At 45.4% G+C, this 243793-nt stretch overlaps 75 protein-coding genes across 76 annotated transcripts; 44 read left to right on the top strand and 31 right to left on the bottom strand.

Moving 5' to 3' along the window:
- Positions 1 to 383: 383 nt before the first annotated feature.
- LDX57_006639 (uncharacterized protein) lies at positions 384 to 1928 on the top strand (the record flags this gene model as incomplete). Its single annotated transcript, XM_046088354.1, has 1 exon — positions 384 to 1928. One exon carries the CDS (start codon positions 384 to 386, stop codon positions 1926 to 1928), a length of 1545 nt encoding a protein of 514 aa, XP_045944324.1.
- A 1024-nt stretch (positions 1929 to 2952) lies between these two features.
- On the top strand, positions 2953 to 3917 carry LDX57_006638 (uncharacterized protein; the record flags this gene model as incomplete). The annotated part of the gene is made up of 2 exons (XM_046088353.1): positions 2953 to 3023; positions 3122 to 3917. The coding sequence occupies 2 exons, from the start codon at positions 2953 to 2955 to the stop codon at positions 3915 to 3917; spliced, it is 867 nt and encodes a 288-aa protein (XP_045944323.1).
- Positions 3918 to 8374: 4457 nt separating this feature from the next.
- Positions 8375 to 10767, top strand: LDX57_006637 (translation initiation factor 2A; the record flags this gene model as incomplete). The annotated part of the gene is made up of 6 exons (XM_046088352.1): positions 8375 to 8399; positions 8534 to 8603; positions 8680 to 8751; positions 8810 to 9233; positions 9302 to 9530; positions 9587 to 10767. The coding sequence occupies 6 exons, from the start codon at positions 8375 to 8377 to the stop codon at positions 10765 to 10767; spliced, it is 2001 nt and encodes a 666-aa protein (XP_045944322.1).
- A 323-nt stretch (positions 10768 to 11090) lies between these two features.
- On the bottom strand, positions 11091 to 12305 carry LDX57_006636 (glycosyltransferase family 8 protein; the record flags this gene model as incomplete). Its single annotated transcript, XM_046088351.1, has 3 exons — positions 11091 to 11550; positions 11713 to 12148; positions 12278 to 12305. The coding sequence occupies 3 exons, from the start codon at positions 12303 to 12305 to the stop codon at positions 11091 to 11093; spliced, it is 924 nt and encodes a 307-aa protein (XP_045944321.1).
- Positions 12306 to 13312: 1007 nt separating this feature from the next.
- On the bottom strand, positions 13313 to 15338 carry LDX57_006635 (uncharacterized protein; the record flags this gene model as incomplete). Its single annotated transcript, XM_046088350.1, has 2 exons — positions 13313 to 15215; positions 15280 to 15338. 2 exons carry the CDS (start codon positions 15336 to 15338, stop codon positions 13313 to 13315), a joined length of 1962 nt encoding a protein of 653 aa, XP_045944320.1.
- A 465-nt stretch (positions 15339 to 15803) lies between these two features.
- APC1 (anaphase promoting complex subunit 1) lies at positions 15804 to 22094 on the top strand (the record flags this gene model as incomplete). The annotated part of the gene is made up of 1 exon (XM_046088349.1): positions 15804 to 22094. One exon carries the CDS (start codon positions 15804 to 15806, stop codon positions 22092 to 22094), a length of 6291 nt encoding a protein of 2096 aa, XP_045944319.1.
- A 359-nt stretch (positions 22095 to 22453) lies between these two features.
- LDX57_006633 (uncharacterized protein) lies at positions 22454 to 23836 on the bottom strand (the record flags this gene model as incomplete). Its single annotated transcript, XM_046088348.1, has 1 exon — positions 22454 to 23836. The coding sequence occupies one exon, from the start codon at positions 23834 to 23836 to the stop codon at positions 22454 to 22456; it is 1383 nt and encodes a 460-aa protein (XP_045944318.1).
- A 1035-nt stretch (positions 23837 to 24871) lies between these two features.
- Positions 24872 to 27293, top strand: HPC2 (uncharacterized protein; the record flags this gene model as incomplete). Its single annotated transcript, XM_046088347.1, has 2 exons — positions 24872 to 26847; positions 26918 to 27293. The coding sequence occupies 2 exons, from the start codon at positions 24872 to 24874 to the stop codon at positions 27291 to 27293; spliced, it is 2352 nt and encodes a 783-aa protein (XP_045944317.1).
- Positions 27294 to 28463: 1170 nt separating this feature from the next.
- On the bottom strand, positions 28464 to 30268 carry ste7 (MAP kinase kinase Ste7; the record flags this gene model as incomplete). Its single annotated transcript, XM_046088346.1, has 4 exons — positions 28464 to 29090; positions 29156 to 29693; positions 29760 to 29917; positions 29984 to 30268. The coding sequence occupies 4 exons, from the start codon at positions 30266 to 30268 to the stop codon at positions 28464 to 28466; spliced, it is 1608 nt and encodes a 535-aa protein (XP_045944316.1).
- A 1034-nt stretch (positions 30269 to 31302) lies between these two features.
- On the top strand, positions 31303 to 35780 carry spt6 (chromatin-remodeling histone chaperone SPT6; the record flags this gene model as incomplete). The annotated part of the gene is made up of 4 exons (XM_046088345.1): positions 31303 to 31482; positions 31544 to 31723; positions 31808 to 35462; positions 35530 to 35780. The coding sequence occupies 4 exons, from the start codon at positions 31303 to 31305 to the stop codon at positions 35778 to 35780; spliced, it is 4266 nt and encodes a 1421-aa protein (XP_045944315.1).
- An 853-nt stretch (positions 35781 to 36633) lies between these two features.
- On the bottom strand, positions 36634 to 37221 carry LDX57_006629 (uncharacterized protein; the record flags this gene model as incomplete). The annotated part of the gene is made up of 1 exon (XM_046088344.1): positions 36634 to 37221. One exon carries the CDS (start codon positions 37219 to 37221, stop codon positions 36634 to 36636), a length of 588 nt encoding a protein of 195 aa, XP_045944314.1.
- A 297-nt stretch (positions 37222 to 37518) lies between these two features.
- Positions 37519 to 39537, top strand: OSH3 (oxysterol-binding protein related protein OSH3; the record flags this gene model as incomplete). Its single annotated transcript, XM_046088343.1, has 1 exon — positions 37519 to 39537. One exon carries the CDS (start codon positions 37519 to 37521, stop codon positions 39535 to 39537), a length of 2019 nt encoding a protein of 672 aa, XP_045944313.1.
- A 1644-nt stretch (positions 39538 to 41181) lies between these two features.
- On the bottom strand, positions 41182 to 42043 carry LDX57_006627 (uncharacterized protein; the record flags this gene model as incomplete). Its single annotated transcript, XM_046088342.1, has 4 exons — positions 41182 to 41358; positions 41415 to 41494; positions 41559 to 41649; positions 41717 to 42043. 4 exons carry the CDS (start codon positions 42041 to 42043, stop codon positions 41182 to 41184), a joined length of 675 nt encoding a protein of 224 aa, XP_045944312.1.
- Positions 42044 to 48414: 6371 nt separating this feature from the next.
- Positions 48415 to 49997, bottom strand: LDX57_006626 (IFRD domain-containing protein; the record flags this gene model as incomplete). Its single annotated transcript, XM_046088341.1, has 2 exons — positions 48415 to 49669; positions 49807 to 49997. 2 exons carry the CDS (start codon positions 49995 to 49997, stop codon positions 48415 to 48417), a joined length of 1446 nt encoding a protein of 481 aa, XP_045944311.1.
- A 795-nt stretch (positions 49998 to 50792) lies between these two features.
- Positions 50793 to 52029, bottom strand: rrp4 (exosome non-catalytic core subunit RRP4; the record flags this gene model as incomplete). Its single annotated transcript, XM_046088340.1, has 2 exons — positions 50793 to 51729; positions 51812 to 52029. 2 exons carry the CDS (start codon positions 52027 to 52029, stop codon positions 50793 to 50795), a joined length of 1155 nt encoding a protein of 384 aa, XP_045944310.1.
- Positions 52030 to 52353: 324 nt separating this feature from the next.
- On the bottom strand, positions 52354 to 53873 carry LDX57_006624 (uncharacterized protein). The gene is made up of 3 exons (XM_046088339.1): positions 53608 to 53873; positions 53438 to 53554; positions 52354 to 53369 (listed from the first exon to the last, which is right to left on the bottom strand). Exons 1-3 carry the CDS (start codon positions 53688 to 53690, stop codon positions 52535 to 52537), a joined length of 1035 nt encoding a protein of 344 aa, XP_045944309.1. The 5' UTR covers positions 53691 to 53873; the 3' UTR covers positions 52354 to 52534.
- A 204-nt stretch (positions 53874 to 54077) lies between these two features.
- Positions 54078 to 55172, top strand: NOP13 (putative RNA binding protein Rnp24; the record flags this gene model as incomplete). The annotated part of the gene is made up of 1 exon (XM_046088338.1): positions 54078 to 55172. The coding sequence occupies one exon, from the start codon at positions 54078 to 54080 to the stop codon at positions 55170 to 55172; it is 1095 nt and encodes a 364-aa protein (XP_045944308.1).
- A 1165-nt stretch (positions 55173 to 56337) lies between these two features.
- LDX57_006622 (uncharacterized protein) lies at positions 56338 to 56985 on the top strand (the record flags this gene model as incomplete). Its single annotated transcript, XM_046088337.1, has 1 exon — positions 56338 to 56985. The coding sequence occupies one exon, from the start codon at positions 56338 to 56340 to the stop codon at positions 56983 to 56985; it is 648 nt and encodes a 215-aa protein (XP_045944307.1).
- A 524-nt stretch (positions 56986 to 57509) lies between these two features.
- On the top strand, positions 57510 to 58406 carry LDX57_006621 (uncharacterized protein; the record flags this gene model as incomplete). Its single annotated transcript, XM_046088336.1, has 2 exons — positions 57510 to 57513; positions 57541 to 58406. The coding sequence occupies 2 exons, from the start codon at positions 57510 to 57512 to the stop codon at positions 58404 to 58406; spliced, it is 870 nt and encodes a 289-aa protein (XP_045944306.1).
- Positions 58407 to 59735: 1329 nt separating this feature from the next.
- LDX57_006620 (ZZ type zinc finger domain protein) lies at positions 59736 to 63150 on the top strand. The gene is made up of 4 exons (XM_046088335.1): positions 59736 to 60127; positions 60400 to 61210; positions 61286 to 61497; positions 61563 to 63150. Exons 1-4 carry the CDS (start codon positions 59996 to 59998, stop codon positions 62859 to 62861), a joined length of 2454 nt encoding a protein of 817 aa, XP_045944305.1. The 5' UTR covers positions 59736 to 59995; the 3' UTR covers positions 62862 to 63150.
- Positions 63151 to 63925: 775 nt separating this feature from the next.
- On the top strand, positions 63926 to 64258 carry LDX57_006619 (uncharacterized protein; the record flags this gene model as incomplete). Its single annotated transcript, XM_046088334.1, has 1 exon — positions 63926 to 64258. One exon carries the CDS (start codon positions 63926 to 63928, stop codon positions 64256 to 64258), a length of 333 nt encoding a protein of 110 aa, XP_045944304.1.
- Positions 64259 to 64753: 495 nt separating this feature from the next.
- Positions 64754 to 65242, top strand: LDX57_006618 (serum paraoxonase/arylesterase family protein; the record flags this gene model as incomplete). Its single annotated transcript, XM_046088333.1, has 1 exon — positions 64754 to 65242. The coding sequence occupies one exon, from the start codon at positions 64754 to 64756 to the stop codon at positions 65240 to 65242; it is 489 nt and encodes a 162-aa protein (XP_045944303.1).
- A 218-nt stretch (positions 65243 to 65460) lies between these two features.
- Positions 65461 to 66144, bottom strand: LDX57_006617 (putative isochorismatase family hydrolase; the record flags this gene model as incomplete). Its single annotated transcript, XM_046088332.1, has 1 exon — positions 65461 to 66144. One exon carries the CDS (start codon positions 66142 to 66144, stop codon positions 65461 to 65463), a length of 684 nt encoding a protein of 227 aa, XP_045944302.1.
- Positions 66145 to 66743: 599 nt separating this feature from the next.
- LDX57_006616 (uncharacterized protein) lies at positions 66744 to 67874 on the top strand (the record flags this gene model as incomplete). Its single annotated transcript, XM_046088331.1, has 1 exon — positions 66744 to 67874. One exon carries the CDS (start codon positions 66744 to 66746, stop codon positions 67872 to 67874), a length of 1131 nt encoding a protein of 376 aa, XP_045944301.1.
- A 292-nt stretch (positions 67875 to 68166) lies between these two features.
- On the bottom strand, positions 68167 to 71144 carry lreA (GATA transcription factor LreA; the record flags this gene model as incomplete). Its single annotated transcript, XM_046088330.1, has 4 exons — positions 68167 to 69464; positions 69529 to 69967; positions 70112 to 70212; positions 70277 to 71144. The coding sequence occupies 4 exons, from the start codon at positions 71142 to 71144 to the stop codon at positions 68167 to 68169; spliced, it is 2706 nt and encodes a 901-aa protein (XP_045944300.1).
- A 1918-nt stretch (positions 71145 to 73062) lies between these two features.
- Positions 73063 to 74350, top strand: LDX57_006614 (putative RAS small monomeric GTPase; the record flags this gene model as incomplete). The annotated part of the gene is made up of 5 exons (XM_046088329.1): positions 73063 to 73117; positions 73270 to 73318; positions 73440 to 73456; positions 73530 to 73964; positions 74052 to 74350. 5 exons carry the CDS (start codon positions 73063 to 73065, stop codon positions 74348 to 74350), a joined length of 855 nt encoding a protein of 284 aa, XP_045944299.1.
- A 3450-nt stretch (positions 74351 to 77800) lies between these two features.
- FCR1 (Fluconazole resistance protein 1) lies at positions 77801 to 78493 on the top strand (the record flags this gene model as incomplete). Its single annotated transcript, XM_046088328.1, has 1 exon — positions 77801 to 78493. The coding sequence occupies one exon, from the start codon at positions 77801 to 77803 to the stop codon at positions 78491 to 78493; it is 693 nt and encodes a 230-aa protein (XP_045944298.1).
- Positions 78494 to 80836: 2343 nt separating this feature from the next.
- On the top strand, positions 80837 to 81013 carry LDX57_006612 (uncharacterized protein; the record flags this gene model as incomplete). The annotated part of the gene is made up of 1 exon (XM_046088327.1): positions 80837 to 81013. One exon carries the CDS (start codon positions 80837 to 80839, stop codon positions 81011 to 81013), a length of 177 nt encoding a protein of 58 aa, XP_045944297.1.
- A 794-nt stretch (positions 81014 to 81807) lies between these two features.
- LDX57_006611 (uncharacterized protein) lies at positions 81808 to 82308 on the top strand (the record flags this gene model as incomplete). The annotated part of the gene is made up of 1 exon (XM_046088326.1): positions 81808 to 82308. The coding sequence occupies one exon, from the start codon at positions 81808 to 81810 to the stop codon at positions 82306 to 82308; it is 501 nt and encodes a 166-aa protein (XP_045944296.1).
- Positions 82309 to 82552: 244 nt separating this feature from the next.
- LDX57_006610 (uncharacterized protein) lies at positions 82553 to 82876 on the top strand (the record flags this gene model as incomplete). Its single annotated transcript, XM_046088325.1, has 1 exon — positions 82553 to 82876. One exon carries the CDS (start codon positions 82553 to 82555, stop codon positions 82874 to 82876), a length of 324 nt encoding a protein of 107 aa, XP_045944295.1.
- Positions 82877 to 84391: 1515 nt separating this feature from the next.
- BNA6_2 (nicotinate-nucleotide diphosphorylase (carboxylating)) lies at positions 84392 to 84704 on the top strand (the record flags this gene model as incomplete). The annotated part of the gene is made up of 2 exons (XM_046088324.1): positions 84392 to 84547; positions 84645 to 84704. 2 exons carry the CDS (start codon positions 84392 to 84394, stop codon positions 84702 to 84704), a joined length of 216 nt encoding a protein of 71 aa, XP_045944294.1.
- A 92-nt stretch (positions 84705 to 84796) lies between these two features.
- Positions 84797 to 85096, bottom strand: LDX57_006608 (uncharacterized protein; the record flags this gene model as incomplete). The annotated part of the gene is made up of 1 exon (XM_046088323.1): positions 84797 to 85096. The coding sequence occupies one exon, from the start codon at positions 85094 to 85096 to the stop codon at positions 84797 to 84799; it is 300 nt and encodes a 99-aa protein (XP_045944293.1).
- An 18-nt stretch (positions 85097 to 85114) lies between these two features.
- On the top strand, positions 85115 to 85555 carry BNA6_1 (nicotinate-nucleotide diphosphorylase (carboxylating); the record flags this gene model as incomplete). The annotated part of the gene is made up of 1 exon (XM_046088322.1): positions 85115 to 85555. One exon carries the CDS (start codon positions 85115 to 85117, stop codon positions 85553 to 85555), a length of 441 nt encoding a protein of 146 aa, XP_045944292.1.
- Positions 85556 to 86029: 474 nt separating this feature from the next.
- LDX57_006606 (putative anucleate primary sterigmata (ApsB)) lies at positions 86030 to 91074 on the bottom strand (the record flags this gene model as incomplete). The annotated part of the gene is made up of 2 exons (XM_046088321.1): positions 86030 to 88870; positions 88933 to 91074. 2 exons carry the CDS (start codon positions 91072 to 91074, stop codon positions 86030 to 86032), a joined length of 4983 nt encoding a protein of 1660 aa, XP_045944291.1.
- An 828-nt stretch (positions 91075 to 91902) lies between these two features.
- Positions 91903 to 96319, bottom strand: LDX57_006605 (Sec7 domain protein; the record flags this gene model as incomplete). The annotated part of the gene is made up of 2 exons (XM_046088320.1): positions 91903 to 93767; positions 93835 to 96319. 2 exons carry the CDS (start codon positions 96317 to 96319, stop codon positions 91903 to 91905), a joined length of 4350 nt encoding a protein of 1449 aa, XP_045944290.1.
- Positions 96320 to 98109: 1790 nt separating this feature from the next.
- Positions 98110 to 98418, top strand: LDX57_006604 (uncharacterized protein; the record flags this gene model as incomplete). Its single annotated transcript, XM_046088319.1, has 1 exon — positions 98110 to 98418. One exon carries the CDS (start codon positions 98110 to 98112, stop codon positions 98416 to 98418), a length of 309 nt encoding a protein of 102 aa, XP_045944289.1.
- Positions 98419 to 98603: 185 nt separating this feature from the next.
- Positions 98604 to 99206, top strand: LDX57_006603 (ankyrin repeat domain-containing protein; the record flags this gene model as incomplete). The annotated part of the gene is made up of 1 exon (XM_046088318.1): positions 98604 to 99206. The coding sequence occupies one exon, from the start codon at positions 98604 to 98606 to the stop codon at positions 99204 to 99206; it is 603 nt and encodes a 200-aa protein (XP_045944288.1).
- Positions 99207 to 100201: 995 nt separating this feature from the next.
- LDX57_006602 (unc-50 family protein) lies at positions 100202 to 101183 on the top strand (the record flags this gene model as incomplete). The annotated part of the gene is made up of 3 exons (XM_046088317.1): positions 100202 to 100300; positions 100454 to 100783; positions 100872 to 101183. The coding sequence occupies 3 exons, from the start codon at positions 100202 to 100204 to the stop codon at positions 101181 to 101183; spliced, it is 741 nt and encodes a 246-aa protein (XP_045944287.1).
- A 610-nt stretch (positions 101184 to 101793) lies between these two features.
- On the bottom strand, positions 101794 to 102770 carry LDX57_006601 (PDGFA associated 1 family protein; the record flags this gene model as incomplete). Its single annotated transcript, XM_046088316.1, has 3 exons — positions 101794 to 102402; positions 102506 to 102573; positions 102722 to 102770. The coding sequence occupies 3 exons, from the start codon at positions 102768 to 102770 to the stop codon at positions 101794 to 101796; spliced, it is 726 nt and encodes a 241-aa protein (XP_045944286.1).
- An 8488-nt stretch (positions 102771 to 111258) lies between these two features.
- LDX57_006600 (putative MFS monocarboxylate transporter) lies at positions 111259 to 112713 on the bottom strand (the record flags this gene model as incomplete). The annotated part of the gene is made up of 1 exon (XM_046088315.1): positions 111259 to 112713. One exon carries the CDS (start codon positions 112711 to 112713, stop codon positions 111259 to 111261), a length of 1455 nt encoding a protein of 484 aa, XP_045944285.1.
- A 1026-nt stretch (positions 112714 to 113739) lies between these two features.
- Positions 113740 to 116481, bottom strand: orlA (putative alpha,alpha-trehalose-phosphate synthase subunit Tps2; the record flags this gene model as incomplete). Its single annotated transcript, XM_046088314.1, has 2 exons — positions 113740 to 116016; positions 116086 to 116481. The coding sequence occupies 2 exons, from the start codon at positions 116479 to 116481 to the stop codon at positions 113740 to 113742; spliced, it is 2673 nt and encodes an 890-aa protein (XP_045944284.1).
- Positions 116482 to 118056: 1575 nt separating this feature from the next.
- Positions 118057 to 119676, top strand: LDX57_006598 (uncharacterized protein; the record flags this gene model as incomplete). Its single annotated transcript, XM_046088313.1, has 1 exon — positions 118057 to 119676. The coding sequence occupies one exon, from the start codon at positions 118057 to 118059 to the stop codon at positions 119674 to 119676; it is 1620 nt and encodes a 539-aa protein (XP_045944283.1).
- A 373-nt stretch (positions 119677 to 120049) lies between these two features.
- On the bottom strand, positions 120050 to 125438 carry pld3 (phospholipase D; the record flags this gene model as incomplete). Its single annotated transcript, XM_046088312.1, has 3 exons — positions 120050 to 120056; positions 120114 to 120182; positions 120244 to 125438. 3 exons carry the CDS (start codon positions 125436 to 125438, stop codon positions 120050 to 120052), a joined length of 5271 nt encoding a protein of 1756 aa, XP_045944282.1.
- A 626-nt stretch (positions 125439 to 126064) lies between these two features.
- On the top strand, positions 126065 to 127458 carry LDX57_006596 (uncharacterized protein). The gene is made up of 2 exons (XM_046088311.1): positions 126065 to 126497; positions 126561 to 127458. Exons 1-2 carry the CDS (start codon positions 126116 to 126118, stop codon positions 127253 to 127255), a joined length of 1077 nt encoding a protein of 358 aa, XP_045944281.1. The 5' UTR covers positions 126065 to 126115; the 3' UTR covers positions 127256 to 127458.
- Positions 127459 to 127820: 362 nt separating this feature from the next.
- RPL28 (60S ribosomal protein uL15) lies at positions 127821 to 129037 on the bottom strand. The gene is made up of 3 exons (XM_046088310.1): positions 128897 to 129037; positions 128535 to 128733; positions 127821 to 128348 (listed from the first exon to the last, which is right to left on the bottom strand). Exons 1-3 carry the CDS (start codon positions 128926 to 128928, stop codon positions 128130 to 128132), a joined length of 450 nt encoding a protein of 149 aa, XP_045944280.1. The 5' UTR covers positions 128929 to 129037; the 3' UTR covers positions 127821 to 128129.
- A 172-nt stretch (positions 129038 to 129209) lies between these two features.
- chl1 (DNA helicase) lies at positions 129210 to 132263 on the bottom strand (the record flags this gene model as incomplete). The annotated part of the gene is made up of 8 exons (XM_046088309.1): positions 129210 to 129935; positions 129992 to 130162; positions 130216 to 130878; positions 130928 to 131566; positions 131625 to 131791; positions 131849 to 131939; positions 132078 to 132082; positions 132134 to 132263. 8 exons carry the CDS (start codon positions 132261 to 132263, stop codon positions 129210 to 129212), a joined length of 2592 nt encoding a protein of 863 aa, XP_045944279.1.
- A 2833-nt stretch (positions 132264 to 135096) lies between these two features.
- On the top strand, positions 135097 to 137383 carry LDX57_006593 (putative chitin synthase activator (Chs3); the record flags this gene model as incomplete). The annotated part of the gene is made up of 4 exons (XM_046088308.1): positions 135097 to 135831; positions 135889 to 136008; positions 136065 to 137318; positions 137372 to 137383. 4 exons carry the CDS (start codon positions 135097 to 135099, stop codon positions 137381 to 137383), a joined length of 2121 nt encoding a protein of 706 aa, XP_045944278.1.
- Positions 137384 to 138459: 1076 nt separating this feature from the next.
- Positions 138460 to 138997, top strand: LDX57_006592 (putative TBP interacting domain protein; the record flags this gene model as incomplete). The annotated part of the gene is made up of 2 exons (XM_046088307.1): positions 138460 to 138900; positions 138962 to 138997. 2 exons carry the CDS (start codon positions 138460 to 138462, stop codon positions 138995 to 138997), a joined length of 477 nt encoding a protein of 158 aa, XP_045944277.1.
- Positions 138998 to 139910: 913 nt separating this feature from the next.
- Positions 139911 to 141796, top strand: LDX57_006591 (putative spindle poison sensitivity protein Scp3; the record flags this gene model as incomplete). Its single annotated transcript, XM_046088306.1, has 3 exons — positions 139911 to 140025; positions 140201 to 140322; positions 140402 to 141796. The coding sequence occupies 3 exons, from the start codon at positions 139911 to 139913 to the stop codon at positions 141794 to 141796; spliced, it is 1632 nt and encodes a 543-aa protein (XP_045944276.1).
- An 873-nt stretch (positions 141797 to 142669) lies between these two features.
- Positions 142670 to 145834, bottom strand: LDX57_006590 (putative RSC complex subunit (RSC1); the record flags this gene model as incomplete). Its single annotated transcript, XM_046088305.1, has 5 exons — positions 142670 to 143826; positions 143925 to 145193; positions 145275 to 145343; positions 145427 to 145589; positions 145665 to 145834. The coding sequence occupies 5 exons, from the start codon at positions 145832 to 145834 to the stop codon at positions 142834 to 142836; spliced, it is 2664 nt and encodes an 887-aa protein (XP_045944275.1). The 3' UTR covers positions 142670 to 142833.
- A 684-nt stretch (positions 145835 to 146518) lies between these two features.
- OTU1 (ubiquitin-specific protease OTU1) lies at positions 146519 to 147514 on the top strand (the record flags this gene model as incomplete). The annotated part of the gene is made up of 1 exon (XM_046088304.1): positions 146519 to 147514. One exon carries the CDS (start codon positions 146519 to 146521, stop codon positions 147512 to 147514), a length of 996 nt encoding a protein of 331 aa, XP_045944274.1.
- A 458-nt stretch (positions 147515 to 147972) lies between these two features.
- Positions 147973 to 149679, bottom strand: CDC7 (serine/threonine protein kinase CDC7; the record flags this gene model as incomplete). The annotated part of the gene is made up of 4 exons (XM_046088303.1): positions 147973 to 148656; positions 148718 to 148778; positions 148876 to 149335; positions 149400 to 149679. The coding sequence occupies 4 exons, from the start codon at positions 149677 to 149679 to the stop codon at positions 147973 to 147975; spliced, it is 1485 nt and encodes a 494-aa protein (XP_045944273.1).
- A 693-nt stretch (positions 149680 to 150372) lies between these two features.
- On the top strand, positions 150373 to 154275 carry cnd1 (condensin subunit YCS4; the record flags this gene model as incomplete). Its single annotated transcript, XM_046088302.1, has 6 exons — positions 150373 to 150608; positions 150686 to 151197; positions 151252 to 151375; positions 151426 to 151567; positions 151630 to 154008; positions 154102 to 154275. The coding sequence occupies 6 exons, from the start codon at positions 150373 to 150375 to the stop codon at positions 154273 to 154275; spliced, it is 3567 nt and encodes a 1188-aa protein (XP_045944272.1).
- A 591-nt stretch (positions 154276 to 154866) lies between these two features.
- LDX57_006586 (putative oxysterol binding protein (Orp8)) lies at positions 154867 to 156525 on the bottom strand (the record flags this gene model as incomplete). Its single annotated transcript, XM_046088301.1, has 6 exons — positions 154867 to 155817; positions 155889 to 155948; positions 156008 to 156077; positions 156137 to 156176; positions 156273 to 156349; positions 156440 to 156525. The coding sequence occupies 6 exons, from the start codon at positions 156523 to 156525 to the stop codon at positions 154867 to 154869; spliced, it is 1284 nt and encodes a 427-aa protein (XP_045944271.1).
- A 742-nt stretch (positions 156526 to 157267) lies between these two features.
- Positions 157268 to 158190, bottom strand: LDX57_006585 (ubiquitin C-terminal hydrolase 37; the record flags this gene model as incomplete). Its single annotated transcript, XM_046088300.1, has 3 exons — positions 157268 to 157806; positions 157858 to 158042; positions 158111 to 158190. The coding sequence occupies 3 exons, from the start codon at positions 158188 to 158190 to the stop codon at positions 157268 to 157270; spliced, it is 804 nt and encodes a 267-aa protein (XP_045944270.1).
- Positions 158191 to 159230: 1040 nt separating this feature from the next.
- Positions 159231 to 167187, top strand: LDX57_006584. Of its 2 annotated transcripts, XM_046088299.1 has the most exons (6): positions 159231 to 159318; positions 159458 to 159946; positions 160008 to 160156; positions 160224 to 163193; positions 163255 to 164575; positions 164639 to 167187. In XM_046088299.1, the coding sequence occupies exons 2-5, from the start codon at positions 159509 to 159511 to the stop codon at positions 163436 to 163438; spliced, it is 3741 nt and encodes a 1246-aa protein (XP_045944268.1). In that variant the 5' UTR covers positions 159231 to 159318; positions 159458 to 159508; the 3' UTR covers positions 163439 to 164575; positions 164639 to 167187. The 2 variants fall into 2 exon arrangements, with proteins under 2 accessions (XP_045944268.1, XP_045944269.1); XM_046088298.1 differs by having other exon boundaries at positions 159458 to 160156; positions 163255 to 167187.
- On the bottom strand, positions 163613 to 166801 carry UTP22 (rRNA-processing protein UTP22; the record flags this gene model as incomplete). The annotated part of the gene is made up of 1 exon (XM_046088297.1): positions 163613 to 166801. The coding sequence occupies one exon, from the start codon at positions 166799 to 166801 to the stop codon at positions 163613 to 163615; it is 3189 nt and encodes a 1062-aa protein (XP_045944267.1).
- Positions 167188 to 167497: 310 nt separating the features above from the next.
- On the top strand, positions 167498 to 169701 carry STR2 (cystathionine gamma-synthase; the record flags this gene model as incomplete). Its single annotated transcript, XM_046088296.1, has 5 exons — positions 167498 to 167542; positions 167739 to 169155; positions 169210 to 169393; positions 169456 to 169498; positions 169582 to 169701. The coding sequence occupies 5 exons, from the start codon at positions 167498 to 167500 to the stop codon at positions 169699 to 169701; spliced, it is 1809 nt and encodes a 602-aa protein (XP_045944266.1).
- A 976-nt stretch (positions 169702 to 170677) lies between these two features.
- On the top strand, positions 170678 to 171280 carry LDX57_006581 (mitochondrial 54S ribosomal protein mL58; the record flags this gene model as incomplete). The annotated part of the gene is made up of 1 exon (XM_046088295.1): positions 170678 to 171280. One exon carries the CDS (start codon positions 170678 to 170680, stop codon positions 171278 to 171280), a length of 603 nt encoding a protein of 200 aa, XP_045944265.1.
- Positions 171281 to 171945: 665 nt separating this feature from the next.
- Positions 171946 to 173749, top strand: LDX57_006580 (M20 family dipeptidase; the record flags this gene model as incomplete). The annotated part of the gene is made up of 5 exons (XM_046088294.1): positions 171946 to 171977; positions 172134 to 172165; positions 172232 to 172299; positions 172371 to 173488; positions 173566 to 173749. 5 exons carry the CDS (start codon positions 171946 to 171948, stop codon positions 173747 to 173749), a joined length of 1434 nt encoding a protein of 477 aa, XP_045944264.1.
- Positions 173750 to 174341: 592 nt separating this feature from the next.
- smc6 (DNA repair protein SMC6) lies at positions 174342 to 178795 on the top strand (the record flags this gene model as incomplete). The annotated part of the gene is made up of 8 exons (XM_046088293.1): positions 174342 to 174434; positions 174497 to 174903; positions 174957 to 175476; positions 175527 to 175754; positions 175806 to 177382; positions 177433 to 177535; positions 177658 to 178276; positions 178330 to 178795. The coding sequence occupies 7 exons, from the start codon at positions 174342 to 174344 to the stop codon at positions 177865 to 177867; spliced, it is 3138 nt and encodes a 1045-aa protein (XP_045944263.1). The 3' UTR covers positions 177868 to 178276; positions 178330 to 178795.
- A 539-nt stretch (positions 178796 to 179334) lies between these two features.
- On the top strand, positions 179335 to 181041 carry dhh1 (DExD/H-box ATP-dependent RNA helicase DHH1; the record flags this gene model as incomplete). Its single annotated transcript, XM_046088292.1, has 4 exons — positions 179335 to 179378; positions 179444 to 179516; positions 179573 to 180169; positions 180226 to 181041. 4 exons carry the CDS (start codon positions 179335 to 179337, stop codon positions 181039 to 181041), a joined length of 1530 nt encoding a protein of 509 aa, XP_045944262.1.
- Positions 181042 to 182421: 1380 nt separating this feature from the next.
- Positions 182422 to 183119, top strand: LDX57_006577 (uncharacterized protein; the record flags this gene model as incomplete). The annotated part of the gene is made up of 5 exons (XM_046088291.1): positions 182422 to 182454; positions 182533 to 182587; positions 182646 to 182688; positions 182755 to 182855; positions 182914 to 183119. 5 exons carry the CDS (start codon positions 182422 to 182424, stop codon positions 183117 to 183119), a joined length of 438 nt encoding a protein of 145 aa, XP_045944261.1.
- Positions 183120 to 183193: 74 nt separating this feature from the next.
- LDX57_006576 (putative mitochondrial tricarboxylate transporter (Ctp)) lies at positions 183194 to 183861 on the top strand (the record flags this gene model as incomplete). The annotated part of the gene is made up of 4 exons (XM_046088290.1): positions 183194 to 183420; positions 183500 to 183535; positions 183592 to 183741; positions 183804 to 183861. 4 exons carry the CDS (start codon positions 183194 to 183196, stop codon positions 183859 to 183861), a joined length of 471 nt encoding a protein of 156 aa, XP_045944260.1.
- A 177-nt stretch (positions 183862 to 184038) lies between these two features.
- Positions 184039 to 185453, bottom strand: MRF1 (putative mitochondrial translation release factor (RF-1); the record flags this gene model as incomplete). The annotated part of the gene is made up of 2 exons (XM_046088289.1): positions 184039 to 185046; positions 185127 to 185453. The coding sequence occupies 2 exons, from the start codon at positions 185451 to 185453 to the stop codon at positions 184039 to 184041; spliced, it is 1335 nt and encodes a 444-aa protein (XP_045944259.1).
- Positions 185454 to 185496: 43 nt separating this feature from the next.
- On the top strand, positions 185497 to 187630 carry LDX57_006574 (DnaJ and TPR domain protein). The gene is made up of 2 exons (XM_046088288.1): positions 185497 to 186819; positions 186878 to 187630. The coding sequence occupies exons 1-2, from the start codon at positions 185848 to 185850 to the stop codon at positions 187466 to 187468; spliced, it is 1563 nt and encodes a 520-aa protein (XP_045944258.1). The 5' UTR covers positions 185497 to 185847; the 3' UTR covers positions 187469 to 187630.
- LDX57_006573 (protein-L-isoaspartate O-methyltransferase) lies at positions 187631 to 188799 on the bottom strand. The gene is made up of 2 exons (XM_046088287.1): positions 188444 to 188799; positions 187631 to 188353 (listed from the first exon to the last, which is right to left on the bottom strand). The coding sequence occupies exons 1-2, from the start codon at positions 188600 to 188602 to the stop codon at positions 187727 to 187729; spliced, it is 786 nt and encodes a 261-aa protein (XP_045944257.1). The 5' UTR covers positions 188603 to 188799; the 3' UTR covers positions 187631 to 187726.
- A 772-nt stretch (positions 188800 to 189571) lies between these two features.
- LDX57_006572 (uncharacterized protein) lies at positions 189572 to 190150 on the top strand (the record flags this gene model as incomplete). Its single annotated transcript, XM_046088286.1, has 1 exon — positions 189572 to 190150. One exon carries the CDS (start codon positions 189572 to 189574, stop codon positions 190148 to 190150), a length of 579 nt encoding a protein of 192 aa, XP_045944256.1.
- Positions 190151 to 190380: 230 nt separating this feature from the next.
- On the bottom strand, positions 190381 to 192486 carry KGD2 (putative dihydrolipoamide succinyltransferase; the record flags this gene model as incomplete). Its single annotated transcript, XM_046088285.1, has 11 exons — positions 190381 to 190425; positions 190488 to 190559; positions 190611 to 190678; positions 190751 to 190805; positions 190867 to 190926; positions 190996 to 191388; positions 191458 to 191802; positions 191882 to 191937; positions 192020 to 192091; positions 192145 to 192197; positions 192302 to 192486. 11 exons carry the CDS (start codon positions 192484 to 192486, stop codon positions 190381 to 190383), a joined length of 1404 nt encoding a protein of 467 aa, XP_045944255.1.
- Positions 192487 to 192959: 473 nt separating this feature from the next.
- Positions 192960 to 193515, top strand: LDX57_006570 (NADH dehydrogenase [ubiquinone] 1 beta subcomplex subunit 9; the record flags this gene model as incomplete). The annotated part of the gene is made up of 5 exons (XM_046088284.1): positions 192960 to 192979; positions 193060 to 193192; positions 193264 to 193342; positions 193403 to 193444; positions 193496 to 193515. The coding sequence occupies 5 exons, from the start codon at positions 192960 to 192962 to the stop codon at positions 193513 to 193515; spliced, it is 294 nt and encodes a 97-aa protein (XP_045944254.1).
- Positions 193516 to 193953: 438 nt separating this feature from the next.
- HTA1 (histone H2A) lies at positions 193954 to 194558 on the bottom strand (the record flags this gene model as incomplete). The annotated part of the gene is made up of 4 exons (XM_046088283.1): positions 193954 to 194012; positions 194076 to 194279; positions 194332 to 194420; positions 194506 to 194558. 4 exons carry the CDS (start codon positions 194556 to 194558, stop codon positions 193954 to 193956), a joined length of 405 nt encoding a protein of 134 aa, XP_045944253.1.
- A 657-nt stretch (positions 194559 to 195215) lies between these two features.
- HTB1 (histone H2B family protein) lies at positions 195216 to 195759 on the top strand (the record flags this gene model as incomplete). The annotated part of the gene is made up of 3 exons (XM_046088282.1): positions 195216 to 195390; positions 195450 to 195521; positions 195581 to 195759. The coding sequence occupies 3 exons, from the start codon at positions 195216 to 195218 to the stop codon at positions 195757 to 195759; spliced, it is 426 nt and encodes a 141-aa protein (XP_045944252.1).
- Positions 195760 to 196136: 377 nt separating this feature from the next.
- ATG4 (cysteine protease ATG4) lies at positions 196137 to 197597 on the bottom strand (the record flags this gene model as incomplete). The annotated part of the gene is made up of 4 exons (XM_046088281.1): positions 196137 to 196497; positions 196568 to 197021; positions 197071 to 197364; positions 197441 to 197597. 4 exons carry the CDS (start codon positions 197595 to 197597, stop codon positions 196137 to 196139), a joined length of 1266 nt encoding a protein of 421 aa, XP_045944251.1.
- A 767-nt stretch (positions 197598 to 198364) lies between these two features.
- Positions 198365 to 200241, top strand: SQS1 (putative R3H and G-patch domain protein; the record flags this gene model as incomplete). The annotated part of the gene is made up of 2 exons (XM_046088280.1): positions 198365 to 199734; positions 199794 to 200241. The coding sequence occupies 2 exons, from the start codon at positions 198365 to 198367 to the stop codon at positions 200239 to 200241; spliced, it is 1818 nt and encodes a 605-aa protein (XP_045944250.1).
- A 205-nt stretch (positions 200242 to 200446) lies between these two features.
- LDX57_006565 (putative C2H2 finger domain protein) lies at positions 200447 to 202131 on the bottom strand (the record flags this gene model as incomplete). Its single annotated transcript, XM_046088279.1, has 2 exons — positions 200447 to 201965; positions 202022 to 202131. The coding sequence occupies 2 exons, from the start codon at positions 202129 to 202131 to the stop codon at positions 200447 to 200449; spliced, it is 1629 nt and encodes a 542-aa protein (XP_045944249.1).
- Between the last annotated feature and the right edge of the window lie 41662 nt (positions 202132 to 243793).

Below are 243793 nucleotides of genomic sequence, written 5' to 3'. Positions count from 1 at the left end.
GCCTTCGCTGTATCATATATACCTTTTTCCTACTTCCCCTTTTTTTCCCAACTGTCGTTGCCTAACTAACCATCGACCACTCGCATGCTGTCATTTCCGCGATTGATTGTTTTGTTTACACAAAAAGAATGGAAATACGGGGAGAATGTAAACGAGCATACGGAAATCCCTGAGTTATAACTTATCAGAATTGAAGATGAAATGGTACGAAGTAATATGGTAGAGAAGGACCAAGGCCTGCTTAGTTGCCCGGAAGCCGGATGGTCAGCGGCCGTCAAGCACCCTTTCATCCCGCCGACGTGGGCGACTCTTTTCCCTTTCAACCTCCTCGCCCCCTCAATCGTCCTTTGCTCTTATGGTCAGTGCCCTCCGTCTTCACTGCGATGTCTGGATCAAATCCTTTCCGCCCTAAGAAGTCAGAGGGTGAGTTGGACCTGTCATTGCCGGTTTCCTCGAGTATCGACTCTTTGGCCGTTGCAAGGCTGACCATCGTAGATCCCGCAGGGCACCCTTCATCATCATCTCATTCGACCGCTGGGAGTTCGTACTTTTCCGTACCTCCTGTGTATACTGTCCCCGATCCTTCCTTCAATCCGAACGGCATTCCCGACCTCCCTTCTTCCAACCCCACGCCGAGCCACGACGATTCATTGTCCTCGGACGATCAGTCCCTCTCCGACCCCTTCCAACACTCGGACCTGAGTGACGATGATGGACCACGACGAAGACCAGCGTCGATTCCTACGTCAAACCCTACAAACGTCCCTCGAGAGCCCCTCGACGAAGATTTCCGCCGAGCCCGGCAGCCCGGTCTTCCCTCCACCCCTCCTATTTCCGCAACAGCCTTCGAGTCATCTGCTGGGCCACCGGCGAGGACGCGAACCCACGACCAGTTTCCGGGACAGGAAAACGCGAGACCGCTTGGCGGGAACGCGCCCGTGGCCAGCTCGAATGCATCTATCCGGTCATTGACCCCTCATGGCGGGACCCGTACTACTAACAGTAGCGTCACGGACGTATCCCAAACGCCGGCGCATCCGGGCATTGCAAACCTCCCAGGGGTCGGGCGAGATTCCAAACATCTTGCTAGCCGTCCAAGTAACCGGGACAGGGTCCCTCCGCCTCCACCGAAAAGTCACCATGGGAAATTGATCAGTCCCACCTCTAGCACGGCGTCTTCTCTAGCTCAACCTGCACCGGCCAGGCCGACCAACCGCTATTCCTTCCATGGCTCCCCCTCGGAGGCCTCACTTTCGCCTCGACTCTCTCAATCCCAGGGCGACTATTTTGCTGGCCTGGGAGAGAGGCAAGCATCGGAGAGACCACCAGAAACTTTGCGACGGAGTCAATCCCAACACAAACGACCCCCAACGCCACCGCTCGCGCGGCGACACAGCCAGATGAGGCGATCGAAAACGACGCATTCCAAAGCCAATACGTCCCGGTTATCGATGCCGCCTATCAAAGTGGATGTCACCGCCGAATCACCTCCTCCGAGCCCGGGCTCTTGGTCGTTAAACCCGTCTCGAACTCGGGATGCGCGGGTCGACACCTCGTCCTCTGACGAGAACTCTTCACAGCCCCCTCCTCTTTCCATCCAAACTTCGGTGCCGAAATCGTCGACATCGGTGGTAGACACCTCGGCCTCTACGTCGCCTTCCAACTCTAAGGCGACGGCAAATAAAAGGGCATCGCAACAGAACCCTCTGCCCCCTCCTCCACCTCCGCGACGCACACGGGGATCTAGTAATCACAGCAGCGACGACACTCGTTCTGTAAGTCTTCGCTCGGAGAAGCCGGCGGATGAGAAGCCTGCGTTTACACCGGAGCCGTCTAATGCACGCGACATCCTGGCCGACTTGACCCGCCTGCAGAAAGAGGTGGACGACCTTCGCGGCCACTATGAAAGCCGCAAGGCCAGCCACTAATGGAAGGCTGCATGGGTTGGCTTTTCTGGCGAAGCAAGGGGGAGAGGGAGCTAGCCATATGATAAACGTGAGTGGGGAATAACCACTGTCTGAAAGGGGATGGATTATGTTCTTTTAGCATTGTACGTCATGGACAGGATTATGCACGATTTACGATTACTACGCCCCTGGTATTGGATGGAAATAAAGCCACCGTAGTTTTAGATCCATATACATAGTTAGTATCTATAGCTCTCTATCTCTTCGGAGTCCCTGTTCCTACAGTAGTAGAGTAGAGTATAGGTACCTCTTTATAGTAGACCCAAACGGGTGCTGACCAACGCCTCGGATTGGTCACCTGCCGCCCGTGACCCGTGACGTCAGCCGATCCCGTCGTCCCCAAGAGGCTTTTCCCTTCTTCTTTCTTTCCTTCCTCTCGAAAATCCGTAGATCCTCTTAAAAGAATGTCTCAATCGATCTTTCCCTTAGGATCTCAAAGCCAGGAACCCCCCAGAACTGGAAGACGAGAGCGACCTTCTGGATTTTCTACACAGCGCCTAGATCGTCTCGGGTGACGTCGCTTTGCAGCCTCACTTTGTCTCGTTGGTTTCCAACGACTTTAGTTCCAGGACTCCATTCTCCCCCCTTCGAATCTTATTGAAACCAAACCTTAATCACTGTTGTGGAGAGTCTGTCTCGGAGCTATTTTTTCGCCATCTCGCAGTCGAACTTCCCTTTCTTGATCACCTACTTGCTCAGTCTCCCTAATTCGTATAGAATTGATCTTTGCTCTTTACTCTTGACCTGCAGCTTGACTGACCTTTTATTGCGATTCAACGCGGAGTCTTTCTTTAACTTCCAGCTCTTTCGGGAGATCGCCGTGACTGCTATCTCAGTCAATCCCAGTTCATACGTTCTTATCTTATTACCCTTTGTCCTTACCCCTCCCTATTTACCATCGACCAACATTCTCCTCTTCTCACTCACCTCTCTTTTCATCGTGAAATCGAAACCTTTACATACAATTGAGTAATCGCAATCAATCATGACAACCCCAACTTTGATCAATCTGCCTCCTCCGCCATCTGATCCGGTGACTCCCTCGGACATGGGCCCGTAAGGTTGACCCTTTCTTTCGCGTCTTCTTATCCCTACCGTCTTGAAATGATCCGCTTGTACAAAGCCCACTAACCGTAGTTCTTTCTCCGCCGCAGAGGGACCCCGAATTCCGGAACAACCTCCCTCTCCGCTCTGTCCACCACCGCGATCAAGGATGGTCATCAAGGCCAGCCTCTCCCTCACGGTCGTCATGCGCACCATTCACCTTCCACGTCGATGACTTCCACCACCACTCTGGAAGCAGAGCGCGCCGATCGAATTTCTCGCCTGGCGGGGCTAGAACGGGTGGCCACTGCTCGGGCGGGAGGTGCCGCTGCTACTTCCCAACCGACGACTATGCCGCCAACTTCGCAAGCCCCAGGCTACTTTGATAGCAGTATGGGACTGAAGGAGAGAAGCACAGTGGGTAGCGCTAGCGCCACGGGCAGTGTGGGAGCTCGCACGACCTGGGCCAGTAGCAGCGATGCGCCCGATGTCGATAAGATGAGCGAAGATCCCGACGACGGCACTTCCAGCGTAGGCAATATCAGCGAAGGGGATGCCAGTCTGGTCGGGTTTGGAGAAGGTGCCAGCACCATCAGTGGCCCGATCTCGCATTCGGGACTAAACCGCACTGTCTCTGGAGGCCGACCCAACTCCTTGGGTAGTCCCACGGGTCGATCAAACCCTATTGCGTCGCTCCCTCATCTGTCGAGCGATAGCGCTAGGGTATATTCTGCGATGTCACCTTCGGGATCGATCAACCCCGAGCCGGCACAAGATGCTCGGATGGTTGACGGCATGACCTATGACCCGGACGTGGTCGATACAACGGTGAGAACTCCACGACTGGCGACGCCGTCGGATCCAGATGTGCCTGGCAATTTGATTAGCGAGCAACGTTTGGGTTGATCGACGAGGTGGTTCACGGGGCACCGAATAAAACGACATAACAATGCAGTGAAAGCGACAGAAAGAAAAACAAAACCAAAAACAAAAGAAAGAAGGAGAAGATGAACAAAAGGTGAAATAGGCGTTTACTTGAATGATTTCAGGAAATTGTAATTTTATGGGGACCAATGGTCGGACACAGAGCTTGGGAAGCCCATATTAGGGCAGGTTGATCTCATGAAATTTGTAGGATAGTAGGGTGTATTCTTATTCCTCACGGGATTGTTTATTTGTTAGTATACGCTTGCTTGAATTGAACAGATGCTCCGGAGAGTCTTTATACAATAGCGTAGTGTCCATAGATATGAACAATGGGCAATGAGTGACAATTTGCGCAGAGCAAGAAGATTCATTTGTTCAAAACTAGCAGGTAAACTAAAGACTGCCCGATTAGCGGTAGATCATAAGGACAGGTGTTTCAAGAAGAATGTCCTTGTGACAGTCTCTACTTATCTCGGGGGGAGGAGGGGGTTGTTTTCGAAGCTTCCCTGTTGTTTAAACTCCCCAACAACACCCTCTTCCTCCACCACCATGCTTCTTCTTCTCCTCTTCCTTCTTCTTCACATCCGCAATTATTTCTCTTTTAACCTTCTATTCCTCCTCCATTTACTATCAATGACAGTTCCACAGCGAAAAGAGATGACAGCCCACTGACATCGCATAACTTTCCTATACAAATACCAATCACATCCAAAAAACTTCCCTAAATAACTAGGACCGCACTCATTGGCCGTATTTCCTTAATTCAAACAGGTCGAATCTATCACTTAGCAGAAAAATTGAGATTCTTTCTCTCCCCAACGAATACTAGAGACATCCTATGATCACTGACGTGTCGATCCGGCACGGCCCCGGTCTGCTGGACTGTTTCTAGGGATGTTGGTTCGAATCATTAGGTTGGGTATATCGATGTTTGATTTCGCTTCTAGACTGCTGTTTTTTTCGGAATCTATTTTGTCTAACAATTTTCAGGGTCCTGTGACGGCGGATGCTATAATACAGGAAAGGGTAGCGGACAACTTGACTGAAGAGACCTGATAAAAAGTGGCGGGCGGGGGGGGGAGTCAAGAATTATGGATTATCAATTCATTCGACCATAATCCTGGACTCTGGTCATCTCACCAAGGCCCAAGGCCTAGAGTATGGAGATCTTTCACGATCCATTTGCTGCTGAGCTCGGAAGAAGGTGCTTTATGGATGAGCCGATAGATGATACTGCGCAAATTCGCGACCCTTCCTCACTTTTACTGTTCAGAAGTCCAGTCTGACTGCATTGAGTGGATAGAACAATGCTCGGCGTTGATTCGCTTTAATGCGGGCGATATTCTTTTGGAAGAAACAGTTCAGATATAATCTCTGATTCTGGAGAACCTCCAACATCGGATCTGCAGATGCTTTGGCGAAAACCATGCTCGGATTGAGGAACCCTTGTGAGTTTTAGAGGAACGGAACGGGTTTCGTTCACATAGAATGGCTTGGAGGAGGGGTTCATCGCCAAGAGCAACATTATCCGTGAGAATGATACAGCGTGCTACTTTCAGAATGGATTGTAGAGAGTCGACTTGGGTTTGGATAAAGTCGACTTCATGATGAAATCGCAGTTGTTGGCGGCGCGGTTATCATCAGTTATCATCAGAAAGATGAGCGAGTTGGTAGTGTTGATCGGGCACATGCCATCCACAAACCCATTATTATCCAGCAAAGCCCTCTCATCTACGGCGCTTTTCTCGATGTAATGGTAATAAACCACTAGAGATACCTTTGGCTGGCCTCTAACGATACTTACGAAAATTCCACTTGCCTGTATTGGGAATGAGTTGCGTCCCCCGTTAGAGCCCTTTGCGAGTCACTAACTCCGCATTCTTATGCGAGCAGCACCGCTCGCGGAGGAAGGTGATTGCAAATTGCCTGTGTACCATAAGTTGACTTTTAATAATCCTTGTCATGACGTTCCATGAAACCCAAAAAAGGCAGTCATTGGTCACTTATCCTGAACCGAGAACCTAACCAAGATGGTCCATTTATCACTGGTTCGCAGTCTTTGTGGTCGGTAGCATACCCGCAATCTTCAGTCCTCGACCTCGAATGCTTCCTGAAGTTGCAAATCATATCGTTCCTTGTCTTGAACCTTGGCATGCAAGAAGGGAATCGCTCCTTCCCTCCAATAGTTCATAGTGGTTCGGAAGAAGTCGCCGTCGTCGATATGTCCCTCTGCAAACCTTGTCTGAATCCGGTCGTAGAATAACTGGTGGATGCCTAAAGGGCTCCGCAGGCAGAGGCTGAACCAGAATGTTCTTTTCTTCCACCCCTTTTCCATGACTGATGACAGGGATGTTGCATGACCGGCCTTACCATGGAATAGATTCTCTTGATCTTGAAGGATGTCCATGAATTCTTCACGGACCTTGCTGTATATTTCGAGGTCTATTTTGTCCGCAGACTGATTTGTCAGCCAGGTCGGAGGATGTAGCATTTCAATTGGACGCGAACACGCCCATTCTAGGTCAATCACGCATTGGACATTCCAGTCGTCGTCAACAAAGATATTACTTGGATGGAGGTCAGTCAGATGAAGGATGAAAGGTCCACGACGATGTTCACGTTGGAAGAAATGGGGGAAGATTGTTTTCATCATTGTCAAGGCCGTAATCTGGTAAATACCGTCCTTTAGATCCATGACTGCATTGGGTTGGTGTTGCATGCGGCTGTCGTGGCAGGAAAGAAGATCGACAACGTAAGAGTCAACCGTTGAATACGTGAAGTTTCGAGGCATATCAACTGGGATATGCTCATTTTCAAGTTCATGGATCTCGGAAGACAGAGGCCGATTTGTTAAACTTAGGTAACCGTTTGCATCAATAACAAAAGACCCGATCCTCGGCAGGGGAACTCGATTAAGGGTTAGAAGGATTTTGCTTAGATCTCGAAAGAGATTCTTTCGCAATCTCTCATCGCCATGACGTTCGTTCCACGTGTTTGAAAGCATCTGGGAATTGTCGATGAAGTCTATCAAGAGATAGCCTGTCCCTGGACCACGAGGGATATGGATGGAGTGCGGGACATATCGCGTTGGGATCTGGTACCCAAAGAATGCTAGTAATCGGCAGCGGAGGTAATGAAGACATCGGGTAAAAAAAGGCATGTTCTCAATAGCTGTGAACTGGCCGTAGTTAGTGAATCTGCGATATTTTATTGATCTGTCCTTACTTACACATTGACCTGTTGATAGCCCAAACCCATATAGGCGTGATACAGGAATGGAAGGCGTCCTCTGTTGCAGCCATGCGTATGTCCCAGCCTCGCAGCGAAGCTTCTCATCTGCATTGCCAGGTCGGAAAGCTTCACCAACTCGGTAAGGTAGCGGAAATCTGATCAGTACCTTTTTCTTACTAACTCGTCCAGGTTCGTCTATTTTCACAGGAATACAGAGATTGAAGCTTCCGTGCAGCCATTCTTCAGGCTGGGAAACTTGACAGGTGACCCCTGGACGAAGGTTTAGGTGATGAGATACAATAGTCTTAATCCAGGGACGGTGTTGATGGATATGGTTAAGAAACTCGTTCCTCTGAGGCCTATAGGTCAACTTGTGCAGGATATTACTCTGATCCTCTTTGGCAGCGGAGTATGTGATCTCCTGTTGTAGGAGTTGAAGGGTTTTCGGCATCTCTTGCTTCCTGATTGTGACATTAGGGGTGATATAAGAGTAAGTTAATTAAATAAGTAACTCTTGGCGTAGGATCGACGCGGCCCGCGACGAAAGGCGGAAAGACAAGGCAGAAATAGAGCCAAGAATACCCGAGGGCGGTGAGACCCGTGCAACCAGTCAGCGGGGCAGAAACGAGCTGGACAATAAACCTTTTGACCTTCGATTCTTGCTCTCTCTTTTCTCTTCCAACGCTCTCCTCCACCACCTTTCTGCACCTCCCCCACCCGCAATCCTCCTCCGCCTTCAGTCTTCCTTGTCTCACTTTTTGCTGGCATTGACTTGTCTAGCATCGAGGATTCTCTGGGAGACCCGACTGCTTCTCCAATTTGTCTTCGTTGTCACTCAACTCCGTCGGTTTCTTTGTGTGGGCGCCGGTCTTTGCTGCGTCAGACAAACAACATCTCGCCACGCATCGCCCGCAGTTTCAGAACGCTACCAATTCGGTCGGTTGTTATTCTTCTCTTTCGTCCAGTCTCAACCGTTTGGCACACGTTCGTCCAGACGTCATCTCTACAAGTTACACCTGAGTTTCTCGCGGCATCGCCACCGGTTTTATCATCTACCGCCGGGTTGCATCCCACTCAGTACCTTTCAAGAGACCGGATTCGCTGAAGTCCTGGAACATTGCATCTGCACGCGCACGTCCCACTTCGACCGTGACTTTTTTCGACATCAGAATTTCCACAAAACAGAAGGCTAAATAAGAGTCAATATGGCCGCTCCTACACAGTTTGCTTGTATGTTTCGCCTCTTTTTCGCGCTTCCTCCCTTCCCACTGTTCGAGTAGGGTTCGAGATGAGTTCGAGTCATTCGTGCTCAGGTACCCGATTTGATCGAGGACGAGTCGCTGATCTACCTTGAATTTTCGCAGACCGAAGTGTTAAGGGCATTGGCATCTTTGATGCAGCTCCCGTTTATGCGCCTTTGTCGGGGTTCGAGAAGTATGCACAGCCCCGTATCTGCGTTGGATCTTATCGATCTCCTACATGAACAATGGACTGACCTGATTGTACCCAGACCTGAAGGCAACCTCCGTTGCAGTGCCTACTCGCCATGCGGTCGGTATTTTGCGTGGGCGTCTCAAGACAAGTACGTATACGAGCGGACCTCTTACGCGAAGACCCTGTGACTGACCAGCTCTTAATAGGGTTACCATCGTTGATCCTTCCGTCGGTCATATCATCACGAACATCCCTGCCGACAACGTTTTTGAACTGGGATTCTCGCCGCTCGGAACCTACCTGATTACCTGGCAGCGCCCCACCAAGGATGCCAATGGTGACGCCGTCAAGAACCTGAAGGTTTGGAAGGTGGTGGAGACGCCTGCCGACAGCAATGGAGACGAGCACACGATCGTCGGCAGCTACGTTCAGAAGTCGCAGACAGGCTGGAACCTTCAGTACACGTCTGATGAGCGTTTCTGCGCTCGTGTGGTCACCAACGAGGTCCAATTCTACGAAAGTGACAACCTGTATAAGGTTTGGAACAAGCTGCGCGTGGAGGGAGTGTCCGACTTTGCCCTCTCGCCCGGAAAGAACCAAGCCGTTGCCGTTTTCATCCCCGAACGCAAGGTTAGTGGTGGACCATGTTACGATGGCTCGTACCAACATATGACTGACCTATCTCGTTTTGCTCATAGGGACAACCGGCCGCCGTCAAAGTGTTTATGGTGCCGCAGTTCGGAGCGCCCGTTTCGCAGAAGACCTTCTTCAAGGGCGACAAGGTTCAGCTGAAGTGGAATGCCTCCGGTAACACCTTGATTGTGCTTGCGCAGACCGATGTCGACAAGTCTGGCAAGAGTTACTACGGGGAGACTACGCTTTACCTTCTGGGTGCTAGTGGAGGATTTGATTCTCGCGTGGACTTGGGTATGTAGTCTTCGAACCCTAACGGTATCCCTGCACGAGGTACTAACTTATGATAGACAAGGAGGGTCCCATCCATGACGTGACCTGGAACCCCAACTCGAAGGAATTCGGCGTTGTGTACGGCTACATGCCGGCCAAGACCACCATCTTCAACTTCCGTGGTGTTCCCCAGCACAGCTTCCCTCTGGCCCCTCGAAACACCATTCAGTTCTCCCCCCATGGTCGGTTCGTTCTCGTGGCTGGCTTCGGAAACTTGGCGGGCCAGATGGATCTGTACGACCTCGACAAAAACTACCACAAGATCGCTACCGTGGAAGCATCGAACGCGAGTGTTTGCGAATGGTCCCCTGACGGCCAGTTCATTCTGACTGCCACCACCAGCCCTCGGCTGCGAGTGGACAATGGCATTCGTCTCTGGCATGTCAGCGGGGCTTTGATGTACAACGAGGAAATGAACGAGCTTTACGATGTGTGCTGGAGACCTCAGTCGACCACCCAGCACCCTCTGACCGATCCATTCAACCCTCTCCCTGCCCCCCACCCCTCGGCTGCCGCGTATCTCAGTACCCGGAAGGCACCCGTCAAGCCGGCTGGTGCGTACCGCCCTCCCGGCGCTCGCGGTCAACTGACTCCCTTGGCCTTCAAGCGAGAGGACCAGGGCGGTGCCGCCTATGTTCGGGATGGCGCCAACGGCCTTGCTTCTCTAAACGGATTCGGAAAACCCCGGAGACGCGAAGTGCCGGGTGCCGAGGAGTTCCTTCCTCCGGGAGCCGCTCCTGGTGGAGGCGTTGCTCTCCCCCCTGGTGCCGACCAGCCCGAGAAACTCTCCAAGTCGGCCGCGCGGAACAAGAAGAAGCGTGAGGCGAAGAAGGGCAACCCCAACGGAGAGGACGGAGACGCGGCACCGCCGGCACGCAGCCCGGACCGCCGCGGCGACAAGGGCCACGAGCGCAGCCGCTCCAAGGCCAAGAACGGCAACAACCAAGCCAATGGCGCTGCGCCTCCGGCCAAGGCAAATGCCAATGCCGCTGCTGCCGCCGCCGCCATCGAGGACGCCGCAGGTGCCCCCACCGCGCAGGAAAAGAAGATCCGTGGACTTCTGAAGAAGATCCGGGCGATCGACGAGCTGAAAATGCGCCTTGCAGGCGGGGAGAAACTGGAAGACACGCAGATGAAGAAGATTCAAACCGAAGATTCGGTGCGCAAGGAATTGAATTCCCTCGGATATACTGGATAGAGAATGAGGGAAACGGGTGAAAAGGCCTGTCTGGCTTTTCTAGGATATCTTCCTCAGGCCGGTCTCATGCTGCATTAGAATTTCTTGTCTGGATCTTGTTTGTATGTTCATTTTGTCTGTCATTTCTCTATCTAGGCTGTACATATAGTCTGCCAATTCTGTTGCTATCTTTTTGGTTCTTTGGTCAACTCCTTATCATCTAGAAACAAAACCATCCCCGGCGACAGAGTTGAGGTATATGTGCTGTATATACATTGGATAAACAGAAAAAGACGAATACATATATAAGAATATCAACTAGGGTCATATACCTAACCAAATGATTAAAACCCATCCATAATCCCCCCCTCCCTCTCCCTCTCCTGCCTCTCCAAATTCGCCCTCCACCACCACCGATGCGTCTCATCCATCTCGTCCGCAGGATTCTCATGCCACGGCTTCTTCGCGAAAATGTAATGCACGTTCTTGACGCTCTCATCCCGCCATATCGCATCGTGCACGCCTTCCCACCGCAGCGTCTTCAGCGCGTTATACACGTACGGCAGCGCCACCCATCGGCCACGGAATACGTCCGAGAGGAGCTCCTGGTCTGGGAAGTCGTAGTGGTCGGTCCGCGAGGGCGTGTTCATGGTTTCGGTGATGAGGGAGAATGTGTGTGGCGAGGGGACGGCGACTAGGAGGCCGCTGTTTAGCATTCCGACGCCGGTCGAGGAGGGCGCGCCGTGGGTTTGGGCGTGTGTGGGGTTGGTGTGTTGCGTCGTGAAGGCGCAGTTGGCGGGTATCCTATTTCCCTGTTTGTTAGCATCGAGTATAGTGTGGTATATATCTGGGACAGATCATTAGGCGTTGGGAGAGAAGACTCCGTATAGGATCTCACATCACATCCCAGATGAAAGACCCGCGGCCCAGGAATAACATGAGTGAGAGGGCAGGGAGAATCCATACCAAGACTCTGGATAATGCTCCTTCTTCAACGGATTACACGCGCAAGCATGACTAGCTGCAAAGACCCTCGTCCCTTCACCCTCCCCTGCACCATCCAACTCCAAATCCATCAACTCATCCATATTCCTCCTCACCAACATATCCCCATCGAGCAGAACGACGCGCTCATACTGCGTCAACGAAAACACAACCAGCTTCGTCCACGTCTCCGCGAACCGTGGATCATGCGAATACACCCTGCTACTGTTTCCAGGCTGGAGGTTCGGGACGTGTTGTGTCTCGATGCCGCGCGCGTGCAGGGCCGCTAGGCCTTCGGTGGGGAAGGAGGAGGTGTAGAATGCGACGAATGGGTAGGCGGTATTGCTGGTGCGGAGGGAGTGGGAGAGTGTGAGGAGGCCGGGGAGGTAGTCGAGGTTGGTTATTAGAGAAGCCCAGACTAGATGGGATTCATGATTAGTGTTGCTTCTGGTTATTTCGCTGTTGTTGGGTTGGGTCTAGATTGAGGGGTGGGGGAGAAGCGGGGGGTGTATTGTGCGCTGGATGGGGATAGGATGAATTGACATACTGCGTTTCGGGGGGTTGGATTGAGTCATTCTGAGTACTGGTCAATAAGAGGAAGATCAATTGGAAGTTGCTTGCTTTATCACCGCATCGTCGGCTTCAGGAGGATTAATAAATAACTAAGGCGGGGGACCTCCGATTGCGATTCTTCCGATCTTATCGGGGAGATTATGTAATGAGATCTAATCTCTCCGCATGGAGGATCACGTGGAAGGAAGGCTGCATTTATAGATTCGAAACTAGTCGGGTCTGTTTGTATACCAGTTTATGCAGCATAGATGTCTTTTCGTCTATTAATCTACTCAGGAACTCTACAGTATGTTCCCGTTTACTCCTGTTGTCCATACCCCCTATAACTCCGAGTTGGCTGTTGTCCATCCCCTTTGATACTGCCACTGATGTAGACTTGTCCAGGACAGACCGTGAGCCCCCTGCAGTTGGACAACAGGGGTCATAGAGTCTATCCCGCCGAGGCAGGACTGATCAATGGCACCACAAACGGAAAGTCAGACAGATGATCCAACACGTGTTAAAAGGGTTTGACGGTATAAACCGCCAGGTGGCTCAACAGAGTCCAGCGAACTGGATTTGACGGGAAAGGCTCAGGGCCCATTGATATATCGCATCCGATACAGAGCTTATCCCTTCCGAAGAAAAGGATTTCAAGGCATGGTCCTCGCCTTGCGCTCCACCTTGCAGCGCGAATGTGAAAGCATGAGGAAGAAAGGAAAGGGGATAAAAAGGAGCGGCAGAAGACTTGGAAGATTTTCAAATTTGGGTATCTTTGGATCGGTCACGTTTCCATGTTTCATCTTACATTCACAACCATCTCTAGATGCAATATGTCATAGGCCCTAAGTATCGCCGAGGAAGACCTTTGATCGGCGTTTCTCGGTCAAATTATCACAACGCATATCACGCGCAAACAAAAAGACATACTGTTGTCGAATTCAAAGTAACGACCCTAGCTCATGTAAGCGCCCCGGGAGACGAAATTAGGCTGGCAGATAGTGCTGGCCTTGACTTATCGAACGAAATTCTATGAAAAGACCCGTGGCCGCTTGGTAGGACTTCCTAGGCGCAAAGACCGATTGCCACCTGCCATGCCGCTTAGAAGTCGGTCCATACCTTCCACGTCAAGTTCGCCGCGGCGAAGCATGACCTGGTCGGTTTCGACGGTTGGTGTGCGACTCGTGGACAGCCGAGAAATCGGGGCAGGCTCAGGTTCTTTCAATCTGGGAGCGAGAATCGTGATTCGATGTTCGGCGGTAATGAGTATGTCGAAGCTGTCGCCCTCAGACTCGCGGTTATGGCGGGAGGCAGCGGGAATATGTCCGATTCCCTTCAGGCGTTCACCCATCAAGAAGATATCCTGAATGGCAGAGACTCGGCAGCGGTTGGACGCATCAAAAGTTCCGGTAGCATTCACAGCGTTCCGCCATAGCGACAGGAGACTCGGGATTGCCGCAGCCTGGTTGCCGTGACGCAGCAGAATTGATTCGTCAGGCAGAGAATCCCGATAGGAATTGGTCTGATAAACCGAGATCTCGCCGCATAACGATGGGCTGGTCGAGCCAACTGTGGCGCCCTTCAGTAGCGTATCTTCCCGCACGCGTTTAGTGGACGGTGTCAACGGCGCAAACTTTGGCCTCTGTTCAACAAAAGAACCGTTGGCCTCAGCCCGACTTCCTCCAGATAGCGGACTCAGAATACGTCCGCTGACCGAAAAGGCAGTCAGCGAGCCGCCTGATACACCTTGCACGCTGGACTGACGCTGAAGAGGCCCCTTGGCGGTTCCTGGTCCGGCTCCTTCGATGTCCCACACTCCCCAATCGCCATCAGCCATAAGGACCATCACAGCACGCCCTCCGAGAACCCATTCCGCGTGGATGATTGTTTTGCGCTGCGCGGAGAATTGCTCGAATCCAGGGTACAGAGTGATCAGCCACTTGCCTTGCGTCTCGGACGTTTCAAAGTCGATCTGAGGACCGGACGACCGTCGTGAGGCCTTGGATGGCTTCGTGGAAAAGCAGGAATAGATCTTGACACACCCGGTATGGAACGCGACGAGCAGTGTCGAGTGTCGAGGGGATGGATAGGAGGATGGGTTGAACGAGATGCTCTTAGCCGGGGTTGGGAGGTAGCGACGTCTGGTCTCAATTTCGTCATCACGGAATCGGTAGGCTCCAGATTCTTCCGCGATGTGGATGCGATGTAATATAAGCAGACCAGACGATTCCGCGGAATGGGTCGCTACAAGAAGATCCCATCTGCCCGTCTCCTTGGGTCGAGATGCAGCTCGGCTTCGCGTCCTGGGCTGATCCTCCTTCTGTTCGTTTTCCTGATATGTGAATGTGATGCTCACCCCTCGAGGGATCTCTTGATGTGATACACCTCCACTGATCGAGAGCGTTTGAACCCACGAGGCGACATCGGTTTTAGAGGGGTGGGGTGGCGTCAAAGGCAGAGCGACAATCCGAGTCGAGTAGTCTGCGCAAACAGCCGCGATTACAATCGTATCCTTCAGAACTGGAGGGAAAGGATCAAGTGACGAGCGTGCGGTCTCGGGAACAATGTGAGGCACAGCCAACTCGAGAACTCTGCTTGCAAGGGGAATATCGATTTCACGCAGGAGCCCCTCATACGGGTGGGCAGGGTCAACCTCCGGTTCTTCGTCCTCGAATTCAAAGGTTGGAGCTTCGTTTTTGGAAGGTTCGGCAACATCTTCTTCATCGGAATCAATGATCATGATCGAATCGTCCGCGTTACCGTTAACTTGAGGCTTGTGGTTGTCGGCCGGTTGCTTCAGCGCGCCGAATGCTTTGCCCCCTCTCCAAACAACTTTCAGACCATTCTCGTAGCCGTATACTATGACTGATGACCCATTAGGGGCGAGGACCGGGTAGCCTTTGGCTGCGTAAACACGGTGAGGAAGCTGATAGCTGATAGAGGAAAGAACTCCCTATTAGTGCTGCAAAACTCTATAACTTATGCCGAGATTCATACCTTAGCTGGAGACCAGTGTCCCTGGGACGGACCAAGGGTCTAGATGGAAAGGAAGGCATTTGGAATGGATGATGGCGCTTGGTCGATCTTTGCTGAGCACCGGGGAAAAAGGGAAGGGAAAGGGCGAACCACAGTTCACCCACGGTGTTAAGCCCCAGGAAAAATGGATAATATCAATTAAGTGAGAGACAGTTGCGGATTCGTGCCAGAAGAGATTTTCCGTGGTCCGGTCGATGGAAAACGCCGGTTAACAGTGAGGTGGGAGAAAGTGAGATGTTGTTTTGGGAGGGAAAACCGACTGACTTGCGGAGGAAAGAAAAAGCAGCTGATCCCAAGCTTCCGTCGCCGCGTTTCGCGCGTCCACCCACCACCGAGTATTCCCATTCCACTTCCCCAAAGCTACGCCGCACCGTCACCCCCGACTCGATTTGATTTGGCCGCATGAACTGACAATGGTCATGGGTGCATATCCTGGCTTCCAGTGCCAGAGATTCTACAATTACATCTAAGCGTTCGCGCCGACAATGGCTACAGTTCGTTCCCTTGGCCTCCACGAACCCTCGGCCGTACCGTTCCTCGTCGCGGAAGGGGTCCTCCCTACGGATCCATCGGAGGACCTTTACGAATGGACAACATGTGTTGAAGAGGGCCCGGATGGCCTAGTGGAGGACGAGCTTGCTTGGACAAAGAGCTGCGTGGTCTGGTCTCGTGCGGGGGTGGTAAAGAGGGTCTTTCGGCTGGATCTCGAGAAAGAGGAGATCAGACACGCCCTGTTGACCTATTTTTCGGTTGGGAAGATAAAGAGATCTGACGAAAAAGTTCCACAATATGTGGGAGGAGGAAGAGGAAAACACCGAGCAAACAACGACCCTGGCCACAGTCGCGGTTCGCATAGCCCACTTTCTTCACCCGGCGAGTCGAAGGTTGCAGCCTCGGGGGTGACCTTGAGCGTCCGTGGAAGGGGAACCCAAGATGGCAACTCCGATGAGAAGACCAGCACGCTGTCGCGAGCGTTGGTGGTTGTGCTCAAGTCGCAGGCGCACATATTCTTCCTAGCGGGCAACAGCCATGTTGTTCCTCTACCCTTTGAGGTCGAGTCAGTTTTCGCAACACCCCGAGGTTTGTTGTTCCAAAGAAAAGTGCAGGAAGAGGATAAAAATAGCAAGGAACCCAGTTTCTATCCAATGGCTCCACCCAATTCGTTTATGTCTTCTCAACCTACACTTACGGACTTTCGCACCTCCCAGTCTCTGGAAGTACCTTCGGGTAAAGCCAAACGCCCTTCGTTGACGATATCCCCTATTCAAAACACTGGCTTGAAGCCGCGCTCCCCTAAACATGCGAATCTTCCCAGGGTGTTCTCGCTCATGGACCCCCATTCTGAAATGGGACTCGTGGTAACCAACCAGACGTCGCGCTGGCTCCAGGCCAGTAGCTTGAACAGCAGGTTTTCTGGGTTTGATACCCTGGATCCTGCAGATGAGATAGTATATGTTTCTCCGAAGGATGAGCTTTCTCACTCGAGCCGAAGTCTAGCCACTGGCCCTTTGATTATTGTGATAACTGTCAATGTTAACACAGGGCTATATACCATCTGGACTGCACGATACAGGGAGGATGAAACAGCTCAGCCCTCTCAAAAGAAGAAAAGACGAGAAACAGGTACTCGGTCAAAAAGACGAAGCTCTCACTTTGGGATGACAACCGGAACAACGACCCCCGGAGCTCGCCCATCTGCCACTCGGGAGAGCCTGGGAGCCAGGGGCGATGAGTGGAGCACACCAGGTCTGTCGCAGTCCCAATACTCGGTCGAGGGCAAACCAGACGAAGATGATCTGGCCTCGAAACTGGGACAGGATTTTGGCGATATCGGGGTGCCATTGAAAACTTCGCGAAGAGTGAGCTCTTTGCTTGCCAGAGCCGATCTTGCAGCCGGTCCGGATAGGCTTACGTTTTCCGATCTTGCAACGGGAAGTCAATCGAGCTCTATCCCTCATGGAGGTCTGCGGCAGTCGATCGGTGCTGGTAGAACGCGTGGCAGCTTTGGCTTCAACCCACGAGGTTCTCTGCAGACGGGAAACGGTTCCGTCTATAGCGCCACAAGCAGCTTTGTTGATGCCCCTGTTGATAAACTTCTACAGGAGTTAAACGATGATACCCTGTTTGAAGGTTTCGAGAACATGGATCTGAAAGAATCTGCGTCAGGCCTTCCCGAAGAGGTTTTCCTGTCCAAGGTCGAGAGTTTTTCGTCTCGATTCTCTGGTACCTTTCAGACGAATCAGACCAAGTGGTCCCGACGTCTGAAGATCATTACCCTGTGTCCCTCTGAAACCGGAAATGAGCCCAATGGAAATTCAGCTACTTTGGCCATTTGCGTCGTGGATCAAGAAGCAAAATCCATGTCCACTATTAACTTGAGGGCGGACAAGGTTACGCATCCCAAAAAAGACACCCTCTTTAAGAAGACAAAAAAGAAATCGAGCTCCGAGACACGCTCTCTCGTGGTACAAGCGACTGGTATCCAGCATTTTCCCGGTGTACACGATGCCTGCAAGATTGTTGATGGAGAGGTTTTGCGAATCTTGACCTTGAGCACCGGGGATAAAGGGAAGTCCGAGCTGTGCTTACAGACTCCATGGACAAGCTCTATTCCAATCGAGATTCCTAAGAATCTCATGTTATACGATACTTACGGTATATCCTCTAACGCATTGAGCCGCCCGAGAGAAAGTGGCATGAATCGTATTATGACGGACTCGTCTATCGCAATATCCCGAATTGACCACCCTTCCACCCAAGGGAAGGTCGATCTAATCGACTCCCTGGGAAGAAGACACAAACTTCAGATTATGATGGAGCCTCATAACGAGCTTGTGAAGGCTGTCTTCAAAGTTTTCCGGTTCATCTTGCCCGATTCTGAAAAGGCTGGGGAAGGAATATTGACCGCCTGGTGGGAAACCGTGAAATGGCTTCGCGGAAGGGAGATAAACGAGTCGGATATAGAATGGACTGGCTTGGTCATTGTCTTATTTTCGATGGCAGTGCCGTTCATCGAGAACGATCCCGCACAGATGCCTGCAAAGCCCGTTAGAAGGAAGAAAGGATTGTTGCGCTCAAGTAGCGGAAGCTATGTCGACCTAGAGAGCTGGGAGTCGATGTTGGATCAGGAGTCAGGTTATGCCGGAGTCGTCGCCCCTTGGATGACCAACAGCTCTTGGGGATGGATTGTCGAGCAAGATGCCGAAGAAGATCAGAGTGCGAACTCCGGCAAAATGACCTCGAAATCCGAACAGCAGGGCAAAAGCCGATCCACCTATCGAAAAAACACCTATTTACTTCGCTGTGCAGCCTTGACTCGGCAATTCCTACAGACGCCCGAGGGCGCGGCGATAGTGGGAACCGATGGCCATCTGCCAACAGCACTTTCATATAGCCAAAGCTCACGTCGCGCTGCTCTATGTACGATACTTGTAGGATTGCATCTTCTCCGAGAAGAGCAGAAGCTTTCGATCTGCGAAAGCGAGCTGTCGCACAAATCTCTAGGGCTTCTCGCCCCTGTTTTGGCTCAGATCGGCGGGTGGCTGGGGTGGAAATCATGGACTTGGGCCGAGGACTCCTATTATGGCATGGAGATATCCAGCATCGACCGCTGGGAGTTTGAGAAGACTCAAATCTCCACGCTGGACGTGCCCTCGGAGCCGTTCCAGCCCCCTTCGATCTTCTCTCACGTGGAGAGTGCATGGCGACAACATTCATCACGGTTCCTTACACTTCTCAGCTTGGTGACTGCATCCGAGCGGACGTCTCGAAAGGGACGCCTGTGGCAAGAATGCTTTTCTCTAACCCCAAGGACCCTGGCGTTGGATGGCTTTCTCTCGGAGGTGCAAAACCTGTCGACAGCATTCCAGCGCATAAAGCTTCTCTATCGCTGGGGGTTTACCCGAAGCATCATTGAGACATTACCCGAAGGAGTCAGCACTCCATTGTACGAGATTATCATGAAGTCACAAATGCATGCTTCAACGTCGTGGAGTTCGACGCTATTAGAGCTTATCGATCGAGAAGATCTGAGCATCTCGATGCATACCAACAACCACGGCCCCCCGTCATCGCCATTGCAGCCTGTTCTGACCCACGAGGCCATGCGTGACTTCCATCATATCGGAAGTTCGGCGTTGGATATCGACGCGATCAATTCGTTCGAGGCTTCAGCCGAAGCGGATAGGTTCTCCGTGACGAGGTTGATCTTCCGTGAAGACAAGCGTTTCATCGAGGCTGCTAGGTTGCTAAACCAATCAAAGGCACCCATAGCAGAGTGTGCCCCCGAACCTGAATGGACCGATTCGGACCTTCTTGAAGCACAGAAAGAAGTGGTGCAGCTTGTGACGTTAAGAACCCTGTCAATCCCCACTGGTCGGGCTATGCTCGCTTTCAGCGGACGTCTGCCTCTGTTGACCGAGAAGCTACCGATTCCGTCCTTCTCCCTACAGTGTGTTATGAAGCCATCCAATGTAACTGTCAGTGCCGACCGGGCTGCGTTCAGCGAGGAGAAAGTATGCTGGGCGTTTTTCCATAATGGCGTCTCAACCGGACTTGCCATATCGCGGAACTCCAAGGGAATAGATACATCGTGGATCCTCTTCAACAAGCCCCAGGATCTAACTAACCGGCACGCCGGTTTCTTGCTAGCACTTGGTCTCAATGGACATCTCAAATCATTGGCCAAGTGGGTTGCTTTCAAGTATTTGACACCAAAGCATACGATGACTTCTATTGGGCTGTTGCTTGGACTATCGGCATCCTATCTTGGTACAATGGATACCCTGATCACTCGCCTGCTGTCGGTACATGTTACAAGGATGCTGCCTCTCGGTGCGGCCGAACTCAATCTGTCCCCGCTGACGCAAACTGCGGGAATTATGGGTATTGGGCTGCTCTATTGCAATTCTCAACATCGCCGAATGAGTGAAGTCATGTTGTCGGAGATCGAAAATGTGGAGCAGGAGGACGGGTCTCCATCATCACACGGAGACCTGCGTGACGAAGGGTACCGCTTGGCTGCTGGTTTTGCGCTTGGGTTCATCAACTTGGCCAAGGGCAAAGACCTCAGAGGTATGCGAGACATGCACATCGTGGAGAGGCTACTGGCTGTCGCGGTGGGAACCAAAAATGTCGATCTGGCTCATATACTCGACCGGGCTACTGCGGGCGCGACGATCGCCTTGGCCATCATCTTCATGAAGACCAATGATGAGACTTTGGCACAGAAGATCGATATCCCAGACACAACCATTCGTTTTGACTATGTCCGGCCTGACTTGTTCCTGCTTCGCACCCTTGCCCGGCACGTCATTATGTGGGATAGAATTCAAGCCAGCGATGAATGGTTTATCCAGAGCCTGCCGAAGGTTTACCGTCGGCGTTATCGCCTGACCGGTGTCCGCCGCTTGAAGAGCGACGACATGCCCTTCTTCAACATCATCGCCGGTCTTTGTTTCACCCTTGGTCTCCGCTACGCTGGTTCCGCGCAGACGACAGTGCGAGATCTCCTTTTGTCCTATCTAGATCAGTTCATCCGCATCTGCAGACTCCCCGTTGTAAATTATGATGGCAAGCTCGCGCGGAATTCGGTTCGACACTGTCAGGACGTTGTTGCGCTTTCAGCAGCGGCAGTGATGGCAGGAACTGGAGACTTGGCAATGTTTCGTCGCCTGCGCTCTCTGCATGGTCGTGTAGACACCGAGACGCCTTACGGCAGTCATATGGCATCGCACATGGCCATCGGCTTATTGTTCTTGGGTGGAGGGAGCTACACTCTAGGCACGTCCGATCTGGCGATCGCCTCACTCATCTGCTCCTTGTATCCCATTTTCCCAACCACAGTGCTTGACAATAAATGCCACCTCCAGGCCTTCCGCCACTTGTGGGTACTTGCTGCCGAGCCTCGCTGCCTCGTGCCCCGCGACATTGATTCTCGACGTCCTATTTCCATCCCGATCACAGTGACAGGTTTGGACGGTGACAGTCGCAAATTTGCCGCGCCTTGCCTGTTGCCCGACTTGGCAGGTATTGCTAAAGTGGAGGTCAACAGCGCCGACTTCTGGCCTCTGATGCTTGACTTCACCAGCAATCCCATCCTCCGCGAGAAATTCCGGCTCGGCGACCAGTCTGTCTACCTCCGACGCAAGACCAATTACAACCCCACAGGTTCATCCGTGTTCGTCTCAACCCTCGCCGGACATGGAGAGGCGCAGGACGTGCTTCCGTCCACTACCTCGATATCGAACCAAGGCAAGGGCTTGCCACCGGCAGCGTGGCCGAACCTGAACGCACTACTCGCGTCAGGCGCCGTCAGCCGCACGCCTCCATCACCTGCACAAAGCATGTGGGAATGGGTGTTCAACCTGAAGTCTCTCCAGGGACTAGACGCCCGCGAAAAGGCCCTGGTGCTCCCGGCGTCGTTCCCCGCACGCGCCCAACCCTCGCACCAGAGCACAGTGTCGTATGCGCCCTGGCTGCGCCAATCCGCGGTAGACAGCAGACTCGTGATCGAAAGTACCGCCCAGAATATGATCCAAGCCATGTTAGGCCGCGGCGCGAATCCCGACGAGGTTCGCGATCGCATATGGCAGCTTCGACTCCTGTTCAGCTGGATTGAAACCGAGTCGAACGAGCGGGCTCGTATAACGGACGAGGAGACGGAGGGATCGGGATCGGGGCCGTCGAGACAATCGGATAGCCCGTGGCTCAAACGGGACTTTCTAGAGGAAACACGTTGGAAGATCTGGGGGATTCAGGTCGGGGATCATGCTTAGTCTTTGCTTGTTCTGATCGTTGTGCAAATCTGTACTATGCGTGTCCACTGTGCTTGAGAATTATGATTACGAATAGGGGTTATGGTATGTCTTGTACGGGTAGATTAATTATATTAATGCCTAAATGAACACGTGCATTATGTTAATCGTCCAATGGTTCAATTGAGAAACCGACTTGATTCATACTTATAAGATGGGTCATTTCCATTCATCACGGTAGAACTTGGTACTAAAATAAACAGACCATCCCATGCGCCGTCCGTCGCCAGACCTGCCGAGTAATCCACATTTGATTTTAAAATAGATATTAGAGAAAAGGATATGCCGCAAAGCAAAATAAAGATCCAAGGTGAGAGAAACTACTGCGATCGAAGCTCTCCCTCCTTCAGAATGCCTCGATCTCCACCACCCCCAGACTGCCAGAGCCAGACTCCCTCGACGGCCCAGGCAGTCGCACTTGCATGACGACCGATACCGCTATTAACTCCAGACGGACCCTGGTCTTGCTTTTGCTCCTTGCCTGCACGCTTCGTACCAGCTGATGAAGCGCCGTCTGCCTCGGCCAGCATACCGGGAACGACACGCTCTTTCTCAATGACGGCCCATAGTCCCTCGACCAGCGTGCTGCCGCGTTCTCCGAGCTCGCCTTTTCCGAGACGGAACAGGATCCGGCCGAGCACTTGCCATGCGATGCATCGTTGCGCAGGGAACGAGGAACGGCTGAGGATGGCGAGTTCTGGGATCGTGTACCCGGCTGCGTGGGGGTCGTTGCCGTGGTGGTGGAGGCCCAGGGTAGTGGGCAGAGCGAGCGAGGTGCTAGGGGAAAGAACGGTGCCGCGTAGAGAGAAACGCAGGTTTGCAGGGTGGACGGCTTGGGCGTCGCTGGCGGGGTGGTATGCCGAGTTGGCGTCGGGAGCGTCGGCTTCGGCGGAGGGTGTCTTAAGCCAGGATAGAACGGACGGGTCGTGTGAGATGTTGGGGAAGTAGTGGGTTTGCAGGTCGGAGAGGAAGGAGGGTGATGATGGGTCGAGATTGGGCATGTTGGACGACTGGTTTGGCGGAGTTGGGAAATGGACGGCCCCGTCGGTTGGGAACTCGGATGCTGGGTGCATGTCTTCAGGGATGTGCGTTGGGCCTCGGTCATCTAATGAGGCAGTTGATTTGTTTTGTTGGCCGCGCGAATCTGACTCGGTGTTGGAGGTGGGTTTGGGGGTGGGTTTGGGGCCAGTGTCTTCTCGAGGGGGTGTGGTTTCTTTGGTCGTCTGCGGCGGCGATGCTGCAGCAGGACGGGGCCGAGGAGCAGAAGGTTGTTCTTCCGGGGAGTCAATGCGAGCTCTGCGGAGGAACCTCTCCAGGAGGGAGGTGTCCATCGTTTCCATCAGTTCCTCCCGCTCGGCTTGGATTTGATCCTCCGACATGGCTGCTAGGTGGCGGCTGTTCTCTTGTCCGATTTCCGTCCTCTCATCAACGGGTCCGGACGTCGATGCGGACGGTTGCGGGGCTGTGGAAGCAGCTTCTCGCCGCTGCTTGAAAGCCGACGGTTTGGCGCGACGACGGTGCGCAGGAAATCCGGAGGTGGGAGGCTTTGGAGGCGCGGGGGCAACGGTCGGCGAGCGTTCGCGGATCTCGCCGATCATCCCGGGGATGGAGAAGGAAGAGGGATCCTGAGGATCAATGACGGGGCCGGACTGTTCCTCGTCATCGTCGAGATCCAGCACAAATCGCTCGCCGCGGAACGCCATTTTCAGTCGAAGTAGGGAAGGATGCGACGTTGAAAATGTCCGAAAAGGACCAAGATGAAGCTATCCCGAGGCGGACTAGCGCGGGGTTCGGCATGAGCAGCAAGATGAGTCAGCGTGCGGCTCAAAACCTAAATGGCGACCAACTAGTCTCGATTGGGGGTAGCGCCATCAGGTGATGATTCTGCCGGATTGGGGAAGGCGGGATCATCTGAGTTCCGCCTTTTGATATCAAGACTTTCCAAGTTACACCATCATCTCTTGCAATGCAACAAAAGGACGGCCAGAGGAGGGGAATCCTGTTCAAAAAGAAGTAACACAATCTCTCTGTACCTCTAGGAACAGTTCCCTCTCCAGAGCTCCCTAGAATAGCATCGATACCGACTGTGGACTATCCGTTTCGTGCCCTAATCTTGTAGTTCGTCCTGAGAGTGCTGGGAGGCGTTAAGTTTAGTTGGTTCTCTGATATGATCTGAACAACCGGAAATACCAGAGAAACAGGATATAATTATCTCCTCCTCAGCAGATCGAGCAATTAATCAATTTATTCTTCCATTAATCTATCTATCAATCAATCAGCGTTCTTCCGCTCTCTCCGTCGCCCTCCCTCTGTCTCTCTACTTCCTTTTACTTTCTCTTTCTACCCGGAGCTGCCATCCTTTCCTCCCTTCTCGTCTGAACTCTCTTCCCTCCCTTTCTCCTCCTTTTCCCGTTCGCGTTTTCTTCTCTCTTCCTCCGCGACTTCCATCCTCCATCTTCCATCCAACCCTTTCCCTTCCATCTCGTCCTATGCTCTAATTTCATTTTCTTTCATCTGCGCTCATATTTCTACTTCTTTCTTTCGTTTTTCCTTTCTTTTTTTCTCTTTTCCTTCGGACTATTTCGTGTTGGAGTTCATTCCTCCCCGACAGTTCAACCCTCGCATCGATCCATCAAAAAACCGCGTTCCTGTCGTCCACTCGTCTTCCACCTCGCCGCCTGCCATACCCTCTAGTCTTCTCTATCTCGATGCTCGCACCCTAATCGTCCCTTGTCATCATGTCCCCGGAGCCGTCCGTCTGGCCGGCTCAGGACGATCACCACTCGCGTTCCCTCGCCGCCGCCCAACCTCCTCGTGAAGCTCGCCCTCGACGGTCGCGTCGCAAGAAGGACGACGAAGCAGATCTCGACCGCAAAGACACCAAAGTGACCAAACCCAAGGAGAAAGAAAAAGATAAGGACAAGGACCGAGAGAAGGAAAAGGACAAGGATAAGTCCAGAGAGAAGGACAACAACAAGGAAAACGATAAGGATAAAGACGGGCAGGAGCAGAAGGAGTCGAAACGGGGCAATCGACGCCAACGCGATAAATCCGTGTCTATGTCAAACGCTCATTCCTCGACCAATTCGGCCTCCCATTCTCGCAAGAAACCAAAGCTGGAGGAGACGCCTGCGGAACAGAGGCCTTCCATGCCGGCTTCCACTGCGCCGCCCGCTCCAATTCCAGCTCCCACGGCAGCTCCAGCTCCGCCAGCTCCTACTACTCCCGCGGCCAGTCCTCCAGCTCCTCTGCCGGCCGCCTCTTTGTACCATCATCATCATTATCACCACCACCAACCCCCATCGCACATGCAACAAGGACCTCGCCCTTCGCTGCAATCGTCCGCTTCGCTACCGTCGTCAGCTCACCCCACCCCGGTGCAGTCGGTTTCCTACCATAGTCATACGATGGCTCCGGTAGGGCCGCCCCCGCGCCCTCAATCTCAACCTCCTCCCCCGCCGCCGACCAGGACCAGCGGCCAGAATTTTGACCCCATTCGGTCGGCATTTGACACGGCCACCCCAGCTCCAGCTCCGGTTTCAACCCCAGGGCCTACCTCTACCTTCAGTCCGTCGGCGCGCCCGCCATCACCCCGGCCACAGTTCCGTGCCAGCGCGTCGCCGGCTATCGCCAGCATAATCGATCCCCCTACGAATTCGTCGCCTCCGCTCTATGCTCCCCGGTCCTACGTCTCCCCCGGGCGTGGCAATTCGGCCTACTCTCCCTCGCCGGCTGCCACACCGGCCATCGCGCCCACGCCTCCGCCTCTGTTCCCCCCTCAAGCCCGACCAGTTTCTCCTTACGCTCATCGATCGCCCTACCCGCCTCAGCCGCAACCGCAACCGCAACCGCAACCGCAGCAGCCCTCCCATCAATCTTCGCCCTCCAATTCGTCTCCGCCGGCCCAGCATGCGCCGATGATCCCACCTGCGATGCCCGAGCCTTCGCAACCGGCCTCGTCAAATAATCAGCGGGCGCCGTCGCCCGAGCCAACTCCCATGGACGTCGATGCGGATCGCTCTCCCCCGTCTGCGGTGGCTACAACCCCCAAAAAGGAAAACAAAGCACCTCCCACGGCACCTCCCACGGCACCACCATCGGACCCTACATCGCCGAAGCCTCCCCGCGCGGCAAAGGAAGCTCCCTCGGCGCTACCCCAAGGCTCCGGACTGATCTCCAATGCGCTGTTCGGCATGGGCGACGGCGCATCAACTGACGATCCCTCTTCGCAACGCACGCCCAGTATCATTCTGCATATCCCCCTACAGGGCAATGGCGATCGGATTGTTAATTTCGCCCGTCTAGCGGAGGAGCAGTACGGGTTTGCAGCGCTGCATCCCCGTCTTGCCGCCCACAAGGAGCGACTGGCCCGCGTGGCTGCGGCAGGTGCTGCGTTGGAACGGAACGATAAGATTGGTCGCGGAGTCTCGGCTGGAGAGAGTGCGGACGAGGACCTGAGCCTGGAGATGGATCGGGACAGTGATCTGGAAGGGGAAAGCGCGCTTGGCCCGTCAGCGGCTCGCGCCAACGGGCCCGAGGCTACGGAGGGAAAGAAGAAGCGCCGCAGGAAGAAGATGGAGGAATATGACCGAGACGATCCGTTTGTGGACGATAGCGAGTTAGCCTGGCAGGAACAGGCCGCAGCGAGCAAAGATGGGTTCTTTGTATACAGTGGACCGCTGGTGCCCGAGGGCGAGAAGGTGCAAGTTGAACGGTACGCAATCCCCATCTATGCCACACTTCGTGCTCACATCGAGAGTAATACTAAACGCGTTTGTCTACAGCGCCGACGGCACAATCAAACGTGGTCGCGGCCGTGGACGTGGAGGTCGCGGACGAGGCCCGCCAACCACCCAGCATCAAGTTCCCCTGGCGGCTGCCGTCCCCATATCGCAGGAAACCGGCCTTCCTCTACGCGGTCCCGGATCACGAGGTGGCAATCCGCGCCGTCCGCGGGCCAAAGCGGCTCGTCAACAAACGGAGCAGGACAAATCGAACGGAAATGGGCATACATCGCATGGTCGAGGCGGAGGAGTCGCTGGCCGCGGAGGCTCGATGAGTACACGAGGAGGAAAGACGCCGTCGATGGTCGAATTGGCCCCGCGGCCAAACATAGCGACTCCCCTTTCCGGACCTGAGCACGAACTGGGGACGAAATAATTTCTCTCTCTTCTTTTCTCTGTTTCCGCCCCCTTATTAACACCCTTCTATAACTGTTTCTTTATATCTTGCCCATTTTTTACTATCTTCATTCTGTGTTGACTCTCTCAATCTTCCTGCCGGTGTCGCTGGGATCGAGTGCAGAGAGACAACGCGAAAGGTCTTTCTTGTAGAACGATTGATTGAAACTGCTGTATGGGTGTGACTACAGTTTACGGTGTCTGATTCGATTTTCCCTACTTGGTTCTGTTCTGTGACATGATGTTCTCCTCACGGGTTTCCTACGCTTCTTTGCTTGCTTGCTTGGCTGTTCTCTCTCTCGCCTGGACCGGTGTCGTTTCTGATTTCCTGTGCATGATTCGGTGCGGTGTCAACTTGTATGTTTCTTGCATTGTTTCAGTTTTTTATTGCTCATGTCCTATTTTACTATCTATCTTTCGCGCGGACAAATCTATCCGGGAAATGACTCTACTAGTAGTGTTTGTTCGTGCTGCTGCTGATTTCGACGTCTACATGATATGAAACTCCAGAAATAAAAATTGAACAGAAAAAAATAAGAGAAAAGAAAACGATTCGTAAATTCTGATTCTGTACTTCGTATCGACAGGAGCAAAACCCGTAATCAAACAGACAGATCAAAAAGTGGTGAATTCAGGTCAGATGCAACAAGAGTTTGAGTTCCAGCCTCGCCCGACATCTAACCTCCATTGAGAGAAAAAGACTTACATTGACAAAGCAAAAACAGGGAAGGAAGTATGTTATGAAAAATGGAAACCAACATGATAAACCAGAAAGAGAAAAAAAAAACAAATAAATGAACCAGCGTAGCGTAAAGGTAAAAAGAAGATGGGTCCAAAACTGAACCGAAGAGTCAAGATAAGAGGGAAGAAGACGCCTTTGCCGATGCAGAAATCATCAGGAATGAATAGGTAGATAGATAGGGATGGGTTGGTTAGTTCAGGATCGAGTATTTCGTTAGCTGAACATGGAGAATAAGGCGACGGGGTGGGGGTAAAATGATCACGAAAGCAAAAAAGATCAATCGCTAGTCCTGCAGGGGTGACGGAAATGAGGTATGTTCACTGATAGCCAAAGATAACATTGATATGGCAAATGCTGCATAGATGGAGGCAAGGCAAGGCAAGGCAAGAAAGATCCAAAGCCACTGAATTATACAGCTCCGCGCATCGAACCGGGCTGGCGCTGCCACGATCCTCCGCCCGACGTTGGGACCGGCGGGGGAGGACCGCTGGGAGGTGGTGCTGCGCGAATGGGGTGCGTCGAGGACTGCAGAGGCATGCGCGATTTCGTGTTGTGAGAGCTGGCCGAGCGGGAGCTCATTGAAGGTCGCGAGGAGGAATCGACGGCCGAGATGGGATCGACCAGATGTGCCCGTGACGGACGACGGCCGGAGCGATATTCATCTTCCTTGGTTTCCAGGGACAGGTGCTCCAGCGAGAGAGGCGGCGACCGAGTGGATCGAGAGGGTCGCGGCGACGGGTTCGAAGGATACTGGTAGTGACGGGAATGGGACGAGGATACCTCGGCGGGCATGTTCAATGGGATATCGCCGGACGAGGGGGGATACTGCGGCGTGCGCGAGGAGGATTTGCTGGACACGGGTTTGGTGGCGGCCGGGCTGGGGTTGGGGACGGGCTGCGAGGCCTCCTCCTTGAGCGATTTGGGCGGCGCCGGAGCTAGATAGGATTTGCGGTTGTGTCGCTCCATCATGCTGATAGCCCATTCTTGTAAATCGACGGGCGTGCGCTTCGCCGCCTGCAGGAAGGCATCCTTGTCCTGAATCCGGTCGTTAGCAAAAGGGAATAAACCCACGGTTGTGATCTCTCTCGGGGGCATCATACATATAGTTCTCGAGGCGTCGGTCGCTCCTCGGGCTTCTTCAGTAAGCATTTGGCTGCGAACTCGTGCAGGATGGGAGGGAAGGCGTCGCTCTTGGGCAGCTTGGGGGCCGGCTCATGCACGATTTGCTGCAGAAGATCCAGGATACCCATGGGACCGGCGCTGGCACGGTCTCCGGCCGACGCGTCGGACGCATCGAAGGGGAAGCGACCAACGGCCAACTCCATCACCGTCAATCCCACACTCCAGACGTCCGATCGCACCGTGTATGCACCACCCTGGATACGCTCGGGCGCCATGTAGGTGGAGGTTCCGACGAACGTGTCGGCTATGGAGTTCACGGTCTCGGTAGCCACGCCAAAGTCGCACAACTTGATATTTCCTCGCGAGTTGACGAGGATGTTGGACGGTTTGATATCGCGATGCATGATGCGATGAGCCTCGTACAAATAGACCAGACCCGCCAAAATCGACTCGGTGATCTTGCCCAGCACGTCCACCCGAACTGGACCAAAATCCTTGGATATCCCGTCGAGCGAACTAATCAGATCCCAACAGGTTAGAACCCTTAGTCCTGATATGAGTAGCACCCCGGAGTCCACTTACCCGCAATCCATGTATTCCATACACAGGACGATATCTCGGGCTTCGTTCTGGAAGGCTCCGTAGAAAGTGACGATGTTCGGAGAATTACAGTCATGTCCGACTTGCAGTTCCCGCAATATTTGCTTGCGCACCTTCTCCTTGGCATCGACTCGAATGATCTGCGTTCGTGAGGAGTGAGCAGACTGAAGACAAGACTGGGACGTCGAATCCGACCGCGCGCATACCTTCCTGGCCATCACCACCTTCGTGGACGCATGCATCACCTTGGAGACCGTACCGCCATTTCCTGCGCCCAGTTCCTTCAAGGTCACCAAATCTTCGCTGCGGAGGTCGAGTCGGAACTCCAATCCGATTTCCAGGGTGTCTGTCTGTTTGACCTCGCCGCTTCCGACGGCACCGGAGGCTTGCCCATCACTGTCGGTGCTGGACGAGGGTTTCGGGGCGGCGTTCAGGGCAAGACCCTTGACATTCTTGCGTTTTAACGTACGAGCCTTGAATTGATCGGCCATAGTGATAGGGGGGGAGGGAGGGGAGAAGGAGAGGAAAGGAGAAGAAGGTGAAGAGAGAGAGAGAGAGAAAGCGCGAGCGAGAAGGGGGGACGGGGAGGATGAATGGATGGATTTAAGAGAATAGAAAAAGGCGCCGATAAAAAGGAAAAAGATGCGCCAACGAAACCCCCTGGGCGTGAATTGATGGGACGGAGGTACGGAGAAACTGGGCTGGTGAGACAAACCAGGTGGGTTTATTGGGCGCTGAAAGACGCAGCGGCAACAGGTCGAAGGTGGGGTAGTATTTAGTAGTAGTAGTATTTAGTAGTAGGAGTCCTTCATGAGTAGGTCCGGAGTAGTAGTATTTAGGAGTGGTCCTTCCTGTGAATTCCGTAGGTAGAGGTTCTTCTATCTATTTCCTCTAATAATTATATTTCTACAGTACGGAGTACTCTACTACTAGACACTCTCACAAACAACGTAATCTTAGCGGCATCAATAGTCGGGAAACATGGAACAAAAGACCCCCAAACTATCGATAAACTAGGACTGGGGCGGTGTCAGCATGCAGAACAAACTTTGGTTGAAGTGAACCTTGGAATGACTTATTCACTATTTTATAGTGTGAACGTCGTCTATTGTGTGCTTCAACTCTTAACTCTTTACTATCAAATATTAAAAGATGAACTGGTAGAAGCATACGATCACCTGATCTGTCGCTCACCTGATCTCGCGCCTTCAGCCACACCTCGCCGGGCGGTGAAAATAATTGCGCCACAACTCTTTGGCCCAGCCGCAAGTCTCGCTCGTCTTTCGACGACTCTTGTCGCTTCTTGTTCTTCGTCCCGTCTCCCTTTCTCTCACTCTCTCTTCCTTTCCTATTCCCTCTTTCCTCTCTTGCTCGGGCTGTCCGTGCTGGAAACGTTGTCTGCTGCTCGTCTCGGTGGTGGGTCTCGTCGCGTTCGTCACTTCTCGTTCTTTTTCCTTTGTCCTCGACAACAACCCGTCCTTCTCCCCATAGCTCAATCCTTCCATTCTACCCGAGATCCTCCAAGATGAGCGCCCGCGACTTCGTTGAAGGAGAGGCTATGTTGGATGATGATGATGAAAATGAGGAGGAGCTGGCCGATGACTATGAAGGGAGAGCTCGCGAGGGTGCGCGTGCCTCGAATCACTACAACGACTCGAGTGAAGAAGACGAGGACGAGGATGATGATGAAGAGGCCGCTCGCGCAGTAAGTCATGCGGTGATCCGAACAAATGCCATCCCTGTATTGACACGTCCTCGTGTGCTAGGTCCGCGAGGGTTTCATCGTCGACGAAGATGAAGAGCTCGAAGACCGCGCTGAGCGGCGGCGGGAACGAAAGAAACGTCGCAGGGAAGAACGTGAGCGCGAGGATGAGCATCTGGACGAAGAAGATTTGGAGCTCATCGGGGAGCTAGACCCGGGGCGACCACCCCCGGCCGCTGCCGAGGTAACGATGACCCCCATTCTAACGGTGGTCTCTTCCTTGAGAAGGGTGAAAGCGAGCTAACTCGAATGTTCTCTCTTGATGCAGTCCAAATTCAAGCGGTTAAAGCGTGGCCATAAAGACCGTGATTCTCGACAACCATCTCAAGGTATCAATGACATCTTCAACTCCGATGATGAGGAGGAACCGGCGGGCGACTATGGCAGACCCGGTCATCGGAGGCCCATGCATGATGAAATGGATGACTTCATTGAGGAAGATGTTTTCTCCGACGAGGAAGGCCAGCGGGAGCAGGAAGATTTGGAAATCGCCCGCCCCAAGACCTTCATGTCGAACCTGGGCACCACCGATGCAACGGGCTTGGATGAGAATGCTCTCGAAGATATGCGCGCCGCCTTCGGAGATGGGGATGACTACTACTTTGCCCTGGCCATGGAGGATCAGGAACAGGAGCAGGAGGTGGATGAAGAAAAGCACCTGGATTTGAAGGATGTCTTCGAACCGTCGCAGCTGGCCGAAAAAATGCTGACGGAGGAGGATAACCAAATTCGTCTGCTGGACGAACCAGAGCGACACCAGATTGCCCGTAAGCCGTACCGTGACGTCGCTCTGACGGAGGAGCAATTCCGCGAGGAGGCCGCCTGGATCTCGAACCTCATGCTCTTGAAAAAGCGCATCGAGCCCGAGCTCCGGGAGCCCTTCCAACGCTCCGTCGCCAAGGTCTTGGAGTTTCTGGTGACGGACGACTGGGAGGTTCCCTTCATCTTCCAGCACCGCAAAGACTACATGATTCACGCCGTCAAGGTTCCCGTGGACGGGGCCGGTTACGACGCCGATGCTTCGCAGTACACTACCAAGGCAGAAAAGCTGCTGAACATGACGGACCTTTGGGATATCTTCGACCATGACCTCAAGTTCAAGGCGCTTGTGGACAAGCGCAACACGATCCAGAAGGCCTATGACAATGTGCAGAGCCTGTTCCAAGTCAACGACCCGGTGGTAGAAGAGATGCTTCCGGCCGCCGTGACCATGGAGGAGCTTCAAGATGTGCAGGACTATATCCACTTCCAATACGCCTCTCAGCTACGGGATATGGCTTTGACGAACGGCGAGGCCAACGGCGAAACGCAGCGACGGAAGGCTTCGAGCAAGACCTTCTTCGAGCGTGTCCGGAACGGAAAGGCCTATGGTTTGGTGCGTGCCTTTGGCATTTCTGCAGATGCGTTCGCCCAGAATGCTCTCAAAGAGGGCCGCCGACAATACACCGAAGACCCGACCGAGCGCCCCGACGATATGGCCGACGGACTAGTGGATAACGACTTCTCCAACTCGTCCCACGTTCTGAAAGCCGCCAAGACCATGTTCGCCGAAGAGATCGTGGTGAGCCCCAAGATGCGCAAGGTGATCCGACAGGCCTACTACATGAACGGCGCCGTCGATTGCTTCCGAACCGAGAAGGGTTTGCGGCGCATTGATGAGCAACATCCGTACTACGAGTTCAAGTACCTGCGAAACCAGCAGCTCAGCGATATCGCCCGCCGCCCAGAGCTATACCTCCGCATGCTCAAGGCCGAAGAGGAGGGCCTCGTGGAGGTGAAGGTCCGCTTCGAGAACTTCGATCATTTCCGGCAACGTCTGTACCCCGACATCGAGTCGGATAACTATAGTGAACTCGCGGACGCTTGGAACCGCACTCGTCGCGACGTGCTGGACCTGGCCCTGGGGAAGTTGGAACGACTGATCAACCGCAGCGTGAAAGAGAACATCCGTCAAGAATGCGAAAACCATGTGGCGAAGGAGTGTCGTGAGGCATTCTCCCAACGACTGGATCAAGCCCCTTATAAGCCCAAGGGCATGGTGCTGGGTACCGTTCCTCGGGTGCTGGCTCTCTCTACGGGATCGGGCATCGTCGGACGAGAACCGATCCATTGGGCCTACGTGGAGGAAGACGGTCGCGTGCTAGAAAACGGCAAATTTACGGATCTATCGATTGGCGACCGCGATCGCAACATCCCCGACGGCAAAGATGTCGACGGGTTTGACGAACTCGTGCGTCGACGCCGACCCGACGTCATCGGTGTCTCCGGAAGTTCTCCGGAGACTCGCCGGCTTTACAAACTTCTGACCGACGTTGTCGACAAGAAGGACCTGCGCGGTGCGCCGTACACCGACGACCGAGATGATGAGGTCAGCGATCGGTTGGAGGTTGTCATTGTCAACGACGAGGTGGCGCGACTCTACCAGCACAGCGAGCGTGCCAAGAAGGATCATCCGAGTTTCGCGCCCTTGTCACACTACTGTGTTGCATTGGCTAAGTACCTGCAGAACCCATTGAAAGAGTATGCATCCTTGGGGCGGGATATCGTTTCCATTCAGTTCAAGCCGGGACAGCAACTGGTCAGCCAGGAATTGCTTCTTAAGCAGTTGGAGACGGCGCTGGTCGATATGGTGAACCTGGTGGGCGTGGATATCAACGAAGCTGTCACCGACACGGCGACCGCCAATCTTCTCCCGTACGTTTGTGGTCTGGGCCCGCGAAAGGCGGCCCATCTGCTCAAGATCGTCAACATGAACGGCGGCGTTGTGAACAACCGCGTGGAGCTCCTGGGTGTGAACGCGCAGTATCCGGCCATGGGCGTGAAGGTGTGGAATAACTGTGCCAGTTTCCTGTACATCGACTTTGAAAATGCCGACCCGGATGCCGACCCGCTGGACAACACTCGAGTGCACCCGGAAGACTACGATATTGCGCGAAAGATGGCGGCCGATGCCCTGGAGTTGGATGAGGAGGATATCAAGGCGGAGACGGACGAGAACGGACCGGGCGCCATCGTGCGGAAGTTGTTCCGCGAGGAGGCGCAAGACCGAGTGAACGACCTGATTCTGGAAGAGTACGCCGAGCAGCTGGAGAAGAACCTCAACCAGCGCAAACGAGCCACCCTTGAGACGATCCGTGCCGAGCTGCAGCAACCGTACGAGGAGCTGCGCAAGCAGTATGTCTTCCTCAGCACGGACGATATCTTCACCATGCTCACGGGTGAGACGGCGGACACGTTGGCCGAGGGCATGGTGGTGCCCATCTCCATCAAGCGCGTGTCGGACGACCACATCGACGGTAAGCTGGACTGCGGCATCGACGCCCTCGTGCCCGAGTCGGAGCTCACGGATCGATATGACATCCCGGTGCGGGCCCTGTACGCGCCGCACCAGACGGTGCCGGCCAAGGTGCTGTTCCTGAACCGGAAGAGCTTTACCTGCAACGTCTCGCTGCGCGAGGAGCAGGTCAGCCGACCGGTGAGCAAGGTTCAAGATCGCTTGCAGGGCGAATGGGACGATCGACAGGAACACCAGGATCGCGAGGCAATGCAGGAAAAGACCCAGAGCGGCGGGCGAGCCATGCGTGTGATCAAGCACCCGTTGTTCCGGCCCTTCAACTCCACGCAGGCCGTAGAATTCCTCGGATCGCAGAGCCGCGGTGACGTGGTGATCCGGCCTTCCTCGAAGGGTCCCGACCACCTGGCAGTGACGTGGAAGGTCGCGGACGGCGTGTTCCAGCATATCGACGTGCTGGAGCTGGACAAGGAGAACGAGTTCTCCGTCGGGCGCGTTCTGAAGGTTGGCGGTCGATACACATACAGCGATTTGGACGACCTGATCTTCAACCATGTGAAGGCGATGGCCAAGAAGGTGGACGAGATGGTACTACATGAGAAGTACCAGGAGGGCAGCAAGGATGCCACCTGTAAGTTCCTCCCTCTTTTCTTTGTTTCACTGTTGCTTTGAGTTAAGAGGCTAATATTCGTGCACAGACTCCTGGTTAGAAACCTACACCAAAGCCAACCCCAAGCGGTCGGCCTACTCCTTCTGCATCGACACCAAGCACGCCGGCTATTTCTTCCTCTGCTTCAAGGCCGGAGAAAATTCCCAGCTGCAGAGCTGGCCCGTGAAGGTCATTCCTCAGGGCTACGAACTACAGCGCAATCCCTACCCAGACATGCAGGCTCTCTGCAACGGATTCAAATTGATGTTTACCAATATGCAAGCTGGTAGACGGAGGTAAATCCAGGGTGATGAGAGAAAGGGGTTTTGTTCATGTTCCTACTCCTTTTGTATACTGTAATATTTTTTGATGTCTATGGCTCCGGATGGTGTTGATTCCTCGGTGATTCCTGATTGCTTATTATTTTTGTACTTATTCTCTCATCGTGGCTATTTTAAATTATTCAACCGGTGAAAAGCGGCAGCCAAATTCCAGCAAAGAAGGCAATTGAGCGACAGTCCACACTTCGTACGTAGTCTAGAGACCCTCGGCCCTTTGCGAGGCGCAAAAATGGGAGCGGCTGACCAGCTCCATCCATGTGATTTCCCGCGGAGCCTCCTTCGCCTTCGGCTTCCGCTGTCCTCCGCATTCTCCCTTCTTTCTCCATCTCCTTGTCTGCTCCCATTCTTGCTCTCCCATTCGGCCTCGGTTGCATTCTTTGTTGTCGGCAATCCAGGGGGTGTGTTCTCGTCCCTGCCGCTCGTCGGGGTCTTGGCCAGTGGGTAAATCAAACAATCCTGATCCGATTGTTTCCCCAACCTGACATCAGCCGCGCCTTGCACATCTTCTTGTCCATCCTTTCTGGCCACGCAGCCTCATCGCCCTCCTCGTAGACCGGAATCGCTCTTCTTTCCATCGTCGTCTCATTCTCTCCGTGTATCTGGCTTCAACAATTTCCAATTCTGCCTCGATTCTCTAGTGTGTCGTCTACTTGGTCCCCCGCGCAATCATGGCCTCCATGGAGGAGTTGGAGATCCATAGCAAAGTAAGGGGACAACAATGCATGCAGAGTCCCACTTCCTCCAGAGGAACTGACACCTGCAGACCCTGGCTGGGCTCTTATATCCTAATCCCTCAAAAACAGAACTGTCCGCTAACTACCTATTTTTTGATCTTCACTCGTGTCTAGTCCTACTTTGTTCGTTGGGTGAATGTCAAACCCGGCCACACCATCTCCTGGAGCATTCAGCCGCACAAGAAATCCCTCAATTTCGGAATATTCAAGCACCCCGGCCATTCCGCTGTCTTGGGCTCCAACGGAGGCTCTCACAGCACCGATTCGACCGAAAACCTGCCGTCCACCGCAAGCTCGCGATCGAATGCCTCCGCCTCCATCCTCGACCGACTGGCTGGTTTCGGCCTGAAGCAGATCCGCTGGCTCGGCAAATGCGAGGCTGAAAAGATCGTCAAAGGTACCTACGACGTGCCCGCTAATGAGGGCGGAAACTACGCGCTGGTCTTCGACAACACCTTTTCCAAGCAGATCTCCAAGACCGTGACCCTCGTCCTGCTCACTTACCCCACGGCGCTGCCTCCGCAATCGGTACCAGTCCCTCATGCCGCTAGTCAGCCCTCTCAGACGACGGAAGCCCCCGAGGCCGGTGCGACTTCGCGGCGACGGGGTAACAGTACGGCCAAATCGATCCCGCAGACGATTGACTGCGACTCGGGCTTGATCCATACCGGTATCCTACAGAAGCGACGCAGGAAGCGGCACCAGGGGTGGGCAAGGCGATTCTTCTCGCTGGATTTCAAAACCTCGACTCTGTCCTATTATCACGACCGCAATTCCTCTGCGTTGCGAGGCTCAATTCCGCTATCTCTGGCGGCGGTAGCATGCAGCGAGAACACGCGGGAGATTTCCATCGACTCCGGCACCGAGATTTGGCACTTGCGAGCAAGCAACGATGAAGAGTTTACCTCGTGGAAGCGGGCCCTCGAGAAGGCCTCTTCTTCCAAGACTCCGGCCGAGGAGGTCATGCCGTCATCGCCACTGCTGCGTGTGCCGTCGCAGCGTTTCGGTCCCCCTGTGTCTGACGTGCGCGAGTGGGGACGTATTGAAGGGCTGGTCAGCCAGGTATCGGGGTCGAGAGACCTCATTCGTCGGTTGGCCAGAGATACAGACCCGAAGTACTTGAGCAGCGCTAGTGCACTCGAGCGACCCCGTGGCCGATCTCCAAGCCCACCGCCTCGCGAACTCAACGGCGGTGATTCCGAATCCCGCGAAAAGCGCCCGTTCTGGAAACGAAAGACCAGCTCAGCAGCCCAACAAGGTGGTTACAAACGGCCTCCGACCGCCGTCGCCGCCTCCTCGTCCTCCCAACTGGCGGTGCCGGCCCCCGGAGGCAGCGGAGATGCTGCCTCCCTCTCGGGTGATCGGAAACCGAGCAGTATCTCCAGTCACCCCGATCAGATCGAGGAGATTCACGAACATCTTCTGACCGTTCTCCGGGACTTGGATCATGCCGTGAGCGAGTTCTCAACTCTGATCGCGGAGGGCAAACAGCGGCAACAGCGGCAGCATCAACCCAGTCTGCCCATTCAATCCCGTCGCAGCTTTGAGTCGGACGTGTCGCAGGAATTCTTCGACGCCGACGACGGTGGTGATGCGTCCCCGCTGTTGACTATCCAGGACAGCGACGACGAAGGCGCCGATGGCGCCAAGAACGCCGACGCTGCGACGTCCAAGGCCGAGGAAGATGTAGTGATTGACGATGCACCTTCAGACAGCGAGGATGAAGAGTCCGACGTCCCCGCACCCAATAGCGACCGCTTCTCCTCCTTGTTCCCCGTTCGTCCTAAGTCTCTCACTCCGCTGCCGCTCAGCAAAGTGTCTCGTCGCTCAAACATCCCTGCTCCCACAGTGATGCCCCCTAGTCTGATTGGATTCCTCCGCAAGAATGTTGGAAAGGATCTGTCGCAAATCTCCATGCCGGTGTCTTCCAATGAACCGCTTTCTCTTCTACAAAGAGCGGCCGAGGTAGTGGAGTATTCGGCACTCCTCGACCATGCGGCCAGCGCTTCTGATCCTGTTGAGCGACTGGTCTACGTGACGGCATTCGCCCTTTCGTCGTTGTCCAACGGCCGAGTCCGCGAGCGCGCCATCCGCAAACCCTTCAACCCCATGCTCGGCGAGACGTACGAACTTGTCCGCGAAGACCTGGGATTTCGGTTCATCGCCGAGAAGGTCTCGCACCGGCCTGTGCAGCTCGCGTACCAGGCGGATAGCAAGGACTGGAGTCTTTCCCAATCCCCTATGCCGACTCAGAAGTTCTGGGGCAAGTCGGCCGAAATCATAACGGACGGCAAGATGCGCCTGACCCTGCATACCACCGGCGAGCATTTTAGCTGGTCCTCGGCCACCTGTTTCCTGCGCAACATCATCGCCGGCGAGAAGTATGTCGAGCCGGTCGGTGAGATGTCACTGGCCAACGAAACTAGCGGCCAGAAGACCGTCTCCGTCTTCAAGGCCGGCGGCATGTTCTCCGGTCGTAGCGAGGAGGTCAGCACCAAGGCCGTGGACTCGTCCGGCCGCGAGCTTCCCCTGGGTCTCACCGGCACCTGGACTACCTCACTCCAACTCACCAAGAACGGCTCGTCCACGAGCACCACGGTCTGGAAGGCCGGTCCGCTGGTGTCCAACGCACCCAAGCATTACGGGCTCACCACGTTCGCCTCGGCCCTCAACGAAATCACCCCCATCGAAGCGAACAAGCTCCCGCCGACCGACTCGCGTCTGCGTCCGGATCAACGAGCCCTGGAGGACGGCGACGTGGATCTCGCCGAGGAAGTCAAAGTGAAGCAAGAAGAAGGCCAGCGAGCGCGTCGCCGCGAGATGGAAGCCGCAGGCGAATCGTGGACCCCGCGGTGGTTCACCCGCGCCGATGATGACAACAGCGACGAAGTTGCCTGGCGCTTGAAATCCGGCAAGGACGGATACTGGGAGGAACGGTCTCGAGGGAGCTGGTCCGGTGTTATTCCGGTGTTTGAGCCATAATGAAGCGAAGTAAGCACGGCCAGTCTTTGTATCTATGGATCTGAGAATTGCTGTCTGTTTATCTACTGTTGATTTCGCTGTATATCTCTCTTTCTTGGCGTGATGCATAGAAACCTTTTGTTTTCATCTTGTTTCTTGTTCAATGTTCATGATAGGGTATCTCTTCTCTCCTAGATTTATATAAGGTACATATACAGATATTCATATCTACTCATTCCTTGCAAAACCGTTATACGTCAACAGGACTGCGGGTAACCGTTCTTTCCGCTCCTTGCTGAACGGAGGTTTCTCCGCATTCTACACTATGCAAGGTCCATAGAGTATGTATCTCTTACGGACTACCCCGGACAGTGCTACGAAATGTTCAGGATTTTCGTTTCGCCAGATATTGCTCTACAGTTTGATACCATGGTGGGAAGATACTACTAACTGTCTCGTTTCAGGGTTGGATACATTCAACTTACTTAGTGCATTATCGTTAGCAAGCCCTTCTTGAACAGCTGCTGGTGAGGCAGCCAGTGGTCAGAGAGGTGAAACAGAGATAGACAAGAGCATTCATAGGGACATGCAAGAATTCCAACCTTACCTACGTTTAGGTAAAAGATGATGTACTGTCTGACTCGGTACCTGCCCTCCTTGCAGAATTTATCGCCGATAATAGAGGTCTTCTGCAAGACTGCAACCCTACAAAAACCATGTGAGCAGTATCTCTATAGTTGGGAAGCTCTATAGTCATCGCTAATCAGAGATACTCGGAATATAGAGCATGTCAGTCTATCTCCTGTTAGAATTTCAGGTGTTTGTCTAACTGTCTAATACAGTTGAGCTCTGTATATGTTTACGGTAAAGGTCATTCTAGGTGCCAAAAATACTAATTTGAAACAACTAATAAAGGCCCATGCATTCGCATCAAGGCATAGGGAAACCTAATCCAACAGGGAAAACCCTATCCCAGGCCATAAAACAACACAGTAATACTAGAATAAATTCATTGGCATGTTGGGCCACCACAGCTGTTTGCAGGTATAAAAGTAGTATGCCACTTTACTAGACCTGAGCTATTATGCTGGTGGATGTTAGAGTGTATGTGGTGCCTATGTCTAGTATCCCAAGTTTGAGTGGCACAAACCCTATGGCTGATTCCTCTGCTAACTCGTAGAATAAACCTCAAGATTCTGTACATATCGAATGCAATCACGGCTAATACTGGATAAAGTATCAGTGTGATTCCATATCTTCCTATATTTCACAATATGATAATACCGCATCCCTTGTAGAATGGGAATGCACTTCAGTTCTCCTGGATCGATCGTGCCCTGCTCCTGACCTAAGGGATTTAATTAGTAGTACATCTGATTGAGACATCTTCAAACTTGATTTAGGCAATGATGAGGAATGATGTTGTTCAGCGTACTCCGAAGTAGACTTTTCATTCATATTACCACCTTGAACTACAACCTAAACAACATCATTGCTAGCCAAGTAGGTTAAATATCTAGGGCGGTCTTTCTACTATGGATATGTCCAGAAAAGTATCAAAACTATCTCCACTGCCATCAGTGACAAAACAATCCAGATGACGCATCAAGCGCAGCGTTATACAAGCAGATTCCGATCGTCTTGGTGCACTCACCATGCAAGGGATTAATTCTTGACCTTTGAGACTGCAAAATCCACAGCATCGCTCTTATACGTAGAAACATAGCTCTCATGAACTGTTTGATTGTCTCCGCTGTCACACCAGATGTCGTTCATATCGCAATAGGATCGAATCACACCGGTATAGGATGCACATTCAGTGTTGTTTTTCCGTGGGAATCGCTGATATCATGTCACTAAGTGTCATGGATAAAGGAGAGGTATATAACTTCACTTACTCCATCTTTAGTACTGGTCCCCGCGTCGAATGCAATGTTTGCAATGTGACTTGTGTCACCCATCAGGACCACTGCCTTTACTATGTTAAGTCATTAGCTGTTAGTGAGACACTGGAAGGTCGCAAAGAATGGCTTGATATTTACCATTCTGCCCTGAACTCCATGGTAGCGGGGCTGTTTCATTAAAGCCAGTTTCACTGGTTCCGCACAGAACATCGAGTATGACTTGCGCCCCCTGGGAAGAATAAGTATGCTTTTTGTTATGTGTTGAACTGCACCGCAGAAGATAAAGGGATACATACCTGAGAGTATCCCAAGAGAATGATATCTGTGCTGGGACAATCCATTGCGTATGATTCAATCGCCGCCGTTGTATCCACAACCCCTTCTGCCTCGGAGAGGGAATAAAGCGGATCATGCCACGTTGCTGGGTATGGAATGTCATCCCAATCTGAGCCGTCGAGCTGGTCCGTTATAGCCTGTACTAGCTCCGGCAACTTGCCTCCCCAGGGAGATGCACTGGTTTCTCTCACGGTAATGATATGAGGACCATCGCTGCAACCGGGTCTCCGTGTTGGTCCTCCCAGGACGGAAGCGATAAGAGGGAAGTAAACGATGTAAGGGATCATGGTTGGACTGGATAAGAAAATGCGGAATTATTTCTCTATGGACTAGCGACGAAGTGGTCACTCCTCTACAGTAGCAACTGTTTGAGAATGACCGCAGAGATATTCATATGATTGCATGCATATAGAGAGCGTTCAATTAGCAAAATATAACGATCATTATGCTGTAATGCATGTCCATTCACCTTCCAAACCCGGTCGCTTCGTGATATCACTTTCTGACACTTTCCCGTGACATTACTCAATAACTACAAGCCATACGAGCGGAGCAAAGATAAAGACTGATAGAAAAGAAATCTAATAAATATTGGTTTCAGCTCATACCTCTTTTGCACTGAAGAAATGCTACTAATTCTTCCAAGTTGTCAAAAGCCCACCCGTCTTCTCGTAGCTGTAGCATCATTTGATCATCCTTAGAATGATCATCAACTAGTTGTACGTCACCCGAGTTTAACCCCCATAAGGAAAGTTCAATCACTGAATCTAGAGTGATAGTTCTCCGTGGGGTTAAGTTCATCTTCCATACATCTTCAAGGTCTATGATAAAACTATTTCTCGATCAGTAACAGCATATATTGAAGAATGATATACATACCATCGCTGAGTGGTTTTGTTCCAGATGACATTTGATCGGCGAGGGTCATCGTGATAGAACCCTTGGTTACGGAACTCCCTATAGCCCCAATCGTCAGAAAGTTAGCGAATGAAAATAGCAAATATCAATCAGGCATTGTTAATAGGGAAACGGATCGCTTACCACAATGCTCTAATAAAGGCAATTCTCACGCTATCCCGCTCTTCCATTGGGAGATCTCCAAAGTTTTGTAGATTTTGTCCATGAATTCTTTCCATTACAATAAACAGAATATAGCCACCAGGGTAACGCATTTGGCTATGCTGCATGTAGGAAAAAGATTCGATCAATATTGGAGTCGAATTGCATCCCGCTTTCGTCAATTCTTCAAGATTTTCAATCTCACGACAGGCCTCGTTACTGAACATTTGGATGCCAGAATCCCATGGCGTTAATCTGTTTTTTATTAGTTCTCAGTCTGTAATCTCAAAGGGAGGATGCAATATACTGTAGTTTGATTTTAACTATCGCTTCAATTGCTTTTCTATCTGGACTAGGCTCTTCAACAACCTCGGTTGCTACACAAGTCCCTGTAATCTCTTCGATACTGCCTTCGTTTTCATTGTGGATCCGAGTCTTATATGTCGATATTTCGCCTAGAGCCCACAATGTAGAGGTTCGACTGGATCGTATTGCCACTCCAGCCAGCAATCCGAGGGATTGATCATAGATAGTGGACATGGTTGGTGAATGAAAACAAGAAATCAATTGGGCGACAGCAAGATAAGTAGTTTCCTGAACCTGTGCGGGAGCGGTGTAACACACACTCTGCTGTAACATCATGAGCCGTTCGACCTTCTTTCGGGCTTGGATCGGAGACAACACACCACAGTATGAATTAAAAAAGATCAAAGAGGCCTTATATGTCTTTTAGATAAGTAATAAAATCGATAGAATCTCAAATGTTGTAGCACAAGTCAACTTCTGCTAGACACACAAAAAACACTACTGAACACTTCCACAAATCGTTTGCTTATCTATTGCACTCATAGACAAACTCCCAATATTTATGTCTTACTGTGAGACTATAACGGCAGGGAAAGGCTGAGTGTAGAATACTAAATGAAAAGGCAACATGCGGGAAATTCTGAGGTCAACCCTTACTTCCCAATTGTATAGCAAGAGTAACAGCTTCTTGAAGATAGGGATGCTACAGTCGTGCACGTCATAACCAAACGTTACCAATATATTAACAATCCTACAGCTCCGGACAATGTAAGGGCTTCCCATTACAGCGACATAATATTGTAAGAAGGACTTCTGATATTATAGGGGCCAAATCTGACCCATTCAGGAGTGCTATTGTAGATACTATGATTGCTGATGTCCAGAACACACCTAGGAATGACCAATGCGTTCTACTTTTGGTATACAAGGACCAGATAGAGCAGGTTTTCCAGAATTAGATCTTATTCTTGACTTAAATTGACAGGACAGAATTCGGGATCACTTATCAGGCTCGTTAAATCGTTTCGGAGACACTTGAAGCGAGCTCGGAATCGTCCGCCTTTTAATAATACGGAAAACCTTGATAGTCTAATTAATATAGCGAAGATACATCATCAAAGACATCTTTCTTCGAATACGTCCAAGAGCTAGGCTCATGAATCTTTGTTAGATGCCGTTAACTTCAATAAGGACTTTAATTATACGAAGAAAAGCCGAACTAATATTCCGAAAATGTTTAAGGAAATAGTAAACTATTAAGACCTCATTTCTACGTTATAATAATTGAGCAGTTAATCAAGGTTCTTAAAAAGCTAAATATAGACTCTTGAAGACAAATACTATTCAATTCCATTCCGAGAGACTTCAAATAAATAAAACCTTTTGAAAATAGTTTTAATCGGATAAATATTATAAGCTCGCTAGTATAAAAAATCTGGATAGGAACTGGAAAAACCAGCATAATAAAGAAGATCGAACAGATATACTAGATATAACACTGTCTCCAAAAGATTCCATTCAGCTACTTGGTAAACTCCTGGAAAGAAACAAGGAAGAAATTCCTAGTGAATCTAGAATAAAATTCGATGTCATCTTATCTGAATCGGTTACATTCTGATCTCAATCGGATGTTGACCAATAGGTTTAACACCTTATCAAAAACTACAAGCTAGGTCAATGCTAGAGATGTCGAGACACTAGTAAAAGCAATACTAGAGAAGACTATAAAGAAACTAGATAAATACTTCCAGTGGATCAAACCTTGTATTAAGCAGAGACACAATAATTAAGGAATTTCAAGATCAATCCGGGGCAGGACACACTATATACTACATCCCCATATCGACCGCCGTGGAATATAGAAAATACAGGAAATACAAAGAAGCTACTAAAGAAAAGAGAGAACATTATCGGCAGATAATAAAGAAGGAAAAGGGGCAACAAGCCTTTGCTAATACACGCCGGAAGGAGCAAACTATTCAAGTAAAGCTTCAAAACATAGGAGTCTCTATTCAAGGCTATCAGTGGATCAAACATCCCGGTAGATACCGATGCAAAAGAGGCAGTCATTAGATATCACACGCCCAACCCCAGTGGCAGCAAAATGAGAACTTGTCAGTCGCAGGGGAAAGAGAATAGATCGGGAAGAATGGGTGATTTGTGTTCGACTATAAGTTAAGCGGCGTCGAGTCGGTCCACGGCGATTGCAAATCGTAGTAACGCCTGTACTGCTTCTCAGTCCGGGGTCAGTGCAAAACTGATGCTCTACAACGCTCTCAGTCCTCTTGGGCGCCCCGTAAGACGGCTTTCATCCGATCATACAATCCTGGGTCTTTCTTCGCCCATTTCCTTCCATTTGGAAAGATCATCTTGCGAAGTATGTTGATGCATGGAATTAGTGGCTGGTAGTATTCTGTGAAGTACTCAGTCGCTGATCTTATGAAATCCGCTTTATATCAGTCAACTCGTCCGTATCCACAAAGTTTCATTTATCAAATCTTGCAACGACGCGTTCTTTATCTGGATTTTCATAGTGAATGTATATTCAAAAGCTCATTTAGAAGAATGATTCAAGATTATGCATGAAAAAATGTTTTTCGTTTAGAAGTAAGTCAATTGTTATAAAGGTTTTTGTGTCAGTCTTTTCATCGATTTTAGAAATATTATTTCGCTTCTTTCTGATTGTCAGATCAAGATCAATCAAGAATGATGGTTATGAAGAATTCTTTTTTATTTTCGTTAATTATAAGATTGTTGACTGAAATATCTCGATAAAGGATCTTTATTTGTTGTAAAGATTGATGCTCTGCAATACAATTTTTTAATGTGGCAAGCAAAGTCTGGCGAATATTTGTTTTGTAAATTGATTTTCTATAATCACGCAGAATGATACGTTGATGAATTTGATTTGACAATGAATTGTTGGATGTTTTGATAGAAGATAATGAACAAAATTGTTTATTAGATGGTAAAAAAGCATCTGTTTGATTAGAAAGATATTTTATATTAAACTTGTCGCTATTTCGATCCTTTTGCGGTACATTAGTTACATTTATGTTATTTGAGAAAGTCAATCGTTTTGATTGATAATTACTCGCGATTTTGATATTCAAGTTATTTTGGACATTATATTGGACACCGTTAATCTTATTATGAATGTAAATTGTCGTATGATGATAATATCGCGCAATGTTGATTATTCTTTTTTTTGTGATTTTTTGAAGAAGGGTGTTTTTTTTGTTGTGTTCTGTGTATTGTCAGAAATCTTTGACAATGAATGAAATTTCAAGATTTTTTTCACGATGTGTTTTCTAGCATATTATTGTTTGATTCGCGATGTAGAGTGTTCGTTTTATCATTTTTTCGAGAACAAGTCGTTCGGTTTAGTCGTTCTGTTTTATTTCGATAAATTGTCGACTATTTTTTGTGGTGATTGTAGAATCAAATTTATATTTCGTCTGGTTCATTCATAGAAAATCAAGAATTGTTGATACAAACTAGAAATTGTTTTCGTTAATATCGAATTGATCGGATGCAATTTTTTCTAGATGGTCAAAGATTTATATCTTCATTAGAGATTCATATAAAATAAAATTAAAAACAAAATGATGGGTATCTTGGGTTGCAAGAACTTTTTTGACGTATTTTTTTAAATCAAGCCATGCTTTGAAAGTGATGTTGGCAGTTGGATTGATTTTTAGTTTTTCAAATATAAAGATTTGTGATCACTGACATCGGGTATCTTTGTCAATGTGTGTATTGTTTATGAAATCAATGTTTAGTTTGCGTTTTGCTGTAAAGTCTTGAATAGGTTTATTAGGTTATGTTAGTGATCTTCGCATATACATCGCATTTGAATTGTGATCGTTTGAGAGTTTGTTCAATTTTTTGTTCAGATCTGCAAATCAAGTCAAAACGTTCTTTTGATGTGCATTTTTTGGTCATTCTTTCCATTCATCAGCAAAAAGAGTATCTTTGTTTTTTGTGCATTTTTTGAACACGGCATCGGATGCAGATTGAAGGCTATTAATCTGTTCAAAAAATGTCGAATAAAAATGTGAGAGTCCAATATATAGAGGTCCAAGTTCGGTTTTGAAGACTTTGTCAACCTTTTGACAATATTTGAAGGAATTCGCGAAGCTATTAGTCTTGTGAAGTCAGGGGATTTGTTGAGAGAAGGAAGCAATTGTTTGAGGCGGAGGGATAGATTCTGCTGTGGTAATGTTTACAAGATTCCATATCTGTTCATTTGTCGATGTATTCACGAAGGATGTTTTAAGTAGTGGTTTGATTTGTTTGAGGTCGAAATCATTAGAAATGACGGCAGATATGAGTCGAAGCAGGTCACTTTGAATGATCTTTTTCGAAATGGATGGCAGAAAACGAGTGACTGGAAGGATCTGAAGGGCGTTTAGAAGGTTGAAAACGAGATTTTGCACATCTGCACATAGATTAGCGAAGATAATGAGTTAAGATGAGTTTCGATGTTTTATTGTTCCGTTTGAGCTGATTGACGATCTCATTTGGTGAACTTAGATTTGCGCCGTCGCAGATCAAGGTAAACGTGGCACGAAAGTCATTCAGACCATTTTCGATAGGATGTTGAGCAATTATTCTCGATCTTTGCTGATTCGACATGACACAGTCCTTGTTCTGTGGCCATGCTGACTTCGAGGGAGGCACGCGGTGGTGAAAGGTGAAATCGCGAGGTAATGGCAGTTTGGGGCTTGGCAAGAATGTCTAAGTCTTGGTTGTTTTCTAACCAGGTGATCTCGCACATATTTATGCAGTCCAGCTTCCCGATAGGTGCATCGCATAGATATTTACATCTGGTCTTTGATTTACCAATCCAAAATACTCTTAAAATACTTTCTTGCCACCCGTCAATTTTAAAAAGGAGATTATACCATCTTCTGAACTCGTTACATCCTCATATAGACCATAAGGGAATTACTAGGAACTTTAGATAACTTTCTCCAAAGCAAAAATTGGTTGTATGTCTTCTATTGTCTCCGAGAAGATAAAGAACAGACAAATGAGACTATACTGGTGGAATCTAACTCTTGTTGAACAGGAATCGAATTGAGAAACGCGAAACACGAACATGATGTGTAACCAAACAGGGAAATCTGATGGAAAAGAAAAGAGATAGAAATAGGACAGATAAACAGGAACAAAACAAAACGCCCAACAAGTTCATTAAGCAATGCCCGTATGTGCGTAAGCTAACTTGTCTTTTTTATTTATTCATTCAATCTTTTAGTGACCCCGTCATCATTCTGTTTTGTTGAAGTTATTCTTCATCCGATTGTTGATGCACGGCCCATCGTCGGTTGTTGCGCGATTTGGCCGCTTTCTTGGCCATGCTTCGGTCTCGATCGGCCGGCGTGCTTTGACGGACCATGACGGGAAGGCTGTCCAGGACCGCGCGGTTGCCTTGGTAGTAATGCTGCGCGAAGCCTCCCTGGAGGATGCGACGCAGGGAGTTGAGTCGGATCCATTTCCACCAGCGGTCGATGTTCATAACGCCCTGGCGGCCGATCTTAACGGTGAGCTTGCTGCCGTAATGGCGGTTAGTTTCTTGGTCGATGGCCGTGTTGTACATGGGTCCTCGGCGAGGGTTCTCGACCGTGGTCAGGATCGAGGCGAAGTTGCTGTGCAGGTTCTTCTTGTCTCGCTTGCTGATGTGCTTGCTGTGTATCGTGGCTAGTGATTGGAGCTGACTCTCCAACTCGTGGGTGTTGTGGTATGCGTTGTAGCGTTTGATCAGTTTGGGACCGTCTCGTTCGCCCTGAGCGCTCATGAACGACTCCTCGTCTGATTCTTCCTGGCTTTCTTCGCTATCTTCGTCATCCTCCTGCGGGGTGTAGCTCTTCTCGTACAGAAGCGCGATGTTCTCGCCTGCGGCGATCTGAACCGACAAGTCGCCGCTGTTCAGCTGGTCCATGAAAATCTGAATGGCGTCCTCACTTTCGCCCTCCAGATCGTCGATCTCGGTCGCCATGGCACCCCATTCTTGGAGAGCCGCCGTGACGCTTCCCGGGTCATCGCCAGCTTCGATGGACTGTCCATCGGAGGCTGCAATGTCCAAAAGGAAGGTCATTTGGTCTAGGATGCCGCCTTCGCCGGCGCCTCCAAACATGGTGCATGTGCCGAGACAATGAATGGCGCCGGCCTTGACAACGTGGGAGGTCGAGTCCCTGATCGCACGAGTGAGTAGCGGCTCGACATTCTCGTAGATAGTGTTGTCGACCGCAGTGATCGCGAGGAGCTCGAGGGCGCGGAGTGCCAAAGTGGTCTCGCGCACGCTGTTCTCAAACTTGACGCTGCGGCAAAAGGCGGCCAAAAGATCACTTGCCCGGAAGCGAATCTGCTCTTCGATGTAATGTCCTTTGGACAGGCGACAGAATGCGGCGTAAGCTTCTTCGCGACTCAAGATACTGCTGCGCTTCCGATCTAGAATGTCCTCGACGACGTCACCAAGCTCTTCCGCCCAGTTGGCGTTGTCAATTTCCGGGTTATCAGTCAGATCATCCAGAGAGCCAATACTGTCGGATAGAAATCATCATTAGTAAACCTGCTTTCTTTTTCTTTTTCTTTTTTTAATATGACATCATCCCGCCACTAGTAATCCGACAGGAACAAGAAAGAGAAAAAAAAATGATGAGAAGAGGAAGATGCTCACCTCAAGGCAGTATCGTCGCTCAGATTGCCAGCATCCTCTTCGTCCGATGCATGTCTACTTGGGTTCTGAGAGGATTGTCGAGAATTCGGAGTAGAGTTGGCTCGTGAAGTGCGACGAGACCCTTCGCGCGAGGCAGCCTTGCGAGAGATTGTCTTGCCGCTCTCGAAGACTTGTCGACGCAAGTCAGGCATGATGAGTGGCGAGGAGGAAAGGAACGAGGATGAGAGGTTGGAAAGAAGTCGGGTGAAATTTCCAAAGGGTAAAAAAGAAAGGGACAAGAAGAAAAGTGGTTGGAGGGTGATGGTTGTCAGTGAGTAAGAGTACGGAGTACGGAGTAGCCAAAGTGGTGTTCAGACCCGCTATGCAAAAGGTATGGAAGTTGTTGATAGTAAGAAATATTTCTCCGATACGAAGGACATGATATAACCAACTTGAAAATGCGGATTTAAGCACACGGTGGCGTAAGAAGAAGAGAGAAAGAGGAAGTAAGGAGAAGAGAGCAAAGGAAGAAAGGAAAGGGAGAGAAAGACGTTCGTTTTTTAGATTTTTGGACGCGGAGGACCCCGTGATCGCTTCACTACCGATAAGGACAAAGCTGGCCAACGCGACCGAGGGAAATGACCACGACAAGACGCTTAGAATTATTATTACGATCCTCTTCCGAGACTCGACCTTGGCTTCAAATTAGAAGAAAAAGTAGAAACGCATTATTCTTTGAGACTCTGCCAATGACGGTGTGCCTATCGCCACGTGATGCGGGGGGTGGCTTATCGGGCCTCAGGCAGAAGATGACGTCCCCTCCGAGTCGCTCCGATGGAAACTGAAGAGTACATGCTCACTGCATATCATTTAATAGTAGATACGCTAGAATCAGGGTAGAATCCTAGTCCCGAGGGTTGGTGCACCGTGAAGAAGTCTATTACCAAATGGAGGGGTATCTAATCTCGTCGCAAGCATACACACACAACCGTCCCAAAGCAGATCTCTCATTTCCGTTCCAACGCCAATTCCAAGATCCTCCGCGATTTACTACCCTCCAGGTACTCTCGACCTTCTCCCCGGTGATCATCGTCGTAGTCATCATCCCCAACCTCCAAGTCCACCTGTAGACTGGCCTCGTACGCTCCCATCACCGTGTCCTCGTCCACCCGGACGCCTCCGTGGACCAGGACACGGATACACTGTGCCAGTCGTGCAATTTCACGGCGCGTCTGCGGGGGGATCTCGTCGTTCTGGCTGGAGTAGATAGAGCTCGATACCATCTCCTCCATGCGCGTGATGGAAACGCTGTCGGTCGTAGAAGATGCAGCCGCCGAGTCGTCCGCGTGCTTCGAGATCCAAATAAACCCGTTCACTCCGAGTATGACATCCACGTCGCCACCTCCGTTGGCGGTACTGATGGTCCATACTTGCCTCCGAGATCGAACAACTCCGCCCGTGGTGCCCGCCGCAGCAGACCCGGTGCCGAGGCCGCCCTTGACATTCGAGCTGGACGCGCCGCTACCACCGGTTCCGGTCACGGCGAGAAAGACGCCGTTCCGGAGTTTGCCGTACTTCAGCGACCGTGTATGTAGCGAGGCAGCGCCATCCGAATGTACATTTTGAACCTCGGCTACCAGCAGATCTCCCTCGCTGAAGAAAGTTCGGATCTGCAGCTCATCCGCACTCGTTCGTCGACGCAGGATACCGCCTGGAAGGTTGATTGCGGAAAGTGGAAGTTGTGCAAGGAGAGGAGCGGCGACGTCTACCTTCCACCGGCGCGACTGAACCTCGACAATGCGACCAACCACAAGGTCACCGATCTCCGGAGTATAACGGGCTCGAAGAGGCTGGACTGAAAGCAATTTGTTGGTTTTTTGGACGTTTCCGGCAACGGTGGCGATAATAGAGGTTGATAGAGGGTTCGTGTAGGTGCCATGTCCTCTAAATACAGGTGAGTTGGTGACATTGGGAGGTGTAGCGTCGCTGTAGCACGCCCGAAGATGGGGATATGGGTGGAACTGACCTCATCCATTGGGGATCGTCGGTCACGACCTCGCCGGGCGTGACAATCCCTGTACTGCCTGCTATTCCTCCTACTGGGCCAGACTGTTTACTCGGTCTTGAACTTCCTCCTGCAGCTATTCCAACGCCGCCGTCCGAGTCCACGGACATTGAATCGACGTCGGAATCTGAGGGGATATCCACATCGTCCACAACTGGAGGAAGAATGGTAATGGCCATCCTTGGTGTTGTCGCCTTCTGGGGAATCACTTATAATGAGCGAATCGAAAAAATTCCAATTCAAGCAATTATGGGAGGTGGCGGTTTAAATCGTTTGGCAACCTGAATGTTCACGCTTGAAAGAAAAGAAGACTTTCCCCATTTGACAAACAGAGCAAACCTCGTGTGGAGACACACGTGAATGCCAAGCCCTATCATGGTTGATCTCCAACATCTGGAAGACTCAACACTCTACACTGTACGTTTATTTCTCGATTTTAGCTAGTAATATCGAACGCGCCAATAGATAATAGTTGTAAGTCAGCCTGAGGTTCATATTGAGTACTCAAAATAAGATTCAAAATAACAAATCGACAGAATACGTTCGGGAAACTAAGCAGGCCAAGATTTCACTTGATTTAATAATCACAATAGAGATATCATACGCGAAAGATAAACAGAAATCAAACTATTCCCAGGATTATTACACAGACATAGAGAATCGGTATCGAGCAGGCAGGCAGCTTCAAGCTCCCACTCCGGAAGATCTCTTCGACGAGCGTTTTGCAGTCGAAGAGGGCTCTTCTTTCTTCTTTCGGTTGGAACGGCTGCCTCCACTTTTGCTTTTACCTCCGCTCTCGTCTTCGCGCTTGCGTTTGCCCTTGGCGCCTGAAGGCGTAGGACCGGTTTCCATCAAGACGCTGTCGTCGTCATAGAATTCTTCATCCTTTCGGGTACCCCCGGTCACTTTCTTAGAAGTGCGCAAGTTTGAAGGCCGAGAGCCGGATTTCTCGGAAGCATTCTCGTTGTCTTGTAGGAATATATGGGGTTGATTCCTCCGTAGCCAATTGTAGACGGAGATGGAATTTCGCAAACCCGCCTCTCTCTCTCGATCGGCAAACGTCGATTTCTCCGGGGCCCGGCTGAGTTGCAAGGCTGCGGTTTCGTCGCCCAGTCTAGCATCCACGGCCAAATAATGCTCCGTTTCATGTTCTGGGGTGAAGAACCCAAGGCTTTGCTCAAACCCACCATCCGCCGAGATCTCCTCTTCATCCATTGGTGGCAAGGTATGCGGGACTTTCAGCAATGAGGTATAGTCTAATCGCGGCGCGAACGCTTTGCCCTGTTTGACAGCGTTCTCCAGGTCACGGTAGCTTTCAGTGGTCATGTTGCCAGTCGCAACCTCATCTTTGGCATGTTTTAGCATCGATTGTGCTGCTTCCGGGTCGTTGTACGATGGCGAAGCTTTTGTTTCGTCGTTCGGCAGAAGAGCGTCATCGCCAGAGGCACTTAATTCGTACCGCAATTCGGGTGAGATGTGAAGACTGTCGTTAAATTCCAAAAGGACTTCTAGAAGCTGGCTGCGCTGGAGTCAGTCGAGCGATCGCGCAAAAGGCAAGTAGAGAGGGAATCACTCGTGTAAACTCACTCATTTTGCTCCTGAATCCGGTTTGAGAGATCTTGAATGCGCAAGCCCTCCCGAACAAGTAGTTCGCTATCCCTCATCTGTAGTTCAAACTTGACCTTAAGTTTCGCGAACTTTTTCCTGCGAGTATATTAGGTACGGACAGTTGCAAGGTAGCACATGATTAGACCTACTTGAAAGATCGATATGACTGCTTGGTAGGGGCATCAGGTAAGCTTTCAGCGACAGAGCGAGCGTCGTCGGCGTCTTGAGACATAATTAAAACGGAGTGGCTAAGAAATTATAAGACAAGACAGAGATTTCAAGAATAAGGATTTGAGATCGAAAGATTCAAGGTGAAAAGGAGCTGAGCGACGATGAGATTGAGATGGCCAGGAGCGCGTGGATGGACGGAGACGCAGCTCGCCAAGTCCTGGACGGAGAAGCCGACGGGGCTGGGCGGCCGCTTTCTGCCCGTTTTTTCCTTTTTTCTTAGGAAAAAAAAAAAGAGCCCGACCACTATTGTTCGCATCCGCTCGACTTGATTCTTCACACATGTGTTCGGGACTAGTCTTTATATAAACAATTTTTCTATTTCTTATTTTTTTTTTCGAATTCTCTTGCCCTCCAATCTTTCCAATCCGTCGGAACAACTACACTTACAATGGGTGGAATTGGTGAAGGAACTCACAAGAAGCGCAAGTTGCCTGAAGCGACCGAGATCGAGATCGACGTCTCTGCTCCTGAGCCTCCTTCTAAGAAGGCCTTGCGCAAGGCTAAGAAAAATCCCACAGAGGCCAAATCAGAGCCGGCCACGGAACAAACTTCAGAGGCCCCAGTGAACACCCAGAATGCTTCCGAGAAACGCTCTGAATACGGGGTTTGGATCGGAAACCTAGCGTTCACCGTGACCAAAGATGATCTTCGCCGGTTCTTTACAAGCAACTGCTCGTTTTCCGAGACCACTATTACACGAATCCACATGCCCAAAGGCGCGGAGAAATTTGGAAAGGCGCAGAATAAAGGTTTTGCCTACGTCGATTTCTCCACCGAGAGGGCCGCCAAAGAGGCCTTGGGACTGAGCGAACAGCTCTTAACCGGACGGCGCGTATTAATCAAGGATGCGAAGAGCTTTGCGGGAAGACCGGAAAAAAGCCAGCAGGAAGGTCAACAATCCGGCACCAAGACTGCATCCGGCCATCCTCCCTCGAAACGCATATTTGTCGGTAACCTCAGCTTCGACACTACGAAGGAAGACATTGAAGAGCACTTCGGGCAATGCGGGACTGTGGCGCATGTACATGTGGCGACTTTTCAGGACTCTGGGAAATGCAAGGGTTATGCTTGGGTGCAGTTTGATGAGCTTGCGGCAGCGGAGGCGGCGGTGAGAGGGTTCATGATGGTCAACGAAGACGACGAGGATGAGGGAGATTCCGCATCCGAGGCTGAGCAACAGAAAAAGCCCAAGAAGCCGAGACAGAGAAGGGTGTGGGTGAATCAGCTTCTAGGTCGACGTATGCGGATGGAGTTTGCAGAAGATGCGTCTACCCGGTACAAGAAGCGATTCGGCAAAGACAAAGAAACCAAGGGAAATGATTTCGTGGAGGAGGCCAGCGGGGCTGACAATTCAGCCGAGAGGCAACCAGCCCGACCTGCAAAGTCCAAAAAGCCGGATTATTCGCGGTACGATGAGGGAACCGTGCAAAAGCTGAGCGGTGCGATTGTCGAATCCCAGGGAAAGAAGACCACCTTCGATTAGATGCTCGGCGCTGGATGACAAGGGAAAAACTCCAAGGAAAGGGAAAGGAGATCTATGAACGTCCCGGAGAAACAAGATGAGATGAGAAAAGAATGACTTCCTACCCCCCTTAGGAACGACCGGGGGAGAATCTTGCTGGATCAATGAATCCCTTGCCGGAGAAAGGTGCAAGATGAAACGGTGGCCAGTCTAATTTTTAGGCGGTATAACCCGGCCGTTCCTCGAGTTTAGTTGCCATCACGACAGGGACCTCTTCCCAGTCTACGTTAAACCTTGCATAGCCACGGTCAGCAGTCTGCTCATAAGTCCGTGTCCAAATTATCGACCTCTGATACCCAAAATCAAAAGTTTACTCTGGCATGTTCTCACCATCGTATGTGTGCTTTGTCGATTTATATTCTGCGTTGTGTATTCAGTAGAAGGATTCAGCATCAATAACATCAACAACGAAGAGGGTTGGAAGTACGGAGTAGATCCGCGTATCGCGCAGAGGGGCTTAGTCAGCAAATGGGCTTGTCGATCCTTGCGGCGCGGTTAATACGTGATAATAACAGAACTGAGACGATAACAAGAAAAGAAAATGAAAAACTATAAGATAAACGACGGGATTTGTTTGTCGATTAGGTTCAACTTTCCTTTGGGTGTCAGGTCGACAGCCACACAAGGGTCCTTTTCATTTCGATCCAACAGGTAGTTAATTGTAGTTTGTACGGAGGAGGAAACCCTCGGAATTGCTGGTCTAGAATCGCTGATGTGGTTTGGGTGGGCGCTAACCCGATTGGGCCGGTTGACATCGAAAGAGATGTCATGGCTCGTCGCCAAAACCACCAAATCCATTGCTTCTCCTCAACTCTCCCACCTTCTCCCAACCCTCCTCGCCCTCGTTCGCTCGGTGCATCGTATTCCCATCAATATCCCTTATCCTAGTCGTTTGTTCATCCTATCGATCGTCCGTTACCCACTTGGTTCACTTTGGACTGTCTCGTTTCCGCCCGCCGTGGCCCTTCCTTGCAGGCCGCCGGTCTCGCCGCAGTTTCTGGTCGGTGCTCTTCCCCCCCAATACCGAACACCTCTGAACCGCTTGTCAACTGCGCCGTCCTCCTACTCGGCGCCAACTTCCGTCCACCTTCCGGTCAGATCTATCATTACTTATATATCCGCGTGAATGGCTCCGCGTCGTCACCACATCGGTGCGAGCCGGCGGACAAGGCGAGAAGAGGAGGGCGAGGATGAAGGCTCGATAAGTGGGGAATTGGAGGATGACTCCTTGAGTGAAACGTCGGGTATTAGTCACCAGGAAGACGACGATGCCGATGGCGAGGGAAGTGATGATAGCGATGATGAGGTGTCGATACCCCCGCAGGGGGCCGACACCAATGGCCATCCGATCAATGGTCGTACGCCTGAGGCAGGTCAGCAATCGAGGAGGTTTCATTCTGCCTCCCCCGACAAACGGGCTGCGACCAGCGCTATTTCCGACACCGAGGCTATGATGAACGGGATGAAGATATCGGGGGAGACAGACGAGGCGGTCGAGATACATTTCGACCAGATGAAGAGGGAGACGAACCAACCGACTGGAAGAACGCCGTCCGCGGAGCCGAGAAGAGAAACCTTTGCCGAGAGGAAACGTCGTGAGCATGAGAAGTACTCAAAGGAGAGGGACGAAACTCCGGCGTTCGTGCCAACGCGGGGAAGCTTCTTCCTTCATGATAAGCGTTCTACGGAGTCGATGGCCAATGGGCACAAGCCGTCCAACAAACCAAAATCGAGGCCTTATGGCCTGATTGTGGACGGCAATGTGCGCAAGTAAGTTCACTCTGCCCGCGCCTTCTCCCTCGATGAACAAGCCGTGTTAACCTACCCATGAGCAGGAATCCCGTGAAACCAGCGGCCAGCGGAGGGCAGTGGACTCATGATCTCCACGACACAGTTGCTGGAGATGTCCCCAACCACCCTCCCAAGCCTGTCCCCACGGCTCCCAGGTCATCTCCGCCAAACAGAACGTTTTCGAGTACGACACTGATTGGGAACGTGCCCGTTGTGGTTTTCCTGCCGGGAATGACTAGCTCCGCCTCGTTTCCTGCGGTGGCGAAAAAACTGCATACCCGTTTACCCCATCACCGGCCGCCCCTTCGTCGAGACAAACCCGTTCGGATTTCGCTCCCGGGGCAAGCCCCCAGATATATATTCCCTTCCACGGAAAGATCATTTATATTCATACCGCGGGCATTGCGACCGAATCAGCAGCCTTTCCGTGGTCGTGGTCGAGGGGGGTTCTATGGAGGCCGACGCTCAAGTATCTACGGCGGCTCCTCCTATACGCCGAGTGTCTCGATGAGTCGAAGGTCGTCTGTCGGAAGAGCAGCCTCGCAAGAAGGCTATCACTCCCCGGCCGGTTCAGTTTTCTCGCGGCAGACGATATTGACGACGGAAAATGGCAAACCGGTTGTCCGGCTTCCACCACCTCGACCCCCTGGAGGTATTCCACCTGCAGGTGCCAACACAATGCCCGCTCATCCCGCCATGCCGCCTCCTCTTCCTCATCCACAGACTCTGAACCCCGCGTATCGTGAGAGCCGCCCCGCTCCAATCCCTATGCATCAGCCTCGTCCGCAGAAGGCGGTTTCTGTTGCCGACATCGAAACTCCGGCGAGCTTTACCTTCAACCCCCCTCAGCCACAGCAAGAACAGCCGTTCCATCACCAGGTGCCGGTCCCCGCGAACGGGCCCATGTATGTGCCAGAGGCTTCCGGTCCTCTCCCTTCTGCTCATTCCTCCGTGACTCCGTCATCCCACATACCCGATCGTGCGATTCACGCTCAACCGTTCCAACCGTATGGATTCCAGCAGCCCCAGGCCTACTACCCGGCACCCTATCCGGCCGGCACCGTTTACTATCCTAATTCCGGGGGTGAGTTCGTGCCGTACAGTGCCGGCGCGGGTCCAGGCACCTCGGTCCCGTCATTCCCTCCCGGGCAACACGCTCAGTATATGGTTCCCACAGCCCCTGCATCAACGGAGCAGTCCTCACAAGCGGGGACTGTTGCACACGAGGCCGGTGGCACGGTGTACTTCTACAACGCGACGCAGATGTATCCGAACTCGTCTTATGCGGTGCCCAGTGCTCCCGGTCCTGGCGGAATTGTTGGCGTGGGTGGCATGATGACCCCTCCCGGTCCAACTTATTACTATCCTCAACCTCCAGGGGGCGTTTACTATGCTTCCCAGTAGTGGGATACACCAGGAAGGGGAAACGGTAATCTCATTTGTGGAAGTAACTGGGTACCTTCACAACTATGTCGCCTCGCTTTCACGAACATCATTCTCATCTCCCATCACTTATCGCGTGTTATTTTTCGATTGATTTATTTTCCCCTCTTGGGATTCATTATTATCTTCCGTCTTTTTCTGCTTTTTCTTATCTCGATAATGGTTCTCCTACATTTTCACGGACATGTCAAGTATTTGTTTTTTTTTCCTTTTTTTTTTTTTTTTTTTCTTTTTTTTTCTTCTCTTTTTCACTTCCCATTTGATCTTACGACCTTTTCCTTCTTTTGTCCCCCTGTTTTTTTTTTTTTCATGGCTGTCTCGTCTTGCCGGAGCATTCTTTTCTACTTCCCATCTTTATTGTCCCTTTTTCTGCTTTTATCTCATTTTCAGTATTGGTCAGAGGCACCTCGCCCTATCTGCCTGGCTGCAATGTGGTTAGATCAGGATCCCATGCATTTACTAGCGATTGTTTTGTTCGTCAGCCGTGATTTTGTGTGTATGGGAATGCCTTATGATTTGTATGGATACCGTCTTTCTTATGATAGGGAAGGATGATTCGGCAACGCCCTCAACGCAGAAGTATTTCTTACTCCTCCATAGTTGGCTCCAGGCCATGAAACACTCCATGAAAACCGGCGAGTCGACGATTCCCCCGCTTTTGTCGGCTGCAGGGATCCCTACGTAATTGTGCATTGATGATCCCAAAGTCCTCCGCCACCGTTCTTTGGTCGGAAAGATGATGTTTTTCTTTTTTTCTTCCTGTTCTATTTTAAAACATTTCAGTTTGATCGGTTTGCTTTGCAATCATGCAGGAAGGGACAAATTGAGAAAAGAAAAGGAAAAAGAAAAAGAAAAAAGGGGGGATTGTTCCGGTTGATCGTGGTTCGAATGACCTGTCAGAAACGGGGAATGAGAAGGTGATTGATAGTATATATAAATATAGTATTGGTCTGGTCGGAGATCGATCTGAAGTTCCGGGAAATAATTACTAATGAGTTCATTCACTTTCACTTACTCTATAACTTCTACTGCTGCCTATACTAGAGACCAGACATCCTGGATGTAGATCCAGCCGAGGAACGGGCAAAGTATGACCGCATATTTGTAACTCGCCCAACGGTACATGCGGTGCCGTAGAGCTGGCGGTATACGGGGAGGTACTTCTGGGAGGGGGGCAAACCGCCAACCAGCCGCCGGGAAGCCGCTTCACCGCCTCGACCGGAAGCAGACAGCGCAGATGACCGCCAGGCAGCCAATTCTTAAGTCTTAAACTCGTCATTCAAACTCTCGCCTCTTCCCTCCTCTTCTTAACTCTTCCCTTTTCACCTCTCTCTTCCTTCCTTCACTTCCTTCCCCCCTCTATATCTAGCCGCTCACCTCCCTTCTCTGTCTTGCCCTGTATTCGTTGGTTCTTCGTTGTACTTCTCACCATATCCCAGCCCTATTTCCATCCATCCCCTGCCCTCGCCTTATCTCGTCCTTGTCACTCACTAGCGTTGCCGTCTTCCTTATCATCACCATCGTCATTACTACTACATCTGTTTTCCATCATGTCAGCTCCTCCTCCCCCTATCCCGGTCACTCCCAGTACCATCATCACCCTGAAAGTGCTTCATAATGGGAGCAATCGTCGCTTCAAGGTTCCTTTGAGAGAGCTGGGAGCTCGGGTTCTGCCCCAGAAGGTATGCATGTCCCCACCCGCAAGCCCCGACCGGGTCCTTTGACTTTCCCACCCTAACCCCATACCTACGGAGTAATGGCGTACTACTACTCCTACCTTCTCCGTACTCTGTCTACGTCAGCCCACCCGTTACTTCGGAGTAGGGCTGTCGATGTCTTACCATTCTGTTTTCAAAGATCACCTGGAATTCAGGGAGGATGCATAAGCATACTATCGTCAACGCCCATCATCTGACTTGTTTGATTGGTACTGATGTCTTAAACCATGTCATAGCTCCGCCAACTTCTTGGCATCCCGGATGATGTTAACGTCATCTTCGAGCGCTTCTCCGACAGTGCCGGTTCTTTCGTTCTTTTGGACAGCGAGAACCCTGCCATATACAAGCAACTCTACCGTGCTGCCAAGGCTAAACTAAAGCTGCGTCTTCGGGCCACTGTCATCGACGAGGGCTCTCAGCCCCCGCTTTACGAGGAACAGCAGCAGCAGCAGCAGCAGAAGTATAGCTACCTTGATACCGTCCTCAGCTCTCCGCTGCCCGAGTCTCAAGGTGAATTTTCTCTTGCCATGCCAAATGAGTCGGCGGAGAACACCCCTGATGTGGTAGAGGGTGCAGACAAGCCTGCCGGCGCTGAGCGACAACCCATGCAGTTGTCAAACACCTCCACTGTCACTCAGCCTCAGTACCGTGACTTCGTGCAAGACAGCTTGGATAGCCCCATTGTCTCTCACAAGCACCTGTCGGGGGTTTATTGCATTGACTGCAACAACTGCGGTCGGTCTATTCCTAATGAACATTACCACTGCAGCATTTGCGAGGATGGAGATTATGATCTGTGCCTTGACTGCGTGGAGAAGGGAGTCACCTGCCCAGATGAGGACCACTGGTTGATTAAACGAAGCGTCAAGGACGGGGTTGTTACCAACAGCACTACCGAAAAGGTTCCTCCTCTAGCGGTTCAAGCCGAGTCCCGAGAATCGGACTCCGTCCCTGAACTCGTTTCGGAAGACATTCCTCGCGCCCTGCCCCCTGTGCCAGAGCCGGTGGCCCGTGTCGAGGAGCGTATCTGCAACGGCTGTCTCAAGGGTAAGTAGAAGTTAACCATTTCCCCTTTCAATTCCCGATCAACGGACGTTAGGGACACCGACTGACCTGCGCTAGAACTCGATGAGACCAAAATGGTTACCTGCAGTGACTGTGAGGACTATGACCTTTGCATCACGTGCCTCCTGAAAGACACGCATGGTCATCACCCTGCCCATACCTTTTCCCTGCTCCATGACCGTCAATTCTGCCTGAAGAACATGGTGCTGTCCCGTTGCAAGCCTGGGCGCCATCATCAGCATGCCGCTATCTGTGATGGATGTGATAAGGTAAAACTCGGTCTCCCCAACTTCCCCCTATTTGCATCTGGGCGCTAGCTAACATAATTCACTAGAGCATCATTGGTGTGCGTTACAAGTGCCTCACGTGCCCCGATTGGGACTACTGCTCCGTCTGCCACATGAATGCATCCAACCGCCACCCAGGCCATCGATTCGCTCCTCTATACGAGTCTATTGCCGAACCATTGCAATCTCACGAGGTTCACTTTGGCATCTTCTGTGATGGCCCCCTTTGCAGATCTCAGTCGCGATCTACCTACATCACCGGAACTCGCTACAAGTGCTCTGTGTGCTACGATACTGATTTCTGCGCCAAATGCGAGGCCCTTCCGACCAACTTCCACAACCGCACTCACCCCATGGTCATGCTCAAGACCCCCGTGCGAAACGTCACTGTAAGCACTTTCCAGGAAGACAAGGTGGACAAGCCGGCAGCCTCCTTAGACGACCCCGTCCAAACGTCCACTCCCAAGCAGGCTGTTTCTACGCCACCTGAGCTGGAGTTGCCCACCCAGGAGACAACTTTCGAGAAGGCAGTCGAAGCAGGGCAAGTCGCAACCGATTTGCCTTCGACGGAGCCCATCCAGCCTGAATGGCTACCTACCGAAAATCCAGCTTCGAGCTACCAGGCTTTCTTCATCCGTGACACAATTCCTGATGGTTCCATTGTGTCTCCAAACAAAGTGTTCCAGCAGACCTGGACACTCTTCAACCCTGGACCCCTTGCGTGGCCCGTGGGTAGTGATGTGCGCTTTGTTGGTGGGGACTCCATGTTCAACGTTGACACGAACCACCCGTTGAGCCTCAACTCGATCTCTATTGCCATGGAGAGCAACAAACTATCGGCACCTCTGGAGCCCGGACAGAGCGCCGACTTCACCGTGACGCTGAAAGCCCCTGGCCGGGTGGGAACCGCTATCTCGTACTGGCGACTGAAGCTGTCCAATGGCATGCCTTTTGGCCATCGGTTGTGGTGTGACATTCAAGTCCAGGACGATAAACCCTCTGCGGCCAGCCCGGCCCCTTCGGAGCCGAAGGCTGTGGAAGAGGATACCCACCAGGACAGCACCGCGACGACGACAACAGGTCGTGATGATGGACGCAGTGGAAGCCAAATGATCTTCCCCAAACTGGACAAGGAATCACCGAACTCTAGTACCCACGAAGCGGTGGTCACGGCCCCGGCAGCCCCGTCTCTCTCTACTGCATCCGAGCGGGATATTCTCGAGGACGTTGAAAACTTGACCCTAGCTGACGACGATACCGAAGCCGGATTCTTGACTGACGAGGAGTATGAAATCTTGGATGCTAGCGATCAGGAATACATGGACGCTCGGTCGGCCCGGACTTGATTGATGCGAGGGCATGAAAGCATTTCTAATAATTTTAATGTTTTTTTCTTTATTTCATTCCTGTTTTTTCTTAAATCAACCCTCAGCTCTTGAACCAGTTTGACATTGTGCCGGCCTTTCTTTACTTTCTCGATGTTATTAAAATAGGGGAGTTGCCCTTGAAAATGACGGATGGAAAAAAAATTGTTCTTTCCTTTCTACCCTCGAAGTTGAAGAGAGTGGAATTAATCTGCTGTTTTAGTTGGCCGTAGGTTTTTTTGGGGTTTGTTCAACGGACTATCTGTTTTTTGCGATTAGGAATATCATTGCCCAGCTCCTTATTTACTTTGACTCCTATGATACCGATCACGTCGTAGGTTAGTACGGAGTAGGTATAGGTAGTATCTTGCGGTATCCACCTCCACTTTGAACCGAGGGATCTTCGTCCTCTGTCCCCGCATCATGAGAGAGCTCATAACTACGTCTCCGAGACATGGTGACACACTGTGTGGAGTAGTGAGTGACCCTGGACCGGTTGTACCCCGTAAGCACTGATAGTCCCGAGGATGATTGATTGATTTAAAATCCGGCCGCGGTAGGTCAAGGTGTCACAATGCTCCCTTTGAGACCTCTGAGTCCGACCCCTTGGCCCTCGGTCTCGAGTCTCCACTACTACCCTCCCCTCAGGCCTCGACAGACAAAGATCGTCATCTTACCGTAGACGTCACGAATCACGATGCATGCCCATTGCCCACATTGGTGTCCACAAAACTGGAGGAACTCCACTTGGGCGAATAATCGAAATGGGGTGAACTGAAGAAAAGTAGCTGCCGTCGGCTCGTTTGATTTCCATTTCCCACACTTCTCCCCCGCACGCTGCTGGGTAGTTCTTTGTTCTCTCTCTCTCTCTCTCTTCTTGCTTCTTCCTTCTTGGTTTGATTGCCAGTTCCCCTCTTCGCAGGACCCGGTTCTTTGTTCTCTTTTCATTTTCCGGCACTCTTTCACGCGCTCCTTTTAAGCTTCAAAGCTCGGTCTCGATTCATCTCGATCTAGGCGATTGGGACGAATCGAACATCGCTGCAGTAATGGGGTGGCTTATCCGCCTGGCGATTCTTTGTGCCTTCGTCGCAAGGTACTATACCCCTGTCGTCCACTATTTCACGGTGCTGGGGGTATCCCGAACACCGACCCCTGCGGTGCGACTGGCCACGGAACCGTCCTTCGTCAAGATCGAGGATACGGTGGTGTGCGAGGATCTGCACTATTATGAGCCAGCTGGGAAAATCTTCACAGCGTGCGAGGACCGTTATGCCTCGCGTTTCGAGTGGTTTCCTCCGTTGGGAAACGTGAAGGGAGCTGGGGATACGGTTGGGTCACTTCATGTCGTCGATCCTAAGGTAAGATCCGTCTTTCCGTGACTTGAACTTGAGAAAAGGGACTGAGTTGATTGGGCCTTGGCCAAGTAGACATTGGAATCAAGCCGTTTGATATTTCAGAACTTCCAAGGCTCGTTCGTTACGCATGGAATCGACGTGATAGCGGATCCCAGCCGGTCTAGTGCTGTCTATATTTTCGCGGTCAACCATTTGCCGAATCCGAAGTATGATGGAACGGAGCACACTTTCAAGGCCCGCTCACAGATTGAGCTTTTTCACCATGTCCTGGGCACCGGAGTCGCCAGACACGTACGTTCGATCCGCCATCCACGGATCATCACACCGAATGACGTTTATGCCGAAAGTCCGTCCACCTTTTATGTCACGAATGACCACTACTACCGCCACGGTCTGAAAAGACTGGTCGAAGATCTGTATCCCTTGGCTCAGTGGACCGACGTCGTTCACGTCCGGCTGGACCAATTGGAATCCGCAGATGCGGAAGCTGGAATCAATGTCACGACAGCATTGACCGGGATGCGAAACAGCAACGGCATAGGTCGCGGTCAGAATGAGGAAGAAGTGCTCGTATGCAGCGCTATAGGAGGAATCATGTATCGGGCCCAGGCGGATTCCGAAAGTCGCAGTATCTCCATTGTGGATGAGATTCGATTCGACAGCACGATTGATAACCCTAGCTACTTCGTTGACCCTTACCGGACCCCTTCCGACGACGCCAGTGGGTATGTCCTGGCCGGTCTGCTAGGGGCTGCGAACCTTACCCGGTCCCATGCGGACCCAAACGCTCGGGATGGCGTTATGGTTTGGCATGCTCGACGGAAGCCGATGGCCAATGGGACGACCTCCGCCGACTGGGAAACTCGCCTTATCTTCGAAGATGACGGAAGTAATATCCACACCGGCAGCTCGGCTGTTATGGTCCCAACTGATTCGGCCAAACGAGCGCGACTGTTTGTAACAGGCTTCGCTTCGGAAAACATCGTTGCAGTCGAGGTGGAGCTCTAGGCGTAGCCCTTGCTTTCTTTTTCTTGTTTCTTTCCTCTTTCCCTTTCCTCCCCTTCGAATGCGCCAAGCGCGCCGAGCATAGCGGAATGCGGATTCTTTTTACAGCTGTTCGCTTGGTGCATGATATTGAGTCCAGATAAGGCAGAATAGTTCGTTACAAGCTTGACATTGGCTCTTCTTGCTAGTAGGGTATCCACTTCATAATGGATCTAAATCAATCAGGGTCTCTTCTCAAGGCTTCTGATCACGTCTGCGGTGCTCATGACCTCCGCGAATTCCTCCTGCAGACTGGCCACGGAAACGGCATGGATGGTCTCCGCATCGATGCCTGCCTTGGCAAATGTGGCCGTTGCGTCCGCTACAAGGATGATTCGTCCGCGGTCGATAGGCACAGGGTCCTGCGTGCCGGTCTTGGCATCAATGGTGATCGGCCCTTCTGGGAAGCGGTCCACCACTCCCAGGTTCGCCGCCATGCGCGTCGTGGTCGAGACGCAGTGGTCCGTCGTGAGACCGGCCAGGATAATCTGGCGGATTCCGCGCGCTCGAATGTGAGCTTCCAGTTCGGTACCGATGAAGCTAGAATTGACGTGCTTCCACATTACCGGTTCCGACCCATCAGCTGCAGGCTGGGCAAACTCATAGGGCCGAATACCGTTGTCCGGGTGGTCGGCATGGAGCGGGGACACGGGCGAAGAGGAGGAATGGAAGACGTGAATGACCTCGAGGTTATTCTTGTTATCCTCGGAGGACTTAATGGCGGCGCGAAAGGCCGTCAAGAGCGACTCCAGATTGGCCTCGTAGGAGGGGTTGGAGCGGGAGGTACCCCAGTGAGTGGGGTGGTTGAAGCCATACTGATTGTCGATCAGGATGAGGGCTGTGGGGAGGGAGAAAGAGAGTGACATCTTGGTCCTTGAGGGCTCTAAGGGACCAAGCGGAGAAAAGAGGAGTTTTGGGTATGTAGAACGATAGTATTGACTAGATGGGTAGATGGGCCCAAAGACGGTCTTAAGTAGTCTCAACCCAAATCGACCATGTTGGTGGAGATGAGTCAGAAATCAGGTACTAACTAGATAAGTGTGAACGGTTGCATTCCCAAGGTAAGACAGAGTCCTAACAGAGGGACGATCACGGAGAAGACGAGGTGCCATTGGATGGACTGATGATGTCAAGAGGAACGAGTCAGGAAGGACGACGAAGATAAGAAGCCCTCGTCACGTTTCCTGTCCGCTTGCATCCTGCCGCTGGGTGCCTGAGTGCCTGGGCGCTTCGGGCCTGGGGGCCTGGGGGCCTTGGGGCCTAGATGCCGTGACACTTTAATGCCTTAGAGCCTTGAGGCCTTGCTGCCTCAGGCTTCTATATAGATCGGCTCGCCCAACTTTCTTGCTGTCTTCCTTCCTGCTTCTTCTGCCTCTTCTTCTCCTTCCCATCGACTGGAAACTCATCCCCCTTCTTCCATCTCGATCAATTGCTTCAGTCCTTCTCAATCACATGTCCTGCCGCAATGCCGGTCTCTCTCGCCCCTCGTAGGGCACTCTTCGCTCATTCTCCGCCATGCGCTGTCGCCCCCGTCGTCTCTCTGCTCCGGCATCGTGAGATGCTGTCGCCGCGCCGCTATGCCTCGCATTCCTCCTCCAGCAAATCACACGTCCGCCCCTCCTCGTCCGCCCAGCCTGCTAGCTCCGCTGCTCCTTCAACCTCCTGCACCGCCACCACCTCCCTCGCCGACGATGTCAACCCGCCGCCGAGCACTCGCCCGGCCGACCTGAATCTCCCGGAGGCCATCGCGTCCTCCGCCTCGGCCGCCGAGAAGCTCAAGCGCTACGTAGCCATGGGCCGCGCATACCTCTCCTTCTACAAGACTGGCCTGAAGAACGTCTATCATAACTACCGCGCCTCCATCCCCATCCGCTCCTCGCTCGGCCTCACGCCCTACCTCCCCATCTCCCCGCCGCCGCCGGCCACCGGTGGCAAGGCGGCCGCCTTCCGCGACGCCGTCCACACCAGGTGCCTCAGCCGGTCCAATTTCCAACTCATCCGTCGCGCTGCCTACGACGTCCGTCGCATGATCCCCTTCACCCTCATGCTGATCATCTGCGGCGAGTTCACCCCGCTGATTGTCCTGGCCCTCGGCAGCGCCGTCACCCCGTTCACCTGCCGCGTGCCGCGCCAATTGGAGAAAGATCGCACGCAGAGTCTCACACGCAAGCGCGCCGCGCTGACGGCCCACGAGGTCGCCCGCTCCGGCTCCATGAAGCCGTTGCCCGCGGGCTCCGAGCCCGAGCTGGATCTGCTGGCCGGGACGTACACCCGCCCCGCTTGGATCGAGTCGGCGCCGGCCGAGGAGGTCCTGCGCGCTTGTGCTACCTTGGGTCTGGCTAAGACGCATACGCGGTCTACCGCTTTGGTGTCGTTGCTGTATCGGGCGCGTCTGCAGCGCTACGCCGAGTACCTGGATCTGGACGATCGGTTAATCCGGCGCTGTGGCGGCGTGACGGCGATGGATGCTGCGGAGGTCCGGATTGCGGTGGAGGAACGTGGTGGAGTCGGTGTGGGCGAGGGGAGCGAAGGATGGGATCTTGAGAGGGAAGAGAGACGCTGGTTGGAGAGATGGTTGGAAAGGAGAGAGGGTTGAGGTTGACCTTGGATACTGTCTAGTATAGATTAAAAATGGGTTGGATTTGGGAACCTTATAGATAGCATCTTAATTTTCATTCTCGGTGTTTCCAGTACCGAATATATAAAAACGATTTTATATTGTACATTTCGGAAAGCGAAAAAAAAAAAAAAATGGCACGCTCTCCAATTCAGCCGGTCCATGGGTCATGGTTATATTAACACTGATAACGCTTGCAAGGTAGCAATTTATACGTTGGTATCCAGGAATTCAGGGTCAGAACACAGCATATACGCAGCAAAGTAAATTTTCAGCTGGCACTGGCAGCCTCGGCGGGTTGGGCCTGTTGGGCCTGTTGGGCCTGTGCTTGCGCCGCATTCCGGACTTGCTTGGCCCATCGGAGTCCGCAGCTGTTGCAGAGATCGCGATTCCCGCTGGGTCCTCGTCGCCATTCGGGCGTTCGCTTGGTATGGCAGATCGCACAGCTCTTTTCCGCCAGCACGGTGCTCAGCTTGCGCTTGCGCTTCTTTCTCCGCGTGAGCAGTCGCTGCAGCTCCTCCGATAGGGACCGGTTCTGTTTCTCCAGATCACGCAGCTCCAGCTGCCAGCTTGAGCCTCTTGTTGGTATCAGCTCTGTGAAGAGAGTCTCCTGGGTGGATGGGTCGCGCTGGTTGCCCGACGGTAATCGACTAGGTCCCTCCCGAGCGGGCTGGATCTGAGCAGGTCGATTCGAGGGTCCCGGAGAGGCACTCGGGGGCCTGGGGAAGCTGATCTGAGCGACTAGAAAAGAAGGTTTCATCCCTTCTTTAGTATCTCCCGGGTACAGCGTAGTGTGCACCGGCAGCATATGTCCCTTTCGGTGACGGATTTTATGCGCGAAAGTGACTTTTTGGCCATTTCGAGACAGTCCCAGCGCACGCTGTGCCTCCCCGCGCGCATCGATCAGATCCTGGATGCCTTTGCCGATCAGGGTATCCGGCATGCGTCCTAGAACTGCCCTCGCTTTGGAGGACATGAAGAGAATGATTCCCGAGTTGGACAATTTAGCCCAGAGATCGTTTTCAGCTAACTCACCGCGACCAAGCTTCGCGACCTGGTTCAGGTTGTAGATTGGACGTATTCGCCCGGATAAAACCATGAACTGCCGTCTCCGATCCGCGATGTGCCATGATCCGTGGCACTCAAACCAGACATATCCGCCGTGTTTCCTTCGGATCCGATACACCATGCTGATTGGGTCCGTGGTCGTACAAGCGCGCATGTCACGGACCACGGGTCCGATATCACTAGGATGACACACTGTCGATAAGGTCTTGCCCACCAACTCGGACGGCTCGTACTCCAGGATACTCCGGCAGGACGCAGACAGATAGAGAAATTCACTCTCGAATGAGAGCACGTGGATTACGTCGTCGGCATTTTCGACTAAAACACGTTCCAGATACATCATGAGATTTGGGTCCCGGGTCTGGACTCCGTCTAAAACGGTGGACACCTCCTCGGGGCCAAACATTACACCAAGTTCGGGGTTGGTGCGGAAAATTTCAGAAGCAGGCACCACGTAGTTCGGCAATTGCGTGCGCTGGTAATTAATCATGTAGGTACCGTCTGAAACCCGCGAGTCAGTTTTGGGTCCGCCAAAGGAAACTAGAGAATTGGGTGGAAACCATACTTGGATTTCTCCGGGTGACGGCGTCAGGCTTTTCGACAAGGTCGACTTGGAACCCCACGTAGAATCGATAGTCGCTGGAGTTCCACCGGATGGGGATCATTGTAATCAGGTTCATGAACGGCTGACCACCTTTTCTATAGTTTATGATACTGGCTTGGATTTCTGACCTGTCCTCGATGGTCGATCGCAGGCGGAAGGCAGTGTGCTGATCGACAAAAGCCCGCTTCATGCCTTGTTGGACCACACCATCTGGACCTTGTAGGAAGCGACAGTTTTGACCAACAATCTCCATTTCCGTATAGCCCGTGAGCCTTTCAAAAGCTTCCGAGACATAGACGATGGGATGGTCCTCTTTAGTTATGTCACAGAGAACAAATGCGCATGACAAGTCGACCGCACCGACGTCAATTTTAGGATTCGGCCGTGATACTACTTCAGCCTAAAGACATCAATGAACAATTTGTCAGACGACTTGTTGGAACGGAAGGCTAGAAGAGAGGAGGAAGGGAGCTGGGTGGGGGGATGAAGGGTCAAGCCTCGCTCTCCAGCAGTCGAGTGACGAGAAGTGCGTTGTAAAACCTACCAAGACACCCATGATATCAAAGCCGCTACTCGAATAGATACTAGCATACTGTGAAGATTCGCCGCGCGATGCGGACCTGGGATATGATGTCGAGGAGGAAGCTTTATGGTTGTCGAACTCCGCATCAGCCCGCTGCAGCACGTATTTGAAATAGAGTAAACCCACCCTTCACTGGTGACGGCCTCTTTGGTTGGATAAACCGGTGAGAGGGCGCGTTACTTGACGATTGCGCGGACGACTGAAGTGTCCGTGGTCGCCTACGTGTGCTTGCTAGCTCGGCAGAAAAGGAAGCATTTGCAGGCGGTATAGTGGTAGTGGATACCGGTTGAGTACGAGGGATTTCGGGGATGGCTGGGGGGTGAGGTTGGATTTGGAGTTGCATTTGGGGTTCGACTTGAGGCTGTTGAATCTGAGGCTGCTGAACCTCGGGTTGATGAAACCGGTGCGGTTGAACCTCGGGCTGTTGGAACTGGTGCGGTTGAAACTGGTGCTGTTGAAATTGGGGTTGAGCTTGTGGCTGGGGTTGCTCCCAGTACGCGCTTGGGTACGTCGTGTGAGTTTGCATGGCCGCATACTGCGCCGTCTGGCCCATATTCATCGAATGCGACTGTAACGATTCGAATTGGGCCGCCGAACGATGTTCCAGGTTTTGACCATGGATATGGCTATGATCCAATGACACGGTGGACGGGTACGAGGAAGGGTCGAAGGCAAATGAATTTCCGGGGGTCATAGACATGGAGAGCGGATCATAGGTAAACATCATATTGGACATGCGACCATCCTGGTAGCCCGTGGGCTGCAGAGGCAAGTTGGATGTTTGATGTTGAAACATAAACGGGGCATTGGTGGCCAGCATATCCGACCTCTGCTGCGGGTAGGAAAAACTCCCGACCTGCATGTGGCCGGGAGCAGTATAGGGCATCATCTGGCCATGTTGGTCGTCGGCGGGGCGAGATTGATCCAGGTGGTGGTTTGCTGACGGAGGCAAGTAATACTGGGAATTATAGAAGTCATCATGGTATCCGTCCATCCTGCGATCGGCCAACTAGCCAGATAAGCACACCCGATCGAATCGACCCAGGGGATTGGAACCAATGGGGCAGATGCATCCACGCCAGAAGAGGATGGCAAGACGGGGGATTCCGCCCAAACAAGAAAACCAGCTGTTTGATTAAAAAACGGAGCTTCCTTCGAGTCCAAAAGCTAGTGGATTGGCCGGGAGAGCAAAAAAGGTTGGTGGGAGGCAAGACAACCGAGATAAGGTGGGGAAGAAAAAGGGATCAATTGCGAGGAGCAACAGCTATTCGGCTGGTTGATATAAAGCAATATACGATTGAAAATAGACGGGAGGAAAGATAAATATCCGAAATAAACAGGACAAATTCAGAGCCTCCCAAAATTAACGATTTCTATACAAGAGAAGGAGAGGATATGTGGAAAAATGAGAGGGGAGAGGAGAGGGCGGGAAGAGGAGATAGAGAAGAAAGGGCGAGAGAGAAAGAGAGAGATGGGGACGGTAGAAAGGATAGCAGAGAGGATCAGAGCAATAAGATCATTCACATCATCAACATCATTATGACCAGATCGCGACGGCAAAAAGAAAAGAAAAGAAAAAAAAGTCCCAAGAGCCCGACTAACACCAAGGGTATACGAATGGAGAGCGAGGACAAGGGGAATGTCACCTGCAAGCGCGGGCCGTCAAAGAAAAAGTGGATATTGTGCCAATCAAAAGGATGCGGGAAGCACCGTCCCCCGGCGATGTGTCAGACGGCGAAAGGGGTTGGTTGATGGCGTTTGTGATGGATCAATTCGGGGCTGGAGTGGAAAGTGGAGAGGGAGAGGGAGAGAGAAAGCGAGAGAGGGTGGAAGAGAGGGAAGAAAGGGAGGATGGAAGTCGGCAGGGAGAGAGATCAGGTCTGTAGTCCGATGTATGTATGTACTTCGGTAGTGTCGGTTAGCGATGCAGATCGAATGCAATGACATGCAAATAGAAAGTAGAATGGTAGACTGGAATCTGAATCCGATCAATTTCGATATGAAGATCAATTATAAGGAAGAGAGAAAGAAAGAATGAAAGCAAAGAAGATGTCGTCATCCGCAAGGGATCACGTGGACTCGTCCCTATCTGGTAGTTATCTCTCTTCTCTACAGTTACTCAACAGTAGTCAGTGTTACTCTTCACAGTCTCCTACCTGTTTGCTCTCAGGAACCGGAGAACTCGTGTCGCAGGTTTTCTCTGGGGTCGACCCAAACAATGGACTTTGTTTGGCCCGTTTAACCATGGATTTCCGTGGCGGATCGAGATAAATTAATGTCCATGATTCAGCCTTCGCGTCTTCCTGCAGCCAATTTACCGCAGCAAACACTCCTGCCTGACTTACCTGACTTGCTCCGTAGATTATCTTTAATATCATTGCTTAATCTTTTTATCTGCTCATTTCACGGATTCTCTGCGGACATCAACTCCAAACAGGGGGAGGATCCTCTTTTTTTTTTTTTTTTTTTCCCTCTCTATTTTACCCACCCTTACTTTGAAGTTCCACGGATCTCCTTCTCCCGCCTTCTTTCTCTCCCTTTCTTTCATCTCGCTTTCTCTGCTTTTTCTCCCCCCTTTTCATAATTGAATTTCCTCCCGGGGAGATCTAGTCAATTTCATCAATGTCTCATTCACGCTCGTTATCTCGGTGATTGGAAGGGAATTGATCTTCATTCTTTGATCTTCCACCACGCTCTCTTATCGCGCGCGCTCTCCCTTTTCCGATTCTACTCCGTACTTTTTGGATCTGTTGAATTGACTCATTAACCCCCTCTTCATTTTGAATTAATACCACTATTGAATCTCTTACGCCTGGAATTGCATTTCATAAAGGGGCCTCGTCGTCTCCTATATTCATTATCTTCTTTTCTCTTATACGTTCCTTAGATTCCTCTTCCGGCTGCTCCACGCGATGGCGGACGCGCCAGATAAAATTTCCATCACAATATGCGGGGATGGTGGATGCGGTATGTTGTATAACGCCCTGAGCATGTTTGCAACTTGGTCCCTGCTCCACTCGTGCGTTGCGATCTAGTCGAGTCCGGGATCAGATGGGCAAACTTGCAGCCCCATTGGTCGCGATGACAGGCATTGGCATGCATCTAACATACCTCTCCAGGAAAATCTTCCATCACCCTACGTTTGGTCCGATCTCAGTGGATTCACGAGTAAGTGCTCTTTCCGATTGCCCTTCCCCGGATTCCCGATGGGTCTTGGATTCCCCTGTACTGCGCAGCGGCAAACGGGGGGGGAAAAAAGGAAATTGGCTAACCCCTGACGCGATATTAGATATGATCCCACCATCGGTAAATATAGCCCATCCTGATCCGCTCATCCCCACCGCTTTTCTAACACCTGGATTGTTTGTCGGAATTACAGAGGATTCGTATTCGGTCACACGGACTATCGACGGTCTCCCCTACTTTCTGTCCATCACGGACACGGCCGGCCAGGAGGAATATCGCGGGCTATGGACGGCATCCAACTTGAAGTCCGACGCCTTCCTGCTCGTCTACGACATTACCAATGCCTCCAGCTTGAGCGCATTGGACGATTTCATGGAATTGATCAACATTGAAGCGGAACAGCGCGTGGAAGATAACCAGCGACTGCTGAAGGAACTAGGGGGCGATGCGCAGGGCTTGGACGTGGGCATGCCTCCCCCGATCAAGATCGTGGCCGGGAACAAATGCGACCTCAAAGAAGGGCGCGTCATCGGCGCGCGGGAGGGTTTGGAGTATGCCCGGAAACATGGATGCGGGTTCATGGAGACAAGTGCTCGAGAGATGGTCAATATCGAGGAGACATTTGCACGTACGTCATTTCCGATTTCTGGCTCGCTGCCGTTATGATCACGAAGAAGGAAATGGAAAGCGAGACGAAAACCTAACTTTGCTCTAGTCCTAGTTCGCCGTGTCGTGGAGGCTCGCCGACTTCATTACCAGAGAGGGGAATCGGCGACTAATGCGCCACAACCCCTAGGGGTTCCGACCGAGAAGCATCCCGACGCAGCAGCAGCACCTGAAAAAACAAATTCCTATCAGCCCAAGGCGAAACCCCCGCACCACAGCATTCTTGGAATGTTCAAGAAAAGTGACAAGCCATCGGATCAAGAGCCGGCACGCAAGTCTTCGGGGCAGGAGAAACCATCGGATACCCCCAGGCCCAGTATATGGAGACGCCTATGTTGTCGGGGTTAATCGCTGGATGGCTTGATTGGTTTGATTCTTTGTTTAATGTCGGTGGATGTTTTTATTTCATATACCCCTCAGGATTGAGTGCACGGATTGATTTGTATTCTAAGTATCTATATTGCCTGATTCCTTAATAAAAATTATGTAACCCCACAGTAGAATCATGGTCAACTCGATAATCCTTCAATGTCGGGGTTACAAAAACCATTACAAATTGTGGAGAGGGCATTCACAACGGTGAAGTAACCTTCCTCGGGAACAAGGTTGACTGATGAGGTCATACACATGCAAGAGAAGGAAAGCTCTTAGCCAAGGAAAAACAAGAGGGACTGGACATTACATTTGCCCTTCTCGAACGAACCTTCCCTGCATCGAACCACTTTGCCAGGCTACTGGCAAGTTCCAAACGAATTGGAATCGAGTCCGGAGTACGTACTAGAAATGTAGAATCCCGGGCAAATTTTCTCAGAGTCACGGTGGGTCGGTTTTCTTCGAAGGAATGCGGGATGACGCTATTCGTCTTATGTGATTTATTTTTTTCTACTTGAACTTCCCCCCGGCCATCAGGGTCTAGAGCTTTCCCTGCGTCCCACGCGTAGCCTGATGTTTCGGCGATTCGGCCAGGTTCGAGGGATAGCACCGTAGCACGAGGTACCGTTTACGGAAATGTGCATTTAGGAGTTTAAGGCACCAAAAAGTCATAACCGAGTAGTATGGGGCAATTCAGAAACCCATTCCAAGTTTCTGATGTAGGATTTGAGTCTTGACACAGCTCGGTGACGGTGTCGGGTTCGGTGCGCCGCACTCACGAGTCCTTGGGTCATGGATTGTTAGATATTGGGGGGTTGAATCATATCCTGAGAGCAAAGATCTGGATCTTGATGTAAGAAAGAGGAAAGACGGGGAGGCAAGACGATCCTGAAACGAGAAAGCATGATCTACCCGCTTCCATGGGAGCCATTGCACCACCGGCGTCAGGTTGATCTTCAGCCATCAGGGCTTACTGACAGTCTAACAGTGCAAACTACAACAATCCTACACACTAGACAGTACTTCTAGCCGAGAGAGAAAGAGGGAGGGGGAAGATAAACATCAACGTCATGAACAGTCATGAAAGGCATAGATCGTTAAGAGTGGGCGACGGCATCGACATGCCGGGGCTCATATACAAATAGTAACTAGTAAAATAGTACCCCATTTAGATGCATAGCATAGACCAGCATACTTGACCCGTCCACGGGGCGAGCCAAAATCTGACGCCGTTAATAAGTGCAGGGATTGCAAGGAGGCCGGTCTAGCGTTAAGCTTTCGAGAAAAGAAAGCGACCGAGATTCCGAATATCCAGGCTCGTGATCCGTTTCCCAGGGACATGAGCGATTAAAATCGAAAATTCTCTCGCCGGGGCACTAACTAGTGCCAAAGCGACTAGACGCTCCGTCGCCCGTTCGGCCTGCGTTTGCCGACGGATGGAAGTTCGGAGGGCTTTCCCTTTCGTTTTTTGCAAGATTTTTTGTACACACGGGGTTATGCCGTAATGCCGAGCTATGCATGTCTGAGCTGACATTGGCGTTGATTTGCAGCAACGGGATTATAATCATATTCATAATCATATTCATGATTAGTGATGTGCTCGGTCCCCAGTGCGGTCAACCACCCGCTTTCTTTCAGAACGTGGGATCGAAGATTAATCATGATGATTCTAGATGACGCCGCGGACATGCATCCTTCCTGTTTAATATTGTATGTAGTACTAATGAAATCTGAATCTCCCACGATGAGACAAGACCAGACTGGAAAAGTGTCTGGACGGAATCGACGTGAACCCACTCGGATATACGGCTCCAATCTGAGCAGGTTTCGATCCGAGTCCACAAAACCTTAATGGACAGGGTGGAATTTATGAGTCAATAACGTGAAGTCAGAGAGAAAAAAAAAGAGCAGATTGCTGGATGAGGAAATTCCACACCAGCTCCAGGGCTAGGGATGTTGGCACCTCCGAGGTCCGAGCCAAGGCTCCGACTGCCAGCTCCGTTATCCGTACACTGTACGGGGCTGGTATTGTGACGGGCCACCAGGGCCTCGTATATTCCGGTTTGGTCAGGTATGGTAACAGATATTTACTTTAGGTAGGTATGTACCTTAGTTAGGTAGGCTTACTGTAGACATCTTGACCGTCTATAATAATGGATGCTTTATTCAGGGCATTCTTCAAACCTTAAATCTCCGGTCAGACTAAATTGGATTCGAGTATTCACAATAGTAGAATATTTCCAGAAATGTCCTCGGCTGGATGTACGGCATACGGTCACAGTCAGGCCAGCCAACTTCCGTTACGGAACATCGTACTGTATCGGTACCAACAGCTCCACCGGAGAACCTTAGCTAAGCCAATGATCTCCGTCAGACTCGAATAATAATTAATAAATAATAATATTAAATATGAAATATGAAATATTAATCCAGCTGGAACTGCCTGCCTCAGCATTACTTCCTCCTGCCAGAGTATTAGTGATGGGGACCAAAAATAAAAATAAAATAAAATAATCCCTAACATTTAATCCCGATCCATTTAAATAAAATAGAGAAATACCCTGCGGTCCTCCTCATAAGCTTCAATTAGTTAAAAAGCACCGGCTCCCTCGTTCTCCTTCCTCCTTGACTTAACTCTTACTTCAGCGGTTACTCACCATCTTCAACCACTGCAACCTTCCCAGTCCCGGTTTCTTGGGTCCGTCCAGCTGCTACTTATTCATTACCCTTCTATGATCCAATGTACCCTCTCGCTCGTCGATTCTTAAACCTTGTGCCTTAAACTCCCCGACATCGTTGGATCATCGAACCAACCTTAAACCGTCTTGTCGATCATCGGCGCTGACACCACCACGAGAGAGGAGGCCTTTATAACTTACACGCCCCCCCTAACCCGTGGAACCTTCTTGGAGAAAACGTTCTCCTACTTCTATTTGGATTCTTCTATATATAACATCTATACTTCGGCTGGGGGATCTTTTTGGTTATCCTTGGTGTTGTATACATACGTACTACACATCTATATACAACAGCACCTCGACCTACATACATTGATTGGCACGATGACAGCACGCCAAACGTCACCCACGTCAGACCACTCCCACTCGGACAATAATGTCCGCAAGAGGGTCTGCAAGGCTTGTGATCGGTGTAGACTGAAGAAATCCAAGGTAAGCAACGGCCACGGCCCAATCAAACGCATCAGCGCGCTCTGATGCACTGACCCGGTGCAGTGTGACGGAGGTAATCCTTGCGGTCGGTGTAAGGCGGACAATGCCATCTGCGTCTTTGGCGAGAGGAAGAAGGCTCATGATAAAGTGTACCCTAAGGGGTGAGCTTGCACCTTGCCGTTGATGTTATTTTTATACGACTTGCGGAGAATGTCGTTGCGCTAACTCACTGCCATCGCTAAATAGATATGTTGAGATGCTGGAGCAACAACAAGCATGGCTAGTACATGGTCTGCAGGAGATGTATCGTCGCGCCAGCGAAGGCGAAGGGTGGCCCGGCGAGCCCTTGAAATGCGAACCCAACGGCCACCCGCTCACTCACGATCTGCTCACCCGGTTAGGGGCCTTGGATCACCACAAGGGCGAACACTTTGAAGAAAGCCCGGATGTGATGCAGCAGGAATTGTGGAAGCAGAATGCAGGACATATGCAGCGCCAGGACTCGTCCGACGGCAGCTCCGAGACCGCACAATCCCCCGTCGTACCATCGCGCTTTTCCGACGCCTTCTCTCGACCAATGCCGCCCTCGCCGTCCGCCTTCAGCCCTTCGTCGCGAACGCAAGGGCCGACGATCAAATCAGAGCCGCATATGACACCCAACAACCCGGCCTTTGTGGCACCGCTGGCCATGCAAGGGGTAGTGAATCCCGTCGCATTGCAAGCGCCGCAGCAATGGAACAACAACTTTGGCGGATTTGATGAGATGGATCTGATGGCAACGCCCGATTATTCGAATTTCTCGTTTGAGGATCCCATGTCGTCGCCCATGTTCAACCGCCAAATACCAATGAACTGCATGGTCTCCTCGTCGTATATGGACACCAAGAACGACTACGAGGATATCAGCCAGTTCCTAAATGCCAACGCGCCGGAGATCGCCTCCACTTGAGCTTTGATCAGCAACCCTATCTGCTTACGCCGTGTGACGTGATGCATGTATAAGTATACATGTTATTTTCTTCCCTTCTTTCTCCACTTATCATTCTACCACTTATACTTTTTTCTTTTTCATACGGCGATCTATTTCCGGTATAGGGAGTGACGGGGTGACTACGGACTTGTACAGTGTGTCTCTTTTCAAGGGCGGGGAGCGCTGTCGAGTAGATACTCGACAGTCCCCGAGGCGTTCGGGAGCAGGATCTCAAAACAAAGTCTGGAACCATGGAGTTATTGGAGGGTGTTTTTTGAACTATTCTATCTGTTTTTTCTTGGCGAATACTTTATTTTCTGCGATGATATTTCTACACCGGTGTCTGGCTGGGGATAGATATCACCATTACACCATACCGAGTCATTCAATATCGTGATTCATACTTCTTCAGCACATGCCCCATGAGCCATGGTTACTTACACCCTACATACTACCTCGCGCCCAGCCGAGCTTTGACCGATCCAAGACCGTCTAGACGACGGACCAAAAAGCCAGGAAGTTCCGAGGCCGATGACTAATCGGACGGGCGAGCACAGTCAAGTCCGACGCGCTCGTCTTATCTCCGGGCCGCCGCGCGAATGATGACACCTTCACCCCTTCTCGTCTCCGTCATGACACGTCGAGTTGAACTCACTTGCGCTGATCGGATTCTGACTTCATCTTGATCGTTACTTTCCATCAGGGTTCAGGGTTCAGGATGCTCTACTTCCAACCTTCCAGTCTCCCACCATGACATGATCATCTAAATCCAAATGGCACCCCCCCCCCCCCCTGGTCCTTTCCCTCGTTCTGACTGAAAGAAGGAGGGTCCAGGCTCCACTTCAGATACGACCGGATCAGAGGTCAGGAATCCACCGTCAGCCCAAGCGAACTAGTTAGTCGTTCTCGTGGAATGTTCTTCCCTGATTCAAAGAACTTCGGCGAGTCGGCGACCCAAGAAGGGAAAAAAATGAAAAAGAAAAAAAAAAAAAAAAGGGCCCCATAACTCCATAATTCCGTGACTGTCAAAACTGGCCGAATGCCGACCTCCCCGATGTAGGAATTTACAGTAGGAAACGAGTCCAACAGCTAACAGTAACAGCCAGCCTCCCTGGCTCTGGGCTACCCATTACTACTCCGTACAGCCTGATAGCCTACCACTCCTGTTGACTGTCAAGTGTTAAGCCCGATCGGAGCTCCGAGAGTTGGCCTTAAACCTGAAGGGGAATCCAACTCGTTTCCCTCCGGATTACGGCAGAATCCAATAGGCACTGATTCAGTGATTTCACTTTCAGGCATAGAGTATGGATCTCCGGCCATTTTAGGCCAATTCCTTGTTTGGATTTTATTTAATTCTGTTTTTTTTCTTATGATTCTTTCTCTTCCCTTCTTCGTCTCCTTCTTGGTCTTCTTGGTCTTTCAATACTCCCTACCCCCCCTTGTCGTACTCGTATCCATCGACGTTTTTGATTTGCTCATGCTCCTCTCCTTATTATCTATAGAGTCAAATAGCGAAACTCATTTAATTTCAGGTCTAGACATAGAAGATCTTCGAATCACTGCAGAGTACACACTACTTCGTACAAAGAATATACTTCAGACATACGGTGTAGTAAAAACGTAAACTTCGGTAACGGGGACGGTTACGGTAGGTTCCTCGTCGATAATGGAAAGTGGGCTTGGTAATCGTTGGTAATCAATTCGGAGACTTTCTACGGAACCTTTTTCTTTCTTCTTCTTTTTTTGATTTTTCACTGTTTCGTCCCATGCTCGAAGGCCAGCTGAAGGCCAGCTGCTTTGATAAGCGGGCGCACCCTATTCAGTCTAGACTTTTTGACTGGGTTCTTCTTTATAAATGTTTCTAGTGCATCAGCGTGCATGATGCATGAAGTCATCTGGAAGGTATTTAGGATATTTGTCTATGCTGTTTTCAGCCCAGCTATTGAGCTACCTTGATGTATAGATAACATACCGTACATGTGTGTATGTATGTATGTATGTATATAAAAATACCAACCTCCGCACCGTAAATACACACGACCGCTGCATATTGCCCAAGACGGCAAGTTTGTCTTCCGTCCGATCTGTCAGAAACCGAGGATTAAGATGTCGTTACCTTACATAGTCTACGGAGTACAACTCTACATAACTACCTCATAATAACAGACAAAAAGAGTCTACACGGGATGCCGAGCATCATTACGTAGATCTAACTAACTAGCCACAACGCCCAGCGAGGCGGAGTTATCCAAACCCAAGAGTCCGCCGTTCAAAGTGCGCAGTCAAAGTCCGCACTCAAGTTGATCAGAAGGATTCCAAGAAATGCCCAATGTGGCCGTCGGGCTCGGCGCCGGGGCGAGCGCCCTCCGCGTCGTCCGCGGACACCGATCCGAGAAGAGCGAGAGCCCCTTGGGAGTTGGAGCCTGGGAGCCTTGGGGCCTTGGATTGAATGGATCGTCTGGGTCACATGCAGGCCTCCGCGGAGCAGCCATCATCTAGGATTCACTGTGTACACTGTACACACTCCGACGCTCTTATGTAACACTAAGTGATATGAGGTAATGACCTGAGAGACAGTTGTACACATGTCCATACAGTTAGGGCATTCTCATTACTCAATACATCCGTACAAAGCACATGTCCATACTATACCTCCACTGGCTATGTTCCTGATCCCTGATCCCTGAAACTCTGGGGTATAATTCGGTGACCGTTTGGGGCTCAGAGCCTTGGATATGTAACTATTATCAAATAGTTAACTATTTAGTGTCTGCGGTTATTTACTCCAATTATGTCATGTGCCCCTGACTGGCACGGATTAGCTTTCCAAGACTCAAACAGTAGATAGTGGACACCAGATATTACTGCCTGAGGCATGGACCCCGGAAGTTTACCCATTGGGGTAATTGTCAGGTGGGCAGAGCAGCAACAGCAAAGCTTCACCGTGTAAACATCAGCCAAAACAAGTGTCAATGTCCTAGAGCGCAGTGAGATGAGGACCGGGAAAATACGTCGACCCTTCTAACTGCCAGAATATCAGATCTGCCAGGAACGGTTAAATGAGAGAGTGCTTGAGTATTGCTATTAGGCTAATATCTCCGGAGCGGATTGCGGGGTAGCAATTAAGTCACTGCCCCTCGTTTTGTTTTCTTTTTTCCTCCACTCTTTCTCACTCTTATATTCATCAATCCACACTCGGTTCCTGATCCTGAATTCCTTTTGGGCTTAAAAGAGACAGTTACGCTGCCATTGACATTGAATCCTCTCCAATCCACTCGCCGCATAACAACACCATGTCTCAATCCTCCGTCAAATTCACCTCCCTCGGCGCCATCATCCAGGAACTCAACGTCGCCGGCCAAAACATCGTCCTGGGCTTCTCCAAAAAGGAACACTACGAGAAATATAACACGCCCTGGTTCGGCGCCACGATCGGCCGCGTCGCCAACCGCATCAGAGACGGCAAGATCAACAGCCTCAACAACCAATCGTACGAGCTGGAGACCAACGATGCGCCTAATGCCTTGCACGGTGGTAGTCAGGGGTGGGGACGACGAGACTTTGAGGGTCCCTATTTGGTGCGCCGCAACGGGAAAGATGCCCTGCTGTATACCTACCGGAGCGAGCACCTCGAGGCTGGATATCCCGGGACGGTGGAGTTGAGGGTCTTTTATACGACGGATGAGGAGGTCGAGGGGGGCGTTACTCGCACGGTGTTGGCCATGGAATATGAAGTTGAATTGGTGGGGGATGAGGTTGATGAGACGGTGATCAACGTGACCAACCACAGGTAAAGAGCGCCTATCGATGCAGATGGATGATGGATGATTCTGCACAGTTAAACTAATCGGGGCCAGTTATTTCAACCTGAGCGGCGACGAGACCGTCGACGGAACCTCGGCAAAGCTCTCGACCCAGGACTACCTGCCACTGGACAAGACCGGCATCCCCTCGGGCACGATCGAGGCGTACCCCCGCGGAGTTACCTCGCCGTTCACCATCGGACCGAACCAGCCCGCCTTCGACGACGTGTTTGTCATGGACCGCGACGTCGCCGGGATCCGCCTGGACACGCGCGAGCAGCCGCTGAGACTGCTGGCCGAGTTCCGCCATCCGCGCTCGCACATCAACCTGCAGGTCCATAGCACCGAGCCCGCGTTCCAGTTCTACACCGGCCAGGGCACCGACGTGCCCGCCGTGGAGGGCAACCCTGCCCGCAAGCCCTTTTCCGGGTTCTGCATCGAGCCGAGTCGGTTTGTCAATGCGATCAATGAGCCTGAGTGGCGCCACATGGTGGTTTTGAAGAAGGGTGAGAAGTACGGTAGCAAGGTTGTGTACAAGGCCTGGAAAGATGCGCAATAAGTACCTACAGAGTACACAGTAATGATCTGACCGGTTGATGGATTTCATTATGTTTTTGATACTTGGCTACGACCAATCAGTTAATCTGGAATCGATCCCTGCATCTATGCCTTGTATGGACGAGAAATATGAGTTAGCGAATTTATTATTACTTTTTGTGCGGACATTTTCCGCCCAGCGAGAACGGAATAATCCGAAATCTGAAAACCAATCATCCGATAATGTATCAGCTGATGGGCCGATTCTCCTGCAAACCCGTGATATGCATCCGATGTGGGCCTAAGATGGAGACCCAAGTCGGCGACTTGATTACTATTTATCATTGAAGCGGTTAGACTGTTAGTCCATTCGGCACACTTTTCCACAGGACCAGACTGTGACAGGGACTGTCACATCGGTTTGAAACCTGAAGAGAGCAGAATTTGCATGCTCCTGCGTCATCATTCCTCGGCAGGAGGGGAAACCGAAAATCGCTCATGCTCTTGGTTCCTGAATCGCCAAGGATTTCTGGAACGCAGCTATTGTTTCTAGTGTCTTGGGTTGGTCTGCCCGTGATTCGTTCACAGTTAGATGGTGGTGGTGGTGGTGGTGGTGGTAGAGGGGATGAGGGGGAGTCTGAGACCGATCTCAGTGATCGCAAAAAAATATCCTTGTGTAGACACTACGGAGTAGACTGTATCTAGGGTAGGTAAGTGTAACTGCCCGTAGAAATAAAGACGGGGATCGAGGGTTTATCGAGGGAACGGAAGGTCTGACGAGCATGAAAGAAAACTCGATACGGCAAGTGAGCCTGCCCCGTAAGAATACCATACGAGGTTACGAATACACCACCCATACCAGGAACAACGGGTATCGGGAGGCCTGTCACGTTCTGTCACAAATACACCGGAACGGAAGGCAAAAAGCTTGGCGATGACGATCGCTTTCCCTCTGACATAATATTATGAATATTGTGAATATTCCAACATAACTAGTAGTCAGTAACCAAGCCATGCAGTAGCTGTCCCCCTTTCTTTCCCCGCATATCGTTCCATGCACTATTTATTCCTGTCTCTTGAATCGCAACTTCATGATTTGAATGGCCCTTCAGACCGGGGATACCCGTCACCGGCGTCCCAGAAGGATGGGACCATCGTATCCCATTTGCCAGTCGACGGGACGCCTACGGAGTACAACGAATCCTGCTGCCTGATCGCGAGGCAGTGTTGGAGTGCATTGTCCACGTAGTTCGAAGATAGATGCTGCAATGGCCAAAAGGCTGTGCTCTCGTCTTCGTATTCGGACTTCGCTGTCCTGAGGGTCCGGGCATCGTCCATCTCAAATCAACAATAATCCACATTTAGTTAGTTAACTCCGTGCTTCATAACTTTCATACTTCGATCCGATGCCGGCACGTGACATCGCGGAACCTCCCGAGAGCCGTTCGGTGCCCCGCGCGGGGGAGGGAAAGCTCCCTTCTTCTTGACTCATCAACATCTTTCTCGGATTCCCTGCCGTAACACACCGAATAGCGCAATGGCTTCTCAATACGGCGACCTGCGGCATCTGCTGCCCCTCAATTACAAGAATCTGATCACCGCCTGGCTGGAGGAGGACTGTCCGAGCTTTGATTATGGCGGCTTCGTCGTGGGGGAGTCAGAGGGGGAGGCTCGTTTGCTGGGGAAGAGCAAGGTATATACACAGCCTGTTTGCGAACTTCCTGGTCTTACCTGACCCTGGCTCGGTTTCCACCGTGAAATGCACAACTGCTAAATGACATCGCAATTAGGGCATCGTGGCCGGGGTGCCTTTTTTCGATGAAGTCTTTTCCCAATTAGGGTGCACGTAAGTTGATCTATATATCCCTTGGCATTGCATACCGTCTACAAAAAGCACTGGTTCCTATCTCTATACATATCCCATTGCATTCCAAAACCTAACCTAACCTAACCAACCAACCCAACCAGAGTGGAATGGCACATCCAAGAAGGCCAACCCATCGACACCTCCATAACCCACGTCGCGACCGTCCGCGGCCCCATCCGCAAGATCCTCCTCGGCGAGCGCGTCGCCCTGAACATCCTCGCCCGGTGCTCCGGCATCGCCACGAAGAGCGCCTCGCTCGTCGCCGCGCTCCGCTCGCACGGCTGGTCCGGTACCCTGGCCGGCACCCGCAAAACGACCCCGGGGTTCCGCGTCGTCGAGAAATACGGGATTCTGGTTGGGGGTGCGGATCCGCATCGTCACGACCTCAGCTCGATGACCATGCTCAAGGATAACCATGTCTGGGCTTGTGCGAATAACGCGGCGGCGAGTGATGGTGGTGCGGGTGACACCGAGTCCGTGGCTGCGGCGATCCCTCGTGCCGTGAAGGCGGCGAAGGCGGCGGGTGGGTTCGCGACAAAGGTCGAGGTTGAGTGTCGGAGTTTGGAGGAGGCGGATGCGGCGATCGGGGCGGGGGCGGATGTGATTATGCTGGATAATTTCACGCCGGAGGGTGTGCGTGACGCTGCGAGGCAGCTGAAGCAGCAGAATGCGGCGAACGGCGGCAAGCATTCGTTCCTGATTGAAGTCAGTGGTGGATTGAATGAGAGCAATGCTGCTTCGTACGCTTGTCCGGACGTGGATATCATCTCGACGAGTTCCATCCACCAGGGGACCGGGATCGTGGACTTCTCGCTTAAGGTTTCGCTGCGGTGAGAGAGGTATACTGCTCACTGAGTGGCATTGGAGAAAGAGAAGAGAGGAAAAGAACTACGCGTGAAGGTGTAACGACGAAATGTATATCTGTACCATGTATGTACGTGTCCATTCAGGCGTGGATGCTATCGACACTACTCTACCGGTGTAAGAATGACGAACATCAACTGCTGGAGTTGGTTTCCCAATGATAGCCTTTGTGTGTGTGTATATATATATGGACCCAAGAAGATTAATGTCCAAACGGGCATTCGTAGACATCAATATCCAGCATTCTTGCCTGGAAACCTCAATAATAATAGACATCGAACGGCCAAACAAAAAGCAAAAGACCGAAACTAAAGGGTATATGGTGTATGCAAGAACAAGAACAATCAGGCGACACGCAAATAAACAATAGGTGGAGGATGCCAGAAACGCACGTAAGCCAGTGGCTGAACATCGTCAATCGAGTGCCCCATCATATGTTGGGTCTTAGACCTCAATATCGACATAGATGCCCTCGCATTCGCTCGAGCTCGGTTCATCGTCTCGGTGACCAATGTAGTTTTCGTCGGATGCTTGCATCCTCCCAAGTTTGTGTCCTCGAGTATCATCGGCCGACGGCCCGGCCGCAATGGCTTTCTGCGCGAATTGTCTTTCCAACTGGGCCCGGAGCCTCTCATTTTCCGCATCGCGCTCTTCGAGTCGCTGTCGCGCCCCGCTCCGATCTGCCAGGCGTGCCTCCCGTTCAGCCTTCAGTCTCTTCTCGAGTTCGTGCAAACGACGCATCCACTTCTCGTTCCCTGGGTCGTTTTGCGTAGGCCGGGGTCGGGAACCGTGAACCATGGCCCCGGCACCCTCCGCTAGAGTCGTCGTCGAGGACACATGAGATGGCTGAGGAATACCAGAGGTGGAGCTCCGTGCAAGACCCCGCGACGCGTGAGGTTGCGAAGGATTCTCGACCGTCGAGTTGTGGCGGACCAAAGAGGACGGGGCTTCTGCATCGGACTCGACGCCTCGATTGCGCGTAGGTGACCGCGGGGAGGGAGACGCCATGCCTGCAGCGACGGCGGCGGCCGACGTAGGGACGCGAATGCGTGAGTGAGGCTGCCGCAGATTCAGTTCGGCCTTGAGGAGTCGATTCTCGCCCCGCAGTTTGGCCAACTCCGGCGATACGCCCGTTTGGCTCTGGCTGTACCGTTGCGCGCGCATATTCATCATGGACTCTTCCATGCGCTCCACCCGCTTGAATCGCACGCTACACGCATGCTCCAGAACCTGGTATTGCTTGGCCAGCTCCCGCTCGACCCCCTTGATGCGGCTTTTGAAGCTCGAAATCACCGTCTCCACGGTCTTGACCGCAAGCATCATATTGCGACTGAAGCCCGGCCAGAAAAGAATGTTGCCGATGACCTCTTGACTGGGGAGATTTCCATTGATCAAACTGTTCGAATGCGCCCAGTCTGGTCCGCACATGGCCGAGAGCCGCTTCCAAATGGCCAGGAGCATTGCGTTCCTCTCGCTGAGTTGGTCTCTGAATTGTTGCTCCAGGTTAGTGAACCGCTTGCGATCCTGGTTCCGGGCACTCTCCAACTCCGAGATGCGAGAGTTGCTCTGTGTGATGGTCCGCGAGGCCTGCTGATGCGATTTGAGCGATTGTTCGAATGATTGCTTGTCCGCTCGTCGCGCGACCCGCTCGTGATCTAGGATTTCGGACAGTTTCTTGGTCTCCAGGGCATGGCTTTCGAGGAGCGCATCGCGGTTCCGCAACAATGACTCTGTCTCGTCCAGCTTGGAGCGGACGCTTTCAAGCTCCAGAGCGGTAGATTCGAACTCCTTCTGTAATTTCGTGATGCTGGAGATCAAGCTGGACCGGCTGCCGGTCAGGTCACCCAGGGTTTCTCGAAGGTTGTTCTCCAAGTCCATGAGTCGATCCCTCCAAGTGGCGGTTTCGATTTCTTGCGCCGACAAACTCTTTTTGAGTCGACGAGCTTCCTCCTTGGCTGCGAAGGCCTCGCGGTTGAGTTCGTTCACGATTCGCTGCACCTCCTGTTTCTCCTTGCTTCCGACGACCTCACGCTGATGTCTCTCCTCCGCGAGACGCTCTTCCAGCTCCCTGGTCTTTTCTTTCTCGCTCTGGAGACTCATTCCATACGTCTTGAGGTCTGATTCCAAGTCGCCGATCTTGATCTTGTCGCCGTCTTGCTCCTCTCGTAGGAAGGCGATTTCGTTCTGGCTGGATTCGATTTGGACCGTGAGACGCTGGACCTTTGTGTTTGCTTCGTAGAGACTTTTCTCTAGCGACTCCATCTCCTGGTTGCAATGCTCGAGCTCCTGTTGGACTGCTTTGTACCGATGCAAGTTGTTTTGCGCGTCTTCTTCAAGTCGTATGATGCCTTCACTCGCTGAACGCATCTCGGCTTGTAAAGTTGCAAGGTTTTGATCTTGTTTGTGCAGCTCTCCTTCCAGCTGCTGACACTCGCCATCCTTCTGACGAAAATCGTTATCATAAAGCTCTAGCTCCTGCTGATATTCACATTGGAGGTTTTCGAACTCAACCTCACGTGCCTTCAACATCTCATCGAGTTGATCGCGTTCCTCAATGACCTGATCACGTTCCTGAAGGACTTCATCACGTTCCTGGAGGGCTTCATCACGCTCCTGCTCCGTAGCCGATATTATCTCTTCGACTTGATCCATCTCTTCCCCGTACTGCTGTTGAAGGTGTTGAAGGTTTCTGCGGCTCTCGTCCAGTTCGGATCGTAGGTTTTGGTTCTCGATCTTGAGCCCAGACAGCTGATCACGCAGCTGCCCGTTTCGCGCCTCCAAATCCTCTCGCTCGGCGTCGTCGCCCGGGGATGGCCCGGTCCTGTCGCTGGCCCGCGAGGACGATCTTCCATGAGCCCGGGACGCTGATCGATCAAAAATGCTATCGCCAGTGACCGATCGCCCGCCATCGCGCCGCTGGCCAAGTTTCATCTCCTCGATTTCCTGGTACAGGCGTTCTTTTTCTTTGTTGCGGGATGTCAGCATAGAGGTCTGAGCGCTGACCTCCTTCCTTAACTCTGCATTCTCCTGTTTTAACAATTCTAGCTCCACCACCAAGGTTGAACTAGAAGAGCTACCAGTAACAGTATGGCGGAAGTCTCTATCCGAGGGCGCCGAATATGAGGCCGTCGAGCTGACTCGACCCCGTTGCCCTGATCTTGCAGGGACCATTGCCAAGGTCATCTCACTCCTCAAGCGTAGGGCCTCATCCCGCAGTCTCTTATTCTCATCTTCGGCTTGTTCCCGGGCTGCCGTCTCCGCCTCAAGCATGTCCTTCCACATATCCTGTAACATAGTGTCTCAGCACAAGAGACCATAAGTGGGCGCAGACTGGGACAAAAACTCACCCGTTCTTCCCTGGCACCCACGTCCGAGCCCATCGGCCGCCCATCACTTAAGGATTTGACCATCTCGGCAAGTCTTCTCTTCTCGCTCTCCCTAGCGATGCTTTCAGCCCTCAACCGCTCGATCTCCAGCTCGTAAGTCTCCACCCTCTCCCGCAGATAGAGCATCTCGCCGTCTTGCGCCGGGTCGCGATCTTCCTCGTCTGAGCCCTCCGGGTCATGATTGACCATGGATTCCTTGTCAGACTGTTGATCCTTTAGTTGCTTCTCTAGATCGCGCATCTTCCTCTTCAGCTGCTGGTTGTCCTTCTGCAATTTCAACTTGTCAGATTTTAGTTCGACGTTCTCCGAAATCATCTCCTTGATTCCTTCCTCTGAGCGTCGATTTAGCGCCTCGTTGAGAAAGTGAATCCGCATCTTCAGGTCGAAATTCTCCTTTGAGAGTCGATCTATGGTGCTGCTTTGCTCCTTTAGGGTCATTGTCCGCCCGCTTTTTGCAAAGGCGGGCGTAGCACCCGCACGCTTATCGGGAGACAGTCCACGGCCACCGTAGTCTTCTCGAAATTGCCGCACAAATGTGCTCGGGACTTGTACATCCTTGACACGCTCCGCAAGAGCGGTATCTGTAGGAAAGCTATCATCAAGGTGTTTGGCTCTTGGTGTTATTGGGCCCGACTGATCTTCCACTGCTGGCTGAGGGGACTGTGAAGATTGTTCCTGGTAGTCGTGGAGGTACGGCTGTTGCTGGTGCTGCTGAGGGTAGGATGATCCAGGCCGCGACTGCGGACCTTCCTCGTCCAGCGTATGCAGCCCGCCCTCTGTAGTACCACTGGGGTTTCTCTTCTCCATGAAGTTTTCATCGCTATAGCCAGAGATACCGGACGCCATGCTGCCCAGACTTACCGATCTTGCTAGGTTATTTCGTTGCCCTGACTGAGTACCACTAGGGTTTGTCGGCACAGCACCTCCCGATTGAAGAGCATAGTCAGCGCCCAATGTGGCATCGCTAGCTGTCATATCTGTGTTGTAGCTTGCTGCCGAAGAATACGAAAGACGATGGGCTGAGTGGCGGCTCGTCAGGTACTTCGGTCGGTCACCCCTTTGACTGTTGGTGCGCGAGGCAGCTTCAATGTCTTTGCCATTCTCGTTTTGTGAGGCCTTGGCTTGTGGGGGTGACAAGCTTCGTGAGGTGGCCCTATGATTGCCATCTTGCGGCTGCAGTGATTGGTCCGCGTTGGGCACAGATGACATCTCCGTTGACTCGTCAAGGGAAGTTTGGCTATTTTCCTGAGTATCCTCAGAGACGATGGATTGATTTCGGTTCACGGTCCTCGCCGCCGCTTCGGCTGCAGGAGATGAATGAACCATCTCCAGCATGGTGGTATTATCTCCGTGCTGATCAGATGACGCTGCGGGCGTAGTTTCCAGGTCGGCTGTGTTGTCATCCTCGGGTCTTAAATTAGGGGTTTGCGGTATCGAAATTCCATCGTTCGACCAGACCATGTCGCGACTAAATTCTCCGTCGGGTGCCACGAGCGACAATTCTGTGTTGTCCGGCTTGGTAAGTTCCGGCGCGTTTTCAACAGGGACCCCGACCAAGTATGTATCGTCAGCCCCCGCGGAGGGGTTCGGTGCAGTAACCTCAATCGTTGAGGGCTCCGGTAAGAAACTTGACTCCATATCCATCAATTTCCTTCGCATTTCTCTTTCCTCCATCATTGTTTGATCGTCCGCTCGCTCATGATCACCCTCCTCGCTCGATGGGGGCAAGAGGCTGCTATCATCGTGATCGGGTAAGGGAGGTAAGTCGAAGGACGCGTTCGTGTCGTCGTAGCCTAATTGTTCATCATTCGGCCCCGTGGGATTCTCATTTTGTTTCTTATCCAACACTGCCTCTTCTCGCGTGGGCTGGGCTCCGGTGGTGTCCATTGTGTCTTGGGGAGGATCGCCCGGCGCGTCCTCCTGCACCACGAAATCGGCAGCACCGCCAAAGTTGTCCTGTACAGGTGAAGGTTCGTCTTCGACGCCAAAGGGGTCGGAAAGCCAGTGGGGAGACAGTCTGCCCAGCGGAGGCGCGTCCTCGATCGCATCAAGGGTCTTAGCCCGAGGGGAGGATGTTGGTGGACGGGCGGATCCTGTCGACATGGTGACGGATGTCTGGGCGCGGTGTTTGTTTTCTCCACATCCACCTTGATTCCGTATGGCGACCTGAGTTGCTAGCCTACCCACTTAGACAGTCGATTTAGCGCGAAGGACCTTGGTCTAGGTAGTCTATCTAGCTTTAGAATCTTAGGCTCTCAGCAGCTTTGAGTTTTAACAGACTGGCGTTGAGAGCCAGGGGGGAACTGAGCTCGTTTGCTTGAGAATGTTGCTCTCGAGTCATGGGCCGTCTTCGAAAGGATCAAATAGAGATGAAGAGAGTGTGATGTTGAGAGCTGGAGGAAGGAAGAGTCGGGCTGTCGGGCCCGTGCAGAGGCGGAAGGTGAAGATTTGTTTACACCTCAGGCCATCCAATCAACACCTGGCGCGACCGCCTGACATCATCCCCTTTTCTTCCCCTCAACCCCTCTGGAGAGACCTGGAGAGATCTGGCGAGTGCATACGTGAACGAAGTAAATGAATTAGAATTAAACTTTTCAAGCGAATTCACATCAACTATATCTGAATCACAAAGGAAAATGCTCATGATGCCCATTTGTCTCGTGACAGCTGCCTGAAGCGTGGCGCTAATAATAGTCTTCTAATAATAGGCAAAAAGATGGGAAGAAGCCAAGAGAGAAAAGAAGAATAAAAATTCGAATAAAGGGGAAGACATAGTGTAGAATAGAAAAATTTAGACAGACAATTAATGAAGTTGTACACAGAAATCTAAAAAAGAATGCAAAAGAAAGGGGGCACTCCTAGCATTGAGGGAATCTCATAGAAAGCGATGGCATGACACAATGCTATGAGGAACGTAAAGCACTATGAATATTATGATTCTTGCGTGGGAGGATCATCTTCACCCTCCCGGGTTGCGTGGATTTTGTTTTTCTGGTCAATGCCGGCTTGGAGAGAGTCGATGTAGGTGCGAAACTTCACGATCTCCCGTAGCAGATATGAGGATTTGCGCTCCCAATTGGCCATCGCCTTGGACGCATTGGGATGTCGAGGTGAAAAGGCCAAAACCATTGCGGGCCGGAGTTCGTTGTGTCGCTGCAGCTCATCCTCCACGTTCTTGACGTACGCCCGCAAAGCAGCCAACTGCTCGTCTTCTGGGAGAACGGAAGCCATCATACTCTGCTGCGGCGGACCCCAGTCGCTGATATGCACGCGATCTGCCGGCAGTTTAGGTCGAACCCCTCCCTGCTGATCAAGGGAGCTGCGTATCGAGCTTTGAATGCTCGGTCGCGCTCCAGATGAGGACGGCGGCGTCCGGCTGCTCTCCGGCGATATCAAAGCGCTGTTGATGACGGCGTCACTCCATCCATATTCGATATTACTGATCCCTCCAATCAATGGTTCCTTGGAAAGTCTTGCACTCCAGTAGTTGGCACTGGACACGAACTCGCGCACGATCTCCGGAGTCCCGGCTTGGAAGAGGTGCACCGCACCGGTGGGCAGGCTTAACGCCCAGACATGCGGACGAGACTTGGAGTATCCCGGAGGTGGCAGCGCGCTGGCAATGGTCTGGCGCAGGACAAACTTCCATATCTCTTCTGCGTTTTCCGTCCAGTTTCCTCCTCCAACTACCACGCCCCCGGGCTGACGCTGTTTTGCCTTTTGCCGCCCGGCTTTTGCGGACGAATTGAAAGAGAAGAGACGCATCCATCCTTGCTGGATTACAGCGAAACACTCATTCCAGTTGCGATCCTTGGATCTCTTGTCCACGGAATCGAGATGGTGCTTATGCTTCAAACTTCCTTCTTTGGCCCACGGTGCGCCGGCCAGTTGCAAGGTCTCATCTTCTAGGAGCGGCATACTTCGTTCGGGATCCTCCGTGCTCGCAATCGAATGAGCGTAATCCTCCCGAATGATGGCTTGACTTAACGCGTTGGCAAAGCCAATCGACTGCTGATAATCCCCGCGCATATAGTCCGACCCAAACGAGTCGACAGACGCAGAGGTCAGTTTGCCCAAAGAATACTTGCTCCAGGTGCTGGAACCCGATGGGCTCCAGAGAGACGACTGGTCGTCCAGGCTGGTCCGGCTCGAGCCCATGGCCGAAGGGGGATACAGCCTTGCCCGCGAACGAGGCTTGGAGGACCAGCGTGCCGTACCATACCGAGAATCTGCCGAGCGGCCGCGGGGATAAATGTCGGAGCCACTCTTGCTTACAGTGCTGGGACTTCTGCGAAGGCCACCAGGATTGGGACCAAGCAGGTTATTTGACGAGGCGCGCGGCCCTTCCTTCTCGGGCTGGGCTCCATGTAGAGGGAGCCTTTGTTTCTGGATTGAGGAGTAAAAGTCCCGAAGGACGGTCTCAAGCTGCTGCTCCCAGGCTCGCATTGTCCCGTGAAACGGCACGTTGACTAATGGGCCAGTGTCGCTGTCAGGGTCACCCGCTAGCTTCACGGAGAGATCGGTTCGAGACAGTCGATTCACAAGTTTCGCAGGCGGGTTTGTGGACTTTTCGCTCTCAGCGTTGGCAGCATGGGAAGGCTCTTGGGTCGAGTTTTTTGATTTGTTGTTTGGCCGCAAGGCCTCGAAGCTCTCGGGAGCGGCATCGACGGCCACACGATGAATCGTTGGCATTGTATTTCGAACGAATTGGTTTTTCGTCATCTTCTGCTCTATGTCGGCAAGATGCAGATCGGTGTTTAATAGAAGAAGGGAGTAGCAAATGGTGTGCACAACGTCTAATGCGGAGGGATCAGCGATTATCGTTTTCGGCGGAGCGCTCGATTTTGACAGATCTTAACATACCGGCAGCTTTGAAGCCATGATTGGGATTACATTGGCACCACCGGGCGGAGAAGGCGTCCAGAACCCGGTCAACCTGCTGCGTCTCACCTTTCAGCACCAACCGAGTGCAGAGGCCTCGAAGGGCGGCTAGAATATTCAAATTGGACCAGTCAAACAGTTCCATGTATGCTGTTCGAATCGCAGACCGGTCGGGGTCGCCGAGCCATGCAGCGGGGGCCTCGCGCCCTACAACCTGATCCTGATTCTCGTAAAGTCTTTGCGCCTGTTCTTTGTCTGATAGGGGTGATTCGTCAACAGCAATTTCAGTACTTTCGTCCTTGCTTTCGGCCGTATCCGCGAATTTCTGATCTGCCGACGGAACTACGGGGGTATTAGAAGCCGTGTGGTAATTCGAGACCTCTGAGATTGAGGCTGCGGGCGATCCGCTGGTATCCAATGTCGGCTTCGGTAATCTGCTAAAGTGTTCCTTTTTATCTTCATGAGGAGCCGAGTCCGAGATGTCCTTGCCTTCGGCTGGTTCGCTCGGACCCAATGGACGTGATTCACCAGGGCCCTCAACTGGCGAAGCGCTTTTCTGAGAGAAATTTTCAATTACAGGGGAGAGTGAAGACGGAGCCATGCCCTCTGGAGGAATCAGCATATTCTGCAGGGCATCGCGAACTCGATCGGACTCGGTTCGTTCGGGGACGCTGTTGCGTGACTCTGCGCCTTCTCGGATCGCTGGCTGCTCTTGTCTGTTATCCGGTGATGACACAGCGTCCGAACCACGGGATTTGACGCCGACGTCCTCGTCCCCGCCAGGGCTCCCTAACGGCGAGAGATCAGGCGGGGAAGCAGGCGAAATCGTAGGATACAGGCTGTACTTGGATTTTGAACCCCCTCCGACGGCTGGCGCGTTGGGCTTTTGAGTCAGCATATGGCGAGTCCCTTTGTTCTCAATCGATTCTGCACCAAGGGCCTGGGCCTGGTTGGGGAAGTCGACAACATTTTCTATCGTTGGAGCTCCGGTATGATCTGTTATATAAGGGTTCATCACTTTTCTTAGGCTGCTTACGGGGCTGGGTGCCAGCTTACTCGTTTCCGTTGGTCTGGGCCCAAAGTCCGGAGTCGGGACAGCAGGCGGTGGGACATTTTCGACAATGGACTTCTTCCGCCGGCGGAAGAACGAAGACTTCTTGTTTACAACTTGAGGGGGCCCTTCTCGGCCCGCATTGGCGCCTCCCGCGGTGTTCTTCACGGGTTGTCTCCGCATCCGAGAACTGCCATAGCTCTCCTTGAAGTCATTCTCTGGAGGAAACTGGGCATCCGGCTGGCCAGCGTCGAACGGCCCAGGAGAAGAAGCCTTCGAAGACCCAAATACACGGCGGAAAAATCCCGGGCGCTCCTTCGTGGGAGTGGGATCGGGTGGAGGAGGGAAAGAAGGTTTATTGAAGGATATCGTAGGACTCGGGGCCGGCGGGTCCAGAGATGCCGCCGGTATAGCAGGCGGAGGATCCAGGCCTGAATCACCCAGATTGGCTAGATGATTATCGCGACCCTTGAGAGTCGCGGTGCCGAGGTGTTCCGGTCGGTGCTTCCGGGGTTGATCTGTTCGTGACGACTTCACGCTGTTTCGCCGCGATGCCACGGGGGTGCGCGAGGACTGGGGGTTCAAGGTCCCCGGATGATCGCCCTGCGCGGAGGTCTGGTACTTGCGAGGGCCAGCAGGAACGCTGGGGGTCGGAGCGGCATCAACTCCATCGTAGGCTGAAGAGTCGTATTCAGCGGGAAGATCTGCAAAAGGAATGAACGGGGTTCTGGAGCCAAAGTCAAAACTTGCGGACCGCCGCTCGGTCAAAAGAGCAGGCCCAAAATCCGAGGGAGGAGAGCTGCCTTTGCTGCTTTGTCGCCCCGTGCGCGCGCCAGTGGCAGCGCCACTGGAATTAATTCGATGCTCGTATAGTTGACCGCGCGACCCGGTGCCGTCTCTGCTACGGGTGCTTCCGAATCTCTTCAGGCTGGAGTGGTAGTTTGAACTGCTGGTGCTCCGACGGCCTCTTCCAGCCTGAGCTCCGCGAGCCGCAGATTCATCGTAAGGGTATTCGGGGTCGGATGACAGGGAAGAGGAAAAGGTGTGGCCTCGATAGCGACGTTGGGTTATGGAATCTTGCGAATTGTGGCCATAGGTGTCAGACTCGAAAACGGAATTGAATAACCGGTAATCATCCAGGACGGAGGAGCCTGATGCTAGCTGATCCAGAGAGAGGAGCATATTGTCGACTATGGAGGTCCGGGCTGCATGTTTCGGCGACAAGGACAGGTCGTGCGGATCCCGCTCGTCTGCGGACTCATAGCTGCTGTTGGTATTGTCTGCCGGATTGAAATCATCCAAAAAGGTCTCGCGTACCGAAGGGCGAGGATGACGCCGTCTTGTGGCTGGTTTATGATTGTTGGATGCCGCCGATGGCGGCGTCCGCGGAGGAGAGTGGGCTTGTTGCTTGGACATTCTTCCGCTATGGAACGGCGTCACTCGGCTCACTGGCTTTAGCTAGAAGTGGACATGAGTAGCGCCTCGAATCGTGTATCGGTCAATCAATCAATGGTAAACCCAGACCCGTTCGCTGTGGTGTCTGCAGCTGTGCCATCGACTTGGATCGTTCCACCCGCGTGAATCCCTAAAGAAAGCGCCAGGACAACAACACCCCCCGACGAGATCCGCGAGCGAAAAGGAGAAGTTCAGGTTGCTTTTGTGAAAGGTTCGAAAATCCAAGGGGCCGTCTCTCGAGCACAGCAATGCTGTCACCTCTCGGTCATTGCGTGGAAGAAAAGGATTGTCTCGTGTTTCGGCAGCTGTGGAGAGCAGAGGAACGGGGCGACCGTTCGTTCCCACGGACGGGTAGGGTGGTTCGGACGTTACTCTTGTGTAATTTATTGGATTGATTGATTGGGGATTATAACTATGATTATTATTGATTCTGGTGACCGTCAATTGTTCGGGTGGGGAGTGGGAATTGGCCGTGGTACTAAATAACGGACAAGGGGGGTCAGTGTTTCACGTTTGTAGGAAGGGAGGAGAAGGAGAGTGTGAGAATGGGGGAGGAGAAGAGAGAGAGACAGACAGAGAGGGAGTGAAAGCCTACCAAAATTGGAGGGAAAAGAAAAGAGAGTGAGGGACAGACCAGCAGTTTGAGCAGAGAAAGATGGAGGATGGACTAATTACCCCAAAATCAGGGGAAAGAAAGGGGAGGAAAGCGACTAGCGAGAGCAGAAGATTATCATGCGATGGTCTGCCGGGAGACTTTGGGGGCTTTGGGATCAATTAATTATTTGTTATACTAGTGATTATAATATTTGCAAATAATCATAAAATAAATCATACAGTAAGAATGAAATCAAAGAAACCCAAATAAAACTAGAAATAAAACATTATAATCCCAATGCTTCAGGGGGCGCTTGGCCCAGACCCTCCCTTGGGCCTAAGCTGCCTCAGGCCTGCATGCCATCCCCCTCCGGTGGAGACGCCGGATGGAGCATCTCTCCATCCTGCTTCCTGCATCATTCATCATTCATCATTCATCATTCATCGATTCCTGAATCTGCGAGGTGATCTATCGGTTTCTCGTTTCTGACCACATGCCTGATAGTGATAGATACAACATGCAGAGTCTACACAGCATGCACAATAAATGATATGCATCTGTACACTTTGTCTCTTAGAGCCACTGGACGACTCCCCTCAAGGGCTGACCCTCACCGTTGTTTCTTCTTCGCAGATCGATGAACTGATCATCCTTCAGTCTATCATAGCATACTATATATCATAAAATCTTATTTCAAACCCTTCTCTCTGCCGAATTTACTCCACACCGAGTAGAAGAATGGAAGACATAGGATACAATTTCTGACTTGTCACACATGCAGGTGCTCGCTCCCCCAAATTTATACATCACATTGATCATATGCATCATCCTACAGTATTAACTACACAAGTACCTGTCTGGAGTTTGTCACTTGTGCAAACTGCAAAATGCCAAAACTGAGGGAACGATGTGGCTGTCTCCATATATTGAACTCCAATCACGAGTTTGCGATCGTCAGACGCGGTTTGCCCTAGTGCAGCTGAGAGCGATCCCAACAAACGTCCGCGCGCCAATAGAAGAACGATGATAGAAAGACCGAAATCAATTCAACAAATGCAAAAAGTGCATCATATAGGGAGGTCCTATCGACGCCAGTGCTGTTCGACGTCGATAGATCCTACAACACCTTCCTCGTGGTGAGAAGGTCCACTGGAGCATGGAAAATTCAAGACCCGCCACCAAACTCGCCCAGTCGCTGCTAAAAGGGCATCCCGCGTCGCTCTGCGATGCGGCGCAGACCGGGAATATCGATCTGGTTCACCACCTCCTCGCTGCGGGGGCCGATGCCAACGTCCAAGGTGGCCCATATGGAAATCCATTGCAGGCTGCCGCGTGGAAGGGAAGCGGCGAGATCGTTGCGCTTTTGATTCACCGTGGCGCGGCTGTATATGCCCAAGGTGACATTTTGGATGTGCTCTACAAGCAGCCGCGCATAGTGGCTCTTCCGACATTATTCGGTACTTGATTCGAAATGATGCCGACGTTAATCAACTCTGCGGGGACTATGGCAGTGCCTTGCAAGCCGCTATTATCAACGGACATGAAAATGCTGCCCAAGCTCTACTTGAGGCAGGAGCCCCCATTGATGCCCATGGCGGTATTTACGGACGTCCCCTTCAGGCCGCGGCCTATATCGGAAACCTGAGGATCATGGTCACTCTGCTGGAGAAGGGCGCCGACATTAATACGCAAGGGGGCAAGTATGGTACCGCTTTGATTGCAGCAGCGTATGGTGGAAATTACCAGGCGGTCGGATTTCTGGTCAAAGAAGAAGCCGATGTCACTGCTTCAAGCCTCAAATTCGGGAGCGCTGTTTGCGGTGGAGCTTGGAAAGGAAACGCTAAGATTATAGCACTCTTGATACAAGCTGGTGCTGTGGTCAATTCGCGTTCCGAAGAACACGGGAGGGCTTTGCGAATTGCGTCGTGGAGAGGAAACCGCAAAGCAGTGGATGTTCTAATAGCACACCCACCAGGTGGGATCGTCCAAGCGGAGGCATATGGGGCGGCTTTACAAGCTGCAGCGTGGATTGGAAATGTAGACATCATGCAAGATCTGATTGAGGTAGGCGCTGATGTTAATTCCGAAGCTGGCGAATATGGGACTGCGCTGCACGCCGCGGCCTGGAATGGAAGTAGGGCAGCCGTGCACAGCCTGGTCCGATGTCGCGCTGAGGTCGACGCGCGTGACAAAAAGCAAGGGACAGCCATACAAATTGCCGCGTGGATTGGGCACGTGGAAAGCATGCAATAGTTAATTGATGCAGGAGCGGATATCAATGCCACAGGAGGCGAGTATGGGACCGCGTTGCACGCTGCAGTTTAGGCTGGAAGCAGGACAGCAGTGCGTATCCTGATACTTCAAAGGGATTATACGGCAAGAAGCTAACGTTACCACAAAGTTCATCTTTCTTTCCCTTATGTTCATATCGGTGAGTGATGTTTACGAATTAAGATAATGCGGATGCAAATCTAACCCGTTCTCTAGAGTTTATTTGGGATGAATATCGAAGTGCTAGCTTCCAATCCCGCGTGGTGTGTTTTTGGCATTTGCTGTTTGCATAGTTTTCAAGCGTAATGAAGGAGTAGGCATTGATTCCTTGTTCTGCTGACTTATAGTCACTCTAGCTAACATGACTGGCTATAGTTGGAGAATCGTGTCGAAGCCAGGCTCGGGTGGTTGGTGAGCTCGCGATGCTCGCGAAGCAGTCACGACGAGGAAGTGGCAATTCCTGCGACTGAAGAGCGGTACTCCCGAACATTGGAGTTCTCAGCCTGGGGAAAGAAGAGATCATGATTATTGTTGAATGATAATGTTTGATGATTGAGGACAACACTAGCCGGGGCAACGTTCCTCCGAGGCGGAGATGACATAAGCGGATCCGCCAAGCGCCACCTGCACCGGAAGGGGAATCGCATCAGGAACCAACAATAATCAGCATCTGGAATTATCATTATCGCCGTCGTTGTTCGAAGCCCTTGATCCCCGGGGCCCCTTCCATCCTATCCTCAGTCCCGCCGTCTCCCGGAAACGAAATCAGATAAAAAAACGATGAATCCTCATATATCTGTTCCTCGACAACATGCTAGTCCTTCCAATTTCGGCGGCACGACGCCGGCAAGCCGCGGTTCCAGCATACGAATGCCGCGTTTCTTCAAAAGGTGGGTTTTGCCTTCTTGTATCCGATGGCTGGATGCACGCGCGAGCGGATTGATCTGAGGCTAATCGGAGAACGTGCCCGATCTAGAATGTTCAAGTTTCCTCAGATGGACTTCGAGATGGCTATCTGGGAAATGACATCACTCCTCATCGCTCCGAAGAAGGTCTTCAAATCGATATATTACCATGTGAGTGGAGTTCCTCGATAATCAACAATTTCACGTCTCGTTACTAATGAGGATTTCTAAATCCCAGAAACGTATGCTTGCCCATCCATCCTCTCCGCCGTCGCTCTCTATTAATATGTTATTGAACACTAACGGACGGCTACAGAAACCAAGAACACCTGGCATCGTCCGGACCCGTCATTTACCTACCTTCTATCCTTCTTTCTTCTCCTCACGGCCCTCGCATGGGGCCTCGCATATGCGCCGTCGTTCGGGTCCATAGTCCGTCTATCTCTACTCTTCATATTCCTCCATTTTGTCGGGTCATCGCTGCTAGTGTCGACCGTGGGATACTTCGCCATCGGTCGACTCTTCGGCCCGAACGGGGCGGCGGCATCTTTGAACGGATTCAGGGGTGCGCGCAGTAGGAGGCGCGGCGCGGCGCAAGGTTTGTTCATGCAACCGGGGGAGAAAGATCAATTGGAGTTTGGATATTGCTTCGATGTGAGTTTGATAGCCTTGCGGAACGGGCTTCCGTCTCCGGTCAACGTATTGGCCCCATCAGACTAACAAAGCGGTCATCTCTCACTAGGTCTCCATCCGTGCATTTTTCCCTCTATATCTTCATCTCTATGTTGTACAGTTTCTTCTCCTGCCTCTTCTCACCCGCACTCCCAGCAACTATCTCGCTACATTCCTCGGGAACACGCTTTATCTGTCCGCCCTTACCTATTATACATATATCACGTTCCTGGGCTACAACGCGTTGCCTTTCCTGCACAACACCGAGCTCCTTTTGCTGCCCATCTTGGCATTCGCCATTATGTGGCTGGTTAGCTTGATTGCAGGATGGGGCGTCGTTGCTCAGGGACGGGGCGTGGAGGGGCTGTTTTGGGGCGCGTGATCAGTTGAGGACGGCGCGCAATTGTTTGTTGGGGAGCATTTCAGATTCAGAATTATTTAGTTGATCAAGTTCGGCGCTGGTGTTTGGCGATTTCTCTGTTCGGTTTTATTGCTCATACATGTTTGCGGTCTCCCTAAACGGGGGCATTAGTACATTCGCAACGGTCCAGGCGCTCGGTTGCATATTGCATTGTCGTTATGTTTTCCTTCGCGCCTTGTTCTTCTGATTTGATCGCTCATTCCCATGATTCGTTTCTTTTGCCTCGAGGACATTTAAGCGTCGAGGGCATATGATAATGTACGCACAATCCCATACTGTATAGATGTAAATGCTTTACTGGCCTTAGTCCCTGACTACTCTACATTCCGCTACTTATCGGCCGAAGGAAGTACTGGACATAAAAAGGACCATCCTCTCGAGCTGTCTTTTGAATGTGTTCCAAATTATGAGCGTGCTATGAGGCCGGCCAATCACCCGGGGTTTGCCAAAATTCAAATAGATCGAGGGAAGCAGATAGTTCATCAACATGGTCGGGTGGTGATCTCTATTGGGAAAGATATGGCATGGCGGAAGGTAAAGGAGCCCTCCAGCCGCCACCATTCCAAATCATTTATTTCTTCTTAGGCGCACCCTTCTTCTTCCCGCTCAACTTCGCCTCTCGTTCTTCCGCCCGTGCCTTGGCCAACTCGGCCTTCTCCTCCTTCTCGGCCTCCTTGCGCAACCGGTCCTGCTCCCGTTTCTCCCGCACCAGGGCCAACCGCGCCAGATCGGCGCGCGCCTCGTCGGTCTTGCCCTCCGCGTGCAACTTCATATAGCGCTCTCGCGCCTGCTGAGCCTCCACGGCCTCGCGTTCCCGTCGAGACAGTTGCGACGGATCCTTGGCGACCTTCTCGGGCGCGTCGCCGCTGAGCTGCGAGCGGGACTTGGCTGTGTGGTTGGGGTTGGCGGGTAGGTCTTCGTCTCCTCCGTTGTTGTTCTCATCATCGGACTCCGAGTCGGATGGTGGCAGGTCCCCCGGTTGCACTTTCTGTCGTCTCGCTATCGCTGCTTGTTTCTTTGCTTTGGCGGCCGCGCGACGCTCTTCGCGCGTCAGCTCCGGTGCCGCGGAGGAGCTGGCACCGCCGTCGGCCTGGTCGTTGGGTCCTTCGTCTGAACTCGACTCCTCCTCTGATTCGTTGCCTTCTTCGTTCGACGACGTATCAGGGTCCTCCTCGGGTTCCTAGAGCAGGACGATTCGAAAGACCAGATCGTTAGAAGTTGTTCAAGTTCAGGGCTGGGGAAAGAAACATAGTTCTTGAACATGATCATAAACAGGAACATACCCTCCACATGCCCACGCGGTTCCCATCTTTATCCACCGGCTGCACATCACGACTAAAATGTTTTCCACCTTATAGGTTCCAACCAGACATGCATCCGTCAGCGCTTTCCGTGTCGTCTACTTAGGTAGATTCGGACCCCTGCTCGAGGGGGGTGTCGGCGTTTGGCTTTTGTTTGTGTTTGTGGTTTTTTGAGATTTGCTTGTTTGCTTCACATACCTCCTCGAGAGGGCTTGGAAAATTTTCCACCACGACCACGGGGTGCCATGATGTATGAACTTGTATTGAAATGCGAGGCGAGGCCAAGAAAGGTCCAACCAAAAAAGTCGAGGGATAAGGTGGGGGGGGGGGGTAAAGGAGATCTAGCTAGGCAAGAGTATAAGACGTTAGTAAACGAGGGGCAGCGCCGAGGCGGGGAAGGGAGGATAGGCCACTGACATGTAGGTATGCGGATGAGACAAAACCAAAAGTCCACAGGTATCAAGCAAGCGGTAGAAAGCCGTCAACTCCAAATGCTCCGTTCAATGGGCAACAGATGAGGGGAGAAAGACCGAAGATGGAGTCACGCCGAGGATTTCCCAGAGCAGGCGGGGTGGAGGACCTCAGGCACACTTCGCTGCCTCATCCGAACCGCCAATCACATGTTTTGGATTGACACATGACCCGCGTATTCTCTTGTACGAAGTATATATGGATCATACTGCTGCTCGTGAATTCTGGTTGGATTACTATTACCTCTGCAGGGATCCAGAGCATGAGAGAGCGAAGAAGTTTATCGAGTACTGATAAGATTAACGGAAACCATTTTCTCCAGCGAGTATAATACACGACTCTTATTTATCATCTGACGGCCCCTATTTAGTCCGTTCCGGGGCACGTGATTACTAGCGTTTACAGCAACAACTCGCAGGGCTCAACACTGATCTCGTTCGTTCCGAAGTAATCTGATGCGCTGCTCAACATTTTACTGACCTTCAGGCATTATTATGATGAAGGATCCCTTCTCCACAGCGTACCATTTTGAAAGACTGACCAAATGGTCCGCTCTGTGAAGCCCGACATCGGCAAGATTCAACCGATCGAAGAAACGCTCAACTCATTTCGAAAAAGTTTCGAGACAACTTGTGAAGATTTAGACCTAACAATATCATTAGAATCAATAAGTCGGTTCAAGCTTCAAAATAAATCATTTTTGTTTTCACGCAATTAAAATAAATTGTCTTAATCCAGATCACGCAGATCTTCGAAACTTGACCTTTGATCTCACATCGGCTTTGCGCGCATTTCCAAATATCCAACAACTTCCCTCCGCGACCGGCCGTCGAAACCTTTTGGATAATCTCTCCAACCTGAACTATGTTATCAATTCAAACACGTTCAACATCGACCGATTCCGTCCGTTGTTAAAAACAATTTGAAATAAAACAGCAAACGACATTGTCTAAAACAGAATATATGCAACTATTGTCAAAACCACGCCCCCACCTAAACCCATATCTTTCTCTGATCAAACGCCATACTCTCATACAACAAATAGCTTTATAAATTCCTCTGAACAACGGAAATACACAGATACTATGCTAAAACAAAAGCTAGACTCCATATTCATTGATGTCCCCAACTTTTTTGAGATCTTCTTTCAAAACATCCAGAACCTTCAGACAATAACGACAGCCGTTCTGCAGAAATGTAAACATGAGGATAATGCGTTATTTCACGAAAAGACTGGATGGCAAGGTTGGCCTTCGAATGCACAAGAAAAGAATGTTCTGAACTGGCTTACTCGCATGTTTAAAAACATACTGAGGCTGGCTTCAAACCATACGTCTGAGATAAAGGCTCGAACCATCCTGGCCCGTCCTTCTAAGCCTTTGAAAAGATCCTCGGCGAGACGGAAGATAGATGTTGCTATAATTAAAATCCAAAAAATGACTTCATATCACTAATCGCATATTCTGATTTTTGGAAAATTGAAAAGCAAAATCGACCTTGATACGACTTCAAACACGTGACGTGACTTGGGCCGATATATGAAAAAAATCTTCAACACACAAGATACGTGCCGATATGTGCTAAGATTCATCTTATATGGATCTGTTATGCGTCTTTGGAAATTCGATCGCATCGGAATTATAACATCATCGTCTTTCAACATTAATTCAAAACCTCATCGATTTATATTAACGATTCTGAGATTCCTTCTGATGGATAACGAGCAGCTCGATTTTGATTTTAGCATCATCACGTCAGAAAATGAAAAAAGATTTATTTCAATTTATCGAGATGAACGGGCGAAACATCTGATTCTTGAAAAGCTTGTAAAGCCGTCCTTCTGTGTGGCTGAAAGAGCAACTACATGTTGGAAGGCTCATCTGAACGACGAAACCAAGACACCTATTATTGTGAAAGACTCGTGGCAGTACCCAAAGCGTGCAAAAAAAACGAGATACTGCAAAACATCGAAACACAAAATGTGATAAATGTTGCGCGATATTTATATCACCAGACCGTCAAAATACAAAACAACATGGATGATGTGCGCAACAATATGCGGAAGAGTCTTGATGTGACAAAAGCCTCTAACTGGAGACAAGTTCGCTCTCAAATTTCTAAGCTTAGCGACGTTTCATGTCAAGACAGTACGAGAAAGGTCAAATCCGGACGGAAGAGGTCATCCAGTCATACTGAGTTATCTCTACCACCAGGTAAGAGAACTCGCTCGTGCTCACCGGTCGCCTCGGATGATCAACTATTACAAAACCGTGTCCATCGTCGTGTTTGTGTTCGGGATTACGGCAAGTCCATTTATAAAGCAAGTTCCCGCGTCGCTCTTCTGAATGCACTAGAGGCGTGTATCGAAGGTGGCTCCCCATAATTTTCCATGATGCCGAATCTCAGCTGTTGATTCTAAATAGGTTATGAGTCGTTACACACCAAAACGGGGATTCTACAGGGAGATATCTCTACTGGCAACCTGATCATCAACGAGGAGGAGCACAATTGTTCCTGGTCCGCTTTCCTGATCGATTTGGACCTTGCTATCAGGGAGCAAAGAGACCAAGCATCTGGCGCAAGGGGTAAGACTGGAACAAGAGCATTTATGGCTATAGGGTTGCTATTAGGAGAGAAACATTCTTTCTGGCATGATTTGGAGTCCTTCTTCTGGGTCTTGTTCTGGATTTGTATCTATTATGACGGGCCAGGCAAAGATATTGGGCCAACAGACTTTGACTGTTGGAACTATGACGACGACCAAAGACTAGCTAACGCTAAGAAAGGGATCGTGGATGACGAAATCGATTTTGAACACACGGCAAGGAAGTATTTTACACCATACTACCGGTCATTGGTGCCATGAGTGAACAGGCTGCGTCGGGTAAATTTTCCGGGGGGGTCGCGAAGAAAAGGCAGTGACACAGGGATTTATGGGCAAATGAAGCGTGTCCTTCGAGACGCAGCGGAAGACCCAGAGGTTATAGGCGACACCACATAATCAAGATGATCTCTCACTCTTCCGGGAGGTTCAAAATTCGTCCTCAGGTTTCGACAATTGGAGGTATCATGTTCGCTGCCTCCACAAATGTGTAAGTCTCGGTGTCTCATCTGTCGCCGTCCATTTTGTCCAGCAAAGATATCTGCTCTGGACATTGGATTATAATTAAGACTGTGGGACCTGGACGGGAAGTGGGGAAAATAGATTTAGCTCAGCAGCCCACCTCCCTGTATATCCGTTTGACTCGAACTCAGTTGCTGACCTTTTTGACTCTTCGGTGAATTATGGACATCAGGGATTCACCCCTTCGCTACACAAGAATACCGCACTGTTTGTTATGTGGTGAAAGGTTTGCTCGGAATGCGTGCTTTCGCTCCAGTATGTTGTATACAAGCAAATATCCTCCTGCTACTGATGCGGTGCAGTTGTTCCAACTGGTCAAGACCAGGTTCTGGTCTTGACCCCCCCGATGAAATGCGAAGGGAAATATCAGACAGTCACCCTACAGGACCTAAATATGGTATTTCATGACGACCCGCGGCTTAGATCCAATAAGGCCCCTTCAATACATAATCTTTGCTGGAGGGCACTTGAGACACGGCCAAGTATCAACATGCTATACGATCTGGGTCTTGCTATGACGCCACTGATTCGGGGTGGACTTCCACAAAACAACTATTCCCACCGACTCTCCCTGGCTAGAGCAATTCAAGTACTCTTTCCAAATTTCGATGAGGGTGACACTGGAGAAACTGCATTACGTGGTCTACTAGGGAGATTTGGCCGACTTCCGACCGAGCTGATTACGATTATCTGGGAATTGATCAGTCCTTGTACTGTACGCTGCTTGCTTGCACTTCGGGCCGCATGGAATATCTGGCCAACATCCACTTTTGCGGCGGGCTGTGCATCAATACGCCTCTCTGGAGATATACTTGTCTACGTCACGCGTGTTCTGGACGGGACGTATATCTGCGGTATTCGGGCCGGGGACACTTTCTACGGATATAAAAGCTCGTCCTTCTTCAAAGTGCCAATCCCATCGTCTATTACGGCTTTCGTTTTTGTACTTGGAAATTATGGGCTTCGAAGGATAGGTTTCTCCACAGAGGCTCAACCCGATCCCGCGATCATAGAGCGCTCAAGGGCTGAAGATACTGAGTTCGTTGGTATCATGTACCCTCAGACACCACTTACTGTGGACTTTGAGTGGGATGTACGGACCGTTCTCGAATGAAGTGAAGATTTCAAGCTGATGATAATAACCCAGGCCCTCAAAATCTCCTATATCTCCTGTCGCAACAATCCGGGCTTTGGACACGATTTCTTATGGGTAACCCCGCCGCCGTGGATTCAGCTGCATTCTCTTTGTGGCCAGTCATTTCACTGTTGGCCGCGACATTTCGACTTCGCAACCACCTCTCAGAGGTATATGGCATATATCCCATTATTTGAGGATAGGTCCCGCCTATACGGCCTCACTGCGTTTTGTTCCGAAAAGGGAATGGTTGGCTTCGGAACTCATTTTCGCTCCTGCTCGGATTCGCCCCGGTCAAATTGGTATGGGCAACAGAACGGCTGTGCCGTTCATATCCAATTTGGTCCCGCAGAGACTGTACGCTCGATTACTGTTTTTTGGCATCAAAACGATCACATGCTGAAGCCCTATCTGACTGTATGTTCACTCGATGTGATGATATTCTTATGCTGAAGGTAGACTTTAGGTCACAACAAGCAAGGAGAGAGCATATGTCCTTGGTACATATTTTCCGCCTGCCGAGACGGGCACAAAAGCCATCTTTGGAGCGGATGACGGTGACATCCTGGGCTTATATTACGATAGATCTCCGGGCGTTACGGGCTTCGGGTTTACTAGCGTAGGCGCTGCCTCTCGTCCGCACAAGTCCGCTCTTAAACCGACGCCGCATCGTTATATGCCAAGGACATTACCAGAACCCGATATGACATACCGTTTGAACATTTCCCCATTCGGTGGCTTCGCATCCCAGGCCTGGTTGAAGGATATTAGAAGCCTTCACGTTGGCTATATGGGGTCTCGTTGTATAGGCATGCTGGTTGTTTACAGCGATGATACCAGGAAAACCTTGGGTCAATGGTATGAAAGTACGCATGCCCAGCCTAGAGTTCAACAGCTACAGTATCAGCGTGATCATATGTTGAGGTTTTATCTTACGAAACGCAACGAGAATATGATTCTAGATCGGGTTGAATCTTTGCCAGCGGATACAACCGAGCAGTTTGTGGACTTTTTCTATGGAGTGAGAGTGCAACAATTCACGACTTTGTTCGATTTGGCTAATCTTGCTAGGACAATATCGTTTGGCTGTTCTCGGAACATTCCGATATCATCTTCTGTGCATCGAATTAGCACAATGGTATACTCGTCCTAGGGATTCTCAAATCAATGTCTGCAGTTTTTAGTTTCTTGATAAAAAACTCCAAGTTGATTCGAGAGGCCTTGCAGGAATAGCTCTCATTATTTTCGTTGACGATGAAGGTCCCATTGGAAATATCGCATGTACAAGAACTCTCGGCTGCCTAAAGACTCATGTTCTAATCCACGTCATAGAGGAGAATTATTGGACAGCGGAATTGAGACTAATCCGGGTCGAGTATTATTCGTGATAGGTAAGGATGGCTGATCCTGGGAGAGCAATGAAGATAGTCTAGTAAAGAATTGTTGTCTGATGTCAAAATTTCTGTCTCGGTGTAGAATGTGGATCTAAGGAGAATATAATCATGTGGAGATTCTATCGTGAGCAGCGTGATCCTGTAAGCTTTCAGTCCCATTGCTGCAAGCTCCGCAGAGAATGGATTTTGCTCCGTTCTTGCACCCCATCTTCAGTTTCGGTTTTCGATACCGAGGTGGCTGCTTCTCGTTCGCCACGCCCAAATCCTACCACTTCATTGATCCAGAGCAAAATGAGAATGGCCCATGGCCCCGTGCCCGCGAACGGGAAGACATCGTGCCGAATCACTGCGCGAGTAGAGCTGGCATTGGGTGGAGCGCTGCAGGATATGGGTCACCCGAACGCTACTGTAGGAGCGACTGGGCGGAGCAGAAAGAAGAGAACATTCTGCAAGATATCAGCTGGCACGGTGGCGACGGTGGGCGGGAGGCAATCAATAATAACCACCCGTTGGCCGATGTGCTTCGCATGAGATGACCAGGAGACCAGTCCTCCAGCACGCTTAGAGATATAGTCTGATGGAGAGTATGCTGTTGGAGCCACCAGAATCGGCATCAGCTCAGCCAATACGGTCTCCTTTCCAATCAATACATAGTAGTTGCTGCAGTACGACCTGGTTCCAAGCGACTCAGTGTTTGCCGTTTGGGTAAGCCGTACATAACGTTATTTCATAGCGGCTCATATAGTGGTCAAAGACCCAAAACGCTGGCTTGAAATGCCACCCAGTACTGGTCCCTAGTCCAGTTAACCAGTTTCTGAAGAAATATGAAAAGCTTGTAGATGCCAAGTATCGACTCAGTCTCTCCTAATAACAGTCGTTCAAACGTCTGCGCTTTGCCGCTCTGCTTTATTGCAGTCGGCACGAACCACCAGTGATGCTGCATCACGACAATGCCAGGCAAAAATTCGATCTCCCCGGAGGGTGTCAAATTATCGTCATCAGAATCCCAGTGCAAACTCCGCCACTAGGCGGAGTGCCATGTGGCCACCTGTAGCAGTGCGGTTTCGTATCCTATACTTGAGCCTTTGGTTTCTATGGAGACAGTGATAGAATACTTTGTCAAATCGGCCCAGTCTGTGTGGTTGATTGACATTGCCGGACGATATTTGCAGAGGGATTGGATTGCCTGGTATTGTGGCGACGTTGCCTCGGACTGGATGTAAATGCAATAGTCCACCATCTTGCTGGGCAATTTGAGAGATTGATGTTCCGGGACAATCTGGGCTGTAAGGCTGCAAGGTGATTAGCCCACTTTCAAATCAGTGCTTCAAGAAAAAAGAAGCAGTGCATACCAGCACCGATAATCTAAAAGATCATCCCCGCCGGGACCGTCTCGAAGAACCCAATCTAGAATACGCGAGTGCACGTCATTATTCCAAGACGATTCAGGATGGTTGTTTTTGAAACACCTCCCTGCAAGGTCATAAATCTTCCGCACAGTGCGTACATCAGGCAATTGTGACTTTTTAAAGTCGGGACTATCTCCAAAATTCCAGGATGCGATCGAACGTTGGTCTGCGAGCTGTGGATAATACAGCCATGGTTATGTAAGAGTAGATAAAGCAATTGTTCATGAAACAGGTTCGTACATCATCTTGGAGGTCCCTTGGAAGGATCTCAAAGCCACCGACTATCTTCTCCAATTCCGTGATTAACGCGTCAAGTAATCTCGATTTCGTATCAGTGCGAAGGTCCGCTCCCAGAAATCCAGTCTCCTCAAGCTCTGCATTGCGCAACTGCTTGATGAAAGATGAGTCGCGCGTAATGTTCGAAGCCTTGAACGAGACCTTTGACGATGATCGACTCGAGGCAGAGGGCAACCAAGAGACTGGAGAATCATTGTCTAGAGCAGAAGCTTTCCGACAAGCAGAGCGAGGAGTGAGCTCTACCTGAAATCCCAAACCGCCCGCCACTCGTCCATGTTCTTGTCCCTCCCCATCTTCCTCCGGTCAGGGCATGTTTGACAATTTCGATAACAAAGCTATGGAACGTGAACCAGAGTCTGGGGACGTTTGAAAATGTGCTATTCGATCTCCGATTAGCATCTGCCCAGAGCACTCGTCATGGACATGCTCTTTGTTATCCAGTCTCAAACGCTTGTATGGCCGCTCGGACAATTGACTGCCGGAATCGGGGACAATCGCATCCAGCCAGTTCAGGAGACGGCGCTGAGCGTAATCTCGACTCATGAATGGCGATAAAGCAATGGCTGCGATGGCTGCAGGCGATGATCGTGGAGAGCCAACGCCAGGTGTTTGCGGGGTAGAAATGAGTCCGAGCACTGGACTGTCACGTCATTAGGGCCCAACGTTGCCAGGGAAACCTCGGATGTGGCACAGATCACCTTTATTCTTTCTAACATTTGTGTCATTTGTAAATGGTGAGAATGACGGCTATGTTTACGAGGTTCTGGCCCTGGCCAAGTCGTTGATCCTTGCCGGCTAGAGCTGGAAGGTAGTACCGGAGCAGAGTAGGCCAGCTCCGTATGTATGTTTGTATCTCAAGTGCTGTCGATAACTGATATACATTCTTCTCCTTTAAGAGGACCTGCTCACGCTCGCTGCCACGCAAACCCCAACCGGGCCACGCGCGACGCCACCAGGGTCAGCGTCCCGGCGATGATCGCACTGCCCATGAACATTTGCGCATACAGGTACTGACCATCCCCCCGTTCAATCAATGCGCCCGCAATCGGGGAGCCGATGAGAGCGGCGACGGCCACGACACTCAGCACCATGCCCATCCTGACCCCGGTTTTCTTCAAGTCCGTCGTGAGCGTGCTCAGCGTGGCTGGGAAGAGGGACTGGATCCCGGCAGCCGACAGGCCGTAGAAGACGCTGAATGCATACAGACCCCCTTGGCTATTCACCGCGGCCCAGCAATACGAAACGACGGCGGTGGCTAGGCTGAAGGGGATCAGCATGTTTAGAGGCCCGGAATACCAATCGGCCATGAGATTGGGGATGAGCCGGCCGAGCAAGCCAACGCCGTTCATGACCAGGAGCACATCGATCGAGGTCGACTGGGACACGCCGATGATGTTGCGTCCGAAGCTGCCGATATAGAAGAACCCGACATAGATGCCCCAGAAGTTGAGGAACATGCCGATGGCAAAAAGCACATACGGCAATTCCTTGAAGGCTGAGAGCTCCACCAGAGGACCGCTCCGGCGCGGTGGCAGCCGTTGTTTTAAGAAGATCAGGCACGGGGCCAACGTCGCAAGGGAGATGAACCCCAAGGTCCGCATGGTCCACCCGTACCCGACCTGGGGGAGCAGGCGCATGACCACGGCCGGGAACACGAGGCCTCCCGTTGCGGACCCGGATGCCACGATGCCCATGGCGATGGCACGTTTGGTGGTGAAATAGGTGGGAATCAGGGCAATGGTCGGGCAAAACATGAGTCCGCAGCCGATTCCTTGTCCGACACCCTGGGCCAGGAACAACTGCCAGTATTCAGTGCACAACGAGGTCATGAAGATGCAAAACAACTCCAACAAAGCTCCCATGGCCAGAGTGACCTTGAAGTATCCGGCATCCGTAGCACGACCGGAAAATGTGCCAATGAAGAAGAGGAGGAAAATCTGGATACTTCCCACCCACGATATGTCGGATGGCGGCCGTCCCAGCTGCTCGGTATAGTAGGTTTGGAAGACGCCGAAGCTATTGATGTAACCCCATGTGTTGAAGATGACAAAATGCCCCAGGCCTACTTGAATCCAGGCCGCGAGGCCGCCGTCGGGGGCAGGGCCAATATCCTTGCCCGACTCTCTCGTGCGGACGAGGGAGAGCGTCCTCCCCGCCAGCGTCCCGGCGTGACTACCGTGAGTAGTAGTCTTGGAAAGCTCTTTCGGTCGACACTCGTCGAAGCTCGATTCCTCATCGTCGGGGTTTGCTCGAGTGGGAGCGTGCTCCTCGCTTATTGTTTCATCTAGAGGCGAGTTCCAGGTTTTCTCTGCCCCAGGTGTGGACTCGGGCAGACCGTCGTGCGACAACGGGGCACCCATGATGGCCGTGCGCAGGACGAGATAAATAGCTTAGAGGCAATGTCGCAGAAGGAAAGCTGAGCGAATAGGCGAAACCAAACCGTTACTCAATGGTGAGAACTGAATTTTGATGACCAAAACTCTCAACAAGAGACAGATACTTGAGATTAGGAAACAATTTGCTAGAAAAAGAAAAGAGAACAAGAGATAGGGAGAGAATGGCTAACCCTAGGCATTAGGCACTGATGCACAAACCCATAATCTCTCGTGGTGCATTCTCTGCATAGATAAAGAAAAAAAGTCGAATGAGTCAAGAATCGGGATTTGCAGAACACCGCGTTAGCTCGTAGTCACTGATTGCCATTATTATTACTCATAATGTGCCCCCTCGGTGGAGACGGCAGGGCAGTCAGGAATCTACTCTCCGGAGTTCGCAGCAAAGACCGAGAGAGCAAGGATGGCCTCGGAAGCGTGTGCCGAAGGTGCCTGGTTTTGCGGGCCGCCGGGGAGATGGCGTCACCTCCGCATTTTCCCCATACTTTGTCGAGTCCACCTGGCTGTACTGTTTTACATATCTGGCTTCTAGATTGGCATGAGATGCATCACTTTCGCGCCTGGCATTCAACACTTCGGACTTCCGATCTTTTTTTTACTACCCATTCCGGGCTCTATACTCTTTAGGTACATACAACAGTCTCCAGCTGCACGACGTTCCAAATGGCTTTCTATGAACATGATTAAGAACGAAAGGGAATTAAGATAGAAAAAGAAAAAAGAAAAGTGGGGGGACAAGGGGAGGAGAATGAAGCCACATGAAACTAGTCACGACGGGCATCCGGGGATCTCAGAGTTCGCTCAAACAAAGATTAATATTCTTGCTTAGCGCTGCTGTTCAACATCGTGACCGTTTCAATAACATCGGCAGGCTCGAGGAGATGCCAGCTAGCGGCTGTCTGTTTCGAACTAGCTCCAACGGTCACTGAAAAGACATGGTCTGGCGGAAGGTCGAACTTTGCAAGGGCCCGGAACATATCTATACCCAGCACGTCAGTCAATCAGGCAACTAAGAGTGATAGAAGAGGGAATGAGTTTACCTTCGTCTGTGAAGTCATCACCCGAGCAAAGGATGAACTCGGGGGCCTTTCCAGGGCCAGTTCCATATTCATTCACCAATCGAGTGGCAATGAACCCCTTGTTGACAAAGGTCGGTCGCACTTCCAAATTCGCCTTTCCGGCCATCACTTCAACCTCCCATCTTTTCCCAACCGTCTCTTCCAGATGCTTGCGACATTCGCGAGCCTGGAATGCGCCGTACTCGGGGTCCGCACGGCGGTAATGCCACGTGAGTGCCACCCGCTTCCGTTCGATGAAAGATCCTTGCGTCCGCTCGGTGTAGTGCTGGAAGGTTTCCATGACCTCCCTCTGCCATCCCATGTTAGACCGCTCCGCCAGATTCTCCCAATCATCCGAGCGTGGCTTGCGAATGAAACAGCCATGCTCGGCACTCAATCCCAGCTCGGGGATATGACCCATCCACTCGTCAAGAAAGGCCTGGTCTCGTCCACTGATGATCCAAACGGCGTTGCGAGGATCGGCGGCCAGCGATTTGATGGTCCGGAGGACTCGGTCCGACGGGATTGCGGCCTGGGGGTCTTTGACGATCGGTGTCAGCGTTCCGTCGTAGTCAAACATGAAGAGCCTCTTCCGCGCTCTGCGGTACTGCTTCAACAGTTTGGCCCGGTCGAGCGCCGGAGTCGCCACGGATTGATCAAATGAGGAAAGGTTGGTCAGCAGGCGCGTGAGGAACTGCTGAGACCAAGACGACACGGTATTTGAAATGACGTGGTTGTAGAGCTTTGTATGCTGGGATTGCTTTTGCTCCGGCGCCATCTCCAAAGCTTGGCTAATGGCCCCTGCCACACCCGCAGTATCCCAAGGGTTGATGTGAATCGCACTTGACAGGGTCCCGGCTGTTCCGGAGAATTCGGACAGGATCAAAGGACTATGATTGTTTTGTTGACAAATGATGTATTCCAGACTGGTCGTGTTCATGCCGTCACGGACGGTGGTGATCAGACCTACATCCGCGACCCGCAGCAACGCGAAGTACTCTTGCTGGGATAGATATTGGGGATAGTACTTGACGGGTGCGAAGCTCAAAGAGCCGAAACGACCATTGATGGTCGAGACCATGTTGGAGATCTGGCCGGCAATCTTGTTCTCCTCTTTTTCCTCCTCAACGCTAGTGGGACTGGTCACCTGGATGAGCACAACCTTGTCGCGCCATTCGGGATATCGCTCCAAGAACAATTCGAAGGCCTGCAGCTTTTGGGTGACACCTCGAACACTATCCAGCCGGTCTCTACCGACAATGATCTTCTTCCCGGCGTACAACTTGCGGATCCCCACGACAGCTTTCTCAATGTCCGGGGGCCCGAAAGCAATCTTCTGGATCGCCTTCGCATCGATGCCGATGGGGAACACGTCCACGGCCACATGAGCACCATACGCGTCGACCCCGGCGGAGTTCGAATCGAACCCAAGAACACGAGTGCAGCACGAGGAGAAATGACGGGAATAAGAGAACGTTTGGAACCCTAGCATATTCGCGCTCAGGACGCCCGTGAGAACCTCCTTGCGTTTAGCCAGGCAGCGCATGAATTCGCTGCTTGGGAAGGGAGCATGCAAGAAGAAGCCGATATAGATATTGGGGATCCTTTGCCGCAGCATACTGGGGAGTAGGAACAGGTGGTAGTCGTGAATCCAGACAATGTCGCCCTCCCGGTACTCTTGGGCGATCCGATCCGCAAATAGCCGGTTCATGCGAACATAATCTGCCCACCATGTCCGCTCCGATCGCCCGTCGGTAGGGCCGTGCTGCTTGTAATGAAGTAGAGGGTAGAGCTCCCGTTCCGCATACCGTCTCCACCGGCCCTGATCCGATAGCGTTATTGTGTCCTCGGGCATTTCGGATTCAGGCGTGAGCCAGACTGGTGCAATTTTGCCATATCGACTGGATGCTAACCGTCTATCAAGCCGTTCCCGATCTTCCGGGCCGATCGAAACCCCCTCCACGAGAGGGTGACTGGGTGGTCGATGAGTGGTATCTACGGGCACCGGCGCCGCCGCCTTATTGAGAGGCACAGAGGCGCCATTGACACCGTTGGCGTTGGGAGGAATCTGCTCTAGAGAGGGAGCGGTATCATGAATCGGTTCAACTTCGCCAGTCCAGCCAACGAGCGTATGGGACCACCGTGTCTCATTGGAACCGAGATATGCAAACGAGTCGAAAAGGGCAGATGTTCCCGGGCGGGTTTTAAGCTCCTGCAAGCTAGATTAGTTCGTCTTCAAATATCTAGTTCGCGAGCGCGGCACAAGGGAGACATGACGTACCCAGTCATGACCCGTTCGAAGATACAGCTTGTAAGGAATGCAGAAAGCCGCGCTGATGATTCGCCCACTCAGGTTGAGACTCGGATACTGTTCTCGGGGATGTGCCTCCAGCACGGGGGGGTTGCCTCTAAGGCTCAATCGACGTAGCAGCTCCGATCCGGATTTCGCATCCTTGGCTGCCTGGGCCGGAGTGGCGGGGGAGATGAGATCGGAGTCTGACCATTGCTTATCTCGAGGGTTTTCAGGGGTAGTAGACGAGTTTTCCGGAATCAAGGTAGCACGGGAAACATTCGGGCCGGAATCCATGCCCGGGGAGTCCATGCTGGCTCCTATCAACACTGAGGGTGGTTGTTCAGCGGGTGAGCGGCCGGCAGTGCCGTGCTTGGAGGGGTTCATGACGGAACCGGATCAGATAGCGATGACGAGATAGAGAGCGACGCAGGGAACGAATTGACGATGGTCAACAAGAATGATTGGTTCTGAAGAGCTTCCTCGGTCAGTCAAACTCATGCATGTTTCGTCGTGTTTCCAATCTTGGGGATGTTCTTCACATGCTCAACAATCAAGAACAAGTGAGGCGGTGGATGGATGGACGGTAAGGATTGTAGCACAATAGCTAGGAAAGGATGGTAAGGTAGAATCAAGATAGGCCAGATGGACCGAGAGGAATCAAAGCAAATTGTATGATAGGAGGTGAGATAACAAGAAGGGGGAAAGGTGTGAAAGCTGGAATGGTTATTCGGGGTGTTAAGATAGATAAGAGAGATAGCGACACATAGTGCAGGTAGGTAAAGAAAGGTAGTATTTCTCACTTTCACCGGGATCCTCTGCCTATTTCTCTTGGATTGTTGGACACTCACACACAAGCAGGCTTTCTGACCGGCAGGCACAGCACACACCCGCTTTTCCCGACGGGCGAGAGAAGGCGAGGTGGACAACGAGCGACTGGGGAATTTGGGCAACAGCAGGGAAGAAGCCAAAAGGACTCAAGGCGGGGCGCGGAATGGATTGGTCCAGGCGGTGAGAGCCTGAGGAATCCACGCCAGTCGGACTTACTGAGTACCACCGGAGTATGTAGTAGGGTGCAGTACGCATTCCACGCTGGTCGTGGCTAGGTCAGATCTTGGGTATCTACTCAATTTCAAAGACAAAGATCCACAGATTTCATTGATTGGTTGCCAGAAATTCCCAATTCCCGTCGTGGTCATTCATGGTCTCTTTAAAGCCCGCCGCAATGAGGAACACTCCCAAGCAAGTGGACGCGACAGTGGAAGTTCCTATGGGGAACCGGACAATCCCTGGATCAGGAGAATTAGTCGATGATGTTCCGATGATGACGACGCTAGAAAAAGTGGGAGAAGAAGAAGAGAATCGACCTTCTCCGAGCATCCTACGTCATGGTTTGACAGGCTTGCCATTGCCAACACTCTCAGGGTCATGATAAGCGTCGACTTGGCCGTTGCATAATACCAACATGTCATATCAACTACTTCTGACTTCTGACTTCTGACTTCTGTACCTTGTACTCCGTACTCCATACTGACCAGAGAACCAACAGCCCAATGTGACAGGTCGCGACTGATCTTGATCTTGATCTTGATTACCTCATCCTCATCGGCTTAGGGCTGGCCCAGATCCCGTGATATCGGACCCTTTGTTCATGCCTGAGGCAGAAATGACATGTGACTGAGTCTCCAGGCAGAACGAGGAAGAGCAAATCTTCCGCTCAGAAGACTGACGGGCGATCGACTTCACGACGGTCATGGCGATGATTATGATGTGGTGACGGTCCTTCCTCCATCCAGCACTTGTCACCACCTGTCACCTTCTTTGCCACCTACCTTGCTTCTCAAGTTAATATCTCATCTGAATTCGAATTTTCTCTCGTTTTCCCGCTGCCTCCGGTTTATGTCCCGGACTGTGACCATCCATCCGCAATGCGTACTGCGCTGCTTGGCTGATCGCGCGACCATGCGCGATTCCCTCTTCGCTAAACGCACATTTCTCTCCCCCCTTTCAACGCCATTGATTCGGTCGCCTTTTCGCCTTTCCCTTCGTTATTCCTCGTCGACGCCTCGCCTTGAGACTCACGGGCCTGGCCCTTATTCGAAGGACTCGGCGATATTCAACAACAGCCTCCAGAAGACTCTTGAAGCGCACCGATTGCAGAATCGAAATGGGTTGATCCGTAAAATAATTCTCAAGGATCATCCCGAGGAACATTCCCTCCTGGAAAAACCCGCCGTGGTCCCGGAGGAACAACCACCACTCCCAGCCGTCAACCCCCGACCTGTCTCGGCTTCAAGACCGCCTGGGTCTGCCAAAAAGAAGGCTCTCAGACGAAGCACTACTGCCGCTCAGTCGCCGGAATGGGGGGATGAGCGGGTACGGTGGGCCGCAAATGCGAAACGAAACCGCCCGGAACAGTCGCCATGGATGGTTTACGTGGGAGGACCAAACCACGCGCAGCTCGACGGCATCTCGCAGCTAGATGCAGAGGTGCGCGCGCTGGACAAGTACCTGTCTCCCACATCCCAAGAGCGAAGTCATGTGGCGCAAGTAGTCGCGGAAGTGCACGGTCTTCTCGCAGACATTGTACCTCGCTCCCCTCGCCTGATCGGGCCTTGGAGGACCGGACTTGCTATGAGCCATTCGGACTTGGAATTCGTCTTGCCGGTACCCGACTCGGCCCGGTCAGTTGAGAGAGATCGGAAGCCCAGCGCTACCCGACCGCAAGTGCTTCAGACTTACGCCGACCTGCTTCGCAACGTCGAGGATGCCCTTCGCCGGAGCTCAACATTTGGAGATCGGGTGCATATAGTCGGTAAACGAAACTCGATCTTGACAGCTATCCACCGCCCCACTGGACTCAGTCTACAGTTCCGTTGTGGCGAGGCCCCCCCTGCTTCCATCGAGTATATCCGGGATTACCACGCCGAGTACCCCTCGGTCCGGCCACTATACATGACTCTCCGTCTAGTACTCGAGTCGCGGTTTGTATTCGGCAGCCACAACCTCTCAATCAGCCCAGACGCTCTCGTGATGCTCCTCGTCAGCTTCCTGAAGACCAATCACGGGCGGTTTCGGGTATCGGGCGGCAGTCTCGGGGAGCAACTCCTTGGCTTTCTTCAGTTCTACGGTACTACGGTCGATCTAACCACCACGGGAATCTCCGTCGACCCTCCGGGCTGCTTCAACGCCGAGACCGTCAAGTCCGCCAGCAAGGAATACGAGCCCGATGGCATGCCTGCCTACCTCCGTGGCCAACGAGCCCTCGTCAATCTCAAAAGAACCGCCGCATCCAGGCGCAATCTGCCCACGGCTTCGCGGCTTTGCATCCAAGACCCGGCTAATTATATGAATGATCTCGGCCGCTCATGCACGCGCACGCGGGACCTCCAAGCCGCATTTGCGCAGGCATATAGCTTGATCAGGGCGTCGTTGGACACCCACAAGACTGCAAACGATGGTCGTCCCGGTGAGAGTCTGCTGGTGCACGCTCTGCGGGCTAACTTTGATGACTTCAGTCGAGTGCGTGCCCGTATCGCCTCTGCTGTTAGAGGTTCAGCTGCAACCTCCATTGTGAAATAGACACATCCAGATTTACTTCCGTGACTACTATACACATCTCGATAGGGTTCTCATTGGGGCCATGATAGTATAGACATATTCCAGTGTCCCTTTATATCCAGTGGGCAGGACAGTCAACCCATTCAAAGGCAGCAAATAAGTAGATAATTACATTACATTAAGGAAGAACAGTACTAGCAGAAAGAACGCCCGCTTGCTATCAAAATAAAACAAGACGAGGATGGTGTAACACGGTAGAAAATGCCAAAGGATTAGGGTATCCCGACTCAAAACAGACAAAGTAGTAGGTATCCAAGAGCAAGAGCCAGTTCTAAGGAAATGGAGGCCCGGAGACTAGAGCTCGAGTGCGATAGTGCCATTCGGGATGAACACATTAATTACTATATCGGGGTCAGCAAACAGTTCGTCAAACCCTAGATGGGGGCAGGGAAGCCTACTAAATTTCCAGCGGGGAGATCTGATCCAACGTGTAAAGCCAGTTTCCGCCCTGTTCCTCTTTCTCAAGCCTAGGATAAATGGTCAGTCAACACTGAGCATGCAAAACAGTAGTCACGAAGGATCACAAACCAGTCATAAGGCCACAGGATAAGATGTCCCTGAACCTTGTCCAACATATTCTCCGCCTTCTGCATATCCATCATCTCATCAGATGCATGGAATTCTCGCTTCGAACCCAAGGTTGTGGCTCTTCGCCGTCGTCGTCGGGAATGAGTGGTAGCGTTCCGATTCAACGCCTCCGAGTATTCAACCACCGGCGGATCAAAGCGCTGCTTGTCCGCGTCCTCGCCAGACGAGCCACTTTCATCATGTCGCCCGTTTCGTGCGTTGCCTGGGGCTATCACGTCGCTTATTCTGCGAGTAGCTTTCTCGTCCAAGTCTGACGTCTCTTGTCTTGTCGGCTCAGACGGTGAACGGTCGCCGAAGTTCTGGGTGGCTTCGTTCGTTTGCTTTTCGGTGCTCGGACTGACAGCCTGCAGATGCGACTTGGTTGCCTTGGAGCTTTGCTGGTTCTGCAACTCGGTGAAACGCTCTGCATAAGCAGTGTACTCTTTGTATTCTTTCCAGGATTTCACTTCGCTGTCAGGCATGCAACGGAAAACGCTGCGGAAGATCTTGGTGTTCTTCTCCGCAACGGCATGCCATGTATCCAGGTAGAACAAATCAATCACCGGGTCTCGCATGCAGTCCTGATCGATATAGACATGTTTCATGTCTGGGCCAAGCGGATGCGGGTATTTGTCAGAATCATATTTGTCTCTTGATGCACTCTCGGGCTCTTGTCCAGACACTGGAGCAGAAGCGCGGGCATGTGAGCCTTGAGCAACAGGACTCGACTCAACACCGTTACCTGTTGCCGCAAAAGAATTCTGGCCGTTCCTTTCATCAGCGTGCTGGGAGGATTGTTGTTGCGAACGCTTCGGTTGCTGCACGGTGCCTCTGCCCTCGCTTGCAACGGGAGAAACCAGTACTTCGGTTTTCGTATCCAGGAATTGGGTATCGCGGGCGTCCCCCAATCCGGCCTGCGCAGCAGCATCAAGATTGTCAGTCCCAAACCCATCCACGTCCTTTTTGTGTCCTGGGTTGGAAGTCACCCTCGGATCAGCCGTCAGCTTTCTGTTGGATTTGAGGTTCGGGTTGTTGCTCTGCTCCCAGTCGACATCATGGTTAAAGCTGTGCATGTCTTCCGAGCGTGAGAGAAACTCGTCCTGAATGCGATGCCGACGTTCGATCATATCCCGTTCTGTCTGTTTCTCCTGCATAAGAGACTCAGAGTCGAGCCTTTCACGATCTTCTATGGGTTTCGAGTCCTCCTCTGCGATTTCAATCTTTCGCAGTTCCTCCTCGGTCGCCATTGAATGTTCCATCAACTCGTCCACATCGATGCCCAAATGCTCTCTCATGAGACGCATCCGAAGCGTATGAGGGAATCTTCCGACGAGGTAAGGACGGCCGTTCATCGAAGACCAGATCATATCAGTGTCCCGGACGACGGATGCGACCTCCGAGTCCCGGGAGCCTAACATGGATCGTTCGTTGATATTCGCAGACCCAATGATCGCGGCTCGGTCGTCCACAATCATACATTTGGCATGGATATACAATTGTTCGGTGACCAGATGATTGTTGGGTCCAATTTTGCCCCAGGACCGGAGACTGTAGAACTGAATGTAGTCTTCGGGTTCAATGCCGAGAGCTCGAAGTCGCCCAAAGATAGAGGTTTCTCCGCGACAGATACTCCGGTACTGGCACATCATGATCAGACGAACGCTAGTTCCACCTTCACTGTCCACGGTATTCTGAAATCCGGGGATTAGTGGGATGACGATGGTAGCGCGCCAAGCTTCTTGATTCTTCGCGGCCCTGGTGATCCGCTCCACCAACGCGTCACCGATTAGATTCTCGATCTTTCTCCCGTCGATTTCACATGTACTGACGAAAAATTGGTTCTCGATGTAGACGAAGTGTTCGGATTCCTCGATCAATTTGACGTACGCGTTCATGATGCTGTGCTCCGTCAAGTCCCCAGTGCCAGTCGACCAAGCACTGCTAGATCGTAAGATCTGAACTTCACAGGTCCCATCAAGGCCTAGGGCCTCTAGGTCGGCAGGTTCAAAGTCCGGCGGTGGCAGGAGAAACGGAGTAGGCCGTGTTGGTTTGCGCTGACGCAAGATATAGTTCCAGCGCTGAACGAAATGACGCGTGAGATCCCGGGCTGGCTGACCGACGACATGCATTGATATGTCATGCCACGGCATCCTAGGTGTGATGTTTCGGTCATACATCTCCTCATAAGGTTTGTCCAAATCATAGAAATCTTGAATACGCGGGTTGGAATAGTCTTTACCGGGCCAGAGCTGGCAATGGTCTGCATCTTTTGGCCCGTCTGGTGTCTCGAATCCGGTCGGCTTATCGTCCGTGAGCATATGCTGTGGCGTATCCCATCTTCCGAAACACAAATCGATACCTCCCACGAAAGCCAGCGTATGGTCAATGATGCATAATTTCTCATGATGGGCCCAGAAGAAAGTGTTCTGTCTGAACTGATTGGGAGACCTTTGGACAAAGACGTTCGGATGCAGATCGAGAAGAGAGAACTTGGAGTACTCCGAGTCAATCGGAATGGCCGAATTAATATTTCGATACATAATCACAAAGATCTTCACTCCTTCGCGAGCCTTGCGTTGAAGAAGGCGATCCAGACGCCACTTTTGGCTGATAGCAGCTGGCCGTCGCATGTAAAGCTCAGGACTCAGCCACCAGTCATGGATGTAGATGACATCCTTTGCCTGATTGATCGCACGCGAGACTACCCACATATGGTCACGAGCGTCCACCAGCCACTGGGCAAAACAATTGGGACGCACGGGGGCAAAGCTGTCGAATCTATTGGGCTTTGACCAGGGGGTGTTGTCAACCATGAAGCGAATTGAGTCCTCAAATTGGTGGAGTTGACGTTCGTTCCTGGCCAGGAGCTTGAGCTTCCGCTCCGAGTTTTCGAGTTTCAGCGTATGATGTTGCGGGTGCCTGGCCGATTCCTTCGCCGACTTTGCCAGCTCCTTTGCCTTCTGGTTGCGTAAACTTATCTTCTGTGTTTGGAGTTTGAAAAAGGGGTCGACCAGAAACACGTCGTAGATGTTCATCTCCTCGGGCGAATCAACACAGACGACATAGCTGTGTCTGACAAGGAACCATTTAGGTGAATGGCGCTTCTTTACCATTGCCGGTGTCAAGGCCCTCCGGAAATCAAGGCCCTTTGATGACTGGATGATCAAATACCCTTCCTTACCGTGATAGCTGCCCTCGGCAGCAAGACGAACACCTAGCGCCGACAGCTCTAGGAACTTGCACAGACGGTTGCTATCGGGCTTGAAGATCAAAAAGCGTATCAACTTTTGAAGATAGGATTCCAGCTTCTTTCTCTGCCGCTCCGGGTAGCTTTCCTTCTTGGCTGACGGGCCTGCTTCTGCCGTCTCGCCTTCGGTGTTTGTCACGGTCGACTGCCGTCGAGAGGGGCCAGCGGACGATTGCCTTCTTGTGTACTGTTGTCTTCTACCAGCTCTCTCGTTGCCGCTCGTTGCCTCTGCAGCGGTCTCGTAGCCACCCTCGTCCTCCTCGTCCTCCATGTCACTGTCTAGGCCGCGCACACCACGCAGGTATGGGAATGCGCTTCGAGGAAACCGCGGAAGATTCTGTCCACTTTCGGTATTTCGCAATTGGATGTATTTTTGCGTCCCAAAATGGAGCTTGTACTTCAAATGGATATTCGCGAAATCCTTCAGGGTTCGATGAATGATCCACTTCATGCGAGTCATGCCGCTGCCGTATTCGAGTTCGATTCTGAACACCAGGTGACGATCTCCAGAATGCGAGTCAATTTTACTGTCTGTGACTCGAACCTTGAGCTGCTCCAGAAGAATTGGGATTCGCTTGCTCCCGTGCTCATCACGCTGGAACATACTGGCCAAAATCAATGCTGCCGGCACACCTGAAGTTAGTTCAGCTAGCAGCTCGGCCGACTTTGCGTGATCCACCGTGTTGTCAGCTTTACGCCGCTGTCCGATCAGCTTCAAACCTGCTTTGATCTGTCGCCATCTTTGGGCACTCAGGCTGGAACCACGATCCGCTCGATGTCGCCTCCAAGGAGCCGAAAGCCCTTCCGCGTTTTCTGAGGGCCCGAACCCGGTTAATCGGCGGAGATTACTTGGCCGTCTTTCATCTGGCCCGCCCTGAGTGATTCCGCGCGAGTTGGCGAGCCAGGCACTTCTCCGCCTCCAGGTGGTGTCCTGGTTGAGGCGATCCCGACCTTCATCCTCTGACACTCCTTCACGCTGCTGGGCGTAGTCGCCGGTATTCCGTCGGGGAAAAAAGATGGGCCGGTGGTTCTCCGAAGGGGCAAAGGAGCTGGTGAAGTTGAATGACGGTCGGCTTACAGCCTTGGGCGTGTTCGGCTCGGTCTGGGGCGCAGAGTCATTGCCCTTTGCTCGTCGCAGATGTTTTTTCTTCTTGCGATGTTGAACATTTTGCTCCCCAGCACTTTCCTCAGCGTCGGCGTCCATATCACTCCCCTCCTCCTCCAGCGTATTCGGGAAGCGGAACTCCCCCCTTTCCGAACCGGGGGTGGCCAGGTCATGGTTCGGCGGTCTGATATCCCCGATCGTTGCGCCGCTGGCTGACCGCGAGTGGGAGAATGAGGGCGAGGCGGCAAAGGCTTTGATTTTTGTGAACAGAGAATTTTTCCCTTTCGATGCTGGGTCTGCTTCATCGCCCATGGCCGACGGCGGTCTAGACTGATTCAATTCCGGGAGATGGTCATTCTCGGAAGCGTCCTGGGTGAACTGGACGCTGGGACGGCGGGGCGTAGCGGGCGTTCCGGGGTGGTTCTGTTGGGAACTCAAGCTTCTGGGTTTCTGCGAGTTGCTGACCAGATCGATCGGTCGTCGAGAGTTCAAGGAGGCGGGCGTGCTTTTAGGGGCACCGTCGAGCCCCTCCTGAAATCCGTTGACATCCCCCGTGGGTTTCTCTGTTTGTTCACTGCCACCTGGCTTGGCAATAAAGTAGCCCGTTCGATCGCGGTCATCTACAGACTCTGCATTGTTGTTCGCCGGCGTAGCGTTTTGGGTCCCCGGAGATGGTAAAGGGGGGGACTGTCTGGGGTCACTGGGCAGCGACAGCGACAGAGGCTCGAAACCGCCAAAGTTCAAGTGATTCGGGGTGCTTTCGGGGCCCCTCGTCTCGGAGGGAGGGGCGGTAGAATCCGTCATGTTAATTGCTGCTCGCGAAGGAATCGGGTCAGTCAGGCTCAAGGGCACCCCGGGGAACGGGGGCAGGTATACCTTGCGGTACGGAGTGGATTCAATGGAAACCGACCTCAAGGAACTGGGGGAATGCTCATATTCAAGAGAAGGCCATCCAGGGGAGGGGAAGTTGGAGGAGAATGCGGAAAAACCAATCTCCCCGGAATAATGCAAGAAACCGCCAAAGCAGAAGAACAGACAGAGTAAAGGAGACGGGCTGAGTTTTGAAAGGAGCGTTGCGTGAGCAGCAACTGTCGGTCCCCAAGCCGCGGTGGAGTGGAGTGCCGTCCCGTTAGACAGTCCAGAACTGGGCCCCTTGCTGGGATTTCAATTGAAAAAAAGATTAAAATTAATTGGAGAAAAAAATGGAGTAGAATGGAATAAAACCCATAATTTTCAGGAGTCAGTTTTAACTGTTAACCGATTATTCCTCCACTTCATGATTAATCCGACCCCCTTTAATTCAGGGCTTGGATGTACTCCGTAAGGTTGTACCTGATACCTGACCTGATACGAGTCTAGTACTGTACTGTAAGAGGATTAATGATGATCTGGGGTTGATTCCTTTCCATACTTCCTTTTCTTCTCTCCCATAGCTTCCTGCACATAACAACCTGACAAAAGACAACATACAAGATCACACAATGACTGATCCCTTAAACACCTTGGATTCGGCCTCCAGCCCCGTGTCTGTTTCGCGCAAGACGTACCCCATCGCGGGGATCCTCACAACCGTCTTCGGTCTCGACGAGCTCCCCTCTAACGCTACCGAGGTTGCTTGTCTCTGGCTTCTGCACCCCCGCCTGGCCACCCAGGAGCGCATGAGTCCCATCGCTGGCGCTGTCATCAAGGACTGGAATCAAAGGATCCAGGATCGTGCCGCTGATATCAAGGCACCCGTCACCGGCTTGATTGCCGTGGCTTTCGATCAGAGGAATCACGGCTCTCGCCTAGTCGATCCCCTCGGCAATGAGGCCTGGAGACAGGGCAACCCTCGACATGCGCAGGACATGTTCTCCATCTTCCGTAAGTTTTGAGAGACGCCAACTCTGCTCGTTCTCCTGCCGGAACTGACACAATGGAATGTAGAGGGTACCGCCCGGGATGTATCACTGCTGATGGACTATCTCCCATCATTCGTCTTCCCCGCGTCTCAACGCCGCATCTCTGACAACCTTGTCCTTGGTGTATCCCTAGGCGGCCATGCGGCGTGGAGCTGCATCCTGCACGAGCCTCGCGTGAGTGCGGGCGTGGTCATCATCGGCTGCCCGGATTATGTGAATCTCATGGCGGACCGGGCAAGATTGTCAAAGCTCGCGGCTTGGACGGAGAGCAACCCGCCCGGCGCCCAGTTCCTGTGTTCCGAGGCTTTCCCGTCCACGCTCCTGGATACCGTTCGCAACTACGATCCTGCCGCCTTGCTTCTAGGCTACCTTGGCTCGAGATCAGAGGGGCCCGTGCGGGAACCGAACGAGGAAGAAAAGCAAGCCTTGCGTCCTCTTCTCACTCGCTGCCTAGCGAACAAAAAGATCCTCAACCTGTCCGGCGGTTTGGATAAGCTGGTGCCGTATCACCGGGGAGAGGCTTTTCTCACCTGGCTGAAACAGACCATAGGACCGGATGGGTGGTTCGCTGATGGTGCGGTGACGCTGGAAGATATAATCGATGAGAATGCCGGACATGAAGTTACCCCTAAGATGGTTACCGAAGCAGTCCGGTTCATTCGTGAGACCTTAGAAGCTGGCAAAGAAGGCTCGGACTCCGTCCGCGAAGCCAAGATATGATCTTATGTCTTATGATATCTCCTTGATGCTATATTATGACTGGGGGCTCAGCTCACCTTGTAAATAGTCGGATTCATGGATAGACTACGCTTATATGTACGAACTATTATCTTGCAACATTTCTCATGTTGAAATCGTAAGCGTGCTGGCTCCCAGACTGGCTATCGTGCTTATCAGGGTGTCTAACTAATCAATCGCTTTGTGAATAAGGGTTCGTAATTTGAGACATCGGAAGAAACGCCCTCTTAAGGTGGTTACATCATAAAATGGGCATAGAAACTGACAAACGGCCAAAGGCTTGGCATTTTGCACCTGAGGCGTCTAGAACGCTTACAGGCCGGGCAACTAAGCCACCGAAAGATAGCGTTTCTAGGACTGCGCCTGGCTCGGACAGGAGCCGCTAAATCGACCAACCGATTTTTTGAGAGTAAAAATACATGGACCGAGAAGAATATCAGAAACACCTGCCAAGCCAGAAAACTCGTCTACACCGTACGCAGCGACTCCGAAATCAAAGGCAATGCCTGATATGTTCTACGTCCAAGGACACAGCACATTCAGTATGCAGGTTTCAGGATCAAGTGACTTTGGGGAGAATTGGGCGAAGCGAGGAATCGGGGGGAAAAAATCAAAACGTCACTGATGGTATTTTGTTTAATAGAGTGAGATCGTAAGGGCGTCTGGAGGCCACAACATGCTCATCGCAAACAAAGACCCTTTATTTTTGTTAAATACACGGACCAATGCGTTTCGATCCGCGGTTCCCATTGTCGAGTTCTCAGATCCCTTTCCTGATGAGACTGATCCTCTATTACACTGACCGTGGCCAGCGCAGCACCCGCCCAGTACTTTGTCCTTCCGTTGTCATTCCATCTTAAGCCACCAGCTCAACGACACCACCGGCTTCCTTGATCTTCTTCTCGGCATCCCGGCTGAAGTATCTGGCGCGAACGACGACGGGGACTTCGGGGATACGGCCCTTTCCGAGGACCTTGGAGTAGCCCAGGGGAAGGAGGTCGATAACGGGGGCGGTGTCGGTCTTCTGGCCGCTCAGGTAGGCCTCACGCTTCTCGGCGGGGACAAGGCTCCACAGCTGTAAGGAATCTCTTATCAGCAATTGTTCCCAGAATCAAGAATCCTTCCAACAAAAACGAAGTCCATTCCCATTGCTCTCATTTCGCGGTCTTCTTTCATCCTGTCCCTTTTTTTTCACGCGATTGCTGGCTCGGGGAGGTTGTCTTTCGTCTCGTGGGTTGCGCTTTCCAAATCTTCAACGTACCTTGTCGAGGTTGATCGTGGGCTTCCAGAACTGCTGCTGGGTCTTGTGGAAGTACCTCATACCGACCTTACCGAAGTAACCGGGGTGGTACTTGTCGAGGTTGGTACGGTGGTGGTGCTGACCACCGGCCATACCGCGACCACCGGGGTGCTTGCGGTGCTTGCCGATACGTCCGTAACCGGCGGAGACATGACCGCGGCTATGAGAAAGAAAACTCAGTCAGTCGTTGTGCTCATTCGAAGGGCGTTCAATTCAGTATCCAAAGGGGGTTTCGAGCGGGAACATCGGCGTTGTCGCATTTCACGGCAATGACAACGTTCAGCCGCTTTTCGAGGCGACAGAACGGACGGTCATAAACTCACGCTTTCCTGGTCTTGGAGAAACGGGTAGGCATCTTGTCGGCGGTGCTGTGAACGACAAGAGGTTGGCGATGGGGGGGATGCGGTCGTGGGTGCTGCTCTCAGATGTTGAAATCAAGGCCCGGGGCGGCTAGAGTGTGCGCTAAACCGTTCGCTTGCCCTGAAGTAGGGTCAAACCCTGACTTTTGCCGTTCGCGGGCGGTGAGCCACGTGATCCGGTCTCCGGCCGCTGAATCAGAGCCTTGGCGCTCCAACGGACCATGATCTATGGAATCAGTCCCGAGAAGTACTTTAGCATTGAATATGAGATTCTTCATCATTCGTATTCTATCGATTTTGGCTCCTGCCTTCCTCTCCTGCCAGTGAAAAATTTAGCAAGGCTGCCTACTACTGCCCCTGTCGGTCGTTGCACGGAAGTGCTCGCCATACTCTGCTTAATCCATGTCGGCAGTTTCCCTTGTACATTAGCGCTCTGATACCGCTTGTCAATAAGCACGATGGCGGCGTAATCATTCTGATGTCTGATAGCCCGTCCAATACTCTGGTTGACTGCTCGCATGCAAGCATTTTCGTAGAAATCCCTGCCCGCAGCTTTGGCGGCCGACTGTCGGTTGGCCCCGGAGTTTTGCGCAAACGCCTTCTGCTCGACGTACTGGATTTTGGCTTGCCAAACCGCGCTGTGTATATTCGGGAAAGGCAGACCAACAATCAAAACACCCCGTCCCAGTCTGTCCGAGAAGTTAATGCCTTCGGACAATTTGCCCCCTACTACCGATAAGAGCAGAGCCCCTTTACCCGCTTCAATAGTCCGAGCATAATCCTGAAGGAGCTCCTCCGTTGTGACCGTCATATCGCGGGACTCGTACACAATGGGTTTCTTCCGCTCGATCAAATTGTAGACACTTTTGCTCTCGTCGCCCGGAATGGGCTTCTTCCATGTGCTTATGACCTGGTGTAGATAATCAAAGCTGGGGAAAAAGGCAACCACGCCGTCGGGAATCACCTGACAAAATGCTGCAATTGTTCGCCCGAGATCATTGATCTGTGTAGAGTGGTTAGATGAGATAGCAAATCGCTTGTTCAGTGTATCATGCTTACTGTCTTCTCGGAATTCCGATTTTCGTAGGTGAAATCGAAATCGGAACCGAAGATCCCCTTTCCGAGAGTATGTGCAACCAGGTTTTCTGATGGGATGACATGGCCATAGCTGAAGGTATCTAACCGATTGTGTGGCACATATGAGAATAAATGATTCATGTAATCTGACATCTTGATCTGGGTGTTAGCTCGTTGGTAGTGAGGTGAGGGGGGATTCGTCCTACTGGAGACATTGTTCCACCCGCTAAGATGACTGCCCGTGCATCTTCAACTATCTCCCTGAAATGATTTGTTGGGTCGAGTAACATGTACTTTAATTGGATATCGTCTGATGTTTTCGAATAGAATAGCCGCCCTTCAGCCGTGAGGTTCATCAGAGGTAAAAGAAAGCTTGATACGTGGAAAAGGACGGGCGTGGTAGGTTTCGAGTGTGATTGGTGATCTGCTTTTTCCTTGGAGAACTCAACGTAGCCATCAACCTTCCTAGCCAATTTGCTCTCCTGCAAGTACCTACACAGCTTGTAGGGGTTGATTTGGTCAACGCCTCTTCCAGCCATGAGATCTGAAGATTGCACACAGCCCTCAGGAGCAGAAGTGTTTTTGAGAGACCGAAGATGATCCGCAATTGAACTGACAAGCCTAATGACTTGTGCGATGTAGCTTCTGTTCTTCCCCTTTAAGCGCGTCTTGAACTTCCGCGCGTAAGCTGTCAGTTGTGAGATCGAAGTCTCTAGTTGGGAAAGCGTGATTGTGACTGAGTGGATGTTAGAGATGGCGTCCATCAGGTTATGCGCCTCGTCAATAATGACGATGTGATCTTTGACGGAGATTTCTAGGGCCTCTCGTGCTGATCGCTGGAGGAGCAGGGGGTATGGAAGCGTCACAATCTTTGCGGTATCAGCAACATGCTCGTAAAGGACTGAACGGGTGGCCTACCTCGGTGTGTTTGATGACCGATCGGGATGCATAATAAGGACAAGTTCCAGTCTTCTTGCCAATGTTTCCCAAGTCTTCAATGTCTTTGACTGTCGCCAACGCATGATCGCGGAAGTTCAGTAGTGGCGCTTCATCGTTCTTGGACGGCAGGAAGGGGCATTTGTCCTGGGCTGCAACGCCAGGTTGTTGTAACTCAAGGCATCGTTCGTTAATTGCGGTTGGATTTTCCAAAGCAGCCACTTTTGGGTTGATGCACAGGTTCCTACGGGACCCAAGCGACAGATGCTTGATCCGCTCCTCGAGTTCTCCTTCGCCCGTAAGATCAAGGCTGAGCTCCTTCGGCACGCTTGGCGGCATCTCAACGCGCCTTAGCTCGCTCACAAATTGGGTCAATTGAGAATGGGTTCGGGAGCAATAAAAAATTCTGGTCAATCCCTCGGCGTCATCTTTCTCCGCCGGCTTGCTTGAGAGTTTCCCTTTGAACTGCTCTAATAGACCCAGGGTGCTGGCAGACAGACCACTGGGTTGGCCTGATGACATCTGCGAATTCTTTTGCTCCTCAGTATCACTTTCATAGTCATCTAATGCAAAAGAATCTTCATCCTGTACATCTAAAGCAGTAGATGGGGCATTCATTTTCTAGGCGGAGCACATTAGTACTGAGGTCTCTATTGCAGGAAGAAGGCAACTGCCATACCTGTCGTTTCCGAGGACCCTCAGAACTTTCGTGAGCCACTTTAAGCTTCTCTTCTTCTTGCCGTATCTTTGCCAGCCTTGATTCAAGTCTCTTCTTCTTTTCGGCAATGGCCCGGCTTGATTCGCGTTTTGCGAACTCTTTCATCCATTCTGGTTCATCTTCATCGCCTGAATGATAACAAATTAGGGGAATTCACCCTACATCCAAGTTGGCCTGTAACTAACATGCGGTGTTCTCCACTAGTTCTTGAAGAGCCTTGCGCTTGTGGTCGCGCAACCAAGTTAAGGAGCCGCATATTAAACTTAAGGATTTTCCCTAGAAGAAAAGATAGTCCAATTTTAGTAATTGCCATGGCAAAGAGTGAACAAGTTCAATTTGAAAGTTCTGACGATTGTAGGCCCATGGGTTCTATCCGAGCGCTTGAAACCATGGAAACTGATTTGCGTCACTCACCGTGCCTAGAGTTGATATTAGCACATAGCTCGCGAAGGAGATGGGATGGGACTAACCAGTAGGAGACTCAAAAACAGCCACCTTGCCCTCTTCGAGAGAAGTGTAAAGGGCGCGCATAAACTGAAGCTGGATGTCATAGGGCGAGTAAGGGTGATTGAAATTGGAATTCTCTGGGGAGAGGTCCATGGCGCTCTTCCACGTGTCTGGAGCAGAAACTACTAGATCAATGACATAGTATTTAGGGATGGATTAGCAGTTCTCCCTACACCCTAAGACTGTACACCGGAAGTAACCTGAACACCGATCGATTCTTTGCCTGCAAATCCGATGTACGATGGATTAGGTAATCCTATGTGTACAGCCTCAGGCACCACTGGTCACCTGAGGTAGGAGGAGTGGAAAGGGTTAATTTGAGCTTTTGAATCGCAAAGCCTGTGCATGCCAGTATCAAGCCGACGAGGCAAATAATCTCCGTACAATTGGTCCAGCTTACGCTAATATAAAGCGGTTTAACCGACTATACAATAGCTAAAGGTGCTGGGATGCTTGGCATGGCTTTGGCTACATGATGTTGTGGACCTCCTCCATCCCCCCTGACCGACGTAGCTAGGTAATAACAAGACAACATCATTGCATTGACAGTCGCGAAACCGAATACTCCATTATCCATGTTAGACGCTGCGTGGGTGGCGGTAATAACGATTCTCTTCATAATGATTGTCAAACAAAGGTAGAGGATCCTGACCATGACAATTGTGCATATCACGAAGAGATTTTGCAATTGTTTCATCCAGCTCCCGTTTTCGGAAAATTGTAGGTTGTCTTCTCGATAGGCGAAGAACATAAATAGGAATTAATGTTTTACATTCATGGGCAGTTTCGTAGTTATAATCAGTATTATTGAGATCAAGTACAAAGTAGGAGTGATTTCCGCGGCAGATTTTGACAGCAATAAATCGAGTCTTGTTGTTGGGGTGGTGATCTTGGAGACATTTTTCGGTCTCTGAAACAAATGGACGTATAGATCCTAAATAGTCTCCAGGATCAAGGATACTATTTGGAGTATCACCAAGTATCCGTATTGTGCCTGAACCGACATCTCGTAGGTGATTTGCAAGGACCACTCGGATCTGGCGAATAATGTGCTCGCGAGTCTCTTGGATTAAGCCGTTCATAATAGGGATAATGATATGCGCATTAGGAGATGTGACAATGAGAAAGAGTGAACGTTGCTGGCCTTCCAGGCGTTAGTAGGGATGCCAATACCCTTCGGCAGAAGGATTAATAATTGTCCGTGCTCCCATCCAACCAACCCTATGTACTTGGACAACCCAGCATGCGATAGATAGATAGGCCCGGTCACACTTGAAGTCAAAGGGTTGGTGAGCCGCTAGACACGGAGTGGCCGGTTCGATAGCAGAAATACGCGAAAAGGGGTCGAGTGAAGGCCATTATCAGAGGGGCGCGAGGCTATCTTTTATAGACCACACACCAGATGCCAAGCGGCAGTGAAGTGCTTTCCCCAATTTGGAACGCGATACCAGGAATACGGCGTACTCCGTACCTATCGGTGTACGGAGTAGGTGTGGATTGAAACATGGATTGTTTATACAATATGTATTCTGGATCTGATTATCGATGGCGGGGTCATTCACCCTCCGCTTGATAGACACGAAGGATACGCGAAAGAGGCTGAGGACATAGTGGTGTGTAGACACTAGACAGTACACCGTATGTACTCCGTAATGAGGCGATGACGAAGGGTTCATCTAACTATTGGGGACTAAGAATAATCATTCTTCCCCCTGTGGGTCACAGCCGATTCTTGCATAAGATTTTATTAATAGATTTCTAGTTCGGGAAGTAATATTTTAGCTCCTGTTTCCGACCTTTGCATGGACGACAAGGTCTTGATTGTTGAACTATAAGAAACAAATGAATTATCTAGACGTAATCAATAATAAGTCAATAACAATGTGATCGAGTATACAAGCCCACACTCTACCTCCGACAACTCGGAAGACAGATTGAACAGGGTCTGGACGGGGAAAATACGGCCTAGTAATTATTTATAATAAATAACAATCATAGAATAATAATAATAATAATAATACGAGTATACGACCGTCGCCAGATTTTACTCCCCCAAATTGACAGCTCTGACTATTGACTTTTAGTTTCTTGTCCGTGTTTCACGGTGGATAGCAGTTTTCTTTCAGCCTTTCTTACGCCAGACTTCCCCGCGGGCCTTTTTTTTTCTTGCCCCTCCCCCTGGGAATGTTATTGAATCCCTTTTATTGATTGGATTTGATTTCCCTTTTTTCTTTTTTTTTTATTTCCACTCCGAGCTCTCTCCCCGAATCCATTACCATTAGATCCTCTAACTCATCTATTATTGATGAACCGTTGAAACCGATTCCCTCCTAGTCTGCGCCAACACCCCTCCTTCATTAATTAGCTGGGGCTTATTTAACGACAACCCCGAAAAATCAAGGAGAAAAAGGGAAAAAAGGAAAGAAAGAAAAGGAAAGGAGAAGAAAGAAAACCATATCCCTCCCCGCCATTAACCAAGGGGACGACAAACTCGACAAGAAACAACGGTTTAATTCATAAACAAAACAAAACAAGAACAATCAATCCAAAAAAATCCAAAATCCAATAGTCTCGGAAACGGAGAATTAAAGGGAAAAAAGGGAAAAACCAGGCGCCCAACAATGAACAGGCCTCCGCAAGGTCGCGGTCAGCCACGGCTAGGTGCTACATGGTATCCAGGGGGCCAAGATGATTTTTACATGCCAGAAGTCATATCCCCTTCTCCTCAAAGGTGCGACCGCCCCGATCCTTTAGTTGCGGATAAACCCAGGAAGGGGTGGGAAATTAAAAATCCCAGAGCGAAACCAAAACAAAAAAGAAAAGGCGTTCAGGACTACGCCGTACTAGACTACTAGTCTTACTTCCAGCCCCTTCTGGTTCGGTGGATGTCGTTGCTAATCTAAAATTACCAATAATCTCCAGGGTGATGCCTGAAGTCCCGGAGACGATGCAGGACAATATTGCCCACCTCGAGCATGAGGCCCGAAACCCTCACCGCAGTCAACACGCTCCTTCCCCCGCTCAATATGATCGATCGCGTTTCCCCGAGCGAACTTCCTCTGCTGCCGTAGTCCAAGGTCAGCCTGTTCCTTCCGGCTACGAAGCCGCCCACTACGAGCAGTCCGCCGTCTACGACAACATGGAATCCCCCAACTTCTCCCCGTTCCCCGTCCTTCGCAACCCCCCGCCAAATGTGCCCCCTACCGACGAGCAGAAAGAGGCCAGCTTGGAGAAGGCCCGGATGCCGGTGCTCTCTTCAAATGACCCCGAGATGCAACTAGCCTGGGCTCAGGATGCTCTGGCTTATGTCGAGGCCGCCACCCAGAATGAAGCCCGCCTGTCTTTGATCCAGCCGCCGCGTCCGCAAACGCCCCAGGTGGAGCGTCAGCTCAAGGTCGATGCCATGAATATCGTGAACTTTTTGGCCGACCAGTTCCACCCCAAGGCCGAATTCATCAAGGGCATGTGGTTGGAGTTCGGCAAATTCGGTTTCCGCGTTGACAAGAAAGAGGCATTCCGCGCCTACTCGAGGGCCGCGGAGAAAGGATACGCGAGGGCTGAATACCGCATTGGAATGCAGTTTGAAAGCTCCGGGGAGCCGGAGAAGGCCATTCGTCACTACGAGAAAGGCGTCGCCCTGGCAGACTCTGCCTCCTTCTACGTACGTCCCGGCGCACCGTTCGAGTGCCACCGGGCACATGCTGACTTGGTATGACAGCGTCTAGGAATGATGATCCTTCTGGGCCAACATGGGCAGCGCCAGGACTACCAAACGGGTCTGGAATATATCAACCTTGCCGCGCAATCTTGCGACGAGAATGCCCCTCAAGGCGCCTACGTGCGTAACCCTCTTCTTGGTTTCCAGTTCCCTGCAAGGTCTCACGCTGTGTACAGGTTTACGGCATGCTTTTGGCGCGAGAGTTGCCCCAGGTGAACGTCCCCGAGAGCTACCTACCCCTCGACCTAAATGCCGCGCGGGTCAACATCGAGAAAGCCGCCTATCACGGGTTCGCCAAAGCACAGGTCAAAATGGGCGCCGCTTACGAACTATGCCAACTTGGCTGCGATTTCAACCCCGCCCTGTCTCTACACTACAACGCGTTGGCCGCCCGCCAGGGGGAACCGGAAGCTGAAATGGCAATCAGTAAATGGTTTCTTTGCGGGCACGAGGGCGTCTTTGACAAGAACGACGAGCTGGCCTTTACGTATGCCCAGCGCGCCGCTCAGAGTGGCTTTCCCACCGCCGAGTTTGCTCTGGGCTACTTCTACGAAGTCGGCATCTACGTTCCGTCGGACATCAAGGAAGCGAGAAGCTGGTATGCCAAGGCCGCAGCAAACGGCAACAAAGACGCAACGGGCCGGATCGACAGCATTTCGCGCTCGAAGACGCTGTCGCGGAAAGATCATGAACAAGTTGCGATCGCCCGGATCAAATCCCGCTATGGCTCCCATCAGCGAGGTGATTCCGTGCAATCCACTCAGGAGAACATTGAGATGCCCGATCCGTCTCGAATGAGCCTTTCGGACAGTGGCGCGCCGGCGAATGCTCCCTATCCGGACAGACCGTCGTCTCGCGCCCGGCCAGTGTACCCGCCCGGTTACGGCATGCCCGACCCACGACCGAGTTCGGCCTTTGGCATCAACCCCAACATTCGCTCCAATGCAGCAGCGCCCAACTACAACCGTGCCGCGTCGTATGGACCTGGGCCCATGGGCTACCGATCTCCCGCGCCCGGGACTTCGAGCGCGGGGCCAACCAGCCCCGTGTCCGCGGCCCCTAAGCTGGATATCGGATACTCGGCGCCTCTGGAGTCCGCCAATGCTGATGCTCGCAGGCGTCCCCAGCGGCTTGATAATATGCCAGACCCCAGGCAGGCGAGAACACCCGTCTCTCCTCCCCAAGGCGGTCCGGTGGGCTCTCCACGGCCCAGCATGGCCTCGCCCTCGTCAACAAATTTCCCTCCCCGTACCGAATCCATGCAGCCTTCCAGCGCGCCGGCTACCCCCAAGCCTCCTGCATCTTCTTCAAGCTCGACTAGCCAACAGCCCGCCGCGCCGCCGGCCAAACCGCCGGCTCCCAAAGTGGGCAAAGGACCGAAAACTTTCGAGGAAATGGGAGTTCCAACCGTTCAGAAAGACAACGATTGCGTAAGTGTCGTGACATTCCCCCGAAATTGGATTCAGCGTTAATGCTTCCGCAGATTGTGATGTGATACCCTTAGGTCAAGCTGTCAACTAAATCATCCGGCCGCTTCCTGTTTCAATATTTTGGAGGGAGAAGCCTTCGTCGTCTGCTAACTGTAGCTCGCTTTGATGGGTCTTGAGAACAAAACAAAAGTGATCTTTCAATGCAAAATGAAGCTGGCGATTTGACTTTTAGGTTTCTTTCCCTTTTACTCATCTTTTTATTTTCTTCCATCTTCTCTTTACTCTACTTTCTGTGTCCAACCTAAGTTCATGTTGCCCTTGCATTTTGTCTCTGATCTTTACTTTTTGTGTTTCGAAGCTAGCACGACTGGGGTTTGTTTACTTGTTTCGAATTGGAGAATATGCAGTTCGATGTTGACCGCTCAAAGCCTCGTCTAGAGTCCCGGGTCAATCGGGGTAGGAGATGTAGACACCCTCCACGTGACGTGCGTTGAGGAGGGGAGTTTGGTTGAGCCTTCAACTCTGTAGCAACTGCCCATCAACCATACCAGCGACAACCACTTGCATCGACGTCGACTCGCTCATTGATGAGATATCCGACTTCTCGTCAACCACCATGTCGTCAGAACCGGGAAATGGCAAAAGTTCGGGTGATGGTGAGCTGGTGGCCGCCAACAACCTGTGGTCGTCGATTGTATCTAACCGTGATCAGTTGCCCAGGATGGGACTGTGTTGATTCTGGAATATCTTCGTAAGCTTGTCTGTTAAGCTACCAGGGACCTGGCTCATAGGGTTGCTGTCCGCGAGTTCAGGGGAGCAAAAGTATGGGTCTTTCTCTTCCTCTAATTGACCGGCGCTTAACTCCAGCAGTCGTCCATACTCGGTCAGTTCAGATGTGTTCACACCAGGGATCTGTCTCTCGAAACTAACTCTGAGTAGGCCAACGACATCTCGACGAACCTACATAATGAAGTCACCAAAGGTGAGACAGTCCGTAGCTCTAGACTCGACCGTTGCCTCTAACCACGACCACTTCTCGTCCAAGCCTATGCAACCAAGGCTCTCAAGGAACTGCACCAGAGCAAACGAATTGCAGGGAAAACATCCGGTCAGTGGGAAGTCCCTGTCCGGAGCCTAGAGGATGATAAGAGCGCTGAATACCGGCGGCTTAGGAAAGCAAACCGTGTACCACGCCCTACAGGAGGGGCCCAACGCGGCCATTTCAGAAACTGTGGCTTCGATCGATGAAGAAATCCAAGGACTTCGGCAGCAGCTTGGCCGGTTCAAAGAAGAGGAAAAAAGGGCACATGCGGAGCTGCTAGCTCTCGGTACAAGACCCTTACTCTGTGAACTCCGGCGTGATATCAACCAGCTAGAACAAGATATCCAATCCACCCTCGTGCATCTGTCACGGGACGGCCAGGTGAATTCTGGCCCCGTGTCTCAGGAATGTTTGGCGGATGTCAGTAGAGACTGGAAAAGGTGGCAAAAGCATGCCAAAGCCCGCCATCGAATTTGTTTCGACATGTGGCAGAGGTGCTCGGAGGTCATTCCGGGGGACATGAGTCGGGACGAGCTTTGGGTACGTATGGCTTACTCGGATCTTGTAGCTACAACATGGTTGCCCTAACCCCGGCACGCAGGAATCCTTAGGGCTCGAGGGGGATCCTTTTCATTGAAGGAGCTCCAGCCTTCTCTATGGGTTTGAGTCGTTTGATGTTTGCTTCTATGATTGCTGTGTGTTTCATCAAATTTTGTTGCCTTGAAGATCAGTGGAAGGGCAAACGAGCGGAAAACAAATCAAGGAGGTTTCTTTGCAGACCGGGAAATTAGAGGATCTGGGGATACGGGATTTGTGGAGAAACGAGCGATGATCGGCGGGAGATGGAAATAATGTTTGAAGGGAAGCTTGCTTGCATCAGATGGACAACGAGCGAGTCAGTGGAGCTGCAGTCTGCAGATGACTGATGGGCGTGAGCGTTCGAGGATGACGCCATTAGACCTGTCGACTCTGTCATGCGACGTGATCCGATGCAGTGTCTTCCTTGGATGCGCGAGGGAATTAATTTTCTAGCTCCCATGCAGGGCGTCTTTCTGTGATTGTCTATGGTTGTTTCTTGTAGATCGATATCCACCTCGATGTTAATGTCTCTCCATGTCCACGTTGAAAGTCATAGAGTGAAGATATATATAGATATACTGATACAGACTTATACTCCTGCCGGTGACTACCTCCAGAGGACCTAGAGATGTAGAGAGCTGGCTACTGTAGACGAGGTACTCCGCCGGTATCTCGTTAGGGAGAGGGAGTACTTGCAGAGTACCTCTCCGATGTACGGCGACCGACAGCAGCGCGAGGTACTCCGGGCGTATCGTCCCTCCTAAGTGATGAGGTCGACCTCGAGGCTCACCGCCAACCGGTTTGGCGCAACTTCCCCACCGAGTGGAGACCGATAAACCCCTCCGGATATTCGCCCAGTTCTCGCTCTTCCTCCTGGCCATGCTGCTGTCGGCCTCTTGCAATCCCCTCTCTTGCTCCTGCTTCCTATCCTGCTTGCCTCCTCGATCAACTCGTCTCGACTTTCCACTGATATGAAAAGTCGTGCTCCTCTCCCCGTTCCCTCCGGGGCTCAACCGCTGCAGAACGGTCATTCCCGCAATCTCTCAGGCCTCGACATGACTGCCCGGAGTCCTCCCAACCAAAGCAGTAAGGGACCCCCTCTCCATCGTATAATAGCCTGTGTTTCATGGCAGGCTATAATAACCTCAGAATCTCTGCCCTGGCTCGTGAGTCGACTGAAATCTCTCGTTCTAGCGGCGGGGAGAAAGAGGTTTTTCGCTTTTTCCTTTTTCTCAATTTTTTGAGGCTGACTTTGCCACAGACACCAAGCATGTACCCTGCAAATTCTATCGCCAGGGAGCTTGCCAGGCTGGACCTGCCTGTCCCTTTTTGCATTCCACAGATGCTGCGATCGACTATGCGCCGTGCAAATACTTTACCAAGGTATGAATCGGGCGAAACCGGGCGATGAGGCCGTCATTGCTAGCCTGACTGCAGGTGACTAAAATACTCATTGCTCTAGGGAAACTGCAAGTTCGGTGCCAAATGTGCGCTGGCGCATATCCTCCCCGATGGACGGCGGGTTAATCGACCCAGTGCAATGGGGGGAAGCCATCTCAATCTCGGTGGCCGCGTCAATCCACAAGCCTATGTCAACCAAGATTCAGCCCTGACCAATTCGGTGCTTTCGCAACAACGGATGAATGGCCACGATCCTCGTTATGCCTCCCAAATTTCACACCAAGAAGAATTCGCCTCATTACACCCTCAGCAGCAACAGCAGCAGCCACAGCAGCCGCAGGCTCCGCCATATGATGCCATTCCTACGATCGATACGGGACTGGTCTCGGATACGGGTTCTAAGTACGGGTCACCAGTCGACGACATTCGCTTTCCCATGTCTCCAAACCATCACCACTTGACCGCTCTTGACGCGCCTTTGCCTGCGTCTTTTGACAGCCAGGGAATATCTCATGCTGCCCGCTATGGTCCCGTAGCCGCATCCATGCCCTCGAAGTTCGGATTGGAACTTTCGCCACCTGCTCAACGGATCGGGGCTCCGTCAGACGCCCTTCGCAATCTCCGCGACACGGCCTACGGACCAGACGCCCGGAAAGCTTCCTTTATCGGATCATCTCCTCCTGGGATTCCCGAAGATGTTCTGGGCCCGCGGTTCATGCATTCTCAACGGCCCGTAAAACCTCGCATGCTCTCTGCCAGCGTGCCTCGACCCACAGCCCTGGAAGATTGGGATGAAAGCAATTTCCCCATGGAGGAGGATTTTCTGCCCATGAATCTACACGATGACGTACTGACGCCCCAGGAGCGGCTTCGTCGTCTATCTCGAACTGATCATGAGCTTAGTTCGAGCCATCGTGATCTCAGTGGGCTTGGCATGACTGGCACTAGTCTCTCAAAAGTTGGCTCGCCCCTGGCGTCTAGTCCTTCTCGCTTTGGTGCCTTGTTTGCAAAGCAGCGGCAGAAGAAAGAAGAAGATGCCCATGGAATCTCATTCCCCCAGGTTGGATCGCCTCTTCGTGAGTCTTCGCTGAACTTGGAAATGAGAAGCCCCAGTTTGGGTCCCATTGGAAGCCGCCAGGTTTCTGGTGATATTCCCACATTTGTTTCTCCTTCCCGACAAACGTCGACATCCATGATTTCTCAGCAACTTAGTGGCATGTCTCTTCACCCTGGATCGGCTCGCCATCTGTCGTCCTCCGGCCCCAATAGTCGCCTAGATAGAACTGTCTCGTCGCCTGTCAGCACAAGCAAGATTGACGAAGAACAGAGTGATTTAGTGTTCTCCATGGAAGAGGAAGAGAGCAACAACAAGCGCAACAGTGCCTCATGGGATATGCACAAGACGGATCCCAATGAGGATACGACCGCGACCAGCGACTCCGGTTTTCAGTCTTAGCTGACCCTGAAAGCCGAGAAATATCATACCACACACATGGTTTGTGACATGGCAAACATTGGGTCGTTTTGAGCACAAAGTCGAGTTTCCTGTCACCTGCCATCTCACCCACAAAAACCCTCCCGCCTAAAAAAGATCGGACGAAACAATAAAAGTCACGCCGGTACCAGTCCATAACGAGCCTAATTTTGAATACTTCCAAAAGATCATCTCAAATGCCCATGTTGGAGCGACTACAGTTGGGGCTTCTCTTTACACCTTTTTGTTTCTTTTGCATAGACTGGTTAACCGAACTCCGGGAAATCACTGCAACCTTTTTCTTTCTTGCATTTGATAATCGGCCATTAGACAATTGTTGGGTCTGTTCATGAGTGTTTTGGAGGCTACAAAATCCCCCTTATTGCTTGGCTGTGGGAACCATACTTCCTTGTCTAGTTGGGATGTCACGACTTCCCGATGCTCCAGGACATACAAGTCGATACAGGAGCAAACATTTAATTGTAGATCTGTTTTGAATCTGCTGGATCTGCTCCCTGTCTTTGCTTATCTTTTTTGTTCCACTTTCTTTCTTTGTCGCCTCTACATGCCTTGGAATGTGTATATTCTTGTGTATTCTGGTCTCATTGTTTATCCTCTCATCTCTTGATCTATCCTCAATTCCCAATTCACGAGTTAATGACCTTCTCTTGAGTTCTTAGGAGACGTTCTTATTGTTCAATTTTGCCTCAATGGACATGGTCTATATGCTATGTACAGAGACCAGCTTCATAAGTTCCTGTAGACAGTCTAATCTCCCAGATGGAACCACCGGGAGTAGATTGCAAATTACTGTTATAGATAAAGGCATCTTGCGAGTGGAGTACGAGGATAATTTGAACGATAAAGGCATCCCATACATTAGTTTAAGCCTACGCTAATCTAAACAAGAACGAACCTGATCCTGCCCTGATCTGATCTGATCATTTCCCACCCAAAAGATCGATGTCAGATCGATCAAGCGTGCCGTTTTCGAACAGGCAGCAAGCAGACTGGCTCGATTAGGTTCCAGTATCAATGCCCTGCATGTACATGACACTCCCTTTCAGACTCACGAAGCTAGCTTCCTCCGACTGCGCTAAGATCTGAGCCGTTCTTTTCCGGGAAGCTTTATCGGCAAGGACCTTCTGCTCGCGAGACTGGTTCGCGGCCGACTTTGCCTTCTCTGCCTGATCAGCATACAGGATTTCATAGAGAGTGTCCGTGCCGGACATCATCTGACTCGTCATGGTGTTGACTGCTCGGGCAGTCAGATCTTCTATTTTGGCCGCAAGAGCCGTCTCCTCGTCGGCTCGTTGGCGCTTGGTCCGCTGCTCGAGCTCTTCCTGCTCCGTGCGTTCCTTGCGCTTCTTTTGCTCGACAAATTTCCGCCGCTCTTCTTTGGCGGCCAGATACTTGAGTGAGTGACCGAGTCTTTGTTGAGTCGATGGGATGATGTCCAGTGGAGGAGAAGAGAAGAAAAGCACCCGGCCCTGGTCGTCGCAGTGGAATTGCCCCCGAATATCTTCCGGGATCGCCGTGTTTGCGGCATCACTTAGATGGAATACCTCGATTGGGCGAGGAGCATTGGGGTTATACATCGATGCGCCCGGCATTGTCATGCGATTGGCTTGGTAGGGTGCGTATGGCGACGGTTGTGCAGAAGCATACGGATACGACACTGCAGATGCCTGATATGGGACCGGATGTGAAGGCTGCGGTGCAAGACTGCTGGGGCGTCTCTGCAAGGCGGGCTGGTACGGCTGGCCTGATGGCACTTGGGGTGTTTGAAAAGTCACTGGAGCGATGGTTGCCGGGGAATGCTGTACCGGCGCGACAGGCACGGCCGGGGATCGCGCTGGCGGGGGAGCCGCCGCTATAGCACTTGGGCCTTGGCTTTCTATACTTGGTCGCGCAGATGGTTGGTTAGTCGGCGGTTGTCGAATGGGGGCAGACGGCAATGATTGTCGAGGCATTGGGGGCGGGGAAGGCGATGGCTCTGGGGGTGGAGATTCCTGGAGATTTAACGAAAATTAGCCGTCGAGATACCTACTAAGGAGACTAGGCGGGGTTTGAATGGGTAGAGAAAAGACGGAGGAGGGAAAGGCCTCACATTTTCATCCCGCGGGCGACGATGGACGGCGCCAACTGCCGGAGGCGCATTGTCAGCTCCCCAGGTGGGCTTTGGAAGATCATCCGTTTCCTTGGCCTCTTTTTTGAGCAGATGCTTGATGGGACTGGGAATCTTTTTGATTCTGCGAGGGACATCGAAGAGATCCATCTCGTAATCTTTCTCTCTGACCTCATCTGGGAGACAGCTAGCCCATGTCTTGATTTTATTCAGCTTGTGTTTCTCTTCGTTGTACCGAGCTTCGCAGACATATACATCCTTATCAAGTGGAAGGCCTCTGGGTCGCCCGCGATTGTAGCGAGTGAAAAACATCACAAAGCACCGATCTACTATCTCCTCGATTCGGTGGTCTCGGTATTGGCCGGTCTTAACCACCTCATTTGGGTAGAAGTGTTTTTCAAAATGATGGACAGTCTGCTCTGGGCGATAATACCAACAGGCATTGATCCATTTGTCACCATCGCCATCTTGCCAAGTGCGATATATTTGTGCAACAATGGGTTTAGTCACATCATTGGGGTTTTGGATGTGAACCCAGTCACCGACCTTCCAAAGCTCGTTTTTGTAAAGGATACCGTCGGGCAAGGGTAGTCGCCCGTCTTCCATGAGGTATTCACTGTCCGGCTTCTTCTTCTCAATCTCGGCAAGCTTTCGCGCCTCCACTTGCAAATCAACAGCATCTTTGTATATTTGACTTTCGGGCTGGTTGTAAGCCTTCGCATTGTTGAACATGAGGTCCATATCCCTCATGAAGTGGTCAACCGAGCTGTACTTCTTCCGTTTTGATTTCCGCTTGATGATGTCGATGGCAATGGGCTCTTTTGTTTCCACGTAGTAGTCCGGGTAGGTACCCTTGTCAGGCAGGCGCTCAAAGTGTCCGACTTTTAGCCCCCCCGGTCCTTTCAATTTTCGAATGCCCTTCAAAACCGCCTTAATCCTAGCCTCCATTGGAGTATCGACACGCGGTGGCCGGCCTCGCTTCTTTCTCAATTCGGGGTCATTGGGCTTTTGGCTGTCTTCTTTGTTGCCCTCGCGCTTGCTTCCCGATCGCGGGCCCCGCTTCTTCTTTCGTCGACCATCATCGTCCGAATCTTCCTCTTCGTCTTCGTCGTCGTCATCTTCTTCCTCTTCTTCTTCCTCTTCCGGAAGAGGGTCTGCCTCGGGGATCTCGCCAAGATCCGGAAGCTCGGCTTCTTCAGCGGAAATGATTCCTTTGGCCACCAGCTTCTGGAACTCTGCAATAAAGACATCCTTCAAAGAAAATCGTCAATAACCCAAGTTGACCTTGTGCGGAGTCAAAACAACTATACGGGGAGACAAAGCGCAACCAACCTTGATGACAAGTGCATCTTCATATGCTTGAGATTTGGGGCGGTTATAAGTTTGCGCATTATGGGGGATCTACCATGATCAGCGCGCGGTTCCAGATGAGCTATGCTCACGTATTTTCTAGGGTGAGCAGGGAGAAAACATGGTATAGTTACCAGAGCGCAGTCTCGCACAAACTCAGCGAATTGCTTGTACTCTCTCTTGTTGATCTTTTGTTTCAGGATACTTAGGGCCATCGGCTCCTTGATGATATCGTAATAATCAGGAACATTGCGCTTGTTGACGCTGCGCTGGAACAGTTTCGAAGGGTCATGGTTGCTGCGTGTTGACGAAGAGACGGGAGTGGTTAGCCTGGGGTATGCGACGGGGGATCAAGCAGGGCTGAGAACTTACTCCTCCTCTCGATACTCATAGATGGCCATCACAACATCCATCATCACTCGCCATTGTTCTTCAGAGACACCGCCTGTCGCTGCCACAGGTCCATCTTTCCCATCGTTCGCGACCGGGTTGACGGGCGCTTCAGGAGTGGGCTGGACGTGCGACGGCTCGGATTGCTCCATGTTGAAGGCAACCTACAGTCGCAAGGACCACCAGTTGGGAGTCAGGGGTAGTTTATAGACTTTTTCGACGAGTAAATTTCAACCTAGCGACACTGCGCGCAATAGCGCATTGAAAAACCGAGAGAGGGAAGAAGGACGAGCTTCAGCGAGGGAGAGGTTTGACCGTTTGGCGCAGTAGCAATGCTGATTCAGCAAGAATCACCTGAGATACGGTACTGTCACGTCGGTATTCATACAGACCCGTACGGTATCTTACAGACTTACATAAGACCGACTGTACCAGAAAGGAATCCCCTTCTTTGTTCCTCTTCCTCTTCGTTATTCGGCTTGAGAAACCCATTCCCAGCGACCTTATTGACCCAAGTTTGAACCCAAAGTGACATACATGGTGCTGTTTGCTCCATGAAGTCTTCACCGCAGATAAGGATGTACGAAATAGTGCTACTTATGTACCCATGACTATGGATGATGGAGTACTGCGACTGCCCCACATGTACTTGCCTACTTCATTCTACTTCAGTTGCTTGATTTAGTCCGCTCTTCTTCCTGCCTGCCCTCCCTCCCTCCTCACTTATACCAGCCTTATACCAGCCTATTACTTGATCGCTTTCTATTCTTTACATTTTCAAACCTCTCGCTCTTGGAACAATATATTATAATAGACAATAAGATTTAACCCGCGCCATGGGGATGAGGCTTCGAATCCGTGGTCCGGAGGGGCAGTCCACGGCCATTCTCGACGACACGGCAACCGTGGATGACCTCCGAAATCAAATTGTTAACGCGACCGGGTTAACTGCCTACGAGGTAAAATACGGTTATCCTGACCTCAGACCCCTCTCGTTGAATGCGCTCGACCCAAGCCGGAGCTTGAAAGAATGCGAGATCAACCTCCACGGGGAACAACTGATAGTCACAAGGAAAGGGGACCCCCTCCAAACTTCGGGGAGCAGTAACGAGCCGACCGCCTCTGTTCCCTCTAACCCTCCTGCTCCTGAAGCACCGTCGTCCCAGAACATCGCGGAGGACCCTCCTGAGATCGCGTCACCCGAGCATATGGGCACGTTTGTACTGCGCATCATGCCCGATGATAACTCATGCCTTTTCCGCGCCGTGGGCAGCGCTGTCATGGGAGATATGGATGCGATGAACGAGCTTCGATCGGTTGTTGCTCAAACAATCCAAGAGAGACCGGATATTTACTCGGAAGTGGTGTTAGAGAAGCGGCCGGACGACTATTGCCGTTGGATCCAAAACGAGGATTCATGGGGAGGAGCAATTGAGCTCAAGATCCTGAGCGAGCATTTTTGTATAGAGATATGCTCGATCGATGTGCAAACGCTTCGAGTTGACCGTTTCAACGAGGGCCCGCCCACACGATGTATCTTAGTCTATTCCGGGATCCACTATGATACCATAGCGCTATCCCCGTCCGCTCCGCCATTCGCTCACTCCGATATCCCTCCTGAGTTCGACACAAAAGTCTTCCACTCAGCTGATAACCTGGTACTAGAGAAGGCGTTGGAACTCTGTAAGATCCTGCAGAGCAAGCATTACTACACCGATACTGCAGGATTCAGTATTCGTTGCAACATATGCGGAGGGACATTTACGGGGGAGAAAGGCGCCACTCAGCACGCGGCCCAAACTGGCCACTATGATTTTGGAGAGGCTGGTTAAAGAGCTAGCAGTTTTTTTTTTTTTTTTTTTTAAAAAAAAAAAAAAAAAAAAAAAAAAAGAGAAATGGCTTCGAATTTCGCAAATTTCGCTTGGGCAGTATATAACACGACCATTGACTGTGCATGACCAAGGGTGCATTGTTTGCTCATCATTGAATGGTGTTCTCGTGATCCTGTTGTGGAGATACACAAATATATACTATCGTATAGATTCACGACTTTTAGTGCCTCGGTAAACGACTCAGTAGTAGAAATAAAAGACCAAGTACTTGGCACCGCGGGCCGAGCCCTTGAGAGTAATTACTTGCTCACTTATTCTTGGGAAAGAAGAACTAAAAGTCGCATGGTCTCCTTTCATACTCCCTTCAGTTTGATGTTTGCTACAATATCAGAACCATAACCCAGATTTTGCATTAATACCAGTACTGATTGTCATTGTCACGTATTAAGATTGAGGTACTAAACCATAGCCACCTCGTCTGCATCCTCTTCTCTTTCTCCTTCGCCATCCTCACCAGTATCTGCGCTGTCTTCGGGGTGTCCTCCCCATGGTACGTCGTGGCTTATGGGCTGGGTGAAGAACTCGTGTTGCAGGGCCTCTTTGGCGCTCATGCGTTTGTAGGGATCTAGTTCCATGAGACCAGCCAGAAGACGCGTGGCCTGTTTCTCGCTCTCTGTCAGTTCTTCTACACAACTAGCCCACTTTACGAGCTTCTCCCAACTGTATCCCTTTTCACCGATGGTTGGAATATTGGTTTCGAAGATTTGGCCATGCATGACGGCTGCCGATTTCATACGACGCGTGCCAAAGATGCTTGCCATTTCTATCATTGCGTCAACGTCATCAGCCGAGTTGAAGAATGGAAACCGCCGCCCAAGTAAGGTTAGAAGGATGACCCCGGCGGACCACATGTCGATCTTGGTTGTTTGAGAGGTGCATTTGAACAGAACCTCCGGCGCACGAAAGCCTCGGGTCCCAGCTCGATTGGCTCGTTTTGACGGCCTGGAGTCATTTTTTGGATGCCCTGCCGATGGCGCGTTCAGCGAACAATGGGTGTAATAGTAACTCTGCGTGAAGCGACTGCGGCGTACATAGCCCGAGTTGGCGCACAGGCATGTGCCAGTATACTCAGCCCCCTCGCGCTGCAAATACAAGTTAGCTAGTCGGCCCAGTGCCTGTATTGCAGGTGATTTTTCGACTTACTTCCGCTAGACCGAAGTCAACTAGAACACCTTCTCGGAGTTCCGGGTTGTAGAGAAAGTTGCTAATTCGTGATATCGTAGTCAGTATCTGGGAGGTTTGGGGACAAGTGGTGGCGGTCCTGATTGTAGTAGGAAGAGCAGAGGCACTGGAATCCTTACGTTGGTTTTATGTCGCGATGGAGAATGTTATGTTTATGAACCGAATGTAGGGCGGTAAATAATGACCTAAAATAATCTCGCATATCCGAGACTAGGAAAGTACGGTATTGGATTCGAAAGTCGGTATGAGGGAAAAAGGGCAAGACGGCGACGACCTGATCTTGGTACCGGAAGGCAGTGATTAAGGGACATACGGATCGGCATCCACGTAAATCATGCAGTAGTTCAAGTTCGTTCTGGATGCGAAGAGGGCTGCTTGTCACGTAGATCTTTTTCAAAGCCACGAATCGAGGTCTCCTTCGTTTGGGGGGCAATGACCGGCCGCTCTCATCTTCCAACCGGCGCCTCTTTGGCGGTGGACTGCCCCAAGCGTCATTGTGATTGCCTTGGAACATGTCCCAGTCATTCCTGTAGTGATCATATAGTAGATCTTCCGCTTTATACACGGTGGAAAATGTCCCTGCATATCCGCAATGAATCAGTCACCTAAGTCGGGCAAGAGAGTGCCAAAGCCCACACTATACCTTCTCCAATCCTATTGACCAGTCGAAACCGGTCTGAGATTCCTGGAAAAGTATCTTCAAGTTTCTGCATGTCCTCCTTCACTGAATCATCGATATCCTCTTCTGCGTATTCCTCCTCATGATCGGCTTCGTTTCGGGGTTGTGCTGCCGAGGCATCGCTGTCCGTGACCGCACCGTCTTCAACCGCGTGGCCGGGCCGCGTTGACGGACGTGATGACCTCCAAGCAGCGGGTCTTTGTAGATCGAAGAAACCAGCCGGTGCCGTGTGGAGAGCGGACATGTCGGGGAAGTAATGAGACCTGAAGAAGAGCTCAGGGCACCGGGGGGGAGGTTGCGCTTTGGCGACAGTTGCATGCGCTGGATCAATGGAGTGGACGGAGGCAGACAGTGGCGAGACGCAGGGGCACGAAAGATGACGTGTGGCAGGTGCTGCAGGCGGGAGGTTTAAGAGCTGAAGGGATTTTTATGTCAATGAATTGAAAGTCTTCGAAGTTGAGGTCACCTACCCAGCACGTAGTAATAGATATGCTCCAAAGCGCGCGCAAAAAATCCCCCAAAGCGGTTTAGTGGAAGAAGGATGTTTGTGTTTACTTTCTGTATTATTGACAACACGGACCGATTGCCTGGGTGCCTCAGAGGAGTAAGGTATACCGTATAGTACCGAGACTCATGTACAGGTACCGATAAATATCTAGGGGCCTCTGTGGCAGCGTACCAATAGGTACCTAATATCCGTACATACATACTGATACATACGGTATGATCGATTTGTCCGCCGCGGCGGCCACGCCATGCCCATTCAGGAAATCTCCAAACAAAGCCCACGTGCTTTTTGCGCTTTCTTTGACCTCTTTTCGCCGTTTCTGCCCCCCGCTCCTTCCCCTCTTGGTTCAACGACAATCCAACACCGCCGCCATAGATCGCTCACACCGCTCGCGTCTTCCGAGGAATCCTCTCCTCTTAGTCGCCCGCCATGGAAGACAGGATCCAATTTGAGATCAATGAATCCCTCAAGTATTACTTGAGCGACCCGACTTCTGTTCCGACCCCCGACGCCGACCCGGAACTACTGGATTGCGAGACTGACCCGGATAATCTGTCATCAACGTTAATCGACCATGTCTTGAATACTATCGTCGACGGGGTGGCCGAAAGCCCCGAGGGACTGGCAAGATCGTCTTCCTTTGACTCCCTCCAATTCCTTCTAAAGTGCGCACTGCCCCGAAACCGTTCCCCGATACCTCTTGCCCGTGTGGATCTAATTCTGAACGGTTGAATCTCTGCAGATACTCATCCTTCCTTCCCACGCGATCTCTCAGCAAGCTCCTCGACCTGGTCGTTTCTGGATTGTCTGTCGAAGCGGACATTATCCACGGAGATTTCGAGTCAGACGAACAAGATGGCATCCAACACCACAAGCAGCTTTTAGAGATGTACGGCTTCCTACTCCAATGGGCCCTATCGGCCGTTGAAGTCAAAGCGGCCGAGAAACCTGCGGAGGCTGCGCCTGCTCGCAGGGGTACAGGAAAATCGGCCAAATCCAAGGGCAGTGCCAAGGATGGAAACTGGGATTGGACGACGCAGATTCAAATATCCATGGAAACGATGTGCAAAGTCATGAAATTGAAACTCAGCAGGATATTCTTAACCACGTCAGACCGTGACACTTTCATTAACTTGTTCACCCGCACAATCTATCTCATACTGGAAAGCGAACAGCGAGTGAAGAGTATGGCCATTAGAATGCATGCCTTCAAAGTCCTTTGCATTGCAGTGAAGCATCATGGACATGCCTTTGGTAAGCTTCGGTGCATCGGTCTCGCTGTGAAACGCAAGCTAATTAGGTGACTAGGTGCCCAGACATCTATCGTGCAGAGCTTGACATATTTTGAGCACCTCTCGGAGCCTATGGCCGAATTTCTGCACATTCTTGCGGAACAATATGATTACCCGCAACTCTCCGATGAAATTTTGAAGTATGTTCGACACTACTTCTTGTAGTTGAGTGGTCGCTTATCTATTACAGGGAGCTTGGAAATAAGGAGTTCAACTCGAACGATACCAGAGGACCCAAATCAGTATCCGCATTTATCGTCAAACTTTCCGAGCTTGCTCCACGTTTGATCATAAAGCAGATGACTCTCCTGGCCAAACAACTAGACAGTGAGGTACTACAATTATACATTTCTCGCTGTTCATGTCTTTGAACCATCAACTAACCTCCTGGTAGTCATATACTCTCCGCTGCGCCGTTGTCGAGGTTTGTGGCAACTTGATCTCCGATCTCAGTCGTCAAGAAGAGCGAAGCGACAACTATAAGACACAGATCAATGCCTTTTTCGATGTATTGGAAGAGCGTTTTCTGGATATCAACCCTTATTGTCGATGTCGAGCTATCCAGGTCTACATGAAGATTTGCGACCTAGAACAGAAATTCCCCAAGAGACGACAAGCAGTTTCAGAACTGGCGGCCAGGAGCCTTGAAGACAAGAGCAGCAACGTCCGACGCAACGCCATCAAACTGCTGGCTAAACTAGTTTCTACCCATCCCTTCAGCATCATGCACGGTGGACAATTGTCGCACAAAGAATGGACAGCCAGGTTAGAGAATGTTGATGCCGAACTCAATGCCCTGAGACCCCCCGAGACTCCTGGTTTTGAAGGGGCGGAAGCCTCCCATGTCGACAGCGAATTATTGGATGATGCCACACAGATGCCTGAGGATTCTCCGCAAAAGCCATCACTCATGACCGATGAAGAAAAGGCTGCAGCTGTGAAAAAGGCTGCGGAGCAGGCGGCAACATCTGAGCTGCTCGCGCGTCTTCAGCTCACCAGAAAATACTATAACGAAGCACTCCGATTCATTGAGGTCCTCCACACAGCTGCCGGAACCGTCTCTCAGCTTCTGTCATCACGAAATAAGAGTGAGGTCATTGAAGCAATGGACTTTTTCGTCGTGCTTGATGCGTACAAGGTCGAAACCTCCCGTAACGGAATCCGGCGGATGCTCCGGCTTATTTGGACCAAAGGCAATAGCGACGAAGGCAAAGGCGTTCAAACCCACCTGATTGATTGCTATAAGGGACTTTTCTTCGAAGCGCCAGACTCCTTCAGCCCCAACGATGCTGCAAATTATCTCGCTCGGAACATGATCAGTTTAACCTTTGGTTCAACACCTGCCGAACTTACATGTCTCGAGCAACTGCTGAGTACCATGATGAAAGCGGGCCACATTTCAGAAGCCGTGATAGCCAAGTTATGGCAAGTTTATGGTGTACAGAAAAAGGAGATCTCTAAGACTCAACGACGCGGGGCGATCATTGTTCTCGGGATGCTTGCCCTGGCCGATCCGGAAGTTGTGGTCAAGGAAATCGAAGCGATGCTAAGGATTGGACTAGGGAACCTAGGACAGTCAGACCTCGTGCTCGCCAAGTACACCTGTATCGCATTAAGGCGCATGGTTCCGGGTCGTCAGGCTAAAACCAAAGAAACCGGCATTCCCAAACTCGCTAACGACCATCCTGTTTTGGCTAAACTTGCAGCTATGGTCGAAACTGTGTCGGACAGCCAGGAATGGTACGGCGTTTCGGAACAGGCTATTAGTGCCATTTATACATTATCCAAACATCCCGATGTCCTCTGCTCTGACATTCTCAAACGAAAAACGAAGTTCGTGTTTAAGCCGCAATCGCAACGCGACGCGTCCAAGACACCCGCGGACGACGACGAACAAGAACGCCCAGGGACAGCTTCTAGTGAATCTCAGGACCCAAAGAAGAAACCAACGTCAATTGCACTATCCCAGTTGCTTTTCGTCGTGGGTCATATTGCCATAAAGCAAATTGTACACCTGGAGCTATGTGAACTCGACTTCAAGCGCCGCAAAGCGGAACAGGAAAAGAACAAAGCCGTCACTGCCCCCCAGGACGACGGCGACGCAGAGGCTGATGAATTGGACCTCATCGGTGGAACTACTGAGGATGACTTCCAAGATGCCATGGCGCATATTCGAGAGCGAGAGCTGCTCTATGGGGAGAATTCGTTGCTGTCTAACTTTGGACCTTTGGTCGCCGAAATATGTGCCAACAGCAACACGTACTCCGACCGCAACCTGCAGGCAGCGGCAACTTTATGCATGGCCAAACTGATGTGCGTGTCGGCAGAGTACTGCGAAAAGAATCTGCCTCTTCTGATCACCATAATGGAGCGCTCTGAGAACCCAATCGTTCGCAGCAATGCAGTGATTGCGCTAGGTGACATGGCGGTGTGCTTTAATCATCTAATCGACGAGAACACGGACTTTTTGTATCGTCGACTCAATGACGATGATGCCTCCGTAAAGCGCACATGTCTCATGACACTGACGTTCTTGATTTTGGCTGGCCAGGTCAAAGTCAAAGGTCAGCTGGGCGAGATGGCCAAATGCCTCGAGGATGACGATAAGCGAATTGCTGACCTGGCACGAATGTTCTTCACCGAACTGGCCACCAAGGACAATGCGGTGTATAACCATTTCGTTGATATGTTCAGTCTGCTGAGCGCCGAACGCAATCTGGAAGAGGCATCGCTGCGACGTATCGTCAAATTCTTGATTGGATTCATTGAGAAGGTTAGTCCATCCCGAGGAAACCAACCCCCAACTGATGAAACGATACCTGCCTGTCAAGAGCTTGATTATGATCTAACCAATATCTTGCTGCAGGAGAAACATGCCCGACAATTGGCAGATAAGCTCGCCGCTCGACTACCGCGATGCGAATCCGAACGACAGTGGAACGATGTGGCCTATGCACTATCCCTTCTTCCCCATAAAAATGAAGAAATAACGAAGACAGTAACTGCAGGATTCAACAAGGTTGTCTCAGCCAATGCTTAAGATGAATGATTAACACGACTGTTTCTGGTTTTTGATGCTTTTGGTGTGGGTTGCAGGCGCACTGGGTGGACGAGTACAGGACTGGGGAGGAGTTATGCAACTTGCAACTGGATATGGATCATGTTGATAATTTGTATTTATTTATCTTTGCTTCTATGCCTTTATTCTTCATCTTTACGTCCACTTTCTATTTGGGGACCAATACCACAGTGCCATTTTAATGTGCTTGACAGGCTGTACCAAGCCATGCATCATCTACTTCACAGATTGAATGGCAGGAATCAGTTAGTGACACCCGTGTATATAGGATGCCTACAGGTTCGTATTTGTTCTAGAAAAAGGTTCAGGAAAACAATGACTGGAATTCTTGTTTCTTGACAGCCAGCAATCAAGCCTATTATATTATATATGGGGGTGTAAGGGAGTCAAAACCACTTTATATGCTCAGTTCCCTGGTGAAACCAGCGGAAATAGAAAAGAAAGAACGGAACCCGCCATTTCAAGGACGTCCCGAAGACTCTTGACCCAAAACGCCCGATATTCGATCCAATCTTGTGTATTTATTATCCTACCGCAACCACGGGCATGCGTCTATGCACCCTTGGATTCACTTTCTTCCAAACTGTACTTTCCACGACGGAGCCCCTCGAGGGCCTTCTGCCCTTCTTCGGTCAACTCAGGTCTACCCAATGGTGTGACGGCTCCGGTGAAAAAGCGAGGCTGCCAGGTCTCGTTTTTAGCCTGTCGTTCAGCGGCCTTCTGACGTTGCCGCTCCTCAATCTCTTGCTTGAGTCGGGTGGCTTGGCCGTATCTTTTGTCGAGGATGGCCTCCGTGACCCCCGACCAGAACTTGCGGGACTCGTTGGACAGTTGTTCGTCGTCGGAGGGCACTACCTTGGGGATGGGGAACAGGGGCCCGATGTCAATTAACAGTCGAGGCTCGTTGGTCCCCGCCAGAGTGTAGAAAACTTGCCCATGCCAGGACCCGCTGATTTTGGCAAGAAGATCTCCCTCCGGCACATCCTTGATTCTCGTCGTGGAATCTTTGTCCGGGTTGTAGCGGAAGATCACGCCCTCGACCTTGTTCTGAGCCCGGCCAATCCAACCTTCCTCCAGGTACTGTAGGATGACCTTGATCCGGGTCTTGGGGCATGTGATGTAACATGTGTCGGAAACTGTGATGGCGAGCGCGCCTCTCAACAACCCTCCAAGATGCGCATCGGGGTGGGTGAGCTGGTATTCTTCATTGTCTCGCTTGGCGATGTTGACAAAGATGCCGAGATTGTGCTGCCCCGGCGCCACGCGAATGCTCGTGCCTGTGAATTTGGCGCTTATTTGGTCGAAGCCGCGGGCGGAGACGCCTCGTTCCTCGCAGTCGATGAAAAAAGCAGACACTGGCGGGTGGTGAGAAGTTTGTTCGGTCAAGTAACATACCTTGACCGCTCCGTTCTTATCGTCCGTCTTGGTGGAACCTCCGCTGGCTGGGTCCGACTTCGAAGGTGCTGAGACCGCCGGGGGGAGGTCATCAAGTTCCCAGCTACACTAAAGTTTCGCGCCGGCACGATCAGTCCTGGGAATAGAGGGCGCTTAAGAACTGCTCAGGCGGTACTCACTCTGAAAAATTCACCCAGCGTAGAGTTATACGGTTTGCAGGGCTTGCCCTTGATGTATTTCTGTAGGACCGTGAGTGAAACCACCCTTCCAACGTGGGAATCTTGCAGGGGTTGTATACCAGATCCTTGGTGAACCAAAACCTCAGAATTTCCAGCATCCGTCCCAGCGGATCGTCTGATTTACCAATGCTGTGTGGTGCTCCCTGTCAGAATTTGAGCCTTGGCGATGAATCGGCTACTTTGCTGACCTTGCAAAGGTCTCCGGTCTATCCAAATAATTCCAGTACTCTAGCAATCGCGGGGTTTGGTTAGCCAACAGTCCGCCGAGCTTCAAGGCGAGCAGACACCTTAGAAAAAAGGAAAAGGGGGACGGCGATAACATACCCAGGTTGGGCATCGGCTCCAGGAGATGCGCAGGCAATGAGAAGCGAACGGACGCTATATCCGTCACTCCGACAAATCTAGAAGCGGTTCAAACACCAAGGAATTAGCAGGGTTCGGGGCAGGAACGACGGGGCTAAACGAGGGACAAATGTGCATGCAGTCTATACCTTCGGAGGATGGACAGGAACGTCTTCAACTTAGAAGAGTCATCGGGGGTCTTTTCGGGAGCCTCAGAGGCCACGGCGGAAGACATTTTCCAAGGTGATGATCGAGTATTCACAGAGTGTACGAAAAGAGAGGAGAGAGTCTTGTAAGGTAGCGGCGACGCGCTATGCAGCCGAAGCCAAGGGGGCGGCGAGAGGGAGGAGCGGCGACAAAGCACCCAGAGAAGACAATCTGCACGCCAGCGCAACGATTCAGGTGGAACGGCAGGCAGCAGGCAAGAAGGCGATCCTCACTGGACTGGGGATTGTTGGCAAGCAATCCACGGAAACAGATGATGGTTGGACCTCGGATCAGAATTCCTCGCTGAAACAAGGCGGCGTCGGTCGTCCAGGCGGTGACGTTCTGACCGGTACGTCACCGACTCGCCTCCGTTGCTTGGTTTACGAGTCGCCTACCTACTTACACTGTACATGTACGCCGTACACTTGCTCGGGGCTTCAAGTCAGGCTGATAAGACCTTTAGTATGTATCGTCAACCATTCCTAGGGCTAGGCAAAAAGGAACTGAAGGGAAGACCGCCTTCCTCCATCAACCCTGTCGGTCGCTGTCGGCCAATCGACACATCCGAGTCCTCCCTCGTGGGTTGTTCTCACGGCCACGGCCTCGTCCTACACCCCCAGCAAGCGCCCCTTGGATCAACTTCTCTGTGGAGTTCCAGCTCTTCTATTGGGTATATTCAGCGCCAGCGATGAGCAAGCAGGGGTAATTCGTGTCGAAACAAAAGTCGTCGAGCGTGTCGATTCAATGACAGGCCGGGTTCGGACATCTTGTCAGGTCAAGTCCTCAAGGACCCTTTTCCGGGCCAAGGAGCGCACCCAAGCCCTGACTGCGGGCCCGTAGTCATATCTTCTCCCCGCCACGTAATCGGCATCGGCTTGGAGGGCCTGTTGCTCTTCGCGAATTGCAGTTCGGAGCAATTGTTGTTCATCCGCCAGCTGCTGCTGAAGCTCAGCCAGGTCCTGGAAGGAGTAGGTGCTGTACTCAGCCTCCCGCTCTGCAGGAATCTTGGCTTGGTCGATTTGCTCCCTGGTTAGGCCATATGTTTCGTCGGGTCCAAGAACGGCGCTTTGAAGACGGTCCTCTAACGCCGAGTCGAAACCTGTTTCTCCCTGCTGGGAAGAGATCAGGCGCTCGTTGACTGATTCCAGATGTTTCACGTTGGTAGCTAATCGGTCTACAAGATCAAGAAGCGGATCTTTGGCAAGACTTAGGATTGAAAACTCAATCTGTCCCTCTTCGTATTCTTCCATCCTGGTGCGAATGTTGGGCTTCACCAGGTCTAACCAATCCTTGTGCGACGTATACTTCCCTGTTTCACAAATGAGCAGTAGTTCTCGCCTCGGGTCCAATAATGGCTTACCAAGCGCATGGGGCTGGCGTTCGAGGCCATCGAACTTCCATACTATTCCTAAGGCGGGCACAAACGCAATGAAATGAAATCCTGCATCCGTTTCGGATTCATCCTGGGTATGTCTAGCTGAGCGCGATCGTTTAGACGTCGCTTCACTTTTGAGCTGAAGATCGGAATTGAGAATGTCCATTTTACTGGCCCAAGAGTCAGGCCAAACCCAGAAAAGCGAATGGAGTTGTCTATAAATTGCTTGCAGGCTTACCGCGCAAATGAGTTGTGGATTTGCTTGACGAACTCGAAATTGTTGATTGCATCGCCCCTCAATGCAGGCGTAAAGGGCATTGTAAATTCTTTGAAATGCTGCAAATTTTCGCCAAGCTCGATCCCTTCTATGTTGTTGACAATGTTCAGGAGAGCCACACTCGCACAAGCATTACTTGCTGTCTAAGCGAAAGAATTCAGCCATTGGACATGCGCTTTGGGTGAAGAAGAGCAGACCTGATTCGCAAACCAAAGCCCTTCAGGGCAGCTCGCTTCCTGTTTGTTGGGATCATCCTCGCGCCACCGGAATAAGAATATCAACCCGTAAACAGGCTTGCTGATTTGCACGTAGAGTATTAGCAGTAAATCTCGCGTGTATCAAGATCGTTTCACCTTAGACCTGCCATCATATCCTCTTCCAAGGACACAACCTCTTGGACCTTTACTCCCTCGACGCCAAATTCCCGAAGCATTACATTGAAAAGCGCCTGGAGAAGTTTAGGATAGACTAAGCCATAACAGATTCACCGCGACTCACTGGCTCGGATTCGATTTCACAGAAGCCATTCCACTGTTCCTTCTCCTTCGTAGTTGCTGAACCACACAAGTCATTGCTAAGGTGGGCAATCCCAGATGGCTGGATATTCGACTTCTTTCGGTTCGAACCGTGATTCATCCTGTACTGAGGGACCCGCGCATAGGCAGTCAGTCCTGGATATTTGAGTAGTTGATGAATGAAAGTGAGAAGCCCTAGAAACACCAAGCAAGAGGAATAGACCGACGGTCAACTTGAAGCTGTGAGATAGACCAGACGAAATAGGGTGTTACCACAATGGCAACGGCAGGATAGTAACTAGGTACCGAGAGAGGGAGTCAGTCAGTACGTGAGTAGAAGATAAAGGTAAGCTAACAGGTAGTTTATGATGCGGTAGGTACCCGGTACCCGGTACCACATGCCACTGCCAATGCTGAGCGACAACGTAAGTACCGGTACTTATACTCACCGAGCAGCGACGTCTGCACCGCTGATTGGCCGAAGCTCCGTCCGAACGCGACTCCACGCGTTTTTCCATCTTCAACCTGGAAGACTTCCGCTCTCTCTCTTCAACACCTCGCATATCCCCTCGGTCCCTGCGCCTCGATCTTGACGAGGACATAGCTGGTCTATATCCATCCCCGGAAGGACTCCCCTTTGAGCTCGTATGTTCGGTTAGTGTTCCTTCCTTTTTCTCTTCTCGCTTCCTTTCTTTCTTTGCTTCTTTTACTCTTATCCTCCCCCTCCTCAATCAACGCATGCCAAACATTAGCTTGACCGCTCATCTCTAACGGAGAATTTTTCACCTTGTAGGTTGAAAAGCTATAATCTCTATTCGCGGATAGTCCGCGACCACAGCATGCCATGAACGGAACTCCGCGACTCCGTTCTGCCTTCCCTCAAACGCCGCAGACAACGCAAAGAACTCGAGCTTTTAAGACCCCGCCGTTTCGGCCGGCGCCCCCGGAATCCGGGATACGGAAAGCCTCGACAGGACCGCCGGTTACCCACGATGCATCTTCGCCGCTTATCCCAACCGGAGTCGTAGATGCCCCGTCACAGCGCCTCTATGTTGTGGCTTTCTACCTCGCGCTTCATGCATGGCGAGTCTATGAGTCTCTGAGTGCCTCCGATGATCTGGATTCCACTTGGCTGTTTCTCAAATGGGCCTCGATCGATGGTGTTTTCCTCTTCGGACTCCAGGCACTACATATACCTTGGCTGGAATGGACCTTTCCGACGACACTAGCTGCGTTTCTTCTTCACGCCGTTGGCAATGTGTTCTTAATGTTCCGGATCCCCGTAGGCTCCCCTATCCCTCTATCCACTCGTTCCGTGAACATCTCACTAAAATATCGACCAGATTCCCGTGGGAGCCTGGTTATCTGGAATGATAAAAATAGCTTATGATAGGGAGCTATCCATTTCCGAACGAAGCGTCAAACCCGGAGATATCATTCACAATGCGTCCCTCATTTTGGGAAAGCAGATAGTCCACATTTTACCGGAGGGGTAAGCTCTATGTCCCGTTCTTTGGGCCGCCTGTCCGTGTTGCCATATCGATTGCTGATGAATGCAGATCTGCTGTGTTAAATCCGGATCAAATCCCGCTGTGTATCAATTCGCATGGACATGCAGTCAATCTCCCCATCCGAATAAATCAAACGGATCCGATTGCGATGGAGCTTTTCCGCCTAGATTTCAACAGCGGGGAAAACGAGACAATCCCTATATCATCCAAACAGCTGAAGCAGATGAAGCAGCAGTCGAAGCGCGCATCCAAAGATTCACATCGTGATCTTCTCTACCCGATCCGACAGCCTGGTATTTACCGTCTCAAAAGAGTAGTCGATGAGTCCAATCTCGACGTTCACATGCGTATATCCGATGCGCTTGTTGTTTCATGTCCTCAAGCGCTGATCAAAGATTCTCCCACGCACAAATGCAAGGGTGAGCTATCGAACTTGGTGCTTACGGTCGAAGGCACCCCACCCTTGAAAATCAAGTACAGCAGGCAGGTGAATCATCTTGATCGGGGCTTTTCCTTCCAAAATATCCAATCAGACCATCTACGTTCGCCTCTCATAGGTCAGAGGAACTCAGCGGCTTTGTTCAGTTCCCGGGAGATGGATGTCTCTTGGGCGCAGTCTCAGGTCATTGAAGTTCCCCTGAACGAGTCGTTGAACGTTGGAGGAGAATGGCTCTACTCAATTGAGGAAGTTCACGACGGTTGTGGGAACGTCGCGAATTACTCGGCCCTATTACATGAAAGCGACCAATTAACTGCAAACTCTGTGTCTCAAGCGCATAATTTTGCAGTCCACGAAAGGCCTCGGTTGTCCTTGCATGGATGCAACGATCAGCAGTTTCTGCAGGTCGCTCGGGGAGAGAGCGTAGACTTGCCTGTCAATTTTCACACTTCGGGCCAACAGTACGGCCAGGACGGCCCTTTCTCTCTTATGTACTCTTTCAGAGGCAGAGAGCAGGAGGGTACAGATGACATGCCAAGTAAAGTTCACAAGCTGTCCCTCAAAAGTCTTGACCAGAAGCCACAGATCAAGGACCCGGGCTGGTACAACTTGGAATACGTTTCTAGTCATTTTTGCCCTGGAGAAGTGCTGGAGCCGTCATCTTGCTACTTACACAACCCGCCAGAGCCAGAAGTCGCCGTCAAGTATGAGAAGATATTTGACAAGTGCGCGAACAATCCGGTTGGCTTATTGGTTGACCTTGACCTCACTGGGTCGCCACCGTTTCGACTTCGATATGTCGTGGAGCACGCGAAGGGTGTTGAGACGAAATCGCAAATCATCGAAGGCCTACGTGCTCAGCTTGATTTTACGCCATCCGAAGCCGGCTTTTACCGGTACCGTTTCCTCGATGTGGCGGATACGATTTATGCGCCTCGGCCCTTGAAGGACAGAACGCCCGTCCTAGAACAAGATGTCAAGCCTCCGGCTTCTGCTCACTTCCTTGATTCGAGTGCCGTGCGCAGGGCCTGTTTCGGCGAGCCGGTAGCCGTGGACGTGGCATTTGTTGGTGAACCGCCATGGACCTTGCAATACGAACTTGTGCACAATGGGAAGAAAACGAAGCATACATTGGAGTCCGAGAGTGAAATCGCCACTATCAAAACCAATAAGCTTGTCGGTGGCGGCGAGCATAGCCTCGTGCTAACAAACGTCAAAGATCGTTCAAAGTGCAAACGAAGCCTCAGGGATAGCATTAGGATTGACGCCCGCTCAAAGCCCCCACAGGCGTCTTTTGGTGAAATAGAGAAACGACGAGATTACTCGGCTCTACAGGGCTCGAGAGTTGATATTCCTCTCAGATTAAGTGGCGAGCGACCGTGGATCGTCCGATTCAGAGAAACAAGCAGTGATTCTGCGGTCTTCGAAAAAACTTTCTGGCAGGAAAACAGCGTTATGTCGGTCCATCAAGAAGGACAGTATGAGCTCGTCGGGGTAACCGACAGTTCCTGCCCCGGATCCATCGACCAGGCAGCCAAGACTTTCGGGATTTCCTGGATTCCTCGACCGCGCATCACGGACGTGGATGGCTCTCCCGTTGGGGTCACCGGCTCTATTGAGAAGCGAGATGTTTGCCAGGGCGACGATGACAGCCTTGAACTCCGTTTGTCAGGAAACCCGCCGTACAACGTTCAGTATGAGCAACAACGGAAGGCAGGCCGTGGATCACCTTCTGTGCGTGTGCAGACATTGAAGACCGCTCTACATGCAGCCTCTATGGAAATGGACACTTCCGAAGCTGGTCTCTACACTTACAAATTCCGGGAAGTCGGCGATAGTCTCTACGATCACGACCCCAAGGCCAGCCCCGTCGTCGTGACCCAAAAGGTGAACCCTCTCCCGTCTGCGCGGTTTGATGCTCCGGGTCACATTTATGGGTTTTGCAAGGAGGACGTTAGCGGCGAGGAGCTAATCCCCGTAACCCTCGATGGGGTTCCGCCATTTTCCCTCGAGATATCCATCAAGCACCATTCGAAGGCCAAGGCCGAGATTGTGTCAATCCCGAGCATCGGATCAAACCGACACAAGCTGCCTATACCGAGACGCCATCTGGATTTGGGGCAGCACGTCGTCAGCATTCACAAGGTGAGGGATGCACGAGGCTGTCAACGAACCATTGACTTTGACACGTCGTCGGTGAGAGTCGCCGTGTCTGATGTTCCCACAATCATCCCCCTTGAATCCAAGGTTGATTACTGCGTTGGAGAACGATTGTCCTTCTCGCTTTCCGGTCATGCTCCATTCGATGTGTTCTATACATTTGACGGAGCGTCCAGAAAGGCAAACTCCCGGACAACCGATTTCCGTCGCATTGCAGAGAGACCAGGCGTGTTCACTATAACCGCTGTCAGTGACGGCGCAAGTGGGAAATGTCAGGCCCACAAGAATATCACGAAAACTATTCACGAAATGCCAAGCGTCCGGATCAGCCGGGGTCAAACCTCTATTATTGACATACACGAGGGCGGGGAGGCAGAGCTACACTTTGAGTTCTGGGGGACACCGCCGTTTGAGTTTACGTATGTTTTAATTTCCTCCCTCTATGATGCAAGCGACGAAACTAATTACCCTCGATTTTAGATACATTCGGAGTTCCAACCCTCGAAAAGGCAAGAAGCCAGAGATTCTGGACATCAAGCATGACATCTCTTACGAACACAAGAAAACTATTAGGACCTCAGATGAGGGAACTTATGAGGTCGTGGCGATCAAGGACAAATTTTGCTCCTTCTCTCAGACCCCTATAGAGAAATCCGAACGATGAGATATCAGCTCCGGAGGAAGGTAATGTCATTAATGTTCAAAGCTGTTGCTTTATTTATGATCTAGATAGATTTCTTTTGGGGGACTCGATTCCTTCGTTTGTAATTCAAAATATTATCGTTGCATTGACATGGCACCAGGAGTTCGTCTCCCCAGGGATAAAACATACTATACATTAACCCAAATGTTGCCCTGTCTCGATGCTGTCCACCAAGAGGGTGCCCAGGCGGGAAATCTCGTTTAAGATAGCAGCACGATTGATCACAACAACCTCGTCACCCAGTTGCTCGGAGCCATCCGACACGCTCGGGGATGTGGAATATGCCATCTTCAGGTTCCAGGTTTTGGGTTTCAAGGTTTGCGGATTCCAAATCCCGGCAATCACATCGCCTTGCTCGCCTCCGTAAAAGAAGTGCAGATGAGGGCTGTAGCAGGATTGCAGATCGCGTACGAGGGATCTCACTGCACCAGCCCTCCGGCTGCCACGGGTAGCGTCTTTCTCTTGTAGATTCTTATACTTCGACGGAGCCGAACCACCATCCGAGACCCCCGGCCGAAGATTGAGAATAAAATCATATGGCGCAAGGGAGGTGTGGAAAATATCAAATATGTTAAGAGCATATGATTTCTCCCGCACCAGCTTCACGGCCGCTTTGGCCAAGGTGGACATCCGAGCAGCCACGACTTTGGGGGGCATTTCGTGCTGAGTCCAAGTTACACCCTCCGTGTCAACATCAGAAGCCACGAATAGTACAACGGAGTTCATCGCCGGGTCGACATTGCGCCAGGCAGCAAAGCGAGTGCGAATCGTTTCCATGGTCTCGTTGTCTAGCCCTCCGCTCAGATCGACCATGAGAGGCTCCTGTTGCCAGTCCCAGCGAGAAATCAAATGAAGGGTTCTCAAAAACCCAACCATAATACTGGACGGAGTCTCCCAGGGAAACGGTTGTGTAAATACTCGCACAGCCAACAACTCAATGAGCTCTTCGCTGATGTGACCTGCAAAAAGATGGCAATCGAACCAGTGTTTCAGGAGACGAACAGTCGGCGATAATAGAGGAAAGCGGGTGCATAGAGTACGGATGGCCTGCGTTAGACGAGGGGAGTGGATGAATTGACGCTTATACTCTGACAACGCGTAGGCAATTTCCTGTTTTGCCTGTGAGCGAGGGCCTTTCTCCTTTAGCTGACGTTCTAATAGGGTCTGTTCCCGGTCGTGATGGATCCGTAAGTGGAATGTGACCCCAGATTCGTGAACAATTTCTAGGAAAGCACTGTTCAAAATTGGACTTGATTCGTTCTCCAGTCCCACCCTGCATGATGAAGCAGTCCCAGATGACGAGAGACAGTCTCCGATCCTGACGAGAAAGGCCATTTTTGTCATTTGAATTGCCACCAGGTCGTCCGGCCAGCGGGTAGAGCTCTCGAACTGGAGAACAACATCCACCGCCTCTTGTCGTGCACCGGAAACAGCCTGGGCACGAAGAGCTGTGTATCGCAGAAAGGGACTGGCTGGGGCTAGATGCCTCACAGTCAAGGGGACTTCATCCATGCTTTGAATAGATTTCTCCAGGGAACTAAAAGCATCGGCAATGGTTTGGAAAGGTGGACTGGAATACAGCAGTACTCCATCGCCTTTGTTGCGAAGCTTTTCATCATATTCATCGCCAATGTACGTTAACTCACTCTCGAGACAATCGAAATGACGTTGTAGAATGTATGTCAGGATCTGGTGCACTATGGAAGATGACGACGGTTGGTCGGACCACACCAAACTTTCCCTAATGCTACCGTCCTTGAAACGTCTCAACTCGGCCTTTTCGCCCCAGAAGGACCGGAACGAGGCTGCCTCTTCTTTTTCTTCTGCGAATGGGCCATGATCTACAACACGTGCAGCATTATCGGCATTCAATAATAACCCAACATGAAGGCTGGCGCCTGCCGCTTTCCGGGAAGCTTTCGCTTCGACAGACCATGGCTCGACACTGCTGCCAAAAAGATAGATGAGATCCGCTCGATCATTGAAAGCCCTTTTCAGCACCTCGTAGATCGCACGATGGTTGTGCAGTGCTTGTAAAGCATTGTTGCTATTGGCCAATGGGAGAGTGGCAATTCGGTCGAACCTGAACAAAGGCTCATTGACCTTAAAGATGAAAACTTTCTCAAAATTGTCATCACGGGATTCGTTCAGCATCTTCAAGGTGTTTCCAGCTTCGCGGCGAAGAAATTCATACGACCACGGTGTCATCTTGTAGAGCACATTCAGACCCTTCGCACCATCGTACAGCACAGGTCCGTCGCCAGGGGTTTGAAGATCTTGGCAAAATAGCAGTAGGGGTTTTGTCAGGTCTCTCCCCGCAATGAATTGGATAGTCGCTTTGAAAAGTTGATAGCTGCTGTAGGATTTGAGAAGGACTGGCTTGCCATTGGGACCCCCGCCTTCAAACAAGATAGACATGAGCGCTGTCCACTCAAATCCGCCAAATCCACCAGCCTGAAGCGAGGAACCGAATCCACGTTGCTGGAGCCAAGTTCGGCCAAGGATACAACCGTCTCTGAAAGATTCACAGTTCCGAGCAGCCGAATATAGCCCCTTATGAAACTGTGCCACGGTAGCCTCTGAGCGGAGGGCTGCATTGTAGAATGGCGTGGGTTCTTTTTGCTCCGCCGTTTCCGATGCCCCTTGTCGAATGTTGTTCTTCATCGGTAAAGTTCGGGAGATAGGGAACAATGTATCTTCAACTGCCGTGATGATGCGAATTTGTGGCTTTGAAGATTTCGTATCTTTGGGTGTCTCCGCAGGCGTAAGTATGATCACAGGGCGAAGACTATCGCCATCTTGTAGATCAAATTTGATGTCGAGGCCAACACCTTTTGTTTCCTTGATACCAGCTGCAAGACAAGCAATGTAGTAGGCCCTCTTTTGGAAGAACCTATAATTGGTATAATCTTTTTCCTGGAAAAGTTGTTTCGGCATAGTCACCGCGAGGTCGACTGTCAAAGGCCCTGCCGATTTCACGCCGGTCCTCAGAGCAAAACTTCCGACAACGTTGACATTAACTGGCCTGAAATATGAAACCGAGTATTTCGTATCTCTGCCAGGGCGAGGCTGGGGGTAGGGAACGATAACGCCATGAGTGTTGCGCAACTCTTTTTCTGCGTCCAGGGGAGCGTTCGCGGGCCTTTCGGGGATATTTTCAATGATTTCCTTCAGTTTATGAAGAGTGTCTTGAAGCCTTGAGACTTGCTTGTCATAATTCGGTCTCAAATCCGCAAGCAGTTCGTCCAATTGCAACTTGAAAAGGTTGGACTTATAGAAGCCGCTAGCCAGTGCTACTTCCGCAGAGCGATCGCCTTTGTTCATGGTAGAGTTATCTTCTTTGGATTTCGAAAACTGAGGATTCCCGCTTGCTTTTGACGATGTGCTCAACTTTCTCCGCTTCGGAGAATGTGACATCCTGGTGGTATTGAGCCGGACTGCGGAGCAGTATTCCAAAGAGTGGTTCGAAAGTATCAAGCTAGGTCAAGTTGAATTTTTGGTGGATTGAAGCACAGTGCACTAAACATTTGGATACAATAGAAGATTGGGGATCGTCGTACTTGAAGCTTTTGATAAAAAAAAAAAAGTGACAAACCTCCGGGATTTTATCTCCACGTGATTCCGATAGTTCAGGTACTTAGCTGATAAGTACCTACGCAGGTATTGTAATTCAATTACACTAGCTAGGCTAGATACAGTAGGTACTGTACTATTCTCTCTGTAAGTAAGAACTGTATTTACATCCATGGATACCTACTACCTAGGTATATAAATACCTTACCTACCGTGTGGGTACATTTCCTATCAGTGATCATTGGCTGATCTCTTCTACACTTTTCGCCGAAGTCGCTCTCTCTTCCCCGCCATTACTCATTACTCATTATCTTTCCTGGTACTTAACTACCTGTCTCTCCAGCTGTTTTATTGCCCAAATATCCCTCATTGAAGCTCCAACACCGAAGACTTTGCGCCAAAATCCACTCAAAAACAGAAAAACCTAAAGATCTAACTCTATCCACAATGCTCCAGGACGCTGGGGGCACTGTTCCCCCAAACACCGACCATGTTCGTTAAAGCCCCTCATCGTACCCTTCTTTTACCCTTCCCTTCCTCCTTCAAATTGACTGTGTCTTATGCCTGACGGAGGGTTTCCCTACGGTCTATCTTCAAAGGGCCTAGGGTTCTATGCGGACTACTCTTGGAGTCCTAGCGCTAGCTTGCTTTCTTTACAATTGATGTCAAGTTGCTAACTAAGAACAAGGCAGTCAGTGTGTCGCTGCCAACATGGAAAGACAACGTCGCCTATGAAGAGGGAGAACCGTGGCTTGTCAGCAAGATGCAATGCGGCTATCCTCGGTTTTTTGTGCATCCGATTATCCAGGAGCTTGCAAGGGAGGTAGTACTGCGCCACGGAAAGCCAGACACAGAAACTGTCATGCTGTTCCCGTCCCCTAAAACGGCACGAGTATGCTATTCGTTTTTCCTTTCGAGATTGTCCAGCACCGAATCGCAAAAAGTTCGTATAGTGGATCTTGCTCCCCCATCTCACCCGGAAACCGAGTCCCCTACTGTCACCTCGCATTTGTCGGGTGTGATATTTCCCAAGGAATATGCACCAATTGCCAAGCAAGTGTGGCAGCATACTGGAAGTGGTATATCAAGTCGCCGTGGTGAATTCTGTCTTGGCGCTTTGCGAGACGGCTTCCTGCAGGAGAAAAAGGACATTGGCTTGGAAACGACAACACCAAGAATGTGCAAGGGTCCGCGGAGGTACCAAGGGAAGGACTCGGCCACCGAACTCGCCCAAAGGAGAGGGTCGCAGCCCACGACAACGACAACAACTTCACCTGCCGCAACCAATGGATCACAGGAAGGACGTGAATATGCTCAATTCATTGAGGAACGGTTCGGTCGGAATCTGAGCATCTCTCTGTCCCAACAAGCCAAATTGGCCGTCCGCAAACGGATAGCGGGTGTTCTAACTGCAGATGTCGACCTGAGCGAAGCTCTACAGAAGTCTGCTGGGACAGGCAGAGTAGCAGGTTTGAGCGAGTCTGATGTTTATGTCTTTCCAACTGGCATGAACGCTATTTTTAGTACGCATCAGATGCTACTCAATTGTAGGGGTGCTATGAAAAGTGTGTGCTTTGGATTTCCATACATTGACACACTGAAGACTCTGGAGAAATGGGGGCCCGGCTGCCTGTTCTACGGGCACGGCTCGTCTGAGGATTTAGATGACTTGGAGTCGCGGTTAAGTAATGGTGAAAGGTTCCTGGCGCTTTTCACCGAGTTTCCTGGAAATCCACTATTGAAGTCGCCTGACCTTCGACGGATTCGTGCCCTCGCTGATAAATATGACTTCGCTATTGTTGTAGATGAGACGGTGGGCAACTTTCTCAATGTCAATGTTCTACCATACGCCGACGTCGTCGTCAGCAGTCTGACAAAGATATTCAGTGGGGATAGCAATGTCATGGGAGGAAGTGCTGTTCTCAATCCTCATGCTCGGTACTATCAAGCATTGAAGGAAACGTTTCCCCGAGAATATGAGGATAACCTGTGGGCAGAGGATGCTGTTTTTCTGGAAAGGAACAGCCGTGATTTTGTGTCAAGGATCGAAAAAATAAACACGACCACAGAGGAGATAACAGAGATGTTAAAGAACTCCCCGCTCGGTAAGCTTTCATCGATATCATGTTAACCTGATTCTAACTTGTCCTTTCATGCAGTCAAACAAGTTTATTATCCGAAATACAGCCCCTCGAAGCCATTTTACGACGCGTTTCGTACTCCTAGTGGTGGTTATGGCGGTCTCTTCTCTGTCACCTTCCATTCAACAGTTGCTGCGGCCGCTTTCTTCGATTGCCTTGAGGTCCTGAAAGGTCCTAGTCTTGGCACCAATTTTACCTTGGGGTAGGTTTGGATCCATTCCCAATAATGTTTCATTTGACGACCATATATTAACATTTACACAGCTCACCATACACCCTTCTAGCCCACTATGGCGAACTTGACTGGGTATGTGTGAGAGCGGGGGAAACCTCCGAGGCCTTTTCCTTCCTTTACTCCATAACTTCACATATACTAACCGGTCTGTGCAGGCCAACTCCTTTGGGGTTGAATTTGACTTGGTCAGGATAAGTGTTGGCCTGGAAGACGTACCGGATCTCCGCGGCCGAATCCAAAAAGCCCTAGATGCTGCGGCTAGTGCTCGGGCATAGATGATTTGACGATTTTGGTGCAGGAATTGACATTGATTATGACAAATTATCCAGTCCACTTGACGAACCTCTCTTGGAGTTTCAACGGAAGCAAATCTTCCCGGAGTGGACGGTTGTTAATAAGCAAACCAAGGAAATGCAGCTTCATATGGGATGTCCTTTACCTGGTATCTTTGCACAGTAGTATGAGTTCCGCGCCCTTGTCCGGACCCCCGAACGGGTGTCGGATGGGAGCTAGAGCCGATGCCTCTTTGTTCTATGATATTTTTTTAATGCTCTTATATTCTTTTGCCTATTGACAGTTCAATAGGTAGGCCAGGTTCGAATCCACGGTATGTATGCAGTACCAACAGAATCTACCTACTCAAAACAGTAACAGTGAGTCACTTGAGGATATCTACAGGTGTTGCAAAGATATGCAGCCGTTGCAGTATATCCCAATGGCAGCCAATTTCCATTGCTTTACTCGTTTTTTATCCTTCGACATGGATAGGTTCCAAGCACTTACATACCTAGGTATTAGATACTGTATGATATACATAGATTCACAGGTAGCCAATGTATTGTGGTGTATGTGTATTGTGTAAGGTCTGGTCATTCCGGGCATGTTACCTTTTCAGCTCGTACAGTACATGACCCTGACACCCGGTATTGTTACATGTTCTCTGTCACGGGACTTGCGCGGCTTAAGAGAAAAGTCCATCTCAAAACTTACCCCGGTCCTCCTTTGGCCAACCTAACTCAATTCCTACCTGCCATTGAATCAAAGCATGCTGTCAACATAAACCAATCTGTGACTGTATGGCTCTTACACACACAGCCCGTCCCTTCCTCTTCCTGTCAATGAAATAAAGAAGTCTCAAAATGCTAACTGTTGGGTCCGGCTATTGTAGTTATCTTGGACGCAACTACTTCCTCGATCCTAATTTCCCGCTGTGTCTCTGCGCGGCAGCTTTCATTGCTGTCTATATTCGCAATGGTTGCATCTGTCATCGTGCCCAAGCGGCCTGTAGTCGCCTTGCCGTTCCTGCTTCCTTCCTGCCACCCTGTGGCTCTCGAGTCGCGGCGGAGTCAGTCTTCGTACGCACGCACCAAACAACGCCTGCGCGTTAAACCAGATGCTTCGTTTGGCTCGCCGGCCAACCAGCTATATGACAATATCATCCATAATCCACCCTCCAGTGCGCCTTCGGTTTACCACACACCAGCGAAATTTCTCCCCTTGGATGATACACGAAGAACGCTACGCGCTCCTACTGGTGTGAAGGATGAGGGATCCGAGGATCTACCTACCGTGTTCAAGTCAACTACTCAGAAAAAATACCACCTGAAGCCGTCGGACATCGAGGAGATTCGCAAGCTTCGACTCAGTGATCCTATGATGTGGAGCCGCTGGAAACTAGCCAAGCGCTTTGATTGTTCTCCTATGTTCATCGCAATGGTATGCGAAGCCGGCCCGCAGAAGAAGGAGATACAGCGACAGGTTTTGGAGGCAGTGCAATCACGATGGGGTATCAAACGTCGCATGGCCAGAGAGGACCGCCAGTTACGAAAGGAGACCTGGGGAAAGAGTGAATAAAAGCGACATCCCAAGATCGGCATCTCCATCTGACTGCGGATAATCTTCTTCTCGAACCATTTCATTATCTCACCTTTCATGAATATCTCTGTGGTTAGAACCCCCAAGTCTTGAACTTTGCTCTACTCAAGGGGGTGATACTTGTGTATAAAATCCTGTATTTTAGCAATTCTTGCAACTTGTCTAGATCCATATGTCTTAACTACCAACGTTAATGCATGTTATTATATAGCGGAAATTCCAGCAAGAACAAACTAGGAGTTGGGTCGGTACTACTTAGCAAGAAGGTACCTTGTTGAATAAGCCCGCACCGACTCGATCTGCCTATCAGCGTTGCCGTATTGATATGTAGCGCTTAGATGCGGCTAAGGTCAGGTCATAATCCTCAGATATGATGTACTAGAATTTTTTTGTCTCATTTCCTTTCTGACCGGTCCCCGCTCTTGACCTAGGTAGCAATCGATTCGGGGGTACTTCGATTTTCTTCCGCACCTGACCAAATGCCCCTCCCCCTCCGTCGTATCCCGGCGACAATTGGAGGATTTAAATCCTATTTACATTTTCCTTCTTCCCCACGGAGCTGTTTGACATCTCAACTTTCCCCCACGAACATCTCTCGTTTTCCCTTTCGTCGCTCATTCTACGGAAATATTAGTGATCGGAAAATGGCGCCTCAACTTGAACCTTTTTTCCAACAGTAGGTGTTTTCCCCTTCTGCTATACCCCTCTGCCTCGTTATCTCTCCCCTCATTCCCTTTCTTTCCTGCCTTCCATCCAGCGCTTCAGAGAGCGTAGGAAGGCAGGTCCTAGTAACAATTGCCGGACATATCGCGATTTGCTAACTATTCTCTAGGGTTGACAACCTGTCATCTTCTTTCGTTGACCGTACGTCTTTGGTTATCGAAGCTTTTCATCCGAATTAGACTAACGGGAATATTTATTGTGTACAAGGGTTGCGAAAGGCCGTTGCTATTCCGTCCATTTCTGCCCAGGATGAGAACCGAAAGGATGTTTTCAGAGTAAGTTGTCGTCCAAACTTACGTACCACAACACAAGGACCAGTCGCTCACCCATTTAACTTGGCTTGAAGATGGCAGAATTCTTGGCCTCGGAGCTGAAAGCCCTAGGAGCTGAGGTGGAGCAACGACCGCTCGGCAAGCAGCCGGGAAAAGAGCATCTCGACCTTCCCCCAGTAGTCATCGCGCGTTACGGCAACGACAAGAATAAGCGGACCATCTTGGTCTACGGCCACTACGACGTGCAGCCTGCTTTGAAGGAAGATGGCTGGGCTACGGAGCCTTTCGAGTTGACGGAGGATAGCCAGGGGAGGATGTACGGCCGTGGAAGCACCGACGATAAGGGCCCTGTTTTGGGTTGGCTCAATGTGATTGAAGCGCACAAGAAAGCCGGAATTGAGCTACCTGTGAACCTTCTCTGCTGCTTTGAAGGAATGGAAGAGTATGGCTCAGAAGGTTTGGAGGAGTTTATCCAAGCCGAGAGCAAGAAGTTTTTCAAGGATGCCGATGCCGTTTGCATCTCTGATAACTACTGGCTTGGTACCGAGAAGCCGTGCCTTACCTACGGATTGCGCGGCTGTAACTATTACTCCATCAGTGTCTCGGGTCCTGCCCAGGACTTGCACAGTGGAGTCTTTGGTGGCTCTGCTCATGAGCCCATGACCGACCTTGTCCAAATTCTGTCCAAACTTGTCGATACGCACGGCAGAATCCAGGTGCCCGGGCTCATGGACCTCGTCGAGCCATTGTCGGAGGAAGAGAAGCTCCTGTACCCCAACATCAGCTACACGATGGAAAATCTGCACGAGTCATTGGGCAGCGAAACTGGCATCCACCCGACCAAAGAGGAAACTCTCATGGCCCGGTGGAGATACCCATCTTTGTCTATCCACGGCGTTGAAGGTGCATACTCGGCACCCGGGGCCAAAACAGTCATCCCGGCCAAAGTCATCGGAAAGTTCTCCATTCGCACTGTCCCGAACATGGAAAGCGCAGATGTCAACAAACTCGTTTTCGATTACATCCGAGCAGAATTCGCCAAGCTTAACAGCAAGAACACCATGGATGTTTGGCTCCAGCACGACGGAAAGTGGTGGGTTGCCAGCCCGAAACATTGGAACTTCTCGGCCGCAAGCAAGGCTGTGAAGCAAGTATTTGGCGTTGAGCCAGACATGACCCGTGAAGGTGGCAGGTATGTTTCTCAGCAACAGTTTCGTCCTTTCTGTGTGTACATCATCGTTACGTGATGAAATTGACTCGGAATTCTAGCATCCCCGTCACTCTGAGCTTTGAACAAGCAACGGGTAAAAACGTTCTGCTTTTGCCCATGGGCAGCTCAACAGACGCAGCTCACTCCATCAACGAGAAGCTTGATAGAAGGAACTATATTGAGGGCTCCAAGCTGCTCGGCGCCTATCTGCATTACGTTGCGGAGGAGCCCACGGAGGCTTGATTCACACGCCAATGAGGAAGCGTAGAACCCTTTTGATAGGCAAGTATCTTAACGGGCCTCACCAACACTGTCAAAATTGTGACTGTGTGTCGCTCTACAGTGTAAGTTTTCTACAGTCTTCGGAATTACGAGTTTATCTATAACGGTCTGAAATTGAACCTTTACACCAAGTGCTGTACTTGTGTTGAAGAAACGTAGGATATGCATGTTATGATCATTCTTATTTTATATTATTTTTTCTTTATCTTTGGTTTGCAGTTAAGAAATCAGGATTGATCCCATTGGGAGGCGAGGCACTGCGCCGGCCTACTCAATTAGGCACTATGTGGTAGGGGAGCTGGCCCGATAGATAACGCGCGGAAGTTCGCGTGGGACCGCGACCACGCGACAAGGCCTCCTCCGTCCACTTGCGGTTTCATTACCCCAACCGACAACAAAGGCAACCAACTGTTGTAGCATGCTATAGCCTGGGTGCTATTGAAGCCTTGCTCTTATTTGCCTTTCTCGTCTTTCATTTTGCTCTCTTCTGGCTCTACCTTGCGTGACTATGAATAATTCTAAACGCCTTTTCTAGTCGTACCGCGTTTTCTAAATGCCATCTCTAAAGCGCCCTCAAGCGTCCCTACGGACCACAGACTCTGATGAGGAGAGCGAATCGGATGTCTCCTCTGCCCCTCCTTATGCGGTATGCAATCTTTGTCGCGGGCTTTTACTTTCTTTTAACAACGGATTAACGTTCAAGCAAAGCAAAAACGCATTCGGAGATCGAACTCCCCGGCCACAGATGACAGCAGTGGGACCAGTGCCGACGACGATGAAGGACTCGATCCTGGCTTGATAAACGAGGCTCTTGGCGATGAAGAAGATGATTTGGAGCTACGTGCGACGCAAGTGATTCAGGAAAAGTACTCTTTTGCCAGTGATGAGCCAAACGTGCCTGCTGAGCATGGCATCCTTGAGCGGGTGGAATGCTATAACTTCATGTGTCATGATCGCTTCTATGTCGAGCTAGGTCCGCTGATAAATTTCATCGTTGGAAAGAATGGCAGTGGGAAAAGTGCAGTTCTTACTGCCATCACACTCTGCCTCGGTGGGAAAGCATCCGCCACGAATCGAGGCCAGAGCTTGAAAAGCTTCATCAAAGAAGGCAAAGAGTATGTCAGTCCACTGGGATCTCATTTGGCCAAAACTCTAATACCGAACCAAGGACGGCTACAATCGTTGTACGAATTAAAAATCAAGGCGATGGTGCATATATGCCGGACGACTACGGGAAATCAATCGTCGTAGAACGCCATTTTTCGAAGAACGGCACCAGTGGCTTCAAGATAAAAGCCGAGAACGGACGCATAGTTTCTACCAAAAAGGCAGAGCTGGACTCCATTATTGACTTTTTCACTTTGCAATTCGATAATCCGATGAATGTGCTCTCACAGGACATGGCTCGTCAATTTCTTAGCTCATCAAGTCCTGCTGAGAAGTACAAGTTCTTCGTAAAGGGGGTCCAGTTAGAACAACTTGACCAAGACTATCGACTGATCGAGGAGTCGGCTGATCAGATAGAAGAAAAGCTCAGGAGCAGAGAACAAGACATTGCGATCTTGAAAAACCGCAGGGATGTGGCAAAACAAAAGCTTGATATATCTGACCAACACGAGTCTCTCCGGAATCGGCTACGGAATACCCGAAGTCAGATGGCTTGGGCGCAAGTTGAGGAGCAAGAGCAGGTGAGTTTTTCTTTGCAAAGGTAGCTGGGCTCTTTCTAAATTTACGGCAGATGAAAAGCTCCCTGGACGATGAACTCGCTCGCTCCCGCGATAGAGTAACAGCCGCTGAAGCTGAACTGGAGGGGTTTGATGCAGCTATTCGGGCAGCTGAGACCGAAACCGAAGCTGCTTCGGAGTATGTTCAGCAAGCCAAGCAGAGAGTCGACGATGCAGAGGCGGAGAAAGAGGAAATCAAGTCCAAATGGGAGACAAAAATGAGTGAACGACATGACCTTCAGGTACTTCGCATGATTAAATCTCTTATTGCACGTACTAACAGTAATTTGCAGGCTGAGCAACGTAAGATAAGGGAATATCTCAAGGCAGCAGAAGCACGAATCAGCGAAGCGCAACAGAAGATCAGCGAGGAAAATCAGCGGTTGGCTGAACTTCATGGGGGAAGTTATACTCGGAAACAAGAACAACTAAAGGAGGTTCAAAACGAGGCTGCCCGGCTTCGAGAACAGCTTGAGGAGCACCAAGGCGAACATGGTCGCCTCGTTCGAGAGCTTGACGAAGCCAACAAGGCGGTTGATATGGCATCTACGCCAATCAGCAAAGCCAGAGCAGATGTGGAGCAGGCTGAAGCTCGTTTGAAGAGTCTCAACGAAGAAGGCGGGGTTAGAAACTCGGGGTTCCATGAGAAAATGCCCTCACTTCTCAGGGCAGTTCACCAGGAACGAGCATTCAACAAACAGCCCGTTGGACCCATTGGGTACCATGTGAGTCTGTTAAAGCCCGAATGGTCATCAATACTCGAGAACTCTCTTGGCGCAACGTTAAACAGTTTCATTGTCACTTCGAAAAGAGACATGAATCTGCTTTCGAGGATCATGCAAAGGGTCAATTGCGTGTGTCCGATATTGATAGGGAGCGACGGGGCTTTTGATATTTCGGGACACGAGCCAGACCCTCACTTTGACACTGCATTACGAATCCTCCAAATCGACAATGAGCTAGTCCGCCGTCAACTGATCATCGCCCATGGTATAGAACAGATGTTGTTGATTGAAAGACTGGAAGACGCATCCGCTGTTCTGTTCGATGGACAAAGGCCCAAGAATGTGAAGCGCTGTTATTGTATTGATCGAGCAGACAGACGGCGCGGCATTCATCTCTCTTACAGTAGCACTGGCGAGCCAAGTCAAGCTCCTGTATCGGCGTACAACGGAAACCCGCGGATGAAGTCCGACCTAGCTTCCCAAATTAGAATTCAGCGCGGCGTGGTGTCAGATTTGAGACGCGATCTGAATAATCTGGAGCAGCAACTCCGCCTTTCTCGGTCACAATCAGAGATTTGCAAGCAAGCTCGCACAAGACACGAAAGAAAAACGAACGACCTACGCATTTCTATCCAACAAAAGGAGGATCTTGTCGAAGAACTTTCAGCTGCACTTGAGAAAGAATCCGCAGAAGATGGACATCTTGATGTGCTACGGACCACTCTTGAAGAGGCCGAGGAAGAGAAACGTCTTAACTCGGGATCGCTACAGGATAGCATCAGTGCTATGGATGCAATGATGAAAGAGTTAAAAGCAACAAAACAACAGCTCGCTGCCAAAGATGCCCAAATTTCGGCTTTAGCGGAACAACTCCGGGTTGCTCGGAGCGAGGAACTCCTAGGCACAGAGAAGCGCCGGAGCATCATCAGCGATAAGAATGTTGCCCTTGATCGAATTCAAGATTTGAAGCGAGCAAGCGAAAAGATCTGTCAAGAACAAGAAGAGGCTGCTGCCCGCATCCTTGATTACAGTGAGAAGGCTAGTCTCGTGTCACCACGAGTAGTGATCCCCGAAGGTGAAACACCTTCCAGTTTGGACAGAAAGCTGGAGAAGCTTCATAATGATGAACAGCGCTACAATCAGCAGTAAGTTCTTGCCTATGAAGTACGCGCGCCAGCTTCTAACAGAACTCTAGGTTAGGAGCATCTCGTGATGCAATTGCCTCTGAGGCAGAGAGAACGACCGCTGACCACGAGCGAGCATTAAGACAAGTACGAGAGTTCAAACTGCTTGCAGATGTAAGTTAACCTGAACATCCATTCCTCTCTAGATACAAAGAAGGACGGAAACAGAGGAGGAAGAGGAGGGATTAGTCTTTTGCCGCAAGACCGCGCGTTGCTAACGCAGGAGCTCCAAACAGGTTCTTAAAGCAACTCTCGAGTACCGTCAAAAACGTTGGAAAATCTTCAGGTCACATATTTCGTCCCGAGCTAAAGCTCAATTCACATACCTTTTGAGTGAAAGGAGCTTTCGAGGTCGACTCTTAACCGACCATGAAAACAAACTACTTGATCTACAGGTCTGTGTTGCTTTTATTGGTCTCGATGCCACCATTGTCATAAATAGCTAACGACGCATTATAGGTCGAGCCCGATATTACGAAAGACAGCACTGGTCGTGGTGCCAAAACTCTCTCTGGTGGTGAGAAATCGTTCTCCCAAGTTTGCCTACTCTTGGCACTTTGGGAGGCTATGGGATCTCCAATCCGCTGTTTAGATGAATTGTAAGCCGGAAGAAAATCCCACGACAGACAACGCTAACCTGCCAATTTACAGTGATGTGTATATGGATCACATCAATAGAAAAATGGCCATTGACATGCTTGTAAGGGGAACACCTTGTCCCAGACCTAGCGTGATTCGCTGAACTGATTCTCTACAGATGCTCGCTGCGAGGCGGTCAATTGGACGGCAGTTTATTCTAATCACGCCAGGCTCAAGAGCTGAAATCAGTTTAGCACCTGACGTTCGAGTAAAAGAGTAAGTAGCCCTCAAGCAGACCGAGGACGTCATAGCTAAAAGATATCTTCCAGGTTGGCTGAACCCGAGCGAGGGCAGACCAGGTTGTCCTTTCGGCCTTGATCGAGAAGTATACAGGCTCCGTGCCTCCTTCAACCCCAGGTCTTCCCTCTGATGCAAGGCAGGGCGTTTGTATTTTGTGGGCACAAACAGATCTGCAGAATATTCCATGGTTGATGTAGAAATTAATTCTAGAACATACGCTTTTGAGCCTCCCCAGGTAACATTTCTATCCTGCCCTGGTACCTATTACAGGACCTGAGGTTACCTACCTTTGGGTAAGGTAGATACCTATGCCGTCCATGCATGCCACATGCATTGCATTGATAGGTAAATTTCATACATACTAGCCCTTCTACCCTAGGTACCTAAGGTATGTAAGTATCGAGTCCGAAAAATATCTTACAAATGCATTATGGTACGTATTGTTCTGAAACTTACATGTACTGTATATAACCCTACCTTACCGACCACATTACAATGAAACCTGGAAGAGCGGCAGAGAAAAATCACCTGGGCGGTAGGGCCCTGTTACCGCTTCCAGCGCAAGTAGCGTTATTAGTTCCCTTTCTTTCCTCTAATTGAGATCGAGCTTCTACCTCACTCTAATTCCCCTCCCCCGAAAAGTCACCACTCTGCAATCACCGCTTGACCAGAAACCACCAAAATCTCCTCGCTCATCCGCTTCTATTTCGATACCAACTTGAAAAATACTACAGTTCTTACCTGCCTTCACTTCCCAGCAAATTCCTTTGCTTGACCTTCTGACTATTGATTGCCCATCGCAAAGACCTAATTGTGTGCACGTGCAGCACGGTCGAGTCCACTTCCTTCTTTTCGTCTACCTCTTCACATCTACGACTGTCCGATCTGTTGACGAAACCTGCCCACCAAGACACCTATTGACCACATTCTCGTTCATTAATTTTCACTTTCTCTGCGTTATACCTTGGAATCAATATCGTTGAGACAGATAAAATACCTTACTCCACATTCGTCAATCTAAACAACCGATCATCATGGCCGATGCTCTTGCCTCACAATTGAACAATACAAGCTTAGGGTATGTCGCCATGCCATTCTTCGTGCGGTTTACCGGTGCGAAATCTTCTAACAGTGTTGCATTAGAGAAGCAAACTCGGAGGGGAAATGGAAAGAGCAAATAAAAGCCCCTGTTAAGGATGGAAGGCCGCAAACTGAGGTTTGATCTGCCCCGGACTTCAATGCTCTGCCCCAGTCAAATTAACTGGGACTTAGGATGTCACTGCTACCAAAGGGCTTGAATTCGAAGACTTTTATATCAAACGCGAGCTTATGATGGGCATTTTCGAGGCTGGCTTCGAAAAGCCTTCGCCAATCCAAGAAGAAACGATCCCGGTCGCCCTTACTGGCCGAGATATCCTGGCGCGAGCGAAGAATGGTACGGGAAAAACGGCAGCTTTCGTCATCCCTACGCTGGAGCGCATCAACCCAAAGAGCACAAAAACACAGGCCTTGATCCTAGTTCCAACAAGAGAGTTGGCCCTTCAAACATCTCACGTTTGCAAGACTCTGGGAAAGCATCTGGGAATCAATGTGATGGTAACTACTGGAGGAACTGGCTTGATGGATGACATCATCAGATTGAATGATGCCGTTCATATTCTTGTTGGAACCCCGGGAAGAGTATTGGACCTGGCCAGCAAAGGGGTTGCCGATTTGTCGGAATGCCCTACCTTTGTCATGGATGAGGCCGACAAACTGCTGTCGCCTGAATTTACCCCCGTTATTGAGCAGCTCCTTTCGTTCCACCCCAAAGATCGTCAGGTCATGCTCTTCAGTGCCACATTCCCTTTGATTGTGAAGTCATTCAAGGTAAGTTATGCATGTTCTTTCCATGAGCACTGGTTGACTGATGGTTGGAATCACAGGATAAACACATGCGCAATCCCTACGAAATCAACCTGATGGACGAGCTCACTCTCCGCGGTATCACTCAGTACTATGCATTTGTTGAGGAGAAACAAAAAGTCCACTGCCTGAACACGCTCTTCTCCAAGTTGCAAATCAACCAGTCGATCATCTTCTGCAATTCAACGAATCGAGTGGAACTTCTTGCCAAAAAAATCACAGAGTTGGGTTATTCCTGCTTCTACTCACACGCCAGGATGCTCCAACAACACCGCAACCGGGTTTTCCACGACTTCCGAAACGGTGTCTGCCGCAACCTTGTCTGCTCCGACTTGCTGACCCGTGGTATTGACATTCAAGCCGTAAATGTCGTCATTAACTTTGACTTTCCCAAAAACGCCGAGACCTACCTTCACCGAATTGGCCGATCCGGTCGTTTTGGGCACTTGGGTCTCGCGATCAATCTTATCAATTGGGACGACCGGTTCAATTTGTACAAGATTGAGCAGGAACTGGGGACTGAAATCCAGCCCATTCCGCAAAACATCGACAAGAAGCTCTATGTATACGACTCGCCGGACACCATCCCTCGCCCTATTGCAAACCCTACACCGGCAAACCCGGCAGCAAGCACAGCTTATAATCAGGGCCCTTCGGATCGTCGCCACAACCATCACTCCAATGGCAATCACTATCAGTTTAGCCGAGGGCGAGGCTCATACCGAGGAGGTCGCGGGCAGGGTCAGCGCCGCAATGTGCAGAACGAAACAAATAAGCTTAACGCTCCTCACAGTCAGCAGCAGGGTGGTAAACCCCCGGCAGCACAAGTGTCTTAGAGAACGAAAGCCACAGTGTGTGTCGAGCAAGCCTTATTGCACTTCTTTAACATGCTAGCTCATCTCTGGCCGGCAAGGCATTGTTCATCGATTTCTTCCGGGCCACCTTCTCCTGGACTAGACATACTACTCGTATTCGCTTCCTCAACCCTTATCTTTGTTCCAGTGGCATGATAAATATGATGTGATCTGTATCATAATCGACTTTCTTTGTCTTCCATTCCGCCCTTCCTCTTGAAGTCGTTTTTTTATCCTTCCATGTGCTATTCAGTTTTCTCTCCCCTACTCTTTGGAGTTCGTCTCGTTCTGGTCAATTTACAGCAACGTTTTCCATGAGGCTGCGTTATCGACGCTTTAGCTTTGTACATATGATGATTCATCACCGCATTTTGTGTTTTGCCGGAGCACAATTGGCGTTATTCATGACATGTTTCTGGCGTTTGGAAGTGGTGTTCAGGTGAAATCCATCGGCCAGTCACTTTCTTCCACTCAGGCTTCGGAGTTTTTCGTTGTGCTCTGCTCCCTATGTTACATTGCTCTGAATTGTTTCCAAAGCTCTCCACCGGAATGGCCAAGGCCATGGGTCTTCCCGAGCAATCTTCTACGTTTTTCTGCTTGTTTCAACGCTACTCACTGCTATCCTTTCGCGTCAGGCACCGCTACACCTGGTTGTTTTTATGTTGACTCCCCGCCTCTTTCTCATGTGCCTTCCCTTACTGTTGCTCGCCCCGTTCGGGTACATTGGCAGCCATGAGGGATTTCCCAAGTGTGCCCCGAATTCTCACGGCTTATATGCTGATTACACCTCGACTTGATCTGGGCAGTTCTACACTTCATCGATCGGCATTTTTTTAATCGTGGGATGTGACTGTTTAAGTCTGGACCTTGTCGTTTGTGCAATCTTTCTCCGCAACAAGATCATCGAACTTGGAATTGGGGCGAAGTGGCCAAGGAGGCCAACGTCGACATGAAAACCACCATTTGGGATCCGAGCAGATCAGCGGGCAAGAAGCGGAAGAGGTGAACTATCATCATTTTTTTTGAAGAGAAAAGAAAAAGAAAAAAGAAAAAAAGAAGAAAAAAGCAAGATGAAGAAAACCGGAAAAAGAAGGGGGATTTTCGAATTGGTTGGGATGCTGCCACTCAGGACAGAGGGTATTAGTAGACCCATACTAGTATTCAAGTAGCATCCAACCAATGCAAAGGCAAATAAATCCTCCAAATTGAGCCCAGTAGGCGCACGGGGTCTGCGGAGTTGCATGAGATGTCTCTCTCGCCTTCCGTACCGAAGTCGGCCTGGTATCCGCCGGACCTCGGGCGCGCCCCCCTGCTCTTCCATCTCCGCGCCTTGTCGCTGTCTCGCCTGGCTTTGCATGCACAATGTCTGCTACGGAGAAGGATCAGACGCGCAAGGTATGTCAGCCTGGGGAGCAGCTTTCCCCAAATTTTCTCCCTATATTGGGCTGCTGACCTCTCGCTTACTGTATACAGCCCAGCAGTCTGCGATCTATAATCGCCGGCTCGAGTGCGGGTGCGGTGGAAATAGGTAAGAGTCACCCGGCGTCATTGGGGTTAACAGACAAATGCTAACCACCCGTCTACAGCAATCACCTATCCAGCAGAATGTACGGTCTCGACCGATCCGCGGTTATTTGGGTTTAACTAATACGCATATGCTGAAGTCGCAAAGACCCGGTCACAACTCAATCGCAGACTACATGATTCTAAGAAACTACCATGGCCACCGTTCGGCAAGCAGTGGTATGCCGGGTGCACCACACTGATAATAGGGAACTCTCTTAAGGCTGGCATTCGTAAGTTTTGCCTAGTCCTATCGTGTTTCGTCATATTTACGCCGTTATTTGTGGACAGGGTTTGTTGCTTTTGACAAGATCAAGTCCCTCTTGCAAGATGAAAATGGCAAGATCTCCGGCCCAAAGACCGTGATTGCCGGATTTGGAGCTGGATTTACCGAGTCTCTTTTGGCGGTGACACCGTTTGAGAGCATCAAGACCCAATTGTCTGTTACCATCCCGAATAAGTCTATCTCGGCCCTGCCGACGTACCTGAAAAGATGACCGAAGGAGATCAAAGGTGGTGCTGACAGCGGTATCAATGCAGGATCGATGACCGAAAATCCGCAAACCCCCGTATGCGCGGTTTCTTACATGGCAGTAAGGTGATTTTCCAGGAGCGAGGCATTCGCGGCTTTTTCCAGGGATTTGTGCCTACAACGGCCAGGCAGGCAGCCAATTCGGCGACAAGATTTTCGAGTTACACCATGTTGAAACAGCTGGCGGAGGGCTACGTTGCGCCGGGTGAAAAGCTAGGAACTGCAAGTACCTTTGCCATTGGTGGCATTGCGGGTCTTATAACGGTGTTCGTCACCATCCACCCCTATTCTGGCTGCGTTGCACATGACCCATTCTGTCTGTTGATGCTAACGTTGCTTCTACAGTTATGTCACTCAACCTCTTGATACCGTTAAAACCAGGTTAGTGACTACAGCTTAAGGAGACCCGTGCGTTGTTGGGCACTGACCGGTACTAGGATGCAATCGCTTGAGGCGAGCAAGAACTACAAAAACAGCTTCGTCTGTGCGGCAAGAATCTTCAAAGATGAGGGGGTTTTTACGCTGTGGTCAGGAGCCATGCCCCGACTAGCAAGGCTAATAATGAGTGGAGGAATAGTGTTCACGATGTCTGTCCAGCCTAGGTCTAATATTTGCTCTCGTTCGCCAGCTAACAGGTTCACTATACTAGGTATGAAAAGACGATGGAGGCGCTGGACACCGTCGACCCGGAGAGAAAGTATATCTAACACTATTAGAGGGAGAGGAGGGAAATATAGAGTCATTCATACGCGCTGCGAACGATATAATAGGAACATGCCGCAACAATCTGTACATGACATCCCAACATCAGCAAAGCATGCATCCTATTGTTGGGTAAAAGTATGAAAGTGTAGTTGGGGGGTTGGCATAGAGGCCCGCTGTCTCTATTTCTTCTTAGGGGCGCTCTTTGCTAATTCTTCAGCGGCCAAGGCTGTTATCTCTTGGTCAGTAAGCCAGGCCCGTACACTATCCATGACAGTATCAAGCCCTTCACCACCGTCCAGGATGCCATCCAAGTTATGGACGGTGATGCCACTGCGGTGATCCGTACAGCGATTCTGTCCATAGTTGTATGTGCGGATTTTATCACCACGGCCCATTCGGGCTACGCCCCCTAATATTCCTCTTCTCATCTCCATCATCTCCTGCTCCCTTGCCGTCTGCCTAGCTTCTGCCAACCTCGCTCGCAAGATTTGCCATGCTTTCTTACGGTTAGCATGCTGCGATCGAGATTCCTGCATTGAGATAGAAATTCCTGTCGGTATATGAGTCAAACGAATGGCTGATTCCGTCTTGTTCACATGCTGTCCGCCAGCACCGCCAGCCCGCATTTTCTCAGCGCGCACTTCCTGGGGATCGACATAGTAATCACTGTTTGGGTCCTCAACGTTGAGGGCGCCGTCCAAGCCGCCTCCTGTCTCTGGGAAGCTAGGAAGAACCATCACGCTCACGGCACTGGTGTGTGTCCGCCCCTTGGTTTCGGTGGCAGGCACTCTCTGTACCCTATGAACTCCCGATTCGGTTCTCAGAACGTCGTAGGCTCCATCCGTTTCGATTTCGATGACTGCTTCACTCAGCTGATCCTCCGCCGAGCCCTCTCCCACTTCTAATTTCATGACGCTTGATCGAAAACCACGATGCGAGCAAAAGGCAAGGTACATTCTGAAGACTTCGAAAGCGAAGAGGCCGGCCTCATCTCCGCCGGCGCCAGGACGAATCTCGAGAAGACATGGAAGAGTGGCGAAAGGATGCCGCGGAACAAGAGCCTGCTTCAAGTTATCGGATATGACTGACAAGGCCCTCTTACTGGTTTCCAAGTCCTCAAGTGCTAGAGTCCTTAGCTCCACGTCGGTCTCTGGGTCATTGAGCAGGGTCTGCAGCTCTGATATGGACTAGAAGAAAGGCCGACGTCAGCGGTTTGTATCCAGCCGCGCTCCGTGATTCTCCATCTATAGAGCACAAGCGCACTCACCTCGTTGGCATCATCCCATTCCTGTATAGATTTCGCAACCGGTGCTAGCTCGCCGGCTCGTCTCGCGGTTTTGGTATCAAAGACTTCAGCTAGGCGCGTCGAGAGGGTGGAATGCTCTGTTGCCAGAACGCGAGCACGTGTAAAGAGTGCCGGGGAGAGACCTGAGTCCGAAGCTATGAGAAGGAAACACTCGATCAGCTTGATTGGGGGTGTGCAACGGTGATGCGAAGGAACGCCATACTTGTGTTCAGGCGTCGGCGCTGTGCCGGGGGCCACCGGGCTAGAGGGACTCGGCCAGAGCGCAGCAGACACCGAGAGCACACCCATGGGGCCCTCCACATGATCCCTGATGCGCTCGAAGAAAACATCGTAGGACGATGTCCCGAGGGGAGGCGAGCAACAGGCGTGTCGGGACTCCGGCCGCAGGGCCGATCACGTGGCCTGTCGTTACGATACGGTAAGGTCGTATGGGACGGTAAAGGCCAGACTGCCTCCTTCGGGGACTCGCGACGGCCTTCTATACTTCGGCGCCCTCCATCATAAACGGCCACCTTAGCCAAGGTCATGTAAACACTTTGCCAGTTCTCTCTCTTCTCGCTCGTTTTCTCTTGCTCACCAAACGACCTCTCCGCCATCAATCTGCTCGCTTAACATAATTAATTGCTATGTTCGACTTCCTCTAAAACTTTCCTTAACGTCGCAAATCTAGGGGACTTCACTCATGATGCTTGTTTCTTTGACCACCTTTCTTGCCTTCCTGTCGGCTGTCCATGGCCTAACCCCTTCGCAAATCCCGCCAGACACCCCCCTGGCATCACTGGTCGCTTCTGCGAAGACTAATCTCGCCAGTGGCTCACCCCGTGAGGCTTTGCTATACTTCGACGCAGCGGTCTCAAGGGATCCCACTAACTACCTTACAATCTTCCAGCGGGGTGCCGCGTACTTATCACTGGGGAAAAGCTCGCAGGCCCTCGGCGATTTTGACCGTGTTCTACAATTGAAGCCGGACTTCGAAAGCGCTCTCTTACAACGCGCCCGTCTTCGGGCCAACTCTGCTGACTGGACCGGTGCCCTGGCTGATCTGGAGCAGGCCGGCAAGCAATCGTCTCCGGACTATCAAGAACTGCAGGATGCGCGGGATGCGGCACTTCAGGCGCACCAGGCAGAGGAGCATGGCGACTGGGACGCCTGCATCAATCAAGCAAACGTGGCCGTTCTGAAGGCGAGCGGCTCCCTGGGATTGCGACAGACTCGGGCGCATTGCCGGTTTGAGAAGGGTGAGATAGAAGAAGGGATTAGCGATCTAGCCCACGTACTGCTAATTTCACCCGGTTTGGTTGAGCCGCATCTACAAATATCCTCGATGCTGTTCTATTCGCTGGGAGACAGCGAGCGGGGGATCGCACAGATTCGAAAATGCCTTCACTCCGACCCCGATTCAAAACCGTGCAACCGCCTCTACCGAACTGAAAGAAGCCTACTCAAGCGACTACAGAAGCTACAGGATGCGTTTAATTCGCGCAAGTTCAACAATGCCATCAATCTGCTTGTCGGTGTAGGGGATGAAAGTGGCCTTCTTGGGGATGTGAAGGAGGACGTGGCGCTTGGGAGGGAGACCGGACATATTCATCGCACGGCTCCCGACAATCTCTATGCGTCATTGGTAGAACAGACTTGTGATGCCTACCGCGAGGTTTGTGGTCCTCTCGAGCACACACATGGCAACAGCACCAGCTAACATGCAATCTCAGGCACGCTTGTTCAAGCGGGCAACCCCGTACTGCTCCGAGGCGCTTGAGTCAAATCCCAACTCACTGCCAGCGCTATTGTTCCGCAGTCAGGCCGCTATCGACGACGAGCGCTTTGAGGACGCTATTCGCATGTTAAACACCGCCAAGGAGCACCACCCCGGCTCCAAGGATGTCCAACAGATGTTGCAACAGGCCCAGGTATTGCTAAAACGCTCGAAGCAAAAAGACTACTACAAGGTCCTGGCTGTCAGTCGGGACGCTGATGAGCGCACAATCAAGCGAGCCTATCGCCAGCTAACCAAGCAACACCATCCTGATAAGGCTGTCTCTCAGGGCGTCACAAAGGAGGAAGCTGAAAAGAAGATGGCCTCCATCAACGAGGCGTACGAGGTCCTATCCGACCCTGAGTTGAGGGCGCGCTACGATAGCGGGGATGACCCGAATGACCACGAATCTCAAAGGGGGCATCCGTTCCAAGGGAATCCATTCGGCTCGGGCGGGCAGCAATTCTTCTTCCAGCAAGGTGGTGGGCCACAGTTCAAGTTCTCGGGCCAGGGATTCAATTTTCCCGGTGGCTTCCCTTTTCGCTAGTATCCCCTACGTTTATACATATGTATGAATTGTTGGCGAGAGGCTGGGCGGGATGGTCGTGTACACTTTTACCCTTGGTTCGTGCCTTCTTACTTGTCCCCTTTCCAACGACTATAGTTTGCCGAAGAATACAGTGTAAAGCATGATACTATGATTCACAGGCTGCCTGAGGTAAAATGATCAACTGTAGTTTTGTTCATTCTCCCCTTCTTGCCATACGCGTACAATCAAACAAAAGAAGACAGAGCGAGGGGGGGGTCATGTCCGGGGACGGTCGGTCAATGGCACGTAGCTAACGGGAAACACCTTTTCCTTATGAACCGACCCATCGGCCTTTTTGTCCACTACCCAGATAAATTGGCCTCCACTTGAGCCGAGATTGCCAAGAAGGCCTCCATCGTTCTCCGTGTCTACAGGGATGAACATTCGTCCCGGCGCACGGAGCTGCTCGACCAGTACGGGGTGAAGAGTCGCTGCCGCTGCGCCGACGTGGATGGCATCGTATGGGGCGCTTTCTTGCCATCCCAGGCGCCCATCGGCTGTGACAAATTTGACCACGCCGCTATCGAGATACTCTCGACCTTGGTCGGACTTGCGCATATTACTCGCAGCCAGATCCACCAGTTCCGGTATGTGTTCTAGGCCAACGACCTGGCCATTGGTGCCGTCCTGGGACGAAGGCCCCGCCACCAGGTTGGCGAGGACGTGTGTTAGATATCCGGAGCCAGAACCTATGTCCAGGACGCGCGAGCCCGGTTTGAGGTATTCAATGAGGTGCTCGCAAGCGTGGCCATGCATGTGGGGGGCTGATATTGTGGCGCCATGGCCTATGGGCTGTGGTGAGTCCGAGTAGGGCCTCGAGGGCGCGTAATGGGCTCGATCGACCTGGTTTCTAGAGATCAGAACCTCGGCTGACTGGCAATTGACGGCATTCGGTGTATGGTCTGCTGGTTTCAAGGGGTGATGCTCTCTTACCCCCATCATCGCCTTCTTCACTCTTTCATTTTTAATTAGTCCCGTCTTGGAGAGATTCTCGATCAACTCCGTATTGGTTGAGCCTGAGCAATACCAAGCCATAGATATGAATCTCCTTAGGGCTCCGAGTATCGGTGTTGTCCTGGGCCTCTTAGGCATACGACGGCGACTTGCGTTGTGGGAGTGGGCGTGGAGGTTACTAGAGGATGGATATAGCGTGGGTTAAGCCGTTGCTGCAGCTAGTATGTGTAGTGGCAGGTCAAACAAAGAAGACAATCCGTTGCTTGAAGGTAATGCGCCTTGATGACGACATGTCAATTACTACTGCATCACGTGGCCCTGTGGAGGAGGCGGGGGGTTATATGAGCCTACGTGCTCCGTACTTGGTATATATATATATATAGAGACCCCGACTTATGGACAAGAGGTAAGCCGTATATAGATAGACATTTATATTCGAACCCGAGTCATTCTCCGTCACATACTAACGGCGAGCATAAAGCAGAACCGAGAATATCCATCTGGCAAACACATGCATCAGCATATATACATATATACACAATACTACTGAGTGCCATCGACTTTTTCCCCTCACGACGCTGCGATAACGCGGGTCTGACGTCATGACGCAGAAAAGCCCGTCGCCGCGCCCGAACGCCCGCTGACTCATCACTCACGCACTTCTCTCGGAGCGCAACAACTCGTGAAGAGCCAAAAAAGCACCTGGTAGAGGATTGCCGGCCTCTCTTCCTCCTACCCTCCCCGAGTCATTGGCTGATTGCCGAACAAAATCTCCTCCTGGGCCATGATTCCCACTGTGGTTTACTCCAGTTTACAATGGATTGTCCCAGAGCGGACCCAAACACCCAATCCGAAGTGGATCTGATGATCCTGGACTACATATTGTGCACCGCTATAAGTAGCCTGCTATACACCAGAGAGGTGGAAAGCGTCATTTGGTCGCAAGATATGATCAATAGTATGCACCCGAATAGATCCCTTGCACGGAAAACAGTTTGCCGGCGGATCACACTAACCGCCCAAGCTGGCACAGCCTTTTTATTGACTTTCCAAGACACCGAGTCAATCCCCGATGATCTCCGCACGAAACTCCAGGTTTTTGATTTCATGCGCAACTTCCTTCGCTATGACTGGCCCACGGCGCAATCGCCCTCTTCTGTGGAGGCACGTTCTTTTGCTGGACATTGGCAAGTCTGCCCGAAACGGGAGGATGCGTATGACCGTGGCAGGCCACCCGCCCTCCCCGAAATCGTAACCCAATTCATACTACTTTGCAACAACGCACATAGTCAAATCAATCGTGGAATGCAAAGACGAATAACGGCGCGGCTAATCATGCAGGCCGCCCTCGAAGCAATACCAGTGTCTGAGAGAAGGACATCGGAGAACCTCGATCAAGAACTTCTCAAAGCTGTCGACAACCTCAATACGGTCCTGATGAGACAAGTGGGCATCGACATGGCAAATTACTGGTCACCGCCGATGGGAAGCACGCTGGCTGGCCAGGTAGAATCGTCGTCTCGGGAAATGCCCCTGCCGACCATCCAGGATGCGATGGTTGATTTTCTGTCCAACCTGATAGAAGGATTGGACGCCCCAGTACTCGTTCAGCTCGAGCGAGGCCAACTCCAGGGACTAAGTCGCGCTGAAACGAAACAGTTAAAGGAACGAGTGGGATTTAGATGATATATGGCCTTGTGTAACATGCATACTCTCGATTGAAGTCCCTTAGGGTGGCATAAAGCAGGTGTATATGGTTTTTCATTTCCCTTCTATCTCGCCCTCTCTCCACATTGCCCCTATCCACAGGCTGATAATGTACATGAAGACCCGACATGGCCCAGAACAGAACAGAGAGGTTGGTCATTATTTGTAGACACATACCACATGGACCAAACAGGGTTTCGTTGTTGCATTTAGCCGAGCAACATGCGACGAGGGTCCTCGATATACTCCTTGATCTGTGGTTGAAGTGATCAGTACATAGAACCCCCAAAGCATTCAAGTGAGGCATTTCACAAACCTTAACGAGGAACGTAACCGCCTCCCGGCCATCCAGAAGACGATGGTCATAAGTGAGAGCAAGGTACATCATCTAGCTGTGGTGTTAGAGGTAGGCTAAGCTCGAGGGGCCGGAACAACATACGGGGCGAATTTCAATTTTGCCATTGACCACGACGGGCTTGTCTTTGATCGCATGCAGTCCAAGAACAGCTAGAGAAAAGAAAAGAGAAGGGGAAAGGTCAGACTGGAATCCACAGAACTCATGCGACGGGGCTCTCATACCTGTCTGGGGCAGATTGATAATCGGCGTGCCCATCAGGGAACCGAAAACGCCGCCCTATATGAGGTTAGTGCGGGTTCAGTCAAACCACCAAGCCGTCACGAGTAGGTTGGCTTACATTGCTGATAGTGAAAGAACCACCGGCCATATCTTCGATCGTAAGCTTGTTATCGCGGGCCTGTAAGAATTCGGTCATTAGCGCGATCCCTAGAATGGTTTCCTAGAATGGCTCATCTCCGTCACAGACCTTTTTACCGAGATCCGCAATGGCCTTCTCAATACCAACGAGATCCATAGCCTCGGCGTTCCGCACCACAGGGGTGACCAGACCCTTTTCGGTAGCGACAGCCACACTAATGTCCACGTAGTCGCGGTACACAATGGTATCACCGCCGTTAGGGCCCTCAATGGATGCATTAACAGCAGGAACGTCTTTCATGGCCAAAACACAGGCACGGGAGAAGGCGCTCATAAAGCCAAGTTTCACGCCAGTTTTCTTGAGGACATCATCCTTGTATAGTTTCCGGAAGTCCATAAGAGATGACATGTCGACCTCATTGAAAGTAGTAAGCGAGGCGGCGGTGTTCTGGGACTGCTTCAAGCGCTCGGCAATGCGCAATCTCATTCTGTTCATCTTGACCTGTGGAGTGGACTGCAAGTTAGCATGCATGCAAAATGACCACTGCTAAAGGGCCAAGGGAATACGCACCCGTCGTTCCTCACGACCGCCAGGACTGGCCTTGGCTGCCTCAGAAGCCGGAGGCTGAGAGGCTTCGGACGTGGGCTTCTTGTTGCTCTCAGATGCAGGAGCCGCGGGCTTTTCCGAAGAAGGGGGTTTCTCTGTTGATTTCGTCTCTTGCGCAGGCTCGGCTGGTGCCTTGGGCTTTTCAGCGGCAGGTTCTTTCTTTTCCTGGGAAGGTTCGTCCTTCTTCCCTTCAGGGGCACCACCCAGTTCCAGCTTGGCAAGTTCCTGGCCGACGGTCACAGTATCTTCCTCGTTCACAAGGAGTTCCTTGATTGTGCCCGATTCAGGTGCGTTGACGGAAACATCGATCTGTTGCTTGTGAGCAAGTGCTACACCCAATGCAGCCATGCCACATAACTGGAACTGGCTCCATGCACGGATTGCTTACCTTGTCCGTCTCAATCGTCGCTATCTCTTCGTCACGTTCGACATAATCGCCAACCTCTTGAAGACAAGTAAATACACGGCTCGGCAATAGCATAGAAAGAAAGAAGCATTTGGTGGAGGGGGTTCCTTATAACCATACGTTTCGAGAATTGTTTCAATGTACCCTCCGTGATTGATTCTGCCATCTGAGGAACCTTGACAACGGAGTCCGCTGGTCTGCAGTTAGCTAGCTATATTTCGCGAAGAGAAAGGCGAGCGTTTTACCATAAGTCCGGACCTGGTGGCGTCCAAAGAATCCGAGATCGAACCGCGGAGCTCTGGAGCGTGTCAGCTCAAATGCATTGTTTCGCCTTCTCCATAACCCTCTCATAATTACCCCCTCCTGATGGAAAAAGTCGCAAAAGAGAAAGGATGGTCTTACCCCGAGACGGGAACTTGCAGTGGGCTGGTGGAGGATCTGTTGGACCGGTTGAGATGCCTGCAGAGTGCAGGCGAGGTGATATTCCTGCGGCCAACAGTACTGAGGTAGCGAGTGCCATGGGCGACCCGAGGGATTGCCCTGAGGCGCTGTTCGGGCAGACGGGGAAGTGGTAATCGAGAAGCCATGATGACCAGGATTCGCTGGAATCAATGCGCAAAGGAACGGAGGTCGAGAGTAACCCAGCTAATGTTGGATTTGGGTGGTAGGTGAGCTTGTAGCAAAAACAAAACTTTGCCGTTGTTACAGGGCAGCGAAATGAACGAAGAAGAAGAGGATGGATGACAAGACTTGGGAGCTCCCAAACCGGGCCGAAACTACCGGAATTTCCCTGCACGCCTGGAGTCCTGCACCCGGCGAATGACGGCCGGAGTATTGTTATTACGTTATTCAAGTGGACCGGAAACACCGCCCGGGCAATTCCTCGTCCGGCAAAGACAAGAGACTCCTAAGGTAGCATCTGGGAAGCACCACCGCAATTGAGCGATAAGCAGTCGGCGGCAGGATTGGCAATACCTGTCTATACAGCTACCTGACCACCGGGAAAAAACAAAAATCAACTGTCGTCAAAAATCCTCCACTCGGCTCCAGCCCGTTCATTATGTCTACCAGCGCTGTCACGTACGTTGACTATGAAAACAATGGCGAATCTGCAATGAACAAGGAACTAATTATTATCACTACTGCTTTTACTTGCGCAGTTCTCTCTATCGTCGGTCGCTAAAGCTTGCGCTTGACTGGGCAGTTCACAGGCAGCTGTGGCGCGGACAGGCAGTATACATCCGGTCACTCTTCGAGGCAAACAAGGATGTGCGCGATCCTCGCCAGCAAAAGGTGGGCTTAAACTCTCTTCCATAGCCAATTGCTTTCCGCGCAACCTTGCTAATGGCTACATCTCCTCCAAGGTGCTCCTGCGTGAGACCGAGAAACTGCTAGAGACCTGGAAACATCCCGATCCCTACAGAGCGCCCACTGCCCCTGGTGGTATGTTTTCGACCTTTTCCAAAGCCATGATCTGAGATCGGATACTGATCATCTTTCTAGGCAATAAATATGAGCGAAACCTCCCTGCACGCATACTGCCCTGTACGTCAACTGTCGAACCATTTGCAAAGTTTGAACTAACACCGGCATAAGATGCCTCGGGCAGCCATTAATCGTACTCCGGAGTAGATGCGAACCAAACCCACTGTGCAATACCTAGTTTACAAGTGAAATCGAAATGAGTGGATTGATCTCACAAACGAACCATCCTTGGCGGAACCGTAGTATGAGAATTGCTCTCTCGTAGCAGAAAACCAGGCCGAATTGGACTTGGAAAAGCAATATACGAAAGCTCTACACAATCGATAAATCGGGTTTGAAAACACATAATCTTATCATTCCGTGGATGACAGCCAGAATGTGACTGTCTCCTAGGCCTCGATCCGTAAGAAGTGCCGGTATCATTCCATGTCCGTAGACATAATGTACAACCATAAAAATTAGAACAGAAACGCAGAGCCATAAAGGTGCCCAGTCCAGAACCCCGTTATCACATCAATGAAAACCAAACCGCGCCGAAAGACAAATCCCAAACATGAAAAGAAAACAGCTCACAGCTCCTGGCTAGCACCACCCTTGCCGGCCTTGGGGGTCTTCTTGGGCAGAAGGTCTGAGAAAGCGGGGTTAGCATCACGGCCTCCTTGTGGGGAACCGATGGCAGATTGAAACTTACTTTGGTGGATGTTGGGCAGAACACCACCCTGTGCAATGGTGACGTGACCGAGGAGCTTGTTCAGTTCCTCATCGTTGCGGATGGCGAGCTGCAGATGACGGGGAATGATACGAGTCTTCTTGTTGTCGCGAGCGGCGTTACCGGCCAACTCCAGAATCTCAGCAGCAAGGTATTCAAGCACGGCGGCAAGATAGACAGGGGCACCTAAACGCGATCAGAACGCATTCGACGACCAGTCGATAAGAGCAAAACTTACCAGCACCAACACGCTGGGCGTAGTTACCCTTGCGGAGAAGACGGTGGACACGTCCGACGGGGAACGCGAGACCAGCCTTGGAGGAACGCCTGTGCAGATGAATCGGTTAGATAAGAAACTCCAAAAAAAAGATGTCAAAGACACCAGAGATCGCAGAGGGGGTGGGGACTGTACGATTGCGCGTTCTTGCTGCCGCTAGCCTTGCCTCCAGATTTGCCTCCAGTCATTTTTGCGGGTGGGTATGAAAGGGTTGAAGAGATGGGAGAGTGATGAAATACGCGTTGGGCGAAGAGAGGCAGATGGTAATGGTTAGGATAGGGTGTCGAAGATAAATGGCCAGCGCGAGGGAGCAAAGGACATTTATAACGACGCGCCGAGGGTGACGTTGGGCCGGCTAGACGCTCTTCAGATCACCCTCTCGCTTAGCGGGGCTGACCAATCACCAGATAGATCAGGATCCGGCGCTCCCACCGCTTGGCAGCGCGGTCGCTGCTTTGATTCCCAGCCTTCGCGGTATGCGGGTCGCCCACATCGGGCTAGCCGTGCCTCCCCGTCCCGGCCGTACGGACCCGTACGGTAACCTTGGCGTGATCCTACCCGATTTTCTATGGCCGGCGACGCGTCCCGCCCCCCTTAATCATACAGATCATACGCCTCCCTTACCGTATTGAAATTCCGCTTCTTTTGTGCACCTCAGGATCAACTGGGCTTTGGCACGCCGGTATAAGTAGCGCGTCTCCCTCGTCACCGCGTCTCCAACTTTCTTATCCTCCTGTCCATTCCATCTCCATCATCCACCATCTACGCTCGACGTTAACCGTTTCTACCACTCTCTCACCTTCAACAACCTCTTTCCATCCACCTCATTTTACCAACTGACAAAAATGCCTCCCAAAGCCGCTGAGAAGAAGCCCAGCACCGGTGGCAAGGCCCCCGCTGGCGGCAAGGCCCCCGCTGAGAAGAAGGAAGCCGGCAAGAAGACCGCCGCCGCTGCCTCTGGCGAGAAGAAGAAGCGTGGAAAGACCAGAAAGGAGACCTACTCTTCCTACATCTACAAGGGTACGTTTTGGAATGCAGATCATCCGGTGTCAGTTACATGAGGCTAACGAAATGTGCAGTGCTCAAGCAGGTTCACCCCGATACTGGTATCTCCACTCGCGCCATGTCCATCTTGAACTCCTTCGTCAACGGTTGGTCTTGCCCTCCCTCTTATCTGTCTGATTTAGCAGTGCACTGATGATTTCCATAGACATCTTCGAGCGTGTGGCTACCGAGGCCTCCAAGCTGGCTGCTTACAACAAGAAATCCACCATCTCGTCAAGGGAGATCCAGACCTCTGTGAGGCTCATTCTGCCCGGTGAACTGGCCAAGCACGCCGTCTCGGAGGGCACGAAGGCCGTGACGAAGTACTCTTCTTCTGCCAAATAAGTTATCGCTGGGGTTGCTTCTTTTTTTCCTTTTGTTTTGTGCGCAGGATTGTTTTCTTTTATTGCCTCTTATCAACCGTGGTTTTGAGGTTGGTGGGTCACAGGGTGTTCGTGGGATTTTCTAATGTGTCATGGGATGGCTTTTATTTTATTTTCCCTTTGGGCCAAATGTTTTTTATGGTTTTATTCGAGACGTGAACGCGGTGTAACATAACACGGTTCTCTGGGGTTTTATGGCTGCAGCCGGCCTCTTAGGAATTCGAACTCACTTTCAAAATCATGGTCCCCTGTACAGGTATGAATTTGGTGATGCTAACTAGTCTAGAGCGATCGAGGAGTTACAAAAGAGTTGATATCGGATCATTTTGTCCCTGGTGTCTATTCAGCTTCATCGAGCGATTCCACTTCATCGAGCGCTTCTTGTCTTCCCTGATAAATATCGGGTTTCGTTCCCTCGAGAACACGGACGATCGGCTTTCCTTGCACTGACACGACGCGACCCTTCAGGTCTTGCCAATCCTCCTCATTCTGGACCAGGAAGCCTATGAGCATACTTGGGTCCATGTCCGTGATGTGAATCCGCCGCAGTCTACGGCTATGATATGTCTCGGTTTCCTCACTCGAGTAGGGCACTTGAATCTCGTGGTGAGGAACAGCAGGGCGGGTGCTGTGGGGATCAAGGTAGAAGAAGTTTGAACCTTGGACGCCAACGAAATAATGGGATGCTGCTGGGCGTCCGCTAGTCACGGGAGATACGTCAGCATTTCGTCCGTGTGCTTCACTTGAAGTATTAGCGGGTCGATGCTTACCCTGCGATCCCTACTGATTGGGGTAGTTGCAATGAAGCCTTAAGGGCTTCCCAATAAACTGGCGTGATGTGGTCTATTCCGAGCCTCGTTCCTACGAGTATCAGCGTCGGTTGGAAAGTACCCGAATTAGCTCGGGCTACTTTCAAGAGGCTATCTTCATGAATATCGGAGCTTTCGTTGCTGACATAGACCTTAAGCTTCAGATCTTCGCATCGATCGGATAGGAACCTGTTTTGCTTCTTAGCCCTCCCATTCAATTGCTGTTGGGGCCGGGAGAAAGCATACTCGATGCATTTGGCGGTTGCCGAAGGCCCAAACCATTGCCCGGGGTATTTGCCGCAAGATTGAGCCCCGTGTTCGACAAATCTGTGTATCGACAATGGGGCATCTGGATGATCGGCAAATAGCCTCAACAATTGAACTTCTTCATCGGTTCCTTTTCCTCGGCGCCAGTCTGGCACGCTATCAGTTCCGTAGACATTTGTACGTTGTTAACCACATACCGCGGCCCAGAAGCAAGATCAATAGAGTATTGGCCAGGAGGCTCTGACCAGATCTGATCATGCAGCCCCATCCAGTGTCGCAAGTAAACCCCTCCGGTTCCATCAGCTGGCTTCTTAGTCGTACGGACAGTGTCATTCCGGGTTTAGCATCGGGACTGTCGACTTTAGGTATGGGGGTGAAGTTCGATCGATATGTCATCCAAATCCTCGACTCAAAGTCCTGTAGGAACCCCTCGGGCCAGCCATGGGCTGTATCTTGATTGGATGACTTGGACTGATTTGATCTGTCCAGACCTATCCAGTCCGCATATGTCAGTGACCCTTCTTGCCGGCTGCAGTAGATCGTGTGGGTGTTACTATCCAGACTTACTGGACTTCGGCTGTGGCGAGGCGTTTTCCTGGCCAGGAGAGTACGCTGTCCCTAGGCACCAGATCACGGCATCTGGATCCTCGTCGTTCCTAGGTTCGGGGTCCCATAAATATTGGACGATACGCTTGCCACATCGCCCTATGTCGACATTATTCATATTCACGTTTCTCGCGGATACAATGTGCTGCCTGGATGACGTATATTCCTGGCTACGGCGTGATAATACTCGGTTGGTGGAGATGGTGTACAGTACCTCCGTAGGTAGTGACTAGAAATATATATTACTCCGTGAAGGTGGCGTTATACTGACACAAAGCGACCACCCGAGGAAAGCAACAAGAGCAAGAGAAGTGCCGGAATCAGGAATCAAGCACAGTCACGGAAAAGCACAGTAACCCCCCCCCAAGGCCAAAGAATAGTGAGGGACCAGTGAGAGGGAGGGGGTCATCACCGTGCCGGCGGTCACGAGGCCGAGACCCTCAAGGGGAATAGACGTCATTAACAGCAGCGCGTAATCATCGGTGAATCGCGATTTATCCCACCTACAAAAAGGGCATGCAGAAGCATCGAAACCCCGCTCTTGTAACTAACTGCGCTCTGAGTTAAGATACCCAAAATTTGAAATGATCCTTTCTGTCCTCTCCCCTTAAGCCCTACAGACTACAGTATGTACTGGAAGCTGGTTGATCCGATCACCATACATGTAAAGTGAACCGACCCACCGCCTGCCGGCAGAAATACGAACCAACCGGTCTCACCTGCTGACATCCTACGGTTCTACCTTCGTTAATCCCGACACAGGCCCGAGTTCCCTACTGACCACACCAACCCGGGATCCCCAATTGGGCCACCGGGAGAATCGAGTACAGAATTTCCTACTCTCACCCCGAAAAAAGGAAACGAGGACAAAAAACAGCCACCAAAATGCCCCGCACCAAGAAGGGCAGGGCCCTGGATAAGAAACGAAACAGGACAACGCCCGTCGATGTTGTCCTGCGCAATGGACGACACCAGGCTCACCTCACCAGCCATTCTACTGCAGCCCACCTTACCATGCACGAAGAAGCACGGAACACAGGAGGGCGCAACCTATGGCGCCCTGGCTCTCTTCTCCGCCACCAAGCAGTGCAGTTTGTCAGCGCAGGGGCATTACAACCGACGGACCCCGAGTTGCCACACCAGACCCCAAGCGTCAACAGGACAATCGACGAACCGCAGCCTGTGATAGAAAGCGCGACTACTACGCCTGCACAAACGATAGACTCGAATATAACGGACGATGGCACACCGTTTCTCATCGACCTAATCGGCGAAGCTGCTCCGGAGACGGGAATGGCAGATCCAATCACTAATATCGTATCGGATGAGTCCAGCGAAGATGAAATAGTGTTCCACGGCCGAAAAAAGTGGAGTGCACCTAGCACGCGTCTTTTAGATGACCATACGGAAATACGTATCAACTCTCAGGATTCGACAAGGAGAAAAAGTCAAAATGCCAGCAAGCCGCCTGCAACAGCATCTGCTGAAATGTCCGCCAATGATACACCACCGGCTCTGGATAACTGTCAGGAAACGTCAGTTGCAGAGGCAAATTCAACCAAGGATAGCAGCGAATGCACGGACACGGAAAAACAGCAGCCCGAGAAACAATATGCAGACAATATCTTTGATGGTGAATTTGACATCTTCACCGACTACATATCAAACATGGATGACGTGTATCGCCCTGAGGACGAAGAGGACATGGAAAGATCGCAGACCTCTACAACCCCCAAGCGCCAAAGCACAGACGCTCTAGATGATATGGAAAGCCAGTCAAGCAACTCCTACGACAGTGAGTTTGATGTGGATCTCGATGAATTAGATATTCTGGAGGAGTTGTCCTTACAGGATCGAGGCCAGAGGAACCTGACCCAGCAGAGGCTTGCCAAAAAATTGGGAAATAAATTCGCCTCAGCAACTGCATTCGCCGATGCCTTAGAATCGGACCCTTATTATGGATTTGATATCATGGATTTCGACAGACCCAGTCTTCGAAAAAAATCGAAAGCCAAGCGCCATGTTCCCGATTTTGAGCTCTCCGATCCCGAGCTTGAGATGGAATTGGTTAGAGCATGGCAAAATGATCGGGAAAAGAAGAAAACGAGAAAGCAAAAGCGAGAAGAACTTCGCTCTAGGGGTCTGCTAGGCCGGAAAATAGACAACGCAGATCTGACCATCAAGTACGCAAATGGCATTGGACCTGAAGAGTTGAGAACAGAAATACACACATTCCTTCTCACACCACGAAATAGGTATGTACTTTTGCTCCATACACAACGCGGCAAGCGGTTAACAAAGATGGGAAATTCAGCCTGCCTCTCCCTCCCATGCCGAAGCAGCGTAGGAAGGTAATACACGATCTGGCGAATGTTCTATCCCTGATCTCAAAGTCACGGGGGAAAGGGGCCTCGCGATTTCCGATTCTGCACAAAACTTCACGCACCCCAGAATACAGCGAGAAGACCGTTTTACAAATAAACAGAATACTATCAGCGGGGAGTTTCAAGTCCAGGCCCACGAAACAAAACGTCGCCAAAATCTCTAAATCTCGGCGTGGCCAGCCTGGAGGCTCCGTTTCTTACATGGATGGCGACATTGTTGGCGCATCCGCGCCTGAAATAGGTGTTGAGAATAAAGGGAGAGCCATGCTAGAAAAAATGGGATGGAGCACAGGCACTGCTCTTGGGGCTTCTAACAACAAAGGAATCCTTTTGCCAGTTGCACACGTGGTCAAGAACTCCAAGGCTGGTTTGGGGTAACTTGATATCTAATCAGGATCTCTCGGGCATATTTTGAAATCATCCGTGGCACATGGACTCGCTTTTGGGTTTGTTTACGTGGCTGTGTAGTCCATTTCATAGGTCTAAATAACGATTGTCCACGCGAGAGTGAGTACTCGCAAATTGCTGCTTTTGTACATGCTCCTAGATCCCCTGCAATCTAGGTCGAACTTGATTGTGCGAACTATGGTTTCCTCCTTCGAGGTCTTTTGACGGTAGAAGGTGGCTGAGCGTGGTTTGACTCCTTAAGATGGGAAAACAACTGAGTTCTGGATGGAAACGTGGAATTGCATGAAGCACACTTGATACCCCCAGTTTGATTAGTCGAGCGCTGGGCTTTTTGAGCGCGCCGCTGCTTAGCCTTGCCAGGTTTTTTCCCATTTAGCCGTGGCTCATCTTCGAGTTTGCAATCCAATAAATCCTGGGATAGTGTCCCCATCTCGTTACCCTGGAAATCACCCATGTCAGATGTACTCGAATGACCTAGCCTAGTTTCAATGAACTCTCTCGGCACGTAGTCATCCTCGCCGCCAGAGCTTGGATGATTTTCTGGGCTCGTTGACGATTGAGGGGGATAATCGCTGAGCTCATCTTCCTTCAAAGTTTTTCCAGGGCCGTGCCTTGAACTGGGATTAACCGCCGGGTCTAATGATTGACCGTCGGGGTTGGACCTGATTTCGCTTTGGGATCTGATTGCTGTGACACTCGGAATGTCTTTGTCTGACTGCAGAGAGATGTCATCAGGTACCCCTTCTAGATCAAGTTCTTCGTTTTGTGCTCTCATTTCCCAACGAAGTTGTTTGACGGCCTTCAGGTGTTTCTTGCTACGTTCATGTGCCTCAACTTGTTTCTGGCTCTTAAACTTCTTGTTGCACACAATACATTCAAAGTGTTCCACCTCTTCCTCTGACGTGTCAGGATGGTCCTCGTCGGGATACTCTGATCTAGACCAGTCTTGTTGGACATGGTCACGTAGTTTTGCCGAATTTGCTGCTCTTGATCGGGCAGCCTGCGCGGCGGTTGACTGGCGGAGACTCTCCTGCCGTTGGGATTCGCTCTGAGCATTGTATTGGTACCGAGGGTCGCGCTTCCTAACAAAAGCCACGAACGCTCGAACAGCTCCGTTGAACTCACGAATGCCATCTTCACGGAGACGCTTGTTTTCTTTCTCCATCAATCTACGAACACGCCGATCGGGTGCTTCGGAATAGCGATAGACATCCTTCCATGCGAAGGACTTCTTGGTGGAAAAAGAAGCCCATACAGAATAGAACGGCCGCACCACATCTTCGAAGCTGTCATTCTGAAACCCGAATGTCGGATACTCTATCATGTCAACGTTCTCCCATTTGCAGGCTGCTCGTTCCTCTGTGGCTAGTCGAGTGAAGGTGTCCCGCAGTCCTCCAAAAAATCCATCGGGGGAGTCACTAAAATCCATCCGGGGGTTGAATTTTGTGAATAGTTGGAAAAGGTCGTCTGATGTTGTCATACGGGTATTGTAGGAATGGCCTGCATCTTCGGGTTGTCCATGGCCCCCCAGGAAAACCTGTCGGTGCGAATCATACCAGGCACGCTCTTGGGGATCCGAGAGAACTTCGTAAGCGGACTGAACTTCTGCAAAAAGTTCCGTAGCTTCTTCCACGTTGCCATAATTTCGATCAGGGTGTAACTCCAGGGCTCTCTTCTTATATGCCTTTTTTATTCTGGTAATGATTAGCAACACCTCGCATGACAAATTGGGATAAGCAGTTGGGCTTACTCCTCCCCGGTGGCATCTAAATCCACTCGCAGGAGCTCGTAATAATCTGCCTTGTTGCCCTCTGTTGGGTTGCCGGCGTCATTGCTTCTAGTGGATTGAGATTGCCCCATGTGTCCGGCAAATAACTATACGGGCCTGTAGAAACTTGGGTGGTGGACGTTCGTGGCAAATTTTGGTCGAGAAACTTGGTCTCAGGCAGTTGGTCGCAGTGAGCGGGAAATTTTGGGTCGGTTACTACGGAGTAGTTTGGAGCTGTGAAGTATGAACTCCCGCCGCCTCGACTCTCGTTCTAGATTTTCAGGTGGCAGTCCCTTTGATACGCATCTCCTCTTGGTGAGGAGCCGCATTTATCTATCAGCCATCATTCCAATTGTCAGATGAATGCATCGGAATGGTTTTGTCGCTTGACAGTCTTCCTCAAGAAATACTCCACAACATTCTATGCTACTGCCACCCTTGCTCTTGCGCCGCCTTGGAACGGACTGCTCGCCGATTCAGATACAGTACCAATGAGCCCGTGCTGTGGAGGTTATACTGCAAAACTTATTTCAAGTTCTGGGATTCTCGACATGACCTGACACAAAAACTTACGGGTCCTTTGTCCGCGGTGAACTGGAAGGCTCTTTATGTATCAAGGTATTTAGCCGACCGTTCAACTTGCGAAATCCTGGATAGTATCCTGGCTACGCAGACTGGCAGGATTGAGAAATTCCGTTCGATACTCCATTATGGTTGTGATGCCAAAGACGCTCTTTTGCGAAATGTCTCGGCAACAGAGGATGAAGGCGACTATCTAGCAAGAAGGTTTGCCGCCTTTCCCTTTGGTTCTTCCAGCTGCGCCCTGTTTCGTTGAAAATTAACAAGCCTGGTCCACTTGAAGATACTTTTCCCAGTCACTCCTGGCGAGCCTCCATCGAAGCATTGCTGTACCGGAATGGAGTAAACTCGGCAACAATGAGAATGTTCCACTAGAGCGCGCACTAGGTGCCTTTGACCTTTTTATTCCAGAAAGTGGCTATGGGAGTATGGAAGAGGTAAGTTCCCGCATATGAAAAAATCCGTGCGGTTCTAATGTCGGGCGACAGATAAAGCGCAAGCTGGACGGGATATCCGCTGTTGTTTTTGTACAAAATCCCGACATTGACCAATACACGCCTCGTGATAAGGCTAGGGTCATCGCATCCCATTTGAGGCAAGGTAATTTAACCGGCATCGAACCAGGCCGGGAGTACCATTGTCTGGAGCACAACTTTTTGGGAGTTGCTCTGAATGAACCGGGCCATAATTCACTGCCGCTGGTATCAGCAACTATATATTGTTATGTTGCCGAAAGACTTGGTCTGCGTGCGCGACCTTGTGGGTTTCCTTTTCATGTGCATGTTATCGTTCAGCCTCCGCATGGTTTCGACATGGACGGCAACGCACTGGATGGAATCGAGGGCGACCCGATTTACATGGACCCGTTTCGCTCGGACAGGGAGACACCAGTTGCAGACCTCGAGAGTCAGTTGAACTTCTTGGGCGCCTCGCCTGTTGAACGAGCAGCACTCCTGGGTGAATCTTCGACATCTGATATCGTTTTGCGGTGCAGCAAGAACATATTAAATTCGGTCCAGCGCATGTCTCGTCGCTCCGATATAGTAACTTCGGTTGATGTTGCTAGCGCTACCTACGCTGCGCTTTGGTCGGCAATGTTGCTTTCTCACCCGTCCCAGCCGGGGTGGTTAAGGCATCATCTGCCCTGGTTGATGGAATTGTTCGCTACAGAGTTTCCTTTCGACACGCTCCTTGTTGAGCGATATATTGCGCCGCTCTTCCACGGGATGGTAGAACATGAACATATTCTGGAAAATTTACATGTCATGCGAGCTGTAGATGAGTTGCCAAAACAGAAAAAGAGACGTACCTCTTATGCCGGTAATATAAAATATCGGATTGGCCAGTTACTTCGACATCGACGCTATGAATACAGGGCTGTCATCACAGGATGGGACGTGGAGTTGGATGCTAGTGAACACTGGGTTGCTCGCTTGGGCGGAGAAAGACAACAGATTTTTTATCATGTCCTGTATGCTCATCCAGCCTGTGCAATCATTCGCTGCGTGCTGACCAACACACAGTTTTGAAGACGGTACTGTTCGGTATGTGGCGGAGGAAAATGTTGATATCATATTTCCTCGTGCGTCAGATTTGCCGCCATCTCTTTTCGCGGTGGCGGGGAAGTATTTCAAGCGATGGGATGAAGGAAGTCGGACATTCGTAAGTAATATCAGGGATGAATATCCCAGCGATTAGAATGGTGGAAAAAACCGCGTCTACGGTAGTGATCATTTGGGTTTGTCGAGTACGGACCAACACATGGACATAGATTTCTGGTCAGTACCCGATTAAACTACTAGTAAGTTATACAGAGACTTGAAAAGTTAGTATTATAGAAATATATTTCCATCACTCGCCTCGCTGCGCAGAACAAACATATATCCTTCCTCTTTTATCTCTTACTCTCTGTGATGGTCGATGCCAAGTGCGCTTCTACCACCTTCCACCTTTGATACATCTGTGGGATAGTTACCGGTTCAACTATTAAAAATCTAAAATATTAAATCCCCAAACTTGACTATATATTGCTCTATATAAAGATTCTCAATCAATTTATCAAAATACTTTATTATTTAAATGATAAAATCTCTGTTGCAGTCGCTTACCGGCCATCGTCGTTATCATTTGGTGAGATGCAGAAGTGATATTTACGGACAATCTGTCACCGGAGGCCTTTGGTGTGACGGTCTACAAAGAAGCTTATTAAAAAACAAGTTTATTTATAACTTATAATCAAGTAATTTTTTTATAAAAAGAAAAGAAAATATTTAATAAAAGATTTTAAAACTTTTATATATTAATGAAATTTGATTAAATATAAGAATCTTTTATTATTTATTTAAAATTATCCATAAAAAAATTAAAGTTTTTCTCTTAATTTATTAAAATAATCTTTTAATCAAATTTTTTTTTCAGATTTTTTTAAATAGATAATTAATTATATTATATATTTAATTAAATTAAAATATAATAATATCTTCTTATAAAAAGATTAAATTAATAAATTATTATTATTATATTTATTTAAAAATTTATTATTAATTATAATAACAAATTAATTAATCAGTTATTATAATAATTTTAATTTATTTAGATATATATTATAAAATTTTTATGATTTAAATAATATATTATAAAAATAAAAAATATAATATTATAAAATTTAATGGATAATGTTCTTATTAAATAAAATAATATAAAAATTCTTTTAACTATTTATTTTAATTTATTTTAGAATTTAATTAAAAGTTCAAAATCGCAAACTAATTAATTATCAATAAGAAATTAATTATTTTTTTATAATATTTAATTATAAATATTAAATATATTTGTCACGACCCCGCACGCGACATGACTGACTGTCTGCCTAGAAGAATCTTAGAAAAGATTCTGATTAAGCAAAGGATTATTCTGATAACTCTGATATTCTTTATAAACAATTCTAAATAAAAGATAAAAGATTCTTATATCTAATCAGATTTTATTAATATATAAAAGTTTTAGAATCTTCTGTTAGAGAAGTCTCTTTCTTCTTTATAAAAAAATTGCTTAATTATAAATCATAAACAAATTTGTCTTTTATTAGATTTTTTCATAAATTATTACATAATTTTTCTATTATTTAACTCTTTCATTTTAAATAAATACATTTAAAATATATCACTATATTATTAGTTAATAATAAATCTTGTAGTTCATTTGAAATCTTTCTTTTATAATATAATAATATAATATTTAGATTGTATTAAATAAATCAAACAAATCAATTTAAAATAAATCTAATTATTTTAATCTTCTCTCTCTTTCGGATCTTTGTAAAGCAAGATAAATATATTAAAATTTTAAATATATAAATTATAAAAAGTTAATTGAAAGATAAATCAAAATAAAAATTTTTTATAACTTTATATAGATTTTAAATATGAATAAAAACTTTATATAATCAAAGAAAGATTTTTATTAGAAATTAAAAGAAATTTATCAATAATTTATAAGATAATAATTATTATAAATTAAATTAAAATTAAAAAATCAATTTTAATCAAGAATTATTAAGGAACTAAAAAAAATGTTATAAAATTAATTATTAAATAAGATATAATTACTATCAAATTGTAAGGGGAAGCCCTACAAAGGATTGATTCTTATTCGGATACTTAATTCTCTTAATTAAAGATATCAGATATATTGAAATAATTTTGAATACATCATAATTTAAATGTAAAAATAAATATAAATACAATGAAAAAAATGTTCATTAATAAAAAGGAATTAATTGATTAAATTGTTATATAAAAAAGATATACAATTTTTAATTTTATCATTTAAATCATTTAATTACATTATTGTTGAATTGGCCAAGCTATAAAATTTTTGAAAATTTTAATATTATTGTTTTGAAGATTTTTGATAACAAATTTGTTTTCTTAAATAAAATAATTATTTTTAATTATTAATTAAACAATTGTATTTGTTTTGATATTTTAATATAAATATAAAATGTTTTATTAATTTTTTTAATTATAAATTTCGATCATTTTTATTATTATATATTTTATAGAATTTTGAAGACTTTTTGGAATAATTATAAAATATTATTTTAAAAAGATTAAAATATAATAAAAAATTAAAGTCTTTATATTGTTCAATAGACCTCGCCAGGACCCGCAGATCTACCCAAACGGATAACCCATTATCCATTTCTTGGCGGATAATGGATAGGATTTGTTTATTCATGTGTGGATAACGAGTAATCAAATAATATTTATAGATTATTTTTAAATATTTGTGGGTAATTAAACAATATAAATATATAAAATCTTGTGATTTGTATATTTTGTGTAATATTAAATTATAATATTAAATATTTTATTTACATATATAATTGTAGATTTTTAGATAGAATTAAATTTTAAAAAAATAATCTTTGAATAAATAAAAATAAAACAAATTAAATTTTATATATAATTAATATTTAACAAATTAATCATTGTTTTATTTTATATGTTTCTGATTTTTATTTGAGATTTATTGTTTTATTTTTCAACAGATCTTTTTAAATTTTTTTGAAATATTTTATTAAATTCATATTGTTTTTCAATCACATTCTCACTATAATAAACGAAATTATTGATTTATCAAGTTAGAAATGTTTTATTTTGTCTGAATTTTATATAAAATATATTATTTGATTAAATTGAATCAATTGATTTTTGTTATTTACATAGATCATTTTTTTATCGTTAATATAATAAATCAAATTAATATATATATATATATATATTTCTCGAAATGTATCAATTTATATTTTGTTAAAACATCTTTATATATATAATAATTCCAATTTTTTATTTATTATTGATTCAACAAAAAAATATCATTATTAATATTTTATTAAAATTTTTTAGCATTATCATAAAAAACAAATTTTAAATTAATTTTGATATAATCAACATCAATATCGTTGACATTTTTAGAGATTTTCTTAATATTTTTGAAAACTTTAATGACATTTTTAAAGATTTTTTGTTCATTTTTTTTAAAAAATTGAAAATCTTAATATCATTTTTATATTTATTCTTTTAATAAAATTGTTGAACGAATTCAAAAATCGTATTTAAATTATATATTTTAATGATTCTTAAATCATAAAGATTCTTATTATAATTAACAATTAATTAATTAATATAAAAAATCTGTTTTATATTTTGAACAACAATATAATCTTTATAATTAAATGTTATGTTGTGTACAATGTGATTGTCAAAAAATATTTATTTTATACTTTTATTTAATTATTAATAATTTTTTTAAATTAATGTATAATAATAATAATTATCAAGATATTGACAAATATTTAATTGTTTTAAAAAATCTTTGCATTTATAAAAATTGTATTTTATTAAAAAAATATATCAATCAATATTTTATATATTTTGTCAACAAATTTTGAATTTATTTGTTATATAATAATTGGCAATCAATTAATATTATATTTAAATTATTTTATATTTATAAATAAATTTATTAAGCGAATTAATATAATTTTAAAATGTTTTAATTAAAATATTAAATATCAAAACATTGTCATTATTGATGACTTATATGTTTATAATTAAAGATTTTTTAAATAATTTTTTATTAATCAAAATCGGCTTTTTATTTTTTAATTTTGAAATGATATATTCTTTTGTATAAATATTATATAATTTCATTTTATTATTTGACATTTTCAAATTGATAATTAAATAGAATATATAATTTATATTATTAAAATTATAATGCAATATCATTTAATAATCAATTTTAATATAAATAAACAATAATTTTCATTTATATCTTTCATTATAAATATTATAAATGAATCTTTTAATATTGTTATTAATATTTTTTTATATAAGTTTATATTCAATTTAAATTTATAAAAATTATAAAAATTTTTATATTTTTTATACATTTTAATTTTTTATAAAAATATGATGCCGAAAAAATTTTTCATTTTATTAAAATATATATAAAATAATTTTATAATTAATGTTATATTTTATTTTTTAAATTAGATTTTGAAAATGAAATTTATATTTGTTTATATTAAAATTATATTATATTTATTATATATTGATTCAATTATTTTTTTTAACAATATATAAGATTTTTTAAAAATTTTAAACATGTCAATTGTTTTGCGTATTGTTTAAAATTATTTTAAATATTTTATATTCATTTTATATTTTTTATTGTTTAATTTGAATTTGCATAATTTAATATTTATTTTTTTAAATGTTAACATAAACAATTTAATTTTGTTTAAATAAAAAACAATAAAATCAATAATATTTTTATTAAAAAAATCATTATAAAATTAAATATATTATTGATCAACATATCATTCACATTAAATGTAACAAAATTTTTTATATATAATATTTTGTGTTTTAATGTGATTATTTTATTAAAAAAATTTATATTAAGAATTCAAATGTTTCTGATTTTGTCATTGAATATAAAATATTGTTATTATTATATTATTATTTTGCTTATTATTAAATTCAATTATTGTTTTTATTTTTTTTATTTTATTTTTTCATTTATTATATTTTTGTTTTATTGTTTTTATCAATATATTTATTTTTAAAATATATTTAATTCACAAAGATGTCGCGTTTAAAATTTTATCATTTTGTTACAAATTATTTATTAGTTATCGTTATGTTGTCATTTGATGGAATGCGGAAGTGGTTTCTACGGATAATCTTAGAGTTTTTATGATTGTGATATGTACGTTTTATTCTAGTTTTCGACCATTTTAAAATGATCGGATTTAATCGATTCTATCATCTCAACAATAATCACCATATTAATGAATATTGACTGTCATATCGACGTTTTCATCGCGTTTTTATGATTTTTTGTTAAATCACTTTTTACAATGTTTGCAATAATTGTTATGAAGGTTTTTTTAAAAAAAATTGTTTTTTTAATTGTTTAAAAAATTTAAAACAAATAATCATTGATTTTGATATAAAAATATATTGTTGCAATTGCGTGTTCAAATTGTTTTATATATAATTTATTTATTGATATTTATTTTTATCACAAACATTTTAATATAATCGAATGATTTTTTTTGTGTAAATTTAAAAAGATCGTTTTGCGGCTATATCAACATATGTAAAATAAAGATTTTTGAATTATTTTAAAATAAATTGAAAATTGGTTTTGAAATGTTTTTTTAGTATGATAAATCATTTTTGATTATATTCAAATAAAAAGTTATGTAATAAATGTTTTTGATTATTGAACAGTGAAATAAATCAAATTATGATATTATTGTATAAACAGATTTAAATATTGGTTTTAATGAATTCGATATTTTTATAATTAATGATATCAATTAATCGATCAACAAAAATTAACATCTTTTAATAAATGATATTATTAGATTAGAATTTTTTATTTTTAACATTTGATCAAAAATTTTTTATTTTGTTGTTTTGAAAATTTTGAAAATCTTGATTGAAAGATTTTGGCAAAGATAATTGATTTTATTTTATTTTTATACAATGAAATCGAACGTGAATATTATGCAAATTATGATTTGTGATTTTCTGTGTTTTTTATATGTTTTTCTAGATTTTTTGCAATATTTTTTGATTTCAAAGAAATTATTTTAGAATGATTTGTATTTTGTCGAGATTATTGTCAATTGAATTGGAAATGAATCTATTTAATTTAAAAATGTTTATTCTGTTAAAATCATGATATTGTTGACGAATAAAAATTTGAATCAATCTGTTTTTAAATAAATTGTAAGATTTAAGATTATAATTTTGAATTGATTCGTTTTCAACAGAATTGATAGAAACATTGTAAATTTTAAAATTAGAATTATAATTTTAAATTGATTCGTTTTCAATAAGATTGAAAGATACATCGTAGGAATTGTTGTAAAAAATTTCAAAAAATAGAATTTTTCAAAAATATTTTTTTTTACAAAAATTATTGGATTTTGTTTTGATGTCAAAATTTTTTATAAATTATATAAAAATCGGAATTTCAAGTGATTTTTCAAAATAAATAAAAAAAATTGTTAATGACAGATATAAAAAAGGTTTCAAAAATATTATTAATATTAAAACAAAGTTTTTGACTGTGTCGGAGAAATTGTTAATAATTTTATTAAATAAATAATAAATTATTTGAAATAAATTATTGATAAAAATTGAAAGATGAAATAATCGGATTATAATAAGAAATTTGATAAGATTATTAAATATTTTTATAAATTATAATATAATTAGTTCAAAGTCTTCAACAGAAAGTTTAATGATTTCAATAAAAATAATGGATTTAACAAAAAATTCAATTATTTGTTTTTTATTGGAATGAGAAGAGTTATTTGTTATAAAAATTGAATGAAATTGGATTAAATCGAATGAAAAACAAGATTCATTACAATTAAAAAGATAAAAATTATATTAAACGACAAATTATCTGTTGATATTTAAATATTTGTTGAATCTAATAAATTTTTTTGTGACATATTAAATATTTGATTTATAAATTAATCAATTAACAAAAAACGGATTATTATGTTTTATCAATTACGATTTTGAATATGAAAATAAAACAAATTGAATTTGTTTTAAAAAATTATTATTAAATTTATTTGATCAAAAATATTTTATAATTTTGTGAAAATTTTTTAATTGATAATTAAATTTTATGAAATAAATAATCATCAATTAAATTAAATCAAATTAAAATTAAAATTTTAAAATTTAAGAAAAAATCATGAATTATGTTATAAATGTTAAATGACAGAAGACAAAAAACAAAAACAAAAATCGAATATTAAATCTGTTAAAGCAATAAAGCAAACAATGAAATAAATAACAAAATAAGCAATAAAATAGACAACGAATAATTATAAAATAGATGATCATTAAATTAATAATATAATCAAAAATTGAATGTCAAGATCAAGATTACAGAATCGAAAGATTGAAAGAATCAATAATGTTATAAGATTATCAAGTGAATCAAGCAACAAAATAGAAACACATATAATGTCAATTGGGATTGTTAAGCGAATTAGATAACAAGATAAAAACAAACACAATATATAATGTAATTAAGATCGCTAAATAAATTAGACAACAAGATAAAAGCGCACATAATGCGCGATAATCGGTCGTTTGTCGAAATTTTTGGATCGTTCGAAAGATCGTTTTTCAACAAAACGATTTAAAAAAATGAAGAATGACAGAGAGTATTTAAAAAAACGATTGTAAGACACAGATCAAATAGAAAGATGGAAAATAATAATTAAAAAAATTATTGATGATTAACGTGGTAAAAAAAAATAAAAAAGAAAAAAACGACGAGTTTTCGCGTTAGATAGAAATAAGACAGATATAAAATAAACAAACAAATAGAAAAATGCAAAACAACGTGTAAAAATGATAGAAAATCGTTTAAAAATTTTAGAACAAAAAAATCAAGTCGATAGAATCCAGATTTTGACAAGATATGTTATCACTTTACTGCAGTGAATGAAAACGCGATGAAACTGTTGATATAATGGTCGATATTTATTAATACGATAAAATGATTGTTGAAATAAAAAAATTGATTAAATTCGATTATTAAAGTGGTCGGGAATTAGGATAAAGCATATATATTACAATTACAGAAATCTTAAGATTATCTGTAGAGATTATTTTCGCAATCCGTTTCACACCCCATTAAATGGCAACATGAAGGCGGCCGGTAAGCGGCGCTGCAACGATAACAATTAATTATAACAATTTTGAATTCAAAGATAAAAACAAATCTCATTAATTTTTTTTGATTTAAAATTTATTATAAATAATATTAAAAATAAAAAAATTGTTTTCATTAAATTTTTGTAATTAATTTCTTTACAAAATCTGTCTATTTTTTGTATTTGAAATTATTTAAATATAAAAAAAAATTAATTTCTTTGTTTGCATTTAATCTAATTCTTTTTAATATTTCTATCATTTAAAACATTTGTTATTTATAATTGTTGGTTAGTTTACTGCCTTTTGCCACCGCCTGCCCGAGATGGCTAGTCTTGTTATAGTTCAGGTGATGGCGTCATCGATGAGTTGTCGTTCTTTGAATTAGTTATTTTATTTTTAAATCAAAAACATTTTTTCGTGTTTTTTTGCAGCGGTTTCAGGCCAGTCCGGTCGAGAGCGAATATATTCTTCTTTTTTTATTTTTTTTTTTTTGCTCGCTCGTTTCGCTGCATAGAATGAATATATTCTTTTTTTTCATCTTTTTTTTCACTCGCTTGTCTCGCTGCGCAAAACAAATATTTATTTTTTTTATTTTTTTCTCATTCACTCGTTTCGTTACATAAAACAAGTATATTCTTTTTTTTTATTTTTTTGGGTTTGTTCGTTTCATTGCATAAAACAAATATATTTTTTTTATTTTTTTTCACTCGTTCGCCTCGCTGCATAAACAAATATATTTTTTTAATTTTTTTTTCGCTCGCTCACTTCATTGTGTAAAATAAATATTTTTTTTATGTTTTTTTGTTCGCTCGTTTCACTGCACAAAATAAATGTATTTTTTTTTATTTTTTTTTCGCTCGCTCGCTTCATTATGCAAAACAAATATATTTTTTTTATTTTTTTTATTCATTCGTTTCATTACACAAAATAAATATATTTTTTTTTCATTTTTTTTCGCTCGTTCGTTTCGCTACGCAAAAGAAATATATATATATTTTTATTTTTAAAAACAAATAGCCGCACAACATTTCAAAAGTTTTTTATAATTAAATCAATTATAATTGTTTATTTTTAAATCTTTTTTTTATTTTTCACAATTCTTTTTACACAACTAAAAATTCCATTAGTTTTAAAAATTTTACTTTTTTTTATTTTTGTAAAAAACATATTAAAATACATTTTTAAAACATTATACAACATATCAATCCATTATATTAACGCCTAAATTTATCAATTAATATAATAAACAATTATTAATGTTGTCTACAAAATAATAATTAAAACATGTCAATCAAATATTAAACAAACAATAAAATCGCGGCGTAGATTTTAAACATTTTTACACAATTATAGTTAAATATTATAAAATATCACATAACTAAAAAATCTCACAATTGTATAAAATTTTTTTGCAATTTTTATACGAAATTTAACATTTTAAAAAGTTTCATTTAAACAATTTTTAATTATTAATTTTAAAATATATTATAATTTCTTTTTACATTATAATTTTTTATTTATAATTCATTTTAAATTATGTATAATTTTTTATCATATTAATCTTTCAATTTCACACACATCATCAAATGATAATACAATATATAAAAAATCATTTTTAATTTAAATTATCAATTAAAAATATATTATAAATTTTATAATTATTGTAAATAATTTGATCAATTAATTAATTGAATAAAAATCAATTATAAAACAATGTAAATTCAATATTGTAAAAATGTTTTTAAAAAATGTTTAAACAACATTTATTATAACATTCGATCATATAATTAATCTATAAAAAATCAAATTTTTTTTCAATCTTGATCCGATTTCATCATTAATAATTTTTAAAATATGTAAATAAAAAATTGAATTAAAAAATTTTTAAACAACATATCAATTTTTAATTAAAATGTAAATAATTTTTTTTGATTGTACAATCGATCAAAAAAAATTTTAATTAATATAATTTAGCCAAAATTTTAAAAATTATTTATTATATTCAAATACAATCAAGAAATCTTATTAAAAAATATTTAAAACATTTTAAATTAAATAAATTATTTAATTATAATAATTAAAATTAAAGAATTTATTAATAAAAAATTTGATTATTATTATTGAAAAAAATATATAAATTGTTCAATTACAATATGAAATTCTTATTCATGATATTTTGACAAATTAATATTTAATTAAAAAAATAAAAATCAAAACAAAAAAAAGTTTTATTAAAACAATTTTGAATATGAATAAAAAATAATTGCAATCAAAAACGTGCATTTTATATATTAAATAATGTGATAAATTGTCAATATTAATTAATAAAAGAATATTATTTTTATTTGTTATTTTTATTAATTTAAAAAATGTAAATATAATACTAAAAGATTGTTTGTATTTATATTTTCATTTTTTAATATAAAATTATATAATTTAGTTTATCATTTAATATAATGCCTGCAATATTATCAATTTAAATATATTTAACATTTTTATTTTATTTTCATTTGTTGTCCATATTACATCAAAATATATTTTTTATTGATTATAATCTTAAATATATATAAAAATGTTATTAATGTACAGATTATCAAAATTCACATATTGTTACAAATGACAAATATTTTAAACAATGAAAATATTAAAAAAATTAAATCAAATATAAATAAAAAATCAAAATTTCTTTTTTGTGCCCAAACAATTTCAAATATAAAAAAAACAAATTTTGCAAAAAAATCAATTGCGAAAATTTAATAAAGCTAATTTTTTTTATTTTCAATATTATCCGTATCAAATTCTAAATAAAAAAAACAAAAAATTAATAAAATTTATTTTTATTTCAAATCTAAAATCACCGTAATCAATTATAAAATCAAATCAATTGAATTAATCAAAATAATAAAAATATTAATTATAATAAAATTCTATTTTTATATTAAAAAATCTCATTATTTTAGTATCTATTAAATTATTATAAAAAAATAAAACTAAAATCTTTTTTTAATTTAAATAAAACATTTCATAATTACATTTTTATTTCAACAATTAAACAAACAAATCAATTGTTTTTAATCCCTATCAATATGTTACAATCTAATATTTCACATTATTCTTTAAAAATGTATTTAATATCACATTTTAATTAACAAAAATCAAAACAAATATAATGTAAATTATTAGATAAAAAAACACAATATTTTTTTAACATTATATTATTCAAAACATTTAAATTTAGGAAATGTTGTTATAATTCAATTATTCATGTTTAATATAAATATATATATCATTGTAAAATCAATCAAAAAAACATTATTTTTTATATTTAAATGTAAATCTCACAAACAAATTTTTTTGCTGTTTTCATCATAAAAATCGATTTATATATTTATTTTATTATCACAAATCATTATTTCACGTCATTTTATTTTAATTTTTAAAACAATTTTTTCGATTTTTAATTAACAAATTTTTTTTATATTTTATTACATTTACCAATTTCAAACGAAAATTCTAATTTTTGTTATTATTAATTAATTTTTTCAAAAACCGTTTTCGCAAACATAACAAACAAAATAAAAAAACAAAAATCAATTATAATCTAATTCGAAAAAAAATTTCACAAAATTAAATTAACAATTTTAAAAATGTTTTTTTAATTTTTCAAAAAACAAATTTGATTTCAAAAATTTACGAAAAAAATTAATATTTATTATATATTTTTTACAAAATTATAAAATCTTTTTATAAAATTCATCTTTGTTCAAATTAAAGACAAATTACGCAAAAAAATTGCAAAACGTGTGAAACAATTAGAAAATCTTGAATTACATTATAATAAATTTTTGCATTTAAATTTTCATTGGATTTCATTAAAACGAATAAAATTAACAAAATAAATAATTTCGAAATTTGTCAAAAAATAATATATAAAAATATTCGCATTTATTATTTATTATAAAATTAAAAAAAATCTTTTTTACAACAATTCTAGATTTTTTTGATTTCTGATCCGAATTTTTTTTATAATGTTATTCATTTTGTCATTAAGTCTTCAATTTTAAATTACATTTTTTAAAATTTACTTTTATTAAATCAATCTCTCCGCAATCCGTTAACATAATTAATTCAATTTTTTTATACAATATTTTTCGGTCATTTTAATCAATCATTTTTTATTTGTTTCAATTAATCTACCGAAATCCAAATAAAATATTAAATCAATTGTCGAATTTTTAACATGTTTTAAAAAAGATTTTTATACAACGAAAACAATAATAACAAAAATGCAATTATGTAATAAAAAATCGATTATAATTTATATTAAATCTTTAATTGTGTACATTACATTTATATTAAATTTTATATATTACATTTTCAAATAGATCCTTTCTTGATTAAATTATTTTAAACGAAAAAAAAATGAACAAAAAAACAAAATCAAATTGTTTTTATCGAATATGTTTTATTATGAAAAATAATAACACATATTCGTGCGAAAAAGCTTTTTGTAAAAAGATTAATTAAAATATATTTTTTATATAATTATTTACATCAAAAATGAAATTTTATTTCATTTCATTAAAAACAAAACATTCAACAAGATTTTTTCCGTTTAAATACGAACATTTTAGAAATATTATAAAATAATATATAAAAATTCAATTTAATGTCAAATAAAACCAAAACAGTTCAAATATCAATTTAATTATATTTTTAAAAAATTTAACATTCAATAATTTTTATGCAAATTTATTAAATTTTATAAATATTACAAATTTTCAATTTCTAATTTCAAAAAAAATTACAATAAAAAAAATGAAAAAATGTTTTGCTTTCGTTTGATCAAAACAAAATATTAATTGTATAAATAAAAATTATTAATTTGTTTATTAAAAATTCAACAAAAATCGTTTTTATTTTTAATTTTAATTTCGAAAAATCAATCGCCTGTAAAATCTCAAAAATCAATTAAACAAAAATGAAAATTTGTAAATATTTTAATATAGTATAACAAAAAATCTAAATTGGATTATAACAATAATATTTTGCAATTTATATATTGAAAATGATAACATGATTGTATGTTAAAAATTATAAATTAACAAAAAAAATATTTTTTAATTTATAATCATTCATTGTTTTTTTAAAATAAAAATTTAATATAATCTCATTTTTCTATCCATAAAATTTTTAATTAACAATTATCTTATATTATGGAACATATTGCATTAATATATATATTTGCATTAAATCATTTTTTTTCATATATAATGTTTACAATTATTCAAAATGAAAATGAAAATATTCACAAATTATAATAAATTTTTTGAACAATCGAATTAATTAATTTCATAATTAAACATTACATGATTATAAAAAATTTCAATTTTTATAATTAATAATGATTAAAACTTATTCATCTTTAATTAATATGCGGATGCAAAAAAATTAACAAATTTAAAAAATCATTAAAAAATATTTTTTTCGCAATTTTTATTTTATAAAATTTTATTATCCGCCCCGCGCGTATCATTAAAAAAAACAAATCTAAAATAAGTCAATCAATATATATGTATTTTATTATCGATTTTTGTTTTTGTTTATGAAATTTAAAAAAACAATTAATCAATATAAACATCGACATAATTTTAGACCTCGCCATGGGAATACCACAGGTAGAGATTTTGGCTCCAACTTCGTGAGACAGATAAAAAGATCCTATTCATTACTTATATCTATCTACCCGTGAATAATTTATAGATATTCATAGATTATCCATAAATTATTCAAAAATATATTAATTAATCTTTTTCGAATGTGTTAAGTTACATAAAATTATTTATTTATCCGAATAAGTTATTATTTTTAATAATTGTATTGATTAATTTTTAATTTATAAAACGATATATTTACAATATTTATATAAATGAAATATTAAAATTTGAAAATTTTATTAATAATTTTAATAATAATAAATTGTATTTAAACTTAATTATTTAAATATTATGATAAATAATTGTAAATAATATTATGAAAAATGTATTATTAATTGTTTAAAATATATATTTATATTAAAAAAATTTTATTTTTTAATAATATAATCATATTTTTTATATATTTTTATGTCAATAAATTCGATTAATAATGCGATAAATCGAATCATATGAATTATTCTGATTTAAATATTATTTTTTTTAATTAAAACGTTTATATTAGATGTTAAATAATCTTAAATAATAATATTTATTTCGAAATCAATAAAATTTGAAAATAAAAAAAATTATTAAAATCAAATAAATATTTATAAAATATTTGCGAATTATTTATATATTTATGGATAATCTACAGAATATTTATAAATAATTTATGAATTTAATCAATTAAAATAATTGTTATATATATAATAAATTATTTATTTGTATATTATCACAATTCAAGAATATTTAAAACTTTTAAATTCAAAATTATCGATTGCAAAAATTATTATAATAAATGTTTATTTTATTATGTGATTTTATATTATTATTTTAATTTTGTTTTTTTTGTTATAATGTCTCAGTTTTTTCAATTTTTAAACACATACATATTACCTTTATATAATACTGACAATTTAAATAATTTTTAAATTATTTACTTAAATGATATCATTTTTAATTTTTTGTTTAATTAATAAATTTTACAATCAATTATCAATTCAAATTTTATTCATTTATTTATTTTTATTTTTATATCTTTTTTTTCGAACGTGTCTGTTCTGATCAAATTTTGATATATTTTGTTTATTTTGATATAATAAAAAATAATTTTGTAAATTAATAATTTCAAATAAACTTTAAATAAAAAAAACAAATATATTGAAATGTTCGACAACAATTTAATGTTTAAAAATATTTTGATTAAATGATTAAAATTAATAACAAAATGTTTAAAATTATGTATAAATGATGCAAAAAAATATTTAATTATTTATAATGATATAAAAATAAGATCGCAGCAATGATTAAACATTCAAAAAAATTGAATGTTGTGATAAAAATGGTTATAATATTAAATAATTTTTTCGAAAAATAATATTATTTAATATTATAAAGATCTATTATTAATATTTTTTTATTATAAATTAAATCATTTTTAAACAGTCAAAATTTCATTTAAAAAATTTAGGAAATAAATTCGTTTTATTTTTATTTATTTATAAAACATTTTTTTGAAATTCGATTTTATTTGAAAATCTGCAATTATATGTGTAAATGAAATATTCAATATTATAATTCGATGTTGCACAAGATATGTAAATTATAAGATTTTATATGTTTACATTGTTTAATTATTCACAAATATCCAAAAATGACCCGCGGATATTATCTGACTATTTGTTATCTACATGCGAGTAAGCAAATCCTACTCATTATTTGTCAAGAAATGGGTAATGGGTTATCCGTTTGGGTAGACCCGCGGGTCCTGGCGAGGTCTATATAATTTTAACAAAACATTTAAATTATCAATTAATAACAATTATTTTCAACATCTAATTAATTTTCAAAATCTTAAAATCATATTATAATTGAACCATCATAAATTTTAATAAATTAATTTACATAATTTCCATTTTTTGTTTTCATGACCGAGCTTGTTTGATATTTTAATTATATCAATTAATTAATTAAATGAAATCATTTAACAAATAATAAAAACAATACAAAACAAATCAATCAATTTATATTTTGATTACATTTTTGCAAACATTTCAAATCTAATTTTATTCTCAAAATCTATCAATTGCAACAATTAAATCGCAAATTATAAAAACAAATTAAAATTATATATTACGCAAAAATAAATTATTTATGTGATCAAAAAAGTTATAAAATAATTATATATTATCAATTACCGCAAACAAATAAGAAAAATAAATAATAATAGGAATAAATTTTAATGTCTAATTCACGCGATAAAAAACGACAAAAATATGCAAATTTATATATCATTTTTTATTTAAAAATTATCATTTATTATAATTCTTTTTCATTTTATTTTCAATGAATCTTTTTAATTTATAAAATTTTCTATATTTTTTTCGTATCAAATCCCGCATGTTTTTAAGGGAAAAATATAAACAATTATTGATTAATTTATTTTTAATTATATTTTAAACTTTACCAAAATTTCAAATTAAAATTTTCAAATTTTGATCAAACATTATGCGAAATTTGTTTCATTGATAATTAATTTTTTTCATTAATATTTTAATTTAAATTATTATTTATTTTATTTTCACAAATTTTACATTATCACATTGCGCAAATTTGACAAATCTAATTATAATATTTCAAAAATTTATCGATCAATAATGTTATTCAATATATTAAATAAAATTTTAAAAAATGTTTTTATTATATAATTTAATTATTTGATCGAAACACATAAATTATTTTTATTAAATTATTTCGATGACAAACAAAATAAAAAATAAGGATAATATTTTATATTGTGACTAAAATTATTCAATTAATATAAAAATAAAACAAAATAATGTTAATTTTTTATTTCAATATATTAAATATTTCTAACAACATTTTTTATTCATATCTTTTTCACCATTTACACAAACAGAACATTTCAATAAAAATTATCAATTAAATTAATTTTTTTTTCAAATTAATATATCATATTGATTTTCTTTAAATATATTAATTCATGGATCTAGATCAATACTAATACTTTGCAAAAGTTTTTATTATTTTTAATTTTTTATATTTTTTATAACACGAACATAATGATAAATCAATATATTACAAACATTAATTATATCGACAATATTATTATTATTATTCTCAAAAATTTTAAATTCAAAAATTATTGCATTTTAAAACAAAAATTTCAAATCATTTATATATTTTAATTAAACACACACATATCGATTTTCATTTTTAATAAATTTCAAATAATACATTATTATTGTTTCATTAAAATTCCGCAATACAAATAAAAACAATTGATTTAAAATTTTATTATTTTTATAAATCGTTCAAAACACAATACACATAAACACACGATTTTTGCAAATGAACAATTGAATAATAATAATATAAATTTTAATTAAAACATTTATTCTGATTTTTTATTTTTTTTCAATTTTTTAAATCACGAAATCTCTCAAAATTTCGAAAATCTTATTCTTTTAAACTTGAATAATAATCAAATAATACAAATCATTTATTTCACATATTTGTTCGAAATTTAATTAAATAAAAATCTTTTTTATAATTTGCATATTAAACATATAGAAATTTATATTTTTAAGATTTTGCAAACAATCAACACATTAAATAATTTTAATTGAAATATATCAATTAAAAAATAAAAATATATATATTTTATTTATATAATTTTCATTTTAATTTACATAATTTTAATTTGACATAATCTTTGCATTTAAAAATAAATCAAAATGTTTAATAAATATTTTCACATTTTGACAGAAATCCCAACAACATGTAAAAAAAATCATTTTTGAAAATTTTAAATTAATAAAAATAAGCATTTTCAACGTGAAATTTTATTTTTTATTTTTATATTTTTAATTGCGACAAATTCAATTATAAATGTTAATTTAATTTATTTTTTTTTATATTTAATTGACCGTTCATCATATACAATATTTAAATTTATTATTTATTATTATTATTAAACACGCGATAATTATTTTTTTTAAAAAAACACAAATCAATATTTTAATAATAAAAACACATTTTTTTTATTTTGTGATTTTTTGATGAAATTCTTTTATAATTTAAATCAAATTTTTTAAAAATTTAATGATCATTTATCACAAAATCCATATTATTATTTTTTTCAGATATACACAATTCTACAAAACAATTCAAAAATCAAAAAAAATATTTAATAATAATATTTTACAATATATAAAAATCGCGACGGTTTTACACAATCATAAAATCATTTTTATAACATATATGCAAATAAAACGAAAATACATAATTTTAATTGTGAAATTTATAAAAATCATTTTTGTTTTTTGATTGATACAAGATTATTTTTTGTTTTATAAGTTTTTAAAAATTTATATTAATCATTAAAAAAATTTTTATAATTTAATTCTTTTGGATTTAAATTTTAAACAATATTTAATTCAAAAAATTATCAATTTATTAATTGAATGACGCGTTATATATAACAAAATTAGGAAAAATAATATTTTATTAAATTTTAATTTATTTACAAATATCTAACAATAAAATGACAAACAAAACAATTAGATAAAATATTAATTAAAAAAAACAAATTTTTTCTAAATCATTTGCGATATATTTTTTTAACATATGAATTTAACATTTTTATTTAACAATAAAAATATGGATTAAAAATTAGATAAACAAGAATAAAAAAATAATTAATAACTCATAATTTAAAAAAATATTTACAATAATGATTTTTGAGATTTGATTTACAAAACAAAACATTATAATAATATAACAATTTAACGATCACATAAATAAATGTATTATTTTAAACATATATAAACAAAATTGGATTCAATTATTTTTTAATTAAAATCAAACATTTTAACATCAAATTTTATTCATATAATCATAAAAAAAATAATCTATATTTTATTTTATTATATCTTATGACATTTTACAATATAAATATTAAAGATTTAATTACATAACACATTGACAACATACATAAAACATTTTAATTAATTTAAATATATTTCACATACAACAAAATTCTTTTTAATCATAAATTAATTATTTTATTTATAAAAAATGATCTGCCTGCAAATCACAAAAAATAATTAAATGAATAAAATATTCAAAATCAAAGTAAAAAATCACAAAAAAATGTAAAAACATATTACGAAAAAACAAAAAAAATTTTGAATCATAATAGTTCGAAATAATAATCAAAAATGAATTTACAAAAAAACAATTAATTTCAAATTTTCTTTTAAATTATTTAATTTTATATTTTTGCACTTGTTTTTATAAACATTTTTTGTTTTTGCAAACATGTTAACGATACATTATTTTTAGAATAATATTTATTGCATTACAAAAATTACAATTAGATTAATTATGCGAATTAATGAAAAAACAAATAAAAATCAATTAATAAAAATCTAACAATTTCTTAAAAGATTTTCATTGGCCGGTTTCAAATAAAATATATATATATTAATATAATTAATTATTATAATCAATTGATATTCAATAATATTATAAAATAATATATCATATTGCCACCACAAACTCCAACATAGTTTTATATAAATACTCAAATAAAATCTAATAGAATGAATCAATTAATTAATCAATTAATCAATTAATCAATCAATTTATGTTTTTTTGTAAATTTTCGAGCGTTTCAAATCAATATCATTTATTTAAAACTTTTGATTTATTTTTTAAAATGATTGACATTCATTAGAATTTGTTTAATATTATTGACATTTGTTACATTCAATTTAATGTTATTAAAAATCATGAATTAATTTTTGTATTAATTATATTTATGTAATTTATTTTGTATTTTTAACATGTAATTATATAATTAAACGTTTTTTTATCATCAATTAATCATATTTAAACATTTTAAAGTCTTTTTGTATGAAGATAATATCATTTCAAGTCGAGATAAATTTAATGTAAATGTATAAATTTTGAAATAAATCTTGAATGTATTATTTTCATTATTTATTTATTATTTTATGCTTAAAAAAATGTCTATAAATATAAAATCAAATTATTCTAAAATTATGATTTTTTCAAGTAATCGATTCAATTCAATTAAATAAAAATTTATTTATTTTTTATTAATTCTCTTCATTTTTTCTTGTCTGAAACATTTAAATTATATAATTTTTGATTATCTAATTTCATGTAATTGTTTCACGTGACAATAACAACATATAAATTTTAATAATTTATATATTAATAAATTTTTATATATATTTAATATTACAGTTAATAAAAAATGTATTTCAACGCAATATAAACAACAAGTAAAGATAAAATAAAAATATTAAATATATTGAAATTAATAGTACTACAATATTTTATAAAATAATAAATTAAATTGTGCAATTTTATATTAAAAAAATAAAAATATAAATATAAATAATTTTTTAATATTATATTTGCATTTTTCAAATCAATAAAAATAATAAATAAAAATAACATTTTTTATCAATTAAAATTAACAATTTATTATATTATTTAATATATAAAATGCACATTTTTAATTACAATTGTTTTTTATTAATATTCAAAATTATTTTAATAAAAACTTTTTTTATTTTCATTTTCATTCCGTCAATTAAATATCAATTTATTAAAATATTATAAATAAATATTTTATATTATAATTAAATAATTTATACATCTTTTTAACAATAACAATCAAATTTTTTTATTATAAAATAATAATTTTTAATTTATATATATCAATAAATAAAAATCAAAATTTTTTAAAAACAAAAATTTAATTATTTTGATTTTAATTGTTACAATCAAATAATTCATTTAATTTAAAAAATTTTAAATATTTTTCAATAAAATTTTCCAATTGCGTTGAAATCTATGATATAATAAATAATTTTTAAAATCTTTTTTTAATTATATTAATTAAATTTTTTTTAAATCAATTGTGTTATCAAAAAAGATTATTTATATTTTAATTAAAAATTAAAATATTATTTAAATATTTTTAATCTATTTTTCAATTTTATAAATTTTAAAGATCGCAAATAATAAAATTAAATTAATATTAAAAAAGTTCAATATATTGCAAACTAATTATACAATTAAAATTATAATAAATATTATTTGCATATTTTTTAAAATAATTTTTACAATATCGAACTTGCGTCATTTCATAATTGATTTTTATATAATTAATTAATTGATTAAATTATTTATAATAGTTATAAAATTTATAATATATTTGATTAATGATTTAAATTAAAAATCATTCTTTATATATTACATTATTGTTTAACAACATGTGTAAAATTAAAAAATTAATGTAATAAAAGATTGTGTGTAATTTAGTATAAATTGTAAATAAAAAATTATAATATTAAAAAAAATTATGTTATTTGATTGAATTGAATTATTTGAATTTTAGTATTTATATAAATCATTTTTTTATTATTAATATAACAAATCAGATTAATATATATATTGTTTTATCAAATCTTCTTTTCGTTTGTACGTCTCGCTGCGCAAAACAAATATATATTTTTTTAATTTTTTTTTCGTTCGTTCATTTCACTGCATAAAACAAATATATTTTTTTTTCATTTTTTTATTTGTTTGTTTTGTTTGTTTTGTTTGTTTTGTTTGTTTTGTTATATAAAACAAATTTATTTTTTTTATTTTTTTATTCGCGTAGTTTGCTATACATAATAAATATATTTTTTTTTATCTTTTTTTGCTCGCTTGCTTCACTGTATAAAATAAATATATTTTTTTCATTTTTAAAGCAAACAATCACGCAATATCTTAATAATTTTTTATAATTACATGAATTATAATTGTTTATTTTCGAACTTTTTTTTATTTTTCACAATCATTCTTACACGATTGAAATTTTTGTTGATTTTAAAAATGGATTTTTTTTGTTTTTTTATTTATACAAAAACACATTAAAATGTGTTTTCAAAACATTATATAACATATTAATTTATTATATCAATTTGTGAATCCTTTAATCAATATAATAAACAATCATTGATATTATTTATAAAATAATAATCAAAATATGTCGATTAAATATTAAATGAATAATATAATTATATTATAAAATTTAAATATTTTTGCACAATCACAATAAAATATTGCAAAATATTATATAATTAAAAAAAATTACAATTATATAAACTTTTTTTTGCAATTTTTATATAAAGTTTGACATTTTAAAAAACATTATTTAAATAATTTTTGATTATTAATTTTGAAATATATTATAAATTTTTTTTGCATTATAATCTTTTATTATATTAATTTTTTAATTTCACACACATTATTAAACGATAATGCAACATATAAAAAATCATTTTTAATTTAAATTATTTATTAAATATATTACAAATTTTGCAATTATCATAAACAATTTAATCAATTAATTGATTAAATAAAACTTTATTAAAAAATAATACAAATTCGATATTATAAAAAATTTTAAAAAATATTTAGATTATATTTATTACGATATTCAATCGTATAATTAATCTGCAACAAATTAAATTTTTTTGTAATGTTGATTCGATTTTGTTATTTACAATTTTCAACTAAAACATAAACGATTTTTTTCGATTATATAATCAATTTAAAAAAAATGAAAATTTCGATTAATATAATCAAAAAAAGTTTTTAAAAATTATTTATTATATCATAAATTTAACACAATTAAAAAACTTTATTAAAAAAAATTCAAAAAATTTTAAATTAAATAAAACATTTGATTACAATAATCAAAATATAAACGATGAAATTTTTGTTTTTAAAAAATTTCAATCTTTATTTATTAATATATGCAAATTGAAAACAATTATTTTATAATAAAAAAATTTAATTATTTTTATTAAAAAAAGATACACAAATTGTTTAATTATAATATAAAATTTTTATTTATAATAGTTCGGCAGATTGATATCCAATTGACGAAATAAAAATCAAAATAAAAAAATTTTGTTAAAACGATTTTGAATATCAACAAAAAACAATTATAAACAAAAATACACATTTTATATATTAAATAATACAATAAATCATTAATGTCAATTTACTAAAAATGTTATTTTTATTTGTTATTTTTATTAATGTAGAAAACATAAATATAATATTAAAAAATTATTTATATTTACATTTTTATTTTTTGAATATAAAATTGAATAATTTGGTTTATTATTTTATACAATGTCTGCAATATTATTAATTTAAATATATTTAATATTTTTATTTTATTTCTATTTATTGTTCATATTGCGCTAAAACATATTTTTTTATTAATTATAATATTAAATATATATGGAAACATTATTAATATATAAATTACCAAAGTTCGCATATTATTATAAACAACAAATGTTTTAAATAATAAAAATATTAAAAAGAATTAGATTAAACGTAAATAAAAAAATTGAGATTTTTTTTGTGTTTAAATGACTTTAAATATAAAAAACAAACAAATTTTAAAAGATTAATTATTTAAAATTATTAAAAACAATTTTTTTATTTTCAACATCACTTGCAATGAATCTCAAATTTAAAAAAAATCAATAAAATTTATTTTTATTTTCAAATCTAAAATAATTACAATTAATTATTATATCGAATTAGATTTTTATTAAAATGTTTATTTTTGAATCCGACGTTAAATTGATTAAATTAATTAAAATAATTGAAAATGTCAAATAAATGATTTTATTTCTTATATTAAAAAATCTCGTTATTTTATTGTTAATTGAATTATTATAAAAAAATAAAATTAAATTTTTTTTAATTCAAATAATACATTTCATGATTGCATTTTTATTTTAATAATTAAATAAATATATTAAAAATTTTCAATCTTTATCAATATATTGCAATTCAATATTTTATATTTTTTTAAAAAATAAATTTAATATCACATTCTAATCAACAAAAATCAAAATAAATACAATTTAAATTATTGAACAAAAAATACAATATTATTTTAATATTGCATCATTTAAAACATTTAAATTAAAAAGTGTTGTTAAAATTTGATTATACACGTTCAATATAGATATATATATTATTGCAAAATCAAGCAAAAAAGTATTGTTTTTTATATTTGAATTTAGATTTTATAAACAAATCTTTTTATTATTTCTATCACAAAAATTAATTTACACATCTATTTTATTGTCGTAGATTGTTATTTCGCATTATTTTATTTTAATTTTTAAAACAATTTTTTGACTTTTAATTAATAAATCTTTTCACATTTTATTATATTTGCCAATTTCGAACAACAATTTTAATCTTTATTATTATTAATCAATTTTTTGGAAAATTGTCTCCGCAAATAATAATAAATAAAATAAAAAAAATAAAAATTAATTACAATCCAATTCAAAAAAAAATTTCACAAAATTAAATCAACAATTTCGATAACGTTTTTTTAATTTTTTAAAAAAGGAATTTAATTTCAAGAATTTATAAAAAAAAATCCAACATTTATTGCACATTTTTTACAAAATTGTGAAATCTTTTTATAAAATTTATTTTTGTTCAAATTAAAAATAAATTACACAGAAAAATTACAGAACACATGAAATAATTAAAAAGATTTTAAATTATATTATAATCAATTTTTGCATTTAGATTCTTATTAGATTTTATTAAAACAAATGAAATTGACAAAACAAATAATTTTAAAGTTTATTAAAAAATAACACATAAAAATATCCGCATTTATTGTAAAACCAAAAAAAACTTTTATAATAATTTTAAATCTTTTTGATTTTCAATTCAAATTTTTTTTATAATGTTGTTCATTTTATTATTAGATTCGGATTTCAAATTAGATTTTCTAAAATTTAATTTTTTTAAATCAATCTTTTCGCAATTTATTAATATAATTAATTCAATCTTTTTTATACAACATTTCTCGTCTGCTTTAATCAATTATTTTTTATTTGTTTTAATTAAGTGATCAAAATTTAAACAAAATATCAAATTAGTTGTTAGATTTTTAATATATTTTGAAAGAAATTTTTATATAACAAAAATAATAACAGTAAAAACATAATCGTATAATAAAAAATTAATTAACATTTATGTCAAATTTTTAATTGTATGCATTGCATTTGCATTAGAGTTTTTATTACATATTTTTAAACAGATTTTTTCTTGATTAAATTATTTTGAAGAAAGAGAACCTAAACAAAAAAATAAAATCAAATTATTTTAATTAAACATATTTTATTATAAAAATGACAACACGCATTTGTGCAAAAAGATTTTTTATAAAAGAATTAATCAAAATATATTTTTCATTTAATCATTTATATTAAAAACAGAATTTTATTTTATTTTATTAAAAACAAAATATCCGATAGAATCTCTTTCGTTTAAATATAAACATTCTAAAAACATTATAAAACAATATATAAGAATTTGATTCAACATCAAATAAAAACAAAATGTTTTAAATATCAATTCAATTATATTTTTAAAAGATTTAACATTTAACAATTTTTATACAAATTCATTAAATTTCACAAATGCCACAGATTTCCAATTTTTGATTTTGAAAAGCAATTACAATAAAAAAAATGAAAAAAATTTCATTTTTATTTAATTAAAATAAAATATCGATCGCATAAACGGAAATTATTAATCCATTTATTGAAATTTTTATAAAAATTATTATTATTTTTAATTTCAATTTCAATCTCAATTTTGAAAATCAATTGTTTGTGAAATCTTGAAAATCAATCAAACAAAAATAAGATTTTATAATATTTTAATATAATGTAACAAAAAATCTAAATTAAATTATAATAAAAACATTTTGTAATTTGCATATTAAAATTATAATGCAATTGCATTTTAAAAATTATAAATTAATAAAAAAGATGTTTTTCAATTTATAATTATCTATTATTTTTTCGAAATAAGACTAATATAATTTTGTTTTTTTGTTTATAAAATTTTCAAAAATATTTAAAATCTATTTTTTGTTCATAAGATTTTTAATTAACAATTACTTTACATCACGCAACATATTGCGTTAATATATATATTTATATTAAATTATTTTTTTATGCACAACATTTATAATCATTTGAAATTAAAAAACAAAAATATTTATAAATTACAATAAGTTTTTTAAAACAATTAAATCGATTAATCTTATAATTAAATATCATATAATTATAAATGATTTTAATTTTTATAATTAACAATAATTAGGATCTATTCATTTTTGATTGACACATAATCGTAAAAAAATTAACAAATTTGAAGAATTATTAAAAAATATTTTTTTTATAATTTTTATTTTATAAAACTTTGTTATCCATTTCGCACGTGTTATTAAAAAAAATAAATCTAAAATAATTCAATTTATATATATAAACTTTATTATCGATCTTTATTCTTACACATGAAATTTAAAAAAATAATTAATTAATATTAACATTATTACAATTCTTATAAAAAATTTAAATCATTAATTAATAATAGTTATTTTTAATGTTCAATTGATTTTCAAAATTTCAAAATTATATCACAATTGAACCATTATAAATATCAATAAATTAATTTATACAATTTTCATTTTTTTGTTTTCGCGATCAAATTTATTTAATATTTTGATTATAACAATTGATCAATTAAATAAAATCATTTAATAAATAATTACAATAATACAAAAAAAATTAATTAATTTATTTTTTAATTATATTTTTGCAAATATTTTAATTCCAATTTTATTTTCGAAATTTATTATTCGCAGTTATTAAATCGCAAACTATAAAAATAAATCAAAATTATATAAAAATGCGACAAATTAATATCGAAAAATTTATATATTATATAAAAATAAATAATTCGCGTAATCAAAAAAATCATAAAAGATTTATACAGCATCAATTATTACAAACAAATAAAAAAAATCAATGACAATATAAACAAATTCTGACATTTAATTTATGTAATCAAAAAAATAAAAATATATAAACATATATATTATTTTTTTGTGTAAAAATTATCATTTATTATATTTTTTAAAAAAAATACAAACAACAATTAATTAATTAATTTTTGATTACATTTTAAATTTTAATAAAATTTCAAATCAAATCTTTTAAATCCTGATCGAACATTACGCGGAATTTATTTCATTAATAATTGATTTTTTTTATCAATGTTTCAATCTAAATCATTATTTGTTTTATTTTTATAAATCTCGCATTATGATATTATATAATTTAAAAAATATTATAATCAAATTTATTAATCAATAACACTATTCAACATATTAAACAAAATTTTGAAAAATATTTCTGTCATATAATTTAATTATTTAATCAAAACACATAAATTATTTTTATCAAATCATTTCAGCAACAAACAAAATAAAAAAATAAATAACATTGTATATTATGATTAAAATTATTTAATTAATATAAAAATAAAACAAAATAATATTAATCTTTTATTTAAATATATCTAATATTTTTGACAATATTTTTTATTTGTATTTTTTTCACAATTTACACAAACACAATATTTGAATAAAAATTATTAACTAAATTAATTTCTTTTTTCAAATCAATATATTATGTTAATTTTGTTCAAATATATCAATTCACAAGCCTAAATTAATATTAACATTTCACAAAAATTTTCATTATTTTCAATTTCTTATATTTTTTATAATATGGATATGATAATAAACCGATATATTATAAATATTGATTATATTAATAATATTATTATTATTGTTGTTAAATATTCCAAATTTAAAAATTGTCACGTTTTGAAACAAAAATTTTGAATTATGTGTTTTGATTGAATACACATGCATTAATTTTTGTCTTTAACAAATTTCAAATAATATATTATCATTATTTTATTAAAATTCTACAACGCAAATAAAAATAATTAATTCAAAAGTTTATCATTTTTGTAAATCATTTAAAACATAATATACACAAAGGTATCATTTTTACAAATAAATAATTAAACAATAATAATACAAATCTTAATTAAAACATATATTTTAATTTTTTTATTTTCTTTTTTCAATCTTCCGAACCGCGAAATTCTTTAAAATTTAAAAATTTTATTTTTTTAAATTTAAATAACAAACAAATGATGTAAATCATTTATTTTATATATTTATTCAAAATTTAACTAAACAAAGATATCTTTTTCAATCCATATGTCAAATATATAAAAATTCATATTTTTAAAATTCTACAAACAATCAACGCATTAAAGATTTTAATTAAAATGTATCAATTAAAAAACAAAAACATATATATTTTATTTATATAATTTTTATTTTGATTTATATAATTTCAATTTGACATAATTTCCACATTTAAAAATAAATCAAAATGTTTAATAAACATTTTCACATTTTAACAAAAATCTAATAACATACAAAAAAGGTTATTTTCAAAAATTCCAAATTAATAAAAATAAATATTTTTAATACAAAATTTTATTTTTTATTTTTACATTTACAATTGTGACAAATCCAATTATAAATATTAATTTATTTTATTTTTTCTATTCAATTAATCATTCATTATGTGCAATATTTGAATTCATTATTTATTATTATTATTAAATACGCGACAATTATTTTTATAAAAAAAATACAAATGAACATTATAACAATAAAAACACATTTTTTTATTTTACAATTTTTTAATAAAATCTTTTTATAATCTAGATTAAATTTTCTGAAAAATTTTACAGTCATTTATTATGAAATCCATATTATCATTTTTTTAAACACATCTAATTTTACACAAATAATTCCAAAATCAAGAAAATATTTAACAACAATATTTTATAATATATAAAGATCACAATAATTTTATACAATTATAAAATTATTTTTATAAGATATATAAAAATAAAATGAAAATACACAATTTTGATTGTAAAATTTGCAAAAATTTTTTTATTTGTTAAGCTAATATAAAATCATTTTTTATTTTATAATTTTTAAAATTTTTATCAATAATTAAAACTTTTTTTGCAATTTAATCTTTTTGAATTTAAATTTTGAACAGTATTTAATCTACAAAATCATTAATTTATTGATTGAATAATATATTGTATATAATGAAATCAAAAAATAACATTTTATTAAATTTTAATTTATTTATAAATATTCAATAACAAAAAAACAAATAAAACAATAAATTATCAATTAAAAAAAATAAAATTTTTCTGAATTGTCCGCGGCACATTTTTTAATATATAAATTTAACGTTTTCCTTTAACAACGGATATTTAAATCAAAAATTATATAAAAAAAATAAAAAACAATTAATAATATATAATTTACAAAAGTTCTGTATAACAATAATTTTTAAAATTTAATTTACAAAACAAAACGTTATAACAATACAATGATTTAATGATTGTGCAAACAAACGTGTTATTTTAAATATATAAACAAAATCAGATTTAATCATCTTTTAATCAAAATCAAACATTCAAACATTGCATTCTGTTTATACAATTATAAAAAATAATAATTTATATTTTATTTTATTACATTTTATACAATATTTTACAACGCAAACATTAAAAATTTGATTATATAATATATTTACAATATACAAAAAATATTTTAACTGATTTCAAACATGTTCTATATATGACAACGATTTTTTAATCATGAATTGATTATTTTATTTATAAGAAATGATTCGATTACAAATCACGGAAAATAATTAAATAGAAAAAATGTTTAAAAAAAATAGAAAATTATAAAAAAAAGTCAAAATATATTATCAAAAAATAAAAAAAAAGATTTCAGTACAAAAAACAATTAAAAGATTTTTTCAATTGCAACAATTTAAAATAATGATCAAAGACAAATTATAAAAAAATAATTGTTTTCAAGTTTTTTTTAATTATTTAATTTTATATTTTTGCATTCGTTTATGTATATATAAATATTTTTTGTTTTCACGAACATGCTAACAATGCGTTGTTTTCATACAATGTTAAATTACAAAAATTACAGTTGCTTTAATTACGTGAATTAATGAAAAAATGAATAGAAGTCAGTCGACAGAAATGCAACAATTATTTGAAAAATCTTTTGCTGACTGATTTCGTGTGAAATTTATATATATATGTTTATGTGATCAATTATTATAATTGATTGATGTTCAATAATTTTACAAGACGGCGCATCATGCTGCCATCACAAACTCCAGCATGGCCCCGTATAAATATCGAAATGGAGTCTAATGAAATGAATCAATCAATCAATCAATCAATTAACAATATATATTTATGTAAAAAAACTTTTTATAAAAAAATTAATTAAAATATATTTTTCATTTAATTATTTATATTAAAAACAAAATTTTATTTCATTTTATCAAAAACAAAATATTTAATAAATTTTTTTTATTTGAATGTAAACATTTTAAAAATATTATAAAATGATATATAAAAATTCAATTCAATGTTAAACAAAAATAAAATAATTTAATTATCATTTTAATTATATTTTTAAAAAATTTAACATTCAACAAACTTTGTATAAATTTGTCAAATTTTGTAAATATTATAAATTTTTAATTTTCAATTTCAAAAAACAATTATAATAAAAAAATAAAAAAATATTTCATTTTTATTCAATCAAAACAAAATATTAATTATATAAACAAAGATCTTTAATTTACTCATCAAACTTTTTATAAAAATTATCATTATTTTTAATTTTAATTTTAATCTTGATTTTAAAAATCAATCATTTATAAAATTTCAAAAATCAATTAAATAAATATAAGACTTTGTGAATATTTTAATACAATATAATAAAAAATTTAAATCAAATCATAACAATAATATTTTATAATTCACATATTGAAATTTACAACATAATCGTTTTTCAAAAATTATAAATTAAAAAAAAATATTTTTTAATTTATACTTATTCATTTTTCTTTTAAAATCAAAATTTGATATAATCTCATTTTTTTATTTATAAAATTCTTAAATATATTCAAAATTTATATTTTCATTTACAAAATAATTAAGACTTATTTTATATTATGCAATATATTATATCAATATATATATTTATATCAAATTATCTTTTTTTTATATATAATGTTTATAATTATTTCAAATCAAGGAACAAAAAAAATTTACAAATTATAACAAATTTTTCAAATAATTAAATTAATCAATTTTACAATTGAATATTATATAATTATAAATAAGTTTAATTTTCATAATTAACAATAATTAAAATTTATTTATTTTTAATCAACGCACAATCGCAAAAATTAACAAATTTAAAAAATTATTAAAAAATATTGTTCTTATAATTTTTACTTTATAAAATTTCATTATTCATTTCACACGCATTATTAAAAAAACAAATCCAAAACAATCCAATCAATATATATAAATTCTATTATTAATCTTTATCTTTATATATAAAATTTAAAAACACTATTAATTAACATCAATCTCAATATAATTTTAATAAAAAATTTAAATCATTAATCAATAGCAATTATTTAACATTTAATTAATTTTTAAAATCTCAAAATTATATTATAATTAAATTATTATAAATTTCAACAAATTAATTTATATAATTTTTATTTTCCTGTTTTTGCGATCAAATCTATTTGATATTTTGATTATAATAATTAATTAATTGAATAAAATCATTTAACAAATAATAAAAATAAATTTTGATATTTGATTTGTGCAATTAAATAAAATAAAAAAATAAAAATTTATATATTACTTTTTTATGTAAAAATTATCATTTATTATATTTTTAAAATAAAAAGAAAAATATTTATTATAATTTTTTCATATTTTATTTTCAATTAATTCTTTTAATTTATAAAATTTTATATATTTTTTTTCATATTAAATTTTATACATTTTTAAACAAAAAATGCAAACAATTATCAATTAATTAATTTTTAATTATATTTCAAATTTTAATTATTATATAAAATTTATTTTGTTAATAATTAATTTTTTTTATTGATACTTTAATTTAAATTATTATTCATTTCATTTTTACAAATCTTACATTATTGTTTTACACAAATTTAACAAATTTAATTATAATATTTTTAAAATCTATCAATCGATAACATTATTTAACATATTAAATAAAATTTTAAAAAACATTTTTATTATATAATTTAATTATTTAATCAAAACATATAAATTATTTTCATTAAATTATTTTAATGACAAACAAAACAACAAAATAAATATAATATTTTATATTATAATTGAAATTATTCAATTAATATAAAAATAAAATAAAATAATATTAATTTTTTATTTAAATATATCAAACATTTTTAATAATATTTTTTATTTATATTTTTTTACAATTTACACAAACACAATATTTCAATAAAAATTGATAATTAAATTCATTCTTTTTTAAATTAATATATTATATTAACTTTTTTCAAATACATTAATTTATAAATTCAAATGAATATCGATATTTAACAAAATCTTTTATTATTTTTAATTTATTATATGTTTTATAATATAAATATAATAATCAATTAATATATTATAAATATTGATTATATTAACAATATTATTATTATTATTATTAAGAATTATAAGTTCAAGAATTGTTGCATTTTAAAATAAAAATTTTAAATTATTTATATATTATAATTAGATATACATACATTAATTTTCATTTTCAATAAATTTTGAATAATATATTATCATTACTTTGTCGAAATCCCGCAACATAAACAAAAACAATTAATCCAAAATTTTATCGTTTTTATAAATTGTTTAAAACATAATATATGCAAATACATCATTTTTACACACAAATAATTAAATAATAACAGCACAAATGTCAATTAAAATATTCATTTTGATTTTTCATCTTTTTTAATTTCTCGAATTATTCATTTTTCAAAATTTAAAAAATGAATAATAAATTTAAATTATTTGTTTCATACGTCTGTTTGAAATTCAATTAAATAAAAATCTTTTTTTTAATTCGCATATCAAACATATAAAAATCTATATTTTCAGAATTTTGCAAACAATGCATTTGAAAATTTTAATTAAAATATATTAATTAAAAAATAAAAACATATATATATTATTTGTGTAATTTTTATTTTAATTTATATAATTTTGATTTAATACAATTTTCAAATCAAAAGACAAATTAAAATATTTAATTAACATTTTTACATCTTAATAAAAATCTAACAAGACACAAAGAAAATCATTTTCGAAAATTTCAAATTAATAAAAACAAATATTTTTAATATAAAATTTTATTGTTTATTTTTATATTTTCAATTACAACAAATCCAACAACAAATATTAATTTAATTTATTCTTTTTATATTTAATTAATCATTTATTATATACAATATTTATTTTTATTATTCCTTATCATTATCAAAAACACAACGATCATTTTTATAAAAAAAATATAAATTGATTTTTTAACAATAAAAATGCATTTTTTTATTCAATGATTTCCTAATAAAAAATTTTTATAATCTAAATTAATTTTTTTAAAATTTTCGTAATTATTCATCATAAAATTCACATTATCGTTTTTTCAATCATATATAATTCTATACAAATAATTTCAAAATCAAAAAATATTCGACAATAATATTTTACAATATATAAAAATCGCGACAATTTTATACAATTATAAAATCATTTTTATAATATATATAAAAAGAAAATAAAAATACACAATTTCATTCACAGAATTTATGTTGCAAGCTGTTTATCGGTTATTGTCATGTTGTCATTTGATGGGATGCGGATTGCGAAACTGATCTTTATGGATAATTCTAGAATTGCAATTGTAATATATATGCTTTACCTTAATTGTCGACCACGTTAAAATAATCAAACTTAATCGAAACATTCATCATCATAATTATTAAATATCGATCATTTCATCGACGTTTTTATCATTTTTCATTCATTACAACAAAATGATAGCATGTCTTGTCAAGATCTGGATTTTACCGGTTTGAATTTCTTGTTTTAAGATTTTTAAATGATTTTTTATCATTGTTGCGTGTTTTTCATTATTTTATTTGTTTTACATCTGTTTTATCTCTATTTAACGCGAGAATCTGTTTTTTTCATCACGTTGATTATCAATAAATCTTTTTAATTATTGTTTTTCATTTTTCTATCTGATCTGTGTCTTATGATTGTCATTCTGGTTATTCTTTAACATTTTCTTTTATTTTTTTAAATTATCTCATTAAAAAACGGCTTCTCAAACGTTTAAGAATCTTAACAAATGATCAATTGTTTCACATTGTGTACGTTTTTGTTTTATTATCTGACTCACTTGACAATTCTAATTACATTATGCATTGCATTTACTTTTGTTTCGTTATCTGATTCGTTTGACAATTTTGATTACATCACGCGTTATGTGAATTTCTGTTTTGCTGTTTAATTCATTTAATGGCCAAATTATATCATCGATTTTTTCGATTTTTTCAATTTTGTAATCTTGACATTGACATCCAGCTTTCAATCATATTATTTATTTTGTGACTATCTATTTCATAATCGTTTGTTATTTATTTAATTGTTTGTTTCGTTATTTATTTCATTATTTATTTTATTATTTTACAAGCTTGACATTCAATTTATACAATCGTTTTTCGTTTTTCATTATCTAACTTTTTTTGATATAACTCATGACTTTTTTCCAATTTTAAAATCCTAATTCTAATCTGATCTTGTCTAATCGATAATCACTCATCGCGTGAAATTCGATCATTAATTGAAAAGCTTTCACGAAATCGCGAAATATTCTTAATTAAACAAACTCAATAACAATCTCTTAAAACAAATTCAATTTGTTTCATTTTCATATCCGAAACTGCAGTCGATAAAACATAATAATTTATTTTTTGTCAATTGATTAATTTATAAATCAAATATTCAACGCGCTGCAAAAAAATTTATTTGATTCAACAAATGTTTAAACATTGACAAACAATTTGTCGTTTAATGTAATTTTTATTTTTTCAATCATAATGAATCTTGTTTTTTATTTGATTTAATTCGATCTCGTTCAATCTTCATAACGAATAGTTTTTGTTTCAATCAGAAACAGTTAATCGAATTTTTTGCTAAATTTCTTAAATTGATTATATTACAATTTATAAAAACGTTTAACAATCTTATTAAATCTTTTATCGTTATTTAATTATTTTATGTTAAAAATCTTATCGACAATTCGTTTCAAACAATTTGACATTTGTTTGATAAAATCATTAATGAATCTTTTGATATGATTGCAAATTCTTTCCTTAATATGACTGTGAATCTTTTTTTTAACATCAATAACATTCTTAAAGCCTTTTTTGTATCTATCGTTAACAATTCCTTTATTCATCTCGAAAAACCGCTTGAAGTTTCGATACAATTTATAAAAAATTTTAACATCAAAATAGAATTCGATAATCATCACAAAAAAAATACTCTCGAAAAACTTTATTTTTTTTAAAATCTCTTACAAACAACCTCTACGACATGTCTTTCAATTTCATTGAGAATGATTCGATTCAAAATTATAATTTTAAATTCTACGACGTTTCTGCCGATTTCATTGGAAATAAATTCATTTAAAATCAAAATCTTAAACTTTATAATTTATTTTTCGATTTTCTTAAAATCGAATTGATTCAAAATCTTATTCATCAACAATATCGCGATTTCGATAAAATAAACGTTTTTAGATCAAGTAAAACCGTTTTTAATTTTAATTCAATTGACAATGATACTAACAAAATACAAATCATTTTAAAACAATTTCTTCAAGATAAAAAAATACTACAAAAAAGATCCAAAAAAACATATAAAAAATGTAAAAAATCATAAACCGTGATTTGCATAATGTTTATGTTCGGTTTTGTTAAATAAAAACAAAGCAAAATTAATTATTTTTGTCAGAATCTTCCAGTTCATTTAAAAACTTTAATTTTCTAGACTCTCAGAGCCCGATAACATTAAATATTAATTATAAAATTATAATTTTTTGAAATGACGAGATAAAAAGCTTTTGATTAAATGCTGAAAATAAAGAATTCTGATTTAACAACATCGTTTATTGAAATGTGTTGATTTTCATTGATTGATTAACTAATGTCATTGATTATAAAAATGTCGAATTTGTTAAAACGAACATTTAAGTTTGTTTATGCGATAATATCATAATTTAATTTATTTCATTGTTTGATGATCGAAAATGTTCGTTATATAACTTTTTATTTGAACACGATCAAAGATAGTTTGTTATATTAAAGAAATGTTTTAAAATTAATTCTTAATTTGATTTAAAGCAATTCAAGAATCTTCATTCTATATATGTTAATGTAGTCGTGAAGCGATCTTTTTAAGTTTATATGAAAAAAATCATTTGATTGTGTTGAAATGTCTGTGTTGAAAATAAATATCAATAAATAAATTATATGTGAAATGATTTGAATGCGCGATTACAATAATATATTTTTATCTCGAAATCAATAATTATCCATTTTGAGTTGTTCGAACAATTAAAAAAAACAATTTTTTTGAAAGAATCTTCATAATGATTATCGCAAACATTGTAAAAAGCGATTTAACAAAAAATCGTATAATCATTAATTTTACAATGATTCTTTTCAATCCTATATTAATCTTTTAAAACAGTTTTTAATTGATTTTCAAGAGTATCGTCAAAAATTCAATAATAAAATTGATATTTTATACAGATTTTTGTTGTAGTGTCCATTCGACAATCAGTTATATAATTGTTAGTAGTTTTATGGTTATGATGATTATAAATTTTTGTTCATGTGAATTTTGTCGTTTCTGTTTCATAATTAACAAAAATAAGGTCAAAATAATTTGAATAATCTTAATTGATCTTATAATGAATCTTGTTATCAAGATAACTTCAAACGTTTTTAAAATAATAATCGCAATAACAATAGCAATAATGTTAAATTTTATGATTGTGATTATAAAATCGATATCGACATCAATGTGAATAATATTGATATTTAAATTATATTAAATCAAATTAAAATCTTTGATAATCTTTCGAATGTCATTTAATTTTATTAATTTGTGTTGCAATCTTATTAGTCTGTTTCATATGAATTTTTTGAAAATTGTTCATCAAATTTTTATGAAAATGATTACGCATCTTATTATGATGTTATAATTATTAAAATGAAAGATAATTATAATCTCAATAACGATTATTACGATAATTATAATAATGTTTATATGACATAAATGATCGATTTTATAAATCGGTTTAAAAAGCCCTTTTTCTGTTCTAAATTTGAACTTAACTTCGAATTTATTGAAATTGTGTTTATTTATCATTATTGCTATGAAACTTTTTTGTTCAATAATGTTTTGCATAATTATATTGATAAATGTTAATATCGATGCGAAAATGTTTATATTGTCGATTTATTGTTAAACAAAATATAAATCTATAAATTCAATGTTGTTTTTATTCTAAATATTGATTGATGCATTATAAATATACATATCTAAAAATATATTATAACTCATATCGTGTTCGAACAGTATAATTTAAAATTAGATTTTAAAAAAATCTGTTTTGATATCAGTTGTTTGTTTATTATTATAAATGAAATGTTTGTCAAAATAATATTAAATATTTTTATATAAAATATTAAATTTTTTATCATGATTTGCAATATTGAAAAGTTCATTTACAAATTAATTAAAATAATGATTTTCAATTTTTATTTTTTTGATTTCTATAAAAACAAAATAAATAATTTTAACAAGTTCTTTATTGTTGTTCATATTATGTTTAAATTTTGTTCGAATATGTTTGTCAATATTGGTATTTTTGTTTCAAATAAAATGAACTTTGATTTTATCAAACGTGTTATTATTATACAAGCTTGTCAAAATATTATTTTTTTTATTATAATAAACATTAAATGCGAAAAAATCTTTGAAATCTTTATTTATATTATTAAATATATAATTGTATTAACGAGATCTGCAAGTGAGATGATTGTATATACTAAAAAGATGTTGTTTTTCAACAAAAATTATTTATTTGAATTTGCTGATGCAACGATGCTTATTTATGTTTGTTTTCATTTAATTAACAAAAATCTTTTATTTGTAAAGATTTGAAATGATTCTGTCAATTCTGTTATTATACAATGTTATGTTTGTGTTAATATTATCTTTAACATTGACTTTGCAATAATTTATAAAACATTTACAAAAATCCTTTATCGCATTTTTATTAACTCGAATTAAATCTCTATCAATTCAAATCAATGTAATTTTGTTAAATATATTGATATTGATATTATTCTGTATATGGATTGTTGACAACATCGTTTGCTTGTAAAAATCTTTTATTATTAAATGTTTAATTATGTATATTGACAAGCAGTTGAAAAAATTTTCACAAAAATTTTTTTTAACAAATCAATTTAAAATATCGATAATAATTCTTATTCAAATTATTTTGTTCAATGAAATGACTGTTTATAGTATTGATTTTTATATTGTTGAATGTTATTGCGAAATAATCGAGCGTTATAATGTTTAAATAAATTTTAAAAAAATCTTGAAAATTGTTAATATTTTTAAAGATTAATGATTTCAAATTTTTATCAAAAAAGATTAACAAAAATGTTTTTCGAAGATCAAGATTTATTATTTAAGTTTTAAAATTTGTGAAATTGTTGACATTATATTTGATTTTTTAATGTATTAAAATAAATTTATACAAATTGTTTTTCATATTTTTATTAAATATTTAATGTTTGTCGTTTGGAAGTTCATTTGAAACGATAAAATTCATTTATTTGATTGAAAAAAATGAAGAATCATCAATCTTTGTGCAACAAATAAAGAAATTAAATCAAATCTTTATTTTGTGTCATTTTAGAATGAGATTATCATATTGATTTGTAATTGTTGTTATATTTTAATAATAAATATTTGTCATTTCTTTTATTAATAACTATTCGACATGATTATTGCGGTCGTCTAACGATAATTTTTTATTATAATTAAAAGATTTTTCAAATTGTTATTATGAGATTTATCAATTCTGTTTTATATATACAACGAATTATAAAAGTTTTTTTAAAAAGTTTTTTTTTATCAAATTTATATTGATGACATTGTCAATGTCAATCAAATCTTAAATGAATATTTTGATTATTTATTTTGTTTATTTAAATGTTTTAAATTTATAAATGTTAAGTTTAAATCAAAAAAAAACATTTTTAAGATTTTTTTAATGATTTTATTTAATTAACGCGTTAATTCATTAAAGTTTTTATTTTTGATAAAAAAATTGTCGTCATTCATGATTTATTTTTTTAGTTATTTTTGGACAACTTAAACATTAATTAAAATTCTTTGACTATTTTCGTTATTATATTGCAAAATATATTTTTATTGTTAAGTTTTTACAAATTCGCAAAATCTTTATATTTAAAGAAAGTTCTAAATTCAAATAAAAATGCAGAATGTGATTTCGCAAGATCGTAATTAATTTTATTGTTTTTAAAAAAACCGTTTTTGAAATTTTACAAAGTTGATTTAAAGATTTTTTG

The sequence above is a fragment of the Aspergillus melleus genome, assembly GCF_016097325.1.
Source record: "Aspergillus melleus strain CBS 546.65 chromosome Unknown contig3, whole genome shotgun sequence".
Classification (NCBI taxonomy): domain Eukaryota; kingdom Fungi; phylum Ascomycota; class Eurotiomycetes; order Eurotiales; family Aspergillaceae; genus Aspergillus; species Aspergillus melleus.
This window is presented reverse-complemented; position numbering and strand designations above follow the sequence as displayed.

Coding starts and splice junctions, on each gene's coding strand:
- LDX57_006624 (XM_046088339.1), bottom strand. CDS start 53,690: ATGTCTCAAGACGCCGACGACGCTCGCTCTGTCGCTGAAAGCTTACCT. Junction 53,555..53,607: donor CAGTCATATCGATCTTTCAA/GTAGGTCTAATC, acceptor ATATACTCGCAG/GAAAAAGTTCGCGAAACTTA. Junction 53,370..53,437: donor CGGATTCAGGAGCAAAATGA/GTGAGTTTACAC, acceptor ACTCCAGCGCAG/CCAGCTTCTAGAAGTCCTTT.
- LDX57_006620 (XM_046088335.1), top strand. CDS start 59,996: ATGTCAGCTCCTCCTCCCCCTATCCCGGTCACTCCCAGTACCATCATC. Junction 60,128..60,399: donor CTCGGGTTCTGCCCCAGAAG/GTATGCATGTCC, acceptor ACCATGTCATAG/CTCCGCCAACTTCTTGGCAT. Junction 61,211..61,285: donor CTGCAACGGCTGTCTCAAGG/GTAAGTAGAAGT, acceptor GACCTGCGCTAG/AACTCGATGAGACCAAAATG.
- LDX57_006596 (XM_046088311.1), top strand. CDS start 126,116: ATGACTGATCCCTTAAACACCTTGGATTCGGCCTCCAGCCCCGTGTCT. Junction 126,498..126,560: donor GGACATGTTCTCCATCTTCC/GTAAGTTTTGAG, acceptor AATGGAATGTAG/AGGGTACCGCCCGGGATGTA.
- RPL28 (XM_046088310.1), bottom strand. CDS start 128,928: ATGCCTACCCGTTTCTCCAAGACCAGGAAAGC. Junction 128,734..128,896: donor TTCTCCAAGACCAGGAAAGC/GTGAGTTTATGA, acceptor TCTTTCTCATAG/CCGCGGTCATGTCTCCGCCG. Junction 128,349..128,534: donor CCACGATCAACCTCGACAAG/GTACGTTGAAGA, acceptor GATTCCTTACAG/CTGTGGAGCCTTGTCCCCGC.
- LDX57_006584 (XM_046088299.1), top strand. CDS start 159,509: ATGAACGGAACTCCGCGACTCCGTTCTGCCTTCCCTCAAACGCCGCAG. Junction 160,157..160,223: donor GTCCACATTTTACCGGAGGG/GTAAGCTCTATG, acceptor TGATGAATGCAG/ATCTGCTGTGTTAAATCCGG. Junction 163,194..163,254: donor ACACCGCCGTTTGAGTTTAC/GTATGTTTTAAT, acceptor CCTCGATTTTAG/ATACATTCGGAGTTCCAACC.
- LDX57_006574 (XM_046088288.1), top strand. CDS start 185,848: ATGATGCTTGTTTCTTTGACCACCTTTCTTGCCTTCCTGTCGGCTGTC. Junction 186,820..186,877: donor CTTGTGATGCCTACCGCGAG/GTTTGTGGTCCT, acceptor ATGCAATCTCAG/GCACGCTTGTTCAAGCGGGC.
- LDX57_006573 (XM_046088287.1), bottom strand. CDS start 188,602: ATGCCTAAGAGGCCCAGGACAACACCGATACTCGGAGCCCTAAGGAGA. Junction 188,354..188,443: donor TGAAGAAGGCGATGATGGGG/GTAAGAGAGCAT, acceptor TCTAGAAACCAG/GTCGATCGAGCCCATTACGC.